Genomic DNA, 282,685 nt, shown 5'->3' on the forward strand with positions numbered 1-282,685 from the left:
TTTAGCTTGGAGAAATTTGTTATTACACACCTTCTGAAGCCTGCTTCTGTCATTTCATCAAACTTATTCCCTGTCCAGTTTTGTCCTCTTTCTGGTGAGGAGTTGTGATCCATTGGAGAAGAGGCATTCTGGTTTATGGAGATTTCAGCTTTTTTTGCACTGATTTCTTTCCATCTTTGTGGATTTATCTACCTTTGGTTTTTGAAGTTGGTGACCTTTGGATGTGGTCTCTGAGTGGACATCCTTTCTGTTGATGTTGAGACTACTTCTTTTTGTTTGTTAGTTTTCCTTCTAACAGTCAGGGCCCTCTGTTGCAGGTCCGCTGGAGTTTGCTGGAGGTCCACTCTAGACCCTGCTTGCCTGGGAATCACCAGCAGGGGTTGCAGAACAGCAAGGATTGCTGCCTGTTCCTTCCTCTGATAGCTTCATTCCAGAAAGGTACCCACCAGATGCCAGCCAGAGCTCTCTTGTATGAGGTGTCTGTCAGCCCCTGCAGGGAGATGTGTCCCAGTCAGGATACATGTGGGTCAGGGAACCATTTAAGGAGGCATTCTTTCCCTTATCAGAGCTCAGGTGCTGTGCTGGGAGATGGGTTGCTCCTTTCAGAGCTTTTGGGTAGGGACGACATCTAAGTCTGCTGAAGCTGTACCCACAACCACCCCTTTATTCAGGTGCTCTGTCCCAGGAAGGTGGGGGCTTTATTTATAAGTCCCTGACAGGCTGCTCTCTTTTTTCAGAGATGCCCTGCCCTGTGAGGAAGGAGTCTAGTGACACAGTCTGCCTGCAGTGGCCTTGCTGAGCTGCCATGGGCTTTGCCTAGTTGCTGTGTAAACTTCTGGGTGACTTTGTTTACACAGGTGAGGTTAAAGCCACCTACCTGAGCCTCAGCAGTGGCAGAGGCTTCTCCCCACATCAAGCTCTAATGTCTCAGGTTAAGCTCAGACTACTGTGCTGGCTGCAAGAATTTCAAGCCAGTGGATCTTAGCTTGCTGGTCTTCATGGGGGTGGGACCTGCTGAGACAGATCACATGGCTGTCTGGCTTCAGCTCCCTTGTTCAGGGCAATGAATAGTTCTGTCTCACTGGCATTCCAGGCTCCACTGGGGCATGAAAGAAAAAAAAACTGCTGCAGTTAGCTTAGTTAGCCATCCCAAATGGCTACCTAGTTTGTGCTGGCAACCCAGGGACCTGGTGTTGTAGGCCTCAGAGGGAATCTCCTGGTCTGAAGGTTGTGAAGACCATGGGAAAAGTGCTGTATCTGAGCCAGAGTGCAAGAGTGCCTGGAAAAGTCCCTAAGGACTTCCCTTGGCTAGGAGAGGAAGTTTCCTTGCCCCTTGCGCTTCCAGGTGAGACAACACCCCACCCTGCTTCAGCTCACCCTCTTTGTCCTGCATTTAACTGTCTATCCTGTCCCAATGAGATGAACCAGGTACCTCAGTTGGAAATGTGGCGATCACTCGCTTTCTGTGTCACTGTCACTGGGGGCTGTGCACAGGAGCTGTTCCAATTCAGCCATCTTGCTGGAAAATCCCCAAGTGTTGTTTTCAGTTGCTTTCCTTAGCTTAAATTTTTCTGGTACTATGCTTTTTATTACTCAGGTTTTTGGCTGTGTTTATTTTCCCCCTCCCCTCCCCTCCCCTCCCCTCCCCTCCCCTCCCCTCCCCTCCCCTCCCCTCCCCCTTCTCCCTTCTCCCCTTTCCCCTCTCTTTTCCCCCCTCCCCTCCCCTCCCCCTTCTCCCCTTTCCCCTCTCTTTCCCCCCTCCCCTCCCCTCCCCCTTCTCCCTTCTCCCCTTTCCCCTCTTTTCCCCCTCCCCTCCCCTCCCCGCTTCTCCCCTTTCCCCTCTCTTTTGCCCCCTCCCCTCCCCTCCCCTCCCCCTTCTCCCTTCTCCCCTTTCCCCTCTCTTTTCCCCCCTCCCCTCTCCTTTCCTCTCCTGTCCTTCCATCTCAGCTCACTGCAGCCCCGACCTATCAGGTTCAAGCAATCCTCCTGCCTCAGCATGCCCCCACAACCCCCAAGTAGCTGGAACTACAGGTATACACCACAATGCCCAGCTAATTTTTTTTGTTTTTGTTTTTGTTTTTTTGGTAGGGATGGGGTTTCTCCATGTTGACCAAGCTTGTCTTGAACTACTGAGCTCAAGCTATCTGCCTGCCTTGGCCTTCCAAAGTGCTAGGATTATAGGTTTGAGCCATTACATCTGGTCTTTTTGGCTGTATTTTTATGTCTTATGATTATAGATGACAAAGATCAACATGGTTTGGAAGTTAATGGACTGTGGGTAAACTTATTAAAAGGTGGACTCGTAAGCATGTAAGACTGGTCATGAAAGTGAATCTCAAGAGAAAGGAGGAGTCAATGGCTGAGGGATGCCTATGGCAGTGAAGAGAACCACTAGGAGAATCAAGATCTTTTTCATCCTTTCTGCATTCCTCCACGATGCTACATTGCACCCTGAGGCCTATGTGGGAGCAGTTTTCCCAGAGGATGGAGGCAAGTTGATTATGAGTTTCCTATTTTAAAACAAAGTTTAGAGTTTGGCCTTATATTCTGAAGTCTGGGGAAGTCTTCATCTTGGTACAAGTATTGTGATAAAGCAAGCTGACAATGAGGACTGAGGGGCAGCTTGGCTTTCTCTTAGGCGGCTCCAATTCTTTTTCACAGGTGGGACCAGGAGAACAACTCTGGGAACATTTTACATTTGCCTTTTTCCTTCTCTTTCCCTGTCTTCCCCTTCCTATCTCCTTTCCCCCAAAATAGTAAATTGTGGGATTATCAGTCCAGGTATCAGTTCTCTGTTAAGCTTCCAGTCCTTGCATTTCTGATTCCAGCCATAAGAAAGAAGGGGAGCACTTTCATTGTGAACCAAGCTCACTATGCTCTTTCCCCACATCCATGTAGTTAATGCCTACAGCTTTTCAAATGTTAAAAAAAGAATTAGCCAGGCTACCCTAAGTACCAGTACATAATTGTGTGGTGGAGGGTACTAGGTCCAACAGTTACTCTCTGATTAAATGAAAGGAAAAACTTTTATTATTATACATATTGCAAAGAATATGGAACCAGAACGAGGGAGTCCCCTTTATTGTAAGGGGTCTCCTATGTTGTACCAGTAGCACAGATGAAAGATCATGAGTCCTCTCTATAATTCCCTGGCCACCTCATAAAATGGTACTATCCAGCAAAATATTATTTAGTAGCAAAATATATTTTAATTATAAAACAATTTTAAGTAACTGAATAAAAATGTGTACCAGGAACTTTCCCAATAGACAGGAGAATATGTACATTTTGTGAGGGTAGAGCAGCATCTATTTAATATAATTTTTATATAGAAAATACAGGCATATTTGAAAATGAAAACATGTAAGAAAGTATGTCACATGGAATAACAAAATATATCACAAAATAAAAAAGTAGCCCCACATAACAAGATTACTAAACAACACCCAGCACCATGTTGGACTTTCTGTGCATAAGTTCCAGGATGCCCAGGCACTACCAAGGAGAGATGATCCTGCTTTTGGGAGAGCCAGTTGGTTGAGCAGTGGTTAAAACCCAGTCCTCCTTTTCCTGGAAAAAAAAAAAGCAGCCAGATAGATTGAAAAGAAAAAATTGAACTGAAGAGCTAACATCTCTGGGGTTTGATGAAAACAGGATTGAAAGTCCCAGATACTGGGTATTGTCTGTGATGTTTATAGGGAATGAGGGTCATTCTTTGAGATAACTAAGAGGCATGGGAAACAAATACTAACTTATGGAAAGATCTGAGAAGCATCAGACCTGAGTTTTAGTCTTGATTCTGCCACTAGTTTTTTTTTTTTTGAGACAGAGTTTCGCTCTTGTTACCCAGGCTGGAGTGCAATGGCATGATCTCGGCTCACCGCAACCTCCGCCTCCTGGGTTCAGGCAATTCTCCTGCCTCAGCCTCCCATGTAGCTGGTATTACAGGCATGCACCACCGTGCCCAGCTAATTTTTAGTAGAGACGGGGTTTCACCATGTTGACCAGGATGGTCTCGATCTCTCGACCTCATGATCCACCCGTCTCGGCCTCCCAAAGTGCTGGGATTACAGGCTTGAGCCACCGCGCCCGGCCTGCCACTAGTTTTTTATCTTATAATCCTCTCTTCTGTAAAATGAGAGGTTTGGAGCTAATGAACCTAAAGGTCTCTTAGTCCACTAACCATCCATGGTTTTTAGTTACAGTATTTGCTTAGGATCAGCTTTCTGAAGATGTGCACAGAGGTCAGAGGAAACACAATTTCTTTCTCAACAACTGAATTATCTGGGAACAAGGCCAGGTCCATCTTATTTCTCAGTAGAGAGGGTTACATGTTGAGGAATTTAATGGCATTTCTCTACCAGTTTGACACTCATGTCAGGAAATTGCTCCATCTGTTAACAAGCCTTTACTGAGCACTGATTTTTGTACCTGTATAAGACACTAGGCATACTTTTAAAAAAATTGTACTTTAAGTTCTGGGGTACATGTGTAGAACATGCAGGTTTGTTACATAGGTATATGTGTGCCATGGTGGTTTGCTGAATCCATCACCCCATCATCTATATTAGTTATTTCTCCTAATGCTATCCTTCCCCAATTCCCCCATCCCTGCTATCCCTCCCCTAGCCCCCCCTACCCCTCAACAGGCCCCAGTGTATGATGATCCCCTCCCTGTGTCCATGTGTTCTCATTGTTCAGCACCCACTTATAAGTGAGAACACGTGGTGTTTGAGTTTCTGTTCTTGTGTCAGTTTGCTGAGAATGATTGTTTCCAGCTTTATCCAGGTCCCTGCAAACGACATGAACTCATCCTTTTTATGGCTGCATAGTATTCCGTGGTGTGTATGTACCACATATTCTTTATCCAGTCTATTATTGATGGGCATTTGGGTTGGTTCCAAGTCTTTGCTATTGTGAAAAGTGCCGCAATAAATATGTGTGCATGTGTCTTTATGATAGAATGACTTATAATCCTTTGGGTATATACCCAATAATGGGATTGCTGGTTCAAATGGTATTTCTATTTCTAGATCCTTGAGGAATTGCCACACTGTCTTCCACAATGGTTGAACTAATTTACACTCCCACCAACTGTGTAAAAGCATTCCTATTTCTCCACATCCTTTCCGGCATCTATTGTCTCCTGATTTTTTAATGATCGCCATTCTAACTGGGGTCAGATGGTATCTTAATGTGGCTTTGATTTGCATTTCTCTAATGACCGGTGATGACTAACGTTTTAAAATGTTTCTTTGCTGCATAAATGTCTTCTTTTGAGAAATGTCTATTCATATCCTTTGCCCACTTTTATATGAAGTTGTTTTTTTCTTGTAAATTTGCTTAAATTCTCAGTAGATTCTAGATATTAGCCCTTTGTCAGGGGGAAATCGCAAAATTTTTTTCCCATTCTGCTGATTGCCAGTTCACTCTAATAATAGAAAAGCTCTTTAGTTTAATTAGATCCCATTTGTCTATTTTGGCTTTTGTTGCCATTGCTTTTGGAGTTTTAGTGATGAAGTCCTTGCTCATGCCTATATCCTGAATGGTATTACATAAGGTTTTCTTCTAGGGTTTTTATGGTGTTAGGTCTTAGGTTTAAATCTTTAATCCATCTGGAGTTAAATTTTGTATAAGCGATCCAGTTTCAGCTTTCTGCATATGGCTAGCCAGTTTTCCCAACACTATTTATTAAATAGGGAATTCTTTCCCCATTGCTTGTTTTTGACAGAGATCAGATGGTTGTATATGTATGGCATTATTTCTGAGGCCTCTGTTCTGTTCCATTGGTCTATATCTCTGTTTTGGTATCAGTACCATGTTGTTTTGATTACTGTAGCCTTGTAGTATAGTTTGAAGTCAGGTAGCATGATGCCTCCAGCTTTTCTTTATTAGGATTGTCTTGGCTATGCAGGCTGTTTTTTGGTTCCATATGAAGTTTAAGGTGTTTTTTTCCATTTCTGTGAAGAAAGTCAATGGTAGCGTGATAAGGATAGCATTGAATCTATAAATTACTTTGAGCAGTATGTCCACTTTCACAATATTGATTCTTCCTAACCATGAGCATGAAATATTTTTCATCCGTTTGTGTCCTCTTATTTCCTTGAGCAGTGGTTCTTAGTTCTCCTTGAAGAAGTCCTTCATATCCCTTGTTATTTGTATTCCTAGATATTTTATTCTCTTTGTAGCAATTGTGAATGAGTTCACTCATGATTTGGCTGTTTGTCTGTTATTGGTATATAGGAATGCTTGTGATTTTTGCACATTGATTTTGTATCCTGAGACTTTGCTGAAGTTGCTTGTCAGCTTAAGGAGATTTTGGGTTGAGATGATGGGGTCTTCTAAATACACAATCATTTTGTCTGCAAATAGAGACAATTTGACTTTCTTTTTTCCTATTTGAATACCCCTTATTCTTTTTCTTGCCTGACTGCCCTGGCCAATACTATGTTCAATAGGAGTGGTGAGAGAGGGCATCCTTGTGCCAGTTTTAAAAGGGAATGTTTCCTGTTTTTGCCCTTTCAGTATGATCTTGGCTGTGGGTTTGTCATAAATAGCTCTTACTATTTTGAGATATATTCCATTGATACCTAGTTTATTGAGGGTTTTTAGCATAAAAGGCTGTTGAATTTTGTCTAAGGCCTTCTCTGCATCTATTGAGAGAATCACGTAGTTTTTGTTTTTGGTTCTGTTTATGTGGTGAATTATGTTTATAGATTTGTGTATGTTGAACCAGCCTTGTGTCTCAGGGATGAAGCCGACTTGACCTTGGTGGATAAACTTTTTGCTGTGCTGTTGGATTCAGTCTGCCAGCATTTTATTGAGGATTTTCACATAATGTTCATCATGGATATTGGCCTGAAATTTTGATTTTTAGTTGTGTCTCTGTTGGGTTTTCGTATCAGGTTGATGTTGGTCTCATAAGATGAGTAAGGGAAGATTCCCTCTTTTTGTATTGTTTGAAATAGTTTCAGAAGGAATGGTACCAGCTCCTCATTATGCCTCTGGTAGAATTTGGCTGTGAACCCATCTGGTCCTGAACTTTTTTTGATTGGTAGAATATTAATTGCTGCTTCAATTTCAGACCTTGTTATTGGTCTATTCAGTGGATTTGACTTCTTCCTGGTTTAGTCTTGGGAGGGTGTAAATGTCCAGGAATTTATCCATTTCTTCTAGATTTATTAGTTTATTTGCATAGAGGTGTTTATAGTATTCTCTGGAGTAGTTTGTATTTCTGTGGGATTGGTGGTGGTATCACCTTTATCATTTTTTATTGTATCTGTTTGATTCTTCTCTCTTTTCTTCTTCATTAGTCTGGCTTGTGGTCTATTTTGTTAACCTTTTCAAAAAACAAGCTCTTGGATTCACTGATTTTTTGAAGGGGTTTTTTGTGTCTCTATCTCCTTCAGTTCTGCTCTTATCTGAGTTGTTTCTTGTCTTCTGCTAGCTTTTGAATTTGTTTGATCTTGCTCTTCTAGTTCTTTTAATTGTGGCATTAGGGTGTTGATTGTAGATCTTTCCTCCTTTCTCTTGTGGACATTTAGTGCTATAAATTTCCCTCCACACACTGCTTTATATGTGTCCCAGAGATTCTGGTAAGTTGTGTTTTTGTTCTCATTGGTTTCAAAGAACATCTTTATTTCTGCCTTCATTTCATTATTTATCCAGTAGTGATTCAGGAGCAGGTTGTTCAGTTTCCATGTAGTTGTGCGGCTTTGAGTGAGTTTCTTAATCCTGAGTTCTAATTTGATTACACTGTGGTCTGAGAGATTGTTATGATTTTTTTTCTTTTGCATTTGCTGAGAAGTGTTTAACTTCCAATTACGTGGTCAATTTTAGAATAAGTGTGATGTGGTGCTGAGAAGAACGTATATTCTGTGATTTGGGGTGTAGACTTGTGTAGATGTCTATTAGGTACACTTGGTCCAGATCTGAGTTCAAGTCCTGAATATTTTTGTTTGTTATCTTTCTCATTGATCTGTCTAATATTGGCAGTGGGGTGTTAAAGTCTCCCAATATTATTGTGTGGGAGTCTAAGTCTCTTTGTAGGTCATTAAGAACTTTTGCTTTATGTATTTGGATGCTCCTGTATTGGGTGCATACATATTTAGGATAGTTAGCTCTTGTTGCTCTGATCCCTTTCCCATTATGTAATGCCCTTCTTAGTCTTTTTGAATTTTTTTTTACTTTAAAGTCTGTTTTATCAGAGACTAGGATTGCAACCCCTGCTTTTTTATGCTCTCCATTTGCTTGGTAAATCTTCCTCCATCCCTTTATTTTGAATCTATGTGCAGACAGTGAGTGCAAGTAAGATCGGTCTCCTGAATACAGCACACCCATGGGTATTGATTCTTATCCAAGTTGCCAGTCTGTGTCTTTTGATTGGGGCATTTAGCCCATTTACATTTAAGGTTAATATTGTAATGTGTTAATTTGATTCTGCCATTTTTATGCTAGCTGGTTATTTTGCTTGTTAGTTTCTTCATAGTGTTGATGGTCTTTACAATTTGGTTTGTTTCTGCAGTGGCTGGTACTAGTTGTTCCCTTCCATATTTAGCACTTCCCTCAGGAACACTTGTAAGGCAGTCCTGGTGGTGACAAAGTCTCTTAGCAGTTGCTTGTCCATAAAGGATTTTATTTCTCCTTCACTTATTCAGCTTAGTTTGGCAGGATATGAAATTCTGGGTTGAAAATTCTTTACAGATGTTGAATATTGGTCCCCACTCTCTTCTGGCTTGTAGGGTTTCTGCCGAGAGAGCTGCTGTGGGTCTGATGGGCTTTCCTTTGTGGGTAACCCAATGTTTCTCTCTGGCTGCCCTTAGCACTTTTTCCTTCATTTCAACCCTGGTGAATCTGATGATTATGTGTCTTGGGATTACACTTCTCCTGGAGTATCTTTGTGGTGTTCTCTGTATTTCCAGAATTTGAATGTTGGCCTGTCTTGCTAGGTTGGGGAAATTCTGCTGGATAACATCCTGAAGAGTATTTTCCAACTTGGTTTCATTATCCCCATCACTTTCAGATACACTGATCAAACATAGTTTTGGTCTTTTCAATAATCCTGTATTTCTTAGAGGCTTTATTTCTTTTCACTCTTTTTTTTCTCTCTAATCTTGCCTTCTCACTTTATTTCACGGAGTTGATCTTCAATCTCTGATATTCTTTCTTTTGCTTGATCAATTCAGCTATGGAAACTTGTGTATGTTTCACAAAGTTCTTGTGCTGTGTTTTTCAGCTCCATCAAGTCGTTTATGTTCTTCATGCTGGTTATTCTAGTTAGCATTTCATCTAACCTTGTTTCAAGGTTCTTAACTTCCTTGCATTGGGTTAGAACATGCTCCTTTAGCTTGGAGAAATTTGTTATTACACACCTTCTGAAGCCTGCTTCTGTCATTTCATCAAACTTATTCCCTGTCCAGTTTTGTCCTCTTTCTGGTGAGGAGTTGTGATCCATTGGAGAAGAGGCATTCTGGTTTATGGAGATTTCGGCCTTTGCGCACTGGTTTCTTCCAATCTTCGTGGATTTATCTACCTTTGGTCTTCGATGTTGGTGACCTTTGTATGGGGTCTTTGAGTGGATGACCTGTTGATATTGAGACTACTTCTTTTTGCTAGTTCTCCTTCTAACAGTCAGGGCCCTCTGCTGCAGATCTGCTGGAGATCCACTCTAGACACTGCTTGCCTGGGAATCACCAGCAGGGGTTGCAGAACAGCAAAGATTGCTGCCTGTTCCTTCCTCTGGTAGCTTCGTCCCTGAAGGGTGCCCAACAGATATCAGTCAAAGCTCTTCTGTATGAGGTGTCTGTCAGCCCCTGCTGGGAAATATCTCCTAGTCTGGATACACAGGGGTCAGGGAGCCACTTGAGGAGGCAGTCTGTCCATTATCAGAGCTTGAGCACTGTGCTTGGAGATCTGTTGCTCACTTCAGAGCTGCTGGGCAGGGACATTTAAGTCTGCTGAAGCTGGACCCACAACCACCCCTTTTCCCAGGTACTCTGACCCAGGAAGGTGGGGGCTTTATTTATAAGTCTCTGATGGGCTGCTCCCTTCTTTTAGAGATGCCCTGCCCAGCAAGGTGGGTGTCTAGTGACACAGTTTGCCTGCAGTGGCCTTGCTGAGCTGCCGTGAGCTTTGCCCAGTCACTGTGTAAACTTCTGGGTGACTTTGTTTACACAGGCGAGTTTAAAAATGCCTACCTGAGCCTCAGCAATGGCAGATGCCCCTCCCTCCATGGAGCTTGCAAGTCCTAGGTCAAGCTCAGACTGCAGTGCTGGCTGCAAACATTTCAAGCCAGTGCTTGCTGGTCTTGTGGGGGTGAGACCTGCCTAGCTAGATCACTTTGCCCTCTGGCTTCAGCCCCCTTTTTCACAGGAATTAGTGGTTCTGTCTCGCTGGCATTCCAGGTGCCACTGGGGTATAAAAAAAATTGCTGCAGCTTGTTCCATGTCTTTTCCAATGATCACCTAGTTTTATGCTGGAAAACTGGGGCACTGGTGTCACAGGCACTAGAGGGAATTTCCTGGTCTACGGGTTGTAAAGACCATGGGAAAAGCACAGTATCTGAGCCAGTGTGCCAGACTGCCTGGAAATGTCCCTAATGGCTTCCCTTGGCTATGAGAGTGAGTTTCCTGGCCCCTTGCATTGCCTGGGTGAAATGATGCCCCACCCTGCTTCAGCTCACCCTCCTTGGGCTATACCCACTGCCTAATCAGTTCCTATGAGATGAATCAGGCAACTCAGTTGGAAATGCAGAGATCATCCATCTTCTATGTCACTGTCACCGGGAACTACACACTGGAGTTATTCCTATTTGGCTATCTTGCTGGATTTTTTTTTTAGATAAGATCTTAGTCTATTGCCCAGGCTGGCATGCAGTGGCACAATCTTGAATCTTGGCTCACTGCAACCTCTGCCTCCTTGGTTCAAGCAATCCTCCCACCTCAGCCCCCTGAGCAGCTGAGACTACAGGCATGTGCCACCACACCTGGCTGATTCTTTTAGATATTGTTTTTTTTTTTTTTGAGACAGGATCTTCCTTATATTTCCCAGGCTGGTCTTGAACTCCTGGGCCCCAGTGATCTGCTTGCTCGGATTACAGGCATAAATCATCATGCCTGGCCCAGCATACAAACCATAAGGCATTCACTCTTGTAGGAAAGAAGGAAAAATTATATGGTAACATTTATTGTTTTGACTTCTCAGAAAAGCATTCTTCCCCTCCCACTTTCCTTTCTTCTGGGAGTTACCATACTTTCCTCCCTTTTACCCAGTTTTTGACAAAATTCCTCTTTATGTTGGTACAACATCATCCAGTTCATTGATTCATGCTTGGCCATCGAATCCATCAGATCAATCAAGGTCCTGGATTTTTAAACTGGGACAGTGCACTATATCTCCATATATTATATGGTGACATGTAAAAAATTCCGTAAGAATTTTTGACCTGGCCAGGCACAGTGTTCATGCCTGTAATCCCAGCACTTTGAGGAGCACAGGTGGGTGGATCACCTGAGGTCAGGAGTTTGAGACCAGCCTGGCCAACATGGAGGAGCCCCATCTCTACTAAAAATACAAAAATTAGCCAGGTGTGGTGGCATATCCCTGCAGTCCCAGTTACTCAGGAGGCTGAGACTGGAGAATTGCTTGAACCTGGGAGGCAGAGGTTGCAGTGAGCCAGGATTGCGCCACTGCACTCCAGGCTGGGCACCTGAGTGAGACTCCATCTTAAAAAAACAAAAAACAAAAAACTGTCCTTCCCTTCCATGTGAACCAAACAGAAGAAAACCACTCTGCAGCAAGATAAAGGATGGAACAGACCCTGGAAGACGCAGTGACATGGGAGGTGGGGAGGCACAGGTGGATTTCAAGTCCCTAGACTGGTTCTCCTGATGCTCAGCCACTCCTCTGTCTTTGGGTTTCATACAAGGTCCCTCTATTGTGATAATAAATTCCCTTCTGCTTAAACTAGTTAGAGTTTTAACAAGAATTACAGTATAAGAAGGAGAAGCCTACCTGGTCCTCCGGGTTGCTAGTTAGCCTTCCCTTGAATGTGGGAAGGGTTAGGGTTAGGGTTAGGGTTAATTTGTCATTATTTGTCATGGATGCCTATATCAAACTTTTGTGTAAAAAAATCTAGATTTTTTCCTTATTAATATAAAATATTTTCCTACAAGCTAATAATTATCCTTTTCTTGATCAAGAAAGAACTCCTATGGACACATTTTAAAAATTATGCAAACTCTCTCTGGGCTTCCTTTTCTTTATCTGTAAAATGAAGAGGTTGAAATGTAAAATGTAATATTATAAGAAAGTACTACTTTCTGTTTTTTTCTTTTGGAGTCACTTTTTTATTTCTCTTTTATTCCTTTTTGGCTCTAATTTTTTAAAATTCAACTCTGCTCCCAGGTAAAGGTAGAATCTTTGGCAGCTTCTAAATATATTTGTCCAGTTTGAATTTGCAGTTTAGGGTTTTATTTTTTCTCTTTTTGCAGAGATGGCATACACTTGAGATGATGGGAGGAAATTCATTGGCATTAGACAGACTTTTTTGTTAAGTAAGGTTTTACTTTAATTGCTTTTTTATATTTGCCAGTTGACTTTGACATTCCAATCAAAATGACAAATCAGGAAATGAAAAATAAAAGTTATTTTCAGTTAACTGAATTTTTTCCACTTTAAAAAATGAACATGAAAATACCCATTTGTTTTTAATGATTCCTATCTGATGGGGGTGAGTGTACATAATACAAATCTAAGTGCAGTGATGTATATGGAAAGTCTTAAAATATAGCTGATAATATTTCTACATTGCAACACTGGTGAGGACACTGTTTGAATATTGAAAATATTTTATCTATTGTATGGTATAATATGGCTGATATTTTCCTGATGTTTATAAAAAGGTTTAAATCATCTTTTAACTGTTTTTCCTTTGACTTCTTTTTGTAATAGGCTTTTTAAACTATGATATTTATCTGGTCAGAAATGAGAAACCAATGAAAAACATATTGTTATGTAATCTTTTTGTAGTCAATGAAATCCTATGTATATAAACACTAAAATATAAGATAAAAATATTTTATGTTAAAAATAAACATGTCCTATCAATTCAATACTATTTTTATTGTTATTAAGAACTTAAACATCCATTGGGCCATTTTCAATAAAATATATTGAGTTTATTTTACATCCTTGCATCTGTAGGATGCAATTTTCTGTTCAAGGAGATGATTTATTATATAACCAATTTTTTTCCTTTTTAATTGCAAAAAAAAAAGTGGAATGCATCACAAATTTGTGTGTCATCCTCCAGCATGGGTCATACTAATCCTCTCTGTAAAGTTCCAGTTTTAGTATATGTGCTGCTCAAGTGAGCACCAGACTACTTATTTTTGAGATATTCTTTTTTAATTGTCAATCCTGAACTAATATTTCTTAGCTTCAGCTTTAGTTCACATTTAGAGAGCATGTCTCAAAATGGATATCTTTGCATGCAACATGCTCAACACTCAAACTAGATAGAGATACCTTCTGGCTCTTATGACAATTTACCTTGAAAGTTTAGAGTCCTCATGTTATAGGTGAACATTAGTTTTTGGTTATCTTACCTGGAACAGTTATGTCCCGTCCAAGAAGAAAGACAGTGACATCGGTTTGGTCTCATACATTTTCCACCATTTAAGCAGGGAGACTGGCAAACAGCTGGAATGAAAAACCAATTCATTTATTTAATTAGTACTTAGCAATTCTGAAGATATCCATAAAGGCACGTAGGATAAGATTTGACTCTCATTCCTGCAATGGCCACCATATACTGTTAGCATTATCTATTTCTGCTGCTCTGTTTGACCTCACATCCTTATGTGGTACCACCTCCCTTTTTCCTTCTAAGCTGGTCGATTTTCATGTTTAAGTCCCAGATTAAATTCTACCTACTTATTGAAACCTTTGCTGATCACTCCAAGTCCACTGATTTTTCTCTTCTATAATCTTTTTTATTCATGAAATCAATCTGACACCTTGGGTATTTTGAACTGTAAATTTTTCATATTAAATTAGACTATCCATTTCTTTCTTTTTAAAAAATTTCTTGTCACTGACTTGAAGCTCAAGATTGTAAATTGGGAGTTAGCATTGAACTCTGATTGACTGGGTGATTATGTCAGAAGTCAACTTTTATGATGATAATAAATTAGGCACGTGGATTGTCTAAAATAACAGATGATTCAACATCCCTTTGTGTTTGGCGAGGAGACATATTTCATGGCTTTTTTCAGCTTTAACTGGAATTACAGAAACTGGTTAGCTACAGATGAAACCCTGAGGGGACACCCAAAGATTTACATTCTAGGTGTCTTTCTCACACATCCGTAATCTCATAATCAAACTCTTCGTCTGTGTAAATTTACTGGTTAAATAACCTGAAGATGCTAAAAATTGATCAAGAGACCTACTATCAGAAAGTGGGACATATCAAAGAGAAAGGAGAACTCCCTGTAGGAAGGAAATAAAATCTCTGCTGAGAGAAAGCTGGAAATAAGAACCATTCCAGTCTCTGAGGCAGAGAAAGGCCGGCTCTTTCCTGGATGAAAAATTCCTTTTTAGTGAAATATAAGAAAACGTCATTTCTTTAGTTGTCCATTAATTCATAAAATATGGAGAAAGTATCTGCTAAGCAAGTAGCAGGCACTTGATAAGCACTGGTCCTTGTCCAGAGAGAACAAGAGAGAAGACAAGAAGAAAAATACATCTTCCCTTGGGGAGCTCTCTTGGTAAGTTAAAAGTAAGAGCTGGCCAGCAGAATGCACTTATTAGCAATCTAATGGGAAAGAAAATTATGAAACAGTTTGGATTAAACTTTAATTCTCAGGATTAAAACAAGCAAAAATAAAACTAAATAATTGAAAACGTAACTCCTCATAGTTTCTGCTTGCTCATGTAAGAACACGTTACTCCCTTTCAGGATTATGCTGATTTAGCGGTGCCTGACTGCACTAACAAACTAGTCATTACTTTTACTTTCCTGTCTAAAAGCTTAACCCTCCTTTCAAATCACATCAGTGGTCCCAGTGTTCCATTCAGGGTCACCTTTTCATGTCACATGTCTTCTGCAGTCTTATTTTTTCTCCTTTGAATATTTTTCAATGATGACTTGTACATTTCTATCTTCATGTAATGAATTTTCTGGAAACCTAAACTATCATCCAACTGCCTATCAGGCCACTTCCCTTGTCCCCTCAAACTCAGCGTGTCCATACTTAACTCCTTATTTCTACTCTCAAGCCCACTTCTCCTGCCTTCCCTATCTCAGTAAACTGCATCACTTTCCTCTCCAATGCCCAAGCTGGAAACAGCTTTTACTCTTCTTAGTAGTTTTGACTCTTCTTGGATTCTACCCCCACAATAGATCTGTAACCAAGTGCATTGACTCTTAGTCCTTACCATCCCTCAATCTGCTCTTTTGTGGTTATTTCTGCAGTCTTCATTAATTCTTGCCAATTCTGCTTTTACAACCTCCCCAATTAATCTATTGTAAGTTTTTTTCTTCCACTTTTCATACTGCTGCCAAAATCAGTTTTCTAAAAGAAAATCTGATCACGTGATTTTCCTGCTTAAGATCCTTCAGTGGCTTCTGTTGCTCTCAACACATACTTGAGCATCTTGTACTTGGCATGCGATGCGTTTCCTGATCTGATGCTGCCCATCTCTAAAGCTTCATTTCCAGCCACTCCCTGCATTTGCTCTGTGGCTTTGGTTATCCTTTGCTGAACACACCTGTGTATTTTGTGGTCCATGCCTTTAGCTGGAATGATTTTCTTCTGGTGATCCTTTTGTTTTTCCTCAGATTCTACACTTGCAAAGCTTTTTCTGACCTCCGACACTTGGCTAGTTTACCCATTTTCACGGTTGTGATAGCCCGTTTTATAGATTTTGATTTACCTCTATCTTAACACATCCTAGTTATCTATTTACAAGCTATTCTGCATCCATTCCCCTTTTCTAGATTGAAATTCTGTTTTGTATGCTTTTTGTATGCTTAGCACTTCGGGGTGTAAGTAGGATCTATGCTGAGGTAGCTGCTGTAAGATTTGGAAAAATGAAGGCTATAGAATTGAGTGTCATTAAGGAGCATATTCTAGTTAGAAAGCTAAGGTGTTAAAAGGAATGCTGATAAATCAGATCCATGAATAGCTTTAAGCTGCATGATTATAACTAGTTGTGTAACATTTATAGAAATGGAATATTATAAAGTAGATTATTGTGATATTGAACAAGTTTAGAGATCAGAGGAAACTTACGCAAGACAGAGGAAAGAGGAAGATCATGAGTAAATGTAAAGAGACTGGGGAGGAGAAGAAGCTGCTTGCAGGGGTAGTGAGGAAACCATTACTGCAGGGCACAGTGTGTGATGGCAGAAGTGAGTGGTGCTTCAGGTGTGCTGAAACCAACTTATGCAGCACGTTGGAAGTCAAAATAATTCAGGGTGGATGTGGAGACTAAAATAGAGAATCATTTTAGACGTGTAAACAGGGCAATGACATGCCAAAGTAGTACGTTGATGATGTCTAGTCTGGAGGGACATGGAAATAAGGTCAGCTGAGCCATGATCCAGTCTTTTACTGGCTGGTGACAGTGGTGTGGAGTAGAATGTGAGAGATGCTAAGCAGGAAGGAACATAGTGATGGTGTTGGTAACCTCAGATAAAAGGGAAGGTGAGTCAAAAGTCATTTATTCATTACCTGCACCAGTGAGGTGCCTGGAAGAAAAGAGTTTGTTTGTAGATGGGCAGGAGAAACGTGGATAAATATCAAAGTTGATTTGTGATAAACAAACACTATATAGACTGCTTTCAGAGTCTCAAGTAAGGGCTTCATATTTAGCCTCCAGGACATTTTTCCTTCTCTACATTCATGAATGCCTTAATTTTGGCTTTAGGTAGGATGACAGCTGCATGTCTACTTTTGTGTGTAACAGTACTTTTCAGTCTCATTTCTCTGGTTTACTTATTAATAGTACCTCTTTTACAAAAAATGACTTGGTTTGGAAGCTAAATTATATGGTCATCCCAGCCTTAGGATTCATGACCAGCTCTGGTGTCAGGAAGCCCTGTCTATATTTCATATTTTACTCCCTGAGGAGAGGTGGTATAAACATCATTTATAGGAGGAATAGTGGCATGTCAGAATAGTTAATAAATATAGCATGCCCTATGTTTTTAAATGGTGACTTAAAATTTAGGACATTGGAAAGGTAGTTTGTCATTTTAAACTGAGTTATTTGACATTTACTAAAAAAAACGTATATTTGGGTACTATGCTAAGCACTGGGGATATAAGGATGATCAAAAAAAATCCTTGCCCTCAGATCGCATATAATCTAGTGAGGGCAGGGATAGATAATCAAGCAATTGAACTGATGTCAAAGTACAGTGGGCCAAGTGCTATATTTGAGGTCTGCAAGAGGTGCTAAAAGGATGTTTGTTACTCATCAATCAACTACCATTTGTTTCTGTTGTCCATGATAAGGAACTCTCTCTTTGATGAGTTTTGTAGTTTTTTTTTCTTTTACTTTCCATTTTTTGAAAACTCTTTTTAACTTTTAAGTTCAAGGGTATATGTCCAGGTTTGTTATATAGGTACACTTGTGTCATGGGAGTTTGTTGTACAGATTATTTCATCCCTCGGGTACTAAGCCTAGTTCCCAATAGCTATTTTGTCTAATCCTCTTCTTCCTTCCACCCTCTACCCTCACATAGCCTCCAGTGTCTTTTGTTCTTCTCTATGTGTTTATGTGTTTTCATCATTTAGCTCTCACTTATAAGGGAGAACATGTGGTATTTGGTTTTCTGTTCCTGCGTAAGGATGACAGCCTCTTGCTCCATCCGTATCCCACAAAGGACATGTTCTTGTTCTTTTTTATGACTGCAGGACTATTACAAAAAAGTCACAAAGTAGGCCTGGTGCAGTGGTGCACACCTGTAATCCCAGCACTTTGGGAGGCTGACGTGGGTGGATCACTTGAGGTTAGGAGTTCGAGATCAGCCTAGCCAACATGGTGAAACCCCATCTCTACTAAAAATACAAAAATTAGCAGAGTGTGGTGGCGCATGCCTGTAATCCCAGCTACTTGGGAGGCTGAGGCAGAAGAATGGTTTGAACCTGGGAGGCAGAGGTAGCAGTGAGTCAAGATCATGCCACTGCATTCCAGCCTGGGCATCAAGAGTGAAACTCTGTCTCAAAAACAAAGAAAGAAAAACGATGCTGGTGGGGTTGAGGAGAAAAGGGAACGCTTATACACTGTTGGTAGGAATGTAAATTAATTCAACCATTGTGGAAAGCAGTGTGGCAATTCCTCAGAGACCTAAAAACAGAACTATATACCCAGCAATTCTATTACTGGGTATATACCCAAAGGACTATAAATCATTCTACCATAAAGACACATACACATGTATGCTCATTACAGCACTATGCAGAAGAGCAAAGACATGGAATCAACCTAAATGCTTATCAGTGGTAGACTGGATGAAGGTTTTTTTCTTTTTAACTTAAATTGTATTTATTTATAGTCTTGTTCTTTCTAAAGAGTAACATGAACTTAGTAATTTAGCTTTTTAGAGACTAAAATAAATATTTTTTTTTGAGACCGAGTTTCACTCTGGTTACCCAGGCTGGAGTGCAATGGCACGATCTCAGCTCATGGCAACCTCCGCCTTCTAGGTTCAGGCAATTCTCCTGCCTCAGCCTCCTGAGTAGCTGGGATTACAGGCATGTGCCACCATGCCCAGCTGATTTTTTGTATGTGTAGTAGAGACAGGGTTTTCACCCTGTTGACCAGGATGGTCTCGATCTCTTGACCTCACGATCCACCCGCCTCGGCCTCCCAAAGTGCTGGGATTACAGGCGTGAGCCACCATGCCTGGCCTAAAATAAATATTATTCTGAACCTCTGTGTAATGTCTTCTCTATGCTCCTCAGAATGAAGCAGATGACATAAAGAAGACAGATAATTGAGCCAACAAAGATGCTATTCTTTGGCAGATGACCTGGAAACGTGTTTTTTTAGGCAACCATAATATTCCGTATTGAGACACCATTCGAAGGATTATCTTGAGGAATTCTTGAGAAACATCAGTACTTTTTCACTCTGCCACCACTTCTGAGTCCGAGTCACACTCTTCAATGTTCTCTAGAGTTTCAGGGGACTGAGCCACCAAGAAAACAAACCATCAAAGAGGCCTACCTGTATGACAGCGAGACCCCGTCCAGCCAGGCAGGCAGTCACACTGATAAGGGGCCACACAGCGACCCCCGTTCAGACAGGGAAGAATGCAGATTGCTAACAAAAAAGGAGATTGAAAGGGCGTTGATCAAAATACACATGCTCAGATAGGTTCAAGGGTTCAGAAAACATTTTGCAGAAGTGAAACCTTGTATGACTCATGACTCACTAGACAACTTTTCTGCATGTGTTCTGCTTATTAGTGAGTATCACTGGGGAAACGCAATCAGGAAAGTAAGCCTGGGTTCTTAGCCAGATGTAATGACTCTAAGGCCAAATGCACTTTCAGTGAAGACTCTGTAATCAATGTCTGCAAAGTGCTTTGCTTTAATGCTTCACAAAATAAGCAGAACGGTCTCCATTTCTTATAGTTTCAAATTTCCATGACAAATCACATAAGATGTTCTAAGAGGATTTGGCTGCCTTGAGGCTCTCTTCTTGTCTTGAACTAAATGTGAGAATGGGAATCATATGGGCTATACCATAGAACTGAAGTTTGCAACATTTTGATAGCAATGGGACAACACACCCTTTATTTCCAAGAAGCTGAGGCCTGATGGTAACTGAATGATGCCTCCCCAACACTGTCTTGACTATCATTCCTCCTTCTAGAAATCAATGAAATCTTTAAAGAGGCATAGTTTGTTTAAAAGTGTGAGATATTGGGGCCAGGCACGGTGGCTCATAACTGTAATCCCAGCACTTTGGGAGGCCGAGGCGGGTGGATCACGAGGTCAAGAGATCGAGACCATCCTGGTCAACAGGGTGAAACCCCATCTCTACTGAAAATACAAAAAAAAAAAAAAAAAAATTAGCTGGGCATGGTGGCATGTGCCTGTAATCCCAGCTACTCAGGAGGCTGAGGCAGGAGAATTGCCTGAACCCAGGAGGCGGAGGTTGCGGTGAGCCGAGATTGCGCCATTGCACTCCAGCCTGGGTAACGAGCGAAACTCCGTCACAGAAAAAAAATAAAAATAAAAAAAAAAAATAAAAGTGTGAGATATTTACCTTTCTCCTCAAAAACAAGTTCCTTAATCAACAGTGTTGCCATCACCTAAGGAGCTGGTTAGCAATGCAGATATCAGGTACCAACCCAGATCTACTGATCTCCCAGATGATCTGTATGTACAGCAAAGCTTGGGAAGCCCTGGTGTAATGTAGGAGGGCAGGTACATGCCCAGTGAGCAAGGCTAGCTAAGCCAGCCAAGCCAGGCCTGTCGTGGGGTACCCCAAAATCAATGCTCATTGAGTCTTTGGACTCTTGACATTAGAGCAGGTTAAGTCTGGGAGCTCTAGGTGAAATGGAATGATTGATTGGGGTGAGCTGGAAGAGAAAAGTATGATTTCTCTTCTTTTTTAATCACTTGAGAATACTTGTTTTGGTGAGCTGTTAGCAGCCTAAATTTATTTCCGTCATACATTTTCCTTTACAGACCAGTTGAAGAAGTCACACTTAAAATGTTTTAGTCTCATAAAATTCCTGTTCCTACCAGTTTAGACCAATGGCCATCACATGAATCACTCTTAATAGTTTACATACACTGCTCCCATTGAAATATGAAACCATTTTATCTTTATATATATTTTAAGACATTGAAATAAAGTACACTTGAGATATTTAAAAAATTTAATATCACTATTCATACCTCCTTGGAATTTCAAATTCAAATGTGTTTCTATAAGGATCAAAATTCTATAATAATTTACCAGGTATGGATATAGGAATGCCAGCTTTTCTTATTTTGTTAATAAGTAGAAACTATTCTTAACAACAAAGAGGAAATTGTGCGTTGCAAATATTACCTGCAAAGTACATGTTTTGCAGTGGTGGGCGTTTATACCAACTACAGCAATGACTGACATAGCACATAGCAGACCCTGAGTTAAGGGAAGAGGATGGCTAGGAGACTTTACAACAAGCTCCTTCTCAGGAAGACTTTTGCAAATTTGTGCCAGGGAGCATGTGAAGATGACTTTAGATGGATCTTAATAACAGTATTTTCAAAGTCATTAATATTCTAGATCTTCTGCAACCTAATGACACATACGTGCTCTGTTTGGTGTGCTGCAAGGACTTAAAGCAAATGGATTCTGCCCAACAGTACAAACATTTCCTGGTAACTCCCCTCAGGTGGGAGCATCCAGGCAATTTGTCAGGACTCAAAGTAAGATCTGAGGAGCAACTCACGTTCTTCACAGAGGCGCCCCATCCAGCCTTCTGGACAGGAACAAGCATTTGGGCGTTGGCAGATGCCCCCATTCTGACATGGGAATCGACAGACGGCTGGAAAAGAAGCAGGATGGGTCACAAACGTAGGGAATTATGGAAGGGAGTGACTCAGAAAATAGCATTGCTGCTTTCGATTTCATACTATTTCCTTGACTCAAGCTTTCAGAAAGAGAAACAAAAATTAAATCTCAAGAGGAAATTTCACTGTGTGGAGAAGTACAGCATTTGATTGGCTGCTATTGCAATTTTCCCTGTATCTGTATTGAGGTGCAACAAAAAATTGTATATATTTAAGATTTACAACCAGACATTTTGATTTATATTTAGATTTGAAATAATCACCAAAATTATTGAGCTAATTACCACATTCATCCCCTCACTTCTTTCTCTTTCTTTTTTTCTTTTTCTTTTCCTTTGTTCTTTCTTTCTTTCTCTCTCTCTCTCTTCTTTTTTTTTGAGATGGAGTTTCGCTCTTGTTACCCAGGCTGGAGTGCAATGGCGCAATCTCGGCTCACCTGCAACCTCTGCCTCCTGGGTTCAGGCAATTCTCCTGCCTCAGCCTCCTGAGTAGCTGGGATTACAGGCATGTGCCACCATGCCCAGCTAATTTTTTTTTTTTTTTTGTATTTTTAGTAGAGACAGGGTTTCACCATGTTGACCAGGATGGTCTCAATCTGTTGACCTCGTGATTCACCTGCCTCGGCCTCCCAAAGTGCTGGGATTACAGGCTTGAGCCACCGCGCCTGGCCCTCTCTCTTTTCTTTCCTTTCTCTCTTCATTTATTCCTTTCTTTCCTACCTTTCCTTCCTTCCTTTCTACCTTTAGATCTTTCCTACCTTTCTTTCTTTCTTTGTCTGTCACTCTCTCTCTCTGTCTATGTCTTTCTTTCTTGTGAGAATACGAGATCTATCCTTTCAGCAAGTGTTCAGTATGCAATACGGTATTGTTCACTATAGTCACATTGCTGGATGTTAGAACTCCAGAACTTACTCATCTTGCATAACTGAAACTTTAATACCTTGACCAACATCTCCCTATCCTCACCTCCTCCCAGCTCCTGGGAACCACCATTCTACTCTCTGTTTCTATGAGTTTGACTATTTTAGAGTCCGCCTATCGGTGATATCAGGCAGTATTTGTCATTCTGTGTCTGGCTTATTTCATGTAGCATGGTGTTCTCCAGGTTCATCCATGTTGTTGTAAATGGCAGGATTTTCTTCTTTTGTAAAGCTGAATAATATTTCATTGTATCTACCTGTTTCTGTCATCTATCAAATCTACATCTATCTATCTTCTTCATCATCATTGTCTATCAACACACACTTCTTTTTTAATCCATTTATCTGTCAACAGACATTTACGTTGTTTCAATATCACACACACAACACTCATTCTGACTTTAGACTTTAAGTGAAATCTGGGCTATTCCTTTAAGCTGTCCCTCCTCAGAAACCCTCTCAAAAGGCTCTAACATTCTCTCACATCCCATGTATTGGTGATCTCATTTCTCATTGTTGCTGCCAGACAATGAATCCTCTTTCTCTTGCAGTAGTCCCTGTTTCTTTTGTGGCTCATGCCATTCATCCATTGACTTCCTCAATATTCCCTGCCTCACCAGTTATTAACGTACAAATGTGAACATTGTTCATGTGGTCAACTCATCCAAAAACTCGATTATTCTTTTAGTTCCTTGGTTATATCGGTGTGTACTAGCACACTTCTTGACTTTTAGCAAATATTTGTAGAATGAATACTTATAATTTATAAAAATCATATTTTATTAGAAAAGTATAAGTTTTAGAAGGACATACTAGGGTGCCTCATTACCTCTTTCAGTTTTGCAGAATTTCAGGCACAGAACGTAAGAGCTCTATATGCTTTTAAAACTCAAACCATAACATTAAAAGAAAATGACACAGCTGCTAAAAGAAATTTTAAAGCCAAGGAAAAATAAAGTAGCATGCATATTAATTGTTGGAGAAATCAGATTTCTACATACATTTCCCTGCAGTTTCACTAAGAAATAACCATTCAAGGCCGGGTGCGGTGGCTCAAGCCTGTAATCCCAGCACTTTGGGAGGCCAAGGCGGGTGGATCACAAGGTCAAGAGATCGAGACCTCTCTTGGTCTGATCCTGGTCAACATGGTGAAACCCTGTCTCTACTAAAAAAAATACAAAAAATTAGCTGGGCATGGCAGCGGGTGCCTGTAATCCCAGCTACTCAGGAAGCTGAGGCAGGAGAATTGCCTGAACCCAGGAGGTGGAGGTTGCAGTGAGCCAAGATCGTGCCATTGCACTCCAGCCTGGGTAACAAGAGTGAAACTCCGTCTCAGAAAACAAAAACAAAAATAAAAACGAAATAACCATTCAAGTATTTCCTTACCTCTGCAAATAGGAGGTGATGTCCATGTTCCATTTTCTAAACAAATACTCCTTAGGGAACCCTCCAACATATATCCACTGTAACACGAGTAGGTGATCATGTCTCCATATTGATAATGTACGCCTCGAGCAATTGCATTTTCTACGTGAGCTGGTGGACTACAGGAGATTTCTATAGGAAAACAAAACAACAATTAAGCTCGTGCTACTAACAGACTGAGAACACAGTCTCATCTCTAAGAATGAATTAATTTAAAAAGCAAAAATACAATACATAAGGGAAACATTTTCACCTACTTATCTAGAATAGTAAGAACTAAAAGAATTAACTGCTACTTTTTAAAAAAAGTAGAGATACAACCATCAAAGGTATTTTGTCTTCAGATTCAAATGTTGAAGGTGAGGCTATTTAAACCTAAGGAAAGCAGTCTGTAGGACACCAAGAATGAGCTCTCATACCTCATCACATAGGTGGCTGCAAGAGATCTTCAACACAGGATGCTTATTGAATTAGGAGAGAAAAAGCATGATGATTGTAGTCTACTGTTTCAGAGTAAAGATAATTCATTGCAGTACTGCATGCATATTGTATCAGGGCTATTTTAGTAAAGCCTAGAACAGTGCTTGGCATGAAACAAGCTCTTGAAAATGAGTCAATGAATGCATATTTCCTTAGTCTATAGATGCTCAATGAATATAACTTGATGAGGTTTATGAAATTCAAGGTTTCATGTTAGTTTTCCTCTTTTCAATACTGTAAAAGAGTGATTTTCTACTTTGAGGATCTCTGTTAGATTGGATGACAATCCTTGCTTTTAAAAGGAACATGTGCTGTGTATTTAAATAATTTTATAACTGATATTGTTTTCAGAATTTTACAAGATGCCTTAAGATAATTGAAATTATTCCATGGTGGGTCACGAGGCAAGTGGTAGATTGGTGTCAGGATTCTAACCAGAATCCAGTTTGTTCAACTGTTGAATGAAGAGTCCTTATGAGCTGGCTTCTGAAAGTCACTTTGTTATCATAATACTACCAAAAACATGTTAGAGGAGATGACGAATTTGTTTGATTTTTCTAAATTTTCTTTCCCCTCTAAGCTGGACAAAGTGACTACTATGAAACAGAAATCAGAAAGAAAGAAATGAAGAAAATGTCCCTTTGCTCAGACAAGTAGAGGAAGACAAAGAAATTCTGCCATATACAATATAAAATGAGCTGTATTAAAGGTATGGATATTGTACTGTAGAAACACTGTGGTGAATGTAACTAATTATACTTAGGATTGTCAGAGTATGAATTGCAGTGAAAGTGGCATTTGGAATATTCTATAGGGCTTGAGTCGATCAGAGGGAGCGAGGTTCCAGGATGGGGCAACGGCCTGGTAGAAAGATCAGAGCTGATCTGAGCTGATGGCTTATAACAGTGGTTATCAAAGATCAAAGATCTGAGCTGATGGTTTATAGCAGTGGTTATCAAAGATCAAAGATCTGAGCTGATAGTTTATAGCAGTGGTCATCAAAGCATGGATTTCAGACCACCCATATGGGAATCACCTGGGGTTCTTATTAAAAATGCACATTTCTGGTGTTTTTGTCTTATCAATTTGCATCTTACATACTTTCCTGGGGTGAGTCTCATGTACACTAAATTTTAATCATTATAGGGATAAATTTCTAGGACTAGGTGAAAAAATGAGAAAATTTGCTGCTTATGTGAAGGAAGGATATTTTGTTCTAAGCCAAAGACTTCGTGTCTAATAGGAAATGTAAAAGAGGATTGAAGATAAACAACAATGGTCTCTTCTCCAGGGTAATCCCTCACTCTCTCAAGAATATTCAAGAATAGGGATCTGGGCATGATTTCCATGTGTTCTCATTCTTCAGCTCCCACTTATAAGTGAGAACATGCTGTGTTTGCTTTCCTGTTCCTGTGTTAGTTTGCTGAGGATAATGGCTTTGTGCTCTATCCATGTCCCTTCAAAGGACACGATCTTGTTCCTTTTTACGGTTGCATAGTATTCTATCCATTCTATCATTGATGGACATTTGGGTTGATTCCATGTCTTTGCTATTATGAATAGTGCTGCAATGAACATACGTGTGCATGTATCTTTATGATAGAATGATTTATATTCCTTTGGGCATATACCCAGTAATGGGATTGCTGGGTCAAGTGGTTTTAGGTATTTGAGGAATCACTGCACTGTCTTCCATAATGGTTGAACTAATTTACATTCCCACCAACAATGTAAAAGCATTTCTATTCCTCTACAGCTTCTCCAGCATCTGTTGCTTCTTGACTTTTTAATAATTGCCATTCTGACTGGTGTGAGATGGTAACTCAATGTGGTTTTGATTTGCTTTTCTCTAATAATCAGCAATGTTGAGCTTTTTTTCCATGAATTTTGGCCATATGAATGTATTCTTTTGAAAGGTGTCTGTTCATATTCTTTAACCACTTTCTACTGTTTTTTTTCTTGTAAATTTAAGTTCCTTGTAGATTCTGAATATTAGAACCTTTGTCTAATATGGACAGATACCAAGAATGTTCTCCCATTCTGTAGGTTGTCTGTTCACGCTGATGATAGTTTCTTTTGCTGTGCAGAAGCTCTTTTGTTTAATTATATCCCATTTGTCAAGTGTTGCTTTTGTTGCAATTGCTTTTGACATTTTCATCATGAAATCTTTGCCTGTGACTATGTCCTGAATGGTATTTCCTAAATTTTCTTCTAAGGTGTTTATAGTTTTGGATTTTACATTCAAGTCTTTAATTCATCTTGAGTTAATTTTTGTATAAGGTGTAAGGAAGGGGTCCAGTTTTGATTTTCTGCATATGGCAAGCCAGTTCTCCTAACCACCATTTACTAAATAGGGAATCCTTTCCCCATTGCTTGTTTTTTTTGTCAGGTTTGTTGAAGGCCAGATGGTTGTAGGTGTGAGGTCTTATTTCTGAGATGTCTATTCTGTTCCATTGGTCTGTCTGTTTTTGTACCAGTGCTATGCTTCTTTGGTTACTGTAGTCTTGTAGTATAGTTTGAAGTTGGGTAGTGTGATGTTCCAGATCTGTTCTTTTTGCTCAGGATTGTCTTGATTATTCAGGCTCTTTTATGGTTCCATATGAATTTTAAAGTAGTTTTTTCAAGTCTATGAATAATGTCAATGGTAGTGTAATGGGAATAGCATTAAATCTATAAAACACTTTGAGCAGTATGGCCATTTTCATGATATTGATTCTTCCTGTCCATGAGCATGAATTGTTGTTCCATTTGTTTGTGTCCTCTCAGAGCTTCCCGAGCAGTGGTTTATAGCTTTTGAAGAGGTCCTTCACTGCCCTTGTTAGCTGTATTCCTAGGTGTTTCATTGTCTTTGTAGCAATTGTGAATGGGGGTTCATTCATGATTTGGCCCTCTGTTTGTCTATTGGTGTATAGGAATGCTTTTGATTTTTGCACATTGATTTGGTATCCTGAGATTTTGCTTATCAGGTTAAGAAGCATTTGGGCTGAGATGACGGAGTTTTCTAGATATAGGATCATGTCATCTGCAGACAGAGCCAATTTGACTTTCTCTCTTCCTATTTGAATACCCTTTATTTCTTTCTCTCACCTGACTGCCCTGGCCAGCATTCCAATATTATGTTGAATAGGAGTGGTAAGAGAGGGCATCCTTATCTTGTACCAGTTTTCAAGGGGAATGCTTCCAGCTTTTGCCCATTCAGTATGATATTGGCTGAGTTTGTCATAAATAGCTCTTATTATTTTGGTGTACGTTCCATCAATACTTAGTTTATTGAGTTTTTAACATGAAGGGATGTTTAATTTTATTGAAGGCTTTTTCTGAGTCTATTAAGATAATCATGTGGTTTTGTTTATGTGATGAATTATGTTTCTTGATTTGCATATGTTGAACCAGCCTTGCATGCAGGGAAAGAAGCCAACTTGATTGTGGTGGATAAGCTTTTTGATGTGCTGCTGGATTCAGTTTGCCAGTATTTTATTGAGGATTTTTATATTGATGTTCATGGGGGAAATTGGCCTGAAATTTTTTCTTTTTGTCTCTCTGCCAGGTTTTGGTATGATGATGTTGGCCTCACAAAATGAGTTAGGGAGGAGGCCGTCCTTTTCAATTGTTTGAAATAGTTTCTGAAGGAATGGTACCAGCTCCTCTTTGTACCTCTGATAAAATTCAGCTGTAAATATGTCTGGTCCTGAGATTTTTTTGGTTGGTATGCTATTTATTACTGCCTCAATTTCAGAACTTGTTACTGGTCTATTTGGGGATGCAATTTCTTCCTGGTTCAGTCTTGGAAGGGCGTATGTTTCCAGGAATTTATCCATTTCTTCTAGATTTTCTAGTTTATGTGCATACATGTGTTTATAGAATTCTCTGATGATTGTTTGCATTTCTGTGGCATGAGTGGTGATATTCCCTTTGTGGTTTTTTATTGTGCCTGATTCTTCTCTCTTTTCTTCTTTATTAGTCTAGCTAGAGGTCTATCTATTTCATTACTTTTTCAAAAAGCCAGCTCCTGGATTCATTACTTTTTTTGAAGGGTTTTTCATGTCTGTGTCTCCTTCAGTTCTGCTCTGATCTTGGTTATTTCTTGTCTTCTGCTAGTTTCAAGGTTTGTTTGCTCTTAGTTCTCTAGTTCTTTTAGTTATGATGTTAGGGCGTCAATTTGAGATCTTTCTATATTTTTGATGTGGGCATTTAGTGCTATACATTTCCCTCTTAACACTGCTTTAACTGTGTCCCAGAGATTCTGGTACATTGTCTCTTTGTTCTTACTGCTTTCAAAGAACTTCATGATTTCTGCCTTAATCTCATTATGTACCCAGGAGTCATTCAGGAGCAGATTGTTCAATTTCCATGTAGTTGTATGGTTTTGAGTTTCTTAAACCTGAATTCTAATTTGACTGAGCTGTGGTCTGAGAGAATGTTTGTTATAATTTCAGTTCTTTTGCATTTGCTGAGAGGTGTTTTACTTCCAATTATGTGATAAATTTTAGAGCAAGTGCTGTGTGGCAATGAGAAGAATGTAGAATCTGTTGTTTTGGGGTGGAGAGTTCTGTAGATGTCTATCAAGTTCCCTTTATCCAGAGCTGAGTTCAAATCCTGAATATCCTTATTTATTTTCTATCTCAATGATCTGTTTAATATTGACAGTCGGGTATTAAAGTTTCCCACTATTATTGTGCAAATGTCAAAGTCTCTTTGTAGGTCTCTAAGAACTTGTTTTATAAATTTAGATGCTCCTGTACTGGGTGCCTATATTTTCAGGATACTTAGTTCTTACTGACTTGAACCCTTTATGATTATGTAATGCTCTTGTCTTTTTTGATCTTTGCTGGTTTAAAGTCTGTTTTGCCAGAAACTAGAATTACAACTCAACCCCTGCTTTTTTCTGCTTTTCATTTGCTTGGTAAATTTTCCTCCATCCCTTTATTTTGACCGTAGGAGTGTGTTTGCACATGAGATGGGTCTTTTGAAGATGGCACACTGATGGATCTTGACTCGCTATCCAGCTTGCCATTTTGTGTCTTTTAATTGAAGCATTTAGCTCATTTACATTTAAGGTTAGCATTGTTATGTGTGAATTTGATCCTCTCATTATGATGCTAGTTGGTTATTTTGCAGACTTGTTGATGTAGTTGCTTCATCTTGTCATTGGTTTTTGTACTTTAGTGTGTTTTTGTAATGGCTGGTAATGGTTTTTTCTTTCCATATTTAGTGCTTCCTTCAGGAGTTCTTGCAAGACAGGTCTGGTGGTGATGAATTCCCTCAACATTATCTTGTCTGAAAAGGATTTTATTTTTCCTTCACTTATGAAACTTGGTTTGGCCGGCTATGAAATTTCTGGGTTGGAAATTCTTTTCTTTAAGAATATTAAATATTGGCCCTTAATATCTTCTGGATTTTAGGGTTTCTGCAGAGAGGTCTTCTGTTAGTCTGATGGGCTTCCCTTCACCTGGCCTTGCTCTCTGGCTGCCCTTGACATTTTTTTCTTCATTTTTACTTGGAGAACCTGAGGATTATGTGTCTTGGGGTTGATCTTCTCATGGAGTATCTTATTGGGGTTCTCTGGATTTCCTGAGTGTGAATGTTGACCTGTCTTCCCTGGCTAGGGAAGTTCTCCTGGATAATATGCTGAAGTACATTTTCCAACTTGGTTCTATTTGCCTCACCTCTTTTGGGTACCCCAATCAATCAGAGGTTCAGTCTTTTTACATGATTCCACAGTTTGCAGAGGTTTTGTTCATTCCTTTCGTTCTTTTTCCTCTAATCTTTTCTGCCTGTCTTATTTCAGCAAGATAGTCTTCAAGCTCTAAAATTCTTTGCTCCACTTGGTCCATTCAGCTATTGATACTTGTGGTTGCATTGTGAAGTTCTCATGTTGTGTTTTTCAGCTCTATCGGGTCATTTACATTCCTTTCTAAACTGGTTATTCTGGTTAACAGCTCCTGTCATGTTTTATTCTGGCAGTTTATGTCTTTGCATTGGGTTAGAACATGTTCCTTTAGCTCAGCAAATTTCATTATTGCCCACTTTCTGAAGCCTACTTCTTTCAATTCAACCATCTCAGCCTCTGCCCACTTCTGTACTTTTGCTGGAGAAGTGTTGCAGTCATTTGGATGACAAGAGGAACTGTGGCTTTTTGAGTTTTCAATGTTTTCTTCATTGATTCTCATCTTCCTGAGTTCTCTAGCTTTGATCTTTGAGGCTGCTGACCTTTGAGTGGGGTTTTTGTGAGGACATTTTTGTTGATGTTGTTGTTGCTGCTTTCTCTTTTTCTTTTAACAGTTAGGCTCCTCTTTTGTAGGTTTGCTGGGGGGCCACTCCAGACCCTATTTGTCTGGGTCTCGGCTGCAGAACAGCAAAGATGGCTGCCTGCTCCTTCCTCTGGGAGCTCTGTCCCAGAGGGACACCAATCTGATATCAGCAGAAATGCCCTTGTATAAGGTGTCTTGTGACCCCTGTGCATTCAATCAGGAGGCATAGGATCAAGGACTCGCTTAAAAAAGCACTCTGGCTTCCCTTGGCAGAGCTAGTGCACTGTGCTGCCAGGAATCCCACTGTCCAGACTGTTTGGATTCATCAGAACCAGCAGGGAAGGACCAAGCCTGCTGATCTGTAGAGATCATGACCACCGCTTGCCCAGGGGCTCTGCCTGAGGGAGATCAGAGTTTCTGTCCATAAACCCCTGGCTGGAGTTGCCACAATTCCCACAGGGAGGCCCCATCCAGTGAGGAGAGATGAGTCAGGGTCCAGTCTAGTGAGGCAGTCTGTCTACGATTTGCCACAGCTGTTGTGCTGCGCTGTGGGGGAATTCCTCCTCAGTCCAAACGGCCCAGTCTCCCTGGCTCCAGCAGGGAAAAAAATGGCAGACTGGAGCTGGAGTGATGATGCAGCTCCTCTCCCAGGAGCTCAGTCATATTAGGCAGCAGATAGCCACAGTGATGGTGGCTGCTCCTCCCTCCGGGAACTGGGTAGTCTTAGGCAGTCTTCAGCTGAGTGGCCGCCAAGAATCTGCAAAGCTCTGTGCTTGGGACCCAAGGCCCTGGTGGTGTGGGCTCATAAGGGGGACCTCCTGATCTACAGGTTGCACAAATCCAAAGAAAAAGTGTGGTTTCCTGAGTGGGGCAGCACAATCACTGACTGCTTCCTTTGGCTGGAGGTGGGAGCTCCCCTTGCCCCATATGGCTTCCAGGTGGGCCGTTGTCCCACTCTGCTTTCTCTCTTTTTCTGTGGATTGTGCCAACTGCCTAGTCAGTCTCAATGAGAGAACATGGATACGTCAGTTGCCCATGTAGGCTTCACTTACTGTTTTCATTCTTCTCAGTGGGAGGCTCCGTCCGCAGCTGTTTCTAGTTGGCCATCTTGACCCCTCTCCCCAAAATATACATTCTAATGCTGCAAAGAGGCTGCTGTCTGGAAATTCAGGGACTTGGGCTGTTGTGTATGTCTTCCTATTAGGAGATATTGCTGATATGCACCAATTCATTTATTCTTCAAGACAAATCTATATCTATAATACCTACCAGATAGGTATAATTGAAGCTCTTAACAAATGACAGCCCTAAGACTCAGAGAAGTAAGGATTAGAGTTAAACATTTTGAAGACAGAATTCAAACTCAGGTCTTTCTGATTCCAGAATCCCCATGGTCTTCACAGGCATATTTCTTATCTCATTAATGGGAGTGCAAGTGTTCTGAAGATGAAGACCATCGTAAGCATAATACAATCCTATACTATGCAGCACTGTGCCTTGCATCTGGTCAGACTCAATGAATATTTTAATTGATTACTGTAGAGGGAGTGACTTGGACAACAAAGAAGCCTGAAGGGCAGGACATTGGCAGGGAGATTTTTTTTTTTTTTGAGATGGAGTCTTGCTCTCTTCCAGGCTGGAGTGCAGTGGTGTGATCTCGGCTCACTGCAACCTCTGCCTTCCAGGTTCAAGCGATTCTCCTACCTCGGCCTCCTGAGTAGCTGGGATTACAGGTGTACACCACCACACTCAGCTAATTTTTGTATTTTTAGTAGAGATGGGGTTTCACCATGTTGGCCAGGCTGGTCTCAATTTCCTGACCTCAGGTGATCGACCCATCTCAGTCTCCCACGGTGCTAGGATTACAGGCTTGAGCCACCATGCCCAGCCAGCAGGGAGATGTTTTAACTAGAGTTAAAAAGTGTGTGTTGACCAGGAGTGGTGATCACCTGAGGTCAGGAGTTCGAGATAACCTGGCCAACATGAAGAAACCCTGTCTCTACTAAAAATACAAAATTAGCTGCCTGTGGTGGCACATGCCTGTAATCCCAGCTACTCGGGAGGCTGAGGCAGGAGAATCGCATGAACCCAGGAGGTGGAGGTTTCGGTGAGCTAAGATGGTGCCATTGCACTCCAGCCTGGGCAACAAGAGGGAAACTGTCTTAAAAAAAACAAGAGGCTGGGCGTGGTGGCTCATGCCTGTAATCCCAGCACTTTGGGAGGCCAAGGCGGGTGGATCACGAGGTCAAGAGATCGAGACCATCCTGGTCAACATGGTGAAACCCCATCTCTACTAAAAATACAAAAAATTAGCTGGGCGTGGTGACACATGCCTGTAATCCCAGCTACTCAGAAGGCTGAGGCGGGAGAATTGCCTGAACCCAGGAGATGGAGGTTGCTGTGAGCGGAGATCGCGCCATTGCACTCCAGCCTAGGTAGCAAGAGTGAAACTCAGTTTCAAAACAAAACAAGAAAAGAAAAGAAGGTGTGTGTTAAAAAATGTTGAGTTATCATAAGGCAGCAAGAGATGCCTCTGGATTACATAAATGTAGCAGCAAAGTGCTAAGCCCTAGTGCTAGCAACATAGTGCTAGCGGTTCTCAGACTGTTTCCTAGGTCAGCAGTATCCTCATCAGCAACATCTAAAATGTGTTTTAACAAGTTATCTAAGTGGTTCTCATACAGGCTCGAGTTTGAGAACCACTGTGGAATAATTTTTCTGTTGCAAAACATTTGTAGTCTGTTAAAGGATAGTTTGGGGATTCAAAATACGTAAATTCAACATGTATTTTGAATTTAGTATCTTGTTCGTTTTTAGAGGAGCATATTTTCAAAATGTGTTGAGTGAATCCTAGTCAGGTAGGTTTTACTTTGGTTCTGGAAAGCTTTTTCTTTTTTTTTTTTAAATGTTTGCAATTCGAAGATTTAAAAAAATTTCAAGCATTAATGAGGAAAATGATAACTATGATAGCACAGAGATCTAATTATTTCCAACTAAGTTACTTGACTGAAAACAATCTCACAGGGATGGGAAAACACTTCACTCTAGCAGCATGAACTGGCTTCTGCCTGCTGACTTACTTTCACATTTGGCACTTGTCTGTGTCCACGTCTCGTCGGGGTTGCAGGTAATGATGCCTTCGCCCCGCAGCAGAAAGCCTTCCCTACATCTGATGGACACGTTCTGATCAACGTAAAACTCCTTTTCAGACAGCAGAGCATTCTCAGGAATCACAAAAGGAACAGGGCATGGATTTGCTGTTTAAAAGAAAAGAAAATGCTTACTGATATTTTCCCTCCTTACCTAATGTATTTCTTCGAAGGCAGAGTAGTAGTCCTATAGAAGATGGATTCTCAACAATGATCATATAAGGTTTAAAAATATGGAACTTCAAACATTACACACAGACTTGTTCATGCATCCACATGAAATTATGTGTAAAGATGAACTCAGACAAGATCAAAAAACATGAAGTTATTCAACCAGTAATGCAAGGTCCTAAAAGTTGAAGATGACAAATTATGCCTGAAATGATAGGCCACATTATTTTAGACTGATTTTTGATCAGCATTGTGAAAATAAAAGGCATACTAGAAATCAAGGGGTATGTCAAATATTCCCTTATTATTAGAAGAATATCAAATACTTCTAATTATCACTTTATTTTATTGACCACCTTTCAGGAGGATGGAACCAGGAAATCATCAGACATTTCTATGTGAGCTGAATATGACTTTAGACTCACACCACTATGAGCAGGATATTAGAATGAGTGCAGTTTGCATGCCTTTTGGATAAAGATGGGTTCATTTTTATAGGCCTGAGGGAAACACAGGAAATGACAAGATGACATATCAACAAATATTTCAAGCAATTTAAGTTTTTCTTATTTTTAAATGGCACAAAAGAAGTATTTGAGTGAGGTACACTTCTGCTGTTACTGCATTCTGATGAGACTTCAAACAGTAACGAGCAATCTCAACTTATACCTTGCTTGTGAATATTGTTTTCATTTGAATGGTTATAACTTATTATCTTAAAGTATTATATTTATATATTCTTCATTATATTAACATCACACATTAAATGTATTTTCTTTCTTTTCTATCTCCAGTAGAATTCATGATACATGTATGTCAACATTGTTTCATTAAGTTGCATTTTCTCTTAGTAATCAATCACTCAAGGAACCCGACAAAAGCTGATTCTCAGACAGGACTTAGATAACACAAATAGATTTTTTAAATATTCCAGATAATTCAGCTTGGATAGGCATTAATTGCTTTTTCTGGACCCATATCCCTTATGAGTGGGGTTTCCTCAATGTTTTGGATATGTGGGAAGCTAATTGTGAAACTGAATCTCATTAAAATCTCTTCTAAAGTAAATACTTACGTTTGCAAAGAGGGACTGGGTGGCTCCAGGTTCCATTTTCTGTGCAGTGGGCCTCAGATGGCCCTTCAAGACTGTAGCCTCTGTTGCAGGAATATACCACGCTGGGTCCGGTCGTTGTGTTTTCAACATCAGCCTTCCCATTGAGAAATTCAAGTGGAGCTTCACACCTGGTCTCTAAAAAGAAGAATACTATGCAGCCATAAAAAACAAAGAGTCCGTGTCCTTTGTAGGGACATAGATGAATCTGGAAACCATCATTCTCAGCAAACCGACAGAAGAACAGAAAACCAAACACCACATGTTTTTCTTACTCATAGGTGGGTGTTGAACAAGGAGAACTCATGGGCACAGGGAGGGGAACATCACAGACTGGGGTAAGTTGGGGGTGGGGGGTTAGGAGATGGGGAGGGATAACACTGGGAGAAATGCCTGATGTAGGTGACAGGGGGATAGAGACAGCAAATCACCATGGCATGTGTGTACCTATGCAACAACTTAAAGTACAATAACAAAAAAATTTTATTTGGTGCAATAAACAGTATGCCAAGCTTAAAAAAATAAAAAGAATAAAAGCCTCATATTGATTCCTTCTCCAATTCCTCTTTCTTTCCCTACAGTTGACAAAGATACTTCATGCAATATACAAAATATTATGGTCTACTCATGTGTGAAGCACAGTGATATTCATTGAAGGAAAAAAAATACAGCATACCTAAGTATTAGATTCATGCATGCATACAATTAAAGATTAGGATTTAGTCCTATTGACTCCAGCTGTCTATGTATATTAATATTAATAGTGCTGAGGGCAGGGGGAATGGATGAGTAGTTGGGTAAAATAAAACAAATACTAAATGTATTTCTTACAACACTTAAGTTGTAAACCCAAATAAAATACAGGATGTCAGTTAAATTTGAATATCAGATAAATAACAAATACATTTTTAGCATAAGCATGTCTCAAATACTGCATATTTATAAATTTACATATAAATTATTTTTCATCTGAAATTTAAATATAACTGCATGTCCTGTATTTTTGTTTCTTCTAAATCTGGCAGCCTTACTTATAGCAACTCTGAGATTATCTCATGTAACAGTTGGCAAAATGTGAGGCTTAGGGAGGTTAATTTGGTCAAGGTCATACTGCTTGGAAGAAGAGATAAAATATAAAATTATCAGAAGTTAAAAGATAATTTAAAAATCTGGAGACAACAGATGCTGGAGAGGATGTGGAGAAAAAGGAACACTTTTACACTGTTGGTGGGAGTGTAAATTAGTTCAACCATTGTGGAAGACAGTGTGGCGATTCCTCAAGGCCTTAGAAATAGAAATTCCATTTGACCCAGCAATCCCATTACTGGGTATATATCCAAAAGACTATAAATCGTTCTACTATAAGGACACATGTACACGAATGTTCATTGCAGCACTGTTTACAATAGCAAAGACCTGGAATCAACCCAAATGCCCATTGATAATAGACTGGATTGGAAAAATGTGGCACATATACACCATGGAATATTATGCAGCAATCAGAAATGATGAGTTTGTGTCGTTTGTAGGGACATGGATGAATCTGGAGAACATCATCCTCAGCAAACTGACACAAGAACAGAAAATGAAACACCGCATATTCTCACTCATAGGCGGGTGATGAAAAATGAGAACACATGGACACAGAAAGGGGAGTACTAAACACTGGGGTCTATAGGGGGGAAAAGGGGAGGGCCAGTGGGAGGGGGAGGTGGGGAGGGATAGCCTGGGGAGAAAAGCCAAATGTGGGTGAAGGGGAGAAGAAAAGAAAGCACACTGCCATGTGTGTACCTATGCAACTGTCTTGCATGCTCTGCTCATGTACCCCAAAACCTATAATCCAATAAAAAATAAAAAAAAAAAAAAAAAAAAGATAATAGGAAAGTATGAAGAACAGGGACCTATGAGCTTGGGGAAAATTAGAATAAATGACATCTTATATGGCTTTTGAGGAATATATGGACTTCATAAGCTGATGGATATTAAAGTTGTAATGAACTATTTTGCATTATTGTAAGAAATGTTATTAACAGGGATGCTGTGAGGAAAATAGGATCACCCTTTCAAGAATCTCAAAAAATGGGCTTGAGTCTTAAATTTATAATTTTTGTGAAGGCAGAGAAGGGGGTTCTAGACTAATGGTTCTCGAGTTTGGTGGCACTTTAGAGAACCAGGGAAGCATTTATGACCTATCACAGACCAAATGAGTCCAAATCTTTATATTGAGGGCTACCTTTTAATATTATATTAAAAATTCCCCAAATGATTCCAATGTGAACTCAGAGTTGTGAGTCCCTGGACTGGATGCTAATGGACTTCTTTCACCCCAAAGTTAAGTACACTGGGATTCACAGATCTTAACCTTGGCTACAGTTTGAAACCACTTAGGGAGCTTTAAAATGCTATTGACGCCGTGCTGGGCATGGTTGCTTATGCTTGTAATTACAGCCCTTTGGGAGGCTGAGGAGGACAGATCACTTGAGGCCAGGAGTTTGAGACCAGCAAGGCCAGCATGGTGAAGCCCTGTATCTACTGAAATACAAAAAATTACCCAGGCACGGTGGTGCATGCCTGTAGTCCCAGCTACTCAGGAGGCTGTCCTGGAAGATGGAGGTTGCAGTGAGCCAAGATTGTATTACTGCCCTCCAGCCTGGAAGACAGAGTGAGACTCTACCTCAAAACAAAAACAAAAATAAAAATACATACATACATTGTCCTTTGGCAGGGAAGCGGATACTGGGGTTATGTGAATTAACCCACATTTTGCCAAATAAACTTGGCTGTTCTGATACAATAATGTAAAATTCCATGCAAAATACTAATACTCATTTATTTGACAGATGGGCCAACAGCACGTTAAATGTATTAACTAGCACTGTCACCAAAAAAACAGAGCCTTAGAAGGCTCTAAGCCTTCTAATTTTTTTTTTTTTTTGAGATGAAGTCTCAGTCTGTTGCCCAGCAGGTTGGAGTGCAGTGGCATAATCTTGGCTCACTGCAACCTTCACCTCCCAGGTTCAAGCGAGTTTCTTGCCTTGGCTTCCTGAGTAGCTGGGATTACAGGTGCCCATCACCATGCCCAGCTAATTTGTCTATTTTTAGTAGAGATGGGGTTTTACCATGTTGGTCAGGCTGGTCTCAAACTCCTGACCTTGTGATCCACCCACCTTGGCCTCCCAAAGTGGTGGTATGAGCCACCACGCCTGGCCCTAAGCCTTCTAATTTATAATTATTTGAGAAACCCCCCCACAAAAATGCTAATAAAATCAATAATTAACTAGTGTTCAAACAAGATGTTTGCCATTCCAGAGTCAGCAACCTTGTGCCCTGTTGCGGTTTATCATTAATCCCTACTACAGTTTTTGACTCTTAATGGTTTGCTGCCCTTGAGCAAAAGCCCATTAAAAGGTTCTCATACAGTTTATGAAGTTTGATTACATTTTTTTAAAATTTCAAAACAAATCTATGAAGAAAATGTAGCTACATTCTTATTTTGTGTCCTTAGTGTCATTTTGGGGGCTGCTAAGTGTCACGCAACTTACCTTTGCACATTGCCACCGCTCCACTCCACTGTCTGTTCTCCTGGCAGATACGTTCCCTGTTCCCCTGTGAATCAATGGAGAAAGGTCATCAACAAGATCATAACTCTATAATAGAAAGATCATAAGGAAATGCAACTAATTCTAGCTATGCACTGGAATGCTAAACAAACACATTAAAATGATATAGTTTAAGGAGTAAGTTTAGACTTTCAAAAATGTTATCAAATTGCTTCAAAATTTACACCCTGGCAGACCAGTATAATAAAGGTACAGACTTTGCTTTAGTTTTTATTTTAAATGGCAACTAATTATAATCTGTAACTAAGACTGACAAAGAATGCATTAGAAATGGATGGTCAAATAGTATTCTATTGTGTATGTATGTGTACGAACACATATTTGTATGCATTCTTAGAATGTATGGATGATAGTACATAATAATATATGTATGTATACATACATATACAACTGAGCACTATTTGGCCATAAAAACAGATGTGATATATACACATAAGCATGCGTGTGTGTGTATCTATATATATCTCATTTTCTTAATCCATTCATCCATTGATGACCGCCAACACTTAGGCTGACTCCATATATATCTTCGCAATTGTATATCCCATAAATGTATACAATTATGATTTGATAATCCGAAATAATATTAAGTATAAATTTTAAAAATGCAGACCCCCAGAAACTATTTGGTTCAGATGATCTTGGTCTAGGAATATATATACTCCTTTTCTTTTTACAGCGTCTCAGGTGACTCTTGAGCAGATGATAATGAACTACACTGATTATAAGACCAGTGATTTATCAGTTATTCTCAGTTCTGGCTGCACGCATAAATCACCAAGGGAATTCTGAAAAGGATACCACTGCCCCAGACTCAACCCACAGAGATATTGAATTAATTAGTCTGAGATGAGAGCAAATATTTGCATTTAAAAAAATGCTGTCTGATGGAAAAATTTAAACATACAAGAAATACCAACAGTAGAAAGAATAGTATAAGAAACCTGCATGTAGACATCACCCAGCTTACTCAAGGCCAATCTCGTTTCATCTAAGCCCTACCCCTTCCACAAACTCACATTATTTTGAAGCAAATTCCAGACTTCAAATCATTTAACAATATTTTAGTATGAATCTCTAAAAGAATGGCTTCTCTAAGCACAGAAATACTGCTAGAAAGGCTCTTTGGGGCTCACTGTATATTCAAATACAACTGGTCCTAGATCAATGGGCCAGGAATGTTCCTCTCTCTCTCTCTAATACTGCAGTGTCATATATGGGCTTAAAACCTCTAGCCACCAAAAACCTTGTTTCTTACGATAATATAAATACATCCTCATTACAGTGATTCCTAAATTAACCAAAAATGTAAAAAAAGCCCTTAAAAATTATAACCACAATAACATTATCACCTTAAAAAAATAACAATTTCTTAATATGAATAAAATAGCCAGTTTTCAAATTTCCAATTGTTGCATAAATTTCATAATTTATTTTTTAAATAGTTATTTTGAATTAGGACCAAATAAGATCCACACATTGGGACTAGTTTATGTTTCTGTGATGATTAATTTTATGAACGAATGTACAGAAAACTGGTGGTCATTACTTGTTTTTATTTTTGAGACGAAATTTTGCTCTGTTGCCCAGGCTGGAGTGCAGTGGTGCAATCTCCAGTGACTGCAACCTCCACCTCCCGAGTTCGTGCAATTTCCTGCCTCAGCCTCCCAAGTAGCTGGGACTACAGGTGCCTGCCACCACACCCAACCAATTTTTGTATTTTTTGCTAGAGACGGTTTCACCATGTTGGCCAGGTTGGTCTTGAACTTGTGACCTCAGGTGACCTACCTACCTCAGCCTCCCAAAGTGCTGGGATTATAGGTGTGAGTCACCATGTCTGGCCTTGATGTGTCATTACCTTTGAAGAAGTATTCATAGATAATTTAACATTAAACTTTTGGAAACATCCTGGTGTTAACTACAAATTGAGAGAGCAATAATAGTGATTGCTCTCACTCCAAGCTCCATGTTAGAATCACCTGAGAAACTTTTCTTTTTTTTTATTTGAGATGAAAGTCTCACTCTGTCACCCAGGCTGGAGTGCAGTGGCGTGATCTCAGCTCACTGCAACCTCCATCTCTCAGGTTCCAGCGATTCTCCTGCCTTAGCCTCCGGAGTAGCTGGGGCTACAGGCGCCTGTCACCACGCCTGGCTAATTTTTGTATTTTTAGCAGAGACAGGGTTTCACCATATGGGCCAGGCCAGTATCGAACTCCTGACCTTGTGATCTGCCTGCCTTGGCCTCCCAAAGTGCTGGGATTACAGGTGTGAGCCACTGCACCCAGCCAACCTGAGAAACTCTTTACAAACATGGATGTCCAGTTAACCTGAGTGGGCAAAGAGGTGCCCACCTTAAACACTGCTACTGGATGTGTCTGTGAGGATATGTCTGAATGAGATTAGCATTTAAATTGGTAGACCAGGTAAAGTAGATTGCCCTCCCCTATGTGGGGGAGCATCTTCCAAAACGCTGAGGGACCAAATAGAACAAAGTATGGAAGAAGGAGGAAATGGCCCTTTTTTTCTTCCCCACTACTTGAGTTGGGACTCAATCTCTTCCTCTATCTTCCGACTGGGGTTTATATCATCAGCTTACTTAGTTCTCAGACCTTTGAACTTGGAGTGACTTATACCACCAGCTTCTCAGGGTCTCTAGTTTGCAGATGAAAGATCCCGGGATTTATTTAACTTCCATTAACGTGTGAGCCAGTTCCTCATAATCAATCAATCTCAATCTCTCTCTTCCTCTCTCTCTCTCTCTCTCTCTCCCCCCTTCCTCCTCCTCCTCTCTCTCTCTCTCTCTCTCTCTCTGCCCCCCCTCACTCTCTCCACCCCCCTTCTGTCCTTTCTCTCCCCTCTCCCCTTTCTCCTCTCTCTCTCTCATCTACTGTTTGGTTATCTAGTCAAACAGATAGTACTGAAAAGAAAATTCTTCCTCTTGACTTGTCTGTTTTCAAAATAATGAGTTTATTCATAAGCACCCTTTAAGAGTTTCCAAGTTTTAAAGTATAATTATAAGCCTCGTGTTGTTTATGATTTATTTGATGTGGTTCAGTCCATTGAAGTTATTACCCTTATTAATGCTAAAATGGTCTCATCTTGACCTGTGGGAGCCTTGTCCAGTGGCTTCTGAATCCTGTTGACATGTAGTCTTTGATAGGTTTCCTGCTATTTTGTGTGACAAGAGTTTTCAGGCAATATGTTACATTTCTTGCCCCAGACCTGGAATTGGTAATTTCTCCAAGTAACTGAACATCAATATTTTAAAAAAGTTTCTCAAGTGATTCTAACACGTATAAGAGCTTGGAGTGAGAGCAATCGCTATTGCACCTTTCTCAATTTTTTAGTTAACACATATTTCAAAAAATTTTTAAATTATCTACTTTAAATTTAATGACAATCACTTTGCTATATATTTGTTCATAACTTCCATATTACTTTCCTTTTTAATAAATTGCAAGATTAATATTCCTGCATGAAGAACAATAAGGTTTCAAAAACAGGAAACACTCCAGTTGCAATCACCATTACATTTTTTTTTTTTTAAACCTTTTGGCCAGGCACGGTGGCTCATGCCTGTAATCCCAGCACTTTGGGATGCCAAGGCAGGCAGATCACAAGGTCAAGAGATCGAGACCATCCTGGCCAACATGGTGAAACCCCGTCTCTACTAAAAATACAAAAAAATTAGCTGGGTGTGGTGGTGCGCGCCTATAGTTCCAGCTACTCGGGAGGCTGAGGCAGGAGAATTGCTTGAACCCAGGAGGCAGAGGTTGCAGTGAGCTGAGTTCATGTCACTGCACTCCAGCCTGGCACCTGGTGATGGAGTGAGACTCTGTCTCAAAAAAAAAAAAAAAAAAAACATTTTGAGGAAATAAAGCAAGATACATATAAGCCTGGTCCCAGATTGCATATACCTATCTTATGATAATTCTTTGACTGCATAGTCAGAAAATAATGGGACATACAAAACATTTAACAGTTAACTAAATACCTTTTTTTTGAGACAGGGTTTTCACTCCTGTCACCCAGACTAGAGTGCAATGGTGCCATATCGGCTCACTGCAACCTCTGCCTCCTGGGCTCAAGGAATCCTCCTGCCTAAGCCTCCTGAATAGCTGGGACTACAGGCACATGCCATCATGCCTGGATAATTTTTGTATTTTTTATAGAGACAGGGTCTTCTTACTATGTTGTCCAGGCTGGTCTTGAACTCCTGAGCTCAAGTGATCCACCCTCCTTGGCCTCCCAAAGTGCTGGGATTACAGGTGTGCGCTACCACACCCAGCCAAAACCTACCTTTAAATGCCATTATAACAATAAAAAATAGTTTCTGCAAAACTGAATGACAACATTGTGTAATGTAAAATAGGTCTTTTAAGTTTCAAGTTTGGTGATATGATAATGCTTTCAACAAAACTTACTGATTACCTAGCTCTCCCGCTAAAGTAAACAGAGACCTAGGTGCTGCAGAGGGGATTTTTAATACTACAAACCAAGAGTTGTCTCAAGAATAAGTTGATTACTAGCTAAACTGCTCTGAGCTTTTTTCAAGCCAGATTTGCATATAGGAACTTGGCATCTCAATGCCAAGGTATATGAGCCCATTGTTTGAGGAAATCCTGGCTTTGCATGCCTAAATCTTTGTGGTTACCTCTCCATGGTGACTGGTGGACTTCCCTGTTGCAGAATATGATTACCAGGAAGTTGAACCCCAGGTTTAAACGGTCATTTGAAGTCACAGTATCTGTCTTGTGGTTTGCAAACTTACTTTCTCTTCCTTACATGGCTTTGATGTTTCTTATTTGAGATTTATTTTGTTATTTTTTTTCTTTGAGACAGTCTCACTCTTGCCACCTAGGCTGGAGTGCAGTGGCGCAATCTCAGCTCTCTGCAACCTCTGCCTCTCTGGTTCAAGCAACTGTCTTGCCTCAGCTTCCCAAGTAGCTGGAATAACAGGCACCCACCACCATGCTCAGCTAATTTGTATTTTTAGTAGAGCCAGGGTTTCACCATGTTGGCCGAACCAGTGTTGAATTCCTGACCTCAAATGATCCACCCACCTTGGCCTCCCAAAGTGTTAGGATTACAGGTTTGAGCCACTGGACCTGGCTTATTTGCTTTTTAAAATTCTAAGTTGCCTTAAATATTTCTTGGAAAATAGCAGAGTACAAGGAAACAAAGTGTAATAGAATCTTTTGGGACCAAAGTCAGTGAAACAAATTTGTGCTAATACTGAAGGTATCCCCAAGTATGCTGGAAAAACAAGTTAATTCTAGTTAAACAATTGGTTCACTTACCTCTAGTTCATAGCCAGGTTCACACTGATAAATAATTGTGCTTTCAAAGCTGTATTTGCTGCCAACCACAAATCCATGTTCTGGACTTTCAGGTTTCCCACAAGAAACTGGACTGCAGGATTCATCAGAAAATGGTGGCTCCCAGGTTCCATCAAGCTAAGTAACAAATAACAAAATGTAAGTTACATTTAGAAGTTAATACATATGAATGAAGAAATTTGCAAATATTGGTTACTTGCAGAATAATCTCCAAAATGATAGTCAAAAGCATCTAGAGTTTGGTCCTACTTTTGCTACTTATTATCTGTGGCCTTAAAAAACACATTTTAATTATTAGGTGGCCTTAATAGTCACCCATAGACAATTTTAGACATTTCTTAAGCCCATAAAACAAGCATTTTCTTCCTAATAGAATCTATTCAGAAAACACAAACAACAAGAAACCGTATGTTTTCATTATAATGCATGAGGACTGGATGTTAATACAAATATTCTATGACTTCTATAAATGCACTCAAATTTCACATGATTCTATGTTTTATAATAAAGTTTATGAGAAACAGCAAATTTTAGGCATACTACTCAAAGTTTAAAGTTTAAGAAAATCAGCTTCCTTTTCTACATTCCAACATAAATTCTTGAAAACATTTTATCACATATTTTTAAAGGGATCATGTAGAAAACAATTATATATATGTATATAAAATTTTATATCTACATAAACATTAATAAAGAATTTTATAAATAATAAATGATTAAAATAAAAATAACCAAAATAAATTCCAGATATAGCAAAAGAAAACAATAACATGTGGTTCTTAACAGTTACTAATGTTATAATACCCAGAAAGATTTCTGCAAAAAAAAATTATTAAGGCATTAATTACAGTATTGAAAAATTAAATGCAACATATATACTAGGAAAATGGTTAATCTTATAAATGTTAAGTTATATATATAATATATATCACATATAATATACAGATACATGTCATATATAATATACATATATAATATATATATAAAAGAGTTTACACTTTTCAGCCTGTTAGTTGGGTAAGGTGAGGCATACACAGATATATTTCTTGAAGGTATATCTCTTGAAGATTGTTATTCTGTTGCTAATGTTTTTGTTTTCTTTGAGGAAATACATATAAATTGGATAACAGTTTTAAACAGGATTTGAGGCTAAACCATCATTCTACATATAAATCAAAAGTAATTTTGTATATATGTCTGCATCATGGTTAACCATTTTCTTAGTATATGTGTTGCATTTCGTTTTTCAATACTGCAAGTAATACTTTAATACATTTTTTTTTTTTTTTGCAGAAATCTTTCTGGGTATTATAACACCAGTAACTGTTAAAAGCTACATATTATTGTTTTCTTTTGCTATATCTGGAATTTGCTTTGGTTATTTTTACTTTTAATCATTTATTAATTATTTTTATCTAGAGATTTGTGATGACTCCTTTATCAGAATCTGCTTCTGACTCATTACTTCTGTTTCATTCAATTTTACTCCTATGTAATTTTACATGAATACCACACTAAGAGTTTTGTAATTCTGTGATATGTTTTAGTGTCTGGAGACACTGGTCCTCTTTCAGAATTCATTTTTCAAAATTTATATTGATCTCCTTATTGATTTGTTTCTTTTGTGAACTACAGAATCATTTTGTCACATTACAATAAAATATTCCTAGGCACTGAACATAGTTTTACACAATTTATGCTTTTAAATACTTAAAATGGGTCTATTCTACTTTTCAGACTAAAAATTTAAACCAAAACCCAGTTGAGCAAAATAAGAGGGGTCATACTATATGTGAAGAAGCTAATGAAGGTTGTCAGAAGTAAATTATTGACTTAAAAAGAGCTTAGTATCTTTTTTAGCCACTATCAGACAGTCCTCCAGGGCTCATAGGGGGACCACCCAGTTGTCTACACACCCAACCTGGAGAACATCAATTTGATATTCTTAATTATGGCAGAACTTTGTGTCAGACAGCTCAGAGTCTTAGACAAAGTTTCCTCTTTTTTTTTTTTTTTTTGAGACGGAGTTTCGCTCTTGTTACCCAGGCTGGAGTGCAATGGCACGATCTCGGCTCACCGCAACCTCCGCCTCCTGGGTTCAGGCAATTCTCCTGCCTCAGCCTCCTGAGTAGCTGGGATTACAGGCACGCGCCACCATGCCCAGCTAATTTTTTGTATTTTTAGTAGAGACGGGGTTTCACCATGTTAACTAGGATGGTCTCGATATATTGACCTCGTGATCCACCCGCCTCAGCCTCCCAAAGTGCTGGGATTACAGGCTTGAGCCCAAAGTTTCCTCTTAAACTTCTTCAGCACTGTGTCTAAAACAGACCATCTGGAACCATACAAATTTTGAGGGCATGGTAACTTTGGCAGTCATTTGACTTGTTCCCCATAATGTTGCTGCTTTTAGGTTTGGCATTGACAAATCATTGAGAATGCATGATTCATAAATGGAAAACTGGGAGAAGGGAATTGTTCTTGAGGCCCTACTATATGTCAGGCAAGTACTAGCCATTTTATTAAATTAATTTAATCCTTTCAATTATCACAGATTTACAAAGAAAGAAAATAAGCTGGAGGAATATAAGTTTATAGAGCCTATAAATATTTGAGATGGAATTTAAATAAAAAAGTATGCTTGAAGTGAAAGTCTGCTATACTATGCCACATTCCTCTGCTTTCAGTCCCTCCACACCGATCCCAACTCCAACGTGCATTGATGACATATTTTAATTTTGTTTCCCTGGTATATCTTATGGAAGTTAGGAGAAGGGGCTGTGCTAGGGAAGTCTGCTATTTATGATGCCGATTCCCATTTTTAAACTAAAAGTGCAAAAGTTGGGTAAAATGCTAAAATATCTATAACAAGATCCTCATAACAAATGAATCATAAATCTTATGTGCAAAAGAATGTCTATGCATAGAAATAAGCCATGGCCCAGTATGACTGCAGTTTTAGTGGGAAGACCAAAGGTTGCAGAAGCAGGCACTTTCCTCCACTATTTACCTAGTTTCTCACCAACAATACAAGATATATGTTATTACACACTTTTATTTTCAGATAAGGAAACCAATGCTCAAAAATTTTAAGGAACTTTCTTAAAATTACTACTTGCAAGTAGCAAATAGAGGAGAGAGGATTTGACACCAATTATCTGTCTGCTTCTGCAAACTTTTACCTTTCCACTAAAACTGAAAACATTGGGCATAGCCCGTGGCTGATTTATACACAAAGACCCTCTTTTAAGAATAAGATTTGTGATCAATTTTTTATAAATATATTGTTACAGACATCTTAATATTTTACCTAACCTTTGCACTTTCTTAAAGTGGGAATATGGCAGAAAAAAGGTACATTTTATTATATTTCTTCCAAGAAATTTCTCAAATCCTTGGACATGAATGAGAGCTTGAGATTTTATTTTTCTTTTGGGGATTACTATTACAGATACTGCTTGCTTGGCAATATTGTATATATAGGAGTTACACATTCTAATTAAGACAGAATCTTACCTGACATACTGATATGTTAACTCCCTCAAAGGTATAACCTTCTTCACATGACACAGAGACTTGCCTATTCACACTGAAATCATCCCCATGAACAAGTATACGAGTTATGTTTTCTGGCAGAGGACATTTTTTAGGACTGCAGGAGATACTCTCGGGGAACCAGCGACCATCTTTCTGACAGGTGAATGTATCTATATCTGTATCCATTGTATAACCTTCCAGACATCTGCAAGGGAAATACAAAAATGAGTGCCTTTAAAAAAGTAGTTTTTTAAGTTTCTGACCGATTCTTTGATTTAGGAAGTTGTTACAAGGCTCAATAGACATTTTGCGCAAGATATCAAAATTGATTCTACTGTCAGATGCATGGCATTGCCATGCAAAAACACCAGTAAAACAATAGCAACCAGTTAAGCTGGGTGTGGTGGCTCACACCTGTTATCCCTGCACTTTGGGAGGCTAAGGTAGGAGGATCACTTGAGTCCAGGAATTTGAGACCAGGCTGCACAACATAGTGAGACTTCGTCTTTATAAAAAATAAACAAAATTAGCTAGGCATGGTGGCATATGCCTGTAGTCTCAGCTACTTGGGAGGCAGAAGTGAGAGGATTGCTAGATCCTAGGAGGTTGAGGCTGCAGTGAGCCAAGAACGTGCCACTGCATTCCAGCCTGGGTGACGGAGTGAGACTTTGACTCAAAAAACAGAAATCAGTAATAACCAGATCAGTTCTCAGTTATCCACATGATAGGTTAGCCAAGACTAAAATTACTTTAAGTGTTTTTGATGTTATTTACCTTACTGTGGATAATATTATTGAATTCACTTTTATTCTGTAAACCGCTAACAGTTCAGGAAATTCTAGGCAAAGTCCAAAATGAACTCAGATACTAGTAGGAATACAGCATAGTTAATATTTATTATCACTATCTACTTTGTGCCAAGTACTGTTCTAGGTCCTTTATATACAATATTTCTTTTAATCCTGATTATTTGGCAGGATCATGACCTGAATTCTTCAGTTTTTTGCCTTATATCCCCAACATTTGCATGTGTAAATATAACCACAAAGTTATAATTATAAAGAACTTTACTATCATGATGTTCATAAAACAGCTTCATGATTCCTGAGCTGTTCAAACTAGCTAGAAGATCTTGCTGTTTCACAAAGCTCAACAGAATATGATAGTCATGATAATTACATTATAAACATGTCTGAAAAAAGTATTGATTTATTTTTATAGTTGGTGGATTTCTCCATAATTGTGCATAGAATAAAGCCAAACGTTAAAAACACTAGTGTTTGGAGAGCAGCTCAGAGATGATGTTTTCTTCCTAATTATCAAGATAATTTTTGATCTATCATATTTCATTTTATAATCTTCCTGCCTGAATCCCTTGGCGACTCTAGAGCCATGGTCTTACCTGAGTTTCACTTTACTTTCATAGGTGTGCACCTCTCCAGTTGCTACTGCATTGGTGACAGATGGTGGGGGCCCACAGGACAAGGGCTCACAGACTGGATAAGGCTGGCTCCATACCCCTTTCTCTGTACAAATCAGATCTGAACTGCCTTGTATGACATACCCAGACCTGCAGCTGTAAGTGATCACATTTTCCTTCCAAGAGCTGCTCTCACTGATGAATGCATTTGGTATCATTGGAAGAGAACCACAAGAAGTGTGTTCACAGTGGGGAAACCCAGAGCTCCACTGGCCATTGGCTTCACAGGTGATTTCAGAAAGTCCTAGGAGCTTGAGGCCTTTGAAGCACTGAATCCGGGCTGCCTTTCCACAGTCAAAATCTGTCCCATTGACAGTTCCATATTGAATTACAGGTGTGGAGCACCTGCAAGGCAGGCAGGAAGGTGAGGGGCCACTCCAGGAGCCATTGGAGAGACACCTTCTTGAAGAATTTCCATGGAGCTTATAACCAGGAAAGCACTGATACTGTATATGGCCCCCATGAATAAAAGAAAAACCATTAGGGAAGCCATGGGCAAGATCTTCAGGAGGTTCACAGTTGACTGGTTTACAGAGAGGAATCTCTGCATTCCAGTTGCCATCTGACTGACAGGTGAGTTTTGGAGCACCGTGCAACATGTAGCCCTCATGACAGTGGAATGCCACTTCCTTCATGAAGCCATAGTCCAGGCCTTCCATCACCCCATCTGCCAATTGTGGTGGGGTGGCACATCTGACAGGTACACAGTTGGGAGTGGCTCCACTCCAACTTCCATTGGCAAGACAAACCCTGCTTCTGGCTCCCTCAAGCAGGAACCCTTCATTGCAGGTGTATTCAATCTCTTTTTGGAATGTGTACTCGTCTCCTCTGACCTGGCAATTGGCTGAGACTGGGGGTGAACCGCAGTCCACAGGAATGCAAACGGGCTCATCCTCATCCCAGTTTTTGTTATCTTGGCATGTTCTTCTCTCAGTGCCATTCAGCACATATCCGGGGTCACACTCATAGTACAATGTGCTCAGGTATGTGTAGTTGCTTCCTTTAATGGATCCATTCATGACTGGATTTGGCTTTTTGCATGAAATGACTTCACAGTGTGGGGAAGCACCACTCCAGTTTCCATTCTGTAGACAAAGCCTTAAGTCGGAGCCCACTAGAATGTGTCCAGGTTTACAGCTGTACTGCACAGCACTTCCCATGCTAGTCTCTGTAAAACGTAAAATGCCATTTTCAGGAGCAATAGGCAAGTCACAGTCAATTGAAATACAGGAAGGTGCACTGCCATTCCAAGTTCCATCTTCCTGGCAGATCAGCACAGGGTTCCCCAGAAGTTCATATCCTGGATTACAGGTGCATGAAACCATGGTGCCATAAAGAAAGGTTGATGAATGTGTGGCAGTAGATTCCTTTGTAATTTCCCAGGTTTTAGCCACTGCTCCCAAATGATAAGGAGGGTGAGGAGTCAGATATGAAACTTCCATCATGTCGTCTTCTTGCTCAGAATATTTCTGGCCATGTTTGACTTTAGTACAGTCTCCAAAATCTATATGAGGAGGGAGGCCACAGTCTATGGGCACACATGCTGGGACGGAACTTGACCATCCTGACTCTTCACAGATCTGCATGGCCCGACCAGTCACCTGAAACCCAGGGAAGCAGCTATAGATGATCATGGCACCATAGCTGTAATCTGAACCTTCTACAAAACCATTTTCAATGGGTGGTGGGGAATCACAGCGGATAGCATTGCAAGATGGGGCATCGACATCCCACTCACCCGTCTCTAAACAGGTCAAAGCATTGGGACCTTCGAGCCAAAAGCCTTGGTTGCAAGAGTATGTAACTGTCTGTCCATAGTGTAGATTTGTGTAAGAGAATTTCCCATTCAAAATCTCCTTGGGTTTCAGGCACTCAATGGGTTTACATGTTGGTTTTCCTCCAAGCCAGTGACCATTTTCTCCACAAAGGGTGGTAGCATTTCCCACCAATTCAAAGCCTGGCTTGCAGGTATAGAGAGCTGTACTGAGATAGGTAATACCTTGCACATCAAGGATTCCATTGGGGATTTCCTCAGGTTGAGGACACTCTATTGGAACACATTCTGGCAGTGGAGAACTCCAGGTGCCATCAGGTTGGCAGAGGGTGGTAGAATTTCCTCTTAGAAAAAACCCATTGACACAAGAATACTTGGCAGTACTTCCAAAATGAAGATCAGAAGGAGAAGTGGGGACACCAAAGGAAATTAGGGGAGGTGGGGTACAAAGAACTGTCTTACAAACAGGGAAAGAGTCATTCCATTGCTGGGATGGCAAGCATTTCAGGACGGAGGGGCCTTGTAGGACATGCCCTTCTTTACAGGAAAATACTACAACTCCTACCTCGGTGGTCACCTCCTTCAATACTAGCTGGTTTTCCAAGAAGGGTGGCTCTGGGCACTTGGCAGGCATGCACTTTGGGTTTGGCTTTTTATTCCATTTGCCAGATTTCTGACATGTCCAAGAACTGTCACCAACAAGCTCATAACCCTCATTACAGAAAAACTGAACCTTGGACCCTACTTCAAAATTTTCTCCTTTCATGAAGCCATTCTGGATGGGGGGAGGTTTTCCACAGTTGAGAGGAACGCACATCACAGGGGATTCACTGTGCCAGTGGCGATTGGCTTGGCAGACAAATAGGAGACTTCCAACCGACATATAGCCAGGGTTACACTGATACCTCGCTTCACTCTCAAAGATCCTGCCAGTTGTATGCTGTGCAGTAGGAAGAAAGCAAGTCAGTCAGATTTGTACAACAGATGATGGAGTTAACTAAATCCTTGGATACTGAAAAAGAACTAAACTAAAGGGCCTACATTAAAATGAATCAATCAGGATATAAGCAAATAATGATTTATGCCATAGCTTTTCCAATAGGCCCATTCTATTTTTTTAATAAGTGAAAATGACAGTAGAAAGTCGAATTAGTCTGGGCATGATGGCTCATACCTACCATCCCAGCATTCTTGGAGACCATGGTGGGAGGATCATTTGAGGTCAGGAGTTTGAGACCAGCCTGGTCAACATGGTGAAATCCCTACAAAAATTAGCTAGGCATGGTGGTGTGTGACTGTAATCCTAGATATTTGGCAGGCTGAGGCAGGAGAATTGCTTGAACCCAGGAGGCAAAAGTTGCAGTGAGCCAAGATTGTGCCACCGCACTCCAGCCTGGGAGACAGAGCAAGACTTCATCAGAAAGGAAGGAAAAGAAAGGGAGAGAAAAGGAAAGGGAATGGGAAAGGAAAAGGGAAAGGGAGAGGAAGGAAAAGGGAGAGAAAGTAGAAGGGAAAAAGAAAGGAAGGAAAAGAAAGAATGACAAATTAAGTAATCCCCACTGCAGAAATGTTTACTACATGTTGAGCCCATAACAAGTAAAAGATCAGTTGTCGTCTACATATTGGTTGATGAACTGATGAGGCAATATTAAAAATGATAAGTTAGTAAGTTCAAAAAAATCTTTCTGCCCAAAGACATGCTAATAAAGAAGCATATAAACAATGAATGTGTATTTGTTATGCTGTTAGATCATAAATAGGCAAATAAAATGTTTTTATGGGTATGTCCTAAGAATACTACCAAAGTTTTGTTTATATTCTTACTACATTTAAAAAAAAATGCTGCTATAACACAACAGAAAGTAAAAAAACAACATTCTGTCTTTTAAAACAAAAAATATTCATGATCTCAAAATTCAAATGCATGTAATACAACAGGTCATAAACAAAATTAATCATTGTATTTATGTATTGCTTGTGTGTCTCCCATGCATGAAAACACCGTGCAATACAAATCTGATCTTCGTTGTTAAATGCCAGGTTGCTGATTCTCAGAACTGTACCTGGTACGAAGTAGAAGCTCTAGAAATATTTATTAATCAATGAACACCTCTTTACTTGTACTCTATACTCCCTTCCAATGAAAAACTTCTAATTCTAAGCAAAAACCTTAAATAAAAGGCTGTTGCTGTTGTTTTGTTGTTATTTTGAAAATAAAGGATAAACGGTTGTACTGTGTGTATATGTGGCTTTTAAAAACGTATTTAATTTGAATATGGTCACTTTCAAATAGCCCTTGATTTGGGGAAATAGATTCTCATTCCTATTTTCTTGGTAAACCTATTGAGAAGAGACACATTAGTGAGAAAGCAGGACATATTTGGGTTGGACTGAGCTCTTTTATCCATCACTAGTTTTACCAAGACAAAATTGTAAAAACTACATTATTTGGTTTATCCTATTTTTGGTTTAAACATTAAAAAGTTATAATAATTTCTCTGGGTTCCATTCAGACCTTGCTTTCCATAAAACGAAGCATATATCCTGAAAAACTTCTATAAAACAAAAGAATATAAAATTGGTTTATTCTAACTTATTTAGGGCTAAGCTGTCGCCACAAATACCTATATGCTAGGAAAATGCAGAAAGTTATCTATTAAAGATTCATAATCATCTTAATTTTTTTCCAGTTTTCACTACCTGTAGAATTTAGCCATTTCTGTTTTTCAGTAATTAATTTGTTCATTGCCCCTGCTTCTGAATAGTGGGTTAGTCACAATGGGCTGACCCTGTCAGTGATGAAAGCCACAGACTATTCGCTAATTAGTCTCTGACCTCCAGAAAGTGATTGATTCACAACCTTAGGCAGATGAATTAATTCATCAAGAGATGAGTTAATTATGAAAATGTTAAAAGGATTATCATGATTCTTCATTAGTGATAATGGTAAATTTCAGTTTCCATGCCTTAGTGAACTTGGCAGATTTTGGACTCAATTATCTATTTTGTTTATTTATGTATTGATGGGCCCTGTAAGTGACAAAAGCCCTGGACCATTTGCTAACTAGTCTCTTACCTCCAGAAAGCCATTCTCAATCTTAGGCGGCTCACCACAAGATACTGGGTGACAAGTGGGTATGGGGCTACTCCACTGCCCTGTGGCTTCACAGGTGCTCTTCTTTTCCCCTTTGATGTAGAATCCCTTGTTGCAGCTGTAAGCCACCATGGCTCCAAAACTGTAGTTTGATCCACTTGCATAGCCATTCATGATGCTTGGTGGCTCTCCACACCGCACAGGGATGCACTGGATGGACATGGGGGAAGGGTTCCACTGCCCACCTCTCATACATTCAATCTTTGCTGAGGTATTCAGTATGAAGCCTTCTGTGCATTTAAAGCTCACAACTGAGCCAGCTGCAAATTTTGATTTGCTCACAGATTCCAAGATGCTGTAGGAAACCGACGGAGGTTTTTCGCAGAAATGAGCTATACAACGGGGCATGTCTTGACCCTCTGGGGGAACCCATTTGCCCTGGGCATTGCAGAGGAGCTGGGAATTGTCTGCTAGGCTGTAACCATCAGAGCAGTAGTAGAATGCAATGTCTCCAAAGAGCCGATGGGCTGTCTCTGGAGAGGCATGGTCCACGTTGGGTGGCTCATCACAGGAGACAGCCAAGCACTGCTGGTCACTGCCACTCCACTTGCCGTTGGCCAGGCATTCAATGGTGTTAGGTCCAGCAAGAGTATAGCTATGAGATTGGGAAGAAAGAAATAATAACTAAGTATAATATTTGAGAAAAAGTGTTTCTTCTTATTCTATTTTTTAATCTTTCCCACTATGACTTTATATTTATCATTAAAATAATATTTACTCTTTGAATATTAAGCTGATTGATTAAATGACTTTTAATCAAGATATGTCAATACATTATGATGTAATATTAATGTTTGTTTGGAAACAAACATTAATTTTATTTTTTAAAATCTTTCCAATAATGACTTTATCTTTAAAATAATTTTGACTCAAAATATTGAGTTTATTGATCAAATGACTTTCATTTGAGATATGTCAATACATTGTGATATTAACATTTGTTCAGAAAGGGAAATGGATTTAAGATTTTTGCCATTTAAGGAACTCTAATAATTGATACACATTTAAAAAATAAAACTGGGGTAAGCTATACAGTACTGTTTGACTCAATTTAAAATTGGAATTCCATCTGCCTTTAAATTATTTTAGTTTGTTGATGTTAGCACGTCTTTATTGTTGGTTCTTAAGCTGCAGCTTACAATGCCATATTTAGCCTACATATAGCTTATTGTTATGCACTGACATCTAGAGAACTTTAAAACAGTGATTATAATTTCAGTTACCAATGTCTCCTAAACCTTTGCCTCATGTGGTTTGAGTTAAAAGGTGTCTTCTGTATATGGCTCTGCTATTCAATCAGTATGAATAAATTTTTCTAATTCCCAGTCTTTCCTTATGCACAAGGTGTTTGCCCATATATAATGATAGATTGATGACATACTAAAATCTAAAATTACTTTCAAGTGCTCTGTCAATGAAATAGAACAAAAGATTAGAATGTGCAGTATTAGAATAATTATATTTGAGTCATGCTCATTTTCATTATTGCTCTCTTATTGAACAGAGAACATTGACAGAGTTTTGAAAGAATCTGTAACATCTGATTAGTCTGTCATTTGATACTAATGAAGGTAAGGGAACTAAAATAATTGAGTATCTAATTTAATTCTGCTTAGACATACTGATTTCTTCATTGTAAGAAAATAAAGTGAATGGTGGTTCAGACAGGCTTAGAAACTTGCCTGAAGTCACCCAGCTGTAAGCAGCAGAGCTGGGATCGGAATTTGGTTGATCAGATTCCAACACCTACACCTCTTCCACGACACTGCTCTGTGTCTCTCTCTCTCTCTGTTTTGTAAGTGAAACAGGTTAGATCATACTTTCTGGGTGTCCTGGCCAAATTGTATTGTAGTATCACTAATACAAATTATTTGACCCACCCATTAGGAAAGATTGAGTCATTAGTTACCAAATATTTATCCTGAGATCTCTTTTAGTTTTATAAAGCATCAGCTACTATAGAGAGGTTGGAACTCCTTCATCCTAACTGGCAATATTTATGAAATCTATAGGAGACAGAGAGATAAGGAAGAAAAATAACAGTGTATCAACAGAGCTATATGCATCCACCTTACCTATGTTCGTACATCATGCTATGGATGGAAGTGGCCTCAAAATGAATACTCATAGACATTCCCAATAGTTGAGTGCAGTCTCCATTTAGGGCCAGCTGCATTTCATTGCTTTAGATAGGCTCAGTTCTTTGTATGAAGTTCTGAACTTAGCTTGTAGATGGCTTCTATCTTAGAGAATTCAGGAAGACAATATACTAAGAGCATAATTATTAAAAAATCTATCCTGGTCTGAGTACCTACATTCTACGATTATTATGTACGAGGTGCTTTCGGTAGCAGTTCCCTTTGTTGAGGCTTCTGATGTTTTATAGCACAATTTGCATCATGTGCACACTTTGAACCATGCATGCATCATCATTTTCATGGATTCCTTGATGTTGCTAGCATATTTCATTGGCTGAAGTTCACAGACATGGCCTTAGCCATTTATGAGGGTCCATTGTGCCATCTATAAAATTCTTCCTTTATTTCATGGGATCGGCTGCTTTGAGGGAGAAGTATCTACCTCTAGGATCTTTCTGACTCCTCAAAGTCTCTTGAAAACACAAGCATTTGTGTTTTGTAATTTGGCAGCATTTTGTTGGGCCTCTGACCCCTGAGCTTCTGGAAAATCTCCACCAACTACTTCTCTCTAATGGAATATTACAACAAAGCTGTTCTAAGATTTAATGGAAGATTACCACTAAATACGTAATATTTGAATAAATGAATCTAACGTATGCATTTTGACACTACCCATAATTTCTTTGGACCTACAATAGCTTTTGATCTGACCTAAGATCTTGACTTTTCTTTATGACTCTCAGTTAATATTTACTTCTTCATTAAATAATTCTTAAGAGCCCTGTTATGTGCCAGAGTTACTTCCTTAGTGCACAGGTGCAAAGCCAAGAATGAATTTACTTGTTTACATTTCTGTTGTTCTCTTCAGCCCATCAACTACCTGGTGTGTCGTAGGTCCCTTCACATCTGTAGTAGTTGCTTAAAGGAGTGACTATTCTACCTGAAGAATGGGAAGGGGAGGAAAGGCCTCACAAATAAAATGGCTCTTGAAGGGAGTCATGAGGGAACAGAAGCAGAATCATTCAAGACAGAAAAGTAGCATTAGCCAATGGTGGTGTGATACCTCAAGGGAACATACTAGGATTTTACAAATAATTAGGAATGGCATACAAGCCCTTGGAAAGGGAGTGGTAAAAACTAGGATCTTGTGTATTTTTTGACTGGGTTACTGTCTTGTTTGATGGATGAAGAGGTGGCAAAGAATAGATAAACTCTGTCACATCACAAGAAATACATATTTTATCTTTGTCCCCAGTACCTGACACTGAGGTCCTAAAGCCTTCATAATTTCCTGAGTGATAGGTATGCCAGTGCTTTAGATAACTAGATAAATTATCTCATGAAAATGAGGATAGGAGTTTATTAAAAATAAGTATCTTCTAAAATAGATCAGTTAGTCTTTTAAGATGCTAAAGGCCAGGCATGGGGGCTCATGCCTGTAATCCCAGAACCTTGAGAGGCCAAGGTGGGTGGATCACCTCAGGTCAGGCATTTGAGACCAGCCGGGCCAATACTGTAAAACCCTGCCTCTACTAAAAAATACAAAAATTAGCCGAGCATGGTGGCAGGCACCTGTAAACCCAGCTACTTGGGAGGCTGAGGCAGCAAAATTGCTTGAACCCTGGAGGTGGAGGTTGTGGTGAGCCAAGATCACACCATTCTACTCCAGCCTGGGCAACAGAGTGAGACTTTGTCTCAAAAGAAAAGAAAAGGAAAAGATGCTAAAGAAGGGTATAGTTTACAAATAACAAAAAAGGAGAAATCAATTATTAGATATGGTGAAGATAGCACTATAACTGGTCTCTGATAAAATTGCTACACTATTTCATGATATTAGAAGTCTGAATGTGTGTTAAAATTTACAGAGGACATATTTTACCCACTTACTTTATTAAAGAATCACTTAGAGAAAGAAAGTTTTGTGCAAAGAATGAGATATGCTCTTTAAATGTTGCCTACAAAAGGAGAAAAAATTGGAACTGGCATAGGTCTAAAAGGATGGAGTACTTGATAAAATTCTGCGTAACATTTGGTATTCTCATTCAAGAGGCACTGGGGACACTCTTGCAGACATTTACTAAAAACCATGCCATACATATAATAAAACAAATTGCTTTAGTCTATACTCCCATGAAAAAATAGCCCATCAATATCACAGTGATGCTTTAGAAGAACACATCTTAGGATAAACTGGCTGGAACAAATTTGCATTTTTTCTGGAATCATAACAAAAAATCCATTGAAATTGGGCAGAATACTTTTCAGATGCAATTTGCAGTGATTTGATTGACACACTGGGTGGAAGCTTACTAATGAGCATGTGCCTGGAGAGCTTTATTAGAGAGCTCCCAAATGCATTATTAGCTCTTCTGTTTTAGCAGAAGTCTTAAAACGGCAGCCTACTAGATATTTAAACAGCTGCAATTCAATGAGAACAATAGGAAGTATAAATCTGCATCAGTAATTATGTTTTCAATTAATAATAATAATCAAAGATTTATGTCTGAACATATCCAATAATTACATTTAGAAGTTTATATTTGAGAATAATCAAAAGGGCAAATTTAACTAGGATTTTAGGGTGGTAATGACCCTTTCTTCCCTCTGAATTTCTCACCACGGAGTATAAACATGAAAAGGAAAAGGAAAATGAGGAACAAATGATCAATTATGCATTTGAGCAAACAGCTGAACACCCCCTATGTTTGAGAGTTTGGATAAAAGGTTTAAAAAAGATAAATGTTTAGATAAATGATGAATCTGGAAGGCCAAGTTTAGAGAAGGACACAGAAATGAGACTTCTTGCTTCTTTCTTTCCCTGCATTCATTATATCACTTAAGTCTCCTAAAGTCTCTGCCTTTTTGTCCTAAACTTGAGAGTGGATCTTGCCCTTATAATTCAAGGAAAGGTCCAGGAAAAGCACAACACTGGTATAGGAGGGAAATAGTTAGACAGATGCAAAAGTGTGTGCATGTACACACAGTAAGCATGTGGCTTTTATAAGGCCCAGGAGGCTTACATTGTGTGCAGGGCAATGGTCTGTGCTAGGCAGCCCCAAGGGAGGAGACAGAGTTAAGAGGGACTGGAGAAGGAAATGAACTTTAATACTCTAATAAGGCCAACAGCATCTTGGGAAGTGGAAGAAGACAGTAAGACAGGTTACATTTCACAAAGGCCATGACTTGAACACAGTGATGCCATCCTTGAATGAAACAAGACACAGAGCATGCAGACCTATGCCAATCAATTTCTTGGGGGAAAGAAATAAAAAATAAGTAAATGGTGATAAGATGAGTGCTGACTTCTTGTTCTGCCATACAATAGTCTGGAAACCTTCCCTCTATAATACTTGATGAATTATAAATTATTTTAGATGCATAGCTGAGGTGACAAGAAAGAAAATTTCCATGTTCCAGAAATGAAGAGGAAATTACAAACAGAAAAGTAAATTTGTGAATGAATGCTATGGTTAACCCTGGATTAGACAAGGAAGGGAAGTATAGAGGATAGAAAACATGCTTTGGAGTTAAAATAGAGAACAATAGCGAAGTCTGTACCTCATGTGAATTTAGAATTTACATCATTTACTTTGTATGGAAAACCTTCAAATTGATAAATTAATGTAAAATTAGGTTCTTGGCTGGTGATAGTCCTGGGACACCTGGTAGAAAAAACAATCTACATACTCAGAACATAAGGGGTTGCCCTAGATAAACAAATCCTGTTTACTATAAGGACACAATCTGAAATTAAAACACATACAAACATGTTTTTCCTCACAAATTTGTGGGCAGACAGAACAAACTGCAAGGGTAGAGCACCAATAAATGAGATAAGAGAAAAAAGTTCTAAAATACAAAAAGTTGTATGAAATAAGTATGCTGAAATAATTAAGGACAAAAGACAGACTCAAAATCCTACTAAAAGTGACTATGACCAGCTGGGTGTGGTGGCTCACGCCTGTAGTCCCAGCACTTTGGGAGGCCGAGGCAGGTAGATCACGAGGTCAAGAGATCGAGACCATCCTGGTCAACATGGTGAAACCCCGTCTCTACTAAAAATGCAAACAATCAGCTGGGCATGGTGGTGCATGCCTGTAATCCCAGCTACTCAGGAGGCTGAGGCAGGGGAATTGCCTGAACCCAGGAGGCGGAGGTTGTGGTGAGCTGAGATCGCGCCATTGCACTCCAGCCTGGGTAACAAGAGCAAAACTCCATCTCAAAAAAAAAAAAGTGACTATGAAACAAGAAATGTTTGAAAAATAAATAGAAATTCTGGAAATAAAAATATAGAACATAAAAATTAGAAACAATTAATGGATATATTCAAAAACAGACTATAGACAGAAGAAAAATTAGTGAACTGGAAGATATATATGAGGAAATTATCTAAATGTAATAACAGGTTTTGAAAGAAATGAAAATGTGACACATTAACATGAAAAATAGAATGAATAGGCCCAACATATATCTAATAAGACATCCAGAAAGAGAGAAAAGAGAAAGTAAGAAACAGAAAATATTTTCAGTGAAAATGACTAAGAATATTCTAAATTGATGAAAGATATAAATTCTCAAATGAAGAAGTACAATGACTACCAAATAAGATGAATGACAATAAATACACCATAGTCATCTCACAGCAAAACACTAAAACAACAAAGACAAGTTTTTAAAAAAGTAACCAAAGAGGAAAATGTATTACCTACACAGAAACAAGAATTTGACCAGAGTTTCTCAGTCTCAGCACTATTGACATGGTGGACCAGACAATTCTTAGTTGTGGAGAACTGTTCTGTGCATTGTAGTATGTTTAGCATTATTCCTGGGTTCTATCAGATGCTAGTAGCATCTTTCCCCCAGTTGTGAGAACCAAAAATATCTCCAGACATTGCCAAATAGCCTTGGAGGGCAATATTATCCTTGATCTAGGATCACTGAATTAGACTCATAATGGAATTCTCAATAGCAACATTAGAATCATAAGTCAATGGAATAATAGCTTCAAAATATTTATGGAAAAAATTGTCAGTGTAGATTTGTATACCCAGCTAAACTACAATTCAAGAGCAAGGGCAAAATACTATTAGTTTCTGAACAAAGACTGTAATTCATGACTCTTGTTGGAAAAGATGCAAAGAACATCTTCAGGAAGTAGAAACACTAATCCCAAATTGAAGGGGTGTGATGCAAGAAGAAATGGTGGTGAAAAAAATTAATAGACATGTAATAAATATAAATAAGCAGCGACTAATTAAAAATGACTGATATGAACAGCTATAAGATAAAAGGGAAGTAAATGTAGATAGTGATAAGACATCTAAGATGGGAGTGCTGAAAGAAGTTAATACTTTCCAAAGTCTTCAAGTTGTTCAGGAAGAAGGCAGAAATATTAAATAGAATCTTGAGGTTTGGAAAAATGTCTTAAACCTAATGGAAAAAAAAACCCTAAAGGACTCTAAAGAAAACAACTGATAAATATGGCTATACTAAAAAATTCTGTGACAAAAGATACCATAGAGTGGAAAAGAAAGCCACAGATAAGCAGAAGGTCTTTGCAACTAATGTAATAAAAAAAAAAAAAGGGATTGGTTTCCTGAAAATATAAGTCAATACGAATCTGGAGAACTTCATTCTCAGCAAACTGACACAAGAACAGAAAATGAAATACCACATATTCTTACTCATAGGCAGGTGAGGAAAAATGAGAACACATGGACACAGGGAAGGGGGTACTACACACTGGGGTCTATTGGGGGGAATAGGGAAGGGACAGTGGGTGGGGGGAGCTAGGGAGGGATAGCCTGGGGAGAAATGCCAAATGTGGGTGAAGGGGAGGAAGGCAGCAAAACACACTGCCATGTGTGTACCTATGCAACTATCTTGCACGTTCTGCACATGTACCCCAAAACCTAAAATGCAATAAAAAAAAGAAAAAGAATAACAAAATGGGAAAGAGACACAAACAATTCATCCATAGAATAAGAAATATGCACTCTCAATAACCCTTTGGAGGGTTGTACTCCCAGTTAAACTACAATTCGAAAAGTGTTTAGAATCTTACAGTAATTTTTGGAAAGAGACAACCTTAAAAAATGATGTAATTGGAAAGAAGAATCAACTGTGATAAACACCAATCTAGGCAAAGACGTGGAGCTAAGGAAGCTCTCACACATTACTTTTTAGAGTGCTAACTGGTGTATGGTCACTTCTGGGAGCACTTGGTACTATCTTGTGAAGTTAAAAAATGTGCATCTTCCATAACTGGACAATTCCAATTCCTCATGTCTAGGTCAGAGATGTTCTTTTATATGTGTGCCAGGAAACATATGCAAGAATATTTACTTCAGCACTTGTGTTCAAACAGAGTATAAATAAATTAACCCTCTACTGGTAAGGAAAAGGGTAATTTAGAGATAGCTCATTCTTATAAGAAAATACTATATGTCACTGAAAACAAATTCAGTTGATTTACATGTATCAAGAGGGATAAATGTAAAAGAAGATAAGGTTAAGTGAAAATCAAAGCTTCAAAAGGATACTTAGAATATGAAGCAACATAGACCAATATTAAAATACATAAATAAACAGGATGTTTATCGGGGAATATGTATTTAATAAAGACAAATATGCACATTTGTTACTTTGAGGAGCATAGGAGAGTGATGAGAATGGCTTCTAATTATGTCTGTAATATTGTATTTCTTTTATAAGCAGAGATCTAAGATAATGATGGCAAAAATTTAGCATGCACTTTTATCTCAGCAATGGATACATGGAGAATTTTAAATAGAATTTTCTTTCATTTTTTGCATTGCTTTCTTTTGTTTTAGACAGAGTTTCACTATTGTTGCCTAGGCTGGAGTGCAATGGCACGATCTCAGCTTACTACAATCTCTGCCTCCCAAGTTCAAGCAATTCTCCTGCCTCAGCCTCCCAAGTAGCTGGGATTACAGACATGAGCCACCATGCCCAGCTAATTTTGTCTTTCTAGTACAGTTGGGGTTTCTAGGCTGGCCAACATGGTGAAACCCTGTCTCTACTAAATATACAAAAATTAGCTGGGTGTGGTGACAGGTGCCTGTAGCCCCAGCTACTTGGGAGGCTGAGGCATAAGAATCACTTGCACCTGAGAGGTGAAGATTCAGTGAGCCAAGATCGTACCAAGACACTCCAGCCTGGGCAATGTGATAGAGCAGGAGTCTGTCTAAAAAAAAAAAAAAAAAAAAAAAAAGACAGATACAAATTTTGAAAAAAGTATAATATAAAGATATATTTCACTGCATTGCTCAATGTCCACTATTGAGGGTCTACTCTGATATACTGCTCAACTTCCAGGAAAACATTTCCACAGGAGAATATGCTCCCCCTCTGCTGGCAGGAAATAAAAGCACAAGGCTCTCTTTGGCTTTGGCTGCCAGGAAATTAAATTTTGTGTCCAGTGGAGCCCATCTCCTCAGTTGGGAGCATCCACTTCCCTGGCTCTCAATGATCCTTTCCTTCGTAGGCTCTACTCACCCTTCTTTGCAAGTGTAAGTGACGGTGTTCCTGAAAGTGAAGTTATTCCCTGTAAGGACTGCATCTTTGATGGCAGGTGGCTCTCCACAGAAGACGAGGTGACAGGCAGGTGGCGCTCTGTCCCAGCTACCAGAAGCTGTGCATTCAATGATGGAAGGGCCTTGCAAGCTACAGGAAAGAATCATGTTACTCTCAGAGGCTAGGATTTGCTGCTATACAGATAAAACAGGAACTCAGAAGAAAATAAGGGACATTTGAGGAATTTTAGTACATAAAATAGCATTTCTTCATATTAGATTGCTTTATATAAAAACAAGAGAAATCTAAACAAGCTATATACCATTTAAAACAATGAATGGGTGAAAACAATATAAAAACAGTAATCATTTGGTGTAAAGTAAAACACTGAATCTGCTTATGGGCAGTGGTGTAAGGCACTCCAGACCTGTGAAGAGCAGATTATTTGGATGAGAAGGGGTTCATTAGATTGGTTAGAATCCAAAAGGAAGAAAGACACTCACTTAAGTAGCCAGGAAATCAGGGCAACTAAGGTCAAAGGGAACTGTCCAGGCCATGAGCCTGGGCACTTGAACTATGCTGCCCCTGACTCTGACCTCTGGTCTTCCTTTGACTTAAACCTCACATCCCTGTGCCACGGCTTACCTGCTCTTCTTCTCAACCTGATTCTTATAGCCTGCTTTAATTCACTCCACTTTCTGTTCACTTGATCTGTTCCACTTCAGATCCTGTTGATCATGTTTCTAATCACAGCCTGACTTTCTCCACTGTCCCTTCTGTTTCAGCATGCATGTGCGCGCGCGCACATACACACACACACACACACACACACACACACACACACAGAGAGTTAATCTCTTACAGTATTAAGAGCCTAGCTCCTTATCTTGACATGCTTTTTCATAACATCCAATGCAATGCTGAGTATAAGCTTGGTAAGCTGTTTATTAAGAAATCCATCACAAAAGCATTTATCAGGTATTCTGTTTATGGTTCACAAACAATTTTTGCTTTCATATTTGAAGTCTGAATGCTTATAGCAATTGAACTCGGACTCCCAGAGTCACAGTCAGATTGAATATTTCCTTGGGCATTTACTGTAAGCTAGGCCTCAGGAAGCATACAGATTTGAGAATGTCCTCATATTTATAAATTTGTTTTTAGAATCAGCCAGTCAAAAACCTACTGAGTACATACAGGCACGGTGGCTCATGCCTGTAATACCAGCATTTTGAGAGGCTGAGGCAGGTGGATTGCTTGAGCTCAAGAGTTCGAGACCAGTCTGGGCAGCATGGAAAAACCCCCATCTCTACAAAATACAAAAATTAGCTGGGCATAATGAGGCACATTTGTAGTCGCTGCACTTGGGAGGCTGAAGTAGGGGGATTGCTTAAGCCTGGGAGGTGGAGACTGCAGTTAGCTGAGATCGCACCACTGCACTCTAGCCTGAGTGACACGGTGAGGCCATGTCTCAAAAAAATTCAAATAAAATAAGGAACGAGTAACACAGTATTGTAGAAAGCTTACTTGGTGTCTACAGACATTACCTGTATCCTGTATCACATGAATATGATGCAGTAGAAAGGTAGGTAAGCCCACTCAAAACATATTTTCCATTATTTATGTTTTCTGGACTAGAACACTTCACTGGTTCACACACAGGAGGGGAATGACTCCAAGAACCATTAGCAAGGCAGGATGATTCTTTATCACCAGCCAGAGTATATCCTTTATTACACCTAAAGAAGATAGAGGAAATAACAGGATATAATTTGCTTTATTTTGCATACTTTTATCTGTGCCAAAAAACTCTAAAAATATTAAGAATTTATACATATTGGAAAAGTTAATTTTTTCCCTACTATAATAACGCTTTTAAATTATTTTTTTTTCAAGATTGAATACTGTACATCTTCCCCACAGGGATATGAGATAGATTTAAGAATTTGGCATGCCTTCTGTTTGTGTCATGGGTTAGTAACTGCAAACAGGGAATCCTTGGCTTGAGAGTGGTGTGGTCTATTCTAAGTTTCTGAGACATCTAGAGTATTCATTAGTTAGGAGCATCCACTCTCAGGGTACCTCAAGCGGGTGCCGAAGGTAATAACAGGTTATTGGTCAGGGGATTTAAGGATTCTAGATATAATTACCATTAAATTATTGGATTAAGATTTGTTCACACTATATATCATTCAATTAATTACATAATCATTCAAAAACATCCTCTGGAATTACTTTCCCACCCCCTTTCTTCCAGTATTATATCACTACCAGCATGCCATCAACATCTTTGACAATATAGTTTTAATCTTACAGACTTACCTATATGTCACTTTGCTGCCAAAGGTAAATTCTAACTCCTCAATGCAACCATTTTCTGGAATAGCTGGTTTATTACAGGAAACAGCTTAACGAAGGAAAAATAAACACATGGCTTTTTTGAGACTGTGTGTGCAAAAATCTGAAATCTCAAGGAGCAGCTCCAGATCTTTTTTTGTTTCTTTGTTTTCGTTATTTTTTTGTTGTGTGTGTCAGCGGGGTCATGTTTAAACATGAGCCTATTAGCTCAGTTCAAATACAAAGAACACTGATAAAACAGAACATTTTATACATCCACACCCCTTACCTTTCTAGGATTGTCAAACATAATAAACATGGTAAATTTAATAAACATACCTTTACAATATGGTAATAGATGATTCCATTCTCCAGACTCCAAACATGTGATTTTGGTTACTCCCATCAACTGGTATCCTTCCTGGCATGAAAATGTGACTTCAGCACCTACTGTATAAATCTCACCAGAGGAGTGGCCATTTTCTGGATTTCCTGGAGGCTTACATTTTATAGGTTCTGGAAACAAACAGTTTTGGTGGAATAATAAGTGGCTTTCATACAACCATGCAACATCTCACAGCAAAAGAATTCCACTATAGTTAAGAGACCTATCCAAATTGCAAGAGAAAAACCTCTTGAAGGGCCCAGAGACACATTGGACATTAGACCAGAACATACATTTAATAAGTATTTAAGCAATAATACTTTGAAACAGCAATGCCTAACAAGATACATAATTTTTTTAGCCCCAAAGGTAGGCATTCATTGGGGTAGTGATGTTGCTGGAGCATGGCATAGAAAGGCTTTAGCCTCTTTCATCTGTTCCCTCTTCATACCCACTTTTTCAGAGCACTTGAGTTGGTGTCAAGCTGAAGGAAAGGCTGTATAAAGCAGACTGAGGAACGTTTCCAGCCTCCCTTTCCAAATAGAGTGTGGGCTTTGGGTTCTCCCTATCTACAAATTCAAGGTCAGTCACTACTTCTATAATAGGGAGAAGAGAAGGCTAAAGCAAGGTTTCGGCCAGCGTTGAGCAAGAAAAGTCAATATAATACTTTAATTCTCAAAAGGGGAAGATATATTGCATCACTCTTTTCTTTTCTTCTGGAGACAGAGTTTCACTCTTGTTGCCCAGGCTGGAGTGCAATGGCGCAATTTCAGCTCACCACAACCTCTGCCTCTTGGGTCGAGGAATTCAGCCTGCCTCAACCTCCCAGTAGCTGGGATTACAGGCATGTGCCATCATGCCTGGCTAATTTTGTATTTTTAGTAGAGATGGGGTTTCTCCATGTTGGTCAGGCTGATCTTGAACTCCCGACCTCAGGGAATCCACCCACCTCAGTCTCCCAAAGTGCTGGGATTACAGGCTTGAGCCACCATGCCCAGCCACATCAATCTTTTCAAAGGCCATTTGGGCTATATAAGTCAAGGAATTTAAATAAATTCTTAAAGTAAATGCAATTATGAGCTGATTTTGAGGAAAATAGTCAGAGGTAAACATAAAGCTATATGTCCAAAGATGTGTATTAAGCTATTTTCCATAGTGAATGTCACCTAATATTAACATAAGGAGAAAAATTACTTCGGGAAAATCCATAAAGTGAATTATAAAACAGGAATTAAAATCCTGCTCTCAAACTATTTTGCAACATCAAAAAATGTGCCTGTTATATTATTACATGAAATAACTAAAATAAAGAACTGTTTATATGGTGTGTTTATACAGATATCGAATTGTTTTCTGGGGGTTACTCCTCACAACAAATGAAGAAATACAACAATCGGTTGGGAAATGATCTAGTATTATCAAAGCTACTTCCAAATACTATAATGCAAGATATCTTGGGGAGGCAGATGTCTACCTTTTTTCAATGATGTAATTTTACGTAACCAAGGCAGAGGAGAGTTATTGATAGTGAAGATGTGATAAAGCATCTTCCTTGCTCTGATTGAGGCAGAGAGGTCACCTATTATATTTCTATATCCACTGTATTATTCTTGTACTACGTAGACATTTCAACATTCCGGCACTATAGTTGGCTCTCAGTTTGGTTTTTTCAGAAATTGGGAAGTTGGGGAAGGCACAATGTTACTTTAAAGAACTTTTAGTTGTTATAGATGTGTCTTTTATAAGACCTTCATCTTTCTTGTCTACCTACTTGCATGCCCTTTGAAGTTGAAACTATTATCTTACTTAAAAATAACATACACTTAAAATATGTACTAAAAAAAAGAATGGATGGCTGGGTGTGGTGGCTCCAGCCTGTAATCCCAGCACTTTGGGAGGCCGACATGGGTGGATCACAAGGTTAAGAGATGGAGACCATCCTGGTCAACATGGTGAAACCCCTTCTCTACTAAAAATACAAAAAATTAGCTGGGCATGGTGGTGTGTGCCTGTAATCCCAGCTACTCAGGAGGCTGAGGCAAGAGAATTGCCTGAACCCAGGAGATGGAGGTTGCGGTGAGCCGAGATCATGCCATTGCACTCCAGTCTGGGTAGCGGGAGCAAAACTCCGTCTCAAAAAAAAAGAGTGGAATTAGGAACTTCTGGTTATACATATATTAGTTACCTGCACAATTTTTCCCATCTCCTGTGTATGGTGGGATACATGAACATATGTAGGATCCATCTATATTCAGGCAAGAAGCATGCTCACTGCAATCTGATCCAACTGCACACTCGTCGACATCTAAATGAAGACAGTTTATAAATATTAAAATTGATTCCTTTTCCTTATGTATCAACATCTGTTTTTACTTTTAAATCATTACATATCATGTAATGTACAACACTTCATATATTTGTATAAAATTTAAATATAACAGTCATAATCACATTGCAGATGTACAACAAAAGCTATTTTTTCTTAGTTTATGGGTGGGCAAGTATAAGACAGGGATATATAAATATACTCTTAATATGGAGCCTAATAAAAATGTAAAACATTTTTGGCACCTCTCCATACAGCTGCTTTGTCACTATGGCTTGGTCAGAGCTTACTGGGATGAGATAAAATTAACAAAGGAATGTCTCAAGAACCTCAGGAATTTGGGGTGATTGTCTTGTACAGAACTAGAATAAACTCATATAGTAATTGTCAACAATGATCTCACCAAGGCAAGATGGTGAAATGCCATTCCAGCTCCCATTATCTGTACAGAACATCCTTGAATCACCTAACAGATAGTAGCCACTGTTGCACTGGTAGGTTACCGTGCTGCCAGCAAGAAAGTCGTCGGCCGAATGGAAGCCATTCTCCAAAGGAGGTGGCACCCCGCAGCTAATGCCTGTAAGGTGACCGGGAAGAAGACAACAGCATTAAAAGCAAAATACCCAAAGGACACTATTTATATCAAACTAGCAGTTCAGTTAAACATGACTTTTTGGCTGCATCCAAACATCAGACTGAGGGTGTCCTAGGGATAGCAGCAGCCTGAACCCTCAGCATCTAGCACATTGCCTGGCTCATACTAGGCAAGCAATTCATTTATTAAAAAAACATTTACTAACTAGGTGCTGATAGTTTGGATATTTGTCCCTGCCCAAATCTCTTGCTGAAATGTGATCCCCAGTGTGGGAGTTCGGGTCTTGTGGGAGGTGTTTGGGTCATAGGGGCAGATCCCTCATGGCTTGGTGCTATCCTTGCAATATGAGTGAGTTCTCATGAGATCTGGTTGTTTAAGTGTGTGTAGCACCTCTCCCTCCACTGTCTCTCTTGCTGCAACTCCCGTCATGTGATGTGGCTATTCTTGATGGCTTCTGCCATGAGTAAAAGCTTCTTGAGGCCTCCCCCAGAAGCTGAGCAGGTGCCGGCACCATGCTTCCTGTACCGCCAGCAGAACTGTGAGCCAATTAAATCTCTTTTCTTTATAAATTACCTAGTCTCAGGTATTTCTTTATAGTAATGTAAAATGGCCTAACATGTAGACACTGTTCTATGTGCTGGAGTTACAGCAGTGAGCCAAACAAATCCCTGCCTTATGGAGTTTATTATCTAGTGGGGCACATAGGCAAAAAAAGAAAAATGGGTGAATATATCAGGAGGTAACAGGTGCTTATCTAAAATAGCAGTCTTGCCTGCACCCAACCCTCTCAATTTTTTTGTTTGTTTGTTTTTTTTTTTGTTCTGTTTTGTTTTTAGATAGGGTTTGGTTTTGTTGCCTAAGCTGGAGTGCACTGGTATAATCTCAACTCACTGGAACCTCTGTCTCCTGGGCTCAGCAATCCTTCCACTTCAGCCTCCTGAGTAGCTGGAATTACCAGCACACACTACCACACCTGGGTAATTTTTGTAATGAGACAGGGTTTCATCATGTTGCCCAGGCTGGTCTTGAACTCCTGGGCTCAAGTGATCCACCCACCATGGCCTCCCAAAGTGCTTGGATTACAGGTATGAGCCACCATGCCTGGCCACACTTTGTATTTTCCTAGCCCCTTTTATTTTCCCTCATGTTCTTACTTCTAGCCCTTACCTTTATTATTTACTATAAATAAATATTATATTTACTTATTTATATTTCCATCTCTCCTATTAGAATGTAAACTACATAAGAACAGAGGCTTTTTACCCCCAACTGCTTCATCTCCAGGACCTAGCACATAAGAGGTGCTTTAAAAGTCACTGAATAAATGAATGAATGGATGCACTCAACTGAAGATATCTCCTCCTGTTTTCCCACCCAGCAATGACCCATCTCTCTCTGGGCTTCCACTGATAGGGTGTGTCTTTCCATCACTTTCAGTTCCTTACGTCACCTTAGATGCATCCACAAATGGCCGCTTTGGATCCTAATCACCCATTTCCTTCATGATGCTCCGCACAGTTCATTAAACAAAGAGGGTTCAATGAATATTTGGTATATTTGCTACTGTGAAGCATTTAGTCTTTGTCTAGCATTCCTGAAAAGTGTTATGTTTTCAATATTTTTCAAAAGTCACTGAAATGTCTTTAAGAAAGGCAGCTCACGTTCACAGTGAGGAAGTGGTTGTGTCCACTGTCCCTGATTCAGACAGTACTGCACAGGGTTCCCGACCAGCTGGAAGCCTGGATCACAGAACAGACTGATTTTGGAGCCTGGCTTTAAATCTGCTGATGTAGTTCTCAGATGAGGTACTGACCCTCCTAAGGGTGGGCAATCTGAGGGTAAAGAACACAGGTGCAGAGCTTGTCAGGAAAATGGTGGCAGCATCACCAACGTCAATAGTTTCAAACTGTATTCCTTATCAGCATTTGAGAACCACCTTACTGATATAAAAACAAGTTAACATGTTACCAGATCACTGGCAAGCAAAATTAATAATAAAGAAAAAGCATTTGAGACAATAACTCATCCTCTTTCAAAATATTTTAGGAACGTTAGCAAAATGTTTTTGTAAGTTATCAAAAGCCATAAATTCTAGGACATTCTAAGAAACTCATTTAAATAAATTTTATGATGCAGTTTTAATCATTCGGTTTTAGTGTGCAGATTGCAACATCCATTGTTTTTCTCCCTGTGCTACCTGTTCCTAGACAGCTTCTACAAACTGTAGAACCAAAAGAGTACCCCCATCTCAAACAGGCACAGTATGATGGTGAGTATTGAAAAAAATAACCTCATCTCTTCCCTGATCTTATTTTCCTGATTTTATTTTACTTTCATCCAAATTTCCTCCCTAATTCTATCCTGTCATACAGAGTATAATTTAGCATTAAAAAAATAACAAATCCTTTGGATGAAAATAGGATAAATATGAATTACTAGTTATAAAAAGTTGATTGACAGACACATACAATTTGACCAATAGAGAATTCTGAATTGTTTCCTTTTGCTAGACAGCTCTAGAGCAGTCAAGAGCTAGTGGAGTCTATGGAAGAAGGAAATTCTCACCAGAACAAAATATGCTCTTAGAATCGATCTTCACTTTCCCCACAATTCCCGACAAGAAATCAGGCCATGCTAACACGTTTCCTCTACTGAGTTCCTCTGGGCAGGAGGTAGCCAATGACTTCACCTGAAAGTTTAATAACAATTTAGATAAGCCTTACTTGTTCCAATAAGATGGAATTATTATACATTAATTTAGTCCTATTGAAAACATTCACAGTTATTTTGGAGTTGGGGGTGGAGGGACGCAGGTATGATTTCAGGGGTAGTAGGAAAATTCTCTTCCGTTTCCCTCTCCCAGCTCTATCATTCCCTCTCCCAGCTACATCTTCCACTAGCAGACTCATTGTTGCCTGAAATTTTGAAACCCTCCACCTAGAATTCCCTATGTCAAGCCATGTGGTTTGTTAAGGGGTTGTAGAGACTCTCTCCTTCATTCTATGTCTTTGACCTGTGGCACAGAATTGAGGAAGCTGAGGCTTAGAGAAGTCTGGCCTCTGTAGTAATAAGAGCAAACATTTATCAAGCCCTTACTATGGGCCAAATACCACAAATGTATATAGAGTGTTTTGTTCAGTCTTGTCAAAACTCTGCTATGTAGTTCTATTTATTTATCTTTTATAGATAAGAAAACTGAGACTCGGTGAAATGGAATAACGTGTTCAAAATCATCACAGTGAGTTTGGGGTGAAACTGGGATTTGAACCCAGCTGTTTGACTCCAGGCTGGTTTTAGCTACTAGGTTATCTGCCGCTCTTTATGGATGATCTTGTGCCAGCCTTAAATTTCTGCATCTTTAGTTAGAGGAATTTGAAGCATTATTCCTTAAGATTTTCTCCTGCTCTTTGGTGATTTTCTTAAATTTTATTGAAAATTAATATTTTGTAAAATTATAATATTTTGCAAAGTGATGTTTTCCAATAAAATTTAAGAATAAAACATTATTTTGCAAAATCTTATTTTATAAAATATTAATTTTTAAATTTATAATTATAAAAATCTTATAATTTTGCAAAATGTTTTATTTCTATTTATTTAAAATCTTATAGTTTTGCAAAATACTAATTTCCAGTAAAATTTAAGAATATCACCAAGAAGCTAAAAAGAATATTCACTGAAAATTACTGTAACTTCTGCTTAACTTCATCTATAACCACAGCATCAAATGATGCTGGTGATAAATTCTGATAACCAAGAGCTTACAATAAGATATGTCATCATTAGGCTGTTCACATTTTTACTAGGTTTGTACCTTTGCATGTCATTACTGTCATACACTGAAAATGGAATTGACCTGCTGTGGAGACAGGACATAGTCCCAGAGGTTGAGCTGGCTTATGGAGCCCACAAAAGACTCAGCTGGGCTGAATCCCTCTCCTTTTTGGTCTTGCTCTTGCCCCAGAACTAATGCACCACCACCTGAAGAGAGAGAAAGAGAAAGACAAGGAGGAAAACTGACCGGATGGCCTGTTACTCCTAAAATCTCGATTTAATGAAAGCATGACTGATACAAATATATGAAAGAAAATTACCGAAAAGCAAAATTCTGTAAATTCACTGCAGGTTTTATCCATAAGGACAAATTCAATGTTTTATATAGCAACTTAAAAATAGGATTTAGAATGTTGATGTATAAACATGTAACTAAAGAACTATATTCCATATGTATATATGTATATAATATTTTATGTTGACAAATTAGGTAAATGCTATTTGCTTACTTTCTTGTAGAAAATCACCCTCCATGGAAGTAGCTGCTCTTTACTTTTCTTATTCCTAAAGCTACAATGATACAATTTCTGTCACCAAATCCAGGGAACTTTCTAAAGTTGCCAACGTTCTTCTAATTGCCAAATTCAATAGAAATTTCAGTGTTGATCTCTGTGACTTCTCTGTATCATCTGTTTCTGTTAAGCATTTCATCCTATTCAACTTGCCTTCCTGGCTGTGCTGGACAATCTGTGTCTGCACTGCCAGACCTACCCCTGACCCTTCTTCACTCAGCTTTGTGCCCCAAAGGTTGTCCCCATGAGATGTATTACCTGGCTTCCTTGTCCTCTGGCTTCTCTTCGTTTCTGGCCAATGAAGAGCCAGAATGAGATAATAAAGTGGGATGAAAGGGAACTTGAATCTCCTGTATCCCTTCCTGCCAGGCAACTAACTACAGGCGGCTTTTTCTTCCATTTCTGAAGAGATTGGGGGATTCTCTCCAGCGCTATCAGTTCCTAAATTCTGGCAACAATGCCTAACCCTTGTCACTTCAGGCCCAGTCCTTACAACCATCTGTTGTTGCTAGTCATATACGTTTTACTGTAATATTTTGGTCTTCTTGACCACGCTCACACCTTTGAAAATAGCCCTTCTTTAAACTCACTTTAGTGACCCCTTTGATGGGCTCCCTGTCTCCTGCCAGGAGCCTGACTCGTTGTACTGCACTTGATTTCTATCAGTGCATCTGCTCTTGGTTTTCTTTGAATCTTTCTGCTCATTCTCAGTCTCCCTTCTCTTCCTGCCTCTTAGAAATGGTCCTAAGATTCCACCCCATGACTTTCTTCCTTTAACTACTCTCTTTTTCTTTAAATTTCAATAGTTTTTGGGGAACAGGTGGTTTGGGGTTACATGGATAAGTTCTTTAGTGGTGATTCTGAGATTTTGATACACCCATCACCCAAGTGGTGTACACTGTACCCAATGTGTAGTCTTTTATCCCTCACCCACTTCTCACCCTTCCCTCAAGTCCCCAAAGTCAACTACTCTTTCAATTTGATATCACTTGTCGGTAAATCTATGCCCATAGATCCCTCTTTCATGATCTCCCAATCTACATGTTTTTAATTAATAATTTTAAAGTTAATATATACACAAAAGAAGAATTTTTAAATAAATTATAAAGTACACCTCTTACCTAGAAATAATTATTTAATCATTTTTTGTATTTCTTTCCAGGTGTTTAATTTTATTTTAGTATATGTGTATGTATGTGTGAGGTATTTTAAAACACACAACTCAGTATCACACTATACAGAACATTTGAATATTGTTCGCAGTGTTGTGAGACCATCTTGAACATGTTCTCATTTAATGAGTTTTAGTAGCTATGCTATTTTTTTTTTTTTTGAGACACAGTCTTGTTCTGTCACCCAGGCTAGAGTGCAGTCATGTGATCTCGGCTCACTGCAACCTCTGTCTCCCAGGTTCAGGTGATTCTCGTGCCTCAGCCTCCCGAATAGCTGTGATTACAGGCATGTGCCACCACGTTCAGATAATTCTTGTATTTTTAGCAGAGACAGGATTTCCTCTACCCTCATCATCCCTGTTGGTCAGGCCAGTCTCCAACTCCTGACCTCAAGTGATCCACCCACCTCAGACTCCCAAAGTACTGGGATTACAGATATGAGCTACCATGCCTGGCCTAGCTATGCTATTTCAACACATGAATGCACAGCAACACATAATTGGCTTAATCAATTAATTAATCAGCCCCTTATTACTGGATGCTGGCATTGCTTCTAAGTTTAATACTAAAATAACACCAACACAAACATGTTTATTTATACATCTTTATACATTTGTTCAGATTTTGATCATTTCCATTAGATTGATTATTGGTAGTTAAACCGATGGTTGCATGCAAAGAATTCCTCTAAGGTTTTGGATTCAAGTTTCTAAATTTCTTCCCAGAAAGACTGTATCATCTACATATTTGCCGGCACTCTAGACACAGGTTCGCTGTGCCGAATCCTAGCCAATTCTATGGTATCACTAAAAACAACTTTGCCAATTTCATATAAAGCAGTATTGGACCTGTATCTTTTGTATGTATTTTTTGTGACTAGAAATTCAACATAGACCTCATACAAAGTATGTCTAAAACAATATACACAATCTTTTCCCCTCACCAACTTTTTTTCTTAGAATTCTTACCTTAGCTAACAGCCTCTTCAATAAACTTGGTCACTCAAACTGAAGTCAGTCAGTCACTGCTATGCACTCAACTGTTTGCCCCCTGCTCCAAATTCATATGTTGAAGCCCTAACTCCCACCATGATGGTATGTAGAGATGGAGCCTTTGGGAGGTGACTGGGTTTAGGTGAGGTCATGAGTGTGGGCCCCACATGATAGGACTAGTGCCCACATAAGAAGAGACACTAGAAAGCTTGTTCTCTCTCCCTGCCATGTGAGGATACAGTGAGAAGGTGGCTGTCTACAAGCCAGGAAGAGGGTTCTCACCAAGCACCAACAATTCTGGTACCCTGATCTCAGACTTCTAGCCTATAGGACTACAAGAAAATTAATTTCAGTTATTTTGATTTTTGAGGCAGAATTTCACTCTTGTTTTTGCTGTTGTTGCCGGGGCTGGAGGACAGTGGCACAATCTCAGCTCACTGCAACCCCCATCTCCTGGGTTCAAGCTATTCTCCTCCCTTAGCCACCCAAATAGCTGGAATTACAGGTGCCTATCACCACGCTTGGCTGAGTTTTTTTTTTTTTGTATTTTCAATAGAGAGGGGGTTTCACCATGTTGACCAAGCTGGTCTTGAACTCCTGATCTCAGGTGATCTACTCACCTAGGCCTTCCAAAGTGCTGAGATTGCAGGTGTGAGCTACCATGCCCAGCCAATTTCGGTTACTTAAGCCACTTATTGTGTGGGATTTTTTTTAAGGGTAACCCGAGCAGACTAAGACAGCCACAAGGAGTGTCAATTGGAGCTCTGAAATATTTATGGATTCTCAATCATCCTGGCCATCCTTACTCCTCTGGCCAGTAAACTATTTCCTTAGGTGATTACTACAAGAGTTTCTTGGTTTTGTTTTTCTGTTCCTTCAATTTACTTTTCACTTTTCCACCATTGTCAATATTTCAAAGATAAAAATTCTTCTTTTTTTAACCAGCAAAGAAATATAAGTTCATTATGAAACTATCATAAAAGAATAAAGAAAACAAAAATCACCTGTAATCATACCACTTAGAGAAGAAATAGTTGAAAACAAGCACACACTAAATTAAATGCACACAAAAAGCCACTGCCCCACCTCACTTGATAATGCCATTTCCTTTTGAAATACCTTTAATGTCTCTTAATGCATTGAAGGAGAAAGTAAAGTGTGCATTTATTGGGGGACATAAACAGGCTCATTATAGCCCAAGACTATGTCATGTTTTTGCTTCTTTCTCCATCACATCTGCCTTTTCTTCTCCTCCATATACCCTGTGCTACTGCTTTAGTGATCAACCAACCATTCCTCCTCACACAAAACCCATTCATGGCGCCCTGCCTCTGCATGCAGAGCTCCTTCTGTCTGAGCTGCCTTTCCCTGTTCTTCTGACTCACCCCTCAAGACAGAAGCTGGTTAAATTCAGCAGACTTTTATGAAGCTACCAATAATGTGTTGTCTACAATACCAGGCACTGGACTTTTGAAATATCTTTAATGTCTCTTAACTCATTGAAGGAGAAACTTATACAGATGAAAAAGCATTTCTTCTTCTAAGAGATGATAATTCTAAGGGAAAATTCATACACAAATACTTTCCGACGTAGTGTGGTGAGTGCAGCCATGGAGGCATGGAGAGTGAGAGAAGAACTCAAAGAAAAAGCCCATTGAGAAAGGGCTGGGCTCAGGGAAATCTTTCAGATCTGGATCTTGAGGATTAAGAGTGAATCTCATACAGAAGGAAAACATGGAGAGTTTCTAGGCAAAGGAGTGGATAGAATGCAAGAAAGAATTCTATAGCATGATGTGTATGGTAGACACTGAAGGTGTCTATCCACATCCCCAGAGGTCCACTCTAACACTCTGAGTGCTGCAGTTTCTAATGGCCCCACACCTGCTCCATCTGTGGACATGTATCAATAGGCTGATCTAAGTGGAAAGGGTAGAAGGGGCCATGAAAAGGGCACAGCCATAAATCAGAAGAGTTAGGCTCTAGGAATGCAATTGAGAGACTCATTTTAACTCTTCTAGAACTCTGTTTCCTCATTTCTAAAATAGTAGCATAACTATTCTATTAAACTCACATGATCACTGTGACAAAAACATTGAGACAATTTTATAAAAGTATTTGGATAATTAGGCATAAATGGTATGACAAGGAAGTTTTGGTTTGGGCACTGGCTTTCTGTGCAAGTGTATTTTACAAAGAGGCAAAGGATGATAGAACATATTTTAAATTTTTTAAGAGTGATTTCATCAAAATAATCTTATTAGATATTGCTCTAGTATTATAAAATATTACATGATTTTCAAAAGCAGCCTCTATATTAATCTCCCAATACACCCATCTTACAAAAACCTGTCTAATGTTTCTAGTTTGTCTCTGTTTCTCTTTCTTTCCCCTCCAAATTAATCTACCCAATCCATTTCTTTATAAATCACCCTTGTTCCCTAAATTCATTAAACATCCTCAGCTTCCTTCTCTCCCCTCTCCTCACAACAAACTGCATGTGTCCTTGACTTTTGTGTCCAAATGCATTTGTCCTTTTGAGTCTTCCATTTCTGGAACCTCAACACTCAGATATTGCCGTATTGGCTGGATTGATGCTTGGCAAATGCTTAGTGTGTGGATACATGTCCAAGGATCTGTCTGTATGTTTCATTCATCTCTTCAGTTATTCTGGGGTTTAAGAAAGAGTGGCTTTCTCTTTTAATCTTTATTTGTCCCAAGTTTCCCTCCCAGAAGAACCATAATAAATGCTTCCTATAGTTCAAATATTAACTCTCAGTGCTGTTCGTGCACTGTAGAGTCCTTTTGTCCTCTGATTAGAGATCCTTTTGTTACTTAGAAATTTGCACACACACCCTATTACTTCTTTCTGCTCATTCCCAGAACTACCGAAGCTGCCCTTCCTGCCATCTCCCCCAGCCATCTTAAAACCCATCAGTGACTCCCTATTGATTTTAGGGTGAAAACCTCAATCCTTAACCCACACTACACGGCTTTACATGATTTGGCCATGTCTGCCCTCTCTACCTGCATGCCTTGCCTTTCCTCTTTCAGCCTGCATTTCAGATACATCAATCTTTTTCTAGCTCTTCCAACAAGACCCAGTCCCCTTCACTAATTGGTGCCTGATCATCCTTGAGAGTTAGGGACATCTCCCCAAACCTCCATTGACTCCCCATTCTACATCAGCTCCTCAGTTATAGGCTTTCATGAATGATGCTCTTTTCTCCATAGTGCTTGCCTCATTGTGAAATTACGTATTATTCAGTATAATTATGTCATGAACACCTCACTCCTCAACCATAATAAAAGCTTCTGGACAGCAGGGAACACATGACTTTTGCTCACCATTGGATTTCCAGTGCCTTGCACAGGTGCCTGGCCCATCTAGCAAGTGCTTAGGACATATTCTTTAAATTCACAAGGAGGTCACTTTTGATTTTATCTGCATGGATCTTCTTAGTATTAAAAGTGAAACAATGCACGGACAATAATTTCTTTCTTTTTTTTTTTTTTTTTTTTGAGACAGAGTCTCTCACCATCACCTAGGCTGGAGTGCAATGGCATGATCTCTGCTCACTGCAACCTCCGCCTCCCAGGTTCAAGCGATTCTCCTGCCTCAGCCTCCTGAATAGCTGGGACTACAGATGCATACCACCATACCCAGCTAAACTTTTTTTGTATTTTTAGTAGAAACGTGGTTTCACCATATTGGCCAGGGTGGTCTCAAACTCCTGAACTTGTGATCCACCTGCCCTGGCCTCCCAAAGTGCTGGGATTACAGCCATGAACCACTGTACCCAGCCAATAGTTTCTAATAAATAAGTATTGGATTTGAGGCTTCCCAAAGGTTATCTCATCACATTTTTATGAAGTTTAGTATTTTTGTGCTATACTGATTAGTATACTTATCCCAGTTTCATACAACTTACTTCTAGACTATATTAGTCAGTTTCTAATACTCGAATTCATTTTTATTTAACTTTCTTTTATGTAGGCACCATATTTTATATCAGAAACAAATGAGCAAAGTAAAAAATCATGTCATAGGCATATACTTCTATAGATCTATCCAGATAAAACAAGCTTATTGCCATGTATAATGCTGAGAACCCTGGAACATCTAATGAAATTTAGTTTGCATTTCTTCAAACTAAAATTCCTGTGATATTTATTTAGAAATATTTTTTACAAGACAGGTTGAGATTTAAAAGGGACATAAAAGGTGGATAGCAGTGGTCCTGCTTACATACTGATTACAAGACAAAACAAAACAATCCTTAAAATAAACAAAAGAATACCAGTAATTAATCTGCTTGGAAGCTAGTTTAGCAACCAGCTGTTAGTTCAGCATGCTTCTTGGTAGTCTTAATGTACATCTCCAAAGGCATTGCTCACACAGAGAGGCAAACAGCTTGCCTAGGGGAAAAGCTTCTAATAACCCACAGTTAGGAGAACCAGGGAATAGGAAATGAGAGAGTTAGCTGTTAATCTTTGTTTGAAACCAAGGACAACAATGCTCGCAAAGTTGATATCCATTTAAGCTACACCACCTCTAGAGTCCAACAGAATTAAACTCGTTTTGTTAAAACATACCAGGTATGGCCAAACCAACAGAGAGGCCAGCACCACCATCAGATAATTTCCCATCGATATAGACTTTCCAGACTCCATTGGCACTTGTCCAAGTGATTGCAATGTGATGCCATCTGCCATCATTCACCGAGGGACAGTTTGTTATCCTTTCCCTGCCATTCACATAAAGAACCCAGCTGCGGAGAGATTCCAGGGAAGGTAGTCAGTAGCCATATGTTGCAATCCTTTCTGTGGGGCACATTATTATTTTTCTTCTTTTTCCTTTTTTTGTGGGTAAAGTACTTTGTGTAAACCTATTACTTTTTAAAATCCATTTGGTCACATTTTATAGAAGCAGATTTGATTTACTAATTATACTGTATTGCGGCTCACTGAAAATTGGCTTGTGTTTCTTAAACACTGAAGGGTAGCAAAAAGTCTTAGGATGAGCCAAGAGAAGTTGCTCCAATTTGAGACAGTTTACCAACTGGCTGTTTTTGGAGAGAATGAGTTAAGAATGAAAAGAGTGAGAATTGTGTAAATGTCAGACTGACATCCTTCTTCCAGAATGTAAGTTTCTTAAGACCAAGAACAAACTTCAGATGTCTCATAGATACTTCATCAAACAAATAAGAAGTCTGTTTGATGGTTGCTGCCATGAGATAACTATCTGTGTGCTCTCTCAAAATTTATATATTAATACATAATCACCAATGTGATTAGGAGGTGGAGTCTTTGGGAAGTGATTAGGTCATGAGGACTCTGAAGAGTCCACTTGCCCTTTCACCATGTGAAGACATAGCAAGAAGGTGCCATCTGTGGACAGGAAACTGGGCCCTCCCCAGACACTAACTATGCTGGTACCTTGATCTTGAAGCCCCCAGAACTGTGAGAAATACATTTATGTTCTTTATAAGCCACCAAATCTATGCTATTTATTACAGCAGCCTGAATAGACTAAGACAGTTAGTTGCTCATGCAGTCCTTTGTCAGACAAAGTACGTTGATCCAAAGAAAAGAATAATTGAAACAACAAGGATGTCCAGCAAGAAGATGTTTCCAACAACTGTGCCATTCAGGGAAATGACAAAGCTAATAGGCAGCTTAAAGGAAAAATCTTCAAAATCAAATGCAGCAAAAGAAATGATTAGAGAAAGTTGATAATGAAGATAAACATTTATTGACTACTTCTCCCAGCATCTTCTCAGATCATGTTTACAGATGTTTTTGAAAAAAATAAAAGTTTTGCAAATTAATGATTTCCTTTCTGCATTTTCCAGTTTCTTTCCTTATTCAAGGAAACAACAGTTTCTCTCTTTATATATGTTTTGTCTCAAAGGAGGGTTTTTGCAAATTTCTTGGATTTTTCTTTTTTGACAGATCAAGTACATTTAAAAGAATAGTATTTGGGGATGGGAGATTTCTACCAAAGTAGTGAGATTCCCCTGGATTGGGGACAGAAAAGAAAGCTCAGTGTGTTTTGAAAACCAGCACCTACTCATAAGTAGGCCAATAATTTTAGAGGATCTGAGAGGAAAAGGCCATGTGGTGTACCACAGAAACTAGCCAAAATGAAGTTATGAACATGAAGTTTTGCCAAGAATTTCACATGTTGAAAAAAGCAGTGGTTTTAAAGGGACCACAAAGGCTGGGTCAGTGGACAGCTCAGTGATAAATAACGTGGACAGCTGACCAATGATGGAAGTCCTGCTCAAGTCTATGGCTCTTTGCAAAGATTCTGGGTACAACTAAGTTTGGCTCTCCTGACAGCCCAGGGGAATGGGACCCTGGAGATGGAATTAATGGATTCTAAAAAAATATGCACTGAGTTTGCATACTGATTTATATATAACACACTTGTCTCCCAAGGGCAAATGATGTCACTGAAATCCCTTAACTTTTAGAGGTTAAGGGAATATATAAAAGAAAGAGCATCAGTATGTGAGTCAGATTTTGAGACTTAGCCCTGCTACTCCCAAGGTGTGAGATTTGGAGCAAGTCATTTAGACTTTCTGAAACTTTATTCTACTATCTGTAAAATGGGCACTAGCTCCTCAGGTCATTGTGAAGATCAGATGAAGTAATATATATGAAAATACTTAGTAAACAGCAAAATACAATACATGTTAGAGGCATTATCACTAAAGGAACTTGTTCAGATGCTTCATTTGATTATTGACACCCTGCTGTTTTCTGGGAATACCTGACCCTTTACTTCCCCATTTCCCATCCTCAATGTCAGTTCTAATTTGGTTCTAAGATAAAATCTTAAGCACAGCCTTCCCGACACTTCTGCTTACCCATTATAATCAGTCAGGAGCAAGGTATTGTCGCTGCCATTTTCAACTGCATAGGAGATTGGTGTTCCATAGTTCATTTCATCAGAGGATTTCATCCAGAAGGCGCAGGTTACAGCATGGAGAGATGGGAGCACGCCATCTAGTAAGACGTATCCGTAGATGCCAGAAACTTCAAAATCCAGGTTAAAGCCTGTAGACTGTTCTGCAATGAATAAGAAAAGTGTGTGGACCATGGCCCTTGAAAGACATTTCCAACTGTCAAAGGAAGCAGTGCTATTGTCAAAGAAGTTCGTTTCGGTGAATATTATTATTCATCTGAGAAGCAGTTTCAAAATTAAATACATGTTACTTACAAATTACATAGTGCATTCTTTTAAATAAAATAGCCAATGAGTACATAAGATAGGAAAAGTGTTCAATAGTGAAGGAAAGCCAAGAAACAGGGAGTAGTTGGAAGGAGAGGTGGAACTGAAATGCTACTAAAAGATACTAAAGCATTTCTGTATGCTGATGAGAATGACTGAGTAGAGAGGAAGTAACTGATGTCACAGGAGAGAAGGAGGAGGTGCTGCAAGGACAACATGCTGCCCTACTCAGGGCTCTGGCTTTTCTCGATTTCACGAGCAATTCATCTCTGCCCCAAACCTGCATAGCCCACTCAATAAAGCAAGTCTTACAGCTGAAAGACTCCAGTCTCCCGAGAATTTAGATTTGATCTGCCAATTCTCAAATATTTCCATGGATTCTCACCTCCTAACTCAAGTGGCTTATCAAAGTGTCCTTTCTATTATAAATAAGTAGAATGTGAAGAGTTCTACTAAATTCAATTGTCTCTATTTCCCCTCTAAATTTCTAAACTTTAATTTCATCATCTGTGTCATTGAGGATAATAGTAGTAGTACCTAGTTCGTTGGATGGATGTGAAGATTAAATGAATACAAAGTGCTTGGCATAGTTTTTGGCTTATAGACAGTACTTGGTACAGGCAAAAATTGGTATTGTTATCATATTACTATATTTAGTATTGTTATTAATAACATTGAGTTAATATATACCTGTTTCACACCTGTTGCCTGAAAATCCTGGCTGACATTTACAACTGTATGAATTTAATTCATCCACACAGGTGGCCTGATTTTTACAGGGGTTAGACTGACACTCATTGATGTTCAGTTCACAGTGTGATCCTGTGAAGCCGGGTACACAATGGCATCTGAAAGAAAACAAAATGTTGCAACAATTAGAGCCGTTGTAGGAAGTCTCCTATTATGATAATCTTATCTCAAAAGACTTTGAAAATTGAGATGTTGGAACACATTTTCCACATCAAAACAATATTTTGATTGTAGGTTATTTTCTCCTGTTCATCTGGTTAAACCTATATAAGACAAGATGTATTAGAAATGTTGCAGAAGATAAATAAAGTAGAAGGTAGTTCTGGTCCAGGTGAAATATAATTCACACAATCATAATTTTCTCCTCATAGGAGTCCTCGGAAAAGTACGAAAAGTTCAGATGCTGTTCTAAAGGCTTTTATATGTTAAGCCAATTTTTATAACAATGAGGTAATACTAGTATTATTCCCATTTACAGATGAGCTAAACTGTTGCTCAGAGAGGTTAAAGAATTTGCCCAAGTTCTATTGCTACCAAGTGGTGGAGTGGGATTTTGAACCAACCTATAACCTTCTTCTTAATCGGGATGCTATATAGTTTCTGTGCTATGCAACAAACCATTTAAACTCATCAGAATAGAAAATATATCTAGTAATGTCAAATGTTGACAAGGGTGTCATAAAATAGTAAGTCCCACTTAATGGGTAGGACTACAATTTGGCAATGTTACAAGAAGTTGAGAGTTTGTTTTCCCAGAGCCCTGTAAATCCATTTCTTGTTATCTACTCTAGGAGATAATTGCACAAGGCACACAGGGACCCATATAACAAATGTTCATAGCAGCGGCATTCTAAATGTCTATGGAGAGGAGAATGAGAAAATGAATTATAGTATAATTAATTCCATCATGTAATGGAATACTAAGGAGCAACTGAAATGAACAAACCAGAGCCAAATGTAACCACCTCGATAATACTTGAAAATAGAATGCTGAGTGGAAAAAAAACAGACAAACTGCAAAAGAATATGTATGTTATGATACCACTTAAGTAACATGTAACTTATATGCTATTTATAGAGTCATATATGTAGCAAAATATAAAGCCTGAATAAGAAAGATATATTTAGACTTCAGGACAGTGATTGCCGCTGGGGGAAGGAGAAGTGTGTGTGTGCGCACGTATGTGCGTGTGTGCGTGTGTGTGTGTGTGTGTGTGTTTTGGAGGGAATACAGCCCTACCTTTAGAACTTAATTCTTTAAAACAAAAGACGTGAATCAAATATTGTAAAATACTAAGGTTTGATAATCACAGTGATCAGTACATGACTTTTATTATTCTTTGTAATTTTCTGTATGACTGAAATATTTTGTAATTTAAAAGGACTGGTTCCAATAAATGCCAATGTTATTGTTACTAGCATGATTATATGAAGACCTCTTAGATATTGACCTATTAATGACTAATATGAATAACTGGTGTTTGGGGAATTTAAACAAAAGTCTAGTTGGAATTGGGGGATCTTTATTGGGTCTCTGCATTGGATGGTAAATCTATTTTGACTATGATTTCACTCACTTTTATCATCCTGTGTTTGGTGTCATTACAACACTATCATATCCTCATCTATGAAATAGATTCACTTTGTCAAAAACACACATGCTTCCTTCTGAATTGGGACCATGTACTTTCATCTTTCTTCTAGTTAGGATTTAGACAACTTTGGTATTCATCAATCTTTTTTTTTGTTTGGTTGTTTTTGAGATGGAGTCTTGCTCTGTCTCCCAGCTGGAGTGCAGTGGCATGATCTTGGCTCACTGCAACCTCCTCTGCCCGGGTTCAAGCAATTCCCCTGCCTCAGCCTTCCAAGTAGCTGAGGTTACAGGCACCATGCCTGGCTATTTTTTTGTATTTTAGTAGAGACGAGGTTTCACCATGTTGGCCAGGATGGTCTCGATCTTCTGACCTTGTGATCTGCCAGCCTTGGCCTCCCAAAGTGCTGGGATTACAGGCGTGAACCACCACACCCAGGCTAGTTAGGTACTATATGCCAGAAAATGTCAAACACCCCTGAGAAAATGATGCTACATGATAAGACCTCATTTACAGATGGAAGGCAAAAGTCTCATTGGCAGAACTGCCTTCTTATTTCTTCTGGATAGTGCCTTGGCTGTTTGTGGGAGGATGGTAATGGAAGAGGCTGAACTAGAAGGAAGGGGATGGGTCAATGTTGCAACTGGGCCAGTCCTCTTTTTCTCGTTTTTGGCTTTTACTTTTGCAAACTTATAAAACCAACAGCATCTTGAGGACAATACAGTTTTCTAAAATTTTGCAAGTAAGCAAAATCTGGAGTGTGTACTGCAGATGTGCTGTCTTCTGTACTTCCCTGCAAAGAGTAGGGGATGGAATGGGATAGTTTTGATAATGACAACAGGAGAGGGTTGTTTTTCAAACTGTATTCTACTAGTACCAAAGAGCTGCCTCAGGGAGACACAGCATTTCTACCCCTCAAACACTACTATTTTCAGCCACAAAAGCTTAGCTTTTATTATTTCAAATTTTTACATTCATGTTAGATTTCTTTTGAACCAAAGGTTACTAGGCTAAAAAAGAGTTTGAATATTATGGACATAGAATATAGATGAGCACTGTCACAGTATGATTGCAGATTCCATTTTGATCTTATCCAGTATAAAAACTTTAGCTAAAGCATAAAACATTTTAAAATATGAGTTTTGTCTAGTGCTACTGTATTTGCTTCTGAGTAATTATATTTCATCTTTTATGACTTCCCAAGTATAGAACATTAGATCCCAAACATGGCTGTGCATCAGAATCATTGAGAAACGTAAGCCATAACAGGTTGCCTATTTTAAAATGATAGGCTCTACTCCAGGCTTAGTGAAGCAGAAATGGTGGTGGGGAGATTCAATTGCAGCCTATCCCAGGGCCAGCATTTGAGAATGGCTGACTCAAGACTCAAAGCAATACTCCACAAAGGCTGCAAAAATCACGGAATAGTTTAAAAAATTCAAATAGTGAAAAAAAATCAGACTTGGCCTTTTACCTGAAGCTATTGACACCATCTTTACAGGTAGCTCCATTTTTGCATGGCTGACTGAGACACTCATCCACATTCTTTCCACATCGGGTACCCAAAAATCCAGGTGGGCATTTGCACAAGAATCCTCCAACCTGATCTTCACAGACTGCATTATTTAAGCATGGGTTTGGCAGGCATTCATTGACTTCTGCTTCACAATGCAGACCTGAGGATGGAGAAGGAAGAGAAACAGCCCAAACGATTAACTCCCTGGGAACACTGTGATTGAAGTGTTGACTTCCTGGGGGATGCTGCTTCTAGAGGACTGGAATGGAGGCTGTGGAGCCACTGGCTCATCAAACTGGTTTGAGATCCATTCTGTAATAGGCTCTGCCTTTTGTAAGTCATTTTTTTTGAAACTCTGAGTTTTCAGTAATCTGCATTTTTAATTTTTGTTTTTGTTTTGTTTTGTTTTGAGTCAGAGTCTTGCTCTGTCACCCAGGCTGGAGTGCAGTGGTGTGATCTTGGCTCACTACAACCTTCACCTCCTGGGTTCAAGCTATTCTCCTGCCTCAGCCTCCCAAGTAGCTGGGACTACAGGTACCCACCACCATGTCTGGATAATTTTTGTATTTTTTAGAAGAGACAGATGTTGGCCAGGATGGTAACTCCTGGGCTCAAGTGATCCGCCTGCCTCTATTACAGGTATGAACCACTGTGCCCAGTTGATAATCTGCTTTTTTTAATCTTACCTTTTCTTTTTTTATTTTTTTCAAATTAAGTTTGGTAATAGATATCTAACTGAGATGTTAAGAAATAAAGCTGTAAGTTCTCGCCTGTTTCTTTGATCTGGCAATTTTCCTTTATTGGCCACTTTCTTTCTTGGATTTACTCTTTAACATTTAAGCATAAACTTTTAACCATAAGATGGTGCATCTGTTTGCAATATGATATTACATAATTTGTCTCCAGTTTCTTCTTGAAAGTTTGTCTTAACACACACACATGCCCCCACATATACAAATTATGTCTTGCTGAAACATTCAAGAGTAAGTTGTAGAACTGCATGGCCCTTTTACCCCAAAAACCTCAGAGTATATTTCTTCAAAAATGAGGACTTTCTTTTAAATAATCATAATACAGTCATAAAATCCAGAAATGCACATTAATATCTATCATGTTAGGAGATGTATGAATGTGTGGTACTTTGCACGTTTTTTTTCCTTTAAAAGATTTTAAGACAACATGGGAAGACTGGAAACATCTTACCTACATATCCTTTCACACATCTGCAATGATAGCCTGCCACACCATCAACACAGATTCCTTTATTTAAACATGGACTGGGGCTACACTCATTTATATTTTCTTCACACCGTTGACCTGCAAAGAATCATTAACCTTTGAGCTGGAGAAAACTTTCAAGGACTTTAAGACCAATAGTTTCCAAGCAAGTGGTTCAGGTGTTGGAATAGGGAAATTGGAAATCATGGGTAAGATGTCTGTGAAAAATTTAACTCTTTGCCAAACATGTTGAAATAAAACATTTCTTCTATTCTGTGAACTGAAAAATTTTTCTAGCAAGAAACCTAACATATTCAGCATGCGATAGAAAATGATAACCACGAATGTCTGACCATATTTTTTAGTTAAAAAATGTGTGATTTTGTTTCAAATTTTTTCTCCTTAATTGTTTGCTAGTTGTTCTCTTTTTTGAGTTTGTTTCTTTTAGACTTAATTGGTAACAGTTACAATGTTACAGTTACAAAGGTGGCAAAAAGTATGGGACAAAAAACATGACAAATTTCTGTGCAGCTATCCCATGTTTTGCGTGAACATAATTTGAGAACAACTGATGTAATTCATATCCTTTATTTTAGATACCTAGAAACAGATCAAAGAGGCCTGTTACATTACCAAGGACAGTGCAGAAATGAGCCTAGAACCATAAATCTTCACATTTAAGAAGATATGTACAAAGACTCGTTGATTTGAAGAGTTTAGGATGCTTAAATTTATAACTTATGGAATTATGTAATACACATCTAATAATTTAAGTACCTTGACATTAAAATATGCTAAAAGGAAATCTCACAATAAAAATTGCTTTCTGAGAATAGTAAATCTAACATAAAATCTATACTTTCATACAGACCATAATGAACACTTTTTTGTTTTTTCACAGTAAATCCACACAATAAATTTAATGTCTAATAAATAACATACATAATACATTTCACATCTAGAGAGTGTGTGTGTGTGTGTGTGTGTGTGTGTATTTCTTTTTTGAGATGGAGTTTCACTCTTGTTGCTCAGGCTGGAGTGAAATGGTGCTATCTTGACTCACCGCAACCTCTGGGTTCAAGCGAATCTCCTGCCTCAGCCTGAGTAGCTGAGATTACAGGCAGGTACCACCATGCCCATACTTTTTTGTATTTTTATCACAGGCAGGGTTTCTCCATGTTGGTCAGGCTGGTCTCGACTCCCGACCCCAGAAGATCCGCCCACCTTGGCCTCCCACAGTGCTGGGATTACAGGCATGAGCCACCGCTCCCGTTATAAACGTATATTTCTTTGATTTAGAAACTTGGTTCTGTTCTCCTAGTATGTGTTTGCCATTCTGGTCACAATTTACCGTAATTCAACACCAGGTGTCGCTAACATGAGATTTGGAATTTTAAACAAAGAAATGTGGCTGGGCGCGGTGGTTCACGCCTGGCCTGTAATCCCAGCATTTTAGGAGGCCGAGGAGGGTGGATCACGAGATGAAGAGATGTAGACAATACTAGTCAACATGGTGAAACCCTGTCTTTACTAAAAATACAAAAAATCAGCCAGGCGTGGTGGCGCACGCCTGTAGTCCCAGCTACTGGAGAGGCTGAGGCAGGAGAATCACTTGAACCTCGGAGGCGGAGGTTGCAGTAAGCTGAGGTTGTACCATTGCACGCCAGTCTGGCGACAGAGCGAGACTCCCTCTCATTAAAAAAGAAAAAGAAAAAGAAATGTAGGATACAGGTGCATAATTTTAATACTGTATATGGAAATGCAACCTTAGGCATTTGGCAGAGAGGAAGGAACACGAGAAAGAAAATGAAAACCAGGCAAGCGATTTCGCTGTGGTTCTAGCTGTTGAATACATACCCTGGTTAGGGATGATGAATCTGCAGGTCTGCAGTTGGTCTTAGAGCATGCGGGCCTCTTAGAATATAAGCTGAGAGCAATTTGTTTCAAGATATATGTGACATGATCTCTAAACACAAGCCACCCACTTTGGTGTTCATAGGATAAAAATGATTTCTTCTCTTGTTGAGGTAAAATAGGCATATTTCAAAACAGCATGCCTGTTCACTGTAGTTGATGGAGTACACTATCACTTTATCAAGTGCAATACCAACTCCACTCTACTTGATGGCTGATGTGAAGGATTTTCAAGGACAACTTTGACTATTTATAAGGTCTCCCTATATATAAACTTTCAAATTACACTTCCAGATGAAATGCAATTTTACTGTACAAACTTGATATACCTTTTCATAAGCCTGGACTACCATTATTGCATGGATTTGAAACAGACAAAATATATTAGTTGTTCCAAATGATTGCTACTGTAAATTATATTAAACATTTTCATGTCTTTATGGAAATTGTTTTTAGATACATGATAAAGTTATTAGAATCTGGTTCCTTTGAAATGTTATAAGAATTTTACTAAACTTTTTAAAATATAGAAAATTATATACCCACATGTATTAAAAAATATATTCCAATATGTTTTTAGTATAATAATGATTTTATGAGTTAGGTACAATGCTGGGTGATTTAGATGATGTCAGTATGCTCTATAATAAAACTGCGGGGTTATTAATATTTATAAAATAGTAAATCCTAGTCTATTTTATTAGAATATATGATCAATATCATAATAATTATAATGTGGGTTAATAAGGGAATTGAGAATAAGATCACTGTTTCTGAACTATTTTTTGAGAAGGTGCTAGAAGCTGTGACTCTTGATTTAAATAAGATATATACTTTGAGAAATATCCAAACTGCTTTCCACAGCGGCTGGACTAATTTACATTCCTACCAAAAGTGTATGTGTTCCGTTTTTTTCTATAACCTTGTCAGCATTTTTTATTTTTTACTCTTTAATAATAGACATTCTAGCCAGGTGCAGTGCCTCATGCCTGTAATCCCAGCACTTTAGGAGGCTGAGGCAGGTGGATGACCTGAGATCAGGAGTTCGAGACCAGTATGGTGAAACCCCATCTCTACTAAAAATACAAAAAAATCAGCTGGGCTTGGTGGCTTGCACCTGTAGTCTCATCTACTTGGGAGGCTGAGACAGGAAAATTGCTTGAACCTGGGAGGCAGAAGGTGTAGTGAGCTGAGATCATGACACTGCACTCCAGCCTGGGTGACAGAGCAAGACTCCACCTCAAAAAACAAACAAAAAAAGCCATTCTGACTGGTGTGAGATGATATCTCACTGTCATTTTTATGGCCTTTCTCTGATGATTAGTGATGATGAGCTTTCTTTCATGTTTGTTGGTTGTTTCTGTGTCTGCTTTAGAGAAGTGTCTGTTCATGTCCTTGGCCCATTATTTAATGAGGTTGTTTGTTGATTTAAGTTCCTTTTAGAGTCTGAATACTAGGCCTTTGTCAGATGTATAGTTTGTAGATATTTTCTACCATTCTGCAGGTTGTCTGTTTAGTCCATTGATGCTTTCTTTTGCTGTGCAGAGGCTCTTCAGTTTAATTAGGTCCCACTTGTTAATTTTTGTTTTTGTTGCAATTGCTTTTCGGGACTCAGCCATAAATCCTTTGCCAAGGCTGATGTCAAGAAGGGCATTTCCTAGGTTTTCTTTCTAGGATTTTTATGGTTTGAAGTCTTACATTTAGATCTTTAATCCATCTCAAGTAATTGTTGTATATGGTGAAAGGCTGGGGTCCAGTTTCATTCTTCTGTATATGATTGGCCAGTTACTCCAGCAATCTCATTACTGGGTATACATCCAAAGAAAAATAATTGTTCTACCGGACTTGTAGACACATGGACTTGTATGTTCATTGCTGCACTATTCACAATAGCAGAGACATGGAATCTACCTAGGTGCCCATCAATGGTGGATTAGATAAAGAAAATGTGGTACTTATACATCACAGAATACTATACAGCCATAAAAACTCCACGAAATCATGTCCTTTGAAGCAACCTGGATGCAGCTGCAGGCCATTATTCTAAGTGACTTAAAGCAGGAACAGAAAGCCAAATACTGCATGCTCTCACTTAAAGTGGGAGCTACACAGTGAGTATACATGGAATAAAGATAGGAACAGTAGATGCCGGGTACTATTAGAGGGGAGAAGAAGGGAGGTATGGGCTGAAAAATTACCTGTTGGGTACTATTCTCACTGCCTGGGTGACAAAATTATCTGTACTCCAAACCTCAGCATCATGCAATATATCCATGTAACAAACCTGCACTTGTACTCTCTGAATTTAAAATAAAAGTTGAAATTATTATTTTTTTTTTGAGACGGCGTTTCGCTCTTGTTACCCAGGCTGGAGTGCAATGGCACGATCTCGGCTCACCGTAATCTCCGCCTCCTGGGTTCAGGCAATTCTCCTGCCTCAGCCTCCCGAGCAGCTGGGATTACAGGCACGCACCACCGTGCCCAGCTCATTTTTTGTAATTTTAGTAGAGACGGGGTTTCACCATGTTGACCAAGATGGTCTCGATCTGTTGACCTCGTGATCCACCCACCTCGGCCTCCCAAAGTGCTGGGATTACAGGCTTGAGCCACTGCGCCCGGCCTGAAATTATTTTTTAAAATGTAAGTCATAAAGACAAAGATTTTAAATGCTAAAAAATAAGATAACACTTAAATATGTATTTATTTAAGTTAAAAGGAGAGATATAGTGGTGCTTAATAATTTCAAGGATACATGTGCCCAAAGTCCATAGTTAGTAATAATTACATACACACACATGGACATCCACAGAAATTAGCATATACATTTCATAAATTCAGTAAAATGCTAGTAAAAAGCTTGGAGAGGACCTAATACTTGTAGTAGGCTTTACATATTTTCTCTTATTTCCTCACCTCCATTTTTACAAATGAAGAAACAGGTTCAGTGAAGTTAAATGGCTTGTCCAAGGTCACACATCTAGCTGGCACAGATGGGAACATGTCTGCCTGTTTTACAAAGCAATTGCATATGGCCATATTGATATCTTGCTTTCCTCACATAACAGGATAAAGACAAGAACATTTTCCCAATGCATATAAGTAATATTTGAAAATGTGCTTGTTCAATATGTTTATAATAACTTATAAATGTATCTTTGACAGATTCCAAATCTATCTCAGTGATAAAATCTTAATGATTCAAAGATTTATATTGTTAAAAACAAGAAACTTTCCCCTTACCTGTGTAACCTGCTGGGCACTCACAAATGTATTCCCCAACTAGGTCTTTACAAATTCCATTGTTGAGGCAAGGCAGTGGGCTGCACTCATCAATGTCTGTTTCACACTTTAAGCCTACAATGTAAATCAAATGCTGAGGGACAATCCAAGGAAGGGATTTACCAAAACAGAACCATAATCATTTAAAGGTAATTATCTCAATAATCAGAATTTTCCAGTGTCTAGTGGTAAAGAAAAGGACAATATTCATTAAGTGCTACTGTCTCTTAAGTATTTAATGAGGATACTACCTCTTTCTAAACAAATTTAAGATATTCTTACAAAGATCCATCAAAGATAGCAAAAGATCCCAAATTAGAAGTGTGATGGGGGCACTTGGAAGCACAAAATGGAGCCAGGAATTATGCTAATTTCAAAGTGAAAGCTACAATGTTATCTGTACTTGCTACCAAGGTCACCTGGCTGAAGGGAGGAGGTGGGGCTAAATCCTGCCAGATAGCAGCTCACATGCCAGGTGTCCCAGAGTGGGCTGCATCTTCCCATAGGGTACACACAGGCTTCCTATGGGCAAGTTGTGCTGAAAACCCATATTCTTTCTCAGGGTCCTCATCACTAGCATCAGCGTTACCTGGGAATGTGATAAAAATATGAACTCTCAGGCTGTACTCCAGACCTACTGAATCAGAAATTCTGGGCCTGGGTTCCAGTAATGTGTGTTTTAACAAGTCCTCCAGATGATTCTGATGTACCTGACTGAGAACCAGTGTCCTATCCTATGCCCTCTCTCAAGCATGACTGATTTGCAGAATTCCCAAACAAGATCCTTTATTTCTTATGGAATGGCAAGATAAATATTTTAATAAAAATTCACAAAGACACACACACACACACGCACGCGCACACGCGTGCACACACACACCATGAGCCAGCTATAATAAATGGAATGCCAATATTCTAGATAGATCTTGGCTGTACTTTGTTGTTTGACTTTCCTTTTGCTCATTTTGTGGTGAGTTCCTTTACTGACATAGCATTTCCTCATTAAAAACTTGCAAGTTGGTTGCACAACATTGAAAAAAAACCTGTCTAGAGGAAAATGAATATTTTAAATTAATTGCAATTTTAAAGTATAGCTCATTTCCCCTCAAAAATTATGTTTCTGAACTCAAGTGGAATGTGAACCAAACTGTAAAAAAATAAAACAAAAAAACCCTTAATTCTTACATAATTCCTACATAATAAAGTCCAAAGCCATATTGTTTTTCTAAGCATGGCTTCTAGAAGGATAGAAACAAAGCAATAAATCATAGCTATTCACAAGAACCTCTATCAGTGTGTAGCAAATGAGAGAAACTAGCAGTTCATTTAAAGATGTTTATACTGGACAATCTGTTCTATGTTAAGTATTGTGCATATGATTTTTGATAGAATAAAACCTTGGACATGACCCCTGGAACTGTATTTCAATTTAATTTGTGGGTTATGATAAAGACTCACAGGGAAGATGAGTCTTTATTCTTTATCAAAAATGGGTAAAGAAAACTGTTGTTTGTGAAGTATGTATATTTTTTTCACCTATTGTTTATCTTGTTCAACAAATTTTGGTGCATTTACATGGTCTATTGTATCTTACAGGATATATTTAATAGACTAAAATTTGATACTGCAAGTCATAATTATTTCATATAAAAATATATTAAAATCTACATTCCTCGGTGTTGTTTACCTGTATATCCAAGTGGGCAGAGACAAACATAACCAAGCCCAAGTTGTTGGCAGGTTCCACCATTGTGGCAAGGGTTTAAGAAGCATTCATGGAAAACCTACCAGTAACATAAAAGAAATCAATCAGAGACAAGGCACTCTATTTATTTCAAAGCAGTCCTGATTAGAGAGTCAGAAGGTTTACAGCATTAGACAGCTGGTTCCTTTTTCCAGGTAAGTTCACAAGCTAGCTGGTTGCTGCCTGAATAACTCTGCTGCCTGTCCTTTGGGGAGCAAATGATATATATGCTATTCTTGGGTGATGATCTAGTAAACCTAAGGAGTGTTTCTAAATGCTGGCTGCATGCTAGAATACAATTGATATTTAAAAAATGTACTAAGGTCAGGGCCTCAACCCAGATCAGCTAAATCTTTGGGAGTGAACTCTGTACATTACTGTGTTAATAAGTTGGCCAGGATTCTTTTATGCCTCCACATGATAGCCACTGCTTTAGAGGATCCTAAATTCCTATGTCCACTAGGGTCAGTTTCAAATATAACTTAAAAAGTCCTAACAAGTCACTATGTTTGGACTAGGCTGTAGGAAGTTGAAATCAGAAATGTAATCCCATTATCCATAAAACTACTAAAAAGCAAGGAATTCATGACATTGGGCAGAGTGTCGGAGTATTGACTGAATCTGTTAACATAATCAAGGTTTAACAACTAGTCTTTTAAAAAATATAAAACATTTGGTGTAGCTATATTTTTAATTTATGTTTCTTAATTTTAAAACTCCTACTTTTTCCCAGTAAATCTTTTTTCTTTTCTTTTTTTGCTGGCAAAGAAATTTAAATAATTTTTATGAAAGTTGGGTAACTCTTCCTGCCATTTAGAAAAGGCCTTTGGTTAAACCAAATTCCCTTACTCAAATGATGGGTTGTGCTTGTGGTAAGTGTTTATAGTGAATCAAAAGGCTCCCCATATCTACTCATTCTTATTGCCAGGCATTGCTGGGAAAAACTCTCACTTTTGATACTTAGAACATCTAATGCTGCATTTTGGGAATGTTCTAAACAGGAGTCACTGTAAATATAATTATTCATTTATAAAATTCATATATTTTCATTACTTAAAGTTTCAATCCTGGTCCTTCTCCTGTGTGTGACATGTAAAATGAAAAATTATTTTCCAAGCATTCCACAGAGAAAATTTTATACGAAATGAACTTGCCTGACTGCTGATTTCAGGCCTCTTTTTAATATGTCCAAAAGAGGCAGGGGCCACGACACCTTCCTCTGCTGCTGAGAAAGTTGAACTAAAACCTAATCAATTAATAGAAAAACATGTCAGTGTGGTGGATATGCCAGTAAGTGGACTATATCTAAGTACTATGGTCAAGAATCTGGTTGTCAGAGTGGGTAAAACCACATATAATTTGTTTCACTTATATTTTAAAAAAGAAAACAGATGGATGGCATATATCATTACATCCTAGACTCTTAAAAAGAAATTTGGAAGTTATCAAGTTCAGTGTTTCCAAAACAAGATTCTGTTCCATGGTCATCAAAAATACCTCAGAAGGACAACTTAACAAGTCCAGACACCTAAATCCATTGAAAATAGTAATTATCAGAACTGAAGCTACAGAACTGAAGAGATAGGGAAGAGTAAGTGTTCAACACAGGATTATGTAAGAAATGAAGTCCATCTTACTTGAGCATTCTGTGATGGATCTGGAACCAGCAAACGGGGTAGTTCCATAAAAGGGACAGGCCAGGCAGAAGGCCTTCCCTGCATGAGGTTGGTAATAGTCACGAGGACATGGATGACAGGGCATTAATCCAGAACGTGAGAATTTTCCTTCTGGACAAGGAACTGTATAGGTAAAAACAAATCATTTGTGTATATAAAGCAACACACCCTATATTTGAAAGAAGTGATTTAATCTTTGCTTATAAGAAATTTACTGAATAACCTATATAGACCCTTCCACATATTTTATACCCATACCATCTTATCACCCAGGTAAATGTTTTGTTGGGTATCCTTCCTGTCTTTAGTAAAACATATTAATTTAATATAGTTTAGAACTGGCCATATAATAATTGTATTCTGATTTTTCCACCTAACATGATATCATAAGTGTTTCCCAAATAGTTCCCCCAGATCATTAAATAGTATAGATTTTAATAAAAGAAAACTGTTCCATCTCATTGACAGACCATGATTGATCTAACATTTTTTCTACCATTGAATATTTAGATTGTTTTCATTTCTTTGCTATTACAAATAATACTGATGTAAATTTTTCACATAAATCTTTGTACTTAGCTCTGATTATATCCTTGGGATAATAGTTGAAATTGAGTAGTTGAATTAGAATAGTTGGATTTGAGTAGTTGAATAGTTAGGTCTAAATATTTGAAAAGATTAAAGCCATTGATATATAATGCCAAATCATTAAAAAATAAGTAATTCCAATTTATACTCACATCAGCAGTGTATGAAATCACTGTTTTTACTGCATACTCTTCAGCACTGGTAATGATTATTAAATTTTTTTTTCCAATTTCAGGGTGAAAATGGAATTACAGTTATTTTAATTTACACTTTGATGATAAATGAAGTTGCATTTTATTTCTCCGGAATAGTCTATTTATAAAGGATCTTTTATATTTGTTTATATATTAAGAATATGAATCCTTTGACATAATTATTTTTGCCAGTTTGTGTTTTGCCTGTTAATTTTGTTTAACTGCTTTCATGAGCAAGTAATTATTACTCCTCATTTAATACTAAAATAATGTAAGGTAATATATTTACCTATGAAAGTATCTTTAACAAAATTGGTAGTTTTATAATTCATATTTTTATTTTATTTGCTACTTTCTAAGTAATATGAATTGTAATTTGATTTTTTTGATGAAATTATTTTTCAGAAGGATGGCTTGAATGTATAAATGTTTGGAATAAGTATTTATTATTTAAGTTTTATTGTTAATTTCTGTTTTTAATCATGGTCAGGGAATTTATATTGCATAATTACTACTTTTTGAATTTTATTGAGATTTTTAAATTATATCTAAAGATAATTAAAAATAAATATTTCATTAAAAGTGTTATCACATTAAAAAGTGTAATGTACATTATTAATTGAACTTTATCAGTCATGTACTATAAGTTCTCTGCACCCTTACTGATTGTCTACTTGATCTTTATAAATTCAAGGGTGTGGCAGGGCATGGTGGCTCATCCTTGTAATCCCAACATTTTGGGAAGCTACGGTGGGTGGATCACTTGAGGTCAGGAGTTCCAGACTAGCCAGGCCAAAATGGTGAAACACCATCTCTACTAAAAGTATAAAAATTAGCCAGGCGTGGTGGTGGGTGCCTGTATTCCCACCCACTTGAGAGGCTGAGGCAGGAGAATCACTTGAACCCAGAAGGTAGAGGTTGCGGTGGGATGAGATTGTGCCACTACAGCCTGGGTGACAGAGTGAGACTCTGTCTCAAAAAAAAAAAAAAAATCAAAGAAGGTAATAAAATCTTCCATGAAAATTTTATTTGTACAGTTTCCCCTTGTGAGACATACAGATTTTGTTATATTTTACTGCTGTTATGTGATGACAAAGCTTTATTATGACTAACTTATATCGCTTGTGAATTTTGTAAAAATAACTCTTTTCTTCCTCATGTGATGCTATTTGGCTTTGAATTGAACTTTTTCATAAATGTATTTTACCACCCCTACTTTCTTGTGTTTTTTTGTACTCATGTGTCTGGCAATGTTATTATTGTTAATGTTTCACTGTCATTTTGTGTTAGACAGTCTTTTTGTAAAGAACATTCATTTGAGAATTGTCATTTAACCAAATCTGAAATTCACTTGCCAATAATGAGTGGAATATTAACCAAAAAAAAATGACCTCGAACATAAAACCAAGAAAGAAAGAGGGGGAGGGAGGGAAAGAAGGAGAAGTTAAAAACTAAGAAAAAATATGTATAAGGGACTGTTTTATTACTTGTACACATTTAAGTTTAAAATAAAATGATGTTTATCCAGCACCACAGAAAAATGTCACCTTTCTGTAATTCCTAATTCCCACTCATGACAAGCAGAATGTGGTTAAACTTATGCTAGAAATATTAAAAGAGTAGGGCCAGAAATTTCTAGACTTTCTGGGAATTATAACTCCTTAATTACAGTAATTTAGTATTAGACAAACCTCAAGATTTATTTAAAAAGCTAAAAGAAAAAAATTGTCAAATATGAACTTGTTTCACTGTAAAAATCCTAGTTTCTTTTGCGGTTGGAGGAAGTGGGCAGGAAGAGAGACTTTTTTACTGTGGACTTTCTGCCAAAATTAGTTCTTACATTGACAAAGTAAAAGAGTCTCCAGCAGATCTATTTCACTCAGAATGTGAAGACTTGTGAGACTTTTAATTAAAAGATCCAAAGCTGGTATTATCCAACAGACAGGGTTTATGAGTTTCAGTTAGGCCCCAGCTAAATTTTCTTCTCAACTCTTCAAAGAAACTCTTCATCTTCAGATGAATATTACTTACCTAATATCTCAGGTCTTATAGACTCATATCTACCTTGATTCTACTAGACTGAGATAATTTAAACAGATGGAATATATATAATACCTATAATTCAGAATGTGTTTTGCCTTTTTCCTTTTCTCCCTATGCACTTAACTTATGAGGACTACAACTTCCAAGATGCAATGCTGGAAATGCCCCTTCCTGCCCTTGAACAATAACTTTTCCCAGCTCTTGTTTACTGGTAATCTGTCTCTAATTAGATGAAGTTAAGCATGTCTGGGGCGCAGTGAGGGTAGGAAGTGTGCCTGGGTGCCTGTGTAGCTTGAGAGAAGTAGGGAATCAGTAGGTTGCCTTCTTAAAAACATCAATCATTCAATATGGGAACAGATTTTTCATTTCTCATTTGCCATAGACCTTAGGTTTTTAAATAATACTGTAGAGCATGGGTAGGAAACACAATTAGAAAAAAAATATATTTCAAGAATGTTTGTTCAGTTGCCAGTGAGGTAGGCTAACAACCAACCTGTTACGTTTAGTCCAGTTTAACTAACTGCAAATTACAGCAGTTGCACGTTTTTGGAATTTCTGGAAGTAGGCTGACCTTGACTGTCAGTCCTAGCTTCACTGTCATTCTAAGTTTTCATCTTTTGTTTTTGCTTACATGTTCATGAGTATTTTGCTGGAAAGTATCCCTCAGTACGGATGTTAGTCAGAAATCCTTAAAAATTGGAACTCTGATCTTTTTATTTCTATTTAAACCAGTGGTTCTCAACGTGTGGACCCTGGAGCAGTACAATCAGCATTACTTGAAAACTAGTTATTAATAGAAATGCAAATTCTTAGATCCCTCTGCAGACCTACTGAATCAAAGACCCTGGAGGAAGGTCTCCATGCTGACATTTGAGAACCAAAATGAGTGGCTCTCAAATTTTCCTAATCACTCTGATTAATCATCTGGGGAAACATAAAAAAGAAAACCAATGCCCAACCTCTACTCAGACAAGTTAATTCAGAATCTCTGGGAGAGATCAGGCTTCAGTATTTTAAAAATACTCATGTAAATGTGAAGATGATTCTAATGTGCTACCCTAGTGAATAACCACTCATGAAAATCCTCAAACTCGTAGAAAATGAAATATCATAATCCACAGAATACACTATTTTTAGAGTTTCAAGAAATATTAGATAGAATTTCACTTTATAAAGGAATGAATGAAGTTCCTAGTTTAGATGTATTTCTACCATATCATGAAGCCACATGTTTGTTACAATTTGAGGCCTGGGATCGAGTCTTATACTTCTTTTGTGTTCCTAACCCAGCCCAGTGTCTACACTGCAGGTATTGATACCTAAGTGTTGACTGGCTGAACAAAGAAACCAAACAACCAAACCAAAAAACCTCTTTATGAAGAGACAGTTATTTCCATTCTGTTCATAGAGTAGATGTATGGTTTTGCTGAAAATATGCTACTCCTTCATGCGTGGAAGCTAGTAGGTTTAAAGAAATATCAGTGCCTAAGGCTTTGATAACCTCCACATGCAGAAATGTTCACGGCTCCTCTTTTCACAGTTGAGGTGTTTTCTGGACATGAGAGGCAGCTCCGGGAACCACATCTTGGCTGGTAAGTGCCCAGTGGACATGATTCACAAATCTCAAGTCCATTGAATGAGTAGGTGCCTTGTTTACACTGAGCTGAAAAGAAAAGGTAATATTATTATCAACAATGATATCGAGCTGCACAAAATTCATGCTGTGTGGGATAGGGATTTCTGCATTTTAATTAGGGACAGAATGAGGGTCCCAGAGAGCTCTTTCTCCTGTTAGCTACGTATGCTCATATTGTGTCACCACCATGCTTCTCCCTACTTAATTTTAGACTACTTCCATTTACTTCCATTATGACCCATTGCAGTGTTTGATGCACAGAACATGTTCAATAAATAGTTGTTGAATGAAGTTAGAAATATATAGCACAGAAGGGCACTATGATAGGAACAAGTTGTACACTGGGAATTTGTTCGTGTAGAAGTTCTCCACGGGTACAGTGTTATCCTTAGTGGCAGAAACAAAACCCCAAACCTGGCTAGAGCCTTATAAACTACTCTGACATTTTTGCTTTAAAAAAGAACTGGCTGCTCTAAATAAGAACTGGCTCTGCTACCTCCTCCTACCTAGAGATGCCATTTCATCCAAGGGCTGGTAGGGAGTAGAACATACAAGTAGACATAGCTTCAGGCCCAGAGAGGTGAAGCAACTTTCTAAAATTCATAAGGATGCTTTGCAGAAGAATAAGACTTAGGCCAGATGCCCTGACTCCCAGAGTATTGGCCTTTCTTTCTGCTTTTAACCTCCAAATGACTCATTTTCACCACTACTAATATGTTTAGTGCATTTCCAATTATGTAGCACTGCTCTAGAGTTTGTATCAATCATTAAGCACCCACACCTGCATTCAGAACTATGGCAAAGCAGCACACTTTTGAAATTCCTTAAACATGTCTTGCTGTAGCCTTAATTATGAGAGAAAATGTTTTCATCAGGAACTCTTATTGAGAAACATAGTGAAAATATTTTGAAAATATTGAATATTTGAGTAGCAAGAAGATGTGCATATGTGCCTGTCGTTATTCATTTCCAAGTAAATGGAGAACTGATCTCATTATATCAGACACTATGCTCACAAAAAGCAATCCAATAATTGCGAGGTGTCATGAAACTTCTTTCCATTAATTAATGTGAGATTCAAGAAAAGAATCCAGGTGACGGATACAGTTTGGATGTATGTCTCTGCCCAAATCTCATGTTGAAATATAATCCCCAGTGTTGGAGGTGGGGCCTGGTAGGAAGTGACTGGATCATGAGGGCAGATTTCTCATGAATGGTTTAGCATCATACCTTTGGTGCTGGTCTAGTGATAATGAGTGAGTCCTCGTGATACCTTGTTGTATAAAAGTGTGTGGCACATCCCTGTCTCTCTTTTTACTTTTTTTTCCTTTTTCTTTTTTGAGACAGGGTCTTGTTCTGACCCTCAGGCTGGAGTGCAGTGGTGCAGTCATAGCTTACTATAGCCTCCACCTCCCAGGCTCAAGCAATTCTCCCACCTCAGCCTCCCAAGTAACTGGGACTACAGGTGCACACCACTATGCCTGGTTAATTTTTGTAGAGACGGGATTTCACCATGTTGCCCAGGCTGGTCTTGAACTCCTTGGCTGCCTGCCTCAGCCTCCCAAAGTGCTGAGATTACACATGTGAGTCACCATGTGTTCCACCTCCATGTCCCCCTGCCTTGCTTTTACTTTCTCCATGTGACATGCCTGGTCCTCATTTGCTGTCAGCCATGATTGGAAGCTTCCTGAGGCCACCCCTAAAGCAGATGCTGCTATGCTTCCTGAATAGCCTGCCGACTCATGAGCCAATCAAACCTCTTTTCTTTATAAATTACTCAGTCTTAGATATTCCTTACTGCAATGTAAGAATGGCCTAACACACCAGGCTAACTGATGACTACGGATTGGTCTTTGACTTAGAGAGAGCAATGGAATATTTCCAACAGGAAAGATAAATGGACTTTTTTAAAGTGAGAAAAACAGGTAATATTTTATGTTTAACAGAAAGAAGGAATAAATAAATAAAATTGCTTTCTGTAGTACTCTTATTTCATTTTATTTTCCATTTAGATTTCAGGACTGTGATGGGGCTTAGAACACCTACCTCTAAGTATCATACCTTGCCATACTGAGTATTTCAAGCTGAAGGAAATTTGAGAAAACTATAGAAGCAGGAAAGTATCTCTGAACTTCTGTCTTTCTTTCCTTTAGGAGATCATAAAACCTAGAAATAAATCTGACCTTCCCCTGAAGCCGACTGTAAAATCTCATGTGAGAAGTCCCTATCCTATACTCAGAGGAAAAGAATATCCTTCTCCCTGAAGACACAGGAACCCAGGGACACAGAGATGAATCTGAACAAACAAGACTTGCTAAACTCCACCTAGCTTATTCCCAATAGATCATTCTTCTCCACAACTATCTTCTTCATTGACTTTAGCCTAAAAATATACAGGTTTCCCTGATTCATTTCTGAAGGCTCCCATGTCACCTAAAACTTATATTAAATAATTGTGTATGCTTTTCCCTTGCAAATCTACCTTTTGCCATAGGGGCCTCAGACAAAAGCCTAGTGTTGAGTGAAGAAAATAAATCTTTCATTCCCCCAAAAAGGAAACAAAATTTGGGCTTCTTCTGGTTGAAATGTCCACTAAATGTCTACCTTTACAATCAGAGATGTTTCTTGAATGGATATATTCCGTGTACATGCCAGAGGGACAAGGTTTGCACTCAAGTTGCCCTTCTTTATCTTGATAGGATCCGATCTGGCAGCTTTCACAGGTGAAATGTTCCAGAGAATAATAGGTTCCCAAAGGGCAATTGACTGTAGAAAAAGCAAAGAGGGAACACTGAATAAACTACAACTGTGGAACACACTGGACTCTTTTTTCCTAAGACATGAAAGTCGTAAAGCATGCTTCCAGGTGCTATTGTTTATGGATTAAATTTTGCAGCCAGAGGTTTACTCACAAGGCAAACCTTTCAGAAATATATTCCCTAAGACCAACAGTAGGACATTCTTTTATTTTTTTTTAAAGAAAAAGAAAATTCTTATTAACAAAGCTTGGGGCTTATATAATGGGGGGTTAAAAGTGTGGGTTAAAGCTATGATAAACCAGATCATCACAGGAAAAACAGTTAATAAAAAAAAGCTGATGGACAAAAAGAAAAAAAAGTTAGGTTCCTTTGAGGATTTCAGATACTACAAACATTTTCTTAGTTGTTTCTCTGAATGCTGCCCCTTTGAAACTGACTGCTAGTCAGTTAGCATCCTCCTTTTTTGGAGATTTGGTAGGTTTGGAGTAGCTCAGAAATTCTGAGACCAAAATAGAGCATTACACTGAAAGGTTGCTACCAAAGTTAACATCGTTAATGGGGAAGACACTTGAAATTAGTACCTAGGTAATTCTGAGATGTTAAAAAGTATGTAATAATTTCCCATGTACTTGTTAACATGCGGATTCCAAGACCCCACCTCCAAATGCATTAGTTCTAGGGTAGGGCCTGAGTCAACATGCATATTACAGGCATTTTATGTGATGCAAGACCACACTGAGAAATGAGAAACATGGGTCAACATGACTCCTGATTTTTACTCACAAGGTGGGGAGGAAACAAGTGCAGGCTTAGAATAACAATTTTAATGTTTGGGCTGAATTCATCACACTATGAAAAACCCAACTGAGCTCTTGCACTAGCAATAACAACTGTGGAAGAAGGGCACAAGAGCCCACGTTTACAGAGAGATGAACATAAGACTCAAGCCATTCAGTTCAGGTGAGTGTAAAGTTCCATTACAGATTTCCCTATCTATAAATGATGACTTCCTTGGGGAACAGGTGGAATTGATCCAGATCATGGTAGTCTAGAATAGGGGTTAAAAGTTAAGGGAGCTGCGAGTGGGGAGGGAGAATAGGGAGTGACTGTTCAATGGGCATAGAGTTGCCTTTGAGGGTAATGAAAATATTTTGGGAATAGAGGTGATGGTTGCACAATACTGTACATTTGTACTTCATGTCACTGAATTACACACTTTAAAATGATTAATTTTATGTTATGTGAACTTTACCTCAATAAAAAAGAAGTCAAGACTGGTATTGGCTTCCTGGATGGGAATTTTTGCCACACTACTTACTGTATTTTATTTTTATTTTTGAGATAGTATCTCACTCTGTTGCCCAGGATAGAATGCAGTGGTGCAATCATAACTCACTGCAGCCTTGAATTCCTGGGCTTAAGTAATCCTCCCACCTTAGCTTCCTGAGTAGCTGGGACTACAGGCATGCGCCATCATGCCTGGCTAATTTTTTGGGTTTTTTTTTGTAACCAAAACATGGGGTTTTGCCATGTTGCCCAGGCTGGTCTTGAACTCCTGTCTCAAGTGATCCTCCCACTTTGGCCTCCCAAAGTGCTAGGATTACAGGCATGAGCTACCACGCCCGGCCTCTACTTACTGTCTTATGGGAAAATTCTTAGCCTCTCTGGCTTCAGTTTTTTCATCTGTAAAATGTTGTTCTTAATAATAATGGTACCTCGCAGAGGTGCTAAACAGGATTAAACATGAGAGGTGCTCAGCTGAAATACAGAAGTGGCCAAAAAATATTCATTATTATTATTGGAGCTGTTACCAAAAGCTGTGAGGTCTAAAGATCTTTAAATAAAAATCAGATCTGAGTTCCTCCCTGAACTAGATTTCTTGTCTTTACCCAACAGTAGTTCCTTAGACTCTTGAGACAAAATAGTAGTAATAACAACCACTCAATAATAGCAAAATATATATTTCATTTCAATATCCCTTTACAGTTGTAAAATGGCTACACTCATCTCATTTGACCTAAAATGCACTAAATTTTTGACCACAGGGAATAGTCTTACCACACATACGCCCTCTCAGCACTGAGCCTGGTCTGCAGAAAGGGGAAGCCTTTCTTGTTTCTAATGAATTGCCGTCAGCTGTAAGTATTTCTGATGCAAGCTGAAAGGAATACATGGGGTCTTTACTGAGGGTCCTTTTCAGTTTATTTGTGATAGTTTCCAATGTCTGAAGGAGTCGTAGCTGATTTTCCCATTCAAGGGTATCATTTCTTTCGTCAGGTAATGGCACACTAGCTGAGATTAAAAACAAAACAAAATAAAACAGAACACAAACACATGGTGTTTCAGAAAATCATTTGTAGTTAATTTTTTTTTTACAAAATAGAGATAGCATACTTAAAATCTTTTGGTACTAACAACTGATCTAGAGGAAAAAAAATGAAAAACTTTCAGGAAAAATTAATTCAAAGTAAATTTAACCACTATTCACTGAAGAGCTAAGTAAGTACCTGGATAAGACTAAGAACTACACAATTTGTTTTAATCCTTCTCTCAGATGCTGAATCTATATCACCTTTTTGGGGGAGTTCTTTATTATAACATAATAAATTCCTGTAAATTCTTACATTTTAAATGCATGCCCTAATCATGCCAAGATAAGAACGAAGTAGGGTGCTTGTCCCCGTGAGACCTACAAAATACTGATATTGATAACAAAAGATGACAAGGCTTAGTTAACTGTGCTTTCCTTAATTCTCAATTCCAGGATCATTTCCTAATAATGATAACAAATGGAAGATTTGAGAAGCAGGTTTTCAACTAAGAATTTTCCACAATATTACTTTTTCAAATAGACGGTTTATCCTTACCTGTGATGTTAAAAATTAACTTAATTTTATAGTCAGATAATGGGGAACTTCTTTTAATCCGTGAAGACCTGGCATTGCTGATGCTCGTGGGTGTTTCTTGCACAGCATCCAAGAAGTCATCATAAGAGTAATCCAGCCTATTAGCTGAGCCCCAGCCACCTGGTCCTGGATGGTTGGGGCAGAGACACAAATGATCACACAGTTGTTTTTTCATCAGCATGTAGGTTCTAATGTTAAGCAAAAAATGAAATTGCACTTGACCATTTCCTTGAATGCCCGTAATATACTGCACACAGGGTTTGGTCTACAATGTTATAGACATTGTAATTTTGGGTCACTTCATATTTAATATAGATTACCAGTGAATAACACTAAAAGAAGAAAGGAAAGTCCCTATGGAGCTACCAGGGCATTTATAACATTCTATCTTTGGGTAAATAGTTAATTATTTTAGCTTTAGAGGTAAATTTTAGGGGTAAATAAGAGCTGGGTGCAAAATTCTAATCAATTTCTATTTCCTTGCAAGGCTTTCTCCAATCCTTTTTTCTTTTTTTGTAAATTGGCCTTATAAACCATTAATATAAATAAACATATATCCTCTTGTGAAGATTATTCAGGATGCTTGCATCATATTTTAAAGGTAAGAGTAGTTTTCAAAGGCAGCATATAAGTTAAATGAGTCTATGCTACACCACACTGGAGGCAACAAGGATACGTGGAATTCTCTAGCTGCCCTTTGTATCACTGTGATTAACTGCATGGGTTCAGATTGTGGCTTCTCGATGTATGCTGGTGTATAATCTTAGCCAAGTTATTTTAATCTTTCTGAGCCTCAGTTTCTTCATTTATAAATTGAGACAATGATTCTTACCTGATAGCTTTTTCTGTGGATTAAATGAGACAAAATATGTAAGCTGTCAAGCTCAGTATTTGACTCATTATAAAACTGTATTAATATTATTCTGGTCATACTATCATTTTGTTATGTACTTTAGAGAATAATTCATATTTATATAGGCCTTTCCACCTAAGCAAATTGTTTTCTGAAGTTTTTGGCTATATTTATGCTTTTGGCAATTAAAATTATGCTTTTGGCAATTAAAATTAAAATTATTTTAAAAATTATACTTTTGGCAATTAAAGTTAATTAGTTTTAATTAATTAAAATTAAGGATTAATATGTCTTTTCATTTAAATCTTTTCTCCACAAGCATTAGATAGCTGTTATAGAAAAAAATGGGCAAAGAGAAAAGTATTAAAAATTACTATAATTCTACCACATAGAAATAATGACCATGAACATTTTAGGCAAGCTTTTTTCCCTACTATGAATGTATAAATATACACACATATATACATTATGCATGCATACATACATATACATACACACACACACCCGGAATAAAAATGAAAAACACACTTTCGACAAAACAAGATTATGCTATGTAGACATCATTTAGTAATCTTTTTCAAATTTCATAGCATTGCTATGGAAATGGCCACATAATATTCCCTTGTATGGCACAGCACAAACAACCTACAGTTTCTATTTTTAGAGTTTTAGGTTATTTCAAATTTTTAGAACATCCTTGCACATACAGTATTCAATCAAATCTAAGATACCATCAATTAGAAGACACATCCCATTTTCAAATCTAAAGGAAGAATATGCACCTCAAAATTTATAAAATGTGGTACATATTTGCACAATACCATGATTTTTACCTTGAGAAGTATTCTTAGAAATGAAATTTCTGGGTCTAAGAGCATGGGCATTTAAAATCCTATAGATCTATATTGTCAAATGCTCTCCAATTTCCCCTTTCTATGCAATGTATGAATATGATTTTTTTCCCCTACACTCTTGCAAATTATGGGTGTTATAATTCTTATTTTTTAATATGACAGGTCAAAATTTGCATTTCACTTTAGTTTTTGTTTTTTTCTTTTGTGATGAAGTTTTGTTTGTTTTGCTCAGGTTGGAGTACTATGGTGCGATCTCGGCTCACTGCAACCTCTGCTTCCTGGGTTCAAGTGATTTTCCTGCCTCAGCCTCTGGAATAGCTGGGATTACAAGCATGTGCCACCACGTCTGGCTAATTTTGTATTTTTAGTAGAGATGGGGTTTCACCATGTTGGCCAAGTTGGTCTTGAACTCCTGACCTCAGGTGATCCACCCTCCTCAGCCTCCCAAAGTGCTGGGATTACAGGTATGAGCCACCGCGCCCAACCTAGTTTTAATTAGAATTACTTGATTATTATGAAGTTAAATAGATTTTATTATATTAATTAGTTGTTTATTTTTCATACATTATGACCTGCCAAGGCATGGTTATAAGCAGATCTTGTGACTTTCTACTGGGAATACATTTGGGGAGGAATGCTTGTTTTTAGGATCACGTGTGCCACCTGCCCATGCTTTTTTTCTCAAAAACTGCCATTTGGACCCTTATTAGATGGCAAATACCACCCATCTCTTAGCTTTGTGATGACAACTGACTCTCTCTAGATGTAACCTCGTGCCCCAACAACCTACGCCAACAACCTGGGAGCGGAAACCTGGATCGTGTTTAAGAGAAGAAGCTTGATTATTGTAGATATGTTGCTGACAACGCCACCTTACTTTTTCTTATCTAAAACCACAATTTCCAAAATGTTCACTAAGGTGTTGTACATAATAGTAAAAAACTGAAAATAATCCAAAATCTACCATTAGGGAACTATTTCTATAAATTATGGTAAATTGATGGGCTAATATGTGGCTATTAAAATTGTATTGAAGTAGAATATTTAGTGAATAAAAATGTCCTCAATACAATGTTAATTAAGAATCTGTGTTCAAAATATCATCAGTATATATACAATAAACAGTTCTGTATACATAGTAATATACATATATCATAGATAGTATGGTATATATACAGTATATACATAGTATGATGTATATATATGCATATCTACATAGTTATAAATATATATGTATTAACAGGCTTATTTCTGAGGTTGTGGATTATCTTAATTTCATTTTTTGTTTTTAAGCATTTTAAAATTGGATAATAAAACATATGAACAAATGATAATGAAAAAAATTTAAAATTTAAAGCAACAGTCAATATCACTCTTAATGCTAAATCACCAAAAATATTACAAACATGATTAGTATCTGAAACAGAAAAAAATGTCTGCTGTAATGGGAATTAATACTTACCATCTCATAACCTTCTAAGCGCATGACTTGTACATATTCATTTAATGCTTAAAATGATCATATATGGTGAGTTCTCTTATACACCCATTTTATAGGTGAGAAAACTGAGGCACAGAGTGTGTTGATAGCTTGCTCAAGATCACACAGCTAGTAGGTAATGAAGCCAGGATTTTGACTTAAGTAGCTGGTTGTAGAGTCTACATGTTTAACCACTACATTACTTCGATAACACTATTATTATTATTATCTCTCTTTTTTTTTGATACCATGTCTTACTTTGTTGCCCAGGCTGGAGAGCAGTGGCATAATCATGGCTCACTGCAGCCTTGAACTCCTGGGCTCAAGGCATCCTCCCACCTCGTCCCCGTAAGTAGCTGGGACTACAGCTGTGTGCCATCATGCCTGGCAAAAAATAATCTGAATAAAAATGTTCAGAGTCTACATAAAGAAAACATCAAAATCCCACTTAAGGATATATTAGACTCAAATAAATGGAATCAACATATTTTTGGTGAGGAATCTGAATACTTTACATGTATAACTATTTTATGTTAATGAATTTATTGTAACTTACATTGACTGCCATATAAAAATTGCTGTTACTACTTTATTACTATTCTCTTTTAGGATAAATCAACATTTGAATTTTACCATCATATGTGACTTAGTTTTCTCAGTTTTTGTCATTTTTAAGGATTCTGGCAAATAATTTTAAATAATTTATTTGTTACTAAAATTTGATATATCCTTAATGATCATCAGCACATTACCAAATTATACAGCCATCTTAAAATACTTGATGAATAAATTAATAAAAGTTAACGTTTCTAGTTCGCCTCACTTTTCGGGAATTATTTTCTTATTTTGCAGATTAGTCTTGCCAACTACCGATGCCACAGAATTTAATTACCAATTGCAAAGCCATTTTCATAGTCGTAATTATATTCTAGGCAATATTTTTTGGTCAGGTTCTCCTCCAGTCTGCAATCAATGTCCTCTGCATCACTACAAAATGATGGGACCTGCAAGTAAAAAATGAAGAGGACAAAGTGTAAACCACTTTTCTTCACGCCTTGAATAAATACTTTGCTCCCTCAGCCCTCACATCTTCATCAGCAGGAGGGAAGGGAGGCCCCAGAGCTCTGCACATTCTTCAAAGGGTTTCTGACCCTTCTCCCGCTCCTCCTCTGCATCCTCTAACTGTTGGTTACCAGGATTAGTCTCACACCTTTTATCTCTGTTTATGTCACTCACCACGAGAAGCCCAGGGCTTCTGGGCTATCTCTTGTCACTAAACTTCATCCTATATGGTTCTTTGGAACCCTTTCTCTGACCCCATCTCACACTCCTCTTCCCCAGTCCCCCAAGCCTTCCTCTGTGCCCTCTGAAGCTCAGTCAGTAATCAGCAAATCTGTTATTTTCTACCTTCTCTATGTTTTCTTCAACTTTGCTCTAAAATATTTCCAATTTTCTGGAACATTTCCCAGAAAAATATTCCAGAAATACTAGAAATTCCAGAATCCTGGAATTGGGGTAGGCCTGGAGGTGGAGGAAGGTCCTCCTCAGTCTTCATTGCTGTTTCCAGATCACATTCTCTCACATCTCCTTAAAGGCTCACAGTTCTGAAGCTCATGCCATCAACTCTATCATTCGTTGCCCCTTCTACAGTCACTTGCAGCATCCCCCCTCTGTGTCACTCCCTCATTCCAAGGACATTTGGTAACTGTCCCTGTTATAGTTTTTGGTGATTTCTATAGCCACCTAGCACATTCTTCTACCTTTTTGGACTCTCAGTTTCTTTCCCTCTTCTCTCTCGTAATCAAGCCTTACTCTGTCATACCCTCAGACCTTGTCATTATCAGAAACTGCACCTTCTCCTCTTCTCAGGAATCTAAAAGTTCCTTGACTTCATCAGAATGTAGAATCCATGGACTCTAGTGCCTCTCCTTTAGCCTCTCATGTCTGCATGTCCTTGTTTACCCATCTAAGATTCCATGGTCCATCACCATGAAATGTCTCCTCCTTTGGATGTCTCTTCCTCAATTTGTTTGCCTGAACAACACTTACGTTTGGTTAAATTAATCATTCAGTTTTCCCACACCTGTACTACATGGTCAACTAGGGCTTGAGAGAAAACGTAACCCTGCTGGCTGCCAATCTTACTATATTTCTTTTGCAGACTTATTCATGCTTTCTTAGAAAATTATTTTACACCATCTTCTCTCAAGTCTCCAACAACTCCTCCCCATTCCTACTCTCCAGTGATTATCTTTTTACCTTGATCAAAACAACTCAGAAAAGAGCCTTTGTTCACATACTTCCATCCCCGGGAGTACCTAGTACATGGATCTGTGCCCTTGTATGTCTGCCTCCTTGGCTCTTCTCTTAATCCCACAGTCTACCTCCAATGTATCAGCAGGTCCTACTGAATCTACTTTCAGAAGATAGAAATAAATCCATTCACTTCTCCTCACCTCCAGTGCCACTCAAGCCACCATTGTCTCTTGCTTTCATTTCCTATGTGGTCTTCTTACTCTCTCTCCTACCATCCTCTGCTTCTCCTAGAGCCCAAAGTCATCAGTAAGTTGGTCCCCTCTAATGGCTTTCCATCTCAATTAGAGTAAAAGGCAAAGATTTACAGTGACTTTCAAGGTTCTCCACAGCCTGATTTCTCTTCTTACCCCTGCCTCGTCTTCCACATGTGATCTGTTTGACTGTCTGTAACTCAGGCTGTCATCCCCTCTACCTTTGCCACTCTTAGGTCTTTACAGTGGTTCAAACTCCAAAACACACTCCCACCTCAGGACCTTTGCACCTGCTGCTCCCTCTTCCTGGAACACGCTTCCCCTAGACATGCTCATGGGTCACTGCCTCACTCTTTCAGTCTCTTCTCAAACAGGAACCTTACTAGTGAGGCTTTCCCATCTTCTGTTTTATGTTATCCCAAAGCATATACCATCTGACATGCTACATATTTCCTTGTAAATTGTTTATTGTTGGTCTATTCATTAACATGTAAATTCTATGAGCACAGGGAGTTCTGTCTGTTTATTCAGACCTAAATCCCTAGTGTCTAGGATAGGATGTAGACACTTACTAAATATTTACTCAATGAATAAATAAGCATTTAATAGCACATTCTGATCCCTTATAGCATCTTTAACTTACTAAAATTTAGTGTCCGATAGACAGTGAGTCTAACAAACACAGAGATCACTTCCACACAAGTGCTTTTACTTGGTTTTTATTTAATATTTAAGGACTTCGTCACCACTTTGAGGTGGTGAAGGAGTAATTAGTATGAGTGTATTGCCTTTCAAGTATAAGTCTATAGTAACAGACACCTAATGAGTGTACTATTTTCTAGGTTTGCTAGCAATAGTGACAACATTATTTCTCTTTTTGGAATTTGGTTTTACTGAATAGATTTAAATATAACATTTTTAACAAGTGTTTTTGAGTGGACATTAGGTAATATGTTTGGTGTACTTGTAACGTGCTTGGCATGCAGTAAGCAGCATGATACAATGCTAGCAAATAAATAAAGTGCTACCCAGTCTGCTAGGCATACAAATATCGATGTAGCATGGTTCCTGCCTTGAAGATGTTCAATACAGTTATGTGTATTGCTCTGTTTTGTTTTGTTTTGTTTTGTTTTGTTTTGAGACAGAGTCTCACTCGGTTGCCAGGGCTGGGAGTGCAGTGGCATGATCTCGGCTCACTGCAACCTCCACCTCCCAGGTTCAAGCGATTCTCCTATCTCAGCCTCCCAAGTAGCTGGGATTAAAGGCGCATACCACCATGCCCAGGTTTTTTGTTTTTTTTTTTGTATTTTTAGTAAAGATGGGGTTTCACCAGTTTGGCCAGGCTGGTCTTGAACTCCTTACCTCAGGTGGTCTACCCACCTCAGCCTCCCAAAGTGCTGGGATTACAGGCATGAGGCATTGCGACCTGCCCTCTATTTTGCTAAAATTGTTGTAAGAGTCCTTTCTAAACAAAAATGCATCTTTTAAATCTTTTAAATATACAACAATCTTTTAAATGTTTAATTATCTTCTTGTCACAAACAAAATACCAATTCCAATGTTAGGTATTTTTGTCAGACTTTAAGTCTCAAACCATGAAGAACCTAAGCTTCTTTCACTTTCTAAGGATATTTTTAAAGATTCAAAAGCATTTTTATGTATATTTACTTCTAACTCATTCTGGAAGTTCAAAATCTATGGATAATTTTAAGTATTAGGTACATGTCTAGATCACAAAGAAGAGGGAGATAAGATGGGAAATTTCAGTTGTAAATGACTCAGACAGGCTATGAAAGCCTTAATAACATCCTTTACAAAACGCCAAACAGTAAGTGACTACTATTGACTTACCATTTTTCCCAGGGTAGTCTCAAACGCTTCAGAGAACTTCTTCAACAGATCTGTGTCATCACAACGAGCTGCTTTGTAGAACATCTCAAAGGGCTTGAACCCGTGGTTTGCAAAACGTTTTTCTGGAAAATGTTGGACCAAATAGCTTCAGTTGGTTAGTGTTTTTAAAACAAAGATTTGACACTTTCTATAAAATAATTGAAACAAAGTTTTAATTCTTACACAATTTGTGGGATAGTTATAAAAACAAGAGATGACAGTTAAGGAAGTTTCTAGGCATTAACTGATCATAATAAATCAAACACAAGGCAGCACTGGACTCAGTTATCCAGTGAAGTTTGCTTTTGATGTACTATTCTTTATTTTTTACTCATACAAAAAATGTGAGTATTTAAGGGAAGAAGACATATAAAAACTGTTTTCATTATATTCCTGGGAATCTTTGAAAAATCCTGGCTGTCTCAAAGTTACTATATCTTATATAAGCTTATAGCATACAGATTATATTTTCAAAATAGACATTGAAACATTTCTAAATATTATTTTTGTGCAATCATGTTCCTTGAAAGTGTAATTGTTATAAACACAAGTTTCTCCCTGGACCTAAAGCTTGCACGGTAGACTCAGCACAATGCTCCTGAAGTATTCAGGGACAAGGTCTCCTACTACTATCCCCCAGTCTCAATTTGTGAAAGAGGTGAGCGGTATTGTTTCTGTTTACTATTCTAATTTGGAGGGGAAAATAGCTCTGCTAAGTGGATTTCACATTTTTTTTCCAAGACACTGGTACTTAAACTCCATCTATGGTAGTGGATCAAAGATTCACTGCCGGGAATATTTATTTACACTAAATGAATATATTGGGTTTTTTTTTTTTTTTTTTTTTTGAGACGGAGTTTCGCTCTTGTTACCCAGGCTGGAGTGCAATGGCGCGATCTCGGCTCACCGCAACCTCTGCCTCCTGGGTTCAGGCAATTCTCCTGCCTCAGCCTCCTGAGTAGCTGGGATTACAGGCACGTGCCACCATGCCCAGCTAATTTTTTGTATTTTTAGTAGAGACGGGGTTTCACCATGTTGACCAGGATGGTCTCGATATGTTGACCTCGTGATCCACCTGCCTCGGCCTCCCAAAGTGCTGGGATTACAGGCTTGAGCCACCACGCCCGGCCCTATTTTGGGTTATTTTTTATAAAAATCTTTATTTAAACATTGTTTTTATAACAATGTAAATAACAATGTATATTTAATAGTTTTAAATCTAAATCAAATATGAAGAAGCTGCGATGGATGTATTTTATTCCATCACGTTAGATTTTATTTTAAAGTCAGCTCTTCTGCAGACTATGAGAAGTTGTTTTCTATTTTTTTGTGTGATAAGGTCTTGTTCTAGCACTCAGGCTGAAGTACAGTGATGTGATCAAAGATCGCTGTAGTCTTGAACTCCAGGGCTCAAGCAATCCTCCCACCTCAGCCTCCTGAATATCTGGGACCCCAGGAGCATAACACCATGCCCAACTAATTTCTCTTTTTACATTTTTTTTCTGTAGAGTTGCAGACTGGTCTCAAACTCTTGGGCTGAAGTGATCCACCTGCCTTGGCCTTCCAAAGTGCTGGGATTACAGGTGTAAGTCACCATGCCTGGACACTATGAAACTTGAAATCCATGTTTACAGGTTCAGAATTACACATTATCAAGTGTCTAGATATTTCTGATAAATAACGAGAGGGCTCAGATGGTTCTGCCTTAAACTGAATCTTGTCCTACAGCAATACAACCTACAACAGGACTCTCGTGGCTAACAGTTTAAATCCAGAAAAGAGCAATTCTCTTATTCACAAACATTTCAAATTCATAACACCATTTCCCACTAATCCCTATTTTAAGGCAATTTTCCTCTTTAGCATTTAGAACTGTACATACATTCACACACATTAAAGAACTTCAGAATAAAAATATAACTTACTGGCACAGTCTGGCCATTCAGTAGTGTATGTTGGTTTCCAGATGCCATCTTCATAAGCACAATGATACTTGTCAGTAGATCCTTCTGTGAAATCATAGCCCTCCAAGCAAGTTAATGTACAGTTGACTCCAGTACTATCTTGAGCACATATAAAATCCCCATTTATAGGTGTGAATGGAATTTCACAGGGAGAACCTGTGTTAAAAAATTGTATTATTCATATATAGTGGCAAAAGCAGTATAAATTACATTATAGGAGCTTAAGCAGAATTTTGAAAAGGATTCCTCCTGTCTACCACTATTTCTAGAAAAGCTTTTACCATATGTCTTTAGTGTGGGAAACAACAACATCTGCTTTTTGGTTCCTAGATTGACATACATCGAAAAGCTGTACCTATGTCCAATTAGAGATTGTGCGTATTTTTTATAAAAAGCTAAAAGTACTTCTGACTTGCAGTTGTTATTTATTATCATTTTGAGAGAGAGTCTTGCTCTTTCACCCAGGCTGGAGTGCAGTGGTGCGATCTCGACTCACTGTAGCCTCTACCTTCCGGGTTCAAGCAATTCTTGTGCCTCAGCCTCCTAAGACCTCCTGGGACCACGAGTGCATGCCACCATGTCCAGCTAATTTTTGCATTTTTTGTAGAGACAGGGTTTCGCTATGTTGGCCAGGCTGGTCTCAAACTCCTGACCTCAAGTGATCCATCCACCTCAGCCTTCCAAAGTGCTAGGATTACAGGCATGAGCCACAATGCCCTGCCCTTATTTTTGACATTCCTTTAACAAAAACAAAAACTGGATAACATTATGCAGCAAATATATTTTCAGAATCTGTCTTCTCATGTATTTAAAATAGGATTATGTCAATAATGCATTGTAACCTTATAGAAAATGTTAATGAAATGTTAACAAAAGACTATTCTGGGAAAAAAATATTTTTATCTATCACGAGGTCAAGGAATGACAATGGAAAACCTAAATAAAACCTATTGGTCTTCTGACTGTAAAAATCGGATGCTCATAGCCTATTTTCTTTCATAAAATAGGGTACTATAACAATCACATGTATCAAATGTCAACTAGAATTCTGGGAGCTTATGAAAACAATACCTCTTATGACAATATGGATATCACACGTCCTGTTATTGCCCGAGGGGTCAGTGGCTATGTACTGTACTATAGTCTCCCCTTGAGGGAAAAGGTCTCCTTGTGTATGACTTCTGGTAATGACCAGTTCAGCCCCTGGAAAGGAAAGAAGGCAGCCAGTTTTTTGGGTTGTAGTCACTTTATTTTATTCTATTTTTTTTGAAACAGAGTCTTACTCTGTTGCCCAGGCTGGAGTGCAATGGTGTGAACTCAGCTCACTGCAACCCCCACCTCCCGGGCTTAAGCAATTCTTCCATCTCAGTCTCTGGAGTAGCAGAGATTCCAGGCACTCACCATCACATCCAGCTAATTTTTGTATTTTTAGTAGAGACAGGATTTCACCATGTTGGCCAGGCTGGTCTCAAACTCCTGACCTCAGGTGATCTGCCTGCCTCAGCCTCCCAAAGTGCTGGAATTACAGGTGTGAGCCACCACACCTATCCTGCAGTCACTTCATTAGTCTCTTACTTGATTTGAAGTTTCATGTCCTACTTATGCAAATCAGTTGGGATTTTGTGTTCCTTTGCCCACTAGTAGAAAATAAAATATTTAATATTATGCGATAACACAGAAATAGTAGATTCAACAACCCCATTAAATCAAGGCTTTCTTCGATAAACAATTGATTTTTTCAAAGTCCTTTGAGATGCTCTACAAAGCAAAGAGGCAATAGGTAAGTCTGCTAAAACATTGGGAGTTTAATTAAGAAATTACTTAATTTGCATTTTTGTTGTTTTCTGGGTTTTACTGAAACCCTTACAATGAACTTTTCAGCTGTATTTGCTTAGTTTTTTTCTACTTTCTTATGACCTCTTATAATTTTATTTGTCAAGTACTTAAGAACTGAGTCTGAATATACATATCTGCAGTAGAGATGCTGATAAAATGCATGGTTTATGCCTCTAGAACAACATAAGCTTGGAGACTCAAGAAATTCATTAGAATCCTGCTAGGTACATCAACTAGCGCAGGTTCAACAAATGCCCACGGAATACTGAATTAGGAAAACCCTCATGGATAGGTAAGATTAATAATGTTAAATTATAATTATCCTAGCATTGAAACATGTTAACTTTTATATTTATTCATCCTCTTTAGACAGTTGTGATTTGCTTTTTCTCTTTTATCCCATTAAAAAGCTTTTTCAATAAAGAAGAATTCAGTGCTACTGTGCTGACGACAAAGTCCTTGTCATCTTACCTGAGTTGTCTGAGAACTGAGGCTCATCCCAGCTTGCGGCATGCACCTTCTCTGAGACCTGGATGGGAGGTGGAGATCTGCAGCGGTCTATGACAGGTGGTTCTACATCTAAAGAACGTGAAATCAGACAAAGAAGTCACAACTGATATTCAAAAATGATGAGGAGGTTTTCAAAAGAGAGCTGAAGTCAGCTTGTGCTGGCAGACAACCTTGCACTTATAAGAAACAAGACTGACCCTGTGGCTCTTGATGTCTTTTCCCTGATCCCCAGCATCAAAGGAAAGAGCCGCTTTTGCTATACTGCCCCCTACCTGTTGAAGGAAAAAATGCCACCTTTCTAAAATCACCCTGTGCACAAGTGTGTGAAAGGCAATTCCAGACATGGTGGGCATTTAAATTGTGGGTTCTGTCCACAGTCATTGAGCCGACCCAACTGGAAGGGAAGAGAACCATTCCAAGCAAGCTGAAGGAATGAAATGACTACACCTGTCATTCCTGTGATGTTCCTCTTATCTGAAGGGCTAAGACAAGGGCTAATAGATGGCTAAATGGAAGGACCATGGGCCAGAGATCTGAGTCATGCTGCAGAATAAGCAAGATGTCAGTGTGGGTCAGCTGGGAGGCCAAGTGGTTATGTCCAGAGGCAGAACATTGGAGCTAAAGATTTAAGGTTGATGAATTCTAGGTGAAGACCAAGAATAGAGTGGGAACCTGGAAGTGGGGAAACGAGAGAGGATGAAAGCCACAGTACACATTAAAGCACTGGGTGTCTGTGTTGCTGAAATTCAGGCTGAAGGGTGGAAATGAGGTGGGGTGGGTAAGCCAGGTTTCAAAACCATGATCGAATGTGCTTGAGTTTTAAGGATGTCAGAAAAGAACAATAAAATAGGCATATAATCTAAGCAATACTATTCAGGACATAGGCATGGGCAAAGATTTTATGGTGAAAATGTCAAAAGCAATTGCCACAAAAGCAAACATTGACAAATCGGGTCTAATAAAACTAAAGAGGAAGAGCCTCTGCACAGCAAAAGAAACTATCATTGTCAGAATAAACCAAAAACCTGGAGAATGGGGGAACACTTTTGCAATCTATCCATCTGACAAAGGTCTAATATCCAGAATCTACAAGGAACTTAAATTTACGAGAAAAAAAAAAACCCAAACAACTCTAGTGGGCAAAGGACACGAACAGACACTTTTCAAAAGAAGATGTTTTATGCGGCCAACAAACATCACAAAAAGCTCAACATGACAGATATTGGTGAACAGCAAATCAAAACCACATTGAAATACCATCTCATGTCAGTCAGAATGGTGATTGTTAAAAAGTCAAATGAAACAACAAAAAAAAAAAAACAGATGCTAACAAGGCTGTAGAGAAATAGGAAAGCTTTTACAATGTTAGTAGGAATTAGTTCAACCATTGTGGAAGACAGTGTGGTGATTTCTCAAAGACCTAGAACCAGAAATAGCATTTGACCAAGCAATCCCATTACTGGCCATATACCCAAAGGAATATAAATCATTCTATTATAAAGATACATGCACACGTATGTTCATTGCAACACTATTCACAACAGCAAATACATGGAATCAACCCAAATGCCCACCAATGATAGAATGGATGAAGAAATTGTGGTACATATACACCATACAATACTATACAGAGATAAAAAGGAACAAGATCAGGTCCTATGCAGGGACATAGATGGAGCTGGAAGCCATTATCCTCAGCAAACTAACACAGGAAGAAAACCAAACACCATATGTTCTCACTCGTAAGTGGGAGTTGAACAATGAGAATATATGGACATAGGGAGGGAAATCACACACACTGGGGCCTTTCAGGGGTTGGTGGAGAAGGGGAGCATCAGGATAAATAGCTAATACATATGGGGCTTAATACCTAGGTGATGGGTTGATAGTTGCAGTAAACCACCATGGCACAGAACTTACATATCCTCCACTTGTATCCTGGAACTTAAAGTTAAAAAAAGGGTATATAGGCTGGGCGTGTTGGCTCATGCCTGTAATCCCAGCACTTTGGGAGGCCGAGGAGGGTGGATCATGAGGTCAAGAGATCGAGACCATCCTGGTCAACATGGTGAAACCCCGTCTCTACTAAGAATACCAAAAACTAAGAATACAAAACACCATGCCCACTAGCTGGGCATGGTGGCGCGTGCCTGTAATCCCAGCTACTCAGGATGCTGAGGCAGAAGAATTGCCTGAACCCGGGAGGCGGAGGTTGTGGTGAGCCGAGACCGTGCCATTGCACTCCAGCCTGGGTAACAAGAGCGAAACTCGGTCTCAAAAAAAAGAAAGAAAAAAGAAATATTAAAACCTGGCAAACTCTTGAACCACATTTCCAAGTCTAAAATCACTGTGTCAGATTTTTGAAAATCCAACATATTTTTCATGCAACTGGCAAAGCTCATGTTTAAAACAACATTGAAAAGGAAATTTAAAAAAACTAAGCATTGTGAAATAGTCTGATTTTTTTTCATCTACTTTTACCAACACCTGTAATGTATAGGGTAAGGAAACAGTTTAATATCTGTTAATTATTTCACTAAGTTACTTAACATTTTTAAAACAAAATGAATTTAACATACATTTTAAAATAAACATGAGAAAAATAGACCTGAGATAAATATTGCAAAATGTCAGTATGTTATCGTCTAGCTTTCACACAGAGCTTAAGTTGTGGCAGGCACTGGATCCAGTGGTTTTTAGATTATCACTAATTTAAAATCTCACAATATCCCTATGAGGCAATACATTCATTAATCCTATTTTTGGATAAAGAAATTGAGGCACAGAGTGGCAACTGGTCCCCTTGACTTTAAGTGGTAGAGCTAACATGGAGCTAACATGAAGCAGCATGGGTTCAGAGTCCATCCTCTTGTCCACTACAGATTGCTGTGTAGCCTACCTTTCCTTGTATTTTGTTTTGGTAATGAGCAGAAGGCCAACTGAGAGATAATACAGTAAACCAGGCTCAAAAGATTAAAAAGGACTGATCAGAAGTATTGGTTATGAGGATAAAGAGAATGAGATATCTGGTAGGTGAAACCAATCGCATCTGATATCTTCTTGGATGTTGGTGAGAGATGGCAAGGGGTCAAGCACGACTTTCATATTTTTGTTGGTAGCGAGGTGATTGGTTATGACCTTTTTTGAGCTAGGAAATAATTTAGGTTTGGATGAGTTTGAAATGCCCATAAAACATTAATATGGCGAAAGTCCAGGAGGCTTTCAGAGTCCAGTTTAGATTTCAGAAAAGAGCTTTGAACTGGAAACAGGAATATGGGAGTTGTCAATTAACAAAACCACCCAAGAAAACTACAGAGAGAGAGAGAAAGAGAAGGCCGGGGCTGAAACCCTAGAGATGGTCAACATTTGAGAATTAATGAAGAGAAGCCTTTCTCTAAGGAAGAGAAGCCTACAAAAGAAATAAAGAAGGTTATATAAAAATAATGGAGGGAAAAAAAGACAGGAAAGACTAACATCCAAGAAGCTAAGGGAAGGAGAAGGTTTTGATAAGAAGTGTGTGGTTAATAATGTAAAATGTGGCTGGGTGTGGTGGCTCACACCTATAATCCCAGCATTTTGGGAGGCCAAGGTGAGAGGATCACTTGAGGCCAGGTTTTTTGAGACCGGCCTGGGTACACAGTAAGACTTCATCTTAACAAACAATTTTTTTTTAAAAAAGAAGTTAGCTGGATGTGGTGGCACATCCCTATAGTCCCAGCTATTCGGGAGACTAAGGTAGGAGGATTGCTTGAGCCTAGGAATTTGAGGCTGCAGTGAGCTATGATTGTGGCACAGCACTCACTCCAACCTGGAGGATGGGGTAAGACCCTGTCTCTGAAAAAAATTTAAAATATAAAATATGAAGAATGATTATGTAAAATGAAGACCAAAAAGTGTGCAGAGTAACACCAGGGATCATTGATGACTGTGATGACAGTAGTTTATATGAGTGAAGGGGAACAAAAGCCAGACTTGGGTGACTCAGAATAAATGGTAATTAAGAAGAAAGACATGGCAAGCATTGGAACTTTCATATGGGCTCATATGGGAAGAAATCAAGAGAAGTGGTGATGGTTAAAGGGTATATAGGTTTCAGACAGGGAGTGTTTTGAGCAAGTTTCATTGCCAGTTAGAAGAATCAGCAAAAAGGGAGTCATTGACCATAAAGAAGAAGTGGTCTCTGGGGTTCTGGATTGCTTTCACAAACCTGCCCAAATGATTTTATGAAGACTTAATGTATTAGTCTGTTCTCATGCTCTTCTAATAAAGACATACCTGGAACTGGCTAATTCATAAAGGAAAGAGTTTTAATGGACTCATAGTTCCACATGGCTGAGGAGGCCTCACAATCATGGCAGAAAGCAAAGAAGGAGCAAAGGCACATCTTACATGGTGGAAGTCAAGAGAGCATGTGCTGGGGAACTCCGCATTATAAAACCATCAGATCTCATGAGATTTATTCATGGAATAAAGATAGCATGGGAAAGATCCTCCTCTATGATTCAATTACTTCCCACTGGGTCCCTCCTATGACACGTGGGAATTACGGGACCCACAATCCAAGATGAGATTTGGGTGAGGAAACAGCCAAACTGTATCACTTACCGATAACCTTGATATGGAAAATGCAGCTGGCCTGGTTGCCGGATAGGTCAGTTGCTGTGTATACAATAGCAACATCTCCAATTGGGAAAAGATAAGGTGGTGTGAAAGCTGGATGAACATGGATTGACACCTTTTGGAGACACATAAATATTTTGAAAGTTAATTTAAAATGTGCACTTATTCTTTTTTGATTTATGTAAATGTTAACAATGATACAGTATTTCATATAGAGGAAAGGAAAAAGGCAGTTTTCTGGCATATTTATTTCCAGATTATTCTATTTATATGGTTTACAGAATTGGTACACATTTGAAATGTTGTTCCTTTGTGTTTCAACATAATATCTTAAAACATCTTTTATGATCTTATATAGTCTTTAGAACTTAAGATGATTCTTAAATGTTTCCATAATGTTCTGTATATAAATATATGATAATTTAAGAAAAGTCCATTGAAGGATATTAGTATGACCCAAACATTTCCACTGTAAACAGTTTTGACAAAATAATTTAAAAATATTTTTTCTTCTTCTTTATTGATGCATAACAGGTGTACATAGTCTCAGGGTAAGTGCAATAATTTCACACATTCATATAACTTGTAAAGATCAAATCAGTGCACTTCAGATAGCCACCATTTTAAATATTTATCTTTTCTTTATGCTGGAACTGTTAAAATTCTTCTCTTCTAGCTATTTTAGAATATACAATAGATTATTGTAAAGCATAGTCACCTATGCTTTACATATGGAAGACGAGGTCTTATGACTTCTATCAAAACATATATTCATACCTATTAATTCACTTCTCTTAGCTCACCCTCCCTCCACCATTTTCAGCCTCTGATAACCACCAGTCTATTCTCTACCTTCATGAGATCCACTTTTCTTTTTTCTTTTTAGCTCTTTAGATGTTTGTCTTTCTGTGCTCAGCTTATTTTGCTATTTATTAGTTCCTTATAAAAGAAGTCCATGAATAGAATTACTAACCCCAAACATTAACATTTTATTAGTAGATAATATAAAATTTCTTTTCCAATGCATGGTAACAATTCATATTCCTACTGTCAACCAGTGTCAAAGTTCCCCTGCACATTTTCTGATCTATATTAAATATTATCTGTTTTTGATAAGTCTAAAATGTGGCACCAGGTCATTGTTTTAATTAACTGTTTCTTAATGCCACATGCTACGATTAAATTCTCATATTTGCATGTATTAGATTTTTTCCTTCTTGAATTGTATGTTTATTTTCTTTATTCATTGAAAAATTGTGATGTACTAAAAACAAAAGTTAGTATGTTATGCAATAGCATTCCAACCTTTGTTTGACAAGGTTGACACATTTTTCTCTAGTTTGGTATTTGTCTTCTAATTTAAAAGTTTTTTTCAAAACAAATTTAAAAATATTTTATAGTCAGATTTTTTTAAACTATAGTTTAAAAAATATTTCAAATCAGATTAGAAAACCATTCATGAAATGATTTGATAAGCATCCAAATATATTTGATGGTAGCTTTTTTAATGATTTAAACTATAATTTGGAAATATATTTTCTGTGTGATATGATTTGAGGCTATAACTTTACATCTTAAAAATCACTCATTGATCCTCTTTTATGATATTTTAAAATTCATCTATTATGGAATAGTACTGCACCATTCTGGTGTTTTTATTTTATTAGATATTTTGATTTGATTTCTGATGGACTCAGTTGTATCTTATTATTCTTTTTGATACTTTAATTTAGGTATTCTTCTAATTTCCACTCCAGAATAATTTTTCATGCTCAAAAATATGTGAACAGTGCCTGTAAAATACACTTATTCTATAACTATTTTGCTTTTTAATTTTTTTCTTCAGAAAAATTAGAACAAAATATTTTGTTTTTTAATCTACAAATATGGCATGTATTTCCATTTTATTTTATTGTTTCACCTGTCAATGTTTGATATTTTTCTTTAAGGTGCCATTCACCTTTCTTTTTTTTTTTTTTTTTTTTTTTTTTTTAATTTTTTATTGGATTATAGGTTTTGGGGTACATGAGCAGAGCATGCAAGACAGTTGCGTAGGTACACACATGGCAGTGTGCTTTGCTTTTCTTCTCCCCTTCACCCACATTTGGCATTTCTCCCCAGGCTATCCCTCCCCACCTCCCCCTCCCACTGGCCCTCCCCTTTTCCCCCCAATAGACCCCAGTGTTTAGTACTCCCCTTTCTGTGTCCATGTGTTCTCATTTTTCATCACCCACCTATGAGTGAGAATATGCGGTGTTTCATTTTTTGTTCTTGTGTCAGTTTGCTGAGGATGATGTTTTCCAGATTCATCCATGTCCCTACAAACGACACGAACTCATCATTTCTGATTGCTGCATAATATTCCATGGTGTATATGTGCCACATTTTTCCAATCCAGTCTATTATCAATGGGCATTTGGGTTGATTCCAGGTCTTTGCTATTGTAAACAGTGCTGCAATGAACATTCGTGTACATGTGTCCTTATAGTAGAACGATTTATAGTCTTTTGGATATATACCCAGTAATGGGATTGCTGGGTCATATGGAATTTCTATTTCTAAGGCCTTGAGGAATCGCCACACTGTCTTCCACAATGGTTGAACTAACTTACACTCCCACCAACAGTGTAAAAGTGTTCCTTTTTCTCCACATCCTCTCCAGCATCTGTTGTCTTTAGATTTTTTAATGATCGCCATTCTAACTGGCGTGAGATGGTATCTCAATGTGGTTTTGATTTGCATCTCTCTGATGACCAGTGACGATGAGCATTTTTTCATATGATTGTTGGCCTCATATATGTCTTCTTTCGTAAAGTATCTGTTCATATCCTTTGCCCACTTTTGAATGGGCTTGTTTGTTTTTTTCCTGTAAATCTGCTTGAGTTGTTTGTAAATTCTGGATATCAGCCCTTTGTCAGATGGGTAGACTGCGAAAATTTTTTCCCATTCTGTTGGTTGCCGATCCACTCTAGTGACTGTTTCTTTTGCCGTGCAGAAGCTGTGGAGTTTCATTAGGTCCCATTTGTCTATTTTGGCTTTTGTTGCTAATGCTCTTGGTGTTTTGTTCATGAAGTCCTTGCCTACTCCTATGTCCTGGATAGTTTTGCCTAGATTTCCTTCTAGGGTTTTTATGGTGCCAGGTCTTATGTTTAAGTCTTTAATCCATCTGGAGTTAATTTTAGTGTAAGGTGTCAGGAAGGGGTCCAGTTTCTGCTTTCTGCACATGGCTAGCCAGTTTTCCCAACACCATTTGTTAAACATGGAATCCTTGCCCCATTGCTTGTTTTTGTCAGGTTTATCAAAGATTGTATAGTTGTATGTATGTTGTGTTGCCTCCGGTGCCTCTGTTTTGTTCCATTGGTCTATATCTCTGTTTTGGTACCAGTACCATGCTGTTTTGATTACTGTAGCCTTGTAGTATAGTTTGAAATCCGGTAGTGTGATGCCCCCCGCTGTGTTCTTTTTGCTTAGAATTGACTTGGCTATGCGGGCTCTCTTTTGGTTCCATATGAAGTTCATGGTGGTTTTTTCCAGTTCTGCGAAGAAAGTCAATGGTAGCTTGATGGGGATAGCATTGATTCTGTAAATTACTTTGGGCAGTATAGCCATTTTCACTATATTAATTCTTCCTAACCATGAACATGGAATGTTTCTCCATCTGTTTGTGTCCTCTCTGATTTCGTTGAGCAGTGGTTTGTAGTTCTCCTTGAAGAGGTCCCTTACGTTCCTTGTGAGTTGTATTCCAAGGTATTTTATTCTTTTTGTAGCAATTGCGAATGGCAGTTCGCTCTTGATTTGGCTTTCTTTAAGTCTGTTATTGGTGTAGACGAATGCTTGTGATTTTTGCACATTGATTTTATATCCTGAGACTTTGCTGAAGTTGTTTATCAGTTTCAGGAGTTTTTGGGCTGAGGCGATGGGGTCTTCTAGGTATACTATCATGTCGTCTGCAAATAGAGACAATTTGGCTTCCACCTTTCCTATTTGAATACCCTTTATTTCTTTTTCTTGCCTGATTGCTCTGGCTAGAACTTCCAGTACTATATTGAATAGGAGTGGTGAGAGAGGGCATCCTTGTCTAGTACCAGATTTCAAAGGGAATGCTTCCAGTTTTTGCCCATTCAGTATGATATTGGCTGTTGGTTTGTCATAAATAGCTTTTATTACTTTGAGATACGTTCCATCGATACCGAGTTTATTGAGGGTTTTTAGCATAAAGGGCTGTTGAATTTTGTCAAATGCCTTCTCTGCGTCAATTGAGATAATCATGTGGTTTTTGTTTTTGGTTCTGTTTATGTGGTGAATTACGTTGATAGACTTGCGTATGTTGAACCAGCCTTGCATCCCTGGGATGAATCCTACTTGATCATGATGAATAAGTTTTTTGATTTGCTGTTGCAATCGGCTTGCCAATATTTTATTGAAGATTTTTGCATCTATGTTCATCATGGATATTGGCCTGAAGTTTTCTTTTCTCGTTGGGTCTCTGCCGGGTTTTGGTATCAGGATGATGTTGGTCTCATAAAATGATTTGGGAAGGATTCCCTCTTTTTGGATTGTTTGAAATAGTTTTAGAAGTAATGGTACCAGCTCCTCCTTGTGTGTCTGGTAGAATTCGGCTGTGAACCCATCTGGACCTGGGCTTTTTTTGTGAGGTAGGCTCTTAATTGCTGCCTCAACTTCAGACCTTGTTATTGGTCTATTCATAGTTTCAGCTTCCTCCTGGTTTAGGCTTGGGAGGACACAGGAGTCCAGGAATTTATCCATTTCTTCCAGGTTTACTAGTTTATGTGCATAGAGTTGTTTGTAATATTCTCTGATGATGGTTTGAATTTCTGTGGAATCTGTGGTGATTTCCCCTTTATCATTTTTTATTGCATCTATTTGGTTGTTCTCTCTTTTATTTTTAATCAATCTGGCTAGTGGTCTGTCTATTTTGTTGATCTTTTCAAAAAACCAGCTCTTGGATTTATTGATTTTTTGAAGGGTTTTTCGTATCTCAATCTCCTTCAGCTCAGCTCTGATCTTAGTAATTTCTTGTCTTCTGCTGGGTTTTGATTTTTTTTGATCTTGCTCCTCTAGCTCTTTCAATTTGTCAACATTCAAGAGCCAGTTGTTCAGTTTCCATGAAGCTGTGCGGTTCTGGGTCGGTTTCTGAATTCTGAGTTCTAACTTGATTGCACTATGGTCTGAGAGGCTGTTTGTTATGATTTCAGTTGTTTTGCATCTGTTGAGCAGTGCTTTACTTCCAATTATGTGGTCAATTTTAGAGTAGGTGTGATGTGGTGCTGAGAAGAATGTGTATTCTGTGGATTTGGGGTGGAGAGTTCTGTAAATGTCCACCAGGTTTTCTTGCTCCAGGTCTGAGTTCAAGCCCTGGGTATCCTTGTTGATTTTCTGTCTGGTTGATCTGTCTAGTATTGACAGTGGAGTGTTAAAGTCTCCCACTATTATTGTGTGGGAGTCTAAGTCCTTCTGTACGTCATTAAGAACTTGCCTTATGTATCTGGGTGCTCCTGTGTTGGGTCCATATATGTTTAGGATCGTTAGCTCTTCTTGTTGTATCGATCCTTTTACCATTATGTAATGGCCTTCTTTGTCTCTTTTGATCTTTGTTGCTTTAAAGTCTATTTTATCAGAGATGAGAATTGCAACTCCTGCTTTTTTTTGTCACCTTTCTTTTTAAATAAAAACCTAAATCTTTTACATTTTATCTTGCATTGTAAGTGGAATCCCTTTTTTTTTAGTAACCTATTAATATATATGGCATTACATATTTTATAGAATGGTGTGTGTATGTGTGTGTGTGAAGTTATCTATATCTTGGTACTCAGATAGTTATTGTGTCGAGGAAATTAAATCAGGAATACAAAGGATCAGTTTAAAAAAGTCTCAGGACATAGAGAAAAACTTAGAGTACAAATCATGGAATAGATAATAGACATACAGAACAGAAATTAGAAATATAACTTATGAATCATCAGTGTTCCTAGAAAGAAAACCCAACACAACAAATGGAATAGGAAAAATGTTTTAAGATTTGGAAGAAAACTTTGATTTGAAGAAAGCTATGACTCTGAATATGAAAAGGACTCTTGATGTACCAAAGTTGTTAAAGAACAAGCATCACTTAAACAAATCCCAGATGACTTAACATGCAATAAAAAATTCCCACAGCATTCGGAAAAAAAAAAAAAAGCAGATTAGCTAAAAAGAGAAAATGATCAGCCTATATTATCTTTCTCTTAGTCATTAAATGCTAGTCTGGAAATAAAAGATGTTCTTGTACACGCAGAGGCTTAGTAGATATACCATCTGTATATACATTTTCTGAAACAATGGATTTTGAACCTACCAAATGAGATGAATCACAACAAATCCCCCATGAGAGAGAAAAGTCATGGTGTGCAGAAGTGCCAACAAACACCAAAACTATGTAAACACAGACCTGGTCTGAAAAATTGTGGTTGTTATTTAAGTGTCGTCAAAGGTTATGATTTTTGGAAAAGAATATACATAATGTAAAAAACCATATTAATTAATCTATAATAAATTAGAATAAGAATCCCAGATTATATCAACAAACTCTAAGCGGCTGAAAAGTTAAACTGATAATTTGGTCATTTTACTTGGGTGAAACACAGTAGATACTATTATTTTTCTGCCACAGGTAATTAGGTAATGAAAGGTTTATGCATATTTTTAAAACTTTATTAAAAAGACTATATTCCTTCCATATATAATGCAGCTACAGTCAGAAACAGAGACGGGAAGGCATGCAAGGAGAAAAAGAGCATCTTATTGCTCCTCCTTCAGGTCACTCAGGCCACCTCTGAGCTGCAAGAGGAAAAAGCTTTGAAGTGAATACAAGATTCAAGTTTGTATTTAGATAGCAAGACTCTTCTTTTTAATTCTTGGAAGTGGTTTTTAATTATGGAAAGCTTGTGACTGTAGAAAAATAGTTATTTTCTACTGGTGCCTTTCCTAGTTCAGACTATTCAGTATCAGTTACACAATTACAGTTTTGATTACTTCGCACATATAATTTAGCACCCTATTTTTCTACCAAGAAATTTTCTCTTTTTGGAAATTTTCTCTTTTTGGAAATTTTCTTAGAGACAAAGACAAAGACTTAGTACAAGGATCTTCATGACAGCATCATGAGTTCTTTCTGTTTATTCTTTCTTACCCTTCCTTGAGTTCATGTTCTATTATTACAATAAATGTAGGGTTTTTTTTTTTTTTGGCCAATAGTCTAAACTGCCTTGTTTCTCTTTTTCTTTCAAAACTCTGCATTATAAAGAAACCCAATTATTTACATTTTTCATGCTTGTGCCAGAGAATCACATCAATTTCAGAGAAATTCACACAATAGTGCAGATTTATCTCTCTATAAGTTTATGATAACAAAACTCAAATGAACCCCAAACAGTAACCAAATAATCCTAGTATATTTCTCTGGTCTGCTCACTTTCCTTCTCAGAATGAGTTTTTCAAAACTTCTCCATTCTCTGAAAACTTCAAAACTCTCTCACTTTTTCCCTTTAGTAATGCTCCAGGTCTGATCACTTTCTGAACAGAAACCATTTGCAATGGATTGTCCCTCCTTTTCCTTGTATTTTCAACTTCTCCATCTCAATTGGTTCTGTCCATTTCTATTTTTTATTCTTTTAATATTCAAATTCTTCTCCCATGTGAAGAGAAGAATTTTATTCTTTTAACATTCAAATTCTTCTCCCAAGTGGTAGGTTGAATAATGGCCCCACAAAGATCATCAATGTTTGACTTCCTATAACCTATAAATTCATTACCTTACATGGCAAAAGGGACTTAGCAGACATGGATAAATTAAGGATCTTAAAATTAGGAGATGTTCCTGAATTATCAAGTTGGGTTCAATGTAATCTCAAGGGTCCTTATTAGAGGAAGGCAGGAGGCTCAGTGTGAAAAGAAAAAGATGTGGTGGAAATATCACACATCAGAGACTGCTCAACATATGAGTCACTGCCCCTTTCAAATCAGGTTTAAAAGCTACTTTGATTGTAAGTATATTCAACACAATGATCGGAACAGATATGTTTTCTATGTTGTACTTCACAACCCCCCCAATATATCCTGATTGGTACAACTTATACATATTTACATGTAAGTGTAGAAATAACATAGTATTTAAATGCATCTTAATGTACGTGAATAATAACCATGTACATATAAGAGGAAGTAAAATTCCTAAATGAACTGCTTTTCTAGCCTCTGATGGATGATTAGTTCAAGCTACTATACATAGAAAATTAAAATACCGTGTTCTGAATAACACGGATTTAGACAACCTTGAATAAGAAATACCAATGCTATCTCTTTCTGATTGAAAAACATACAATCGTTTTGGGCCCATATTTTAAAAGATAGGTTCATAAATAGGAATTAGAATTGATTCCACACCTTTTCTTAAAAGATCCTCAGAACCTAGTAAAAGGCAAAGAATTCTTAGTCAAGTAATCCTGGTGGCTACAATAATACAAGAAATCCATAGAATGAAAAGTTTCTGGTTTTGAGGATTTTATCTGAGATTTCTAATTAAAAATTCAAAGTTGATCATTATTCTATCAGATGCAGCATTCACATTTATGAGTAGAGTTTACACACAAAGAGTATTGTGATGGTTAACACTGAGCGTCAACTTTATTGGATTGAAGAATACCAAGTTTTGTTCCTGGGTGTGTCTAGGAGGGTGTTGCCAAAGGAGATTAACATTAGAGTCTGAGGCCTGGGAGAGGCAGACCCACCCTCAGTCTGGTGGGCACCATCTGATCAGCTGCCAGTGCAGCTAGAACAAAGCAGGCAGGAGAAGGTGAGAAAAGCAGACTTGCTGAATCTTCCAGCCTTCATCTTTCTCCCGTGCTGAAGGCTTCCTGCCCTCAAATGTCAGACTCCAAGTTCTTCAGCTCTTGGACTCTTGGACTTACACCAGTGGTTTGCCAGGGGTTCTTGGGCCTTGGCCATGAGCTGCACTATTGCCTTCCCCACTTTTGAGGCTTTGGGACTTGGACTGGCCCTTGCTCCTCAGCTTGCAGATGGCCTATTATGGAACTTTACCTTGTATATTTTTCAATCAGAAAGAGATAGCATTGGTGTTTCTTATTCAATACTTTTTAATAAACTTCCTATCATATATATATATATCTATCCTATTAGTTCTGTCCCTTTAGGGAAGCCTATTACAAGTATTACCATGAGCATATTAGCAAGTCTTCAACACACATATCTGCAGTATATTTATAATTGATTTGAAAAAGGATGCACATAATTGCACAAACCTTACCTTTTCACCAGAGTTGTCTTTAGCTGTTGGAATTTGCCAGGTAACATTGGCAGAATCTTGCTGTTCCAGAGTCTTAGCCTCTATGTCTTTAGGACAGTTGATTTGAGGAGCCTCAACGTCTAACTCAGAAAATAAACAAATCGATTAATACACTGATATGTAGTTTTAGATCATTTAAAGAAGAGGTAAAAATCTAGTTATATTTATACATTGTGACACATTTGACCATCCCAGGTACTGATTGCTTGGAATGTGCCCCTGCCTGCCTTCCCGATCATTTATCTCAGCATGGCTTACGAGCCCAATCCTGAACTGGTACCTATTGACCTCTTAGCCTCATTTCTTCCATTTCTCCTACTGGAACTTACTCTCCACATCAAGCTACTGTCAGGCCATGGCCTTCTTTTACCTAGGCCTTTGCCCTGTTCTTTTATTTGCCTGAATTAGTGCCCTATTTTCCCCTTACCTGGATGAGTACTACTTGCCCTCGAACTCTCCACTTAGACACAGCTCCTCAGGAAACTTCTGCTGATTCCGCAGGCTCATGTGAGGTGCCCACTCCACAGCTTCCTGTAGCCCTCTGGACTTCCCGACCATAAAACCCAACAAGCTATTTTGAAATTGAATTTTCTTCCTCAGTAGAATTTAAGTTATTTGAAGGTTAGGATGTCTTATCCCACTGTCTTATATGGTACCTGGCATATCATAGGAGCTTGAGAAATAATTTTTGGATGAAATAAATTAAAAAATGAATGCTGACTATGACAGGAAAAAAACTACACTTGAAAATGAAGCTGTCAAGTAGAATTAACTAGCACAAACTGAAATTTCAAAGCAAACAACAAATTAAAGCCAATGATATTTTTTACTTTATACTTTAGGTGCTGAATTAGATGTGCTAACATTACACAGATGCACACCAGTCATGGTAGTGCTGAAGTTTTAATTATATAGCAAAATACGCCTTTTATTTTAATTTATGTTAAATTAGGTCTTCCGTAACTTCTGGCTGAATACATCAGAATTGATTTCATTGTGTCTCCTATCTTCTTGTTTCTTCAAAATTTTATTGAATTTATATTTTCTTTTTTTCAAAGGGGCTTATACTTGGACAATTTTCTCCCATAGGAACACATAGTAGTGTATTAACTCTGAAAAAAGTTTTAAAAAGTATTTGATTTTCCATTCATGCTTAAACAATAGCTTGACCAGACTTGGAATCTAAAGTTTATATTTATTTGCTCTCCATATCCTGTACACATTGCTACATTTCCTTGTGGCATTTAAAGTTGTAAATGAGATCGTTAACGTGAATCTAATTCTTGTTTCTTTTGTGCAGTTTCTTTCTTTCTCCCTGGAAGCTTATTTAAGATTTTCTCATTAACTCTGCAACTCAGAAATTTCACTAGGAGTAGTCAAAACATGCCAACCCAATACTTAGAAGCTATTTGTGTTCTAAAGGATTAAGCCATTCTCTAGCTCAGAAAAATTTTCTTCACTTCTCCTCCATCTCCTCTCCTCTTTCCTTCTGGAACTCCTTATTAAATGGATATTAGGGTTTTTCCTTCTGTCACTGGCATCCCTTAACGTCCACTTTCTTGTTTTGATCAATTAGGAAATTCAAGTATTTTCTTTGTTTACTCATTCAGTTCTCCATTGTGAGGAAACTCTCAGTTTGGTCTTTTAAATTACTAATATCGTTTCCCACAGCATTAATTCCATTCATTTGTCCCTCTCCTTCTCTTAGAGATAGTTATGACATTCTTTTTTCTTTTTTCATTTATAAGAACTCTTTCTTGTTTTCAATAACTCCTTTTTCATAGTGGTCTGTTCTTGTTGTGGGGAAAGTGGCAATGTCCTCTTGTGAATGAAGTGTGATGCCAGGTTTCAAAGTGCTGATAGCTTTTTTTTTTCTTTTTTTGAAGATCAATTCAGTCTCATCTGCTTTATATAGACCAAGACTTCCCTAAAGATTTAAGACTTACAGAAAACTTGCCTGATTTTCAGCTCTACTATTTTCCTTATTTGTGTATTTCTTCTGTCATTGTCTGGCATTTTGTAATTGGATTTTGTAAATCCACCACTTTGAACCAGAAATCCTCATAGTGCATATTGAGGTAAAACCTACCATATTATCATGGGTTTGCAGTAAAAGTTACAAAGAAAGATTATCCTATTCTGCACCCACATGGCATTATTTAAAATTTGAGTTTTAACCTGACCAGTGTAGAGACCCACCTTTACACACAGCTGTCTGAATTCCGACATTCCATTTACCAGAAGTGGTACATCTCAGCACTCTGACTCCAGATAAAGTGAACCCTTGGCGGCAACTTACGTAGCAGATCATCCCAAATTTGGCTGGCTGCTTGCCACAGTTGTGAGGGGATATGATCACGTCTTTGGGTGTCTGAAAGGTGGAGCAGTGGCGCTCTACAGTAGAGAAATGAGAGAGAATGTTATTCATGTTCCCACAAATTGGAAATGCCATGGATTATTTTTACGCAAGAAAAATACAATTACTCTGCCTTGGAATTTACATAAATTGCTAAATGATAACTATATATGACATTGAACATGTCATGTATTGTAAATAACACTAACCTATACCTCCTTAGTTATCTTTTGCTATTTTTACCAGTGCTTCAAAACTTTTAAAAACTTCTGGTATTTTAATCAACATTGATTATGATTTTTATCATTTGCTTGGAGCACATTCATTTGGTTTGCAGAATATTATGTTATGGCTTAGGAGTGGAAAGTAGTAAATTGAATTCCTTATTTCATGGATTAAGTGATATATTCAGCAATCTTTATGAGCTTTTTGGTGCTATTTTTAAGCAAGTGTATGATGAGAAAAGTTTCCAATAGCCTTCCTAAAAGCACTGTGTTATATTAAGGGCCTTGACCTTGATGCTATATTTAGCACAGAAAAAGAATAGCAGATGAATTAGGCAGAATGCAGATAGAATGGAAAGTCAAGGCCAGGACTTAATACAGGGAGTGTATGTGAGGCAGGCAGTGCCTGCACACACCCAATGCACAGTTGTTTTGTGTAGAAGAGAATCTGCTGGCAGCATTACTCACATCCTTAGTCTGTATTTTCCATATTATTGGAGTAACTGAATAAATAGCTAACATTTATTCAGTACTTACTATGTCCCAGGCGTTATTCTAAGCACTTTCATGTATTGACTTATTTAATCATATGCTGTAAGAAGTATTCCAACTTACAAATGAAAACTGAGCACACCAGTAACTTCCCTAAGGTCACTGCACAAGTAAATGGCAAAATCCATGTGCTCCTAAACACCCCACTATCATACTTCCTCCGTGAAATAATTTCTTTCTAAACTGCGCAGCAGGAAAAGCCATTCTTTTCCTGAGAAATGTTTGTCTATTTATTTCTGTAGTGTGAACTGCATGCCTGTCCAGACCTCCTAGTCACTTTGATCAACAGGAAAATCAAAGCTAAATTTATGGTTCAAATATAATGACAATGTGGGACTCACTATCCTTTTTTTAGGGCTGGCTCTATATAAAGTAAGAAAATAATTTTTTTGGCTATCAAAGCTGTTGAAGTTTTTTTTTTTTTTTAGCTTGTTTATGGTACTTTCGGTGAACATGTCTTTAACTTATATAAAGTCTAATCTACTGAGTTTTAACAGTATTTCCATTGCTTTTATACTTAGTAAGTTCTGAGATTAGTTAGCATTCACTTACATGTGTTAAATATATTCTCTTCTAGATTTTATGCTTTTATCTTTTACCTATGAAGAATTTATTTTGGTGTTCAGTGTAAATTAAAAACATACAGAAAACTTTATTATGTTTTGTATTTAGCAAGGAGCTAGTCACTTTTCCCTTATAATCAGCTGAATAAATCATTTTCCCCTCAATTGACCTGTGATGCTTCCTTAATTATAATCTGTATCGCAGTCCTTGCATATTGTTAATCTTTGCAGATTAAAAAAGATTTAAAAACCTGGTAGAGCTATTTTCTGTTTACTATTCCTATTACTCTTCTTTTTCAAACTGATTTTAGTGGTTTTTGACTATAATATTTTTCTAGGTGAACCCTAGAATCACTACCTAATTCCAAAATGTCAAAAAAGAAAATCTCTTTTAGGCTATTGAATGAGTTTGCATTTTACATATGTGTATATGTATTTATTTTTACATGTATGTAAAAGTTAAATTCTTTATGTATATATGAAATATATTACATTCATATATATGTAATATTTCCATTATATATATATATGTAACACATATATATGTAATATATTAGTTCTTTCCTTACGTAAATTTGGAAAGGACTTAACATAAATATATATGTATTTATATTAATATAAATATGTAAAAATTATGAATTATAATACATAAATGATATATAAATATAAATAATTTATATATAAATACATAATTTGGAAATAACACTTTGATAATATTTTATATAAGTATTAAAATGTTCTTTTCATCTTTCAGTAACATTTTTCTGGTTTGCTTAATACAGGTTCCACACATTTCTATTTAAGGTTTTTCTGACATATTTTATATTTTCCATAGATCCTTTGAATGTCATATTTTACCATATGTTCTGTTCATCACTGTATATAGGAAAGCTGTTTAATATTTTTTTGAAATCTCTCCTGGCAGATATATTTGGTATGCTTATGGCTTTAATGCACTCTCACCGATTAGTAGATTCACTCTTTTTTGTGGGGGGTAGACTTGTAGTGTCCAAATGATGATGATTTTGAATCCCAATATCTCTAATCTCATAATTTCTTGCAAGACTAAAGCTTAGAGAATGGTACTAAACAACGTGAGCATATTTTTCTTCTTCTAGATTTGATAAGATTATCTATACTGTCTCTCCGTAAGTGGCTGCAGATTTCAGATCGACATTTTTTATTAAGTGAATTATATCAATATGAGTTTTTAAAAATTTTTACTGAAAATGTGTTTTAGATGATAATGAATTTTTATCTTCTAAGCAACCATACAATTTCTTCCAATATGCTATAATGAAGTAATTTATTATATTGATAGATTACTTAATTTTAACTTCTTTCTTCAATCCTAGAATAAACTCTACTTGTTTTGGCAGACTATTCTTTTTTCAATATGGGTTGTTAGTATGTTTGCTTTTATAGTTATACATAAGGTTGGTCTATAACTTTCTATCTCTTTTTGGTAATGATTGTCAGGTTGACAAATAATTATAGTTCAAGAATATGAATTGGCTGGTTTTCCATTATTTGGGCCAAACTATATGGTATGGAAATTTCTTAGAAAAATTTTATTTTTGAATTTTTCTTGCTTATATTTTAAATTATATTTTATTACTTTATTTAAAGTTTTGCTTCTTGACTATTCTACTGCATCCCTTCTCCCTTTATAGTTCTTTTGCATTTACTTAATCAATGACTGTTATATCCTTCTTTCAATTTTCCTTGCAGTTGTTTTTTTCCTTAACTTTTCAGTTGAATGTTCAGTTATTTTTATTTGTTCTTGTTTAATAATAAAGCAATTTTTAAGATTCACTGGTTCCTAATTTTGTCCTTCCATCAAGAAGGTAAATGTAAAACATGTCTAACAAAGCAACAGAATTATGTGGCATTTGCCTTTTTAAAAAAATCCATCCAAATTGGCTTCAATTAAAACTAAGAAAAAAAGCATGGTCATTTGAAGGTATAAACTTCTGTGAATTAGAATATAGAATTCACTGTAGAAGTTCCTTTACTAGTGGAGAGGAGTAAGACAACACATTTGTTTTTGCATCTGTAACACCTGCACCTGTACATGGGGATGTGTATTTATTACACTCATTCCCAGCTAGTGTTGAGTTCTAGGTCTTCAGAGAATACTGGAGAAATCAGAGCAGAGGAAATGAATCACCCGAGGCATTACACCTTTTAGAAACTTACCTGTACACCGTGGTTCTGGCCCATCCCACTGGCTGTTTTCTTGACAAGTAAGCTTATCATTGCCTTCTAGTCTGTACCCTTCATCACAGGCAACAAAACATGTTGTCTTATAGAACATGTCCCTTGTAGAACAGCTGATGCGGCCATGTTTGGGCTGGCGGAGACGAGGGCATGTTCTCACTATATAAAATGAAAACAATTCGATAACATTTTACTAAATAAGAATAAAAATAATAATTGTAAGTTTAGTAATGCCTGCACATTGGAAGCAAGATGATTTTCTTTTCTTAAAATGGCAAATGATACATAATACACCGCCATCTTTTGAGTTCTTATGGTACGATTGAAAGTTCATATTTTATCAAATGCACTGCCCAAATAACATCACTGCATGCAGTCCTCTGCCCATAGGTGGGAAACTTAACCCATCTAAAGGGCCTGACCCTACATGGAAGATGGTAACTACAGATTGGAGGTGACTACAAAAGGGAGGCACCTGACGCTCTTAGCTGGGCCTTTCCTGTGATTTTTTTTCAGGCTACATTCCAACAAAAGGAAGAAATCTTTTCCAGGACAGAGGTTTTACGTTCATGATCAGCTTGGTTCATAGACCTCATGGTCATATGCTAGGCCTACTAATAGTGCTAGCCTTTGCAAAATGCCCAGCTTCTGCAACCTTCAGTTCCATTATTCTACTGTCCAACCCAACTCTTTTTCTTCTACCTTTTTCACTTCTCCTTCCCACATATATTCCTGGCAATCATAGTTCATGATGCTAATCTTGACTTATGCATTGATATCAGTTTATTTTTGCTGCTGTGGTAGAGACTTATAGTTGCCTACCCAGTAGCAATTCTTGCCAGTTTTATCAAGCATAATAATATGACCAGCTAGAAGATTACAACTCTCTACCTCAACTAATAAGATATAGCTCATATTCAGGAGGACTTCTCAGAAAGCTTTTCGAAGAGGGCTGTCTCAATTGAGAGAGTACTTCTTTCCCTTCCCTGCTTCCCTCTCCTTTTCTTCCACAATACAGACATGAGGAATGGTAGCCCAGCATACTAAAGTATAAGTATATGATACTATGGGAATGTATCATGCGCCATGATGGTAAAACAAAAAGCATAGGAAATCTGGGTCTCTGATGACAGTGGAGCTATTACACACTCTTTGGATCACCTAGTCCTGTCCTTCTAGTTGAAAGAAAATGAACCCTCAATTGGCATAAGACATTGTTATTTGGGTCCATGATAGTAGCTATACACAATTTCTAATTCCTTCTGCCCAATATCCACAACCTTTCCCTTTGTTAAATTTTTAGGGAAAGCTCTTTCCCCTCTCTTGTTTCATTGGATGTATGTGTGCTCCAAATGTGCTCAGGGTTAAAGCATATACCTAGCAGCACATTTCCCTGGCCAGAGAAGTGAGCAGGTACAACTGGTTACATGGTTTTCTTCACCTTCTTTGAATTCACCATAAGAAAGCAGTAGGAAGGATATTCACTAAACTATGAGTGCTGAAAATGCCCCTACACCTCAGCCAGCCTCAACATCACCATCAGAAAAGGTGCCATCAGGTATCCAGAGAAACCTGCATTTCTGCAGTTCTGCCATCTTTGAGTCTCTGTCCTCAACAGTACATCAGAGAAGCTACAGGAGAGCACTCACACCACTCCAGCCTCTGCAGATCCCCAAACGATGTCTGTGCTCTGAGTTTTCCTAGTAAGAGTCCCAAACTTCCCATTGAAACCCAAAAATGTGTGTTAGAGTCCATTTCCATTAATTCAATCATGCCCTATTCCTGTTGATGGCAATCTCTTAGAAAGCCCAAGGCTCCCTAGTCATCCCTCATCCATGAGGCTTATCCACATACAGCTATGATCCAAATCTATCCCACAGACCCTTGCACCTGCCCTCTGGAATAATGATCAGTTTCAGTAAATCCCCTCATACCCTAAACTTCCTTTTGAGCTACTTCTCCTACACTTGATTACCCTAATGAAAATTGTGTTGTCCCTATAATAGGGATTGGAGGTGAAGAAGTATCTCTGTAGCCCCTTATTATCTTCCCAGATCATTCTCTCTCCTTCCTTCCTAAAAACTTCCAGCTCCTTTGAAGTATATTATATATCCAACATCCTTTAAATTCTCTCTCTCTCTCCCTCCCCCACCCCACACACCCCTTAATGATTTCCATATCTATGTAAATGATCATTCGAGCATCCTGGAGTCATATTCCTGACCTCTTATTTTCTAACAATCATGTCCTTCACCTTATCTCAGTTCCTATGATTGCCATGTCCTCTAGACCTCGATCTCACCAATCCAAGTTTCCTAGTCTCTGACAATCATCTCTTACCTTCCTGGATCGCTCCTTCAAGTGCTTCAACTTCATCAGTTTCCACACCCTACAGGAGCCTTTGATCTATCATGTTCTGTTTCTCCTCTTTATAGAAAACCATCTAGAAAGAGCTTATAATCTTGTCCTACACTTCTTTTCCCCCAGTTCTTAGATTTTCTCCATTCAGGGATTCCAAGCAGGGGAAGGAGGGAGGAACGTAAAGGAGAAAAGAAAAGCTGTGAAGAAGGGAGGGGAGAAGAAAGGAAAGAAAAAAAGAGGGGAAACATAGGTGGAGGAGAGGAAGAGGAGTGGAGAAGAGGAAGAGCAGGGCAAGGGAAGGGGAAGTCAGAGTAGGAAGAGAGGATAGAGTAGGGGGAGGGGAAGAATAAACAGAGAACAAGAAAGAGGAAGATGGGGAAGCTGTCAAGACCGATGGAAAATGCACTCTCTCTGTCAGAAGGCATGCACATTCATCATGAACAGAGACTGGAGAGGAAAAGAGAGTCAGTGCCTGTTGAATACGCCAAAAGATGGGAACATATATTCATCTTGATAGATTATAGATAGAATTCTACAAGCACTGGGCATCATAGTACAAAAGATAGAAATAACCCCTACAAAAGAATAAAGTTCCATTTCCTCTCAGAGAGCACTTGTAACAATCTCTAAAGATTTTTGAAGAAAACATTTGGGACTCAAGAATTTTGTTGAGACTCCAGGTGGGATACATTTTTTCTTCTCCTACTTTTCTGCATTCGCCAATTGTTCATACCATGCATGTATTTATTTATGTTGAAGACAACCTTAAAATAACAGGAAAGGAAGCTGAGGGTAAAATGTTCAAGTGTGAATTCAACTGAAGTCATCATTGGAATTTATTCCACAGGAACCCATTCAAATTATATTAATCAGCAGATCATAAATATTGTGTGCATTGAATAAAAGTTTAGGATCAATTACTCCTTAGAAAAAATGCAAGAGTTAGATCAAAGATTAAATCATAAACTCTAGCCTCTTTTATCCCTGGAATGGTTTGGACCAAAGTCAAGTGTTAATAAAAAATGAACAGAAACACTTTGCCTTCCATGTTTTAATTTTTCCTGAATGCGCCCATTACGCAAATAGAATATTCCTTGTGTCTATCAAGTGCATGGAAACATCTTGTCTTCTGCATTTTAACTTTCACTGAGTGTGTCCTTCATGTGTATGTAGCACAATGCTAAGTGTGAGGTGGGATTAAAAGGTGAGTCAGATAAATTCTGATGTATAAATTCTACAAAACCATATTAAAGAATGTTTGGCTTCAACAAATTGCCGAGATGACTTTACATTTCTTAATCTGAGACAAAATGGATTTATTACTGATAATAAATTAGAGTTGATGCCTCATACAACTGCAAATTATACTGCTTCTCAAATGTTGGTTTTAAAAAACTTCCGTTGCTCCCCAGTGAAAACAAAGCATATGCAATAATTTCTATATAGTCCTTAAATATTTTATACTCTTTTTCGCTCCAAAATGACTACTTAATACCTTTTTAATTCTTTAAGGAACACACTCCTTAAAGAATTTTCAACTTATTTTTTTTCATTTCAACAAGCCAAAAAATCCTAATAGTTATTGACTTACATTTATGTTAACACAATCCCTAAATATTTATTTGGTCTTTGTAGAAAACAGCAAGAGAACAGTCTACTTGAGGTAGACAATGTAAGAAGCTACTCTGGTTCCCATTTTAAAGACTAATCAGATTTTTTTCCCCAGACAGATGCTTCCTGTTAGTTTCCAAATTGTGATAGTATCTATTACTGAAAATAAAATAAATCTGATGTTAAATGTAAGGTTCTCATTGGTTGAATCTTTCTTCTCAGGTTTAGTTAGTTAAGACTGAGAAACCACAAAATAATCCTTTCCTGTTTAGAAAGAAATGCAGAATTCAGATGCAACTGAAAATGAGTGTAAGTGCTTTAAGAAGAGTACACAGGAGAAATGAGAATCGGGATTACCAATTACTAGTCAACATCCACAAAAACATTAACAATGTAACACGACATTTGTAAAAGGCTTTAGATTTTATGCAAGTCTTCCATTTCTGCCTCAATCTTGCAAATATTCTTGAGAAAGTATAATATAACAAAAATTATTCACTGTTCCTATAATTAAATCTGTAAAAATATACTATTTCTCCATACTAGACACCAGGAAACAGAAATTAATTCCTACCCAATTGGCATATTTCACTGAATCCCCATTGTAAGACACAGCATTCTTTTATGTGCCACTAATAAAGAAACAATAATGCCAAGTAAAGGGTTTGCTGCCACTGATTTTAAGATGCATCTCCATTTTAGCGATGTTAAAATGTTTTAAAAATGTATTTCAGATTTAGTGAAATATAGTATGTGTTTCATAGAACAGTATCTCAAGTAACTAAATTCATTAAGCATTAGTGGAAGTGTAAGGGCCTGGGTAGACATCTTCATTCAGTACAACTGGTAGGTTAGTAGCAGCTTTGGTGGTGAAGTTGAATTGTAGCATCTCTCCTTATTCTGTTTTAAATTGTTTTATCTATACTGGAATTGCAATTGAAATTACATAAAAGGGAACAAGCATGCTTTTTTTGTAAGGGTCTCATTCTGTCACCCAGGCTGGAGTGCAGTTGTGCAATGATGGCTCACTGCAGCCTCCAACTCCTGTGTTCAAGAGATCCTCCTGCCTCAGCCTCCTAAGAAGCTGGGATTACAAGCTTGTGCCACCACACTCATGCATGCTTTTTAATATAAAGTGACAGAAGCAGGTCATCAATGTAGATACTGTATTTATCAATGTACATCAATGTATACATTTATCAATATGTATATTTGTTACATTCAAGTTTTCATTCATTCACTAAAGGGATCATCAATGATTGAAGGGCAAAAATACATTCTGTGCTCATAATGAATTCAGTTTAGCAGAGTGGGTAGACAAGTTAATTACAAATAAAGGTGTAGTGCTTTGTATTGTGACAAGTTAGTTAACATTGGGAAACATGTTTCCCAGAATCCCTTTACTGTGGTTCCAAGTTAGGGTTGATCAAAAAAGGAACTTGCACTTATTTTTGGAAGGCAGAAGTGAGGAAGGGGACATTTTCATCAGAGTCAGTGATAGAAAAATGCAGCAATGCCCAGGGGGTTCCAGCTTGGCCTTGCTTGCCGCCATTCCACATCCCCACTACTGGGCCTATGACCAGTGGTAGCCCCATGTTCATTGCAGGGTTCTTGGCTTCAGAGCCACAGGGGCTGCACCGAGGTAAAGCTTCTCTTAGACCTTCTATGAGTTACTCCTTAGCGATTCCACTTCAAAAGCTGGGCAGGCTTGGTTTCTCAAGTTGACTTGTCAGGAACTCCTCTGGTCCTCCCATTTGTCTTCTATTTCCAAGCTTCTTCTAAAATTGTGTAAGGTCCATTTCCTGAAATAAATCCCTCATCCCATAACATGCATGGTGACTGTGCTTCCTTGATGGACCCTGACACCATAGCGTAAGAAACATAACAAGGGGTGGGGGCAGGTCTGCAGATGCATGGGCCGAGGTCACCCCATTCAGGTGGAGGAGGTTGGTGACAGTGGAGGGTTGAGAGGACCCAGAGCAAAGGCAGGACCAGGCTGTGGGGGCAGCCTGTGAAGGGCCAGCTTCCTGAGAGAGCATGGCTATTTCTTACAGCTTTAGGGTCAGATGCAAAGCTTCATTATGGAGGGTGGAGGCTCAAGAGGCAGGGGCCAGACCTTATCCTGAAAGGGCAGTCTCCTCTGATTTTCTCACTCCTCTTTGGAAGGCTACCGAGCAGCAAGTTAAAATGTAATATTTCCCACCCTCTACCATAAGGTATTTGGAAGAAGGGGTAAAGATTTTACACAGATCTTAAAACTATTGACTTCACAAAAATATATTTTACAGGTTTTTAAGCATTCATTTTTTCAGTAATCATATGTGGCTTTTTACCATTTGAGACTGCATGACTGAAAATGTCTTTCCTTTGCCTTCACACATGAACAGTAGCTTGTCTGAGTTTAGAAATCGAGGGTCTATTCTCTTCCCTCAGAATCCTGGCAACATGGTCTTATTTTCTAACATTGAGAATGGCCAACAAAGGGGCCTAAGGCTGATATGATTCTTTCTCTTTGGTAAGTAATGTTGTTTCCAACTATGAAATGGACACAGTTTTCTATTTTTCTAGGGCATTCGGAAAATTTACTAAGATTATTTCCAGACATAAATCTGTTTTTAATATTTTTTTCTGGCACTTACTAAATGATTTTAAACTGATTTAAATATTCACAATCCAAGATTTGGGTTGTGAATATTTTCAAAATGTCAACTCGGGGATGTATCCTTAGATCTTCTTCTTTTTTTTTAGGCTGGAGTGCAGTGGCATAGTCTCGGCTCACTGCAACCTCCGCCTCCTGGGTTCAAGCAACTCTCCTGCCTCAGCCTCCCAAGTAGCTGGGATTATAGGCGCACACCACCACACCTCCCAGGTAGCTGGGATTATAGGCACACACCACCATGCCTCCCAGGTAGCTGGGATTATAGGCACACACCACCACACCCAGCTAATTTTTGTATTTTTAGTAGAGGCAGGGTTTTACCATGTTGGCCAGGATGGTCTCGATCTTATGACCTCGTATCTGCCCGCTTCGGCCTCCCAAAGTGCTGGAATTTCAGGTGTGAGCCACCATGCCGGGCCTATCCTTAAATCTTCTACTGGTGCCTCCTCCATTCCATTCTCTATCTGGTTTCCTAATATGAAAAAAGTCTATTTCCTGTGACTATTCTCATGTTACTTTATTCTTTCACATTTTTATCTCTGGATTTTATTGATTGACTTTCAAATGAATTCCTTGAGTTGGTTTTCTAATTTATTAATTAAACTTTTAACTAGGTCCATTCATTGTGTCAGTAACCTTTTTTTTCCTTCTAATAAATATTTTTGCTCTCACATTTCTTTCATTGCTTGGAATCCTGGCCTTATTTTAGCAACGTAGTTGCCTTTGAATCTTAGATATTCCATTTTTCTTTCTTTTCTGTCAGGTCTCTTTAGTTCAATCTACTAATTCTCTTCAGTTTTCCTTGTCTTTTGAGGATACCATGTAGGCCAATTTACATTTATTGATGAGTTCAGTATTGGTACCTAATAAATTGTTACCAACACGGATGTCTCCTGGGATTCACACATGATCTTGAAGTCAAGAATAGGTGGTTTTTCCCTCATGAATATGGATGCCAAGAAAAGACCAGAAGACAGAACTACTTATCTCAATCCAGTGGTCCAGCTGATGTGTAGGGTTTTGGAGCAGTCAAATCCTCAGCCAAGTGTTCTGCCAAAAAAATGACTAGGGGATGTAGTGGGAGTGAGGTTACCAGATTTAGCAAAACACAAACCAACAAAACAGGACATTCAGTTAAATTTAAATTTCAGAAAAGCAACAAATAAATTTTTAGTATAAATAGGTTCCAAATCTTGCAGGAGACCTACATATACTAAAATATTGTGTGTTTATCGAAAATTCAAATTTAATTGGCATCCTGTGTTTCATCTGGCAACCTTAGGTAGGGAGCAGATAATGTCTCGAGAAGCTTTATGGGCAGGGATTCTGGTAGTGGCCCTGAAGTCCCTTGACTTGCCCCCTCTTACCTTTTCTTAAATATCCTCCCCTTCCAACCCTACTTGTAAACCTTAGGAAGTTGGTTCTGTGGGAGTTGTAAGAAGCAGGAAAGTAGGTCCTGGAGATGGAAAGTGGAGGCAGATTGAGGCATTATTTCATTATTATTATTATTGCTTTTCTGTATTTGACATGGGAGCCTCAGCTTCTATTGGTGGTGCCAACTTTCCATTGACCTGGGTAGACTCCTTGGGCTCTCACTTTGGAAATTCTCTACTTTGTGTAACAGGTCATCTTGCCCAAGTGAAGGCTGGAGATTACAAGTTGGCTAACTGCTTCTATTGCAGGATATTTGTGTGATTCCTTAAACCCTGCAATTCCAGGAGGCATCAAAGTTTCCACTCTGATTATTCTAAACTCTCCTTTACACCATGTCTTGGAGGCTTGAAATTTGAGGTTTGGGGTTACCTGTCCATTTACTTCCCAGGCAAACTTTTTTTGGCTTGTTCATAAAAGGGATATAAAAGGCATAGTTTACAATTATGTGGTCAATTGAACTTGGTAGTTTCAATTTCAAATTTCTTATAATTTTTTTCTTTCTGTAGTGTGTGGTCTATGAAATCTAAAAAGAAATGAAGAATGGACTGGTTCACTGGAGTTTAAATCAAAGAAATCAAGAAAGACAATGAATCAACAACGTAAATTGGCAGTCTGTATACCTCTGCAGTAGCTCTCTGAACCGGACCACAAGCCGCTGGGTAGACACAAGAGGATGCTGCTTCCCACAAGGTCAAATCCAGGGTGACATCGGACCCCGCAGGCTGCATTGAAGTGGTTGTTGCAAGTGTTTTGGATGAAGTAACCGTTTTCAGGAGGCTTCAGGGCAGGGCAGTGGACAACTTACATTTACAAAAATAAAATAAAAAAGCCAAATTAGCCTTCTGTCTATGACATATCCTGTTTTTTTTTTTTTATTTTTTTATTTTTTGTTCAAGGGGGCATTTATGCATATGTGTCAATTGCCTATAGCATTTCCATTTACTGCATTTGGATTTTCAAGTACATATTTGGAAGAAGAACCCTTATATCTGATTCCTATTAGGTACTAACTTCTGATTAAATTTTAAACACAAACTAAATATTATTTTTTAAGCTTTAAAAAATTTTACTTTGATATCTACATGGATATGAGATATTATACTTCCAGAACTTTACATATCATTAGATACTTCCCTCTTGACTAAGGTAGAACAAAATAAAGAACAAATAAAGTTAGCAAAGTATATGTGCTACAAACCTTAAGAGCCACAGCTTCCTGTGTGTGGTATACACAAATTAAATATTTTTAATTTTTGATATGAATAATATTGAGACTCTTTACTTACAAAATATATTATTTCAAAGATAAATGTGACTATCACCAGGGCCAAAATGGGCTCATTTTTATTCAAATTTATAGTTAAAATTGTAGTTTTTCTTTTTTTGATTCATTTTAAATGTTTTCCAAGTGCTAAGCCTTCCTGATTTCAAGGTGATGTTATTCCTAGCATCTTAGTTCCCCTTTCTCTGGAGCAGGATAGGGATGTGCTCCATGATAAGAATGTTATAAAAGCAAATCATCCCCCCAAAATATATGATTAGAGAAAAGAACATTAAAGATCATTCTAAATGACTTGGATGCAGATACAAGCCCCATTTCTCTCAGAAAAATCGGCTTTTATATTTCCCATCTTCCAACAGTGGGAGACTCACGTTCACAGGTCTGGCCAGATGCTCTATATCCCTCTCTGCAGACACAGTCTTCAGGGGATGTGCTTCCAGGTGGAGAGGTATGATTTTCATCAGGACATGGAATGCAAGTGCTGATTCCTCCTGGTGAACCTTCAGGTTTGTATGTCCCTGACGGGCAAGCTGTGGGCAGACAAGCCAGAGAAGTGCATGTTATGTGGCATATCAGCTGGTAATTAACAAAATGTTTGAAATTAACAAGGGAGAGATACCCAAACAACAGCTTTCCATAAAAATAGTAATATAGGCTGGGTGTGGTGGCTCACGCCTGTAATCCTTGCACTTTGGGAGACTGAGGTGGATGGATCACCTGAGGTCAGGAGTTTGAGACTAACCTGTAAAAAAAAAAAATTGCTGGGCATGGTAGCATGCACCTATAATCCTAGCTACTCAGGAGGCTGGCAGGAGAACCACGTGTATCCAGGAGGTGGAGGTTGCAGTGAGCTGAGATTGTACCACTGCACTCCAGCCTGGGCAACAAGAGCAAACTCTGTCTCAACGGCAACAACAACAGCAAGAAAATGAAAAAGAAATGGCAATATAATTTCAAGCAAAGAGAGAAACCAACTTTTTTTTTTAAAAGAACGATGTCATTTGTTATTTGCAAGGTATGAAGTGGCCTCTTGTGTCCCACAATTAGTTTCAAATACAACACAACTTGGAATGAAATATCTGGGCTGATTTGTAGGGAAGTTCAAAATAGCAATGTATATTAAGTCACTAGGAGGAATCAATGATCCTCAACAGATAAACAACCTTGATAAGGATGATGTCCCCTACAGCCCATCTGCCTCATCCTATGCAGTTCACCTCTACCACTAAATCCCAGCCCTTCTTGTAGCAAAGGAGAATAACTGCAGATATGCAAAAAGCACTTAGCCCATTGTTTCTGTGCAAAGACCTTGAGAAAGGATGAAGAGAAAGTGTAGGGCTTGAAGGACATAATCCAACTGACAGGAACTAGGCCCTTTGAAAAAAAAAAAAGAACTAAAGACCCTGCTCTTCCCAGGCTCAGGGAAAAAAAGATTAAAAGCAGAATCTAATTAACCTTGCTTCAAATCTCTCCTCTGCATAGACAATGTAGCTTTGAATTTGTAACTTAATCCCTCTGGACTTAGGCATCTGTAAAATAATTTAAATTTCAGAAATTTAATAACAGAGAAATTGTGGAATCAATAGACTTGCAGTGCTCTGTTAAGCCAATTAAATGTGGTACAGTCCCAGGGTGCATTTTATTATTAAAGAACAGTTGCAACCAAGCAATGTGCATTTATGTGGGGATATTTTATCACTTATTGGAAATAAAGAGTGAATTTAATCCTGTTGATAAGATACAAACCTAAAATAAGCTAGATATACAAGTTAAAAATAATTGAATGTACAAAGATATGTTAGATATTTGAAATTGGCTGGACACACCCATAATCCTAGCACTTTGGGAAGCTAAGGCAGGTGGATCACTTTGAGTTCAGGAGTTCAAGACTGGCCTGGGCAACATGACAAAACTCCATCTCTATAAAAAATGTAAAAATTAGCCAGGTAGAATGGCATGTGCCTGTAGTCTCAGCTACTTGGCAGGCTAAGGCTGGAGGATAGCTTGAGCCTGGGAGGTGGAGGTTGTGGTGAGTTGAGATCAAGCCACGACACTTCAGCTTGGGCTACAGAGCAAGAACCTGTCTAAAAAAATAAATAAATAAATAAACAATAAAATAAATATGTGAAATTATCTTGATGAGGCGAACAAATTACTGTGTTAAGGAGGAATAGAAAATACACAAAAAGCTCTAATACATAAAAAATATGAACACTTCAATAGAACAATTCACAAGGAACAAGAACTGGAAATGTACTAAGGAAAAATTGTAGCCAACAATCCTAGGATAAACTGTTTATCTTCAATGATATTTAAAAATGTGAATTAATGGCTACCTTTAAATGTGGCAATTTTTAAAAAATGTGGCAAAATTTTAAAAGTATGTGAATGCCTAGTGCCAGCAGCCTGTGGGCAAATAGGCTCTCTTCTGTTCTGTTGAGGGCATGGCAAACTTTCTGTAGGGCAACCTGAGGGTAGACACCAAAAGCTTCAAATGCTCTTTAACTACAGCATTTCGCTTCCAAGAATTTTTCCCAAGTCATATTAGCAAGTAAGCAAAATATATGCATAAATGTGATTTATTATTGCACAGCATAGGAGATAACACAAACATCTAGAGACGGGGGTTTGTTAAAGTCTTACGATACATCCATCCAGTGAATTCTTAGCCAGAAAAATACAAATCTTGACATAAAAAATCATTCAAATTATGTAGTTAAGTGTTTTTAAAGCATATTTCAAAAAACCATATGTGTTGTATGATTCTATTTTGCTTATAAATACATATTTAATATATGAGACTTGAAGGAAATGATCCTTATGATTATACAAGGTACATATTCATGGTAGAATTATCAGGCTTTCAGGCTTGTTCATTTTTGCTGATCTACATTTTCTAGTTTTGTTACAATGAATAGGTATTATGTGGGTGAAACCGAAAGTACTTTGGGAGGCCAAGGCAGGAGGATCACCTGAGGTCAGGAATTCAAGACCAGCCTGGCCAACATGGTGAAACCCCATCTCTACTAAAAATACAAAAATTAGCTGGGTGTGGTGGTACACACCTGTAATCTCAACTACTCGGGGGGCTGAGACCGGAGAATCGCTTGAACCTGGGAGACGGAACTTGCAGTGAGCCAAGATCATGCCACTGCAATCCAGCCTGGGCAGCAGAGTGAGACTCCATCTCAAAGAAAAAAAAAAAAGGCAGACGAAGTTATATATAAAATAGAGTGTTGTCTCAAATCATACATTTTGTTTTGCTGTTTGTTTGTTTGGGGACACCATCTTGCTCTTATATAGGCTGGGCTCAAACTCTCAAACCTCCCACCTCAGCCTCCCTAATAGCTAGGACTACAGATACATGCCACCATGTCTAGCTTTAAATCATGGATTCCATTTCATGGTTATTGGCTCTCTGACCTTGGAGATCACTTTGACTTTTCTCTATCTCCTTCAATATCTAAATAAAACATATGTTCTTTGGCTCTTATTCCCTGAAAATCTTCTACGTTACTTTTATCTTAGGTGTGACCTCATCATCTCTCTTCTGGTTTTTACAGCATCCTCCTTACTAGTCCTTCTGCCTTACCTCTACTCTTCAAACCATTTGAGATGTTGCAATCTGAACATTGTTCAAAACTATAAATTCAGTCAAATCATTTTCTAACTAAAAACTGTACCAACCGATAAGCCCCTCTCTCTTTAGCCTAGAATATAAAGACATCATTATCTGTCTATAACCTTGTTCCTCTACAGCTGCAACGAACCAGCGCATATCATATGCTGGTTAGAACCTACTTCAGGATCAAATAGTGCCTAGTTTTGTCTTATTCCCTTCCCCCAACTCCCATCATGTTTTTGGGGAATTTCAGCAATTTACTTCATTACTCTGTGACTCCGTTTCTTCATATATAATAGGAGTAGTACTTCCCTTGTATATTTTTTATGGTTAGGATTCACTGGAATCATGTGAGTAAAGCAACAATGCCTGGCATGTTCTTGGCATTTGGGAAATGTTAGAATAATGTCCCCAACCCTTCATTTTCTCAACCATAAAAGAGATAATTATACTTCTTTTATAGATTTGTTGTGCCAGATGGATGCTCTGGTGCTTGATAAATATTACCTTCCTTTCTTTCCCTTTCCTATCTTTCACTTCTGCATTTCTGCCCTCCTGTCCCTGAGTGAATCTCCAGCATCTTTCAAAACTCTAACTCATTCTTTAAAGCTTCTCTAACTTCTTCAGACAGATTTTGTTGCCTTCTCTCAGGACCCACAGAGCACACTGCCCATACCTCTGCACTGCCACACATCACCCTCTTTGTGACACAGTTTTGTCATTCCCTCGGTGGGAAGTATGCTCTTGTATGCTCAAGGAGTGTTCCAATTACTTGACCCAGCCATTGTCTAGCCAATTGCCTGAACTGGCAGTCACTCAATCAAAGGAGGGAAAACGGAAACAAGCCCTGCTGGAGTGTGGAGGGTGGGTTTGGTGTGTAAGGAGAATAGTAAGGTCGGGAAAACTAACAACAAAACGAACTGAAAGGACAGTAGACTTGGAGTCAAGACAACTGAGTTGCAATCTTGGCTCTTCCACCAACAAGCTATGGGGTCACTTGAAAAGTGACATTTTTTTTTCTTTTCTTTTACTACAATATGCAGAAGTTATAAGTAAGGATATAATCTTTCAAAGGCTAACATAAGATGATTCCATAAATAGACTACTACTAAAAAGCAACTTAAAGAAATCCTCCATATGAATGGTCAGATTCTGGCTACAGATTTTATAAATTATTCTTTAAAATAATACTGCATGAAAAGGAACTAATCTTATAATATTACTTTCCAAAATATTTGGAATAATCAAGAGTTTAAAACACTGGAGAACACAGTTTTGGATAAAAATATCCAAAAGTACATTTGGAAATGTATTGTGAAATTCATAATGATAATGAAAAACAGACTTCAGGAGAACTATTTAAAGGCATTGCACAATTCTAGTGGGAGAGGTGTAATCAACTTCCTTGATTCCCAAGGGGGAAAATTCCTCATCCCAAACCAAGCAAAACTTTGAAAAATGAAATAAATCTTTGGTTTGAACAAGTTTCACAAGTCTTCATAAAGGGCTATAAACTGTTTTCCCTTTTTAATATGAGATGTTTCCTTCCTGGAAATGTACCAAATATTATTTCTTAATTGTTCTTTTTGTTGTTGTTAAAATAACCGCTTTCTCTTTTCAGAAACATCTTGGCGGTTATCAGCTACTATTACTGGAAGTGTGATTCTTGAAATTATCACATTGTACTAACATTAGATTTTTCTTCAGCTGACCATGCAATTCGTTGACTGAAGTAAATTAAAACGTCTATCAGTTTGGAATTTGTAAAACACAAAAAAATCTCCACTCTCTCTAATATATATATTACCCGTTAAATATCAATTCCTTAGATGACTATTTTAGTATTAATATATATAAGGCAGTGACTTACATTTTACAAAATTTCTCCTTATACATGTCTTGGATTACCTTTTTAAAACCCTGATAAATATAAGGAGGCTTTGTTTCCTGGCATGATTCAGCTTTAAAAGTTAAGGAATCACTTTAAAGAGTATGAGGTGCATTTAGGCTGTGCACTCCACAACTTCAAGAATGCCTATTTACGTGAATAAATGGCATTCCCTCTAGTTGTACAACACCAAGGCTCTATTTTCTGGTACATACAGGTAAGAAACCAAGCAAATCTCTGGATCTCCATACTTTTTTTACTTTATGGATTTGATCTGAATAAGGAATCTGTTCCTACAAAGAGTTGTGCTAAGATTTTGAACATACAAATCCACTGTTCTAGAAGAGAATGTGATTTTTCCATGTTGAACCAATGTTTTTAAAAATAAGACAAGGACCCAGGTGTGCATATAGGGACTTTCTTTTTATGAGGCAGCCAAGATCCTCTCTATTTTCCTCAATGAATTAGATAAGAAGACTTTCAACTGCCCTGAATTCTGTACATCTGTATCTGCATAGAATGCATTAGCAGCCTGACATTCTCCCTGTGACTGGTTAGCTCATTTAGCTAATGTACAGGCTATTTGGACACAGCTGTGAATTTGAACCCTGGTGTGGTGCCATGGCAGGATATGGCACCCTAACTAAAGGATGCCATATTGCAAATGTAAGCACATGCTCAGACTTGCCAGGAGATAAGTGGTGGATCAGGACAAGTCTATCAAACAACAAAAAACAAAGCCCTCAAAGGACTATGTACAAAAGAGGATACAACAGCAAATATACATATACACTCAAAAATACACACATATATTCACACATCAGTATAACCAGCTGCATAGAGAATATTTAAGTAAAGCCTTTTTTTGTTGAAAACTCTGTATTCTTTGTTGTCTTAAAGTGTTTACCATCTGGACAACAAAGGTGACATCATCCTGAGTTTTATGATTAAAATTTCATTGGCAAGTACTTTTAGGAGAGGCCCTCTGGAGAGTTTTCAGAAGTATCTTTAACCTCACTTTTCTAAAATAGCTAATCACTCAGAATCATATAAGAAAGAAAATAAAAATTACTAAGCAAGTTTGATTTAACTGCTCTTTTAATGTTTGATACTTAGGTTCATTCTAATTTTTTGCAAATTTGAGCAGCTTTTCTCTAATCATTTTGTTCCCTTAAATCTTTGATCCATTTTTTAAAAATTTTCTTAGGCAAAAGAATATTAACTTTTTAAACTCACAAGTTGATTACTGAACTATTTTATATTCCCATTATCAGGATTAAATGTACATGAATTATTGTACTCTTCATTTTCACTGGGTATTAACAGGTTTAAAAATTAGCAATGGGGAGAACGATCCAAGATGGCCGATCGCTAACATCCCGGGATTGCAGCTCTCAGGGAAGGCGCGGAGAACTAGAGGACGCCACACTTTCAGACAAAGTCTGGTCGCTCACAGAGCAGAAGATCCCCCAGTGGTGGAAACACACGGGTCGCCAGCGCGACTCTCGTGGTCGGCGCAGCGGTTCCGCCGGCACCTCGGCGCGGCAGCTCTCGGAGCAGAGTAAACGGGACCGCTTCCCCTTCTGACCGAGGTTTGGAGCCCCGGGAAGGCAGAGTCGCCTACTACGGAAACAAGAAGGAAGCCCGACAGGAGAATCCTGGGCAGAAAAGCACCATCAGTTTTAACGCCGCTGCTCTGGCCCTGGGAACTAACAACCTGGACGTCCACTCAAGAGACCTAATCTTAAAGTTGGTAATTTCAAAGACGAGAGGAGGATAAATTTACAATGACGGGAAGAAACCAGCGTAAAAAAGCTGAGAATACTCAAAATCAGAACGCCTCTCCCTCTAAAGATGATCACAGTTCCACATCAACAATGGAACAAGGCTTGATGGAGAACGAGCGCCTCCTGATGACAGAATCACTCTTCAAGGAATGGATAATAACAAACTTCGGTGAGTTAAAAGAACATGATGTAGCCCAACGTAAAGAAACTAGGAACTTTGACAAAAGGCTTGATGAAATCCTATTGAGAATAGACAACTTAGAGCGGAGTATGAGTGAATTAATGGAACTGAAGAATACAATACAGGAACTCCGAGAAGTATGCACAGGTTTAAACACTCGAATTGTTCAAGCAGAAGAAGGGATATCAGAGGTCAAAGTCCAACTTAATGAAATAAAACGTGAAGAAAAGATTAGAGAAAAAAGGATAAAAAGGAATGAGCAAAGTCTCCAAGAAATGTGGGACTATGTGAAAAGACCAAATTTACGTTTGATAGGTGTACCTGAATGCAACGGAGAGAATGAATCCAAGCTGGAAAATACCCTTCAGGATATTATTCAGGAAAATTTTCCTAAACTAGCAAAGCAGGTCAACATTCAACCCCAGGTAATACAGAGAACACCACAAAGATATTCCTCAAGAAGAGCAACCCCAAGGCACATAATCGTTAGATTCACCAGGGTTGAAACGAAGGAGAGGATACTAAGGGCAGCCAGAGAGAAAGGTCGGATAACCCACAAAGGCAAGCCTATCAGACTTACAGCAGATCTCTCGGCAGAAACTCTACAGGCCAGAAGAGAGTGGGGGCCAATATTCAACATCCTCAAAGAACAGAACCTTCAGCCCAGAATTTCATATCCAGCCAAACTAAACTTCACAACTGAAGGAAAAATAAAATCTTTTATGAACAAGCAAGAACTCAGAGATTTTATTACCACCAGGCCTGCTTTACAAGAGCTTCTGAAAGAAGCATTACACACAGAAAGAAACAACCAGTATTAGCCTTTCTAAAAATACACCAAAAAGTAAAGAGCACCAACATAAAGAAGAATTTACACCAACACATGGATAAAACAGCCAGTCAACATCAAATGGCAGTAACCCTAAATTTAAATTGACTAAATTCCCAATCAAAAGACACAGCCAAAACCCAACGGCATGTTACATCCAGACCTGTTTCACATTCAAGGATACACAAAGACTCAAAACAAAGGGATGGAGAAAGATTTACCAACCAAATGGAGAGCAAAAATAAATAATAAATAAATAAAAAGCAGGAGTTGCAATTCTTGTATCGGATAAAATAGATTTTAAAGCAACAAAGATATAGTGGTAAAAGGATCAATGCAACAACAAGAGCTAACGATCCTAACACCCAGATAGGAGACTTAGATTCAATGAGACAGAAAATTAATAAGGATATCAAGGACTCGAACTCAGATCCAGAACAAGTATACTTAATAAATATTTATAGAGCTCTCCACTTCAAATACACAAAATATACATTCTTGTCAATACCACATCACACCTACCCATTAGTTTAAATGAAACATTGATTGGCCATTATTAATACCCAATTTTTTTCAAAATAAAGCAATATTTCCATTTACTCTCCCTCTTTCTCTTCCTCTTTCTTCCTCTCCTTTACTTATTTTTTTTTTCTTTCCTTCTCTCAAAAAAAAAGAAATCAACTTGTAAACCTCTAGATCCAGGTCGGCAATGTCTCTTTCATTGCTTGATTTCCTTTCTTCCCTTCCCTCCCTCCCTCCCTCCTTCCCCGCTTCCTCCCTTCCTTCCTTCCTTCATCCCTTCCTTCCTCCCTACCGTCCTTCTTCCCTTCCTTCCTGCCTTCCTCCCCCCCCCAAAAAAAAAAAAATTAGCAATGGATAATTATTTAAATATGAAGGTCTGTGAACTTTAATGCAGCAGGGTTTCAATTTGAACCTACAGTAGATCCATCCCTGGGATTCAGACTTGTGTAGGTCCAACAGAAGTCTATTTGCGTGAATAATTTGAGACCCTTCTGGGAGAAAACTCCATCCATGGCAGGGATAACATTCAAAAAAATACAATTCAGAATGGCATGATTGTTGAGAACTTATATCAGACATCAGCTGTAGCAGCAAAGCAAGGTTCTGCATATCAACTTATCTGACAGATGTTACCTTTATAGATGCTAGATTGTGGGATAGGCCAGTGGGTCTGCTAACGGGGTCAGATCAGCAAAGAGTCACTCAAGGCACTTGAACAATAGCAATCTACCAACCAGCACATAAGTATTTCAGGATTTTAACAACTTTTACAACTGTATTGTTGCATACTTGCTGAATGTCAGCCTGTCCTAATTAAAGAGAGAATTGTCATATGTCGACCCTAATGACCCTTGATCTTAGCAGCTAGGAAGAAGATAAGATTCTGAGTGTAGTTTGGTGTTTATTGTCAAATGTGTTACCCTTTGAGTCCTATAAAAAGTGGTAACTTATGAGTAAAATTCAGGCCATAGTTGGCTTTGACTTTTTTCTTTCTTCACTTCTCTACCTCACATTCAACAAGAAATTGTCATCAATTTATGAAAAAAAAAAAGCTCTCAGAAAAGTAGTATAGAAGAGAATTTACTCAACTCAATGAAGAGCAATCTCAAAATCATATTATTATTAATTAATTAATTAATTAATTAATTTTTTTAGGCAGGTTCTCACTCTCGCTGAGCCTGGAGTATAGTGGCACAATCATGGCTCACTGCAACCTTGACCTCCTGTGCTCAAGTGATCCTCCCACCTTCGCTGCCCAAATAGCTAGGACTACCAGTGGGCACCACCATGCTTGACTAATTTTTGTATTTTTTGTAGAGGTGGGGTTTCACCACATTGCCCAGCCTGGGTCTCAAACTCCTGGACTCAGGCAGTCTGCCTGCCTCAGCTTCCCAAATTGTTGAGACTTCAGGTGTGAGCCACAAATAATATTATTCTTAATGATGGAAGACTGAATGCTTTTTCCTTATGATTGGAAATAAAGCAATTCTTCTTTAAAACAGTGCTGGAAGTTCTAACCAGAACAGTAAGGCAAGAAAATGAAATAAAATGTATTCAGATTAGAAAGGCAGAAATAAAAAACTGTAACTATTTGTAAGTGATGTGATTCTCCTTATGAAAAATTTCAAGGATTCTACCAAAAGCAAAAAACCAAAACTCTCCTAGAACAGGTAAGTTAAGCAAGGTTGCAGGATACAAGGAAAATAAACGCAAATCAATTGTTTCTATGTACTAGCAGTGAACATGTGGACACTGAAATTAAAAATACATTTACAGTTATTTATAATTGCTCAAAAATAATAAAGTATTTAGGTAGAAATGTAACAAAGAATGTACAAAACTTTATACTATACAATGCCGATAAAAGAAATCAAATATTTATATTAATATATCATGTTTATGGATTGAAAAGTTCAACATAGTAAAAATGTCAATTCTTCCACAATTAATATATAGATACAATACAACTTCTAGGAAAATCCCAACAAGATTTTTAAAAACATAGACAATATTATCCTAAAATTTATATGGGAAGGCAAATAAATTAAAATTAGCTAAGACAATTGTCATAAAGAAGAATACAGTAGAAGGAATTAGTCTACCTGTTTTAAAGACTCATGTAACCAAAGTAATCAAGACTATGCATTGATAGATCAATGGTACAAAAGAGCAATCCAGAAATAGAGGTAAACTAATGTGCCTGGCTGATTTTTTTTTAACTTTTTAAAACTTATACTTTAAGTTCTGGGATACATGTGCAGAACGTGCAGGTTACATAGGTATACATGTGCCATGGTGATTTGCTGTACCATCATCTACACCTGGCTGATTTTTAACCAAAGTGCAAAAACTATTTAATAGAGGAAAGACAGCCTTTTCAAGAAATGGTATTGAAACAGACATCCATAAGTACAAAAAATCAACCTTGACCTAAGTCTCAAAACTTATATAAAAATTAAGTCAAAATATCACAGATTTAAGTTTCAAATATAAAAGTATAAAACTTTCAGAAATAAACATAGGAGAAAATCTTCAGGAACCAATATTAGGCAAAGAGTTCCCAGACTTGACACCAAAAGCACAATTCATAGAAATAAAGTTGATGCATGGACTTCAAACTTAAAAAATTTTTGCTCTGTAAAAGCCTCCACAGAAGAAGTAAAAAGTCAACCCACAGAATGGAAGAAAATATTTGCAACCTAAATATCTGACACAGGTCTAATATGTAGATGATATAAAGAACTCTCATAACTTAAAAGTAGAAAAGCAGACACAACAATTAGACAATGGACAAAAGACATGAAGAGGCAGTTCACTGAAGAAAAGATACAGATGGCAAACAAACATATGAAAAGATGTTTAACATTAGTCACTGGGGACATGCAAATTAAAACTAAAATGTGTCATCACAACAGACTTATCAGAATAGCTAAATAAACAATAGTGACAACACCAAGTGCTGTCAAGGATGCAGAGAAACTGGATCACTCATACATTGCTGATGGAAATGTAAAGTAGTTCAGCCACTCTGGAAAACATTTTGGCAGGTTCTTAAACAAATATACACAACTACTGTACAATCTCACAATTACACTCCTGGGCATTTAGCCCAGTGAAGTAAAGACTTTTGTTCACATTAAAACCTACACACAAATGTTTATAGCAGCTTTATTCATAAAAGCCAAAACCTGGAAACAATCCAGATGTCCTTTAAGAAGCAAATGGTTAAACTGTGGTACATTTATACTATGAAATACTACTCAGCAATAAAAAGAAATGAACTATTGGTACACACAACCATCTGAAAACATCTCTAGAGAATTATGCCATGTGAAAAAAGCCAGGCTCAAAATGTCATATTCTACATGGTTCCATTTATATAACATTCGTGAAATGACAAAATTATAGAAATAGAGAATACATTAGTGGTTGCAATAGGTTAAAGGTTGAGGTGGTGGCTATGGGCTGGCAGGAAGTGACTGCGGCTCTAAAAGAGAAACAAAGGATTCTTGTGGTGGTAGAAATGTTCTGCATTGTAACCATATCGATGTAAATATCCTGTTTGAGATACTGCACTATAGTACCTCAAGCTGTTCCCACTGGGGAAAAAGATATAGAGGATATCCTTTAAAGCAGAAAAGGATATAGAGGATCTCTTTATACTACCTCTTAAAATTGCACGTGATTCTATAATCATTTCAAAAGAAAAAATGAAATTAAAAACATTTTTTAAAAGCAGAAGACAGGAAAGAAAAATATCAAGGTACTGTTTTTTATACATGAGCAATATGTTAGATGGTGAAAGTACTTTTAACAGTAATAAAAAACAAATACGTTCAAAGGAAAATAGGCAAAGGTCATGAACAGCTGGTTCAAAAAAGAAAATGGAAAATGAATGTATTAAAGTGATTAATCTTACTTGTAAATGAAATGGTATAAAATTAAATGAGACATACTTTTTCATGCATCACACCAGCAACACAATATTGATGAAGTTTCTTTAAACCTGCACTGTTATGGATATTGGAGAAAGAACAGTTTGTTGGCGGGCATCAAAAGGCTTAAAAATATTTACATGTCTTTACTTGGTACTTTCAACTTTTAGAATTTATTTCTAAGAGTTAAATCAGAGACTGGAGCAAAGATAAACGGATATTCACTACTATATTATGATGGGAGTAACTGTCCAATAGTGGTAGGTAAGCTAAATAAAATACAATATTTACAAACGATGAAATATTCATATAGCCATTCAAAAATGGTTTTTTTGAAGACTATGAATATTGAAAATGCTCCTGTTATATTGTCAGACAAAGAAAGCAAGTAACAAATTATGTATACTATAATTCCAATATTTGAAAAATACAGTTACATATGTGTAGATAAAGGACTAGGGGACTAGAGAATATAAATATTGGAAATATGTCTATTATAAGTACTTTTATTTTCTTATAATAAAAAATGTTTTCCAAAAAAGAAAAATATCAAGGTACATCTAGAAATATTCAAAGTAGAGAAACTGCATTTTTAAAGGATTTTTATTCTTTCTTAAATGGTTGATTCCTAAAAAATTAATGAGGTGAATAGTATAAATTTTTAATATTTTCAAAAAATGTAAAAATTATGCTCCATAAAGGATTCACCAATTTATAGTTCCATCATCATTGTATGAAACTTCCTATTTACCTACATTCTTAATTACAGAGGAAAGTGTCAATTGATGTTTGCCAATATTACGGCTCAGAAATATTTTAATTTGTATTCATCCATGATTAATGAGATTGTGCATATTTACTTATGTTTATTGCCCGTTTGTAATTTTCTTATGTGAATTTCATAAAAAAATTTTTTAACAGTTTTAGGGGTACAAGTAGTTTTTTGTTCCATGGATGAATTGTATAGTGATAAAGTCTGGGATTTTAGTGTACACACTATTCAAATAGTGTATATGATACACTATTATAAAAAACTACTAGGTAGTTTTTTTAATCCCTCATTCCCCTCCCACTCTCCCCACTTCTGAGTCTTCAATGTCCATTATACCACGTTATATGCCTTGGCATACCCATAGCTTAGCTTCCACTTATAAGTGAGAACATGCACTATTTGGTTTTCTAGTCCTGAATTACTTCACTTAGGTTAATGGCCTCCAGTTCCATCAAAGTTGCCACAAAAGACATTCTTTCATTTATTTTATGCTGAATAGTATACCATGGTGTGTGTATATATATGTTTTTATATAAATATATACCACACATATATTTATATGTTTATAATATATACGCCACATATATTTATATAATTATACATAAAAATATATATGCCATCTATATTAATATAATTATATCATATATACTTATAATAAATATAAAATATTTATAATAAATATACATGTGGTATAGGATATATACTACTTAGGATAATGACCTCCAGTTCCATCAAAGTTGCTACAAAAGACACTATTTCATTTATTTTATGGGTCAATAATATTCCATACATATATATATGTATATATTGTATTTCATGGTGAGTGTATATATATTTATAATATATATATCACATATATATAATTATTGTGTATAATTATATATAACATAATTACCACATATATATTTATTATAAATATGTATTTATATATACATTCATAAATTGGTATTATTAATAGGGTTTTTTTGTTTTTGTTTATGTTTCTATTTTGTTTTGTTTTGAGATGGGCTCTTGCTCTGTTGCCCAGGTTAGAGTGCAGTGATATGATTATTTATTTATTTATATTTATATATATGCAGTATATATATTTTATTGTAGAATTTTTAGGGTTTTAGATCTTAGATTTAAGTTTTTTATCCATTTTAAATTTTTATATGGTGAGGGATAGGGATTCAGTTTAATTCTTCTACATGTGGCTATCCAATTTTCCCACCACCATTTATTGAATAGGGTATCCTTTCCCCCAGTGTGTATATTTTTGTCTGCTTTGTTGAACATCAGTTGGTTGTACGTATTTAGCTTTATTCCCGGGTTCTCTATTGTTACCTTGGTCTATATGTCTACTTTTATATCAGTATTATGCTGTTTTGATTACTATAGCTTTGTAGTATAATTTGAAGTTGAGTTAATGTGATGCCTCTATATTTGTTCTTTTTGCTTTCGCTCTTTGGACTCTTATTTTGTTCCATATGTATTTTAAGATTTTAAAAAATTATGTGAAAAGTGACATTGTTATTTTGATAGGAATTGCATTGAATCTGTACATTGCATTGAGCAGTCTGGTCACTTTCCTTATATTGATTTTTCCAATTAATAAGCATGGGATGTTTTCCCATTGTTTGTGCCATCTATGGTTTCTTTCATCAGTGTTTTATACTTCTTCTTGTAGAAATCATTCACCTCCTTGGTTAAGTAGATTCCAAGGAGGTTTGTTTTTTTGTTGCGATTGTAAAAGGGATTGAATTACTGATTGGATTGTCAGCTTGGTGGTTGTTCATATAGAGCAGTACTACTGATTTGTGTACATTGATTTTTATAATCTGAGACTTTACTAAATTCATTGATCAAATCTAGGAGTCTTTTGGGAAGAGTCTTTAGTGTTTTCCAGATATAAAGTCACATCAGCATCAACGAGAGTTTGACTTCCACTTTTCCAATTTGGATGCTCTTTATTTCTTCTTCCTAATTGCTCTGGTGAGGACTTCGAGTACTATGTTGAATAAAGTGTTGAGAGTGGCCATCTTTGTCCTGCTCCCATTCTTAAGGGGAAGGCTTTGGGGAAGGCTTTAAACTTTTTCACATTCAGTATAATATTGACTCCATGTTTGTCATATATGGCTTTTATATTTTGAGGTATGTTCCTTCTATGCCTAGTTTGCTAAGGGTTATTGTTATAAAGAGATGATGGATTTTTATCAAATGCTTTTCTTCCATCTATTGAGATGATCACATGGTTTTGTTTTTAATTTTATATACGTACTGAATCACATTTATTGAATTATGTATGTTGAACCGTCCCTGCATCCCTGGGATGAAACCCACTTGATTAAAATGAAGTGTCTTTTTGATGTGCAGTTGGATTTGATTTGCTGGTATTTTGGTATAGATTTCTGCATCTATGTTCATTAGATATATTGGTCTGTAAGAAACTACATTTTGGAAATTGGTATATCCTGGTCATTACAGAGACTAGCTTGGTTGGATGTCAGGGATATGTCTTCATGACATATGGGTATTGCTTTATGGACACTTTGATACATGGAACAGAATATGATGAAAAATATATGTAAGTATTATGATGACTGGAAAGGGCAATTCTTCCTGTATAAATCCATAAATTGATATTCTTATTCATACAGAAGTTTTTTTATTTTGTTTTTGTTTCTATTTTGTTTTGTATTGAGACAGGGTCTTGTTCTGTTTCCCAGGTTGGAGTTCAGTGACACGATCTTGGCTCACTACAACTTCCACTTCCTAGTTTCAAGTGATTCTTCTGCCTCAGCCACCCATGTAGCTGGGACCACAGATGCATACTACCATACCCAGCTAATTTTTGTATTTTTTCTAGAGATGGGGTCTTACCATATTGCCCAGACTGGTCTAAAACTCTCGAGTTCAAGCAATTCTCCCACCTCAGCTTCCCAAACAGCTGGGATTACAGGCATGAGCCACCGTGTCCAGCCCTTATTCATATATCAATAGCAATAGAAATTTTACAGCTTTTTACAGCTCCTCATGATGGTCACATAATTTTCTTTCAAATTATTCTTAGGAAACATATTTTTTTCTTGTTAGTATAAATAGAATTTTAGCACATTTTTAAAAGTGTAATGTTTCTCCATAACAAATTTTATTGATTTTAAACTTTCTTATCACCTTGCAAATATATTCTATTGATGTTAGCATTTTTTATTTCTTTGGATTTTCCAAATGAACAATGATATGGCATGCAAATAATAAAGCAACTTTCTTTGTTTTGAATATTAAATTACAGCATAAACTTTCTTTATTAGTATTTATAATTTTGTCTTAAATATTTCATATATAATATGAATTTAATTTTTTTATAACTTGTTCTATAGTTCACGGTTTACTTTCATATAACTGCTTCCATATTTTCCCATTTGTAAACCTCAAGTTTTAATGGAAAACATTATGCCACTGATATGGTTTGGCTGAGATCCCACCCAAATTTCATCTTAAATTGCAGTTCCCATAATCCCCACATGTCATGGGAGGGACCCGGTGGAAGGTAATTTAATCCTGGGGGCAGTTACCCTCATTCTGTTCTCATGACAATGAGTTCTTATGTGATCTGATGGTTTTATAAGAGGATTTCCCCCCTTTTGCTTAGCACTTTTCCTTGCTGCCATTATATGAAGGAGGTTGTGTTTGCTTCCACTTCTGCCATGCTAAATTTCCTGAGGCCTCCCCAGCCCTGTAGAACTGTGAGTCAATTAAACCTCTTTCCTTTGTAAATTATGCAGTCTCAGGTATATCCTTATTAGCAGTGTGAGAATAGACCAGTACAGTCACCTATGGTAGTAATGGTTTGATTTGTGGATTTGTTAAATAGCTTGTTTAAATGGTAAAAATCTATAGTACCCTGAATGCTATGTCTTACATTGTTGCATGAATTAAAACACACGACCCCAAACCATCGATATATGCAAATAGCTTTAAACACACACATGTGGACTACCATAGTTTTAGGAATAAATTAGGCAAGAATCTTAGTAACCAGATAACATAAAAGAGATAAATGTGTGATTAGCCTAACTTCCTATTGTTGAACTCAGCCTTCCAGATGGCTTACTTTGATACTAAGCCAGTGCTTCCCAGGGTCAGTAGACTTGTTCACCTTCACTTCTCCAAAAAAGGAATGGAAAATTCCCAGGAAGTTGGGAACCAAGCAGAGTTTCCATATGCTGTGTTCTAGTATTTAAAAATGCACCTCACTTTATTTGTTTACTCCTTCATTCATTCACCAAAAATTTATTAATGCTTACTCCATATCCATATGCTGTTTAGCAGAGGCTATAAAAAATATAGGAGACATAATCTTGCCCCAAAGGAATTCATAGAATATTAGAGAAAAGAAAACTTACCAAACATTATAATACCATATGGCAAGTGAGAACAGAGAGAAGATACCTATGAACTCCAAATTTCAGGTCTAGCTGTGTTTGAACTATAAATCTTAGGGAAAAAGGATGAGATGAAAGGTGTCATAGAAGTGAATTTGTTGTAAATCCTGTGGTCTAGTAAGAAATGAACAGACATACAGGACAGGCTATTCTAGGCAAAGGGAACAAAACTGCATAAGCATTGATCCATGAAAGGGCTTGAAGTGACTGAGGAGTTACTAACAATTTGGGATGTCTGGAGCAGAAGATGCTGCAATGATCATACCCAAGAGATCATTCAACCCTAATAGAATCACAGAATTTGATATTTCTTCTAAAAGTTTTTAAAAAGTTAAAGTAGTGTTTTGCAAATCATATTTTAACACACGAATCCAATCTGTTAATATAGAGAAGGATTTCCTAACCTCAGTATTATTGATGCTTGTATTATCAGAGGGTGTGGGGTATTATAGGATGTCTAGCAGCATCCCCGCTGCTATCTGCTAGATAATAGTAGCTCTTTCCAACTATGACAATGAAAATTTCCTCCAGACATTGCTAAATGTCCCCTGGGAGGGAGCAAAAATTCTTCCTTTAGAGCAACAGTCCACAACCTTTTTGGTACCAGGGACTGGTTCTGTAGAAGATAATTTTTCCACTGACTACGGTATGAGATGGTTTCAGGATGGAACTGTTCCATTTCAGATCATTTGGCATTAGATTCTCATAAGAAGCATGCAACCTAGGTGCCTCACATGTGCAGTTCACAATAGGGCTCACTCTCTGATGAGAATCTAATGTTGCCACTGATTTGACAGGAGGCAGAGCTCAGGTTGTAAGGCTTGCTCACCTGCCATGCACCTCCTGCTATGCAGCCCTTTCCTAACAGGTCACAAACCAGTACCCGTCCATGGCCCAGGGATTGGGAACCCCTGCTATAGAGAACCATGATGGATAGAGCACAGTAATGTATGCCAATCAGCACTTACTATATCCCTAGGACTTTAACAAGTTTTACACACATTATCTTATTTAATGTTTATCAGGAGTCTACTCATTATTTGTCACATTTTATAGACTAGGAAACTCATGTCCATAGAGATCAAAAACTGCCCAGAAAAACACAGCAGGTGACAGAATCAGGATTCATGCCACTAACAGCAATCAGTAACTATATATGATATGAGCATGCAGCACTTAGCACACTACAAGGCGCACCATGTTTTCAATGAGTTTGGAATGGTGGCAAATTTGAACAAGCATAGCCTGATTTCCTCTAGCATGGGATATCATTTTCAAATTGCTAACATTGGCTATCATCCAAACTTGGCTAAACATCCAACATTTAGTGAACACCAAACCCATGCATGCCCTGTGGAATCAAACACTGAGAATACTAAGCTACAACTTACAAGTAACTGTTTATTTAAAATATAACCTGGAAATAGCAGCAAAATATTTCTGGATCATTTCTTTGATGGATAATGACTGAGCAATGGGTGCTATGGATGAATTGCAAGTAACAGTATGAACTCTGGGGTCAGATATCTGGGTTTGCAGGCTAACTCTACCACTTTTTTTAACTTTTACTTTAGGTTCAGGGGTACATGTGAAGATTTGTTATATAGTTAAACTCATGTCATGAGGGTTTGTTGTACAGATTATTTCATCACCCAGGTACTAAGCCTAGTACCCAATAGTTCTGAACCTCTCCTTCCCCTTCCCCTTCACCCTCAAATAGTCCCCAGAGTTGATTGTTTCCCTCTTTGTGTTCACAAACTTCTCATTATTTAGCTCCCACTTATAAGTGAGAACATGTGGTATTTGGTTTTCTGTTCCTGCATTAGTTTGCTAAGGATAATGGCTTCCATCTCCATCCATGTCCCTGCAAAGGACACGATCTCATTCTTTTTTATGGCTGCATAGTATACCATGGTGTATATGCACCACATTTTCTTTATCTAATCTGTCACTGATGGGCATGTAGGCTAATTCCACATTGTTATTATGAATAGTGCTGCAGTAAACATTTACACGCATGTGTCTTTATGGTAGGCTGTATTACTTTGAGTATGTACCCAGTAATGGTATTGCTGGGTCCAGTGGTACTTCTATTTTTAGCTCTTTGAGGTATCATCACACTGCTTTCCACAATGGTTGAACTAATTTACATTTCTACCCCCAGTGTGTAAGTGTTCCCTTTTCTCAGCAATCTCATAAGTATCTGTTGTTTTTTGACTTTTTAATAATAGCTATTCTGACTGGTATGAGATAGTATCTCACTGTGGTTCTGATTTGCATTTCTCTAAAGATCAGTGGTATTGAGCATTTTTCATATGCTCTTTAGATGCATGTATGCCTTTGAAAAGTGTCTGTTCATGTCTTTTGCCCACTTTTTAATAGGATTGCTTTTTTTCTTGTAAATTTGTTTAAGTTCCTTATACATCCTGGATATTAGGCCTTTATCAGAGGAAGAGTTTGCAACTATTTTCTCCTATTCTGTAGGTTGTGTATTTACACTGGCAATAGTTTCTTTTGCTGTGCAGAAGATCCTAAGTTTTATTAGATTCCATTTGTCAGTTTTTGCTTTTGTTGCAATTGCTTTCGGTGTCTTTCTCATGAAACTTTTGCCCATTCTTATGTCCAGAATGGTATTGCCTAGGTTGTCTTCCAGAATTTTTATAGTTTTGGGTTTTATATTTAAGTATTTAATCCTTCTCGAGTTGATTTTTGTATATGGTGTAAGAAAGGGGTGCAATTTCAATCTTTTGCATATGGCTAGCCAGTTATCCCAGTACAATTTATTGAAAAGGGAATCCTTTCCCCATAACTTGTTTTTGCTCACTTTGTCAAAGATCCGATGGTTATAGGTGTGTGGCCTTATTTCTGGGCTCTCTATCTGTTCCATTGGTCTATGTGTCTATTTTTGTACCAGCACCATGCTATTTTGGTTATTATAGCCCCACAGTATAGATTGAAGTTGGGTTACATGATGCCTCCACCTTTTTTCTTTTTGCTTAGGATTGTCTTGACTCTTCAGGATCTTTTTTGGTTTCATATGAATTTAAAATTTTATTTTCTAGTTCTGTGAAGAATGTTATTGGTAGTCTGAAGGAATAGCACTGCATCTGTAAATTGCTTTGGGAACTATGGCCATTGTAATAATACTGATTCTTCCTATCCATGAGAATGGAATGTTTTCCTACTGTTTGTGTTATCTCCGATTTCTTTGAGCAGTGTTTTGTCATTCTCATTGTAGAGATCTTTCACCTCCCTGCCTGGATATATTCCTGGGTATTTTTTTTCCCTGTGTGGCAATTGTAAATGAAATTACATTCCTGATTTTTGTACAGTGATTTTGTATTCTGAAACTTTGCTGGAGTTGTTTATCAGCTGAATGAGTTTTTGGTCAGAGACTATACGGTTTTCTAGGTACAGAATCATGTAATCTGCAAATAGGGATAGTTTGACTTCCTCTCTTTCTACTTGGATGCCCTTTATTTCTTTCTGTTGCCTGAATGCCCTGGCTAGGACTTCCAGTATTATTTTTAATAGGAATGGTGAGAGAGAGCATCTTTGTCTTAAGCTGGTTTTCAAGTATTTTCCTCATTTGGTATGATGTTGGCTGTGGATTTGTCATAGATGTCTCTTATTATTTTAAGGTATGCTTCTTCAACACCAAGTCTATTGAGAGGTTTTTGTTTTTTTTTTGTTTGTTTGTTTTGATACAGAGTCTTGCTCTGTCACCAGGCTGGAGCGCAGTGGCACAATCTCAGCACACTGTAACTTCTGCCTCCTGGGTTCAAGCAATTCTTCCGCCTCAGTCTCCTGAGTAGCTTGGACTACAGGTGCATGCCACCATGCCCGGCTCATTTTTGTATTTTTTAGTAAAGACGGGATTTCATCATGACCAAGATGGTTTCGATCTCTTGACCTCGTGATCTGCCCTCCTTGGCCTCCCAGAGTGCTGGGATTACAGGCGTGAGCCACCGCGCCTGGCCCTATTGAGAGTTTTTAACATGAAGGAATATTGAATTTCATCAAAAGCCTTTCCTGCATCTATTGAAATAATCATGCAGTTTTTGTCTTTAATTCTGCTTATGTGATGGGTCACATTTATTGATTTGCTTATGTTGAACCAACCTTGCATCCCAGGGAGGAAGCCTACTTGACCACAGTGAACTCTCCTTCTTTATAGTTGAATGACATTAGAAAAACTACTTAAATTCTTCAAAACTGTTTCCTCTTCTGCAAATGAGGAATGCATGTAGCATAAAGACTTTGCAAGTGGCAGTGTATCATTTTAAAAGAATCAACTTCCAGAACCTCAACATACAAACTAAATTAGTACGCTGGAGAAAGTGTCTACGGCACCTTTGCACAATTGCCTTTTATTTTTCAAAAGAAATGTGTACTTCTCACCCCTTCAAATCTTACTAAGGTACATTTCCCCAAGGTGAAGAATCTTCAGCATGATTCAAAAGCTTGACATTTGGAAACCCTTCTTTAACCAAAAAATAATAAGCAGGGCCTTTAAGAAGCTTTTCTTAACTATAGAGACTGTTTTACAGCGTATCTCCAGAACTTACTCATCTTGCATAACTAAAACTAACATATAGTCATTTAACAAGTCCTAGGAAAGTCTTTTTGGAGGGCCTCCCAGAAATTGAGAAAGTGAATGACTGTAATGATTGTGTAACAACTCCTTTTGCATGTCAAAAGTTTCAAATTCTTCAATTTCAATAAAGTTGAAAAGGACCTAAGGGACTTGTGAGCTAATAAATCATTTATGATACATTTTTGATGATAGATAACTGATGTTATTTTTGGCATGCAACTCAGGAGGAACTCCAAGAATTGAGTGACATCAATTTAACACAACGTTTTCAACTCCCATGTACATATTTATATGAAGGAGGTTTTCAGCACTAACATCCATATAACTGAGAAAAGGATATAAAATTGATGTTGTTTGCTCTCTTAACCTAACAATGAGTAACAGAAATCCATGGATACATAAACTAATTAACAATGCATCTTATTAAGAGATGAATTTTCAATAGTATTTTTATGTGTAAAAAGTATCAAAATGCATAACATGCATGACAAATTATATACAATTAGCAATTGTGATAATAACACAGTCTAGTAGCTACTTTGGTCACAGAACATTTAAAAATTAATTTCTATTTTTTCCCACAATTTTTGTAGTGAAGAAGTACAATTCTGTGATCGATAGAAGGCTTTAGAAAAAAAATATTGCATCAGAATAGAATTACGTAGTAGAAGTAGAATAGGACTAAGAAAATAAGAAGTTAGCATAATTTCTGTATCGAAAAATGTGCTTGTTAACAAATGGATACTAGAAAAACATTTGCTACAATATTTAGATTTCAGTGGGTATATTTGAAACTGATATAATAATTTTATTTGAAAATGTTGATACAATATTATGAATTTCATCTTTTAAAATCCTGCCAGAAAATTTAGATGGCCATTAAAAAACCCACAAGGGATTTGTAAAAATTTGATTTTTTTAGGGGTTACATAAGCAACAGTGTTTGAAAATCATGACTCAGTTAGTAGATATTAAATGTTTTCCCTTTGTTCCTTTGTTCACCTATCATTTTTATTGGACAGAGTCCCCATTTACAATGGGGCTGGGGAAAACAAGAAGAGAAAGATAAGATCTTACAACAATAAGCAGAAATTGGTCACAAACCTTATCCTGACAATTCTTGACTACTGGTTATATTTTATGAGTATTTCTAAGGAACACAACACACTGACTTAAGAGGTGTGTGATGCTTCACACCAATAGTTTAATTTTATGTGTTTTCCTGTTATAATTGTGATAGACTGGAAAATGTACTATCAGAACTAAATATCTACCTCTTTCAATAGAAAATGAAACAAACTAGCCTAATTAGGCAACAGTTACAAATTCTCCAGCTTAAGTTGATGGAACCAGTGTCAACGTGCTAGCAATATTCCTTCATAAAAAGCAAACAGGAATACATTGTACAAATTCCTTATACCTTACAAATCCATTATTAAGTACCACTGAGGATATTTTTTTGGGGGAAAAAAGTCAGCTAAGCTCTGCTTACAGAACAAGATTTCCAAATGTTTTGGTTTACATTCAAGAATTTCTAGAGCTCTTTGTCCTCTCTCTTTCCAAAGAAATGATATAATATTTAGACAGGAAAATGTGTGTATGTGTGCAGGGTTGGGGTGGGGATTTGTGTGCATATATTTACATGTATGATAAGATACTCCCACATAAATATTCCAGTGTTTCTATTTTGATAGTGTTTCCTCCTTTTATGAAAATAATATAGCTGGAACTTTGGCTCAAGTTATCTGGCCCTCAGCCTTGGCCTCTATCCAGCTATAATGTTCAATCTGCTAATCATTCCTAACTCATTGAAATAGAGTCAATCTCTGCAAAAGAGCACTGTCCTCAAGATGCCTGTTGTCTCTACACTTTGTCTCTCTCAAATCCCTCCAGGGGAAATTCAGAACAGCTGCAACTGCTTGGATTTACAAGGGTTCACTGACTACTCTCAGTGTGATCTGATGATCTACCCATCTTAAAATGACTCATCCAGGAAAGCAACCACCAAACGGTTTATTTGATTTATTGTTGGCAAAGGTTAATCAAATGTAAATATTTTGCTTTTAAATAAATTAAAGGCATATAAAAAATTTGTTGCCTAGTACCTTTGTGCTAGGAATTCTGTGGTGCTCAAGGCAAACATGAAAACCTTGCAATTGCCTATGATTTCAGTAATGAGTTCTCTTCCACGTAAAATTCTGGTATTAAAGTTGACCTCTTATTGAAGACAAGAAGTGGGGATACCAAATGAATTAGAAAGTCATTGCCTGTTAGCAACACTTATGAAGTAGGAGCAAAGAAGATAGGTGTGACGGGAAAGGGAGCCAGAAGAAACATGAAGAAAGATCAAAGGAATGAAATAACAGGAGAGCTGCAGAAAACTAAAACTAGTTCCCAGCTCCCAGCCTCAAAGCACAAAGGAGAGGTCAAGTCATACAAAGCCTCTATACCATGTGAAGGAGGCTGAACTTTATGGTATGAGTGGGTCATAATTCAAAATATTAAACAGAGTGCAGTATGACCAGAATTGAATTTTATATAACTCATTATGTTCTTTTCCTTCTTATTAAGTTGAACAATATGAAGATGCTACTTTGTAAGTTTAAAATGATCAGATACTGATAATACTGATGATATTATAAGGGATATTATCAGGGACAGACCAATACTGAAAAGATTTTGAAATTATATATATATGCACATATATATATTTAATTTGAAATTATATATATGCATATATATATATTTAAATATGATATGCTTCATGAATTTGCTAGTCACCCTTGCACAGTGGGGCCATGCTAATTTTCTCTGTATCATTTCAATTTTAGTATATGTGCTGCCAATGCAAGCACAAAAATTATACTCTTAACTGTGAGTCTGTTTGTTAAATTTCTATTTCTATGGTTAGACTATAGATTGTGCATCCAGAAAACTTGAGCTCTTATCCCAGCCCTATTAGCTGTGTGACCCTGGACAAATTGCTTAAGTTCTCAGGCTTTTAGTTTCTTTATCTACAAAATGAGAAAATACTCCAGAGAGTTATTGTAAAGATTATGTGAGTTAATACAATCAATGCGTAGAAAACTGTCTGGCATATAGTAAGCACAATTTAATATTAGCTACTATTATGATTATTATCAGTTGTCATCATCATTATCATCCCCATCCTCACTATCCAAATGCCTAAGTGAAACGTACAGGATGAAGAAAATCGTACTAGTATCAGAAGTAGAAATGTAAGTAACACCTTCTTTTCATTAGATCCACAGTTTTGCAATACTGTTCCCTTAGCTGAAGTTTAATAACTAAACCCAGAATAATATTTCCTCCATCCTCTAAATCTTATTATGTGGTGTCAAAATACCCCGCCTGAATTCCTGAATCATCCAAAATATCTGCAGTAAATGAAACTGAGTTACACAGGGTATTTTTAAAAACAAAAACAAAATACCAATGCTTTTGTAAAATACTGATTTACCACAGAAAAGCTATTGATATCCAGGTATTCTTATTTTTCCCCATTTCTGGTTTCTTAAGGAGTAATATATAATCAAGAGAAAAGAACAAGAAGTACAAGAGAAGCACACACCCTCAAAGACCACTAGCTAAAATCACACAAGTAATTTGAAACCAATTCATTGAAGATTTGAGACAAGGGAAATTATAAACTAGTTCAAACATATTGTATACTATAAAACTAAACTCTTTGACAAAGTATTACTTGTCCGTTATTTCTAGCAAATACCTCCAGACTTGTACTCAAGTTAAGATTTTCTTGGCATGGAACAGATCTACAATTATTACAATCTTTTTGTGCATCAAGATCTTGCCCATGAAGTAGCTGCTTACTGTGGCAGTGGCATTCATTTCAAGGGAAGCCACTGCCCTTGGCCACAGATTTAAGAGGTCATGATTTGAAGACTCAGTTAACCCAGACTGCCAATCTCCCAGAACAATGAGGAAAAAAGAGAAGAAGACCACAGTAATATCAGGATGGTCAGCTATCTTTGGTCTCAAGGGTACCCTGTGACACAGCCTAGTGTAAAGAAAGAATGTTGGCCTGGAGATTTGGAGACCTTAATTCTACCTCAGCTCTGCCACAAATTTACTACGTGATGATGGGATGGGATATCCTCATCTTCCAAATGAATGATGAGGAAAAACCCTTATCGCCATTTCTAATATTCTACTTGTGAAACTAATTAACAAATATAATTTATCCCAGTATCTGACCTTACCCTAATCAAGGCAAACAACCTCTACTTGTTTTCTAAGTTTTAATTTATTATTATTTTTAACTTATCATTGATTTGAAGCTTAATAATGTCTGCTTTCTTCAACATTCAATGGCACATGATTCGTCTGCTTTCTTTCATCAAATATTTTTGCTTTTCACTGAATACTCATCAGCTCAAAAGTATATTCCACCATTAGTAGGTGAAAGGCCTCTATACTAGGAGCAAGGCCTATGCACCAGCATGCACTGGTGAATGCCTAAGATAATGCCCCTAGTCTAGCCTGGAACAGTAGAATTCATAAGATATATGATTGTCACTTACATTCAAGTACTTCATACTTGAAGTAATTATTTTAATGCTTATTCATTAGCTCTCTCATATTTATATTATCTCAAAACAGTGATTAATAATAAAATTCACCCCGATTGAGAATTGATGTGCCATCACAATCAATTGTGTACACCATCCTAAGTACTCCAAGTATATTCTCTGTTAACCCAACCATTTTTGCATACACATACACACATGCAATCTATATACATATCTACAAACATCTATACACATAGATCTCTAAATATATCTATATACATAGATATCTACATATCACATTTATATACATCTATGTACATATCTATGCATATCTATGCATGTATATATGTACAAAATTACATTATAATTTAAGCCCATTTTATAGAAAAAAAACTGGGAATCAGAAGAAATTAAGTTGATCATAGCCAAGTAGTTTGTAATTGGCAGAGGCTGAATTTAAGCCGGCTCTTTCTGTTTTGTGAAACATTCTGAACACAGTTCAGTGTCTGCTGTCTCTGAGAAGCAATGTATGTAAGATGTTATTTTCAAAATGGGGGGAAACAGCAGCGTGATATCTTGGAAATAATATAGGGCTTAGAGAAAGCGTCTTGGGTTCTTCCTAGGGTTCTGCTGATGGTTGGATACGTGATCTTGAGCAACATACTCATCTTTCCTGAGGCCTCAATTTCCTCTTGTAGAATGAGGGGTTTAGAGCAGATAATCTCTAGGGTTACTTCTGGATCTAAAAAGGAATTATTTCCTTCTGAAAGGCATTGCTTCTGCAATGAGGGTAAATACTCAGAATTCCAACTATTCAGAAAAAATTTAACATCCTCTCCTTGAGTAATAAAACAGCTATGGTCTAGTAGTCCTTCAGATCTCATCTGTCTAACTTGAAACTTCTGTGTCGTCTTTTCTTCATACCGTGGGCATTTTAAAATAAAATTTAAGAACATATAACATTGTTGGCAATTACAAACTGATTTTTGCAGTTAGACTCCAAGTTCCAAGAAGGCCGTGACCATACCTGTTTGCTCACTGTAGAATCCCTACTTCATGCCTAGCAGTGGGCTTGCTGTGGAGAACATCCTCAACATTCATTGACCAAATGGATTTTAAAGGGGCTCACAACTTCCAGGATTTTGGTCCTGGATGAGTCAGAGCTAAGATTTCTTTCTGCCTTTCTGAAAGGAGAGTCTGGTCATGAGTTCTTCATGCCATAGGAAGATTATAATTTCTTGTCTCTTAGCTCCTAGTATTCCAGAGAAGCCAATGACCAGTACTGCTTTCTACAACTACACAAAGACACAGGCACCTCTTGGGGTTCCAGTTCCACTTTTCCTAATCTCTTAGAAACAAATATTGAAGATGAACATATGAACATTTGTGTTGATACAACTACATATAATTTAAATTGTGTATGTAAGAAAGCATCACTGAGTATGAGTAAGCTGAGGCTTATGAATTTAAGAGCAGGGATGGATAAATTAATCCTTATGTGCCTGGTGCTCTTGGCTAGAACCAGCGGCAGAAATGCTCCAATCCTTTTTACTGATGCACTAATGGCAAACTCACCCAACTACATCCATTTTATGGACTGCTGCGCCTTTCATCCTGGAATGTGCTACTGGTAGTAGCCAAAGCTACTTGGGTAACTGGGGACAGTGGGTTTGTGAACTGCCCTCTCTTTCTTCCTGTTGCTTATACCCTGGAATGCAAGATTCTAGTGCCATGGAACAGCAAGAGCAATAGCACAAAGTGGCTGAGGCTGCAGGCAGCCACAGGACAGTGGCTGGTTGGCAGGGAGCAGTACAGTCTAGGACCACACGGAAAGCAGACATGCTGACTACAGCATCCAGCAAAGAAAATGAGCTCTTCTGCCTGGGTTTGGTGGGCTAGGATGGGGGAGTAAGGAAGGGGGTTGGGGAGAGTGCCAAGCCAGGCTGTTGATGAAAGTGTGGGAAGATTCAAAGGGAAGGAAAAACAAGGGGAGGCACTTTGCCAACTCAGAGGCAGTTGGGCTGATCTCTTCCCAACCCCCCACCCTTTTTCTGCTTAAGTGAGAAATCCTGCTGGGTGGGGTGGGAGCAGGGCCAAGAAAGGAGTGATTCTGCTGGGTGAGCATGGATGGTTGGACCCAGAAGGAGGTTTCTGCCAGCTGGGATTAGGCCAGAGGAAGCAGGAGAAATTAAGGGAAAGGAGATGAGAGGCAATGAGAATAAAAGAGTAAAAGAATGACACAAGAGGAAATGTCCCAAGAGAAGAAGGGAAAAAGAAAGGAGAAAAGAAGAGAGAATGCATGTCAGACAGACAGAGAAGAACCACATTTCTGTGTGCAGAGCAGACCTGTCTACAAAATGCCAGAATAAAATAATGTTCACATGAAACAAGCAATCAACGACCACGTAATACAAAATAGAGTGAACGTACTGCTCCTAAATTTTCCTTGTGGGTGTAATTTCCGTGGGAATACAGTTTTCCAAAACAGCAAATCACAAAAGAGCTGCAAGCTATTAAAAATAATTGCTTTTTAGGTAAAAAACAGATCCAAAAAATGCTATCCAACACAGAAAAACTATGTACTACTTCAAAATATTAGATTTTCCTAAAATATAATGTAGAGCACAAGATTCCTAAGTTTCTCTTCTTGATGCCCTAATAAGATATAAAAATATAAAGATCTTCTTGCAAGAAAGCCTACAGAAAAATTACAAATATCAATGAAATAAATTCCATTCATTATTATTTTTTACTTGACATATAAAAACTTATCTATATGCATGGGGTACAGTACATTTTAAAAACATGTATACAATGTGTATTGATCATATGATAATTACCATATGTGTCATCTCAATTATCATTTCTCTGTGTTGGGAACATTCAAAATCCTCTCTTCTAGCTTTTTGAAGATGTGCAATAAATTACTGTTAACTATAGTCACCCTACAGCATTACAGAACATTATAATTTATTCTTCCTATCTAGTTGTAATTTTGTATCTGTTGCCCAACTTCTCTCCATCCCCCATACCTCCTGCCCTTTCTAGCCTCTAGTAAGCACTCTTCTCCTTTTTACTTCTATGACACCAACTCTTAAAAATTTCCACATAGGGACCTGACCTTAAACTTCATATGGAACCAAAAAAGAGCCCATATAGCCAAGAGAATCCTAAGCAAAAAACAAACAAAAAACAAAGCCGGAGGCATCACACTGCCTGACTTCAAACTATACTACAAGGCTACAGTAGTCAAGACAGCATGGTACTAGTACCAAAAAAGAGATACGGACCAATGGAACAGAACAGAGGCCTTGGAAGTAACGCCACACATCTACAACCATCTGATCTTTGATAAACCTGATAAAAACAGGCAATGGAGAAAGGATTCTCTATTCAATAAATGGTGTTGGGAAAACTGGCTAGCCATATGTAGAAAGCTGAAACTGGATGCCTTCATTACACCTTATACAAAAATTAACTCCAAAGGGATTAAAGATTTAAACATAAGACCTGACACCATAAAAACCCTAGAAGAAAACCTAGGCAATGCCGTTCAGGACATAGGCATGGGCAAGGACTTCATGACTAAAACACGAAAAGTAATGGCAACAAAAGCCAAAATAGACAAATGGGATCTAATTAAACTAAAGCGCTTCTGTACAGCAAAAGAAACAATCATTAGAGTAAACTGGCAACCAACAGAATGGGAAAAATTTTTTGCAATCTACCCATCTGACAAAGGTCTAACATCCAGAATCTACGAAGACCTAAAACAGATTTACAAGAAAAAAAATCAAACAACCCCATCAAAAAGTAGGCAAAGGATATGAACAGACAGTTCTCTAAAGAAGACATTTATGCAGCCAACAAACATGAAAAAAGCTCATTGTCACTTATTATTAGAGAAATGCCAATCAAAACCACATTAAGATACCATCTTATGCCAGTTAGAATGGCGATTGCTAAAAAAATCAGGAGACAACAGACGCTGGAGAGGATGTGGAGAAATAGGAATGCTTTTACACTGTTGGTGGGAGTGTAAATTAGTTCAAACATTGTGAAGATGGTGTGGCAATTCCTCAAGGATCTAGAAATAGAAATACCATTTGACCCAACAATCCCATTACTGGGTATATACCCAAAGGATTATACTATACTACTGGGTATATATCCAAAGGATTATGAATCATTCTATTATAAAGGCACATGCACATGTATGTTCATTGTGGCACTGTTCATGATAGCAAACACTTGGAACCAACCCAAATACCCATCAATGATATACTGGATAAAAAAATGTGGCACATATACACCATGAAATACTATTCAGCCACAAAAATGGATAAATTCATGTCCTTTGCAGGGACATGAATGAAGCTGGAAACCATCATTCTCAGCAAACTGTCACAAGAACAGAAAACCAAACACTGCATGTTCTCACTCATAAGTGGGTGTTGAACAATGAGAACACATGGACACAGGGAAGGGAACATCACACATCAGAGCCTGTCTGGGGTTGGGGGTGGGTAGGGGAGGGATAGCAGAGGGTGGGGGTTTGGGGAGGGATAACACTAAGAGAAAAAATACTTAATGTAGCTGATGGGGGATGGTGCAGCAAACCACCATGGCACATGTATACCTATGTAACCAACTTGCACATTCTGCACATGTACCCCAGAACTTAAAGTATAATAATAATTTTAAAAATTTCAACATATGAGTGAGAAGCCATGGTATTTGCCTTTCTGTGCCTGACTTACTTCACTTAACAACTCCAGGCTCATCCATGTTGCCATGAATTACAGGATTTCACTCTTTTTTTTTTTTTAATGGCTGAGTAGTCTTTCATTGTGTATATACACCACATTTTCTGTATCTATTCTTCCACTGAATAGACCCTGAGATTGATTCCGTATCTTGCCTATTGTGAGTAGTAGCACAAGAAACATGATGTGCAGATATCTCTTTGACATACTGATCTCCTTTCCTGTGAATATCTGCCCAGTAGTGGGATTGCTGGATCATATGGTAGTTCTTTTTAGTTTTCTGAGGAACCTCCATACTGTTTTCCGCAATGGCTCTGCCATTATGGAAAGAGTTCCTCTTTCTCTGAATCCCTGCCATCATTTGTAATGTTTTTGTCTTTTTGATAATAGCCATTCCAGTTCCATTTTGAAGTGACAGCAGCTTTAAAACTTTTTGATGTACTTTTGTGGACGGTCCTGAAGAGTCTAAAAAACGGTCAAGTGAACCATGCATTTTTTTTTGTGTGTTACAATCTTACAAGTTACATATAGCCTAGGGGCAAGAATTCAATTGGCTTCAATCTCGTACAGAGACTGAGGCATATTTTGGCTTACATGCCTAGAGGACAGATTTGGCTATTTTATTACACTGATTACAATGACCCCAAATCTTTCTCCTCCCAGTTCTGAACCCAGGCTTCAAGGAGTCTTACAAGCTTCCATTCTTCTTGGAACCCTGCCGTCCCTACCTGAACAAGCCTGGGCTAGCCTGATGGAGTATGAGAGGCCACATAAAGGACAGTCTTGTTGTCCTAGACAAAGCCATTTTAGATCAGACTACTGTCAGACACCCAAACACATAAGAGAGTCCAGCTGAGATCTGCCAGCAGCCTACTCAACTCACCGCTGTTGGCAAACAAATGAGTCAGCACAGCCAAAGCCCCAAAGAGCTGCCCCACTGACCCCACACACTTATGAGCAATAACAAGCATGTATTACTTATAGCCATTGCATTTCAGAATTGTTTGTTACACAGCAACAGACAATTGATATACAATTATATCCAATATAATTGGAAACTCACCTGCGCATTCATACTGCAAACCTTTCCCATAATACCCCTTTTCACAGATGCACTCAAAATGGCCTGTGTGTGTCCCACATTTGCAGCTTGCCATTTGGTCACAGCAGTCCTTGCCTTCATCACAAAGATATGAGCAGTGGACCATATCATCTTGAATAAAACTCCCAGAAGGTAGATCTACGAATAACATGACAGAGAGCAATAAAAAAAAATGAGTCACAGTTGAATGTTGCATTCTCTATTCATTAAAATTTAAGTGCAAGCTGGAGAGAATATCTTTCCATATCCGTCTAATTCCCAACTGCTTCCTACTCCCACCCAAATACAAATGTGTGTTATTTGTACTAGTGCACTCTGGGATTTTGTTGCAGCCAGTTAAGTTATTTCAGTCTGGGACCTCATCATTAGTTCTCAAGGTCATGCAGGGTCAGGCAGAAATTAAGTACGTTAGTGAGGAATCTCCAGATGCTGCAGGAAGCAGTGCAGTCGGTTCTGCAGGTCATTCCCCCAGCTTCCAAAGCAGCAGCGTTCCACCGCCTCTGTGTGAGGTCACGCGCCAGCAACCAGATTCCCCAAATCCTTGTTCAAATGAGAAACAAAGCCACCATCTTGATCACTTCACAAAGATGTTAATTGTGAGCCAATGACTTTGGAATAAACACCATCACTTCTATAGTATTCAAGTAGGTAAATAAAGACCATTCTTATTTCTTGAGCCATGCTCTGAAGTGAGGCATGCTGGGAATGCAATAACTCAGGCAGACCTGTTTAGAAAGTGACTTGACAGGATGGGCTAAGGTTGAATATGACTGACCCAGGATGGATGGCCTAGAATCAGACAAACAGTATGCCCTTTATTCTTTTGAAGAGGTTCAAAAGTTTTAGACTAAATTCCAATATTAGGTCCATGGGGCTCTAAGCCCAGATATCATGATGGGCCCATAGTAGGAATTCAAGTGGTGAGTTTCAGCAAGACACATGCGCTGCAGGTGGACATCTGGGAAGGAGACTGGTGGTAGACTCAGATGTAGAACATCTGTCTCCATGCATCTAGATAGGGGCAAAGCAAAGGGAAGACTCCAGCCCCAAGGGAAAGAAACCAGCACAACCGGGTACCCTGGTAAGCTCCTTTCAATGGACTGTGGTGTGAGTAAAAGATCTGTAACACAGGCCCCTAGGACTTAGCTCTGAGACACGGGGCCACAGGTTTATTTGGCAGTAAAGCAAGTTAGAGAGCAAGACAAACCTAGTTGACACAGTGAGACAATAACAATTTAAAAAAAAATTAGCTGAGCACGGTGGTAAATGTCTGTTGTCCCAAATACTTGGAAGACAGACGTGGGAGGATCACTTTAGCCTGGGAGGTAGAGGCTGCAGTGAGGTGTGATCACAGCACTGCACTACAGCCTGGGTGACAGAATGAGACCCTGTCTCAGATAGGGTGAGAAGAAAAGAAAAACACAGCTGTCAAGACTAGTGCCCTAGCAGTCAGGTCTGGAAGAGAGATAAGTGGAGGAGGTACAAATGAGGAAAGCTATTATTCTGTAACCTATGTCTATTGAGAATAGCCAGAAATATGAACAGTAGTGAGACCCAAAGTGGATCCATCTAAATTGAAAGTAGCTGCAGAGAACACAGAGGCAGGAGAAACGAGGCTCATTTCCTTTTATCTGATCATGTCTTTCCAGTAAAAACAGGCTTTTTTCCTACTAAACCTAGAAAGTCAACTAAAGTATTGCACATTTTAGATATGAGTGTAGTGCAATAAATGTGGCATCTTCTAAAACCCTATTGCATATGGCAACCAAAATGCTTTCCTTGTTGACTCTAGTTTCTGGGTCAACTTCCATCAGGGCAGAAGTCCCCAGTCCTAGAAGACAGATGGATGACAGGAGCTGAAATGTGTTGATAGCACTCATAATTTTATAATCCCATCTGGCAACACCCACTATCTCCAACTGCAACCACCCTGTTTTCCCACTTAACATATCACTTTCTTTGGAGAAAGGAGAAACAAAGGTAGTCAGTTACTGAACTTCTTCCATATACTAGATACTAAATTTGGTAATGTTTAACTATTTTGTTTAATCCTTCTGAAAACCCCTGTGATACATATAATAATACTTTTCATTTTTAAAGAAAGGAAAACTGAAGTTTATAGTTGTTAAATAAAGTGTCTATGGTAATTAATAATAAATAATATTAATAAATAATAAATAACAGTAATAGCAGACAGTTATTGAGCACTGAGTATAAAAAGCCATCAGGAACTTTCTCATCACTTTTATATGTATTAACACATTTAATCCTTGTAAAAAATGTTATGAAGTAGGTACTATTCTCGTTCCATATTCTATTTACAAAAAAACCTAAGGAATATAAAAGACAGATGATTTGTTAAAAAAAAAAAAAAAACTCTCCGCTAGTAGGTAACGAAATTGGGATTTAAATCCAGACATTCTGGATTTTTAAGGTTTAGCTCTTAAAAATTAGATTTCATTAAGTTGCAGGCCCAGAACTTAAATCCAAATCTATTTAAACTCACATCCATACTTTATTTCCTATACTCAGTTTCTTGTTGCTTCTAAGCCCTGCTCACTTCACTAAAGAGATAAATCATCATCCCTCGGAGAGATAAATCTTTTTTGCTCTATGCATGGTGGCTCATGCCTATAATCCTAGCACTTTGGGAGGTTAAATTGGGAGGACTGCTTGAGCCCAGGAGTTTGAGACCAGCCTGAGCAACAAAGTGAGACCCCATCTCTGTTTTGTTTTTTTTTTTAAGAAACTACAGTAGAGCTAACCCACTTATTATGAACATCACTAATTTCTTAGAATTCATGTTGCCATGGCTTTCCTCTCAAATGGAATCTTTCACATGGATACCTGCAAGTCTAATTCGCCACATCACTTTAATCTGAGGCTAGATTTCCTGTGATCTATTCCTAGGCTGTGTTTTCTTCTCTTATCTCACTAAGACACATACCTGTATTCTGATAGAAAGTTTATCTAACTTACATTATATATAGCTAACTTATTATAACGTATAATTGATAATTTATAAATTATAATTTATAATTAAATTATAAGTGATGCATTTGCTGATTTTCTTCCCTTTTAGGGTTAATGCTCTTAAGTTTTTACATAGGCATATCTATCTTCAAATTGTCAGGGCAAGAAGTATGTGTTAAGTATTTATTGTTCCTATATCTTCATGTGTATTTCTGGAAACATTCTGGTGAATTTCACTGAGCATGTCTCTGAATGTTTACTTCCTCTGTCCAGATAACTGTAAAGAGATCTAAGTCAAGGCTTCCTACTCTGTGTGTGGCCTCAAAACACACCTAAATTCATTCCATTGATTCTAAGGTGGGAGCATATGGATATTTTAGTGAAAACACACAACAGCTGTTAAGAAAAAATAAAAGGAACTCTCTTGTTGCAAGGTCAGAATGTCATCTCTGTGAAGTTTAGCACATTTCACGATGCCCAAAGGACACATGGGCATCATGCTCAGCAAAGACCTAGTGAGAGTTTGATATTACCCTCCTGTGGATTTCAAGCAGTGAGAGGGAAGGAAAACTCATTTAAAAGTACCTTTGCAATGCCATTAGGTTTCCATTACCTTCATGCAATGCCCGGCGAGCTAAAGCCTCAAATTCTTCAAAACTGTGTAGCAGGTAACAGTGCTCCTCCTTTGGGGTGGAAGCCATGTCATTCAGCTCTCGAATATTCCCTTGCCATATGCCAAAAGTGAAGATCTCCACTCCCGAATCTCGCAGTGACGCTGCAATCGGTCTAGGGTCTCCCCCATTGGAATATCCATCAGTAATGAGAAATAGAACTTTCGTTGAGTTTTCTCTAGCATGAAGAAGAATTTGCTGTAATGAAATGGGGGAAAGTTAGTATGAGTTTGTACTGTGTGGCCCTACTGTGTGCTTTTCTTCTTATGTAAGGCAGTACTTGCAAAGATCGTTAGCATTTCACAGGCATGAGGGATGGAGGCCCTAGTCAAAGAGTAAAACAGAAATAGGCACAGATGAGCACCTACAATGGTCTTCTCACAGAGCCACAATAAACCTCGAAAGCATTTAAATCTGTCATCATCATCATCATCATCATCATCATTGCTGATGGAGCTTGCTAATGAAGGGTAACAAACACTTATGGAATGGATTTTTAATCAGTATTACCTATTATATTATTTTATTGATTCTCAGGCTCTCAAAATATGAACCAAATCTGAAACAAAATTAAAAAAATAAAACCTTTTAAAAAGACATTTTATATATTGCCACTGATGCTTTGTAACACCAGACTATAAAGTCACAGGAACTCCAGGGGTGAATCTGGCATTTAATTAAGTTGCTGTTGTTGCTTTTTACTGCAGATGGGTAGAAAACATAAAGGAGCACCAGGGTATGTTTTCTGGTAAGTTCTTAGAAGAAATTCCTGTTAAAAATAAATTAATTAACTTTTTAAAAAAGAACTTCATGATTATTGGGCAAGAATACAAGAACCGCCTCATGTTTAGGTAGGCAGGAAGAGTGACAATGACATCCTACATTTTGTTAAAGTGAAAAGGAGGTATTGTGATTTTTTGACCCACTCACATGTATGTACTTATATGAGTATGAGGGTGCATACTCACTATAAGATCTGGATTCTCTCAGACTCTAAGATTCATGTCGGTAGAAAGCAATCTTCATTAGTATATAATCAGTGGATATTCATTAAAATTCAATAATTTTTACCTAAATTTAGTTAGTGTTTGTGAGCCAAAACTAAAAGTGCTAAACCCGAATTTAAGGAAAACTAAATGAAACTAACAATGACTCCAGAACATACCTGGAAAGCCAGCAGTTTGAGAACAGGTATTCAAACACTTCACCACATTCTTTCTCAAGAGACTAAATGAGATCACAGAAAATCGCACAGATGGGACCACACTAAAGACAGGCACAGAGGGTGGCTTCCATGACAGAGTAGAATTGGGGATGTTACCACAGACATTCCCCAAATACACACACCAAGGGGTCCAATCAACACTCAAAATTCTTGGCTCTTAAAGTTTAAAAAGCTGCCTTCTTGATGAATGACAGGAAGATTTGGAATGAATGCTTGGTAAATATGAAAATTTTCCACACTCTAGACAAGAAAAAATCCTCTGAGGAGAGGAAGAGGGAAAGTGTTGAGGGATAATGAGAAATGTGAGCTCTTGCTGTGAGACCCTGAACTCTCCACACTCTCTCCACACCCCTAACTCTGTCACAGAAGATGACATGATTGACAAGCATCCCTTTAGGCATGGAGGTCTACAGGTCCTCTTTCCATCTGGATATCTGGGATGGTGGTATGTCCCAAAGAAGTGTCGCTGGTCACAATGACGGGACAATAGAGCAGTGGTCCCCAACCTTTTTGGCACCTGGAACCAGTTTCCTGGGAGACAGTTTTTCCATGGACTGGGATGGGGCTGGAGGACAGTTTTGGGATGATTCAAGTGCATTATATTTATTGTGCACTTTATTTCTATTATTTTTACATTATAATATAGAATAAAATAATTATACAGATTGTCATAATGCAGAATCAGTGGGAGTGTTGAACTTATTTTCCTGCAACTGGATCGTCCCATCTGGGGGTAATGGGAGACAGTGACAGATCATTAGATTCTAATAAGGAACACACAACTTAGATCCCTGTGTACGGCTCACGATAGTGTTCACACTCCTATGAGAATCTAATGCCTCCACTGATCTGTCAGGAGGAAAAGCTCAGGAAGTATCAGTCCATGGCCTAGGGGTTGGGGACCCCCTACAATAGACTAAAACCACTCTATTGGGTGGTAAAGGAGAGGGCACCTGATAAAGCTTATGTATTCCAGAGAGGTGTAGCAGGGAGAGAGTCAATGCAATTTTAAGACTCCTGAAGGAGTCTTGCAATAATAAAGGTATGGCAGTAGATGACACCGCAGACCTTGTGAGCCAACAGCGAGGTACAGATGTGTCCTCTCTCTTGGGCAGTATCCATGGGAAGAGATCCTGGAAGCCCCAGGAATAGCTGCATCAAAGGTGCAAAACTAACCAATAGACAAGTGGTTGACCAACAAAGACCATCATGACTACTGATGAGAAAACTGGACGTCTCAGAGGATGGAAGCACAGGACATGTCAGGGCTGAGAGGTGAATATCTCCTCTTTTGCTGTAACTTTGCCCAAGCCCCAGAGCTTCAAGGCAACTACAGGGAGGAAGGGAAGAGGTACTATTTCTCAATGTGACTTTTTTTTTAAAAGTGCCATGCTTGAGAGACTTCTGATTTTGAGTTTCTTAGATGTGCCTACATGAGGTTTCTGTCATCAGGAGAATTGGGGTCACAAAATGTAAATTAAATTTAGTATTGGGGAAGTAGAGATTAAATAACTTTAATCAGCAGATAGTGAATGTATTTATTTTTTACACACACAGTTTTTCTTCCTGATGAAACCTTGTGATATTTGGAAAATAAGTAAAGAAAACTTTTTGGAATCCTGCCATCACCACCTATTTAGAAGGAGAGGCAAGGGCTAGAGGTGAAGGCCAAGGCTAGAAGAGAAGGAGGTCACTTAATCCCTTTGTAACACAGTTCAAAGATATCCAGGGGAGACAGGCTCAGTATTTTCAAGGCCAAGGGCAACTTCAAAGAGAAGCCTAGTCTTCTCCCTAAACGTAACTTCCCTGAAGGCAGGTATTTTTTGTGTTTTCTAAAAATCAAAAGTCATCAAAACCCAGAAGAAAGAAGAGTGCTTGGCAAATGATACGTGCTCTATAAATCTCTCTCAATAAGCAGTGGTCCATTGTGCAGCAATTCTTCCTGTTGCTCAGGCAAAAGCCTTGGAGTCATCCTTATCTCCTGTGTCTTCCTATATCTTGCTTTAGAAAGTTTCCCAACCCCAAGCCTATTAAATACTCCCATATGCTTTTCCTTAATGCTTATATATTTTTTAAATATCTTAAGTCCAAATAGATATTTTTTGTCTTTGTTGTGACATAGAGACTACTTTATTTTTATTCAACAGGATAAGCACTTTTCCTGCAAATCATTTACTAGTTAAATTGTTCTTTCCCTGGGCATAGTCTCTCTATTCCGGTTCATCACACTGTTTGCTTACTCTTGGCCTACACCACCCTGTTTCGGCTGCTATCGCTTTATACTATTTTTTTTTTTAATCTGGTAAGGAAAGTCTACCATCTTTTTTTCTCTCTATTAAAATGTTTGTGGTTAACCTTGAATTTTTCCAGTAGAGCTTGAAAGTCTGCTTATGGAATTCTTCATTAAAATGTTTCTATCTAATCATTTGATGCAGTAATCCCACTTCTAGGAATGTATCCCAAAGATACACTGGCAGATGCACAAAAATGGGTGGAACCAGTGACCAGACCCAGTAGAAATGGGCATTTTTAAAACCCCCACTGTGGTCTCCAAATACTATTACTCACAAAAAGGAACCAGAAGTTGGTGAAGAAATGGGTGATTTCAGGTTTTTGTCAGGGAATGTGCAAAATGAGCTTACAACATCCTCTCATATCAGAAAACAAAGATGCTGTTTGAGATCCCTAAAAACATGCCCAGAAGAATCAGGAGCCAGACTAAAGAGGCTCCTTCTGACCAAATAAAGGTCAATTTGAGTATCAATAAAAATAATAATTGAAATGGTTTTAAATGAATCAAGTATAACATAGACATTTTTATGGACATTTTGTGTATGTGTATATATATATATATATATATATTCACATTTTCACTTAGTACACATTCCAGGGGAAAGTGCTATTGGCATAAATAATAATTGGAATAAAGTGAAATACACACACACACACACACACACACACATTTTTGTTGTTGTTTTTCAGAACCACCTTTGGTTCTGAACCTTTGGGGAAAAGTCCAGTTATCTGTTATGAGTGACAGACAATCTGTTATGAAATGAGACATTTGTCTTTAAAATTACACTTTTGCATATTCAAAGGGTAACTCCTAGTTCTCGTATGCCAAGGTGCAGCAAGCTGTGTTTACACCATCCTTGCTGTTTACCAGGTAATAAACTTGCTTTCTGTCTGAGTTGTTCCACTCTGAAGTCATAGTCTCACCTCCACAGACACCCCCTCCCAAGCTTGTGCTCAGTTTGATTACTGTTTCTTCTAGAAAATCACAGCAGTTAACTGTAAGCAAGACACTAAAAACATGAGAATTTTCATAGAAAGGAAATTGTCTTTTCAGTGTGATACTCTCAATTGTGCCTGGCAGAGTATGTGTTCATAACTATTTCTTCAATGAATGAATGAATAAATGAGTGCAGTGGATAAACTACAGGATAGCCTGGAGCAGAGGTACTTGAATGAGTTGGTCTTGAGTGAGTAGTGTCTGAGGGTACATGCATGTGTGTATATTTTGTACAGTTTTGTGCAAAAAAAGATAAAATTATGTGTGCCTTTATTATCCTTCTGAAACTAATGAATGCTATTTTGTGATATTAATCTAGTGCCTGTCAATAACATTCTTTAACATCCAGGTTAGGATTTAGCAGTGATTTCTTGCTGTACTTCTCATTCATTACACACAAAACACTTCAAGCCATGATTCCATTTTTCTTCTCTTTTTACAGAGAACTGGTGAATATTTACAGGAACCATTACATCTGTTGGCAAGACAACATATTAAGCTTAAAATAGCAAGAATAGCAGGACTAGTAGTCCAAGCAAAGAATTACACAAGATCTGGGTTTGGAATGCACTTTAAGGATAGAGGAAGAGTGGGGATTTATTGAAAATAACTTTTCAGTAAATTATCGTACTTGAATAAAAACATTACTTCAATAAAAATGTTTTTATACCCCAGATTTAAGAAGTAAATAGATCTGTGGTAATGTTTGTGGAATGTAGTAGAAGCCCAGCACTCAATTCTCTTTTTAGTGTTCCTGAAATAGTTTACATCATCTGCTACCCTCTGAGAGGCATTTAAGAGGCAGAATTTTTTGGTCCAGAATACTGAATGAGACAAACCCTCCACTGCCAAAGAAAAACTCAACATGGACTTTGTATGGCAAAAGGTTATCACCATCTGTATTATATCAAGCCTCTGATTAGCTTGTATAAATATCTGGCAGGAAAGTAAGCTTCCCTTGTCCAGCAATAGTCATTAGAATGATAAAAATGCAGGGTTGTGTAACATTGTTCTAACACCCGAGATCCATCACCATTACACAAGACTGCACCCCCATCCCATGTCAGGCCACAGGAGAACTGTTTTGAAAAATGGTCTTGAAAGAAAAAGAGAGGTCATAGGAGATCTTGCGTGGGGACAGTGTTTGCTCTTGGGTTCCATTAATTAAACTACATGCCTATATCATACCAACCACAATACAACCTTAGTTGCAATTACCCATTGTAACCAGCCTTGATCGAGAATATTAACCAGAAAAGCTAATAAAGACACCTTTTTTTTTTTTTTTTGAGATGGAGTCTCACTCTGTTGCCCAGGCTCAAGTGCAGTGGTGTGATCTCAGCTTACTCAACCTCTGCCTCCCAGGTTCAAGCAATTCTCCCACCTCAGTCTCCCAAGTAGCTGGGATTACAGGCATATGCCACCACACCTGGCTAATTGTTTGTATTTAGTAGAGACAGGGTTTTGCCATGTTGGTCAGGCTAGTCTCGAACTCCTGATCTCAGTTGATCCACCCACCTTGACCTCCCAAAGTGCTGGGATTACAGGCGTGAGCCACCACGTCTGGCCACAAAGTCATCTTTCAAAGAACTTGATCAATCTTGATGAGCCAATAGAAAAAAATATGTGGCCAGGCGCAGTGGCTCACACTTGTTATCCCAGCACTTTGGGAGGCTGAGGCAGGTGGATCACGAGGTCAAGAGATCGAGACCATCCTGGTCAACAAGGTGAAACCCCGTCTCTACTAAAAATACAAAAAATTAGCTGGGCATGGTGGCACGTAATCCCAGCTACTCAGGAGGCTGAGGCAGGAGAATTGCCTGAACCCAGGAATTAGAGGTTGCAGTGAGCCAAGATCGCACCATTGCACTCCAGCCTGGGTAACAAGAGCGAAACTCTGTCTCAAAAAAAAAAAAAAGTAAAAGAAAAAAAATATATGTAATTAATTAGTTAATTAAAGAACTGGATACAATGAACTAATACCTATTATGACTATATGAAAGCCATTCTTCAAGGAGTAGAAAATTGGTTATGTCAGTGTTTCAATCTGTTTGCCACATATATTGGTGTTAAGAAACATTTAGTCTAAACTACACACCATAAGCTACTTATAATACTTCACCCTTCAAACTCTAAAATTTCACCACACTTTATCTGTTATTTAGTAAATATTTCTAATTTGAATCTCAGTTGTTCTTCAGTTCAAAGGATGTTTATGGTTTTATATTTTTAAATCTTATTTATGGGAAAAGAAGCTATTCTGCTCATTGTTTTCTGGACTTCATATATTCTAGCCTTTTTTGTTTTTATCTCATCCTACTTCCAAGCTTTACTTCTATACTACTGTTTTGGGTGTAGAGGTTGTTCTCTTCTCTACTTCTAATTGAGATTGAATCCCAGCATTGCATTTATTTTCCCTATTACAATATTTCTGTCTTTTATACAGTTCTCACTTTATTTTTTTCAGTTTCTCAGCCAGTTTTGTTTTAATTTTAGTCCATTTATCTTCTCTTTTCTCACCTCCATTTCAAAATTTTATTCATTTATGTTAATCACATGTAGCCTCTTTCGCCTTCCTTTGTTTTCTTTTTTCTTTCTTTTTCTCTCTCTCTCTTTCTTTCATAGGAAATTCTTACACTTTATGTCTTGTATTCTACCTTTATTTTACTTAGCAGAAAATTTTCAAAGAAGCCAGATAGAGTTGCGGGTTTTCATTCTGTTTTTTCACTATCCATGAATGAAGACATATATTCAGTCATAGCATTTGCAACAAATGATAAATAACTAATGGGTAAAAGTAAAACGAGTGTTGGAATTTATGGCTGTAATTTTTGCTATCTATTATTATTATTATTAAAAACAAGCTGATAACCTACCCAAATTATCAGTGAAGAGGTTAACCCTCTTATTTTTTACAAATAAGCCACACTCTATGTCTGAAAATGGAGGGCCTAGATCAGCATTGTCCAATAGAACCTTCTGTGATGCTTGACATGTCATTTGTTCTGTTTCACACAGTAGCCATTTGCCACATATGGCTTTTGAGCACTTGTAATAAAGCTATTTCAACTGAGAAACTGAATTAATCATTTTGTTTAATTTTAATTAACTTAAATTTAAATAGACACATGTGGCTAGTGCCTACAATACGGACAGTGTAAAGCAAGATAGATACATCCTCATCCCAGGATGAACAAACACAAAATGTCTAGAGCAAGCCTATGAAAATATTCTGTAAATCCAAGATATACAAAATCAACTTGAGGATTTGGAAGAGTATATAATTTAATACTAAAATAAGAAAATAAGCATAAATGGCCTGGGGCTGTGGCTCACACCTATAATCCCGGCACGTTGGGAATCCGAGGCAGGCAGATTGATTGAGCCCAGTAGTTTAAGACCAAGCTGGGCAACATGAAGAAATCTTGTCTCCACACACACACACACACACACACACACACACACACACACATGCAAAACATAGGCTGGGCAGGGTGGTGCACACCTATAATCCCAGATACTGGGGTGGCTAAGGTGGGAGAATTACTTGGGCCCAGGAGGTGAATGTTACAGTAAGTCAAGATGGTACCACTGCACTCCAGCCTGGGTGACAGAATGAGATGCTGTCTCAGAAAGAAAGAAAGGAAAAGAAAAGAAAAGAAAGGAAAGGAAATGAAAGGAAGGAAAGCAGGGAGGAAGGGAAGAAGGAATGAAGGAAGGAAGGAAGGACGGAGGAAAGGAAGGAAAGAAAAAGAAAAGAAATGAAAAGAAAAGAAAAGAAGCATAATAAAATGGTGCTTTCATCACTAGGATTTAGAAAATCAAAGCCTCTATAAAAACAAGAACTGAAAACCATTGAAAGAGAATAGGCTAAGATGAAAAGAGAGATGTTAGAAGAGGAATTTGATAGGAAATGAAAGCTTGAAAACTCAAAACAATGAAAGACAGAGATCCACACTGTTCATAGGGAGATTAAAATATCAGAAATTTAAAGGGATAAAGTTTAGTACAAATTTTAGTATAGAAAGCTGGTGACTAATAATCTCATATAGCCACAAAAGTTTATATAAATACTATCAAACTGGATTCAAATAATATTCAAAGAAACTTTCTCCTTTATATTATAAGGCTTATTCCTCAAATATAAATATCTATTAAAATTAGAAAGTCTTTTGCTCCAATGCAACACTATTATTATCCCAATTAAAAGGAAATAATTAGCCAATATGATAAAAAGACATTCAATAAAATTAATCTCTGCTTTGCTTATGAATAAAAATTAGGAATAAAAATATACCTCATTAGTATGATAGAATATCTATCTAAAAACAATAATGGAACATGGATGAAGCTGGAAACCATCATTATCAGCAAACTGACACAAGAACAGAAAACCAAACACTGCATATTCTCACTCATAAGTGGGTGTTGAACAATGAGAACACATGGACACAGGGAGGGGAACATCACACACTGGCGTCTGTCAGGGGTTAGGGGGCTAGTAGAGGGATAGCAAGGGGTGGGGGACTGGAGAGGGATAGCATTAGGAGAAATATCTAGTGTAGATGGTGGGGTGATGGATGCAGCAAACTACCATGGCACGTGTATACCTATGCAACAAATTTGCACATTCTGCACTTACGCCCCAGAACTTAAAGTATAAGTAAATTAAAAAAAAATAATGGAAACCATATTCAACTGTAAAAAATCAGATTTCCCAAGGATATAAGAAATAAATCAGTAGTATTATTTTCATTATTATTTAAAATCCTTTTGAAATTTCTATATAACATAATAAAACACAAAAACCATAGAAACTGTTATATTTCTTTTTGTTTGTTTGTTTTTTAGAGAGACAGGGTTTCTCCATGTTGGTCAGGCTGGTCTCAAAGTTCCAACCTCAGGATCCACCTGCCTTGGCCTCCCAAAGTGCTGGGATTACAGGCATGAGCCACTATACCAAGCTGAAAGTGTTACACTACTTAAAGCTTCTGCTCCTTCTCACAAAAATCACAATTAGAAAGAAAAGAAAAAACTGGAAAATATACGTATTATACTTATCAAATATAGTATTAATGTCTTTAAAAATAATTTTTTTAGATCTCTAAGGAGGAAAAAAGAGAAAAAATAACAAAAATACAGTTGAGCATTTTTGACCAAACAAAACAAAGACCAAAAAAAGCAGCAGTATTTGCAGAAAATATGAAAAATGTTTAACTTCACTAATACCAAAATAAAGTAAGTTTAAAAATAGTAACACGGTTTTTTTAACTTCAAAATTTCAAAATATGTAGGAAAACAGATATTTTTGTAGGAGCCACTAGACTATAAGTGAGACTCGAAGTTCTGAGTTCACATGATACTGTCCAAAGGAGTATAGAAGAGAAAAATTGGAAATGGCAAACAACAAACTATAACCTAGAAGTAAATAAAAAACCCTAGAGATACTACTAGGAGACAGTCAACATTTTGAAGTGCAGTCATGCATCAATTAATAATGGGGATACCTTCTGAGAAAAGCATCATTAGGCAATCTGGTTACTGTGTGAACATCACAGACTGTGTTTCCACAAACCTGGATGGTATAGCCTACTATACACCTAAGCCGTATGGTGTAGCCTATTGCTTCTTGGCTAAAAATGCTTACACTATGTTACAGTACTGAATACGGTGGAAACTTGTAACACTATGTTAAATGTTTGTGTATCTAAACATGGCTATATGTCCAGCTCTGATTTTTACTAGTTCTTCAAACTTTAGATCAAAGTTTCCTTTTTTCAACTTTCCCAAATTCTTCTGCTACGCATAAAATTAGTGTCCCCCTCACATTCCCCTACATTAACCCCATCAGAATAAATTCTTGTAGGTCTGGCTATATGCCAAGCCAGATGGCAAGATATTCTATGGCAGGAATTGAATCTTCTATTCTCACGCTATTGATAACAAAGAATAATGATGAAGTAAAATAATGAAAGCCACTGCCTTAATTTTTCCTAGCTGTACGTCCACCATGCAGAATAAACTAATACATTCTAGGTCAAAAATTTGTTAGTAAATTCCATCCTGCAATCATGAAATGAAAATTCATATGAATATTATATGTAAATTTCTTTTACTAGATCCATAGTGAGCATCTATCCTATAACAGGCACTGTGCTAGGTATTTACCAATTGTGTTATTTGATAAAACAATAGAACCATTAACTAAAAGCAAAGTAAGTCAATAAATAGACAAAACAATGACAAAAGTATAAACTGGAAAGAGTATTCTGCAGTAATTGAGCTTTCCTATTTATACTGTAATATTAAGTCAGGGACATTTAGTATGCTTCATTTATTTTAAGTATTTACTGGAGCTTCATAGACTGAAAGTCTAGAAAGAAAGAAAAATGTTGGTTGGCCCTATAACATTTAGGCTATTTATTATAGTCTAGCCAAATTACAGAAGAACGAGAAGGTCAAAGAAGAACTAAGTCTCAAATTTATGGTCATGAGGTTTTCCACCCACATACATGTTTTAGTTATTAAACATGAACACAAATCATTTTGAAATGGACCCATAGGGACAGTACAGCAAATTGGGAAATGATATGCACAGGAGTTGATGAGTAGCAGACTTAATTAAAACAGTTTTTAAAAATATGCAGAAGACCAAACAAGTTTCTAATAATGACAAATTTCACCATTTAGAATAAAGACACATAGGGAATAAAGAAAATCTGAATAGCAAAAGAAAGTCCAAATGAAAATTGGAGGGAAATGACATATTATTCTTAAACAAATTGCTAATTTATTATAGGATAAAAAATCAAATTTAATTTTATTATCAATATTGTTAGAAGTAAGTCTATCTATTTTCACTTGAGATGTTAAATTCCTATCCAATATAACCAACTAGCATTTAGTCCAAAAAGTCAAAGATATTAGAGAAATTATTCACATGCTAATGTCAAGAGGTCAAAGAAGAAAGTAAGATAATCTCAAATGGCCCCGGTATCATATGGTTATGTGGGCATCAGTGTATGATTCTACAAACAAATTAGGCAAAGAACAAAGAGGTGCTTACTTAATATGACCAAGAGAGCTATCCTAAACCAATGGCCAAAATAATGCCTGAAGCATTCTCATTAAATTCAAGAACAAGGCAAGAATGCCTCATCACTGTTTTTTTGTTTGTTTGTTTTGAAATGGAGTTTTGCTCTTGTGGCCCAGGCTGGAGTGCAGTGGTACGATCTTGGCTCACTGCAACCTCTGCCTCCCAGGTTCAAGTGTTTCTCCTGCCTCAGCCTCCCAAGTAGTTGGGATAAGAGGCACCTTCCACCACACCCATCTAATTTTTTTCATTTTTAGTAGAGACAGGGTTTCATCATGTTGGCCAGGCTGGTCTCGAATTCCTAACCTCTGGTGATTCACCAACCTCGGCCTCCAGAAGTGCCTATCACTTTTATGTGAGAAGTTTAGCTGTTGTCACAAGGCAAGAAATATAAATAAGCATAAAATAAACTCAATCATACTTTAGATAGAAGAGAATGAATTGAAAGATAATATTGAGAGGTGTTGAGAAAGACTTATATTCAGGAATAACTATTTCAACTGCAAAATTTTGCAGTAACAACTGACCAGCAATAGAAGATTTCTAAAATTCAATTGTGGTATATCTACATGAAAAAATATACTTGAAAGGTAGTTTTATGATAATCTATTGTATGGAAAATTTTCATTATGCAACTTTAAAAACAAAAATTATAGCATGGACTTTTACTACATATGTCATATAATTACATATGCCCACACATATATAAAAAGAGAGACAAAAACTGTAATTGTTTTATTTTCCTGCTTTATCTAAACTATTAATTTGTATATTATTTCCATAAAAAGGAAAATAAGCAAAAATAATTTTTAGAGAAACACACAAATAGAAGTAAAGACTTTTAATGGTTACCCTTGAATTAAATTTATTCACAAGTGTGTAAATAAATTTTGCAATTTATAGGGCCTTTGCAAATTTATTTGCCAAATTCATAAAGAATGAAGGCAACCATACTCTGTTGTTTATAAGGATTGGCTAGTCACTTAATTAGCTTAAACAAAGATTTACTGGATGTACATAGGAATATCGTTTCCAACCCAAAAGTAGGGAAAAGAGCTGGGTCTCAAGAGGGATGGAAACCAGGAACAAGCAAGCCAGTAGAAGCTATGGTGGCTACTCCCTCCAACCTTACATTTATTTCCTCTGCAGTTACACAGTATGTTGTCTCCACTTCTCTTTGTATACCTTCTTAATTTACTCTTCCTTACATGGATGGGATTTCTGTGGTTCTCTGTGCAGCCTTAACTCTGTATATTACCCACGTACTGGTAAGAAAACCAAAAAACACCTGCTGTCTTATGGCTCTTAGTGCCCTAATTCAAATTCCCAGGAAAAAGAATATAAATGAACTATCTCGATCTCTGGATTTCCACCTACAATCCAAACAGAAAGGGACAACCCTCACAGGTAGGCAACAGACTGAAGAGGGTGGGCATGATACTCAGTGAAAGTGGCTCTTGACATGAGCTATAAAGAGAAGAAACATGCTATGCTTAGGCTTAGCTAGTACTGCAAAAAATACGAGCTATGAGGAGAAGAAATAATTTAATGCTATGCTTAGGCTTAGCCAGTAGAACAATTATTTTGGAAATGTATCAGGTCAAACTGTTCTCCCAAAAGAGCACCAAATGCCAGGAAGCATGTGCAGAGATTGGGAGAATTCAAGTGTAAAAATACTACTGAGAAAGAAGAAAAATGTTAGAAAAGAAAAAAATGTCTTCTTACCGGGTATTGTAATACTTACCATAAAGAAAAAGTTTAGCAGGAATTTAGAACATATGAAAGACATGGAAAATCTAACTATTATCTTGCAAGTACTTAGGCTTCAGCAACAAGGCAATTCTGGAAGGCTTCAGAGAGCCAAATATATTTCAAATCAAATCTGACACAAGGAGGATACAAAGCAGTGCAGGTTAAAGGGAGACTTTTTAAGTTCATGAACTTACTGTGCACTTTTTCGTTATAATTATCTTAAATTCATCAAAAAAACACCCCACATTTAGTTTGTGCCATTTATTAGCATTCCAAATAAACGACATTTGGAAGTCTGTTTTTTTTTTAACTTGTTTGTGTGACTGACCACATGACCACATAAATCAACCATTATGGAGCAAAATATTCTGTGTTTCTTACCTTTAAAAAACAGAAATTAGGCTGGGCGCGGTGGTTCACGCCTGTAAACCCAGTACTTTGGGAGGCTAAGGCAGTGGATCAGGAGGTCAAGAGACTGAGACCATCCTGGCCAACTTGAGGAAAACCTGTCTCTACTAAAAATACAAAAATTAGCTTGGTGTGGTGGTGCATGCTTGTAGTCCCAGCTACTCAGGAGGCTGAGGCAGGAGAATCGCTTGAACTCAGCAGGCAGAGGTTGCAGTGAACTGAGATCGCACCACTGCACTCCAGCCTAGGCAAGAAAGTGAAACTCCATATCAAACAACAACCACCACCACCACCCCCTGAAATCAAACCCCAAGCGATTTAGGAATGAGTTTTATTCATAGATTAGAAGAGTAATTATCTGTATATAAATTATCAATCAATGACAGTAGTAATATTTATATACACATCTTTCAAATGTGTTGACTTTTAAAATTATTTTGAATAAAATGTACTCTCCGGTGGATTAAACCATTCGTCAATTTAGTTCTATGCTTCCTCTTACAACAGGCGCAGTGTTCTTTAAACATGCATTGGATATGTAAATGAATATAGTTTATTACCTACCATACTTGAAGAAAGATTTTAGTAAGCATTGATGATCATGGAGCTAATTGCTACAGCAAGGTTTTCAGGGTTTTGTTTTGTTTTTTACCTGAGGAAAGTAATAAAATAGTCAAAAGGAGGTTTTTTTTTTTCTTTTGTGAAATGGGATACTGTATGAAAAGAAGAGGAATGTTATGATACAGGGAACACTCAGCATCTCAGATTAGGATAAATTGAACTTAACTGGAAGACCAAGTCTTGTACTGAGGTTTGACATATAAACTTACAAACTTAAGTGTAGGCTGAATGATTGAGAATACTTAAGGGTACTTAGGACTAAAAGAAAATTTGATTTTTGCTTGGGTCACATTTTATTTCAATAAAGGGTGTGTGGTGGAGTGCTGACCTTGTATGAAAACCTAAGACTTCAGAAAGCTAGATAAATAAAAAGGACAGAGACAGATCTTGCAGCTAAAAGATATGATCTCCTATTGCCTCAGAGACTTGGTCTCTGCAAGGACTGGTAGAAATATCTGTTAAAGTATGTGAGGTGGGAGATGTCAGCTGATATGTTTGTATCGTGTAAGAATGGCATCTGAGAGAGGGTGAAGTGGGTATGAGATAAGGGTGGTCAGCTGGGATTATCAGGCAACTTAGACATTACCCATTAAAATGACAATCTCCAAACATCCCCTTCTTTTAGTCCTGTATCTGCTCCAGCCTGCCTTCTGCTAGGTCATGATCATACCCAAGTCCCTTTCACAGCTGCCCTCTCTGCCTCCTGACTTTTCAATGAACTTCACTGGTGAGCATGTATCGGTGTGTCTTGCATCTACTAGGTCTTCCGACAACGTGACATAGAGGTAGTTTTGCATGGTGGTTAACAATTTAGACTTTGGCCCTGACTGCCTGGACTTGAATCCTAGTTCATAAACTTAACCAGCAGTATAACCCGGTCGAGTTACTCACATTCTCTATGGTTCAGTTTCTTTATCTGTATTTTAGAAGTAATAAGTATAACCTAACTAGCCAGGTACAGTGGCCGACGCTTGTAATCCTAGGACTTTGGGAGGCTGATGCATGTAGATTGCTTGAGTCCAGGTGTTTGACACCAGCCTGGGCAACATGGCAAAACCACATCTCTACAAAAAACACACACAAAATGACCCACGTGTGGTGGCTCAAGCTGCAGTCCCATCTATTCCAGAGGCTGATGTGGGAGAATCACCTGAACCTGGGAAGTTGAGGTTCCAGTAAGCCATGATCGTGCCACTGCATGCCAGCCTGGGTGACAGAGCAAAACGCCTTCTCAATAATATTTAACAATAATAATAATAATAATAACAACAACAACCTAAGTAAGAAGGCTTGCTATTGTGAAGATCTAACAAATTCAGACAGGGAAAGTTCTTAAAGTGGTGCCCGACAAGTGGTAATCATTCATTACCATATACCATGATTTATCCAAGGAGCTTTTAACATGTTGCTAGATCACGTCTGTCAAGGAGATAAACCAATTACAGTGCAACCAACATTTCACACACAACAGTGAACGAAAACTAGCAATCAGGCTTGTTACTGAGAGGACATGGGAATAGGAAAAATTGTGACTCTATAGCCAATAATCACACAACTCCACCTGAGTCAAAAAGTAGGTGGTAATGCTCTTGGTAGAACAGCAGAAAAATAACTATTTGCATCTGTGCAATATTGAGACCATTACAGGAGTGGTTAAAGGGCAGTTGTGACAGTGACATGGAGAGGGGATATGAATTGAAAAGCCCAGATCCTGCAGATTTCCTCTGAACTCACTGGATGAGCTTCTCTCTCCTTGATCACATTTTGGGGAAAAACAGGTAGAGTCCACATCTGTCTGATATCCTTCTAAATTCTCTCAGGAAAGTGATCTGAAGGATGAATTTGCTAAAATTATCCTATCATTTCAAAAGTCAAACATCCACTGAATAGTCTTTTGAGGAGATGTAAGAACTACTTTGTTTCAGTTATTTGCCACAGAAACAAATTCAGGAAAACACAATATAATGCTTGATATACTAAAATGAAATGTACTAAAGATAGGTCTTTTCGGGAACTCTAAAGTTTTAATGAATATTCTTTTCTAGGTCTTGGAGGAGGTATAAAGTCAAATAAGATGTGACCTTTGCCCTAAACAAGCAGAGGGAAGATAGCAAATGCCACAGGATGGTTATATAGCACGTACACACATCTCCCCACATTTTGGGAAAATATCAAATTGATGAATACAGATTACTCTGCAAAATTCCCACAAGAACCATACTGCTGTGACTTCAGCCATCTTTGCCTACTAAATTTTGATACTCGGCCTCATGCTATGAAACCATGGGAGAAAGAGGGAATATTGAAAGAGAAAAAGTGAAAAGTAAAAGAAAATAATGAAAAAGGCATTAGTGCTTTCTGTGTTTATGGACTCCCAAATGCTGGCCCACGTGTCAGTTCTTTGAAGAACACTCCACGTTTTCTCAGATCCCACTTCCAGCACTGCACCCAGTAATTTCTTACTGCTGGAGCTGTCTGCTTAGTGGGCAATAAAGTGATTCCAGTGGAGCTATTATCCATAGTTCTTCCCCCTGGAAATGTCATATACCCTTGCTTTGCCAAATATTGATAGTGCAGGCTGGTCCTCTTAGCCTCCCTTTTGAGCTGCCACAGCAGACTCTGCTGATGGCCCACCCAGACTTCCCATGCCAGCATCCGCATCTCTGCCTGAGGGCTTTGTTAAGTGCCTGAAGACAACTCTGCCTAATTGCAGGGGACAGAAAAGTGACAAAGAATCAGGCAGTCGCTAAATACCTGAGATTTATCCCCCTTAAGTTGTGATAATTCTAAGGCCTGAAGTCCACACTGGCTCCCAGTGTTCCCTCATGGAATTAAGAACCAACTACAGTTTTGTGTTGCTGTTGGCTGGCTTGCTTTCCTTGTCCCATTTCCCTACTCTCCCATCAATGTTTATAGGACCAACTCCCAAATAAGCTACGTACAGTAGAATCCTCATCTTAGGTTGTGCTTCTGACAAAAGAGATGCAGACGTCAGATGTGTCTCCAGCTCACTTCTAAGCACAGGGGGCAAATCAAGCCTCCTGCTCAAGTTCTAAGAGTGCACATAGTTTATGACATTAAACATACATTATATAGAGAGTTTTATATACTCATGGTAAACACACACAGAATGTGTGATGACATTCTTTTATAGGGAACTTTTTTATCTCAGATTATTTTCTTATGAGAAATTTCTTGATTGGTAAATAGTTTTAGGATTTATACTTTTATTGTGAACATATTGACAACTTACCATATTGCTCTGGAAATATGATGCTAATTTTTAAAATATGTAGGCATATTGTGAAAGCTCTATGTTCAGAGAAAATCCCATAAAGAGGAAGCTCTCAAAGGCACATGAAAGAAGGGAAATGCTTGGTAAATGGTCTACCTTGCTGAGGGAAAAGACCCTTACTCTGCTAAATGTAAGAAAATGAGGATGATTACAAATGCACAAATGTATGGGTTGAACCAGGGAAAATTTAAATTTAATAAAATTCAAAGTATTGGTTTTTTAACCATATACATACACAAATATACATTTTTTTTTTTTTTTTTTTTGAGACGGAGTTTCGCTCTTGTTACCCAGGCTGGAGTGTGCAATGGCGCAGTCTCGGCTCACCGCAGCCTCCGCCTCCTGGGTTCAGGCAATTCTCCTGCCTCAGCCTCCTGAGTAGCTGGGATTACAGGCACGCGCCACCATGCCCAGCTAATCACAAATATACATTTTAAACATCATCTTTGAAATCAGAAAGACAGGTCAGGAGTGGTAGCTCATGTCTATAATCCCAGCACTTTGGGAGACCTAGGTGGGAGGATCACTTGAGCCTAGGAGTTCGAGACCAGCCTAGGCAACATGGCAAAACCCTGTCACTACAAAAAATACAAAAATTAGCCAGGCATAATGGTGTGAGCCTGTAGTCCCAGTGACTTGGGAAGCTGAGGTGGGAGGATACCACGGGAAGCTGAGGCTGCAGTGAACCGTGATCATGCCACTGCACTCCAGCCTGGGAGACAGATGGAGACCCTGTCCCAAAAAATAAATGAAATTAGAAAACAAAGATATTTTGCATTAGCAACTGGTACATCCTATCTGCTGGTGCTGTAGGATGGGCAACTTAAAAATCGAGGCTACTGGGAGTGTTTTAGCAGGAATTAAGAAAATAGTTCATCAAACTCATGTCCTCAAAATATACTTTATATACTCTGGCAGTAGCTTACAACTGGAAAAATATTTAACTTGGTTTTGTTACTTTTTCTTACTAAATGACTCAATTATGTAGTAAGTCCTGCTAAGAACGTCCCTTAAAATTTTTTCTCTATTTATCTTGTAGGAATTAAATTTTTCCTTAATTACTTTTAAATTACATTTATTCACATGTAAAACAAGGCAGCTATCACTATTTCAATAGATGTAGTAATTAGAATCTACCTTCAAGCTTACAGCTTTCACATTTAGTGCAGCTATGAAATAACTATATACTCTGAATTTGAAAAACATTTATTGCTTCACCCTTCACAGAAATAAACTATCAACTTCTTGAGGGACCTCATGACAAGGACATATGGCAGAGAAGATGAATACTTTAAAAATCTTATATAAAGATAAGAAAATGCACCTACTGATGTTTCACATATTGCATTTTCTGTCTGCTATCATTCCTGTCAAGTGAAGCATTGCAACAACGTATGTGCTATACAACTGTCACAGAGTTTTTCCTATCCACAGCTGGCCTCCAAACTAGAGCAGGTTACTGTACGGAAGCAGACTCTGACTCTGCCAGAAATCCAGTCTTCAAATGACCTGGAGAGATTTAGAGAACAGCTTTTAAAATCTACGGGAAATGCAGAGACAATACATAACAGGAAATCCCTTTTAATGTCTTCACCTGGCAGCTTACTAGAGAAAAGCTGAAGAAGAACCATGTTTTCCTGAGAAATTTTTATTTGTATTTATTAAATTAACACTAAAGTATTAATTTTATTTTGTAGTATACAATTTTCCCTGTCTCTATCAGTATCATCTTTTATTTGTGAGTGAATATCATATTATTTAGAAGCTCTGGCTACTGGGAAACTAAGGAAAGAAGTTTCTGTTGCATGTCTGTGTGTGTGCGTGTGTGTGTGTGTATTTATGTGTATTGTTTGTTTGTTTGAGACAGAGTCTTGCTCTGTCACCCAGGCTGGAGTACAGTGACGCGATCTCAGCTCACTGCAACCTCTGACTCCAGGGTTCAAGTGATTCTCCTGCCTCTGCCTCCCAAGTAGCTGGGATTACAGGTGTGCACCACCACACTTGGCTAATTTTTGTAGTTTTAGTACAGACGGGGGTTTTACTATGTTGGCCAGGCTGGTCTCGAACTCCTGATCTCAGGTGATCTGTCTGCCTTGGCTTCCAAAAGTGCTGGGATTACAAGCATGAGCCACCAACCCCAGCCACACGAATATTTAAATGAGTTGCTTAGAAACTTTGATAGTTTTTACTAAAAGCAGCATCATCTGCCCCAAGGACTAAGGTATTTTCAGTTACTCAAGGCCAGACTCTTCTGTTTGGATCCTGGCCAGGTCAGTGGCATTTGAGGAAAAAAATGGAATGAGATTTCCCATCATCTCCCATCTCCCTGGTTAGACATACACTCTTCCTGACTGGTATGGCAAAGATTTTTTATTTTATTTTATTTTATTTTTTTGAAACAGAGTCTCACTCTGTCACCCAGTCTAGAGTGCAGTACCACAATCTTGGCTCACTGCAACCTCCGCCTCCTGGGTTCAGGTGATTCTCCTGCCTCAGCCTCCTTAGTAGCTGGGATTAGAGGCACCCACCACCACACCCAGCTAATTTTTGTATTTTTAGTAGAGACCGGTTTTCACCACCTTGGCCAGGCTAGTCTGAAACTCCAGACCTCAGGTGATCTGCCCACCTCGGCCTCCCAAAGCGCTGGGATTATAGGCATGAGCCACTGTGCTCAGCCAGGATGGCTCTTTACCTGCTTAGCATCCACATTTTCTTTCTTCTTCAGCAATAAATCTCCATAAAACTAAGGGTGGGCATGAAACCAAGTGTTTCCCAATGAGATCTCTGGGGAAGTACTGCATGGACTGCCACAGAGTCTCCTTAAGCATATGACTGCCTCTATCCTTTTCTCCTTCTCAGCATGTGAAATGAGCCCCTGATGGTAGGAGCTCCAGCAGCCATCTGAGACCACAAGGCAACCTGATCTTGATGGAGCAGAGCTGAAAATAAAGAACTGGGCCTGAAGATATTTCAGACCTGTCATTTTTCCTCCGAATTTTCTACTCAAGACAATTTGAGAAAGAAATAAATCATGTTTAAGCTAGTGGTACCTCAGATTTTCTATTATATCCAGCTAAGCTATTCCTAGCCACTTCATTCATTCTAGTTTATACCATCTAGAGGGTTTATACCATCTCAGCCTCTGCCAATGATTGTTCCATGTCAGACCATGGAATGGCAATCAAGGATCACAAAGTGAAATTCCAAATGCCAAGTGGAGACTTCAATGAGCTGAAAAAGTACACACCCAAAATTACTACACACCCAGAGCCAGCCCAAAAGTCAGATTTTGAAAACATGCTATTGCCTGATTTTAAAATGTGTGATTAAATAATATATATATACACACACACACATACACCCTCACACACATATGCCAAGTGAAATGCACCCTTGGATTGAATATGACCTTACAGCCATGGTTTACATTTTCTGGGTTACACTGTTCGGCTCAATATCTTGTGTAACAGTTTAGCAGCCCTGGAAATGGCATCCTCTACTTCTCCCTAGCTTTGGAAACCTACCTCACAAAGGTAAGATATAGGGAAAGAGGGGGCACAAAAAGACCAGGTGATCAATCAGAATACTGGATAGATTGTCTTTGGCATTTACTTAGCTATGTGATTTGTGTTTAATTATGGTCACTGTTAAGACAAATTCCCTCTGTGCACATTTGAATCATTAGGTCATTGGTGGAGAATTTTCCTACGCATTGGCTACAGCTGTGAGGGAGGACAAAGCAGTTGGCTCTCTCCATGTGTCTAAGCATTCATAGTCTTTAACCAAGCATTTTCCTGATGTATTTCAACCAAACAGAACATCATACTGGCAGCCAGTAATAATAAGTGCCTTTAACAGTAGCAGTAGGTGCACATTCTTATTACATACCAGCATCCTATATGCAAGAAATAACAAAATTAATAAATAAAATACATGTAATGCTAGATTAAAAAGAAATTTGAATTCAACATTTAAGCATTATTCACTCTCTCTTCAAATTAAAAAGTTTAGGCTAGGCACAGTGACTCACACCTGTAATCCCAGCACGTTGGGAGGTTGAGGTGGGCAGATCACTTGAGTCCAGCAGTTCAAGACCAGCTTGGCCAACATGGCAAAACATCATCTCTACAAAAAATATAAAATTTAGCCAGGTGTGAAGCCAAGATGGCACCACTGCACTACAGCCTGGGTGACAGAGGGAGACCCTCTCTTTCTCTCAAAAAAAAAAAAAAAATGAATTTGAGTACTATTTTTTTTTTTTTTTTTGCCTGAGAAATACAGATGAGGTCTGGAATTGTTGTAGGTACTAAGGATTTATTTATTCATTATTCATTTGTTCACTTCCATTCCACTCCATTTATACTTCTAATGTTCTGATAAGATTGAAAAAGAGATTCCTATATAATCCAGGGACAATTTCAGAATTGTTTAAAAGGTTAAGAAGCACAAAGGAGAGAACATTTCCAGACATACATTTGGAAATATATCTTTTCAGCATAAAGAACTTAGCTTCTGCAACAGTGAGTGAGTTTTGATATTAAACCTATCTTCTGAGTGTGGAACAGCTGAGTCCACTGCAGGTTACATGAATGCCCCCACCCCTTCCTACAGGAAACGAGAACCCAAACTTTCCTTATTACTTTGGCACTGGGGCCATCAGAAGAGACCACTGCAAAACATACAAAGGCTATTATCAGCCGATTGTATGAATCCTAGTGGCATCTCACAGATCTTCAGGGTTTATTAGAAAACATGAAAGCAGACACTTTCCTCCTATAAGCCTGGGAGAGAAGATTACTCTCCAGGTAAAGGTGTGAATATCTACAAGTGTGAAAACATCATGGACCATATCTCTCCCTGAAGCTAGGAAGCACTTCTGCCCATTTAGTCCCAATCCTCTAACCATTTGAAGCTTGGATTTTTGGCGAGACAGAGCATTCCCCACCAGAGAATCATATTTCTGGAATTCGGGAACAATGAGGAAAGCAGTCTTTTTCTTTTCAAAGGAAGCTTCATGTTATGTTTGTTTAATGGATATTTAGCAAAAGCAAAGTAGAAATGAGGGGCTCTCGTTTTATTTTGATGTGAAATACGTAGGATTAAGAAGAGCCTGGCATTTACAGTGGGGCCAATCCAAACATATTAACTTTAGGAAAGGTAACTTATAAACACATGGCAGGAAGAAAAACCAAACAGAAAGGTCATAATTACTCCCCTGGAACAAACAGCCGAAGAGCTTTTTATTAATTCTGCAAAAGGATTTCGTGTAATTAAGTTCAAGGTGCTAAACTTTCCCCCAGGCTGCTGATTTTGTACTAATGACAGAATTCACTGCTTTAGTCCTTGCGCTCTTTGAAGAGTGCTAGGGGGTGGTGTCTGAAGCGAAAATGTCTATCCTGTATATTATTCATTCAAATCAAGTGTGATAATGGTGAGTACCTATTCATATACTAGCCCTTGAGTTGTCTAATTCTGACACAAAATAATAATCATTTAAAAAGTGAAGCAACTCTGTTATCCTTTTTTTTAGTCAATCCCATCTGCTGAGAAATAACAACAAATTTCATGTTGTTCAAGAAAATTCTACATCTCGTGGTTTTTATGTAAGAGGAATAAGATGTCTGACTGAGAGGTAACTGTGTGCTTGCAAGGTGTGGCTATGTACTATACATGTCTATGTGCTGTTTGCCTGTGATTGTGTCCATGCACAGTTGTGTGAGCATTTGGTTTCACACACAAAAGGTTCGATAAACTAATTTTTCCAGGGAGTAATTAACAACCTCAAAAATGTTCCTGTGATTTTTAGTTTCACACAAAGGCTAGGTCACAATACGTTGTAATATTACCATTCTGCACACACGTGAGAATCTGATGAATGATCTCATTTCCATGATGAAATGCACAAAGTTTCGTGTCAAAACCCACACAAGATGGTTTACCATTTTCAAACTCATTCTGCAGCCAAATACTTCTGCCTGATCCCTATGCAAAACTTCAAGCCTCAATCAACACCATTTCCAAACGCTGATTGTCTCCTACCAATGTTCTCTAAATCTTATATTTTAATTGTATCTAAGAATGCTCATCAGAAGCTTGGAAAAGTTACAATGAAGACATGTAGGCTTCCAGGTTACACAGGGACTGAGTCCAGCTGACCTTCTTTTGTACCTTCTCATAGCTAGCCCAACAAAAATGAGGAAAAATAAGGAAATAAAAATAAAGTCAAAGGGAAGATCAGGTAATAAAAACTTTTGAGAAATCCTGCTTGTTAGATTACAAATGGATTCAGGCTGACATTCCACTTTCCAAGACAGGATGTAGTACTTGGAAGGGGAGAGCTGAAGACAGAGTAGGTCTGGAGGGGAGCACTGTGTATTCGACTCATTACCCATTTCACTGTTTTGGATCAACATTCTCAGAGGCTCTGGGCAAGTCTGGCCAAACCAAACAGAGGAGCTGGTACATGGCAGGATTTTCCCTGATGCAGCGGGGTTCTTCCTTGATGGAGTAGACCATGGCGTTAGGAATAAGGCCAGCCATCAGGACCTCATGAGTACTTAGAGTGGAGACCAGGTGCAACAGGGAGCTAGCACTGTAAAACTATACCCTGCCTGGTGTGACTGCTTCAACACACAGAGAACATTTTTAGGGTAGCTGTTTCATCTAAAAAGCACAAGCCTTTAAACCTTCATAAGCAATGAAAACAGCACAAATGAAAAAAAAAATAGATTCAATAGATTAATAAAACATTTGTTGCCATCACCCTTAACAAAAGAGCTAAGACAAAAATATTTGCCACATACTTGGGTACTCAAAGCTGAGGGTTAATATGATTAAGATTTAAAGAGTGTTTGCAAATCAATAACAGAGAGAATCACCCCCAGTTAAAAACTGGATAATAATCCTGAAATATCTTACAGAAGAGTTATATATGGACAATGAAACATTTTTTAAATATTCAGCCTCACTAATAAGGAAATGCAATTTTAAAATGGGACTCCATTTCTCACTTAAGCAATTCAGGGGGGAATCTTCAACTGATATTAGCTTGCACTGGCTGGTCTGCACCCTAGGTGCTGACACTGGCACTGCATGTGGAGTGCAGGGTGGCACCATTTTCTGCAAAGCAACTAGATACATGTATTAAATGCCTTTAAAAACACACTTATTATTTGATGCAATAATGGCATGTCAAGAATTTGCATTAAGGAAATGGTTAAGGATATGGGTAAATATTTAGCTATACAATGTTTATAACAGCCTAAATAATAGGTACACACACACACACACACACACACACACACACACACACATTCTACAGTGGAAAACTGTGTGACCATGAAAAATAATGATAGAATAGAAATATGTCCCTTATTTTGGAAAGAAGACTGAAATATATGGTGGAAATACAAAGTCAAATTACAAGATGATATACAATTGAATGCTTTTACTGGGTAAATATAATCTGTGCATAATGTATGTCTGAAAACGTCTGTTACCTAGACAACTGAATAAAGTCGAGGAAGCTATATACCAAATTATGACAATGTATTTCCAGGAAATAGTTTTCCTAATTACTTTATTTTCTACAATAAACATTTATTATTAGTAAAATAAAATGTATGTAAAAAGAGAAAAAAAAAGAACCAAACAGACTTCAACAAGAATCCAAATATAGAAGGCATACTTTTAAAAAGCAATGTGTCTGGGCCAGGCGCGGTGGCTCACACCCATAATCCCAGCACTTTGGGAGGCTGAAGTGGGCAGATCACGAGGTCAGGAGATCGAGACCAGCCTGACCAATATGGTAAACTCTGTCTCTACTAAAAATACAAAACGTAGCCAGGTATGATGGCATGCGCCTGTAGTCGCAGCTACTCAGGAGGCTGAGGCAGGAGAATCACTTGAACCCGGGAGGTAGAGGTTGCAATGAGCCAAGATCGCCCCACTGCACTCCAGCCTGGGAGACAGAGCAAGATTCTGTCTCAAAAAAATAAAATTAAATCAATGTTTCAAGAAAAGTTGTTTGAAATTTAATTTTAAAAGATGCTATTCGTAACAGTAACATTGAACAGAATATATTTAGACCTAAATTGGAAAAATATATACAGAACTTAATTTCTAAAAATCTACAACCTTACTAAAGATTATGTATAAATGTATATGTATAAAAATATGCATAAATGCTATTAAGCAAATTATATGAACCACATAGTGCTGGGACAACTGCTTAATTATTTGTTTAAAAAATAAAATTAGGCATCTTTGTCATACAATGCACGAAAGCAAATTGCAGATGGATTAAACTGTTAAATAGAAAATGATTTCTTTGATTTGGGAAATGGGAAAGCTATTCTAAGACTTTAAGCAAATATAATAAGGTCTTACATTTTTGAATTAGAATAATTATTACTATAAAAATATAAATAATCCCCAAGTTAATTCAATATTTTCTATATTGAAATCTAAATCCTGATTTCATTGGTAATATGTAAAAATGTATTTCAAATTAATATTAAATAAGTGGGTAAGAATTAACTAGAAAAAGAATTTTTTTTTAAAAAAGGGAGAATTCGCACTACCAGATATTTAAATGTTGTAAAATTACAAGAGTTAAATCATTTTGGCAATGATTACAAATAAGATGGAGAATGGGATGAAACAGAAAGCCAGAAGGAGATCAAATACCCATAAGCATTTAGCACATGATAAACGTGACATTCAATTAAATTGGAAAAGGACAGATGGCTTCTGAGTATATAAAAATGTAAATCATTCATCTAATAACATTAAACAAAAATAAAAGGCAGTGAACTGGAATAATATTTGCAGCATATACACAAAAGAATTACTGGCCTCACTATATAAAGAGCTTTTGTAAATCATTAAGAAAAAAAAGGCAATGTGCACTATAATGGCAAAATGGGCAAAAATTATGAGATAACTATTAAAGGAAAAAAATACAAATGTCCAGTGGATGTACTGGAAAATGTTCACCTTCAAAAATCAAAAATGTGTTTTTGCTAAATGATGCCTCTATCGCCTCTTAAATTGATAATGATATTAAAAATAATAGTATATATTATACGTGTGACTATGTGGCAAATTTACTGCTGAGGTACTCTGATGATGAGAATACATATTCATACAACCCTCCAGGGGAGAAATGGACACTATGTTTCAAGAAGTTACAATGGTTCATAATCTTTAGTTCAGGAACTTTTAGAGAAATTCTTCCTAAAGAGGTAAGCAGAGGAGTCCACAAAGATTTATGTTCACAATAACTTAGTAAAGAAAAATCCTAAGTGTCCAATAATAGGTGATTGGTAAAATAAATCATGGCACTTGCATGCAATGGAACAGCATGCAGCTAAAGTGGAACATTTGAATTAGGATATAACAAATGAAAGAGGTAGGCTACAAAACAGCAAAATACCAATTTGGTTAAAAGTACGAATGGATGTACATAGTGGGCAAATGTTCAACAACTTGTAAACAGTGGTTTTTGAAAGTGATGAAATTTTAGGGTTTTTTTTTCTTCCTTTCCCTCCTTCTTGTTTAATTCATTCTACAAACACTGGCTTTCTATTATGTGTCAGATATTTCTATATGTTCTTATTTGTTCCCAATGAGTATGGATTACTTTGTTGTCAGAAAAACAGACACATTTTATAAAAAGTCCATCGTCCCAAACTGACTTTCCCTTCCAGATGTTAAAAATCTAATAAAGGACTTGGAGCAAAAATAGGAAGGGCGTGATTCTTGCATTGAAAGCATAATATAACTTTCAAAAGAATTGGAGTTACGTTCGGATCACTCCATGGACTACCTTTAGGAACGAACACTTTGTAAACCATACTCACCTGTTTCAGCTTGGAGACCAAATTAAACCATACTCACCTGTTTCAGCTTGGAGACCATCTGCTCCTACAAATGTGAATGTAGCGTCTCCAGGATCCCTTCCTAACAGGGTTCTCAAAGCGGACCATTTAAGGAGCCTGACATCTCTCTAAGCGTTTGAAAATTCATTATCCCATTGGAGCCCCCACAACAATAATAGGCGGGTAGCGATGACTCTGGTTTTGCGGTGGGGTCGCTTGACGGGGAGGTGATGCCTTGCCCAAGGCTGAACCCCGGGTTAGAGACGGGCAGGCAGTGGTGGGTGGGAAGGGCCCGGGGACTAGGGCGGGTGCCGGGAGGGGCGGGCGCCTTACCGCGGCCTGCTGGAAGGCGCCCTTGGTGTAGGTGCCGCCACCCCGGTAGGAGATGGCAGGGATCTCTTGGAGCAGCAGCGCGCACTTGTGCTGGCGCGCGCGGCTGGTGGAGATGTAATCGACGCGCGGCACCACGTAGTTCTTGGACGAGAAGGTCACGATGGCCACGCGCGTGGCCGTGGGCACCACGGGGAAGTCGGACAGGAGCTTGCGGACGAACAGGAGCTCGCTGCGGAAGTTGACTTCGCCCACGCTGGACGAATCGTCCACCAGGAAGACGAGCTCCAGGCGCTCGCTGAGTTCCCGCAGCAGCCGCACGCGTCTCCGGAACGCCTGGCCCAGCCGCTCCACTCTGCTCCCAGCTGCTTCCTCGCCAGGAGCCGGCGGCGCAGGGAGACTCCCGGGGGCCCCGGGCGCGGTCTCGGGGAAAAGGCGGAAGCTGAAATTGCGCGACGGGGACATCTGCTGAAAGGTCGCCCAGCCCGAAACGAGCGCCAGACCCCAGCAACAAAAGGCCAGACGAGGCCACATAGCGCTGGAGACCGAGCGGCCGCCCCGGAGCGCAGGCGGCGGCCGGGGCGGGAAGAGACGCCCGGCGGCCCGGCTCGCAGAGGGGCGTGCGCGGAGCGGGGCGCGGGGCAGCGGGGGCGGCCGCGAGCCTCAGCGCCCTTTCATCTGACACTGGGGACAGACACAATCCAGACTCCTTGGCAGCTCGGGGACTCCGGAGGGAACGGCGCGCTCTCTCTACTCCTCTCTTTTTTTCTTCCCTCTCTCCTCCTCCTCGCTCTCCCTGAAGCCTATAAAATAAATGTTTGAAGGAAAGGGGGCAGTCAAGAAAAATCTCCCGCTTCCCTCCTTCTCTCCCTGTCTTCCTCTCCTCGCTCCCGTCTCCTTTCTGTATCTCTGACTCTATCTCCCTCCTCCCCCTCTCATTCTCCTCCCGGGATCAAGCCAAAGACTTGGAGATTCCATGACACCAGAACCCCGCGTCTGTCAGGCTGTCAGCATTCCCGCAGCAAGCGCACCAGCGCCGAAGCCCTGATTGATCCCATATGTCTGGCAGGAGCTGCAGAGGAATTCACTGGAGATGGATCCAGATACCGAGAGTGCCACAGTAATTGGAAACACTTTGTAGACGAAAACACACACGCGGCGGACTGGCCAGGGAGTTGAGAGCATCCTTGGAAAACTGCTTGGTCACCTTTTGTGTTTCGTCCCCCCATCTTCAGTGTCCCAAAGCCCTCACCAAATAGATGACTGTAGAATTTTCCTGATGGGGATTTCTAATCAGTGGTGTGTGAGCGTGCAGACCCTAAGGCTCCCCGGCAGATCACACCATACAGAAGTTGCATCTACCCTGATGCATTCCATAGGAATAATTTGTCATGGCGCTTCAGTCGTGCATTTATTCATTCATCTGTGTGTTCATTCTTTCCTGAATTTAACAAATATTTTTTGAATGCCCATTATATGCCAGGAGCTAGGTGAGGCACTGGAGATACAAGGAACAAAAATTGACCCAGCTTCTGTCCTCAAGGAACTTATAGGGTAACAAGTGAGGTGAGCATTAACCAGGCATATGTAATTCCAACTGACCATACTAAATAAAGGAGTTTAGGTAGACAGACTTGACCTTGGAGAGGCCAGAGAAGCCTTTTCTGAGGACATGAAGTTTATGCTGAAATCTGAAGCATGAGTAGGGGTCCCCAATCTCCCTTCATGTGCTGTTGATCTATTTCAACAGATAAGATTCACCTGGCTTTGAATGGTACCTGGCATATATCTGCTTTGAACCAAGTTGCTACCTGGGATGGCTTTTCTAAAGCAAGAACCCCAAAGGGGATGGCACCAGTGTAAAGGAAAGGTGCACTTTGCATGAGGGTGGGCCTTCGGTTAAATGATTCAGCTGGGAGTCAGGAATCCTGCGTAGTTAAGCCTGCAGTTATGTAAACCACCTGAACTGAGTCACTTCCAATCCTTAGCTCAGCATCAATATCTATTTCATGATCCAATTGAGTGATCTCAAAGTTTTCTCTGTCTCTGATAGTGAATGATTCAACTCCATCTGTACTTACCAAAATACCTTCAGTGAGAAGTATCACAATGTATTGGTTAGCATGTTAAAGCTTTGGCATCAGTTTTCCTGGGCTGAAATATTGACTCTGCCATTTCTAGTTGTATAGCCTCGACTCAGTTTGCCCATCTGTAAAATAGAGTAGTAACAATAGCATATTAAGAGTTGTCATAAGGATTAAGTCACAAAAGAGTAAAATTCTTAGGACAATACTTGGGACATAGCATGTACTCAATAAATGTTGGCTGGTTACTCTTACTGCCACCTTTAATCGTGAATGTTCTTCAAATTATTTTCCTAACAATACTTATTGACCACCTCCTATGTACCAGCATCTTAGATACCGAGGATTTAAAGGTGAGGATTTAAGACTGGGTTCCAGTCCTCCGGAAGTTCAAAGAACATTAGAAAAGAACATAGATTTGCAAACAATTACAAAGCAGTAGGATGATTGCAAAAGCAGAGAAGAAGGAGCAAGGAGGAGAAAGATCTCATTCTTCCTGGGGAATGAGCAAGACTTCATTCGAGCTGGGGCTTTTCTTTTGAAAAAGAGAAAGGTTTTCCAAATTTCACCTATTCTGTGTTATTTACAACACATCATGAAGCCCTTTCTGTGCAAAGCACCGCGGCAACTGCAATGTGAGCTATCTCCTGTGTTCCCCACACAAACCAAGGAAGTACACAATGGCTTTAGAACTCTTGCTGCAAGTAAGTGGCACCCAATGTCTCGTCATTTAAACAAAAAGGGATTTCTTGGTTTGTATAACTAAACTAGGGAAAGGGCAGAGGGTAGAGATGGTCTCGAAAAGACTTGGAAAAGGAAATTAAAAACGAGTCACATCTTCAATTTTTCTCTCACTTTGGCTTCTCTTTGGCCACATTTAAGTCTCTTCTTTGGATTTATAACCTGAGAAAGACTTTTCCCCCACAAACTCAAGTTAATAATATTTTGAGATGTCTGCCATAGACCTAGGCCCATTCAGAGCTCTCTGGATAATTCTGACACATGCTGTAGGGGTGAAAGCCTAGGAACAGCACTCTGGCAGTGTGTACTTCAATGGGATGAATAGTCAGGCCCAGGTTACTTGTCCTCACGCTAAGAGAGTGCGAACACATCAGTCGGAGAAATCCTGCCTCAGTGTTATAAAGACTGCTGCTCCAACTCTTGCCACTGCTCCCCAGTGCTCTGTAGTTCCTTCTGCTCTCTAGTCTAAAGCAGCAGTTCCCAATGGGAGAGATTTGCACATCTCATTCCCAGAAATTAGGCAATGTCTAGAGACATTGGGGGATAGGGCAGTGCTACTGGCATCTAGTGTATAGGGGCAAGGGGTACAACTAAACCTCCTACAATGCACTGGCAGCCCCACAACAAAGAATCACCCAGCTCCACATAACAATAGTGGTGAGGTTGAGAAACTCTCGCCAATACCATAGTAATAGATGCAAAAAATGATAAAAATGTGTTAGACTAAAAATTAAGATTAGAAAGGCTAGGAGCAGTGGCTCAAGCTTGTAATCCCAGCACTTTGGGAGACCAAGGCAGGTAAATCATTTGAGGTCAGGATTTCGAGACCAGCCTGACCCTGACCAACATGGTGAAACTCTTTCTCTACTAAAAATACAGGAAAAAAAAAAAAAAAAAAAAGCTAGGCATGGTGACACATGCCTGAAGTCCCAGCTACTCGGGAGGCTGAGGCAGGAGGATCACTTGAACACAGGAGGTGGGGGTTGCAGTGAGCTAAGATTGTACCACTGCAGCACTCTAGCCTGGGCGACAGAGTGAGACTCCATCTCAAAAAAAAAAGAAAAAGAGAGAGAGAAAACAACTTAAAGGTATAGAAATGACAACATGGAGCTGAAGTGCAAAAAAACCTACCCTGACTTTATCTCATAAAATAAAGACTTCTGGGGGGGGAAAGAAAAAGGATGTTTGTGGGCTAGGGCAAGAGGCATTATATTCTTCTCACCACCTAAACTGTTATTCAGAGTCCCACATTTTGTTCAATCAGGAATGGAACCTCAATCCCGTGTACCCGTTGGGACCAGTGCTTGAGTTGAAGACACCATCTATACCCTCCCTTCACTGCAACCATCTTTCTACGTTGAAGCAGATACTGTGAAAAGATAAGTTGCATGTGCATATGGGTAAAGATGGGAAGAGGGACTGAGGAAGAGAGCAGAGAGTGGCGATGGCAAAGATCCTCCTGAGATACCAAGCATCAAGTCCAGTCATGGGAGCAGAGGTGGGAAAAATGTCTCTTTCCACACATTAGTTGTTGTATTTTGTTTTGTTTTAAAAACAAAAGTATAACACAGTGTCAGTGAATCATAGCAGCAGGCAGTGGTGATAGGAGGAAGATGCCACCTTATGACTGCATTATGACTGTATTTATAAGAGTATCTCTCTACTGTGAATTGAGCAAAGACATTCTCTCACATATGGAAGTTGGGAACATCTGACACCCTAAGTGTTTCTGTTTTAAAAAAATTTTCATTGGTTTTTGGGGAACAGATAAGTTCTTTAGTGATGATGTGTGAGATTTTGGTGCACCCATCAATTGAGCAGTATACAGTGAACCCAATTTATAGTCTTTTATCCATCACCCCTTCCCACCCTTTCCTCCTGAGTCCCCAAAGTCCATTGTCATTCTTATGCCTTTGCATCCTCATATCTTAGCTCCTCTTTATGAGTGAGAACATATGATGTTTGTTTATTCCATTCCTGAGTTACTTCACTGATAACAGGCTCCAATCCCACCCAGGTTGTTGCGAATGCCATCAATTTATTCCTTTTTATGGCTGAGTACTATTTCATCATTCAGTTTCTTATCTGCATGTTGATTGATGGAAATTTGGGCTGGTTCCACATTTTTGCAATTGCAAATTTTGCTGCCATAAACATGCCTGTGCAAGCATCTCTTTCGTATAAAGACTTCTTTTCCTCTGGGTAGATAGCCAGTAGTGGGATTGCTGGATCAAATGCTAGTTCTACTTTTAGTGCTTTATGGAATATGCACACTGTTTTCCATGGTAGTTGTACTAGTTTACATTCCCACCAGCAGTGTAGAAGTGTTCCCTTCTCACTGCATCCACTGCAACATCTATTATTTTTAGATTTTTTGATTACAGCCATTCTCGCAGAAGTAAGGTGGTAACGCATTGTGGTTTTGATTTGCATTGCCCTGATCATTAGTGATGTTGAGCATTTTTTCATATGTTCATTGGCCATTTGCATATCTTCTTTTGAGAATTGTCTATTCATGTCCTTAGCCTATTTTTTGATTGGATTGTTTTTTCTTGCTAATTTGTTTGAATTGAGGTCACTGTAGAGTCGAGATATTAGTCCTTTGTCAGATGTATAGATTGTGAAGATGTTCTCCCACTCTGTAGGTTGTCTGTTTACCCTGCTGTTTATTTTGACATGCAACAGCTCTTTAGTTCAATTAAGTCCCAGCTATTTATCTTTGTATTTATTGCACGTTTTGGGTTCCTGGTCATGAAATCCTTGCCTAAGCCAATGTGTAGAAGGTTTTCTCTAATGTTATCTCCTAGAATTTTTATAGTTTCAGGTCTTACATTTATGTCCTTAACCCATCTAGAGTTGATTTTTTGTATAAGGTGAGGGATGAGGATCCAGTTTCATTATCCTACATGTGGCTAGCCAATTATCCCAGCACCGTTTGTTGAATAGGGTGTCCTCTCCCTGCTTTATGTTTTTGTTTGCTTTGTCAGAGATCAGTTGGCTGTAAGTATTTATTTCTGGGTTCACTATTCTGTTCCATTGGTCCATATGTGTATTTTTATACCAGTACCAAGCTGCTGTGGTGACTATGGCCTTATAGTATAGTTTGAAATCAGGTAATGTGATGCCTACAGACCTGTTCTTTTTGCTTAGTTTTGCTTTGGTCATGCAGGCTCTTTTTTGGTTCCATATAAATTTTAGAATTGTTTCTTCTAATTTCTCTGAAGGATGATGGTGGTATTTTGATGGGATTTGTATTGAATTTGTAGATTGCTTTTGGCATTTTGATCATTATCACAATATTGATTCTCCCCATCCATGAGAAAGAGATGTGTTTCCATTTGTTTGTGTTGTCTATTATTTCTTTCAGCAGTATTTGGTAGTTTTCCTTGTAGACGTCTTTCACCTACTTGACTAGGTATATCCTGCATTTTTGTTTGCTTGTTTTTTTGTAGCTATTGCAAAATGGGTTGAGTTTTTTATTTGATTCTCATCTTGGTCGCTGTTGATATATAGGAGAGTTACTGATTTGTGTACATTAATTTTGTATCCTGAAACTGAATTTATTATCAGTTCAAGGAGTTTTTTGGAGGAATTTTAAGGGTTTTTTGGGCATAGGGTCATATCAGAAAACAGCGACATTTTTTCTTCCTCCTTACTGATTTGGTTGCCCTTTTATTCTTTCTCTTGTCTAATTACTCTGTCTAGGACTTTCAGTAATATGCTGAATAGAAGCAGTGACAGTGGGCATACTTGTCTTTTTCTAGTTCTCAGAGGGAATGCTTTCAACTTTTCCCCATTCAGTATCATGTTGGCTGTGGGTTTGTCACAGATGGTTTTTATTACACTGAGGTATGTCCTTTGTATGCCAATTTAGCTGAGGGTTTTAATCATAAAGGGGATGCTGGATTTTGTCAAATACTTTTTCTGCATCTATTGAGATGATAATCTGATTTTTAATTCTGTTTATGTGCTGTATCACATTTATTGATTTGTGTACGTTAAACCATCCCTATATTGCTGGTATGACACCCACTTGATCATGGTGGATTATATTTTTGATATGTTTTTGGATTCAGTTAGCCAGTATTTTGCTAAGAATTTTTGCATTTATATTCTTCAAGGATATTGGTTTGTAGTTTTCTTTTTGTTATGTCCTTCTCTGGTTTTGGTATTAGGGTGATACTGGCTTCATAGAATGATTCCCTGTTTCTCTATCTGGTGGCATACTGTCAATATGATTGGTACCAATTCTTCTTTGAATATCTGGTAAAATTCAGCTGTGAATCCATCTGGTCCTGGACTTTTTCTGTTATCAATTACCATTTTTATTACCATTTCAGTCTCGCTGCTTGTTACTGGTCTCTTCAGGGTATCTTATTCTTCCTGATTTAACCTAGGAGGGTTTTATCTTTCCAGGAATTTATCTATCTCCTCTAGCTTTTCTAGTTTATGCATGCAAAGGTGCTCATAGTAGCCTTGATCTTTTGTATTTCTGTGATGTCAGTTGTAAATCTCCCATTTTCTCTTTGGGAAGACATGATTGGTTTTGAAATGTGTAAAGACATGAATTTGGGAGCAGCAGGGAGCAGAATAATATGGTTTGGCTGTGTGTACTCACCCAAATCTTATCTCAAAATGTAATCCCCAGGTGTTGAGGAAGGGACCTGATAGAAGGTGATTGGATCATGGGGCTTGTTTCCCCCATGCTTTTCTCATGTTAGTGAGTGAGTTCTCATGAAATCTGATAGTTTTATAAGAGGCACAGAGACATACCCGAGACTTTGGGTAATTTGAAAAGAGGTTGGGTGAAGGTGCTTATGCCTGTAATCCCAGCATTTTGGGAGGCTGAGGTGGGCAGATCATGAGGTCAGGAGATCGAGACTATTCTGGCTAACATGGTGAAACCCTTTCTCTACTAAAAATACAAAAAATTAGCCAGGCCTGGTGGCACATGCCTGTAGTCCCCAGCTAGTCAGGAGGCTGAGGCAGGAGAATTGCTTGAACCAGGGAGGCAGAGGTTGCAGTGAGCCAAGATTGTGCCATTGCACTCCAGTCTGGGCAGCAGATCGGACTCCATCTCAAAAAAAAAAAGAGGTTTAATTGAGTCACAATTCCACATGACTGGAGAGGCCTCAGGAAACTAACAATCATGGTGGAAAGGGAAGCAAGCATGTCATATGGTGGCGGGTGAGAGGGAGTGTGTGTAAGAAGAGCTCCTTATAAAACCATCAGATCTCAAGAGAACTTGCTCACTATCACAAGAACATCATGGGGGAACCACCCCCATGATTCAATAACTTCCCACCAGGTCCCTTCCTCAACACCTGGGGACTACATTTTGAGATGAGATCGGGTGGGGACAAATGATTTCTGCCTTAATTTCAATATTTACCCAATAGCCATTCAGGAGCAAATTGTTCAATTTCCATGTGTTTGTATGGTTTTGAGTGAATTTCTTGGTCTTGAGTTCTAATTTGATTGCATTATGGTCTGAGAGACTGTTATGACTTCAGTTCTTTTGTATTTGCTGAGGAATGTTTTACTTCCAATTATGTGATCAATTTTATAGTAAGTGCCACGTGGCAACGAAAAGAATGTATATTCTGTTGTTTTGGGGCAGAGTCCTATAGATATCTATCAGGTCCACTTGATCCAGAGCTGAGTTCAGGTCCTGAATATCTTTGATAATTTTCTGTCTCAATGATCTAACACTGTCAGATAGCATCCTGCTCCTTCCTCTGGAAGCTCCATCCCAGAGGGGTACTGACTTGTTGCCAGCCTGAGTGTACCTGTAGGAGGTGGCTGGAGACCCCTGTTGGGAGGTTTCACTCAGTCAGTAGGAACAGGATCAGGGACCCATTTAAAGGATCACTCTGGCAGTTTTTGGTAGAGCAGGTGTGCTGTGTTGGGGATCCCTTCAGCCCCAGATTGGTACAGGCTCTGCAGGGCCCACAGGCTGGACTGAGAAACTCTAACAGCCAAGATGGCAGCCTGCCCTGCCCTGAAGGCACTCCATCTCAGGGGGAAGTTAAAGCTTTGTTGGCCTTAGAACATGGGTGGGGAGTGTCCTGAGGTTCTAGCTGTAAGGACCTGCCCCATGAGAAGGAGTAGATCAGGGGTCCCACTTAAAGAAGCAGTCTGGCCACGATCTGGCAAAGTAGCTCTCCTGCACTCTGGGGACTGTTTCTCATCTGGACCATTTGGAGTCTCCAAAGCCAGTGAGCTGGAACAGTTGAGTCAACCAAACCATGGAGACAGTGGCCACCCCTCCCCGCAGGAGCTCCATCCCAGGGAGAGGTCAGAGCTCTGTCCATATAAAACTTGCTGGGAGTGCTGTAACCCCAGCAGGGAGGTCCTGCCCATTGAGGAGATGTGGATTGGGGTCCTGTTTAATGAAGCAGTCTGTCCATGATTTGGCAAAGCTGCTCTGGAGAGACCCTTCCTCGTCTGGACCATTTGAGGTCTCCAAAGCTGGTGGGCTGGAAGACTGAGTGGACCAAACCACTGAGATGACAGTCGCCCCTCCCGCTGGGAGCTCCGTCTCCGGCAGGCTCCACTCTGTTGTCATTGGCTGGCTGGAATTCCAAGCCAGTGGGTCTTATCTTGTGAGATGCCCTGGAAGTGAGACCCACAGAACAAGGCTGCTTGGCTCCCTGGATTCAGCCTCCTTCCATGATAGGTACCGACCTTCCACCTTGCCGAGGATCCTAAGGCCGAATATGTAAAGCTCCTGGGTCTCTGCGCATGCCTGAGCGGCTGTTCTGCCAAGATTCCACACAGCTCTGTGTGTCGGACCCAAGGCCCTGGTGGTGTGTGCTCACAAGGGGATCTCCTGATGCAGAGGTCACAAAGATCCATGAAAGAGGCATGGTTGCACAATCGCTTCCGGCTTCCCTTGGCTGGGGATGAGGTTCCCTTGTCCATATGCCACTCTCGGTAGGCCATCGCTCCACCCTGTTTTTCTTCCTTGTCTGCCTCATCAGTCCCAATGCAAGAACCTGGATATTTCAGTTGCAAGCGCTATATTCACTGACCCCTTATTCTGTTTTGTAAATAGAGCTTTTGCAGATATAATTTTCCATTAACTAAATCTTATGTGTACTATCATTACCATTTTCTAAATAATTTATAAATGGAGTTTTATTTTCCTCTTTGGCCCGAAAATTATTGAAGTCGTGGTGTGTTTTATTTTTACGTTGTTATTTTAACTCCAAGTGTTTATTTGTATGTTTTGTTGACCAATTTTAATTAATTCTTGACTTTATTTCATTGGGGTTTAAAACAAGCCTGTACATCCTCTGTTCTTATTGAAATTTCTTGTGGCCTGCTACATGACATGCAGTAAAACATACCATTAGAGTTTGGGAAAAATAAGCACTTTTGGTTGTAAAATCTGTAAAATTTATCTTATAAATCAACTTTATCATATATAATATCCACAGTCCTATGTCCTTAGTCACTTTAATGTCTATTCCATCTGTTTGAGACTTAAAGTGTGTTAAAATCTAATACAGTCCCTTTTTGACCATTTATATTTGTATTTTTCCAATGTTTGTTTTATATTTTTATGATGTTTAAAATTTTATGTATAAATGCTCATATTTATATATTACTGTGAATAAACATTTATTTATTAACAATGTAACTTCATAATTTCAATGGCATAAAATCAGTCTTTATTCATTTATTTGCCTTGAATTCTATCTATGTCTGGATGACACTTCAGCTTTTATTTTTTCTTTTCAAGGAATGAAGTAGTTGGGAGAACTGGAGGATTGAAGGTCAGGGACATCACCAGCAGGGATCAGGGAATCTGCCACCACAAATCTGCATCTTAAACAGCTGGATGGCACTTCAGCTTTTATTATAATATTACCATTATTATTATTATTGTCATCATTACCAACATCACTATTTCTTTACTCATTCTTTTTAAGATGAGTAAAGAAATGATTTTAAAAACCATTTAAAGAAATGACTCTTTTTATCTTCTTTTTTAGTCTGATGCATTAGGATATTAATCCATTTTCACAAATTGTTTTAACCAATATATGCCGTTTCCCATCACTTTATTCTAGGTCCTTTGTTTGTAATGCATGTTTGCCTCCCTCCTTTCTTCCCTTCCATTTTCTGTGCAGGGTAGATTGGTCTCTACTCCTCAGTTCCACGGGAGGTATTGCTTCAACCCCCCTTAATTTGGGGCCCAGCCTTGTGACCTGCCTTAACAAACAAGATGTTCACAGAATCACACAAGCTTGGGCTTGAAATGTATTAGCACAGTGAGTGCTCTCTTGAACCTCTGTTTTTGGCATAAGAAAAAATATGCCTGCATTAGCTTGTTGGTCCCAGGAGACAGAAGGGAGATAAGGAATGCATAGCCAAGTCTCCATAGCCCAGCCCATAATAGCCAGGTGCAGGAGAGACCCCAGCTGAGATGAGCAGAGCCATGCCACCAAGCCCAGCCATTCTGTATGCAGGTGAGCTTATGATTGCACACACTAAGATTTGTGGGGTTTTGGTGTCGTCATCTCATTTGTGTATGTGTAGATGTATGTGTGTATGCATCTTTATATGAATATAGATAACAGACAAATTGTATAACCATGAATTTGGATGTTGTGGCAAACAGTTTTTTGGGTCCCCAATAATCATTCCCATCCCCTTTACACTTGACAGCTTTTCACTACTACAGTGGCTGAAAAAAACTCATTTTCTCAGGCCCTTGACTTGCTAGACATGGCCATGTGATCCAATTTGACCAAAGAGGAGACATAAGGGGAAGTCAGTTGGATGCTTCTTGGAAAGGCTTTTCACCCCTGACAAAGACAGGGAGTTCAATGAGACATTTTCCTCAATGCATCTCCCCAACCCCTCTAATACACACACCCCAGTTTCTGCCTTTTGGGGGGCCCTGTGAGAACATGATGCTCAGAGCTACTGCAGTCTGCTTGTGACCTGAGGTGAAAAGGCTCAGAATGAAAAGCTAGCATAACACTGATAAGTCACAGAGCCAACTCTAGGACGTCTATTTGCATTGACTTTCAAAATGATTGGGTGAATTCACTTATTTCTTATTAAATTTAGGTCATTTATTTTCCATAGCCTTAATCATAAATGATATGTAGACTTTCTCTCCTCTGTCCAGTGTGGCCTTTGTCCTTCTATATGGAGAGAGCAAGGAGCCAGGTCCTGAATCATTGGCAGCTTTTAGGAAGTAGAAGGGTGTACTTGCTTCTTGGCCCTAGATTTCTCATTTAAGAAGTGTCCTTTTGTCTTTATTCTTTTTCTCCACTGTAGTTTCAGATCCAGAGTATTTTGGAACATTAGGTGAGGTCACCACTGGCAGACACTTGGTCCCTTGAGCAGCTTTTAGGAAAAGGAAATTCCCTTGAGGATGAGTCATGCCTTGCATCTAATCTCTGGCTTGGATGTCTGTCACTCAGCCTCCTGCCATTCACCAACACAATCTCTGGTACAGCCTATTGTTAGGTATCTTGTGCAACCCCTGTTCCAGGCAGCCAATGGGACACAACTGGGGTGAGGTCAGTGAGGCACTTGCCTTGAGCATAAAATTTAATGAGGTACCAAAAACTTTAGTGATCAAGATAAATAACATCCTAACACAACATTTAAAAAATATCAGAATAAATGCAAACAAATGAATTATTAACAAAATATCAACATTTGAATTCACAAAAGGATCTGCCCTGCACTTGCATGACTTGACCTCACTTGTTCCACCCTAACTCTAGCCATTCAATGGATCTTCTCTTACCACACTCTTCAGCCTCCTTGTGCCACTCTATCTCACCTAGTGATGTGCCACCCATTCCTTGGGATACTTTACATTAAAAATCTAGAGAGTACAAGTAAAGAATCAGCTACTTCACTTACCTTGTCTTTGAAGGTCAGGATGACGCCATGCTGGTCCTGTCAATCCATCCTCTTCTCACACAATCCATTGGTCCTATCTCAGAAAGGGAGGGGCCAGAAAAATAATCTGTACTCCCAGACCACATCTTCCAAAATCTCAACTTCATGCAGAGGTGGAGAGGTTTTGACTTGGCCAGCTAGTATGGCTCTGTTTCTCCCTGGGCAGTACAGGGGTGTTCTATAGGAGAAAAATAGAATTTCCCTTTAGTTGTTAAAGTCTCCTACGAGCTAAGATTTCATATACTGTTCTCCTATACTCACATACACATAAAAACATCATAAATATATAGATATATATGCCATATCTTTACATTATTTTCCATTTGAAATAATGCAATTAATGTTTGTCAATCAGAAAGAATACTAAACGATGTGCAGCAAGTTCAAAATGCCACAGTATTTCTGAATAGCTCTAAAATGTCTAGATCATGTAAGTCTTTAATCATTTTAAGTGCAATGCCCACAGAGGAATCTATGCACCAAAATAAATACAAAAACAAAAACTCTTTTCTGTTCTATTTCTCCCTATTCAATCACTCTCAGCCAGAAGAAGAGAAGCCTGTCAGGACACGGGAGTTTGGATCCTTTCTTCAGCAGATGTAACCTCAGCCATCCTGCCCCAGCACTGCTGTGAATATGTCAGTGCTTCTATATCATTAGCCTGTCTACAGTTTCTCACAGGCCTCATCTTTTTCAATTTTGTAGAGAATGGGCTGCATTTTTATGATGGAACCTAAGAGAAAGCCTCCAGGTAGCTGGCTAAGGGTTTGGTTCCATGTACTGGCCCTTCCTCTCTTTCAGAATTTTGAAATGCAAATGTAATTCCCTCTTTCTACCACACCATACGCTGCCTGAGTCAGCTGCTTATGAAATTCTGTAGCTATCTGAAAAACTATTTATAAAACCACTTAAAGCATGTGTATTCTACTTTCTGAAATGTGTGATCCTGCCAAGCTTAGGCTACTTTAACTAGCAATGGGAAGACCATCCAGGAAGGGGTGAGATCAACTTCCCAGTGGCCATGCCTTTGAATTGTGCTATATTGGTGAAACTTGCATTCACACCAGCTTCTTCCCTTCCCTGACCTTATACTTTCAGAGTGAGTGGATTTGTCTGGATAAATCCTGTGCCTCAGTTGCTGTTTTACATTCTGCTGTTTTTCCTTGCACCTCACCAGAGTGACCAATCTGAGAAACCCAGGAGCTGTGCTCCTTAGAGAAAAAGAGAAGCTGAAGAGTCCTCCATAATGTAGGTCATATTATTTCCTATTTTACTTGTTTACTCTTATTTATGGACAGTTAGTTAGTTGAAGTAGAGACAAGAGAATGTAAGGATGAAGCCAATTGGGGAATTCAACAGTAAGGGTTTTATTTTGCTTTGTTTTTACCTTATCAGTTGGGTCTGTTAAAAAATCAGGGTTTGAAGCAGAGGCTCACAACCCTTTTCACAGAGACTTCTGTGCTCTTTTCTCAGATCCAAGGCATGTGGAAATACCACAGTAAAATGTCCATGCTGAAAACACAGAAAATGCAGAAAAATCCCAGGAACCCAGGTGACCACCAGAGCACGATACTGTACTTTTTCTAGTCCTGCACCAAGACAGAGACTCAATTTAATTCAGAGATTTAGAAGGGGGGGGCGGCCAATATTCAACATCCTTAAAGAAAAGAACTTTCAACCCAGAATTTCATATCCAGCCACACTGAGCTTCATAAGTGAAGGAAAAATAAAATCCTTTGCAAACAAGCAAGTACTCAGAGATTTTGTCACCACCAGGCCTGCTTTACAAGAGCTCCTGAAAGAGGCACTACACATAGAAAGGAACAACCAGTACCAGCCATTCCAAAAACGTACCAAATGCTAAAGAGCATCAACAGAATGAAGAATCTGCATCAACTAATGGGCAAAACAGCCACTTAGCATCAAAATGGCAGTATCAAATTCACACATAACAATATTAACCCTAAATGTAAATGGGCTAAATGCACCAATCAAAAGACACAGACTGGCAAATTGGATAAAAAGCCAAAACCCATTGGTGTGCTGTATCCAGGAAACCCATCTCACATGCAAGGATACACAAAGGCTCAAAATGAAGGGATGGAGGAAGATTTACCAAGCAAATGGAGAGCAAAAAAAAGCAGGACTTGCAATTCTCATCTCTGATAAAATAGACTTTAAAGCAACAAAGATCAAAAGAGACAAAGAAGGACATTACATAATGGTGAAAGGATTGATACACTAAGAAGAGCTAATAATCCTAAATATATATGGACCCAATACAGGAGCACCCAGATATATAAGGCAAGTTCTTAATGACTTACAAAGAGACTTAGACTCCCACACAATAATAGTGGGAGACTTTAACACTCCACTGTCAATATTAGACAGATCAACCAGACAGAAAATCAACAAGGATATCCAGGGCTTGAACTCAGACCTGGAGCAAGCAAACCTGATAGACATTTACAGAACTCTCCACCCCAAATCCACAGAATATACATTCTTCTCAGCACCACATCACACCTACTCTAAAATTGACCACCTAATTGGAAGTAAAGCACTGCTCAACAAATGCAAAACGACTGAAATCATAACAAACAGCCTCTCAGACATAGTGCAATCAAGTTAGAACTCAGAATTCAGAAACTAACTCAGAACTGCACAGCTTCATGGAAACTGAACAACTGGCTCTTGAATGTTGATTGGATAAACAATGAAATGAAGTCAGAAATAAAGAAGTTCTTCAAAACCAATGAGAACGAAGACACAACATACCAGAATCTCTGGGACACATTTAAAGCAGTCTCTAGCAGAAAATATATAGCAATAAGTGCCCACATAAGAAGAGTGGAGAGATCCAAAATTGACACCCTATTGTCAAAATTGAAAGAGCTAGATTAAAAAAAAACTCAAAACCTAGCAGAAGACAAGAAATAACTAAGATCAAAGCAGAACTGAAGGAGATAGAGACATGAAAAACCCTTCAAAAAATCAATAAATCCAAGAGCTGTTTTTTTGAAAAGATCAACAAAATAGACCACTAGCCAGATTGATAAAAAAGAAAAGAGAGAACAACCAAATAGATGTAATAATAAACAATAAAAGGGAAATCACCACAGATTCCACAGAAATTCAAACCATCATCAGAGAATAGTACAAACAACTCTATGCACATAAACTAGGAAACCTGGAAGAAATGGATAAATTCCTGGACACTTGTGTCCTCCCAAGCCTAAACCAGGAGGAAGCCGAAACTATGAATAGACCAATAACAAGGTCTGAAGTTGAGGCAGTAATTAAGAGCCTACCACACAAAAAAAGCCCAGGTCCAGATGGGTTCACAGCCAAATTCTACCAGACACAGAAAGAGGAGCTGGTACCATTCCTTTTGAAACTATTCCAAATAATCCAAAAAGAGGGAATCCTTCCCAAATCATGTTATGAGACCAACATCATCCTGATACCAAAACCCGGCAGAGACTCAACAAGAAAAGAAAACTTCAGGCCAATATCCATGATGAACATAGATGCAAAAATCTTCAATAAAATACTAGCAATCCGATTGCAATAGCACATCAAAAAGCTTCTCCATCATGATCAAGTAGGATTCATCCCAGGGATGCAAGGCTGGTTCAACATACACAAGTCTATAAATGCAATTCACCACATAAACAGAACTAAAAACAAAAACCACATGGTTATCTCAATTGAGGCAGAGAAGGCATTTGACAAAATTCAACAGCCCTTTATGCTAAAAACCCTCAATAAACTCGGTATTGATGGAATGTATCTCAAAATCATAAAAGCTATTTATGACAAACCAACAGCCAATATCATACTGAATGGGCAAAAACTGGAAGCATTCCCTTTGAAATCTGGCACTAGACAAGGATGCCCTCTCTCACCACTCCTATTCAATATAGTACTGGAAGTTCTAGCCAGAGCAATCAGGCAAGAAAAAGAAATAAATGGTATTCAAATAGGAAAGGTGGAAGCCAAATTGTCTCTATTTGCAGACAACATGATAATATATCTAGAAGACCCCATCATCTCAGCCCAAAAACTCCTGAAACTGATAAGCAACTTCAGCAAAGTCTCAGGATATAAAATCAATGTGCAAAAATCACAAGCATTCCTATACACCAACAACAGACTTAAAGAGAGCCAAATCAAGAACGAACTGCCATTCACGATTGCTACAAAGAGAATAAAATACCTTGGAATACAACTTACAAGGAACATAAGGGACCTCTTCAAGGAAAACTACAAACCACTGCTCAATGAAATAAGAGAGGACACAAACAGATGGAGAAACATTCCATGTTCATGGTTAGGAAGAATCAATATCATGAAAATGGCCATACTGCCCAAAGTAATTTACAGAATCAACACTATCCCCATCAAGCTATCATTGACTTTCTTCACAGAACTGGAAGAAACCACCATGAACTTCATATGGAACCAAAAGAGAGCCCGCATAGCCAAGCCAATTCTAAGCAAAAAGAACACAGCAGGAGGCATCACACTACCGGACTTCAAACTATACTACAAGGTTACAGTAATCAAAACAGCATGGTACTGGTATCAAAACAGAGATATAGACCAATGGAACAGAACAGAGGCATTGGAGGCAACACAACATATCTAAAACCATACAATCTTTGATAAACCTGATGAAAACAAGCCATAGGGGAAGGACTCTCTGTTTAATAAATGGTGTTGGGAAAACTGGCTAGCCACGTCCAGAAAGCAGAAACTGGACACATTCCTGACACCTTACACTAAAATTAACTCCAGATGGATTAAAGACTTAAACATAAGACCTGGCACCATAAAAACCCTAGAAGAAAATCTAGACAAAACCATTCAGGACATAGGAGTAGGCAAGGACTTCATGAACAAAACACCAAAAGCATTGGCAACAAAAGCCAAAATAGACAAATGGGACCTAATCAAACTCCACAGCTTCTGCAGAGCAAAAGAAACAGTCTCTAGAGTGAATCAGCAACCAACAAAATGGGAAAAAATTTTTGCAGTTTACCCATCTGACAAAGGGCTGATACCAGAATTTACAAAGAACTCAAACAGATTTACAGGAAAAAAACAAGCCCATTCAAAAATGGGCAAAGGATATGAACAGACACTTTACAAAAGAAGACCTACATGAGGCCAACAAACGTATGAGAAAATGCTTATCATCACTGGTCATTAGAGAGTGCAAATCAAAACCACATTGAGATACCATCTCACGCCAGTTAGAATGGAGATCATTAAAAAATCTGGAGACAACAGATGCTGTAGAGGATGTGGAGAAATAGGGACAATTTTACACTGCTGGTGGGAGTGTAAATTAGTTCAACCATTGTGGAAGACAGTGTGGTGATTCCTCAAGGACCTAGAAATAGAAATTCCATTTGACCCAGCAATCCCATTACCGGGTATATATCCAAAGGACTATAAATCGTTCTACTATAAGGACACATGCACACGAATGTTCATTGCAGCACTGTTTACAATAGCAAAGACCTGGAACCATCCCAAATGCCCCTCGATAATAGACTGGACTGGGAAAATGTGACACATATACACCATGGAATATTATGCAGCAATCAAAAATGATGAGTTCGTGTCGTTTGTAGGGACATGGATGAATCTGGAGAACATCATTCTCAGCAAACTGACACAAGAACAGGAAATGAAATGCCGCATATTCTCACTCATAGGTGGGTGATGAACAATGAGAACACATGGACACAGGAAAGGGAGCACTACACACTGGGGTCTATTGGGGGGAATGGGGGAGGGACAGCACGGGGGGAGCTGGGGAAAGATAGCCTGGGGAGAAATGCCAAATGTGGGTGAAGGGGAGGAAGGCAGCAAAACACACTCCCATGCGTGTACCTATGCAACTGTCTTGCGTGTTCTGCACATGTACCCCCAAACCTAAAATGCAATAAAAAAAAGAGATTCAGAAGGGAAATACAGAATAAACTAAACTGATGAAGTGGAAAAAAGAGAACATTCTCAGCTCTTCAGCTTTGGCAAGATGCCAGACAATCTGTGCCAATATCCTAGAATCCATCACCTGTTGAGCTTTTACTAGTAACATCAGGTTTTCCACATCCTGGGGTACAAAATTCATCCTCTGTGCAGGCTACCTGCCCCATGCAGATGCTGCCATTTAAAATGTTTTTTCTCCTTCAAAGGAAATTAGCAGTAGTGAGTGATACTTCCAGTTCCCATCACCTTTAGATATCCTTTTTTGTACTTTAGAGTTACCCTTAAAAATGTAAAACCTCAGTTCTCTTTTAAATTCCCTTTGAGGCCCTGGTTTCCTGCCACCACAAAATTCAATTATGTGTGTTCTTTCTGTCATATAAAAAGCAAATAAGTTAATTTCATGGCCTTGTATTTCTCATAATCTCTTCATCTCCTGATCTTTTCCACATATTTCTTCAACACATCTGGCACATGGGGGATTTCTTTCATCAGCATTTTCCAAGCCTGTGTCCTCAGGAGGCAAACAAAAGGCAGTGTGATCCCTTCCATGTGTTCATATGCTGCAAGAGAGACACAAGAGATGCATCATGAAAAACATGCATCACAGGAAAGAGAGCCCTTCTCAAGACCTAGAAAGGAGTTGGGGTTAGTCATCTATTCATAGACCATGCTTTTCTCCTCCAGCCCTGAGAATAAAGGTTTTCAACCTTTGCTATATCTTAGATTTTAAGAGTACTTAAGTTACTCTTAAAAAATTCCTATCCTGAATCACATGAGTAAGAATCTCTGGAGTGTTTTGTTTTATTTAAATTCCCCAGGTTGTTCTAATATGCAAGCCAGAAGAGAGTGGGGGCCAATATTCAACATCCTTAAAGAAAAGAACCTTCAACCTAGAATTCATATCCAGCCAAACTAAGCTTCATAGGTGAAGGAGAAATAAAATTCTTTACAAAAAGCAATTGCTGAGAGATTTTGTCACAACCAGGCCTGCCTTAAATGAGCTCCTGAAGGAAGTATTAAACATGGAAAGGAACAAGTACCAGCCACTGCAAAAACATGCCAAATGGTATGTTTGACATTGATATAATGAAGAAACTGCATCAACTGATGGGTAAAACCAGCTAGTATCAAAATGGCAGGATCAAATTCACACATAACAATATTAATCTTAAATGTAAATGGACTAAATGACCCAATCAAAAGACACAGACTGGCAAGTTGGATAAAAAGTCAAGACCCATTGGTGTGCTGTATTCAGGAGACCCATCTCACATGCAAGGATACACATAGACTCAAAGGGATGGAGGAAGATTTACCAAGCAAATAGAGAGCAAAAAAAAGCAGGGGTTGCAGTCCTGGTCTCTGATAAAATGAACTTTAAAACAGTACTTGAAATCAGACCTGGACCAAGCAAACCTAATAGACATCTACAGAACTCTTCACACCAAATCCACAGAATATATATTCTTTTCAGCACCATATCACACCTACTCTAAAATTGACCACATAATTGGAAGTAAATCACTCCTCAGCAAATGCAAAAGAATGGAAATCATAACAAACAGTCTCTCAGATCACAAATTAGAATGTATATTCTGTGGATCAAATTAGATTAGAATAAAATCTAATCCAATTAGAACTCAGGATTAAGAAACAAACTCAGAATTGCACAACTTTATGGAAACTGAGCAACTGGCTCTTGAATGTCGACTGAATAAACAATGAAATGAAGGCAGAAATAAAGATGTTCTTTGAGACCAATGAGAATGAAGACACAATGTACCAGAATCTCTGTTACATATTTAAAGCAGTGTCTAGGGGAACATTTATAGCAATAAATGCCCACAGGAGAAGCAAGGAAGGATCTAAAATCAACAACCTATCATCAAAATTGAAAGAGCTAGAGGAGCACGATAAAAAAAAACTCAAAAGCTAGCAGAAGACAAGAAATAACTAAGATCAGAGCAGAACTGAAGGAGATAGAGACACAAAAAAAACCTTCAAAAAATCAATAAATCCAGGAGCTGTTTTTTTTGAAAAGATGAATGAAATAGGCTAAAAGAGAAGAATCAAATAGATGCAATAAAAAATGATAAAGGGGACATCACCAACAATTCCACAACCTTTCTCTCTGGCTGCCCTTAGCATTTTGTTTTTCATTTCAACCCAGCGAATCTGACGATTATGTGTGTTGGGATTGCTCTTCTTAAGGAGTATCTTTGTGGTGTTCTCTGTATGTCTTGGACTTGAATATTGGCCTGCCTTGCTAGGTTGGGGGAGTTCTCCTGGATAATATCCTGAAGAGTGTTTTCCAGCTTGGATTCATTCTGTCATATTCAGGTACACCTATCAAATGTAGATTAGGTCTTTTCACATAATTCCATATTTCATGGAGGCTTTGTCCATTTCCTTTCACCATTTTTTCTCTAATCATCTTCTCATTTTATTTCATTGAGTTGATCTTCAATCTCTGATATCCTTTCTTCTGCTGTGTCAATTCAGCTATTGAAACTTGTGTATGCGTCACGAAGTTCTTGTGTTGTGTTTTTCAGCTCCATCAGGTCATTTATATTCTCTAAGCTTTTCATTCTTGCTAGCATTTCTTCAAACCTTTTTTCAAGGTTCTTAATTTCTTTGCATTGGGTTAGACCATGTTCTTTTAGCTCAGAGAAGTTTCTTATTACCCAACTTCTGAAGTCTGTTTCTGTCAATTCATCAGACTCATTCTCCATCCAGCCTTGTTCCCTTGCTGGTGAGGAGTTGTGGTCCCTTGGAAGTGGAGAGGTGTTCTGGGTTTGGGTGTTTTCATCCTTTTTGCACTGGTTTCTTCCCATCTTTGTGGATATATCTACCTGTGGTCTTTGTAGCTGGTGACTTTTAGATGGAGTCTCTGAGTGGATGTCCTTTTTGTTGATGATGAAGTTATTTCTTTCTTTTAGTTTTCCTTCTAGCAGTCAGGCCCCTCTGCTGTAGGACTGCTGGAGGTCCACTCCAGACCCTGCTTGCCTGGGAATTACCTGTGGTGGCTGCAGAACAGTAAGGGTTTCTGCCAGTTTCTTCTTCTATTATCTTTGTCCCAGAAAGATACCTGCCAGATGTCAGCCTGAGTTCTCTTTTATGAGGTGTATCTTTGGATATATGAGGGACAGGGAGCTGCTTGAGGAGACAGTTTGACCCTTATAGGAGCTCAAGTGCTGAGCTATGAGTGCTTTTGTTTCAATCAGAGCTGCTGGGCAGGTACGTTTAAGTCTGCTGCGGAGGAACTCATACCACCTTTTTTCTTAGGTGCTCTGTCCTGCAAAGTTGGGGCTTTATTTGTAAGTTCGCGATGTGCTGCTGCCTTTTTATCAGAGATTCCCTGCCCAGCTAGGAGGTAGCCTAGTCACAGTCTGCCAGCAGAGGCATTGCTGAGATGCAGTGGACTTTGCCCATCTGCTGTGTGAACTTCCTTGCAGTTTTGTTTATAGAGATATAGTTAGAACTGCCTCGGCAATGACAGTCTGTCTCAGTAATGGCAGATTGCCTCTGTAATGGCAGGCTGCCTTGGTAATGGCAGACTGCCTCAGTAGTGGTGGACTGCCTCGGTAATGGTAGACACCCTTCCCCCCACAGAGCTGGACTGTCCCAGGTCCAGCTGCACTTGCTGTGAAACTCTCAGTCCAGAGCGTTTCATATTGCTGGTCTTTGTAGGGGTGGGGCCCGCTGAGCCAGATCACCTGGCTCCCTGTTTCAGCCCCCTTTTTTTCAGTTGAATGAGTGGCTCTATCTCTCAAGCATTCCAGGCGCCAGTTGAATCAGCCACCCAGATTTGTGTGAGTTTTTGTGTGGAGACCTGCTGTGCTGGTTGAAACAGCCATGCTGGAAACTTGTGGCACTTTTCAGCCTGGGAATCTCCTGGTCTGTAGGCAGTAATAACTCGTTTGGAATTGTGGTGATCACTCACCCTCTGTGTTGTTCTCATTGGAAACTGCACTCCAGAGCTGTTCCTATTCAGCCATCTTGGATCCACCTTCTCTTTTCTTTCTTTCTTCTTTTTCTGAGATGGAACCTTGTTCTGTCACCCACACTGGAGTGCAGTGGTGCAATCTCAGCTCACTGCGGCCTCCATCTCCTGGGTTCTGGGTTCTAGTGATTCTCGTGTTTCAGCCTTATGAGCAGCTGGGATTACAGGTGTGCACCACCATCCCCAACCAATATTTTGTATTTTTAGTAGAGATGGGGTTTTACCTTGTTGGCCAGACTGGTGATCTGCCCTCCTCGGCCTCTCAAAGTGCTGGGATTACAGGCATGAGCCACTGTGCCCAGCCCATTGTTTCTTCTTTTTTCCAAAGTTTGCTCTTCCTTCTTTCAGGAGAAGTCGAATGATTGTTCTTATTTGTTGAATATGACCCTAAATGAATTTCATGGCATGAGTCTCATGAGATTCTAAATGCAAGAATTCTGTGTTGATGCTTCAGATGAGGTATCATCTTTGGGACCTTCTCCTTAGCAAAAAATGAGTTTCTATTTGGGATTTCTTTGGAAACGTTCTTTTATAAAAAATATGAAAAGTGGCCTTCCTAGAAGTAATTAATAAACTTTGATAATGTCTACATGCCCAACAGCTTCTGTATCTCTGCAATATTTTAGTCTCCCCTCACCTATATCTGGTTGCCTTCTTTCCATATACATGTAAATAAGGAGACACATAATAGTTTACATACAAATTCTTTCTCTCATTTTAAATTATGTTCTAATCTGAAAGTTTAAGTCCAGAGAATTTGTTATCCAGACAACTCAGAATGAGCTTTTTACTTTTTGGTCTCTTTTGGATTATTTTGTTCATTGCAACATAATAATTAAAGGATAATCAATATTTTCACTCAAGCCTCTCGAGACTAAGAATTATTTCCCACAAATTAACAAGCTAACAGGAAATTCTGTGTTTGATATTACTTTTTGAATTTTCTGTGTTAGTACAATAAAAAGTAATATATTTGAAAGTCATTTGGTTTAACAATCTATAGGCCAAAAATGTTCATTGCTACAGCACATAGACAAGTAAGTAAATAGATACATTAATACATAAAGACAAAGGACACTATGTCTCAGATGCAAATTTAAGGAGACAGATCAATGAAATGGCACAGTAATTTATAAAACAAACACCAGAATACTTAAGAATTTAGTGCATAGTAAAAATTGCATTTCACATCAGTAGAAAAAGAATTGTTTAATAAACATGCTAGGATAATTGCTTACTTATGAAAAAATATAAACTTAGATTTCTGATGGATTTAAGGGATAAATACAAAGAGTTAAATCATAAATAGGTCAGAAAAATATATAGATAAATATTTATAAGATCGTAGGGCAGGAAGGAATGTTTTACACCTGAACGCAAAGGAAGAAACTACAAAGGAAACATTAAATTATTTGATCATAGAGAAATTACTACTCGCATTCATAAAAAAATCATAAACAAAATAAAAATAAATTAGAAAATAGTAGGAAAAAACTATCCTTCATATAAATCACTCTTACAAGTCCATATTAACAAGACAACTGAAAATATGCACAAAGGATAATGGAAAAGTAATTTACAAAAGAATAAGTTCAGATGGACATTAAGCATATGAAAAACTATTCAACCACATTTATAATTATGAAAATATGATTTATAACAAAAGCAAAAAATCTTTCTTTTGTATTTCATGTTGGCAAAAATTAATGAATATATGTATATTCATCCCCAAAACTGGGTAAGGTTGATTTGGCAGACACAAGACACATGTTTCTATCCTTCATTGAGGTTAAGCATCACTAATTTATCTTAGTATCCTTTGCTGCCATATCCAGATGTTCTTGCAGTCCTTCTCAAAAAGGAGTAGCAGGCTAATACTACTAATTAATCAATGATGGTACTCTAGATGGAATCTAATTGCCCTTCCCAGGGTTTGAAGAATGTAGAGATGTTCTACATGGTTAGTCCTTAACAGTCTGATTCCATAATTTGATCTTTTTTAAAAGTTATTGGCCATATCCTTCAGCTAGAAATCTTTTCTAAGGAAATAATTAGAAATGAGAGCATGCATTTATATATACTGGAATTTACAGTACAATTACAAAAGTGAAATTTTGGAAATATTGGAAAAAACTTTATAATAATGAAAGAATGGTTAAAGTATGTTAAGTATATATAAAGAAAAATACATAGTTTTGCTTATGTTTTGAAAAACTAATGTTAAAAATGCTTAATACATACTGTTAAATTGATACATAGTTGTATAATTTTTAAAAAATGTTCACATAGGAAAGATGAGAAGAAACATACAAATATGTAATAATGTTTATCTTAAGGTAGAATAATAGTTATTGTCACTTATTATATTTTAAACTACAGAAAGTAATTAAGCTAGAGAATATAAATTTGTATCTATATCCAGACAGATGTTATAAAATATATATCGTGTTCTATAGCTAAATAATATAATGTTGTAAACCTCCTAAAACGTCCACATATAGCATAAAGGAGTTTTTTAAATCTTAGCTTTATGTAAACAATAGTTTCTGATGCTCTATTGTGACAGATCATCCTAAAACTTAATGAGCTCAAGTGATAATGCCTTATTATCATTCTTGATTTTGTGTGTTGACTGGAATCAGTTGAGTGGTCTCACTTGGGATTTCTCATGTGATAGCAGTTAGACAGAGGCTGGGTCTGGAATGACCTAACTGCTCAACTGAGCAAGATGTCCGGATGTCCAGGATTTCCCCAAAACAATAGCTTGGACTTTTAATATGGTGGCTCACACCTCCAAAAACAGGAAGCAGAAACTGCTGGATCTATTAAGAGTGATGGCTAGTGCTGACATGCCATTACTTCCACCACATTCTGATGTCCAAATCAGACCTATCCAGATTCAAAGAGGTGGAAAAATGGACTCCACCTCTCTATAAGGGAGTACCCAGGTCACATTGTAGAAAAGCAGGTAGAATGAAAAATATTTTCATGGACCACTTTGTAAAATGGTCTCTGCCATTCAATTCTAGAAGCAAATTTGTCTCTTTAAGAGATCTTGTTTTTCAATTCGCCAGCCTGATACGCAAGAATTCTATTTCTTTAAAGAGCTTTAATGTGCTCAATGGGTCTTAAGCTGATATAAAGGCTAAAAAATAGGAATGTCTATGTTATTTCTCTACTTGATAAAGGACCAATTTGAAGTAGCTTAATTTATCCTTTTCAGAATATGATTTGATCTCAGACTTACAATGTTTTCAAACTTGAACAGTTTAAAATGAAGTAACATACTCTGCTAACTTCTGTTCACCCTAGTTAATTGTGCCTTGCTTTCCTCCAGCCAGATGTTTCTTATACTTAATTTGCCTAACAATTTTCAGACTAGGAAACCATTCTGCATTAAAAATGATGCACTAAACATACCCACACTTATTTTCCATATTCTTGGCTCTTTCTAGATCTGCCTTGCAGTTTTCAACATCCTTAATTTCTTTTGAATCCAGATGAAATCTACATTTACCAGGAAAGAAGACCAAACCTATAATAGTATTTTATATTCTTTCATTTACATGGAAAAGATATAAAAATATAATATATGCTTAAAAATAATACACATAAGTCAGTTGGTTTAAGACAGTGTGGCAGACACTTCCAAAATGGTCCCCAAATAGCTCTGCTTCCTAATATTTATGCCTCTGTAGTTTCTTCTCCTTGAATGAGGGCTGGCCTTAATGATTCACTTCCAACAAATAAAATATGGCTAAAATGTTGGGATGTCATTTTCAAGATTAGGTTACAAAAAAGACTCTTTTCCATTTCTCTCACTCTCTTTCATTCCCTCTCTTGCTCTGAGGAATGCCAGTTGCCATGTTGTGAGATGTCCTGTGGAAAAGTCCATAAGGCAAGGAAGTGATGTCTCTGGCCAACAGCCTGCAAGAACCTGTAGCACGTAAACAGCCATGTAGTGGGCTTGGAAGTGGAGCTTCTGAAGCCTGTTTACAGCCATATGAGTGGCCTTGGAAGCAGATCCTCTCCCTGTCAAGCCTTGAGATGACTGCAGCCCTGGCCAGTACCGTGAATGATTACATCCTTATGAGACGTCCTCAGACAGAAAACCCAGCTAAGTGACACCAGGAATCCTGAACCACAGAAAATGTCAGATACTACATGTTGGTTGTGTTAAGCCACTAAGTTTTAGGATAATTTATCATGGCAGCAGCAATGTGGGCACTTAAAGCCTGGAGAGAGAGCCCATTTCTCTGACTAGAACAAAAAAAGGGACACCTATGGTCCAAAGAGTATAGAGGGGATCATCATTGTTCTCTCTCTCTTTTTCTTGCTACTTCATCATGAGGAGTATCTCAGCTGCACAGACTACACACAGAGTAGGGGGTAAAACTCAGAGATACCCTGGCTTTCTGGTTAGAGAAATGTGCTCAATGGATCTTATGGTCATTATGGAAAAGGTACCATAACAAAAGGAACCGTAAGAGCCAGAGAGTGTAATGGGAAATGCCAGGTAGGAGAGAGCTGGAGAAAGATATCCCCTAATTCTATGTATGCCCATGGTAAGTTCTCACCATGATCTGCAAATGCATGGAACAGACACAAAAAAAGCATAGCTTTGAAAAGTGAACTACAGTATAAACCACCAGCTATATCTCAGACTAACCCAATGAGGCACATGCATGGAGCAGACCCAAACAGCAAAGAAAAGGCTTTGAAAATTAGAACTGCCACCCATAGAAGCAGAGGCAGAACTCATGGTCTACAGCTGACTTGGCAAAAACAAAAACAAATGGACATCTCCAAAGGATTTTAACATGACCATAAATCTCACAATATAATCATCAAAGTTTTCAGTATGCAACCCAAAATTACTTTCAAAAGAAAAAAAATCTGATCACTTTTCAAGGAAAAAGATAACAGATGCAAACCCTGAGATGGCCTCAATATTTGAATTATCAGACAAAATGTTAAAGCAGTTGTTATTAACATGCTCCATAAAGGTGAACACTTTTAAATGAACAGCAAAGTGAAAGGTTTGAGGAGAGAAACTATGAACATGAATCAAATGGAAATATAAAAACTGAAAAATAGAATATCAAAAAAATGTTTTAATTACTGGATAGGCTCAGCGGTAGAGGGGAAATGACAGAGGAAATAGCATTGAATTTAAAAGTAGGAAAATAGAAATTATCAAATCAGAAAAACAAAATGACAGAAAAGATCTTTTAAAAAGAACAGAGTCTCTGGTGACTCTAGGAGAATACCAAAGACAATATCAAACACATTTGCATCAATCAAATTCTAGAAAGAGAGGAGGAATAGATTATTGCCAAAAGTTTTTTCAAAGAAATATGGTGACACTTTTAGAATTTTATGAATTTAGGACATAAATTTACAGATTCAAGAAGTTCTGAGAACCCCACACAGACTAAACTCAAAGAAAACCATGCTAAGACACATAATTAACTACTTAACCAAATATTTCAGTATGTATATATAGAGAAAGCAGCCAGTGACAAATAACACATTACATTCAGGGGAATAACAATTTTCTCAGCAAAAGCTGTGGAGGGTAGAGATAGGAAAATGACAACTTTCAAGTTCTGAAAGGGAAAAATATTGCCAACCCTTAAGTCAATATTCAATGAAAAGTCCTCCAGGACTGACAGCAAAATAGAGACATTTTTAGCTGATCGAAAGCTTGAAGACTTGGTAGGCAGCAGACCTGCTTTAAAAGAAATGTTGAAGGAAACTCTTTAGGGAAATGATACCTGAGGGAAACAGGAAACCAGAAAGAAAAAGAAGAGCAACAGAAATGTAAATATCAAGGTAAACATACCGTCATCCCTCAATACATGCGGGGATTGGGTCCAAACCCCAACCTGTACCAAACTTTGCACATACGCAAGTCCTACAGTTGGCCCTGTGGAACCCACGTATACATAAAGTTGGCCCTCAGTATATGCAGGGTTTAGACCCTCAATACTGTATTTCCGATTCACATATGGTTGAAAAAAAATCTGTGTATAAGTGGACCCGCATGGTTCAAACCTGTATTGTTCAAAGGTGAACTCTAAAAGCCTATTTTTCTACTTTTAAGTTCTTTAAATAAGTAGAACTATCAAAAACAAAAATTATAACAATGGTGGGGGTTTCCATGGGAGTAAATGAATACATATTATATATATAATATGCATGTATATATAAAATTATATTATGTCATATGATTATATGCCCATAGGCAAGTCACCTCACCTCTCTGAGCCTTGGTGTTTTCATTTATACAACAGGGTTGGTAATCCTAACCCTAACCATAATATAATATGAATGTAAATAATAATATATCTATAATTACATTATAGATATTACATACATTCATTACCTAAAGAAGAGAGTGTAAAGGGACCTATGTAAGAGTTCTACATTTCTATATGCTCTAATTAAAAAACAGAGGTGATCAGATTTGATTTTTAAAAAGACAATTTTGTTGACCATAGGATACTCATTTAAATATAGATATATAGATAGATAAAAATAAGAGAAACATTAATCAAAAAGAATACTAGAGTTGCTATATTAATATCAGCTAGAATAGACTTCAGAATTAAAAATATTCTTAGGGAAAAGAAGAGACATTAAATACTGAGGAAGGGGTGAATTCTCCAAGAATACATGATAATCCTAAATGTGTATGCTCCTGACAACAGGCCTCAAACTACATGAAGCAAAAACTGAGAGAACTGAAAGAAGAAACAGGCAAATTAACAAATCTATTTTAAAGTATCTATACTCAGGAATTAGAAGAACTAGACAAAAAAATCATTAAAGATATAGAAAACTAAAACAACACTAATTGACATTTATAGAATACACCATCCAACATTATTAGCACAATACACAGTCTTTTCAACTGTTCATGGAACATTCGTCAAGAAAGACCACATGCGGAGCCATAACAAAGCCTTCATTGATTTACAATAACTGGAATCACGCAAAGTATGAGCTCTAACCTTAAAGGAATTAAATAGAAATCAGTAACAGACATACATCTGGAAAATCCCAAAATATTTGGAAATTAAAGAGTCCATGAGCCAAAGAAAATATCTCAAGGGATATTAGAAAACATTTTGAACTAAGTAAAAATGAAAATACAACATGTCATAATTTATGAAATATAGCTAAAATAGTACTTAGAAATTTATAGCATTAAATATTCAGACTGAAAAAGAAGAAAGGTCTCAAATTTGTTATTTAGTCTCTTTCCTTAAGAAACTAGTAACAAAAATACAAATCAAATTAAACCCAAACAAGCAGAAGTGCTTAATGTATATAAGAACAGAAATAAATGAAGTAGAAACAGAAAAATAGTAGAGAAAAATCAATGAAACCAAAAGGTGGTTCTCTAATTAGAACTCTACCCAGACATTCTATGGTGGGTGGTGGAGTGGGAGGAGGAAGAAGATACAAATGACCAGTATCTGGACTGAAAGGGAGATATCACTACAGACCCCACGGACATTAAAAAGGCTAATAAGGGAATATGATAATTTTATGCATATATATTCAACGATTTACATGAGATGGACAAATTATTTGAAAATTAACAATACCAGAAGTCACCCCAAACTTGATTTTTAGTGATTGGAGGCATTTCACCTGCTTCCATCAAGCTTAGTCTTGAATCTTTACTAATCTTTATTTACTCTTACATTTTTTTCCCCATAAACTTTAAATACCATCCCTCCTCCTTTCCAAGACTTCATTTGAGAGTAATAATTGACATAACCTTCAGGAACCTCAGAAACAAGAGGCATCTGCAGAAACATTTTGAAGCATATCAGCCCAGTCTTTCTTTCTAGGAATCCCTTTCCCCATTCCTCTCTGCCAAAACCCTCATCAGCAATGTGTATACTTTGTATTAGTACACATTCAGGTAGGTGCAAAGCACTTGTCTGCTACTCTCTGTATGACCACACTCTCAGTCAAGGGCCTTTCTGCTTCCAGCATCATTACAGATGCATTTGAAGCTTTGGACTATCTCCAGGGGAGCCATCTCCTACAGGATTTTACTCCCTTTTCTGACTTAGAGCTTAAACATTCTGGCAAACCTTTCTGTGGTGTGGCCATAGTTATAGCACAGCACTTGCCTTCTATGGATCTTACAACACTATCCCCCAGATCAACCAATTTTCAGTAGCATGTAGCTTGTCTCATAAGCTTTATTTCCTGCTTTAAAGGATGAACAGTCCTCAGAGCAACCAAGTTCCTTGCCCAAATAATTTTGGCAAGGCTAAGACTCTGAAGGACACCTATATGCCTTGTTTTTTCATATATTGTATGCCTGTAAATTCTGGTTTACATCCAGAGTCCCTCCTTTCTTTCCAGCTTTCCAATTAGTCTCTGTTAGTCTAGAGGGTAGAAAATACATACATTTCAAAGACATAGTTCTTAGCTCTGTCTGAAAGTGCATAAGTAGTTTTTGTCAATTTCTTCTTATTTGGGAGCGGTATCCCCAAGCTAATACTGCCTGTGAGGGAAAAATATATACTCTGAGGCAACATTTTGCTAGTAGTTTGGTAATCATGAGAAGAGTGTCTTCTTGATGGCAATATTTTGAGAGAGTACAAGAGCAACAGAGTGTGTGGTAGATTCACTGGTTAAGCCAAAAAATTATAATATTTCAGCCTCCCAAGGGCCACCCCCATATTTAATATGAATTTCTTTAAACCACCAGAACTGGGCCTCATTTCTCTCCCATACTCTGAGAATTCTGACTTTCATTCAAGATCTTCCCTATGACTTTAAGAACAGGAAGACATGGTCCTTGTGGTATCTCCCAAACTGTACTCCTCCACTGTACTCCTCTCCCAAACATACTCCACATGTTACATGTGGACTATGACTGGCTTATTAAAATGATCCTCAACTTTCCAGAAACACTTGAATTCTACCACAATTATCTTTTTTAGCTGAGACCTTCCTCGTCCTTTTTTCCCCATAACCAGAATCTGTGGCCTGTGCTAACCTTGCTTCTTCATGAAAATTTGACTCCCACTCTACTCTTCCCACCTTTCTGCAAATGCCCCCACTTTCACCACAAATCATGAAATGATTACATATTGTTAACGGATTAATGAGATAAAATTTATTTACCATCAAGCTTACCTAGGCAGCAGTGGTTGCCTACCATCCCCTTTCATAGAATTAGCCCTTTCTTCAGGCTTTGCTCTTCTCAAAACAAATACTTCCCTTTTTGTTTTCTTGCTTCCTCTTCTAAATCCCTAGGATTATTAAACACAGGGCTTGATTTTCACTTTGAAATGTTTTCCACGTTTGTGGTAATAATGTCACCTGAGGATTTCTACTAGATTAAGTAAAGGAAAAAACAGAGTGTGAGGGGAATGAAGTGTGACAAACTCTTCTGTGAAAGATAAGATGAAATGGCAGTCAATGATTATTTCTGGTAAATGTAATGCCATCCAATAATTTATAGTAATTCTGAGAACTATAGCCAGTTAGATGAATTTGTATAGTCTTTCTCCTTAAGAAAAACACTGATTTTCAGACTTGAATGCACACTGGAATCACCTGAGGAATTTAAAAAAACACTGACACCTGGATTCCACTCAAGGACCTGATTTAAATTGTATGAATTGCAACCTGAACATCAAGATTTTTTAAAGTTCCCTAGGTAACTCTATTGTGCAATGAAGTGACTCTTGTACTGCAAACTTGTTAGTATGAACAGAATCACCAGGGGAGTTTGATGAAATAGATTGCTAGAGTTTTTAATTCAGTAGGTTTGCGTGGGACCAGAGAATTTCTAGTTCTAGCAAATTTTTGGCTAAAGTTGATGCTGTTTTTCAGGAGACTATACCTTGAGAATCACTGCTTTAAAACACTTTAATAGGCAAAGGAATCATCTGAGGATTCTGTCAAAAGGCAGTTTTGATTCAGTAGATATGGAATTGGACCTGAAATTCTGGATTTTGAATAAGCTCTTTAGTTAGGCCAGTTCTGCTGATCCATGGATCACACTTTAAGCAGCAAAAGATTAGAGTACAGAGGTTAATAATTATGAGTAGAGAATACATTAAGTAAATTTTATTTTGTAAAAATATTGAGTAAAAGCACCAAAGCACCAATTTGAATGATATTTTATACCTTAATTTCCATATTATTACATGGATAAATGATTTTTAAAATTGCATGATCTTTGAGAAATTACCAAAATATTTTGGAAATGTTGTATAATGAGAAATTCAAAATTACTCTCTTTTTTTAAGGTAAAGGTGTCTAATGTTCAAGAATGCCCCCCGAAGTCACTGAATGATTACTTATTTTAACAGATTTATTGAGATATAATTACGCTCACTCATTTAAAGTGTACAATTCTATGGTTTTCAGTATCTTTGCATCACCACAAAAGAAACCCCATTGTTTTCGCTCCCCATTTCTCTACCATCTGAGCCCTAGGCAGTAACTAAGCTGCTTTCTGTCTTCATAATTTGCCTATTCTGGACCTATCATATAAATGGGATTATACAATATGCAGTCTTTTGTTCCTTCATTCAGTACAATACTTGCTTTTCCATGATATAATCCCATCAACATTATATATGGATTTTTTCTGGTGATATTTAAAAATGAATATTCAGCTTTTCCTTCTGTTCATTTATTTTTACGTGTAAATAATCAATTCAAACCAAGAATGTAAAAGTAAACCAGTAACTCACATTTCTGCTTTTAAGTATATTAAGAACAGACGAGACAGGGCACGTTCATGGTAGTATGGTGGAACAAGACATGGTATGGCCTTTTCTCACCACTCCTATTCAACATAGTATTGGAAGTTCTGGTTAGGGCAATCACACAAGAGAAAGAAATAAAGGGTATTCAAATAGGTAAAGAGGAAGTCAAATTGTCTCTATCTGCAGACAACATCATTGTATATTTAGAAGACTCCATCCTCTCAGCCCAAAATCTCCTTAAGCTGATAAGCAACTTCAGCAAAGTCTCAGGATACAAAATCAATGTGCAAAAAATCACAAGCACTCCTATACACCAATAACACACAGAGAGCCAAATCATGAGCAAACTCCCATTCACAATTGCTACAAAAAGAATAAAATACCTAGGAATACAACTAACAAGGGATGTGAAGGACGTCTTCAAGGAGTACTACAAACCACTGCTCAAGAAAATAAGAGAGGACACTAAGAAAGGGAAAAACATTCCATGCTCATGGAATGTTTAGGTTAGGAAGACTCAATATTGTGAAAATGGCCATACTGCCCAAAATAATTTATAGACTCAATGCTATCCCCATTAAGCTACCATTGACTTTCTTCACAGAATTGAAAAAAAAAAAAAAACACCTTAAATTTCATATGGAACCAAAAAAGAGCCAGCATAGCCAAGACAATTCTAAGGAAAAAAAAAAGCTGGAGGCATCACACTACCTGACTTCAAACTATACTACAGGTCTACAGTAACCAAAATAGCATGGTACTGGTACCAAAATAGATATGTAGACCAGTGGAACAGAACAGAGGCCTCAGAAATAATGCCACAAACCTACAACCATCTGATCCATCTGATCTTTGACAAATCTGACAAAATGAGCAACAGGAAAAGGATTCCCTATTTAATAAATGATGTTGGGAAAACTGGCTAGCCATATGCAGAAAGCTGAAGCTGGATCCCTTCCTTACACCTTATACAAATATTAACTCAAAATGGATTAAATATTTAAATGCTAAGATCTAACACCATAAAAATCGTAGAAGAAAACCCAGGCAATACCATTCAGGACATAAGCATGGGCAAGGACTTCATGACTAAAACACCAAAAGCAATGGCAACAAAAGCCAACATGGACAAGTGGGAATCCAATTAAATTAAAGAGCTTCTGCACAGCAAAAGAAATTATCCTTAGAATGAACAGGCAACCAACAGAATGGGAGAAAATTTTTGCAGTCTACCCATCTGACAAAGGGCTAATATCCAGAATCTACAAAGAACTTAAACAAATTTAAAAGAAAAAACAAAAAACCCTATCAAAAAGTGGGTGAAAGATATGAACAGAAACTTTTTACAAGAAGACATTTATGCAGCCAACAAACATGAAAAAATGCTCATCATCATTGGTCATTAGAGAAATGCAAATTAAAAGCACATTGAGATACAATCTCACCAGTTAGAATGGCAATCATTAAAAAATCAGGAGACAACAGATGGTGGAGAAGATGTAGAACACTTTTACACTGTTGGTGGGAGTGTAAATCAGTTCAACCATTGTGGAAGAAAATGTGGTGATTCCTCAGGGATCTAGAACCAGAAATAGCATTTGACCCAGTAATCCCATTATTGGGTATACCCAAAGAATTATAAATCATTCTATTATAAAGACATGTGCATAAATATGTTTACTGTGGCACTGCTTATAATAGCAAAGATTTGGAACCAACCCAAATGCTCATTAATGATAGACTAGATAAAGAAAATGTGGCACATATATACCATGGAATACTATGCACCCATAAAAATGGATGAGTTCATGTCCTTTTCAGGGACAAGGATGAAGCTGAAAACCATCATTCTCAGCAAACTAACACAGGAACAGAAAACCAAACACCACATGCTCTCACTTATAAGTGGTAGCTGAACAATGAGAACACATGAACACAGGGAAGGGAACATCACACACCTGGGACTGTTGGGAGTGGGGGATTAGGGGATGGATAGAATTAGCAGAAATACTAACATAGATAATGGGGTGATAGATGCAGCCAATCACCATGGCACATGTATACCTATGTAATAAACCTGCATGTTCTGTACATGTACCCCAGAACTTAAAGTACAATTTTAAAAAAAAAAGTATACTAAGAACAGTATTAAATTTGGCTCCAGCAGTTCTGAAACTTAAGAAGAACACATGAAGATTCTGTTTGTGATATTTATATCTATGCATTTTTTCCCTTTATTTTGGCAATTTATAATACTGTAATAAGACCATCTTCCTAAACCTAATTAGGAATACAGCGTTTACCAGATCAATGATATGTGTATTTCTCTCTTTCAAATTAGGATAATCCTCACTAACCTGAGAGTTCATGTCTGAAAGTATAGAGGCCGCAGGTAACCATTGCAAGTGAACACGGGTAAAGACAGGTGACAGTCCATCTGGACTTTGCAAAATGAAAAGGTTCTAGATGCTGTTTCTTATCTATTTTGAGGCAGGGGTCACAAAATACTCAGACAAGTTTATGAAAGCTATGGAGTCTCCAGAAAAATTCAGAATTTTACATATAATTTTCATAGATTACAGATTCCCTGAAGACCACCAATAGTTGAGGACTCCTAGAACCCAGGTTAATCGTAGCTAGGCTTCATGCAGTACTTGGCATGTAATCAGTTATAAATGTTGGTGATGAGAATAAATAGCTCTGTTTTATGAAGTGAAGAATGAAGAGAAAAACACTTGTTTTTATAAAAGGAGTTTTTGAGGGTCACAGAAAATATCTTTCCAGAGTCTGGAAAGAGGCCATTTGTCAACAGTCACTGTCAGTGTTTGTTATCGTTAATGTTCATTCTTTTGTGTTTAATTGGCAGTTTTTGGCAATATAGAAGAGAGTCCATTTAGGAACTACTGACTATTTGTTATTGACTTTATATCAAGCATGCTGATAATCAATTTACTGGATTAGTTCATTAGGCAGGTTTTTCTAATGAAGAAGTTGAGAATTAGAGTAACTCATAATGGTCCCAAAAACTGTCATGTGTCAGGAACAACTTGGTTTCATGAAGTGAAGAATGTATAGAACACAAACTGTAATTTTTATGACCACCTTCAGTGGCAAAATAATTGCGGAAAATTTCTTCTAGATTCCAACATGCATTTGTTCATAATAATTTTTCAGTCTTTGTTGCTTTCTATTGACGTTATAATATAGCTTTCGTTGATATTTTAGTAAGAACTCTGGACAGGATAAAGTATGGATAGCTAGCGAGAGGCTATTGTCACTCTTCTGTTCAGCATGGTCACTCAAATTTCCATGGTATAGTTTCAACATTGTTTTGGTTTTGCCATTGTCTTTGGCTTTTCTGAGAGCATGCTACCTAGATTCTAAACTGAACCTTATTTTATGTTCTATACCTGCCTACGTTGTCTCTCTGCTTCATTCAGCCTGATTTCACGCTAAATATGAAAGTAGCTAGAAAATTGCCACTTTAAAGTGTTAATTGAAAGATTATGATGAAAAGAGCATGGTATTAGTAAAGACTATCTTTAACTAATAGTACAGACTATCATCCTCAACTTATTTGGCAAATATTTGCCACTAATGTTGACAGATAATGTAAACTGCTCATACTATAATAATCTGCTTTCTTTTTTTTTTTGTCTTCTTCCAGCTTCTGGATGAAGCTTTCCACCATTTTAAAGCTCTTTTTATGAAGAATTCTGGTTTTGGTCTCAGATTATCATTCTCCACACATTCTCTTCAGATGACCACATTCACTTTCAAGTGTTCATGCCAAACAAATCTTCATTTCCAGCCCAGACCTCCCTCCAAACTCTTGGTTTGTTTAATCACTTGCAAAACAGATTCATCCAGTTTTCCATCGGTATCTCAAAATCAACGCATCCAAAATAAAGTTATCATCCCTGATAATCCTCCTAGCTCCTGTCCTATTCATCTCCCTCCCATCACTCACCCACAAAGAATTAACTTCTGATGGTTCTCACTAACCCATAATAATGACCTGTATTAATTAATATATGTGCAATTCAGAATTCCCTACATTCATTTATCCATGTGATATTTTCACTCATTAATCACCGTCATCTGCATATGTAAGCAGGAAGAATAACATCCACCTACCCCAGCAGGGGTTTTGCAATTATTTTAAGGTATTTTCAAATATATTTTTGTGTGTTTAAAATGATGGAGATATCTCAAATGAATTTAAGTATAAAATGCAAGATAGTCCAATTTTATAAACTGTTTACTTTTGGCTTAGAAAATGTTAATGTTTTTACTCAAGCCATCTGGCTCTTGGAGATACTGTGTGTGTTTGATAATTGAATGTGAAATTATTATTTGCTGCTTTGAAAATTTCTTAAGGAATGCTATTTATTAAACTTGTTATTCCTATTTTTCTGACAACATAATACAACTTTAAATTCAAAAGAAAAATGGACAAGACATATTTAGCAGTTTTAAATGAACATCACAGATTTCAAATGATCAAAGTAAAATATTATTAGCTGTAGATGACTCAAATATTTCCTCATTTTACTATCTTTTGTTTTGATGCGATTTCCTTTCATCCTTAAAAAATTCTTTAGCACCATCTGCTCCTATAACACTTTGGCATGCTTAAAAATTTCATTTCCAGACTCGGCAGTTTTGAAATACTTCCATGGACGTTTCTTAAAGAAAATAAATTGGAAAAATTTTCATTCCTACTAGCTTGTTTCTTAAACAGCAGACGAAGTACTCAAAAAACATAGAGCTGTATAAATGTTTTGTTATAATCAGACATTTCCCTTCTGAATTTCCCTCTGACCCTGTGGCTATATTATGCCTGAGGAAACAATATTTGATACGCTGTCCGCACAGTTTATGCAACAATTCTTTTTTTTTTTTTTTGAGACAGAGTCTCGTTCTGTCACCAGGCACCAGGCTGGAGTGCAGTGGCACTATCTCCACTCACTGCAACCTCCGCCTCCCCGGTTCAAGCAATTCTCCTGCCTCAGCCTCCCGAGTAGCTGGAACTACAGACGCGCACCACCACACCCAGCTAATTTTTTGTATTTTAGTAGAGACAAGGTTTCACTATGTTGGCCAGGATAGTCTTGATCTCTTGACCTCGTGATCTGCCTGCCTCGGCAGCAACAATTCTTAAATATGCAGATCTGGTTTTATATTTTGAATTCTAAAATGTAATGAATTTCCATGAAGTCTTGTATGTTTCATGAATAAGCAAGCATTTAATAAATGAATGACTAGATTACCCAAACAAATTCTCCAGGGGAAGTTGGAGACTAAGCAAGTAATATCACTAAAAAGAATCCAATAAAGTAAATAGATTCTCCTTCTATGAAATTGAAGCACACGCTTCGAAAAAAATAGACTTCCAATTTTTGACAGTGGTAATGGAAAATTAAGTGGGTTATTTTTTTAATGTGTATAACTCAAATCATTGACATTGATATAGAAATAGAAATAAGAGGCATTAAGTGATGCTGAAACTGTGGTAGGAGAAATAGCAATAGACCAGTGGCTTCCTCAGGCAAGCCTAAATATAGGTGTTATATTGTTTACAAATATATTCATCCTTTTAGTCACTTATTCATCATATATCAAACACCTACTGTGTTTAGATTTCATATTAGTTTCGGCAATGAATCAATAATTTCCTTATCATTTTAAAATAAAATGGATCTATCATCTTAGAGATGCAACTTGGCCCCCTTCCTCCAGCATTTTCTCCTCTAACCCATTTTTCACATAATAGAGTAAATTGTGTATAGTTACAATTGTATTGTATAATAAAGGTCTAACTCCTTAATATGGTTTACAATGCCTTTTGCAAAAGTCTCACTTTTAATTACCCTCTTAGTCTTTGCCTTTCTACACTTACTGTCTGGCCATACTGAATTACTTCATTCTTACCCGAGACCTAGTTCTTTGCATGCTCTTTCGTCCATCAAAAATACTTTTTTTCTCTCTTCTCCTATGTGACTCGTTTCTTTAACATTTTAATATTAAATAAATATTTAAATATTTATTATCTATTTATTTTTAGACAGTCTCTCTATCATCTAGGCTGGAGTGTAGTGGTGCAATCTCAGCTCACTGCAAACTCTGCCTACCAGGTTCAAGAAATCCTCTTGCCTCAGCCTCTCAAGTAGGTGGGATTACAGGCATGCGCCACCATGCCCAGCTAGTTTTTAAATTTTTAGTAGAGATGGGGTTTCATCATGTTGCCCAGGCTGGTCTCGAATTCCTGACCTCAAGTGATCCTCCTGCCTTGGCCTCCCAAAGTACTGGGATTACAGGCTCAGTCACTGTGCCTGGCCTCCTTACCTGACTTCTTTGCCCTTTAGTTTCTGATCTAAACATCTTCTTATCAGTGAAACCTTCCCTAAGAAACAATGCCAGGTCAGATGACCATAGTGACTTATGCTTTCCACCTTGCAGCACAAAACACAGCAAGTTACTTACTTTCTTGCCTCTCCTACTGGACTGTACCCTCCTTGAGGACAGGAAATATACCTTGCTTGTTGTGTAAACCTTATTATGTGAAAAGGCACTTTGGCATACCTTAGCAAAAAATTTACATCAACGAATGGACAAAATAGCCAGTTAACATCAAATGGCAGTAATCCTAAATTTAAATCGACTAAATCCCCCAATCAAAAGATACAGCCAAAACCCAACAGTATGCTACATCCAGACCCATTTCACATGCAAGGATACACAAAGACTCAAAACAAAGGGATGGAGAAAGATTTACCAACCAAATGGAGAGCAAAAATAAATAAATAAATAAAAAGCAGGAGTTGCAATTCTCGCATCTGATAAAATAGATTTCAAAGCAACAAAGATAGAGTGGTAAAAGGATCGATGCAACAAGAAGAGCTAAGGATCCTAACACCCAGATACATAAGACCTATAAAGAGACTTAGACTCCCTAGACTCCCACACAATAATAGTGGGAGACTTCAACATCAATATTAGATAGATCAACGAGACAGAAAATTAATAAGGATATCCAGGACTTGAACTCAGATCTGGAACAAGTAAACTTAATAAACATTTATAGAGCTCTCCACTTTAAATACATAAAATATACATTCTTGTCAGTACCACATCGCACCTACTCATAGGTTTAAATCAAATATTGATCGGCCATTATTAAGCACAATTATTGGCATAAAAGAGATTTTCAATACCCATTTTTAGAATAAAGCAACATTCCCGTTCTCTCTCTCCTTTTTCTTCCTCTTTCTTCCTCTCCTTCACTCCTTTCTTTCTTTCCTTCTCTGCTTTCTTTAAAAAAAAATTGCTGAATGAGGAAGTGAAAGAGTGAGCCACGCGTTCTTCCCATCTCTCTGGGTGAGGTCATTCAAAATGGCAAGTATGTAAAGATAAGGGAGCATTCATTTGCCTCACCACTTGACTACATGGGTTGGAATATTTAATGGCAAATGCACACACTTAACCATACTCTTTTTTTCACACTTAAATTTTAATTTACTATTAAAATATTTCCAACTGAAATCAGTAATGCCTCAATTTTTTCTTATGGAGAAGAGTATGTGACTTATTCGTATTTTTACTTTAATGAATTATGATAGACTGAAACACAAAACAATTCCAAGATAAATATGTTTTTCTTGTTTTGGAAGCAGAATAATAACAAATAAACTAATCTAGAGAAATAAAATATGCTCAGCAGAAAGACAATTGTATTTGCCTGGGTAAATTATTTTGGCCTGTTCAGTATAACATTTAAACAGTTGTACTTCTAAAACAATTTTATTCATAAATGAGATTTCTTTAAATATTTACTGATAATGATATGGCCATCTAGTATTATACTATGATTTTAAGGCCTATCTATAGATTCTGAGATCAAACTGTAAATGAAATTAATATATATCTATGTGTATTTGACTGGGAAGCACTGTATTAAAACACTAATGATAGTATTAAGTGTTTAATTTTGTTTTCATTTTTTACTTTTCTATATTTTCCCAAACTTTGAGAATGAGCACATAGAAAGGAAAACCAATGAATATTTTTATATATGAGACAGAGAAGAAAATATAATGACATTGTTCAACAGAGAGGTATTAGATATGGGTATTCCGTAAGTTTCTTGCCAGCTTTAAAACTAATTTTATGAGCTCTCAATTTTACTGTCAAAATATATACAGATTTCAATCCAGTGGAGATTCAAATAAAAATATCTGTCAAATGTTTTTTCTTAATAGATAATTAATGAAAATGCGTACAATATAACTGCCATAAACGGTGAATGCCTTGCACATCGTGGGTACTTTGGTACCAAATGAATTCATGAATTGGTTGATGAATAGTAACTGTGTGTGTATTAAAATCCCATCTCTGCTGCCCTCCAGTGGTTCATAAGCTTAACTTCTGAAGAAATTCAAGAGAGCAAATCGACTGCCATCCATTCCCAGATTCTTATTTGTGGTGAATATGAATGCTCAGTTGTGTGGCTTGGGATTTTTCTTGGACAGTTTTGTATTTGTCCTATTAGATATTACCTTAGCATATCACGACCAGATTCCCAAGACTAAATGCATTACCTATCTTTCCCACCTGCAGGAGGAGCAACTGCCATAGATGGTGCCAATAAATACTAGCATTTGTTCTTTGACAGTTTATTATAGAGATTTTTCATTTGTGTTATCACAGAAAACTCCTAGTACAAAATAGTGTTGATAGTAATTACAGCTCTCTTATTAGAAATTTCTCTGGTTCCCTTTACAAAGTGGGTGATGGTGTCAGTGTTATCTTTACGTATGACATTTCCCATAAATGATGCACCCTGTGAACAGCTGGTACTCTAAAACTTACAATGCGGTGCTGTAGAAAGATGTTAGCTTAGCAGCAAATATCATCAACAATATCTTCTGGAATCTGGTGACCATTAGAATTATATATTTTTTATTGCCCTGGTCTATGAGAGTTACATTCTGAATCATTGGGTGTCTTGCGTAGGCATAGAAGAAAACCTTTTCGTATCTAAGAAAATGGGGTTTTTGACATTGGCTATGACCTGTTCCCAGATCTCCTATAAATCAGACCTCATCCTGGAGTTTCAGATAGTGATCTCTAATTGAGTTCTCTTCTAGATGAATTCTTAAAATGTTTTACCTTTCCCAATTATTGTAGTTCTGGAATATTCTTTTGGTTTTAGCCAAGGAAATCTCCCAATTCCCTCATAGTTTGCTACTGTGCCTCTAGGCGGTGTGATTATTTCTCTTTTTGTTCATTTACAGTCTGTCTTTTTGGATTATGGTCTCATACTACTTAAGCAATTTCTTCCTTTTCTGTAGGACATCTCATTTGTCCTTTATAATAATGAATGTCTGTGCTTTTTATTCTCAGTTAGATTACTGGAATTTTATGTATATTTTATTGGGGTTCTCATGAATGCTTGCCATTTTCCAACTTTCTATGTTACAGTAATTTTGCAACTTGTTTTCAATTAATATGTTGAGAATAGTGTATGGAAAATTTAATTTTAGAACTAATCCTAAGATAATAAGTGTCTCATCAAAGCATTTTTAGAACAGCAAAGCATTAGAAAAAATAAGTTAACTAAATATTCAACAAGAGGAGATGTATTATATAAATTCAGTACCATCAAAAACTGCAATATTACTCAGTAATTAAAATTATATTCTATTTAAATGTTCATTGGATTGTGACAAGTCTATAACATTTCAATTAAAAGTTAAAGTTATATTTTGTAAATTAAAAAAATTTAAAGGTGAGAAGTATATACAAGATTTTTTCAATTTTTTATAAATGGATATGCATGTATGTATTATGTACATGTTTATGTTATATATGTGTACACATAAATGCCTAAAAGGACATAGTCTAAGTTGCTAATAGTGATTTTATCCTTGGTGTGGTTGTCATTATTTAAATCTAAAATAAAAAAATCCCAACTCCCACTATCCTTCATGAAGCCCTTCAGCTAATCAAATAGCTCCTTAAACTCTAGTATATGCTTTTGGCTTCCTAAACACTCTCATAAATGTATTGTAGTATACTACAACCTAACACATTATAATGCCATCTTTATTCTGCCATTTCCTATTAGTTATCAGTGGAATAAATTTGAAATCAGAACACTAGGACAATTCTATTGGACAATGGACATTATTGAATCAGGGGAAATTCAAAAGTGGAAATGCACCATGTCATATATTTGTTTATTATAGTTGCACCCTCAGCATTCATCTTTAGGCCTGATGTAAGGTGTCTGAAACCCAGTCACACCTCCTCACCTTTGGCCTAGTTAAAACTCCCCTTTCCTGTGAGGTTGTTTGCAAAATAACATGTTTATGCTTCATCCCACTAATCCAAAGCCCTATGCATCCTATCATTGCCAAGCACAATAACACCTAATGATGAACACAAGACTCTATAAATAAATTCCTCATTCACACGTTTTCTTTAAACTAGCCAATCCACAACTTCTGCAGGAAAACCTAAGGGATAGTGCCTATGGCCGTGGTCCTTCACAAAGACACATCCTTACAGGTTCCCTGCCTCCCCATCTCATTGCCCACCCACTGGTTGAGATTTTTGCTATCATCTGCAGATTTCCCCATAGGCCTCCCGTTGGCACTCACAACCTCTCTGGAACCAGGTAAGTAATAAATTGCTTCTGTTTTATGCATTTTGGTTTCACAACCTCACTGAGTCTCACTTGGCTGACACACCTGAACCTAAATTTCCCCCCATCAGGGCACTCCTAGGGAGTGTCTATCTCAGCTTATGGCTGCTCTCAAGAGAGAGAACCCAAAACGTAAGCAGACAGAAACCATAACAATAGAAATCATAACACACTGCATATGAGAAGTATAAGGAGTTTTCTTCAAATCTCTTAGGTTTTGTGGCTGGGCCTGAGAATTAAAGTAACAGAAGACCTATTAACAAGAGAATCATACAAGTTTACTTAATTTTTTTCATATGTACATGACAGTCTTCCTAAGGAAAATTAAGACCTGAAGAAGCGATTAGGTCTCAACATTTATATATCTTTTTAAACAAGGAATAATAAATTGTGAAGATGTGACAAGACAAAGAGGATTGGGCCAACAACAGTAACTGTGGGAGAGTGACTAGGAAATGTATGGGAGAGAATAGTGGAAGTAAGGATTATTATAATAGTTTTTTGCACGATTGATTTTGGGGTCAACTCCTAGTCTCCAGTGATAAGGATGGTCTTCTCTTCCTGGTACAGGAAGGACACCATTTTCATGGGAAATTTTATGGCCTGCTTTTAGGTAAAAGGTGTTCAAAGATCATTTTCTGTATTTGCTGTTTTTCAAGTGCTCCAGCTCAAAATAATCAATATGGAAAACAGCAAATTTTGGGGTGATATGCTCTGAATCCCTTTAGAAGCAAAATCCATCAAGCTTAGTTAGTAGCCAAAAAAGACAAGATAAATAAATCGAAAAGACATTTGTCATTGAGACTGATGGAGAGACACACACAAAAGGCACACAAATTGACCAGTCTGTGGAATGTCTTTCATTCTTGTTGCAACAAAAGCAGACAAAGAAAGACAATGATAATTTGACCTAATAGAAATAAAATTTTACCTAAAGCTGAATAGAAGGTGTAATACCCTCATTTTCCTGGCAATTCTATAATAATTACACTTTAATAAGGATAAAACATCTCCAAATTAGATAAGCAGTAGTTAAAAACTGAGTCACATGTGTTTTACTTAGTTCCACTTTAAGGCAAGATCTGAAGAGGAATTGAAGAATTTTTGTTGCAGGCCAAAAAAAAAGTTAAAAGAATTTGAGTTATATAAATAAAGGATAAAATTAAACCTTTGTTCTGAAGAGCCTCTGGGTATCACACATCTCTGTTTGTCCCAGTGTCTTTGATGGTAATAGCCACATTGTCTCCCCTGGTCTTCCCATCAGCATTTCTGATTGGAGAAAACTAAGACTAGGAAATGACAAAAGCTCATTCTTTTAGTGACCTGAGAAACCCAGGAGCCATAAAGAAAAATGCGGACAGTTTTAACTATATAATTTCTTAAATATTCTTTGGGGCTAATGATACTTTGAAAATAAAATATCATCTTCTATTTGTCCCTCCTCAGGCCCATGTCTTCCTCTATCTTCTTGAATATATGGAATATATTTATAATAACTTAGGAATCTGTTCCCATCCCTTGATTCTTCTCCGTCGTGCTCATATTTTACTGCTTCTTTGCATCCCTGATAATATTTAATTGGATGCTGGACATTGTTAAGTGCTGGATTTTGTTGTATTCCTTTAAATATTTTTGGGGTTTTGTTCTTGGATGCAGTCAAGTTACTTGAAATTAATTTGTTCTTTTATTCTTGCCTTTAAGCTGTGCTTGTGTATGTCTAAAGCATACTTTAGTCCTAAAATAATTTGGCCTCAATATTTGTAATGATTCAACCCCAAACCCCTAAGAGGTCTTTCTACCTTGGCTGGTGGGAAGATGAACTATTCTGAACTCTGTGAATTTTAGAAATGGTTCCCCTTTGTTCTATCAGTTATTTCCCTGGCATTGAATAGCTTACTCACACTCATATTGGGTCATTACTTGCTTATAAAGACTCAAGGAGATTCCCTTGCAGTGGCTAGGTCTCTTTCTGTGTAGGTCTTTCTCCTTTGGCATTTTTCCCCAGCAAATTCTAGCTACTTAGCGTACCTGGACTCTGAACTCAGAGTGCTACTGGATGCTTTTGGATATTCCCTTTATGCTCTGCAGCTCGGAGACTCTCCATCGATGTTAAGCTTGGCAACTATAGGGCTTATCTCATTTGTTTTTCTACTCTCAGGGACCACTCTTCTGGCTGTCTCTTGTCCAATGTCTAAAATCAGTTTTTTCATTCACTTTATTTGGTTTCTAGTTATTCAGGGTGAGACATTTTCTAGCTTAATGATATGAATTCTGCAGCTGTGAAGTACTCATTTGTGTAGTGTAACAGTTTATTCAACTACCTCCATATATATAAACATACAGTATTTCCAGAACTTTGACAATACGAGCAATACTTTAATTAGTGACTTTCACATATGTAGTTTGTATTGCTAGAGGAAACTTCAGTGTCTATCTCTAGCCAGTGGGAACACTGGGTTAAAGGTAGTTTTATTAAATAATCCCTAAGTGTTATAATAACCTGTATTCCTGCCATTGATATGGACAAATGCCTTTCTCACCACAGCTACACCAGTTGAGTGTGGGTTGTTATATTTTTAAAATTTTGTCACTCTGATGGATGAGAAATGGTTCCTCAACGCAATTTTATTTTGTGTGTCTCTCATTATAAGCAAAATTGAACATCTTTTCATATGTTTAAGTTCCATTTACGTTTGTGTGTGTGCATGTGTGTGGATTATTGCAAATATTTTTGCAATACAACTTTGTGGGTTTTTTGCTATGCAGAAGTATTTATTTTTTATTCCTTTATAGTCAAATGAATTATACATCTCAATTTTTAGTCCTATTAGAAAACCTTTTTTCTCACTGAGGTAAAGGAGGAATTTGCCTTTTTTTTTTTTTTTTTTTTAACCACTTGTATGGTTTTATAGTCTGTATTCAGATTTGTGAATCATTGGAGTTTACATTTGTGGGAAGTAAAAAGTTCCTTTTTTAAAAAGTTTCCTTTCTTGTTAAAGAGTAAGTGTGCTAATAACTGTTGTTAAGCCCTATTAACAAGGGTTTAACAAGCTTGGTAGATATAGCTTGTAGCTGTTAAATATGCCATGCTTATAGGCGCATAGTACATTCTACGTCCTTGTACTTTAACCAAGATATCTGTGCTGGATGTGCTCACGGGCATGTCTCAGCTCTCCATTGCTTTTACCTGTTTAGAAAAGTTTTAAGTTATTAGCCAATCAGGTTTTAGTTTAAACTGTGAGGTCTGGCTCCAGCCAACCGAGATCAGACACAGCACTAAGAATAACCCAAAATGTGTAAGAGTTAAACTTGTGTGTTTTTCTTTGTTCATTGTACTCTTATGGCAAGATGACTAGTGAGAGTACCCTTCCTGCAGTCCAGGAAGTAGAAATTGTGTTTCTGAAAAATCCTTTGTCTTAGTGCTAATTTTTCTTTGCGGCACTGAGCATCTATTTCCAACATGTTTATCCATGGTATAAGGTATGGATCTAATTTTAACTTTTTTGAATTGACTACTTAGCACCATTTATTAAAGTGTCTGACTTTGTCCCAGTGATTTTTGCAACATTTATCATATATTAAATTTCCATATATACTTGGGTATCTTTGAATTTTTTAATTTAATTTCACTGGCCTGACTGCTTGTTCATGTGCAAGTACCAAACTGTTTTTATTAGAGAAGTTCTGTAATGTGTTTCAATGTCCATTTCCTATTTTTAATATTGCCCTGGGTATTCTTACATGTTTATTTTTCCAAATGAATTTCACTATAAACTTATCTAGCTGAATTTAAAAGCTTGCTGTTGTTTTTATTGAGATTGCACTATATTTATCCCTTAACTTAGAGAAAGCTGATGTATTTACGATGTTGAATCATTCCAAGAACAAGCAATATTTTTCCAATTGTTCAAGTCTGCTATTGTGTTTTAAACACAAGTGTTTTAAAGTGTTCCTCATATAAATTTTACACATTTTCTTTTAAATATATTTCTAAGTGTTTTATTTTTGCTGCTATTGTGAACAGGGTTTTAAAATACATATGTACATACACATATACAAACACATCTATCTTCTTTAGAACACATATTCTAATACCTAGAATTATGTATACAGAGATGGAGAATATATGTACTTTATACTTTAAAAAATGTTCATCAGTTCTTATTTTCTTGAGTGTTTTCATTAGACAAATGTTCATTTTTATGTAAGACTTTTTTTCATAATCCATGAATATAATCAAGGCTTATTATTGCAAGTATTATTTGAATACATTTCTTAACACTGAACCAGTCTTGCATTCTTGGGGAAAAAATCCACTGGATTGCAGCATATTGTTTGCTTAATGTGGTGTTTGATTCTGTTTAGTAATATTTTACTTAGAAACTTTGCATCAATATTGATAAATAATATTTAGTCTCCTTAATTTTATCTCTCCTTACTAGATTTAGATATCAGGTTTAGGCAATGGAAAACATATAGAGACTATTTGGTCTATGAAAATCTGGCAGAACTTTCTGGCCATTGGTTATCGGTTCTTGCCTGGCAGCATTCACGCCAAGAGCTTGAGACAGTAGCGTGATTCACCCCATCTTGGCTGCTGGACCTATCTGCCCTCTCTCCCCACTCTTGAGGGCTGTCAAGTTGAGGGGAGAATGGCTAAGCTACTGAGGCAAAAGACAGAATGCTGAGTAAGGGCCTGCGGTTTATGAGGACATTGTGCTGACTGCTTCATATCTCCTTTAGTCTCTGTGTAAGCAATAGGCTTGCTGCAATTGAGATGCCTGAGAGGGGCAAAAGACCCCTGCCCATATTTTCTCAGGAGCTGAGCCTTTGCTCTACCTCCTGATGGAAAGCATAATTAACAAGCCACCTTAAGGGAACCATTGTTTGTTTGCACTGTGTATCTTTGAAAAAACATATATTAACCCTTAAACTGCTTTGTAAGCTATTATCACAAGCCCCCTTGAAACTGCTTTGTGAGCTGTTATCACAAGCCCCTGATAACTATTTTTATGTGATTTCTGTTCCCTTTTCTGTTTGCCCCCTTTTCTGCTGAGCTAAAGTGAATGTAGCAAGAAAAAAGGTATAAAAGCTGTCACCTACAGAAATAAAGCTGCTGCTTGACTGCAAATAGACCTCCAGACTCCACTTTCCTATATTTTCACTTCCGTGCGCTCTCTCCCTCAGGTTGAACAAGACATCTACATTGGTGGTCTCGGGGACTCCCACAGGTCGGTAGCCCCCTGGCAGACATGCCGGACCCTGACACTTGCCTTTATTGCTTTTGCTATTTCTTCATGGAAATTAATCCGTTTAAGCTTTGTATGTCTCATAGGTAACTTTTGTAAACTGTATTTCTGTGTAGGTAGAATTGTGTCCCTCCTACCATGTCCCCAATTCCCTAAAAAAAGATACGTGCAAGTCCTAAACCCTAGAGCCTGTGAATGTGAATTGTTTGTAAAGGCTTTTTACAAATATATTTGGTGATACAAAAATAATTGCGATTTTTACATTGTTGAAATTTGCAGTTTGATATTGGAATACATTCTTACATGTGGTTATGTTATACATCATTTTAATGCACATTTCTTGCTTTATGTTTTTTGCTAATGACTTACTACTTGCTGCTTTATATGTATTTTAGACTATGGAAATGATGTCAGACAAAAAGCAAATTTGAGTGATTTTCTTAATCAATTTCGAAATATTAAAGCAGCCAAAACAACTAGCAGCATCACAATGCATTTGGCCCAGGAACTGCTAAGAAACCCACAATGCAGTGGTGGTTGAAGACATTTTGCAAAGGAGATGAGGGGCTTGATGAGAAGCAGAGTGGCTAGCCATCAGAAGTTGACAATGCCTGTGAGTTGAGGGAAAAAAAATCATCATTTTTGAAGTGTAGGCTCTTCATTCTACACTACAATGAACTATTTTTTAATCGGATTGTGACATGTAATGAAAAATGGATTTTATATCACAACTGGCGACAACCAGTTCAGTGGTTGGACTGAAAAGAAGTTCCAAAGCACTTCCCAAAGCCAAACTTGCACCAAAAAAGGTAATAGTCCCTGTTTGTTGGTTTGATGCCAGTCTGACCCACTATAGCTTTCTAAATGCTGGCAAAAGCATCACATCTGAGAAGTATGCTCAGCAAATAGATGAGATGCACCAAACGCCTGCAGCCAGCATTGGTCAACAGAAAGGGCTCAATTCTCCACAACAATGCTAAACCACATATTGCACAACCAACGCTTCAAACTTTTGCCTCATCCACCATTCACCTTACCTCTTGCCAACTGACTACCACTTCTTCAAGCACCTTGATGACTTTTTGCAGGGAAAACATTTCCACAACCAGCAAGATGCAGAAATTGCTTTCCAAGAGTTCATCAAATACCAAAGCACCAATTTTTATGTTACAGGTATAGACAAACTTATTTCTCAGCAAAAATGTGTTGATTGCAATGGTTTCTGTTTTAATTAATAAAGATGTGCTTATACCTAGTTATAATGATTTAAAATTCATGATCCAAAACTGCAGTTACTTTTGCAAAAACCTGCACCATCAACTTTTGTATTTCCTGTTTGCCCATTATGTGAAAATTATTTAATGTAAGGTTTTTAAATTCCCAGCTGAATATTTATTTGCTAATAATTTTTAGTTTCTTGGCTTTATAAGAGAATATGTAATATTTCCAGTTTGTGTTACTGACTTTTTGTGCATGTAACATAATCTCAAAGTCAATTTTTGTGACTTCTATATACGATATACTCTCCATTAACAGAGTTTAAAATTTTATATGGCCTTAAAACCTACCCTATTAGTGTAAAGTAGTTCAACCATTGTGGAAGATAGTGTGGCAATTCCTCAAGGATCTAGAGCCAGAAATTCCATTTGACCCAGTGATCCCATTACTGGGTATATAGCCAAAGGATTATAAATCATTCTACTATAAAGACTCATGCACATGTATGTTTATTGCACCACTGTTCACAAGAGCAAAGACTTGGAACCAACTCAAATGCCCATCAATGATAGACTGGATAAAGCAAATGTGGCACATATACACCGTGCAATACTATGCAGCCATAAAAAAGGATGAGTTCATGTCCTTTGCAGGGACATAGATGAAGATGGAAACCATCATTCTCAGCAAGCTAACACATGAACAAAAAAACAAACACCGCATGTTTTCACTAATTATTGCAAGCTGAATGAGATCACATGGACACAGGAAGGGGAACATCACACACCAGGACCTGCAGAGGGGCGGGGGGCTAGGGGAGGGATAGCACTAAGAGAAATACCCAATGTAGATGATGGTTTGATGGATGCAGCAAACCACCATGGCATGTGTATACCTATGTAACAAACCTGCACATCTGCACATGTATCTCAGAACTTAAAGCATAATCATAATAAAATTCAAAAATCTACCCTATTATGTTATTTAGGTCTTTTATTTTTTGTCAACTTAATCTATCTCATATAATATTGTGCTAAAATTATAATGGGTATATTTCCATTTATGTCTTCTTGCATTATTATAGTTTTTGCTTCCATGAGGAAATTCTTTTATTTAGTGCATAGATATAAATATAACTTTGTTGTGAATTATGGTTCTTAGAATTTAAAAGTGTCATTTTTATACCTTTAATGCTTACAAAATTGAAGCTTTGTCAAACATCAGAATTGTTACGCCTGCTTCCCTGAAAGATTACATTTCCCTGGTATGCCTTTGTCTATCTATTTATTTTTATCCTTTCTGAGTCACTTATTTTAGAGATGTCTCATGTGTGTCCACATAGTTGGTTCTTGTTTTGTGAGCCAAATTGAAAGCCTTTTCTATTAATATATGGGTCAAGTCCATTCACATTTATTAGTGTGATTGTCTAGTCTCACATTTATCATATTGTCATAATTATGCTTTTTATGTTATAATTGCTGAGCTTTTTCCTTTACATATATTTTCTTTGCTGTTTTACCTTTACAATTTCCTTAGCTGTTTAGAAAGTTCTAGTGATCATCTTTATCTTCATGCCTTTTTAATGAAATTGATGGATAAAATGGTATGTATTTATTATGTAAATCTTGATGTTTTGAAGTATATAAACATTGTGGAATGGTTAAATCTAGATAATTAACATATGCACTACCTCACAAAGTTATCATTTTTGTGGGGAGAACATTTAAAATCTACTCTGTTAGCATTTTTTAAGAATACAATATATTGTTATTAATCATAGTCACAACACATTATGTTCTCACTCACATGTGGAATCTGTCTTTACAGCTTTTAACATATCATTATTTCTCTATTTCCACGTAATTGTTAGACTCACCAGGGTTGAAATGAAGGAAAAATGCTAAGGGCAGCCAGAGAGAAAGGTTGGGTTACTCACAAAGGGAAGCTCATCAGACTCACAGTGGATCTCTCCACAGAAACCCTACAAGCCAGAAGAGAGTGGGGCCAATATTCAACAACCTTAAAGAAAAGAATTTTCAATCCAGAATTTCATATCCAGCCAAACTAAGCTTCATAAGCAAAAGAGAAGTAAAATCCTTTATGGACAAGCAACTGTTGAGAGATTGTGTCACCACCAGTCCTGCCTTACAAGAGCTCCTGAAGGAAGCACTAAACATGGAAAGGAACAAACATGGAAAGGAAAGCCACTGCAAAAACATGCCAAATTGTAAAGACCATCAACACTATGAAGAAACTGCATCAACTAATGGGCAAAACAACCAGCTAGCATCAAAATGGCAGGATCAAATTCACAGATAACAATATTAACTTTAAATGTAAATGGGCTAAATGCCCCAATCAAAAGACACAGACTGGCAAATTGGTAAAGAGTCAAGACCCATTGATGTGTTATATTTAGGAGACCCATCTCACCTGCAAAGACACACATAGGCCCAAAATAAAGGAATTATGTGTCTTGGGATTGCTCTTCTCGAGGTATATCTTTGTGGTGTTCTCTATATTTCCTGAATTTGAATGTTGGCCTGCCTTGCTAGGTTGGGGAAGTTCTCCTGGATAATATCCTGAAGAGCGTTTTCCAACTTGGTTTCATTCTCCCCATCACTTTCAGGTACACCGATCAAATGTAGATTTGGTCTTTTCACATAATCCCATATTTCTTGGAGGCTTTATTCATTTCTTTTCACTCTTTTTCCTCTAATCTTGCCTTCTTACTTTATTTCATTGAGTTGATCTTCCATCTCTGATATCTTTCCTTTCTGCTTGTTCAATTTGGCTATTGAAACTTGTGTATGCTTCATGAAATTCTTGTGCTGTGTTTTTTAGCTCCCTCAAGTCGTTTATGTTCTTCTCTATGCTGGTTATTCTAGTTAGCATTTCATCTAGGCTGTTTTCAAGGTTCTTAGCTTCTTTGTATTGGGTTAGAACATGCTCCTTTAGCTTGGAGAAGTTTATTACCCACCTTCTAAAACCTGCTTCTGTCAATTTTTCAAACTCATCCTCCATTCAATTTTGTTCCCTTGCCAGTGAGGAGTTATGATCCCTTGGAGGAGAAGAGGTGCTCAGCCTTTTTGCGCTGGTTTCTTCCCATCTTCATGAGTTTATCTACTTTTGGTCTTTGAAGTTGGTGACTTTTGGATGGGGTCTCAAGTGTACGTCCTTTCTGTTGATGTTGAAACTATTATTTCTGTTAGTTTCCTTCTAACAGACCCCTCTGCTGCAGGTCTTCTGGAGTTTGCTGGTGGTCCACTCCAGACCCTGCTTGCCTGGGAATCATCAGCGGCTGCTGCAGAACAGCAAAGACTGCTGCTCATTCCTTCCTCTGGTAGCTTCATCCCAGAAGGATACCCACCGGATACCAGCCAGAGCTCTCATACAGGAGAGCTCAGCCCCTGCTGTGAGGTGTCTCCCAGTCAGGATACATGGGGGTCAAGGAGCCACTTGAGGAGGCCATCTGATCATTATCAGAGCTTGAGCACTGTGCTAGGAGATCCATTGCTCCCTTCAGAGCTGCTGGGAAGGGATGTTTAAGTCTGCTGAAGCTGAACCCACAAGTGTCCCTTTTCCTAGGTGCTCTGTTCCAGGAAGGTGGGGCTCTATTTATAAGACCCTGATGGGCTGCTGCCTTTTCTCAGAGTTGCCCTGCCCAGCAAAACAGTAGTTCAATGACACAGTCAACCTGCCGAGGCCTTGCTGAACTGCCATGGGCTCTGCCCAGTTGCTGTGTAAACTTCCCGGTGACTTCGTTTACACAGGAGAGGTTAAAATTGCCTACCCAAGCCTCAGCAATGGTGGACACTCCTCCTCCAACCAATTTTATTTGACTGTTTTAAAAGACTTTGTCTTATTTTTTCATTTTATTAGTTGTTTTTCCACTTTTAATTGTTGCCCTTTATTAAATGTTCATCCACATCTTTTCTTCCTTGGGTGCCCCAGGTACCTTAGTCTTTATTTCCTATGTAGTTTTTGCCCCTGAATACAGTCAGCTGTCATTTCATTTCTTCCTAGTCTTGACTTTTCAATTTCAGATGCAAGGTCTATTGCATTCAGATGCTGTTGTTGTTGTTTTATGTATGAAAGTGCTTATTTGAGGATACTTAGTTCAGTTTTAACTGTGTAATAGTTTTGTTTTGTTTTGCTATTCTTCTGCTCAGAGAAAAAGTTCCTCAGATAAACTTTTTATTTTAATTTGTTTTCCTTTAACAGTAATTTGTACAAAGAGATTGCATGTGGATAAGTACTGTTCACATTTCCACAAAGTGAAAGATGAGTTATGTAATGCAATTATAGCAGTAAGCCTAAGTTGGGTTATAGAATAGTTATCAAAAAGGTAGTTTGGGCCAGGTACAGTGCTCATGCCTGTGATCCCTGTGGACAAATGAAAAATATAGTCTAATACAGACTATATAATATTATCTGATTCTTATTTCTTATAAGCTATTAGATATATGTGTCAGATACTCACCCCACCATATAAAGTTAGTCCATTAACACATTCATTTCCACTCCGATGTCTAAACAGTTGTTCCTCATTTATTACCCTGATTTGTTTTCCCACTTATTATTTATTTATTAAGGTATTTCACTTTACCTTGAGCCTTGAAACCATTGCCTATTACAATTTTTTGGCTAGCATCTACATGTCACTAGCATTATAAACTTGGCTGGTTCTTTGATTACTTCTATGACAAGGAATTACTATAAACTGAAGATGATAAAACTGTAATGCAAAATGTAGAAATAAAAGAATGGTAGAGCCAGTGTTCAGATTCTGAAAGGCATTTTAAGTTAAACTAAGTAAATTTCACATTTCTTCTTATATATTCCACTTGTCTTGTTAAATATTTTATAATGTTTAATTATGATAATTACTGACTTCCCTAAGTTCCAAAAAATTTTATTGTTGTTCTGAAGAAACCCTCCAAGATGATCAGCAGATGGCACTGCTAACTTGAAGAACCAATTCTTAGATGTATTAAAAATTGAAGACATTTTTCAAGCTGTTAACCATTACTATGATGCATGTGTGTGTTACAGAATAGTGAGGAAACAGTTAAACAGGTGGAAGAAATTTAAAATGATCCAGAATTGTATATAAAATAATGATTAACATTTTAGTACATAGCTAAGTTATATATTCACATAAATGAAATCTATCCACAAGAGCCTATCAACTGGGCTTTGAAAATTAAAAATGTGTTATAAACAAATTGCCATGTCACTAAGTCTTTCTCAGCAACATGATTCCTTATGGTATATAAATACACCGTATTTTAGTTAACTAACAACTTGTAGTAGGATATTTAGTTTATTTCCAAGTTCTTATTCTCATAAATAACACTGTTATAAACATCCTTGTGCCTAATTCCTGAGTTATAGGTCACATACTTAATTTTCTCCACAGGATAAATTCTCAAAAGTAGAACTTCTATATTAAAATATATTTTAAAATATTATTTTCAAATTGGACTGAAGAAAGGGTATAATAATTTCTACCCTTTATATACATTGAATATTACATTAAAAATTATTTGTCTCAAAATAGGTATAAAATATAATTTCATTTAAAATTATGTCTTTGATTAAATATTTTCAAACATTTTGTAGGTTTATGATCCACTTGGTTTTTGCAAATTTCATATTCATGTCTTTTAACCCTTTTAAAAATAGAGTAATTCATAATTTCTCAGTTTATTTTGTGAATGTTCTTTATATATGAAGGTTATCATTGCAATTAAGGCTATTCTAAATAAGCTAATGTCACTAATCCAAGTGTTATTTAGGAGAGTATTATTTTACTTAAGAAAAAATTTGTCTTAAGTTTAATGCATTTTTGAGTTTTTTTAAATAATAATTTTTAATAACTGTTTCTCAAGGACCACGAAAAGGGTTAGTCTATATTTGTATGATATAAAATTCAAATTTTATAACTTTCTTATATTTCTCAGATTCTCTATATGTTGTTTTGTGTTTGTTGTTGCTGTTGTTGTTCTGAGATGGAGTCTCGCTCTGTCAGCCAGGCTGGAGTACAAAGGCGCAATCTCGGCTCACTGCAACCTCCCACCTCCTGGTTCAAGAGATTCTTGTGCCTCAGCTTCACAAGTAGCTGAGATCACAGGCATATGCCACCACGTCTGGCTAATTTTTGTATGTTTAGTAGAGATGGGTTTCACCATGTTAGTCAGGCAGGTCTCAAACTCCTGACTGCAAATGATCTACCAGCCTTGGCATCCCAAAGTACTAGGATTACAGGCATGAGCCACCACACCTGGCCAATGTTATGTATTTTTTTTAACCACTTGATTTCTCATGCAGAAGAGATATCAAAATCTCTGACAATTGTGTACATTTGCTTGCTCTTTATATTTTTACCATTATATTATTCAATGAATTAAAGCTTATAACTTATTGTATGATTTCCTTTTATTTTGATTTTTAAAAATTCTTTGCCTCCATTCAACTTTTATTTTTTAATTCAAATTATACTTGGTATACTTTCTACTTAGTTTGTCAATGAGTATATTTATTAGCATATCAGTTAATATATGCTTCTAAAGTGATTGAAACATTTGATATTTTCAGTAGCATTTAACATTTTCCTGAATATATTTCTCACCATTTTTCAATGGCTTCCTTCAAACTGTAGCCTCACCATGGTCTGTGACAGCATTACATATGGTGAATTAATAAGATCTGAATTCCATAGTATAAATGCTGTAATGAAGAATCTTGAATTCCTAGGTATTTTATTCGCTTTGTAGTAATTGTGAATGGGAGTTCACTCATGATTTGACTCTCTGTCTATTACTGGTGTATAGGAATGCTTGTGATTTTTGCACATTGATTTTGTATCCTGAGACTTTGCTGAAGTTGCTTATCAGCTTAAGGAGATTTTGGGCTGAGGTGATGGGTCTTCTAAATATACAATTATGTCATCTGCAAACAGAGACAATTTCACTTCCTTTTTTCCTAATTGAATACGTTTTATTTCTTTTTCTTGCCTGATTGCCTTGGCCAGAACTTCCAATACTATGTTGAATGGGAGTGGTGAGAGAGGACATCTTTGTCTTGTGCCAGTTTTCAAAGGGAATGCTTCCAGTTTCTGCCCATTCAGTATGATACTGACTGTGGATTTGCCATAAATAGTTCTTATTATTTTGAGATATGTTCCATTGGTACTTAGTTCATTGAGAGTTTTTAGCATAAAGGACTGTTAAATTTTGTCAAAGGCCTTCTCTGCATTTATTGAGATAATCATGTGGGTTTTGTCTTTGGTTCTATTTATGTGATGGATTATGTTGATAGGTTTGTGTATGTTGAATCAGATTTGCTGCCCAGGGATGAAGCCAACTTGATCATAGGAATCCAACTATCAAGGGCTGTGAAGGCCCTCTTCAAAGAGAACTACAAACCACTGCTCAAGGAAATAAGAGAGGACACAACTAGATGGAAAAATATTCCATGCTTTTGGTTAGGAAGAATCAATATTGCAAAAATGGCCATACTGCCCAGAGTAATTTATAGATTGAATGCTATCCCCATCAAGCTACCACTGACTTTCTTCATAGAATTGGAAGAAAGCCACCTTAAACTTCATATGAAACAAAAAAAGCACTCACATAGCCAAGACAATCCTAAGCAAAAAAAAAAAAAAAACAAAAAAAACAAAAAACAAAAAACAAAGCTGGAAGCATTATGCTACCTGACTTCAAACTAGACTACAAGGCTACAGTAATCAAAACAGCATGGCACTGGTACCAAAAGAGAGAGATAGACCAATGGAATAGAACAGAGGCCTCAGAAATAAGGTCACACACCTACAATCATCTGATCTTTGGCAAACCTGACAAAAACAAGCATTAGGGAAAGGATTCCCTATTTAATAAATGGTATCGGAAAAACTGGCTAGCCATATGCAGAAAGCTGAAACTGGATCCCTTCCTTATACCTTATACAAATATTAACTCAAGATGGATTAAAGATTTAAACATAACACCTAACAGCATAACAACCCTAGAAGAAAACCTGGGCAATACCATTCAGGACATAGGCATAGGCAGTGACTTCATGGCTAAAACACCAAAAGCAATGGTAACAAAAGCCAAAATAGACAAATGGGATCTAACTAAACTAAAGAGCTTCTGTACAGCAAAATAAACCATCATTAGCATGACCTGGCAACCAACAAAATGGGGAAAAAATTTGTAATCTACCCATCTGACAAAGGGCTAATATTCAGAATCTACAAAGAACTTAAATAAAAATTACAAGAATAAAACAACCCCATCAAAAAGTGGGTGAAGGATATGAACAGACACTTCTCAAAAGAAGACATTTATGCAGCTAACAAACATATGAAAGGAAGCTCATCATCACTGGTCATTAGAGAGATGCAAATCAAAACCATATTGAGATACCATTTCACACCAGTTAGAATGGCAATCATTAAAAAATCAGGAGACAACAGATGCTAGAGAGGATGTGGAGAAATAGGAATGCTTTTACACTGTTGGTGGGAGTGTAAATTCGTTCAACCATTGTGGAAGCCAGTGTGGTGATTCCTCAAGGATCTAGAACCAGAAGTACCATCTGACTGGGTATATACCCAAATGATTATAAATCATTCTACTATAAAGACACATGCACATGTATGTTTATTGTGTCACTGTTCACAATAGCAAAGACTTGGAATCAACCCAAATGCCCATCAGTGATAGACTGGATAAAGAAAATGTGGCAGATATACACCATGGCATACCATGCAGCCATAAAAAAATGAGTTCATGTCCTTTGCAGTGACATGGATAAAGCTGGAAACTACCATTCTCAGCAAACTGACACAAGAAAGGAAAACGAACATTGCATGTTCTCACTCATAAGTGGGTGCTGAACAATGAGAACACATGGATACTGGGAGGGGAACATCACACACTGGGACCTGTTGGGGGTTAGCGGGATAGAGGAGGGATGGCATTAGAGGAAACACCTAATGTAGATGATGTAGTGATGGATGCAGCAAACCACCATGGCACATGTATACTATGTAACAAACCTGCACATTCTGCACATGTACCCCAGAACTTAAAGTATTATAAAAATATAAAGGATGATGAATATCTTTATGTGCTCCGTATTTAGGAGGCTGCCTCACTAGAATAGTTCCCATTTAAATTAGTGGATTTTCAAAAATTATGGCCATTCACTTAATTGACAAAGTTTTGGGGAATAATTTAAATTCTTTAAGCAAGAGATAGGTGTACTTACTCATCAAAACATCCACACAAAGTAGGTGTTATTATTATATAACATTTTAAAAGGAAGGAAAGAGATTAAATTACTTTTCCAAGGTAATGCAGCCAGGCTTCAAACCCACATAATAAAACATCTTACAGTTTGTGGTTTTATTTCCACAACTATGTTAGAGAGAGAGAAAGGCCTGCAGATGAAAACTTCAAGTGCTGATTTTATCTAAAAACTCTGTAAGATGACTTGACATAGCATAGCTTGTCACCTGCGGCTGGGTACCCAGTGGGGGCACCTAGGCATCTGCAGTGGAGGTTGCTTTGACAGCTTCAGGAGTATTATAAGACAGTCCTTCTGGCAGCCTTGGTGATATTATTAGAGGGAACAGTAGGAGGAGTGGCAGTGGAGAGGCTCTTAGAGCTGAGGTTTGATAGGATACCTTGTTGAAGAGGTTGGTGCAAGAAAGTAATATATCAGCAGCTATGGGGGTGGGAGAAGAGATTCAGTTGGGAATTCAAGTGTAGGCCCCCATGCACTCACCTATCCTGGAGACTTCCAATGTATATGATAGACTGTGCAGAATGCCTGATGCTATGGAGTGATGGAGTTGAAAGCAGACAATTTTGCATATTCCTTGACAAACATTCTTACTTTTACCTCTGGTATGGTCTAGAGAAAATACAGTATTCCTCTACCAAGACAGAGAACCTGTGTCGAGATGGCAAAGTTGATGTTATTTGGCAAGAATTACCTTCATGATATCAAGGGATTGATTGGCACAGCTATAATTCATTCCTGGCCTGCAACGCTCTGTGAGAGCTAAAATCCAGTTATCCTCCTTTTGAGTCAGTTGGTCCTTTGACTGGAGAGAACTTCAAATGATGAAAGCTCAACTTGGCTCAGAGGAAAGCTAATGTAGGATTTAGAAGATTCATTCACGAGTTATGCATCATCATTTTTATGGATGATTACTAAATTAGTCAGAGCGAATATCTATAATTTTACCTGTGGAGTCACAGCCCTAGCTCTGCCAAGTGCCCTGAGTTTTGTGTGATCTGAGGAACAGAATACACAGCCCTGGTGCAGCCACCAGGGGTGACCACAGAATTCCCATATTCCAGGTGACACTGACCTTCAAATTAAAACAAGCCTCTGTCTTAGTGGGTAAAATTAGTGAGAAATGGACCCAAAGTTTTTCTGATTTTAATGACAATGAAACACTGTAGGAGTAACCAGGCAAAAGCAAAATAAAAAAGGTGACTTTCAAATGTACAAAAATTAGATTTGCCTCAAACTCATGCAAAATTAAATGTCAGTCAACAGTATAAAAAGACCATACTTAATCCATTGCCTTTTATAAGTGGAGTCTTTAGTAGATAATCGTTCATACACAAAACCTTAGGAAATAGTTACCATGTACCCTTCCTGAAAAATAAAGGAAAATATTTTTACTCAATAGGAAAATGAATCAAAATGAGTCAAGGCCAGACGCAGTGGCTCATCTGTAATCCCAGCACTTTGAGAGGCCAAGGCAGGTGGATCGCTTGAGGTCAGGAGTTCGAGATCAGCCTGGTCAACATGGTGAAGCCCCCAACTCTACTAAAAATTCTCTCTCTCTCTACACACACACACACACACACACACACACACGTATTTATATATATATATATATATATGTGTGTGTGTGTGTATGTATGTATAAATACAATATATATAGTATTTTTAGTAGAGATGGGGTTTCTATTGGAATTTCTCCTTTTTTCTCCTTATATAAGCTCTTTGTGCACTACATTTAGTAGCCAGTTCCAAATCCCTAACAAATATGTACCCTTAAATTCTGTTTGGCAAAGAATAGTTCTACCATATTTCTGATGTTTATGTGTGAACTCTATTTGTGTAAGATTCCCAGTTATTTTCTAACCCATTTCTTTCCTGAGGAGAAGCAGCACTATCATCAAATTGATTTGTTTGGAAGCAGAATTTTGGGCATATTTAGTCTGGCCTCCTTTTCAATTTTTATTTAAGAGCAAACTTCCCCCCAGTGAGACAAGAGGAATAAGTTATTTTCTGCTCTTTTACATTGTAAGTTTAACAGAGGCAGACACCATAAGGGAAGGCCTGAGTCACTCCAAGGTTGCCTGTGAGTGGATGGCTATATCTGCCTAATTTAGAGGATCCATGTTAGTAAACTCACCTGCCCACCACTGTCCAGAAACATTCCTCAACCTTAGTTTAATAATGATAAAGGTGATATCTTGGCCTCTATCCTATTGACTCATCTTCTTTATTGTCCAGTTGTTCCAGAGTTGACCAGAGTAGGGGTGTCTTATTTATTGAGCCCCTGAATTCCAATAATTTGTTTGCTTCTTAATGGTGTTTTTATAATACAAAATATCTTAATTTCTGCAGAGTCAAATCTCTTGATTCTTTATTCCTTACATTGATTTCATTCTTTAAAAATATTTCTGCATGTCAAGAGCATTCAGATTGATCTAAATTTTTATCTAGCCATTGCCTAGTTTTCTTCTTTGTTGTCATTTAAATACATGTGATATCAGTTTTTGTACATGATGTGAGGATTTCTTTTCTGAATAGTTAAGAAAACACTCTGATGCAACTTTTCCAAATATTCCTCTCTATTCGCAAAATTGTAATAACTTTATCATATAGCAAATATGTGTTTACCAAATATGTATATACATGCAGATGCAACACATACATATTTGGTATATGACATACATACAAATATATACACATACATGTACACACAGATATATGCATATATATACATGTAAGTGTGTGCATACAGATTAGTATATGTCATTTTTCTGGGCTATCAATTATACATGCTGTTTTTTTTGGCAAAAATTTTATTTTACAAATTACTATAGCTACGTTTTTTTAAAATCAGGTAAGGAAAGTTCTACTTGCAAGATCTGATTATGAGGATACATGTTATAATAAAAACCATCTTTGAACAATCAAGTTTGTAAGCAGGTATTTAAATGAATTTTCTAGAGTAAACTTTTATGTAACTCTGGTCTTTAAACATTGCTCACACGTACGAGGAGTGAGAAGCCTGCTGCCTGTGAGTCAGGCTGTGGACTGTACTGTGGCTCGTGCCACCAGCTGGCCTGTTGCATGACAGAGAATGGTCTCTGCAAGTCACGAATTACATCTGTTTATGCTTCTATTTGTTAGACAATCTGGCACCAGAAACAGCTGAGCAGAAGGATTTGAAAACATCTTGCTTGATTGATGTATCTAGAGTTATCTCTAAATCCAAATAAAATGTTAAGTACTATCAAGAAATCATAAATCAGGCATGTCTCTTTTTGAGCTATGAGAAGTTAGTTCTTGTTAAACCTTTTATGACACCCATGTGACAGAGATACAATTGGCCGATATTAAATAAAAGGATTTAGACCTGTGTGTACCATACAATTAATTAGGTCACATTTTTAACCCAATTCACCTGTGAGATATAGCACAGGACCTAGCATATAAATCATGATGGAAAAGGATGGAACTAGGGTTTTCAACTAGGTAAGAGAAATACAGAGAGCATCAAGTACAAATGCAGAAGGTGGTTGATACTAATGAGTAGTTGTGATCAATGAGCTTGCCAATCAGAACACGCAACAACACAGGGAAGCTGAGCCCCAACTACTAAGATGTCACTGGTGGGATCCCAGCACTGAATTTTCATCAGTTATGACGAGAAAGTTTTATATGCCTGTGTCTGTGAAAACTCTAAATGCCCGTGACATAATACAAATGCACTTTTTCATTAAGCAAAACTTTTAAAAAATAAGACAAAAACATTTTCAGGCCAGGCACTGTGGCTCATGCATGGAATCCCAGCACTTTGGGAAGCCAAGGTGGGAGGATCATTAGAGCCCAGGAGTGCAAGGCTAGCCCGGGAAACACAGCAAAAACCCCATCTATACAATTTTTTTAAAAAATTAGTTGGGCACAGTGGTGTGCTCCTTTAATCCCAGCTACTCAGGAGGCTGAGGCAGAAGGATCGCTTAAGCCGAGGAGTTCGAGGCTATAGTGAGCTATGATTGTGCCACTGTACCAGCCTGGGCAACAGAGGGAAATCCTGACTCAAAAAACAAAAACAAAACATTTCTGTATCTGTTGTGTTAGGTGTCCCAATAAATATCAGCTCTGCCTAACTTAGACTGAAAAGGAATTATTAGAAGAATATTGTGAAAGCCATAGAATCAACAGGAAGGCTAGAGAATAGAACCAAATGGGTAAAACCCAAGGAAAGTTAGGTAGGAAGCACAACAGTTTAGTCAAAGTCATGCCCAGGAGCAGATGGGCTCTGGTGACATCTTGTCACCAACACTATTGCTCCAAACTTGGCTGCAGCTGTGCACCATGACAGTGACTGTGTTCTCCAGGGCCTTTTTGCTTTGGCTTGACTTACTCAAGACTTAGTGCCCTGGTCAGGAGCATCCCATTGGCTGATCCTGGTCATGTGCCCACCTAGCTTTGTCTGCAAGGAGAAGAGATCTGGAAACTTCAGCTTTTTATTGTAAGGCTGGACTTTGTTTTCTTATCAAGTCTCCAAGTGTGGAAGGGGAGAAGTTCTAGATGTTGAGTAGCAAAAAGTACACACACACGCACATACACACAACCACAGACACACACACAAAAATATATATTTATACTATAAATGAAATTTTAACATTTTGAATACTTATTACTTATGTAATAAAAATGTTTCTTTTTTATAATAATTTGCTTTTAAAGTACTGTTCTTAAGGTCTATTTTTTTCTGCTTTTGATGAAAGAGTCCCTTCTGTTTATTCATTCTTTTAATAAAGATACCTCCCTAGACATAGGCTGCCTGGATTCCCCTTACGTTTTCCCATACTTCACTCGGGTCTTCATTATGAAGCCTAATCTCTAGCTCCTTCATCTTGTAGCCCAAATTGAGTGCGCAGTGATCTGGGGCAGTGGGTAGTCCTGGCATGTACATCTCATTTCAGGAGAGTTTCTCATTTGTGTCTCTCAACACTTGACTACCGGTGCGAAATCATTTATGGCTGCACTCCATTCCTGGTGCGGTATATGAAAAACTATGAGAATCCAATGTAATTGTATCTCCTGCAGGAGATCATTCCTCACCTGCCTTCATCTACCCCCCCAGTTTTAGCATTCTGAATAGTGACCTAGACCTTGACAAGTTTTCCAGTGTCACCCTTGCAAGCAGCCTGTGACTTGATAAAGCCATCTACGGCTCTGACCTCATGGGAAAGCTACTCTTGAATCCTGTTACACTCTCCCTAGGCAGCTTCAACACTGAAGTCTGGCGAGCACGTAGCCTCTGACAAATGCCCTCAAAGAAGATGATTTTCCTCTGATAGGATGGTCCATTACTAATCCAAGTCCTAGAGTAGATAAGTAACAGTATTTATGACAGTCAAAAATCTCTTCTTAATTATTGAAAAGCTCTGTTTCTAAGGCAAGCGATTTGCAAGCCAGTCCTGTTCAGCCTTCTTCATACATGTCTCATCTGTCCTGTAAGTAACAGAAATTTTAGCATTTGAATGGTTCCCTAGCTTCTGATATTAATGTAGCTGTTTCACCATTTTCTGGGTGATTTCACTACTTACTGGGGGAGAACATGCAAAATATCTGTCTGGTGTCAGGTGGCCACCTTTCTCCAGGAGGCAAAGTGATACCAATTTGTTCTTAGATTTTATTTCATCTCTTTGAATCCTTATTTCATGACTTTCTCTTGGCATTCATAGAAAGGTACAAGGGAAACACAAACTAGGCCAGAGAAGACATGGCATGTATCTCTCAGATCCCCACATCATGGAGGCTGTTTTCTGTAAACTCTGCTGCTCTTCCTGCCTTCACATCTACTCAGTTAACAACTGTTTGGTTAGAGTGCTGTCCTCTCTTGGTGGGGCGGGAAGCGGGGGGACAGGGCATCTTAACTAACTCCTGTAAGTGCCCACAGAGCTCGAAATATGCCCAACATTTATTGCACGCTCTCATACTGTTGATGTAGTCACCTGTCTCCCTAGCCAGACTGTGAGTTCTCTAATAGAGACTCATCCACCTGTCAGCACATTCCCAGCATCAAGTTCCATTAAATGAATAAGCAGGTTTGGGAAAGAGATGGGAAAGACAAGAAGAAAAAAATTTTTTAGACTATCCAGATTTTTTTCTAAATTGGTAACATTTAACACTATTCATGCTTTGACAATTTGGAAGACTAAAGTGAAGAATAAAGAAATAAACTGTGATGCCGATAGCCTTTTTGTTTCTGCTCTATTAAAAGCATAGTGCATGTGTTGGAGGTGAACTTACTGATTGATTGCAAATAATTAATAATAGAAAATAACTATAGAAATATATCTTCTGATTATCGTTTCTACATAATTCCCATTTCTTTATAATAAATACACTATTCTGCAGTGGTAGAAAGACTAATTGTTCGCTGTGAAAATGCTACCCATTAGCATCACTGTTCCTAAACAATATGTTCTTGTCTTTTATGGCTCTCAGCTGCATACTGCCTGGAAGATACTTTAGACATGAGCCAACTTTTTACATATAACAAATGCCCAGTAAAAGACACTTAGAATTCCAGTTGGACTGAACTTACCCCTTCTCCAGAGGGCACATAAATGAATAAATACAAGGAAATCCCCTCCCATCATACACACACATATGCCTGCACGCAATCCTCAGAGCAGCTGTGTTATATTATAAATTGGAAGCCTTTTGTTAGTTCAGATGTTTCAGGTCTGCAAAGGCACTCTGGAGAAGAAATAAATATTATGAGTAAGTCTCGTTTCCATGCTTGTAGTGGGGAAATACTTTCCAGCACAGTTTACTATGGTTTTATACTAGAACAATCTCGTAAAAGAATACCAGCATTACTCACTCAGCACATGATTGCTAAGACAAGAATGGTGTCTGTTTTATTCCCTAAATATTCAAAACATTATTTCATTCAGACTCTGCCCCAGATGGACTTCCTTTTCAATAAAACTAACCAGAATAATAATGGATTGTGTGCTCACTAAATCTATTATTCTTTTTTTTTTTAATAGAAAAGAATTTGCCTTTTTTCCCACTTGACCAAATATTGGACATTTATAAAACTTCATCAATAAAAGAGATTCAATATAAGCATTTAAAGGAAAGGCAGCTTGGAGCTGGGTGGGAGCTCGATTTGGAATCTAAGTCATTCCATTTAAGGATCTGGCCTTCTGCTTTGAAGGCTCAGGGTCTGAAGCTTGTTGATAAGCTTGGTAACAAGAAGAAAAAGTACTGGAGATAGTTACAAATGCACATTTATTAATTTACAAGGGGAGAGAACTCATAATAATCAGTATACTGAAAGTCTACACAATAAGTGCATTCTCCTCTTATTGACAAGCTACATGTGAAACCAACTCATAAGAAGATTTTCGTGAATATGAAGTCAGAATAAGGATACACCGAGAAATTTATTTTAATGCGTTGGCCTAAGAGAGAAATATTTATCTCCCGATGAGATCTTGTCAAAGGGATTAGAAACACTTTGCCATGCTCTTACCAAAGCCTGGCACATTCCCCCACCCCCATTCTCCACTTACTTTTAGTAATCCATTTAATCTTAGTTTAATTATCACTTTCTTAGAGAAGTCATTCCTGGTCTTCTTATCTAAGAAGTGGCCCCTGATGTGTACTCTGGAGAATTTTGTAATTTTCTTTCGTAACACTTGCCTCAATCTGTAGTGCTACTTTTGTTTATCGTTTTAAGTTTTATCTACCTCTAGACTGCAAGCTCCAGGAGAGCAGGCAAAATGTTTGTTTTGAGCTCTACTATTCTCAGCACCTAGCACAGTGCCTGGCATAGCTAGGAGCATTCAGTACACATTTTTGAATGAATAAATGAATGCACAAGGTAGTGGCTAATTTTACAAAATTAGTTTTATTACCAGTAAAATGAGAAAATGATAGTATAATACCTACATGGCAGGTATTATACTATCTAATGAGGATCAAATTCTAATGAGAATTAAATAAGTTAATAGATATAAAATACTTGGAACAGTGACTGACACAAAGTATGCACTCAAGCAGAGTTAGCTGTTAATATTATCTTACAAAGAATAATTTTAAGAAAAGTTAAAAGCCTAATTTCTAAACCTCAGTTTTCTTGGGACATTACCAGAATAGTACTATCAATACTAACTTCTGAAGGTATTTATTTCTGTTTCCAAGGTTTAATAGAACCACCTTTTATCACAAAATTCTTAATTAAATATGTGAATATTAAAACAGGTTATACCAAAGCCTTTTCAGCACGAAATAAAAATTTTTAAAATTATACTTTAAGTTCTGGGATACATGTACAGAATGTATAGAATGTGTACCTATGTATACATAGGTATACACGTACCATGGTGGTTTGGTGCATCCATCAACCTGTCATCTACATTAGGTATTTCTCCTAATGCTATCCCTCCCCTAGTCCCCCACCCCACCAACAGGTCCTGGTGTGTGATGTTCCCCTCTCTTGTCCATGTGTTCTCATTGTTCAACTCCCACTTAGGAGTGAGAACATGCAGTGTTTGGTTTTCTATTCTTCTGTTAGTTTTCAGCATGAAATCAATATTATCTTATTTTCACAATGTTTTGAATTTACTGATGTGTAGTGATATATTATGCATAGATTTCAGATGTTCTTATTTCCAAGTTGTTGGGAGGGACATCTCTGTAACAGTGAACTATGAACAACAATATTACAGGTGGAAATCATAAAATGTAGAAAGGAAAAAATAAGAACATAATAAGTATATGCAATTTTATAACAAAAGAGGTGATCATTATTGTATTTGTTTTACATTGTTGTAAAGACTTTAGTATGGGGCAAAACACCTTATTTCACAATTATATATTATTATGTTGTAAGGCAAAACTTGATTAAATTGGTTGTATGGCTGTTAAGAGTCTTAGTCTCTGGCTCATTCACTCAACATTCATTGAGTGACTAATAGGACTAGTTTATGACATTGTGAATTTGCACTAAGGCACGATACAAATAGGATCTGTTTTTTGATAAATTGGTATTTTGATCATCAAAACTTTTATCAATTATTTTTTATATATCACTTATTTTTAATGATAAAATACTGACAACAATAATGTATAAAAATGAATTGCTAAAATAACCAAAGTAAGGGCAACTACCCTTTTCAAATTTTCCTATCCTATATTTGCATGTAATACATTATATATATTTCAAATTTTCTTATCCTATTTATGCATGTAGTAATGACCTCTGGCCATCAGCTGTAGCTGCTACTCAAAGAGCTTATTTTCATTCACAATTAAGTATTTTTTACTTAGAATTAAAATATTTATTTCAAAATATATTCCTTTCTTACCTTTAAAGCCATTATAATACTTAATCCAAAATCGGGACTTTAGGATGTGCCTTTCTATATTTGAGCCTTAATTTGTTCACCTTCTCCCTTGTTGGAATCTCCATCTTTTTATTTTTTCACATAAGGGTTCTACTGTTTTCAGTCCCTAAGACAAGATTATAGCATGTGTCCACATGAATATCCCACAGATTAAACTAGTGCACTGTTCTTAGAATTCAATCAAACTCAAATATCTTGTAAAATTACTCATATGGCATCACACACTGGAGTCTGTTGGGGGGTGTGAACTAGGGGAGGGACAGCGGGGGTTGGGAGTTGGGGAGGGATAACATCGGGAGAAATGCCAGATATAGGTGATGGGGAGGAAGGCAGTAAACCACACTGCCATGTATGTACCTATGCAGCAATCTTACATGTTCTTCACATGTACCTCAAAACCTAAAATGCAATAAAATATATATATTTTAAAAAATGGCTCATCTATTATACCCTTTCTCCTTACCAAAGAAAAGTACTTATAAGAACTATAATTTTTACACTTGAAATATCAATTATAGAGAGACGTGTTAAAAATCTTCCACAATTGTTATAGATTTGCCATTTTCTCATAGTAATTTTATAATCTTTTGCTTTATATATATATAAAATGACTATATAATTAGGTATACATAGCTATAATATATGATAGTAGGCCTAGAATAGACATTAATGAAACACAATGTAAAGTATAAACCATATTTATTATTCCACTCCCACTTATGTGCTCATGAGAGATATCAGTAA

At 37.8% G+C, this 282,685-nt stretch overlaps 1 protein-coding gene and 2 non-coding genes across 4 annotated transcripts; all 3 read right to left on the reverse strand.

Moving 5' to 3' along the window:
- Window positions 1-3,189: 3,189 nt before the first annotated feature.
- On the reverse strand, window positions 3,190-213,446 carry SVEP1 (sushi, von Willebrand factor type A, EGF and pentraxin domain containing 1). Of its 2 annotated transcripts, none has more exons than XM_035254401.3 (48): window positions 212,539-213,446; window positions 184,581-184,836; window positions 180,956-181,132; window positions 148,388-148,546; window positions 147,355-147,534; window positions 138,649-138,828; window positions 134,954-135,148; window positions 132,716-132,834; window positions 123,379-123,508; window positions 118,735-118,842; window positions 117,499-117,630; window positions 116,389-116,583; window positions 114,425-114,546; window positions 110,959-111,070; window positions 106,841-107,005; window positions 106,032-106,265; window positions 103,819-103,980; window positions 101,080-101,241; window positions 96,715-96,876; window positions 96,232-96,323; window positions 95,021-95,117; window positions 93,295-93,408; window positions 88,126-88,239; window positions 86,881-87,082; window positions 83,755-83,912; window positions 82,700-82,901; window positions 80,421-80,596; window positions 73,174-73,298; window positions 71,883-72,006; window positions 70,979-71,149; window positions 69,126-69,299; window positions 68,582-68,701; window positions 66,351-66,527; window positions 65,997-66,081; window positions 65,222-65,413; window positions 63,657-63,824; window positions 53,923-54,595; window positions 48,995-51,786; window positions 47,572-47,797; window positions 44,017-44,172; window positions 38,639-38,702; window positions 35,061-35,234; window positions 33,746-33,922; window positions 23,896-24,066; window positions 21,470-21,565; window positions 19,243-19,338; window positions 13,608-13,701; window positions 3,190-3,570 (listed from the first exon to the last, which is right to left on the reverse strand). In XM_035254401.3, exons 1-48 carry the CDS (start codon window positions 213,067-213,069, stop codon window positions 3,549-3,551), a joined length of 10,713 nt encoding a protein of 3,570 aa, XP_035110292.3. In that variant the 5' UTR covers window positions 213,070-213,446; the 3' UTR covers window positions 3,190-3,548. The 2 variants fall into 2 exon arrangements, with proteins under 2 accessions (XP_035110292.3, XP_035110303.3); XM_035254412.3 differs by lacking the exon at window positions 212,539-213,446 and adding an exon at window positions 212,225-212,464.
- On the reverse strand, window positions 13,271-13,377 carry LOC118148248 (U6 spliceosomal RNA). Its single transcript, XR_004735010.3, has one exon. It is a non-coding gene; the product is annotated as a U6 spliceosomal RNA (small nuclear RNA).
- Window positions 173,323-173,431, reverse strand: LOC118148226 (U6 spliceosomal RNA). The gene has a single exon (XR_004734996.1). It is a non-coding gene; the product is annotated as a U6 spliceosomal RNA (small nuclear RNA).
- Window positions 213,447-282,685: the final 69,239 nt, after the last annotated feature.

The sequence above is a fragment of the Callithrix jacchus genome, chromosome 1 (assembly GCF_049354715.1).
Source record: "Callithrix jacchus isolate 240 chromosome 1, calJac240_pri, whole genome shotgun sequence".
Taxonomy (NCBI): domain Eukaryota; kingdom Metazoa; phylum Chordata; class Mammalia; order Primates; family Cebidae; genus Callithrix; species Callithrix jacchus.

Excerpts from the sequence above, each read along its gene's own strand:
- SVEP1 (XM_035254401.3), bottom strand. The coding sequence starts at position 213,069 with ATGTGGCCTCGTCTGGCCTTTTGTTGCTGGGGTCTGGCGCTCGTTTCG. Across the intron at positions 132,835-134,953 it reads TCAGACAGCTGTGTGTAAAG|ACGTTGAGGCTCCTCAAATC; the intron begins GTGGGTCTCTAC and ends TTTCTGAGTTAG. Across the intron at positions 95,118-96,231 it reads GGCCTGAAATCAGCAGTCAG|GTTTTCCATGAATGCTTCTT; the intron begins GCAAGTTCATTT and ends TGTTACTGGTAG.